Here is a 283,693-nt window from a genome sequence, read left to right as displayed (position 1 = left end):
TGCTTCAGAGCAAGTTACTTAACACTGCTATGAGGAATAATCATTATTTTTTAAATGTGCATCTCCAAAATTTAATTGCACTCCTATCCTGTTCAGGTGGCTCTTAAACAGTCATTACCTGCAGCACCCTCAACTGTTCTTAATGGGTTAATGACCAAAATCCATCTTGGACCTCACCTTCTTCCTTTCAAAGTTTTCATCTCCATTTTGGTGGGAGGATTGAATAGATCATCTTTCAGTCGAGGAGAGAAAATTAAAACACATTTAACTAGACATTCAAATTCAAACTATCCAGGCACGTACCTCCAAGCCCCATGTTCCACACAAGAGCAGCCACATCGTTGGGACGAGAAGATGCCACTATTCAAACCTGCATTGTAATTTATGCAGTCACATTGTGCCCAATTTAAAATGAACAGCAGAAGAGATGGTGACATTGCCAGCATGGAGTCAAACAGTGAAGATATACTTCAGGGACAGAGAAAGGAAAATATCACAAGAAACGATTGTGAAAATGAAAAAAGGGAGCATCGGGTCTAAAGCTCATGGCAGATGCTGACAGAAATTAAACAATTCTGCAAACTTAAGATTCATCATCGATGTTTTCTCATCGGGAGATGCTGCGTCTTCCTTTTCATTTATAGACTGCTTTAAATCTAATAAGATGATCTGAACCCACCCTCAAAATAAGATCCTGCCTGAGTTAATTAAAATTAAGACACATGCTTGTCCTATATATTTATATTCAAGTAAATCAGTACTTAGGAGTTGGCATAAAATATATTCCTGGTCTAGAGACATTTGAGCTGTAAATACATGCAATGGAATTCATTTTCTAATTGTGCATTTTACAAAATCCAATCAAAGTGCCACTAATTTGAATAAATAAAACATACACAAATCCGACAGAAAATGGATGCTTTAAAAGAATGCTGAGGTTATGATACTAGAGCTCCATTAAAATTTTTCTTGTGATTCAAAGTACCTTAACCCAAGTATCTATCTCCTGGAGAAGAGCTGCCACCTATGAGCAAGAATGATCTCATTGGCAAGATGTATATTAATCAGCACGTTTGATAACTTGGTTGCATTAAAACTCCTTTTTCCACAGAAGGTAAAAGGGCCAAACCATTTCAGCTTCACTTAAAGGAACAATTTGCATTGATAAATTAGGAACTTCTCATCACCTCACATTTCACTCCAAAACATGACCAACACAAAACAGAGGTTCAAAAACACCTATTGCCCAACTGTTTGGCCTTTTACTTACTTGCTTTAAATAGTTTTCTTTTCTACTAATTTTATCCCATTTTTATTCCTATAAGTAAATTAAAATTAACTAGTTTGAAGTTTTGGATGTCAGGATATGTAAACCAACTGCCCTCTACATCAAATTCAAATGCTTCCTCTTCCAAGATGTTCCCAACACAAGCACTCATCTGTTCTCGTGTTCTCTTCCTCATTAAATTTTCATCTTTTTGTTGCAGCACAGATCATCTCCCCAGTATTAGATTCTGTCTGCCTTCTCACTGGCCGTATCAACAGCAAGACATGTACAGGAGGAATTATAGCCACATAGCCAACATATCCAGATCAGTGATTCTCAACCTTCCTTCCTCCCCCCCCCCCCCCACCCAACTCACATACCACCTTCAGTAATTCCTTATTAACCACAGAGCCCCTATGGCATAGAATACCAAAGGTGCTCTGGGTGTAGTAAAGGATTACTTAAGGTCATATATGAGTTTTTTTTTGGGGGGGGGGGGCAGGGGGAGATTGAGAACCACTGATCTAGAAAGTACTATTAATGCATTTAAACCAGATTGCACTATTAAGCCTAGCAGAGACATACCAACTTCTTACCAGTTTCCAGGTAAACAATTTTTTTTTTGCCAGAAATCAGGGCAGTCATATTCACAATTTCATCTCATCAAATTCCCTTACTATGCAGAAACATACAATTTCCCCCAATTTAAACAGTCTCAATTTGGAAATCAAACAAGCATCCTGATTAGAGTCAACTGCATGAGCACTGAAGCCATCACACTAAACAGCAAATGCTTCTATCCATTTTGATCACATTTCACTTCCAGTTGGCCTTTTTTATTAAAGCAAGAAGAGACATTGAACCCTGAAATTGCCACATTAAATGATTGTTTGTTAGGCACCTTGAACAAGAAGTGACAAGTGCAAGTGACAAAATATTGTTACCTGAAATACAGTCCAACTGAAGGGTGGCACCTGCCTTCATAATACAAGGCAACTAACATCCTGGCGCAAAAAATCCAATTCTATTCTCACCGCAAAAGGTATGCACCAATGCATTGTCAGTGGAGGTGGGCAGCAGTTTTATTTGCCAAGGAATGCTTGTCTACGTTGAACTGTTGGCTGAAATCTTAAAATTCACTGGATAACGACATAGTGCTAGGCAGAGTTGGGTATTCATAGCATCAGTGTTGTAAAGTTGGCATCTCATTCACTATATTTCTATGTCAGATTATTATTAAAAGTTGCCGAGAGATCAGTTGTTAAAAGTACTGTCACTTGTTTTGTTGTCACTCTTTTGTTAAAACACAGTTTAAAGAAAATTAACTATTGGTTTACAATGCAGTTTAAAAACAACTGCAGTCTATTTAAACAACCAGTTTGTTAAAAATACACCAGTGTGGAAGCACATTTATAAAGCTAGCCTTGGAAAATAAAAATGAATAAAAAATGCAAGTCATACAATTGATTTTCAAGCCCATGAGTCCACCTGCATCGGCAGCTTTTAATCCACATACTAGTTATAACGAATAATTTTAAGAAGTTTTTTTGAAATCTTTTAATTGCATCCCAAAAATTCCTCAGGATAGTTCACCAACATAGAATAACACTGGTAGTGCAATATGCAACTAAACATTAAGTTAAAGCAATATATAATGTTTTGTACATTATATACTGGTCAGCATGTAAATGACTGTCCCCTATATGCTCTAATCCACTGAAGTACATTTATCTCCATATGCTTTCAGATAGATTTTTTTTGATGGGGAGAGAAGAAAGAATTAGTTAAAACACAAATTAATATTGTATTTCAAGTTGGTCTAATTATTCATGTATGCTTTAAGTACTGAGACCACCTCAGTGCTGAAACATTAATGTTCAATTGCAAGGCAGTTTTAAGAGAGTCAGCAAGGAGCTGTTTTTCAAGGCAGCGGAAATTGCCATGAATTACAGGTACCACACAAGTAATAACCATCAAGTAATTCTTTTCGCAGGTGATTAAATCTCTCTCGCCTCTTCCAAATAATTACTGCAGTTACATATATTCATGGCTCCTTATCTTAACTCTGCTACAACTTCAAATGAAACTCTGGATATTGGACATAACAATCAAAACTTTTTTTAAGCTGCACTTTCAATGTTAAAAATGACAAGTAATATTCATTGCACTGGAAATCCTTGGTGAATCTAAGAATCTAATGCAAGATGACACCCTGCCAAGCTGGATCTGAGAGTTTTGCTCCAAGTTTCATGAAACAAACAGGACAAGTGTTTTTAATTTACCCTTTAAGAATTTGTACAAATAGTGACATTTTCAGAAACCATTCAACTAACTTGTGGAAGAAAATAAGTGAAAGTTCTATGTAGTAATTGTTTCCTCTTAATATAATAGAGTCCAGGCAGATCTCAAGAGTACAATTTCACTTGTAGAGATTCCTTGCTGGATCCAAGATGTCCTGGAAATCTCCTTATAGTCTTGCCATACTGCAAAAGGGTCAAAATGTGGAGCAAGATTAGGCTTTCATTCGCTGCTGGCTAGGTTCTGGGTAGGTTGCACATTTCACATTGGTCAGTGCCTGGCTGGTTCATAAAGGTGCAGTGTCTACAGGACCACATAGCTGTGGGAGTAGACCTCTGGGATGCTCTCATTGCATTAAATTCTGAAGCACTGGGTGCTTGAACACCCACTGTACCTGCAAATAGAGAAGTAGCAATTAGAAACTGGACCACAAAGAAAAAAACAACACAAGCACATCGGAGACTCAGGGCGCAGACTGGGAGATCACTTTGCTGAACACCCTTGTTCTGTCTGCATCAGTAACAGAGATCTCCCAGTAGCCTACCACTTCAATTCTGTGCTCCACTCTTGCAATGACATGTCTGTCCATGGCATCATGTACTGACAAACCAAAACCACTCTTAAATTGGAGGAGCAACACCTCTTGTGTTTGTCAGGTGTGTACAAGGAGGATTCCTGAAGCAGTATGTGGATTGGGCAACAAGGAGAGCCCATACTGGATCTGGTTCTGGGGAATGAACCTGGTCAGGTGGTGGACCTCTCGGTGGGCGAGCATTTTGGTGAGTGATCACAATTCCCTTAGCTTTAACTTAGCTACAGAGAAGGATATAAACAGTCAAACTGAGAAAATGCTTAACTGCAGGGTGGGGGTGGGGTGGGGGGGGGGGGGGAAGGACTAATTATGAAAGGATGAAGCAAGAACTAGCAAGAATAAATTGGAAACATGTTTAAGGGTGAAAGGATAGAATTAATGTGGAGGACATTTAGGGACCATGTGCAGGGTTCAAGATAGGTTTGTCGCACTGGGTAAAGGAAAGAATGGAAGGAAAAGGGAGCCATGGCTGTTGAAACAGGTCAGGCAACTAGTCAAGAGGAAGAAGGAAGCATACATTAGATATAGGAAGCAGGAAACAGGAAGAACATGACAGGAAGGAGCTTAATAAAGGACTAAGGAGAGCTCAAAGGGCACATGAGAAGGCCTTGGCATATAGAATTAAGGATAACCCCAAGGTGTTCTTTGCATTAGAACAGAAGGATGACAAGAATGAAGGTGGGGTTGCTAAAAGATAAAGGGGCAACATGTGCCTGGAGGCAGAGAAGGTTGGAGAGGTCCTAAATGAATACTTTGCTTAGTATTCACAAGAGAAGAGAACCTTGATCATGGTGAGGTCCAATTTGAACAGGTTTGTGTGCTGGACAATATGGAGATTAGAGAAGTGGAAATGTTGGATCATCTTAAAAACATCAAAATTGACAAGGCCCCAGGGACAGACACAATATGCCCTAGACTGTTGTGGGAAGTGAGAGAAGAGATGGCTGGAGCCAACAAAAAGCCATGCTGACCATCCTTGAGTTGACTGTACTTCTCCAAATGCTCATAGATACAATCCTTAAGAATTCTCTCCATTAGTTTGCACATTACTTACGCAAGACATATAATTCCCAGGATTCTCCCTATTACCTTTTTTAAATAAGGGGATGGTACAAAAGGCAATGGACAGACATATGAGCATGGACGTGTAACTCGGTATTGAAATGGTTGGCTACTGAGAAGTTGCTGTGGTTGCGAATGGAAAGGAGGTGCTGAGCGAAGCGATCTCCCAATCTGTGCCCTCTGGTGTTTGCTGATACTTCCCTGGGAAATGGGTGTTGGCTGTCCACCCTTTCTATGCTTCTCATAATTCAAATTGGACCTCTTCTCTTGTGAAGACTGAACAAAGTATTCATTTAGGACCCAGCAGATTGGAGGAGCCATACCTTATTTTCTGTCTGTGCACTCCCCAGCCAGATTGCATCAACATGGACTTTACTGCTTTCCAATAACCCTCCTCACTTTTTCCTTCCCCTCCCCCTTTTCCTGTCTTTCCAGTTCTTCCACCCACCCATCCCTCCTCCCACTTTCTCCATCTATCATCTCCTGCCTTTACCACCCCCTCACCCCCTCCCAACACTTTTGTTCCGATGCCGGTCAGCATATTCTCATACTTTGATGAAGGGCTCAAGCCCGAAACATTGGTTATGCATAAAAGGACACTCTTTGACCTGCTAAGTTTCTCCAGCATTTAAAAAAAAACCATTAATACTACACTGTTCATTTTCCTCTGCGAGATCTTGCTCCAGAGATATCAGGAATCTTACTTCAGATGCCAATGTTCATGTTCAGCCCTCACCACAGACCACATAAAAGTGGATTACAGAAAACAAAAGTTCCAACTTCGCTTGATCTGGTGCTACACACCTTTACAAATGCAGGGTCAGCAGTGGTAACTGAACAAGTTTTTGCTTCCTAACACAGGGTCTCCAACTGTGATCAGACTTCTAAGCAGACAATAATCAAGGCGAGAACACAGCTGGTCACATCTACTCTCTCATTAAACTCACTAGTGAAGGATCCTTTAAATACAAAATGTTAAAAAGAGTCATTCAGTTGTTACCACATTGTTTTTACTGCCTAATCATCTACATTTAACTTGTTAGCCATCATCTATACGGTCACAGAAAGTGTGCAAGAAATTCATACTCTCGATGAAGATTTCAGACACAACAGTACAACTCAGTATTTCCATTAATAGACTCGTGCAAAAGAATGACAATCGTTCAGCAAAAATCACACCTTTCTACAATTATTGCTTAAAACAACCATCACCACCCTTCCCCCTCATTTGTCTTACTGCAGAGCTGTTCAATAGTGGCCCATTGTTCTGATCTCTTCCAGGTCTGGGCAAGTTCCTCATTCCGTGTTTTCACTGCTTCCAACAACAAGTTGATACTATCCTGGTAAAGATACAAAGCAGAGAGACAAATATTTGATTCATTCTTTAGTCAATGCTGTTGGACACAAGGTGAAAGAGGACTCAAAAATAAGACAATTTATAATACTTTTAACTGAAGGTAGTTATTTACAAAACTAATTTTATAGAACCATTGGAAAGCAGGTTTTAATTCCAAAATGAAAGGCTGTGCTAAACTGTTTTTTTTTTAAAAATAGACAAAATAGATGAGACTATAAATTTAAATGGCAACTAAATTATTGGTGGGAGAGTATTCAAATTACAGACACAAGGAAAGTAAAACACATATATAGCAGCTCCAAGTCAACATTCTGTCAAAACTTTTTGTTTTGGAAAGTACTCAGGCTCTGGAGCACAACCTCTGTCTTGATGTTTACTTAGTTGTACTTCACATATCCAGTAATGGAACAAAGCATCTAAAGGTTGAACCTCTGTGGTCCAGCACGTTTTGTATCTGCCACCATTAGTACAAACTCCTTACGGACAGTGCGGGATTCAAACCCCAGTCCCAATCGTTGGCACTGACAAGGCATTGCACTAACCAGGAGTTGATTTGTGATGCATTTGATCCTTTTAGCTCAGAAAATGGGTCTGATCGAAGCACCTACCGTACCTTGACAGCTATTTTCTGTGCATTTTCTATTTTCCGGCATTTTCTGTGGCCGTGCCAGGTCCCAACATCACGGGATTAAAAGAGGTTCAACCTGTACTGAATTGAAATGGTTTTCTTCTGACAAAAAGTACATTTGTGAACAAGATTTGTTCAAGACCCATTCAATTAATGGCCAAGTCAGAATTATCATCTGGAGTCCAAAGGGTTAAAGGGTAGTCATGTCTTGCTCCCTGAACAGTGAACCCGTTGGTTCGAAATGAGTCACAGCCAATTCAACACCTGTTAATAGTTGATGGAAACCCTGGTTTTAAGCATGACTTTTGGTCTTCGAACATTCTTCCCCTGCACCCCTGCCAAAAAATAGGATCATACTTTCTTAGGAAAGAGTGGTTGGCAGAAGTGTCAAATCACACCTCATTATGACTGAAGCCCTTGATTATATCATCAGATAACAGAATCTTTTCACATGAACAAGCTTTATTTTTTTTGCTGAAGGAATACAGGTGGATTCAGTTACAAAATATCTGGAACTAATACGAGTGCTTAACACAAATGATGATTACAAAATGCACCAAATCATAGAACATTCTTTCACTCATTGCCATTTCTCAAGCAGAAAATGACCTCGTCTTCTACAAACGATTCAATGTAAACTCAGATTTGAACATACTTTTGCATCTTTTTTTAAATAAAAGGATGCTATTCAGGGATCATTCTTGTTGATCAATTTGAATAACCAAATATAGGAACACATTAAATTTTAGCATAAATATTCACTCAGTCTTGGTACAAATTACTTGACATCCCTTTTCTTTCACCTTTACCAAACCTTGCACCATTTTACTGGCTTGAATGGTGAATGCCCAGTATAACCAAATCTTTTGGAAATATTTCAAACCATCGACATCTTTCGAAAACACTTCAGATTCAGCAAAATTTAGACTCAAAAATGATTTCACGTGGAATTTGCTGATGTTATTATAATTTGTAATTTGGCAGTCAACATACTACACGTCTTAGTACATTTGTAAAGATCAATAAAATATTAAGAGCATAAAATTAACATGAATTGTTAATTCATGTTGTTAATGAATTTTTAATTAAAAGACCATGACCAGTTATTTCAGTCAAATGCACGCCACCACTGCTGCTGAACCATTGCCCATGCTCTGTGTTCTCCCAAGCCTATCCTGACAGTGCTGGCCAAAACATTCAAGAGCCCAACAGTGATCAACAGCAGGATCTCCAGGGAAATTATGGAAACATGCAAGCACACCAAAACAAGCCTGCCAGCAAACAATTCTGGGAGCCCATCTCTAGCGCTGTCTGTCAATATTTCTGAAGATCAGATTCAAACCTATTTAGGATGCGGGATCAGACTCCCTAGTTTGAATGCAAGGGAATCTCAGGTTCATAATCGGTGTCAATCCAGAATTCAGCAATTGAGGACTGCTAGAGAATTACTGGAGCTCAGCCACTAGCCTCAGGAACATCCATTTGCACATGCTGGCCTCATCTACAAAACCAACCAACAACATTCAGCAAAAAAAGTTCAACATTATGATGGTCAGCTCCATTGCCAGCATCTTTCTTTGGCTTGGCTTCACGGACGAAGATTTATGGAGGGGGGTAAAAGTCCACGTCAGCTGCAGGCTCGATTGTGGCTGACAAGTCCGATGCGGGACAGGCAGACACGGTTGCAGGGGAAAATTGGTGGGTTGGGGTTGGGTTTTTCCTCCTTTGTCTTTTGTCAGTGAGGTGGGCTCTGCGGTCTTCTTCAAAGGAGGTTGCTGCCCGCCGAACTGTGAGGCGCCAAGATGCACGGTTTGAGGCGAGATCAGCCCACTGGCAGTGGTCAATGTGGCAGGCACCAAGAGATTTCTTTAGGCAGTCCTTGTACTTTTTCTTTGGTGCACCTCTGTCACGGTGGCCAGTGGAGAGCTCGCCATAGAACACGATCTTGGGAAGGCGATGGTCCTCCATTCTGGAGTCGTGACCCACCCAGCGCAGCTGGATCTTCATCAGCGTGGACTCGATGCTGTCGGCCTCTGCCATCTCGAGTACTTCGATGTTAGGGATGAAGTCGCTCCAATGAATTTTGAGGATGGAGCGGAGATAACGCTGGTGGAAGCGTTCTAAAAATACACACAATTTATTGCTTTGAACCAAAAGTTCTAGCAATGATCTGGAGGACACATTAACTGTGAATATGTCAAGATAAAAGTGTTTCCAATTCAGATTGGTGCTCTGCCAAAAAAATGCATCCATATAATACTTTCGATGTTGTTTCTAATCAAAAGTGAAATTAAAATCATTCCAATAATACTTTCAATATCAAAACACACAAAAAATACTTAAATGAATTATTAGCAGGTCAAGTCTAAAGTGATACTAAAAGTTATTTTCTGAATCAGTAGCTGAATTTAAAAAAAAACAAACCCAAGATGTAAAAGGCATTCTCCTCTGCAAGCTACGCATTGATTTTTCTTCATCTACCAGTGTTGAAATCATTATTTAGATTCTCTTCTGCTGGACATGGATGCCCCCTGACATTTGTGTGCCTTGAATGTTATTTACAACTTACAAGCATAAACGTTATCTAATTCTTAGTGCATGCAGGCAGCTTCATTTTTGGAGAAATTGAAAAGGCAACTGAAGATTGTGGTATCATAGCAAATGTTCCTACTTAAATTACATTACAGTACATACAGTACAGTAACAGGCCCTTCCAGCCCAAATAAACCTACAACCCCTGTACGTTTTAAAGGGTGGGAACTGGAGCAGTCGGAGGAAATCCGCAAAAACAAAGGGAGGATGTACAGACAGCACCGGATTCGATCCCGGGTCGCTGCCACTGTCGTAGCATTTTGCTAACCGCTATGTTAACCATGCTGCTTATGTTAGGATGAAGGAACTTTAATGACAATTCAATGAAGTGCCCAGGTCATTGCCTGAAATCTGGAGTGATATCTTGGGGGGGGCGGGGGGGGGGGGCTTTCAGAACCATCTTCCTTTGTGTAAAGTAGGCCTCCTACTTGCAATGGTTACTGATACCAATTTTCCATTTGCTCACATGTGGCACTCGCAACTCGTCCCATATGCTAATAATAGTTTTAAATTTAAGGCATTTATTTTTGTTGCTTGCTGGCGTTAAAATAAATTATGCTTCTGCAAAATAAAGTGTATTTTATCCCGATATACCCAAAATTGGAATAAGTATCAGTAACTGTCATGCCCTTAAGCGATGCAGAATATTAACAGATTTTGATACGTTATCTCTTTTTGTTTTTCTTATTCAAAGTTAATATCTCGCAAATAATATTTAAGATGAAAATTAAGACTGTAGATGCTGGAAGTCTGAAGTAACAGAAATTGCTGGAAACACTGAATAGTTCTGATGAAGAGCCTTTAACATGAACTACTAGTTTCTCTTTGCATTGATGCAGCCTGACCCAGCGATGCCTACAGTATTTTCCGTTTTTATTTCAAATTTTTTTTTTTTTTTTTTTTAATACAATCCTTTTGGCGTGGTCACTTACTGCAGAGAGCTTAAGTACCTGCCTTCAATGTTAAATGGAACTTTTAAACAGTACAACTTACTACTTCCACATGGATTTATACAGGCACTCTTAAAACAATACTCACCCTGAGTGGCATAACATCATTGGTAACCAGGAACAGAAGCAAATGGAAATCTGAGATGACATCAAGAAAAACCGCAGATTGATTATGTGCCAAGTAGGAAGCCAGGGTGTGAAAATCCTAAATAAAACAAAAGAACATTTAAAGGGTCAGAGAAAAACACTTCTTATGGAAACATTTTTTTAAAAATTTGGTAGGAACTTTTACCTGTGTTTCTCCTACAACATCCCTGTTCACTACAGAGAAAGGTTGTGGAGATGAAGCAAAGGTGTAGACAGGATCCTTGGGAAAAGTGGTGGGAATCTGCCGTCAAAGGAATGTTTACACAAATCAGTTAAAAGATTTAAGAATGTAAATAGCAGAATATTTTGGAAAAGAGAATCAAATTAAGACCTATTGTGAGGATATTTCTTTACTAATGCAGATTGAGTTATATTAGATAGATCAGTTATGAATTCTACCTTAATTTCAGTGCAGCATTCATCTTTTTCCCCCTTTGAGATCATTTATTTCCGGTTTCAATTTGTATGGATCTTTAAGAAGTTTGAAATAAACTAAACTTATGACAAAATATCACGCGAAATTAAAAATATTCTTTAAAAATTCATATTAAAAGCCTTTTTCCACATCAGCTCTATGCAATATCGTAGAATTGTAGAAGCAAAATGAATGTCAGAAAAATTAAGTCTCATCTCTATTTCTTGCAATGTTCCAGGCCAAAATGAAATGCAACCAAGCAAATTCAAGGTTAGAAATGTACCTTAGCTCCAACTTACATCTATGATCAGGTATTCAACTGGCAATGGCCGTGCCAACTGCGTAATTTCATTGCTAAACTTGTCAACATCCTACAAGAGAGAAAAAAAATTCACCATGCCAGCTCACTTATTAGAACATGCAACAAATCACTGCTTCTGCTCACTTTCCTATTCGTTCCTCAAACATTTTTAAAAAAAAAATCAGGGCAATGATGTTATAAGAAAAGTCAATCATGTGTTAATTTGATAAGAATAGCAGCAGTCAACATACAGGAAGGAGAATGAGAACTTGTCTGAATGGTGCACCAACAACAACCTTGCATTCCATGTCACCAAAACTAAGGAGCTGATTGTTGACTTAGGAAAGGAAAGCCAGAGGTGTACAATCCAGTGATCATTGGGAGATCAGAGGTGGAGAGGGTGAGCAAATTTAAGTTCTTGGGAGTCACTATCTCAGAGGATCTTTCCTAGACCCAACACACCAATGGCATCATGAAGAAAGCACATCAGTGCCTCTACTTCAGGAGTTTGTGGAGGTTAGCTATGACATCAGAAACCCTGGCAAATTTCTAGAGGTGTGGTAGAAAGTGTGGTGACCGGCTGCATCGTGGTCTGGTATGGAAATACCAATACCTCTGAGCGTAAAGCCCTGCAAAAGGTAGTGGATACAGCCCAGGACGTCACAGGCAAAACCCTATTCACTATTGAACACATATACAGGGAACACTGCTGTCAAAGAGAAGCAGCAATCATCAAAGACCCTCACCACCCAGCACATGCCCTATTCCTGCTGCAGCCATCAGGTCTAGGTGCCACAAGACTTGCACCACCAGGTTCAGGAACAGCTGCTCCCCCTCCACCATCAGACTCCTCAACGACAAACTCAATCAGGGGCTCATTTAAGAACTCTTACTTGCGCACTTTGATTTTTTTTTTGTTTTCTCTGTATGGCACAGTTCGTTTACTGTTCTTTCTTTGTTTTACACTGTGTACAAGTTATTTTTTTTGCACTATCAATTAGTGGTAATTCTGCTGCGTCCACAGGAAAACGGAATCTCAGGGATCTATGTGATGTATGTACTTGAAAATAAATTGGAAATTTAAATCTCCAGGACAACTAAAAATGGGTAGATATATGGCAGATGAAATTTAATATAAAGCAAGCACTGGGACAGTAAGAAAGACAAGGAGAGTTACATCTTTTAAGATTGTGCTGGACAAAAAAACTACAGCTTCACATTTATAAACAAATAATCCAGGTTGGAAAAGTCAATAAAAGCAAATGCAATATCTTGCTTTATAAATAGAAGCGTAAAGTAAAAGAGATGATTATTCTAAACATCAGATTTCGAATTTGGCCCGCTTGAGTCTTGCGTACCATTCTCTGCACTTGTTGGTAATATAAGACATTACAGGAATTTGAAACTGATGTGCCAGATAATGAAGAGATCAAAGGCAGTGTAGTTAAACACATCTGTGCTTTTATTAGTAGAAACTCAGTAGTACAATAATGAATGATAATAGGTGCGTACACAGTTATAGTCAAGGAAGGGGAGTGCCCTTGGTGGTAGAGATAATTCATGTCCAATGCCAGTATTGCAGACTAAGCATAGTGAGAGATTGACAGCATGACACAGATTTACCACAGAAACCCTGTCACACAAGGAGGTACTAGGACAGATAATCAACAGCAATAACAATAGGTGGTAAAGTTATATTACCAACGTTTCCTCCTATGGACGCTGTGAAACCAGCTGAGTTCCTCCAGCATTTGTGTTTTTACTACAATTGCAGCATCTACAGACTTGTGTTTCACAGAGGTTATGTAGGGACATAGCGTCAGTCACGAGCAGCAAAATTTTGAATGACCTCAAGATAATCCAGGGGAGGCCTGGGAATAGGTAGATTTAAATGTAACTAAGGTTTCATCAGATGAATGATATGATGTTAGTAGAAATAGGCAATAATAGTGATGGGGAAAGTATGCAGTGGATAGCTTAGTCTGGTGTGTAATCTGTTATCAGTTTAACTCAGTCGAGAGGGAGCAAAAAAAATGTGTAGAGGGGAACAGCTTTTAGCTGGAATCAACTCCGAATAACTAAAGGAACTTTCTGTGCATTTGATATTGGAAGGAGAGTTTAAAAAAAATTGAAACAATCAAATGACAGTTATGAAAGAGTTTGGTGTTGTCTGCTTAGATCGAAGAATTGGTTCTGTGTCTACAGGCATTGTTGCAACATGCAGATGGGAAAGTGAAGTGTTCGAAAGTAGGTCATTCTAATCATTGCAGATGATGGTACCAGAGAGGGAAAGTAAAGGTTCCATTATTGCCATTTAAATTGTAATATACATGAAATTCTTTAACTTTGGTCTACCCTTAAGGCAGATGGAGAATCGCCACTTTGTCCAGCGCCCCTCACAGAAACCTACACGACCTGGTATTCCCAGGCGGTCTCCCTACCAAGTACTGCCCAGGTCTGAGCCTGCTTAGCTTCTGAGATCAGACAATCTCATGTGCATTCAGACAATTATTTGGCTATAACTGCTCAGATAAGAATTAAAACAGCAGAAAATGAGGGCCATATCATAGCAGGTTATTGAAGTCTTGTTGAAAGCAAGAGCTTTACACTATCAACCAGACATCAAGAACTTCAGCCAATTTGAGATCAGAGAGAAGCTGGCAATGTTCTCCATGGAGTAGAGATGATGGGAAACAAAATTACAAACATGAATTAATTGGCAAAGAGACTCCAATTATTTTTTAAGTTAAATATTGCCCAACAGGACAGTGGGACCACAAAATAGTTTTCAAAATAGTATGGGATAAGTTCTTGGACATGATGGGCTCAGTAAGACTCCAACAAAACATGAATTTATCTACAAGTAAAACACACAAGTCTGCAAACACCATGATGGAAGTAAAAGCACAATGCTGGAGAAACTCAGCAGGTCAAACAGTGTACTTTATATAGCAAAGATATACATAACCAACATTTCAGGCTTGAGCACTTCAAGGTACAAGCAAGATGTAGGCAGTGGGCTGAACAAAATGGTGGGGTACAGTCTCACAGGAAGATGGATAAGGTAGGGAGGACTTTGTAAATGGAGAGGGAAGGGGGTGGAGAGTTGGAGGAAAGAGGACAGAAGGATGGGGGAGGGAGAATGGAGAGTAGACTAACAGAAACTGGAGAAATTGATGTTAATGCCATCCAGTTGGAAAATTAGGTGTTGCTCCTCCAGTTTACGGATGTTCTTGGTTTGACAGTACACGAGGCCATGCATAGACACATCAGCATGGGAGTGAGGTGCAGAAGTGAAATGGTTGGCCACCGAGAGAGCCCAATCATTGATGCGAACAGTTGAGTCTAACAGATAAAGCTAGAGCTGGAGGAACAAAGTAGGAAGAGGAACACTAAAGAGGTAAATGCAAACTGACTTGAAGGAAGGGACCTTCAATTACTTGAAGTAATTGGTAGTTTGGTCTTGCCAAACAGAAAGGCTCAAAGAAAAAAAAAACAAGAAAGTTGAGTCTAAAGGCCTTCTACTTGGCCAAAAAAACTTTCCTCACACATAAAGTAACAACATTTTATCACATTATCATTGATTTTCACTTTTGAAGCTCTCTTTCCATTGCTTCCAAGAAACCACAGAAATCTTGTAAAAAGGTTAATAAGATAATATGAAGAATTATGCTAACAAACAATGAATAAATCACATTTAAACTGGTTATTATACTTGTTCTTTATAACCCATCACAGCACAGTTTCATAGTTACCTTGTAGAAAACATCAGGAACATACTGTTCACTGGAAGACTCCTTTACATATCCCAGTTCCGGTGCATCTCTACATGGCAGAAAACAGTCATCGCCCACAAGAGCCATGCACTGATTGGAAACCTGGTAACCTTCAAAATGAACCTGATTATCTGGGCCACCTAAGGAAATGAAGAACACAAATTTAAAGTGCCGACAGAACTGGGATAATGAAAGAAATTTGTTTGAAGATTTCTACTGCTCTCTTCAAGTCATACTGGTAATCCAAATGTAAAATTATAAACTTTGCAAAAACTTATGATCCTATGAGGTTGTATTTTTATATTATCTTTCTGATCTGGATATATTGAATCACTGCAAACACAAATCTTTCGGACAACATCTGATCCAGTTCCACTGAACAGCCTGAAAATTGCAGGTAGTTTACTGTAGGGACAGAGAGGAAAAAAAAACACTTGTGTTTAACAGTACAGGTGTTTATCAACTTACGATGGGGTTACTTTCCGGCAGAGCCATCACAAGTCTAAAAAAATTGTAAGTCGAAATAGAATACAGGTATACCTTGTATAATGCCGACAGCACTGTATCCCACTGCCCCCCCCCCCCCCCCTTCTCCCCACAGACCTTTATCATTCCCAACACTGATCTCACTGCCCCATTCTCTCCTGACAACACGGTATCAGTCTCTGCGACTTTTCCAACTGGATTAAAAGTGATTGACCAAGGAGGCTACAAAGAATTCCCCTTAGAGGAATTATCAACATTTATCAGAAAAAAAAAATCAACGATGCTTGCAATGACCTCACTTTAACATATGACATGAAACTAAATAACAACAGTCATCACTTTGAAAAATCGCAAGTCGGACCATTGCAAGTAGGGGACCACTTGCCTGGTTGTGGCAAATAGAATTTACATCAACGGTCCACTAAGTGGTGCAGACTAGGCTTCTTATTTTGTAACAAGATAACAAACTGATTTGATCACAGGAAGAGTCAACACGTACCTGTTGCCAAGACAGTAACAAACTTGGATCCAAAATGACCATCAGGAGATAATCGGCAAGCATTGGGGTGCTTGTTCTGGAAATATCCTGCTGTGATACACTCCTCTGCACTTAGAAAATGTGCATCCTGACAGAAAAAAAAATTAGCATGGAAAATTATTAACCATAGATTTGGGATTTATATCATACATATTATTACTGATTTACCAGCCACTGTCAAATTTGTGGAATGACCCATGTTAATAGTCTAAACTTGTGGAATTTCCACTTAAATCAATTAATTTATTTATGCATGCAAGGCAACTGATCCTTCCATCCTCATTCTCCATATATCCCTCTGTGAAGATGGCCAAAGATGAAATTCACCATCACCTTCCATGCACCAGCATAGCCTTTGGATGGAAAAGTATTTGAATATCAAAACCTCAAACTACACACTCTGAGACATGGATTACCTCTATCAGGGACTATAAAGAACAGAAATTGATTCTGTAAAATCCTCCAAACCACTGAACTAAGAGCAATATCCTCTCCCAGAAACCCCATGAGATCTGAGATCTTATTTCATACAATCAGTGCACATATAAAACAACAATTCTGAAATAGACATATTATTCCATCCAAGATTCTCCATGGCAGGATATATGCATTATAGGGGAGTTTTCCAAGTCTCCTTCCTTCACCCACCAATGAGAATCTCTGGTTAACCATTCAAAAGCAGCAGGGAAGATGGTACCAAGGACAGACTCCCTTGTGCTTTCCATCAGGAATATACCAAAGTTAAAACGGCAACAGCCCAACCTGAATACTATTCATAGTGGTAAAGTTTACCCAACTCTCTTTGGCCTTGGAACCAAACCAAAAGCGAATTAGCATCAATTCTGCTGAGAGTGAACAGACCATAAACACCATAGAATTCATGAAGCCTTGGTGCATATAACAGCAGCTTTAATAAGGAAAATTCAAAACTAATCCAGTATTTTTTCATAGCCATTTTTTTTCCCTATTTCAAAAATTTAGCTGCTATTATTTTGAAAATTCAAGTCTATGCTTCTACTAAGGCTTGTGGAAAGGCATAACATAATGAAGTATACCTCAATATTTATTCTCATCTTCCTTCCTCTCAGTAAGAATTTAAAAATCAATACCAAATCTAAAGGGAATAGTCTTTCTGATTTCATCCCATCAAATTCTGTCATAGATTGCAAGAACCCCTTTGTAACTGAATAACCATCACTGCTCACTGAAATCATGTCAACATCAGAATTCTATCATCCCAAGGTTTCTCATCCTGAAGGACACCTGCTGTGCCCATGAATTTAACGTCCTAGCCACTGCCTTGATACATTTACCATTAACTGGATTTCTCTTGAACTCCTAGCATCAGATAATAATTTTACCATGTTTAGAAATAATACATCTTTTTAATGCTAAAGACCCAACATGAAAAGTGGTCCAGCTGTGGCTATCATGTTAAAGGTAATATTAGATCAACAACCAGAGTCTCAAAATGGACAAGGCAAAGGAGATGATTGTGGATTTCAGGAGGATGGAGATCAGTCATTCTCCATTGCACATCAATGGTTCCATTGATGAAGCCCAGGAAAGACTTGGTTCAATCACAGGGCCTCCTGTGCATACAAAGGAGGGCCCATCCTGGACCCATAACACCTCTTCATTAGATAGGAAGATGCAACATCGCTTACACTTCCTAAGGGGTTGAGGGGGGCAAAGCTACTGGCTCCCATCTTGACAATATTTTACAAGAGCACAATCGAGAGTGTCCTGTCCGGCTGCATCATCATGTGGTATGGTAGCTGTAAAGCACCAATCTAGAAGTCAATATAGAGGATCATCAAAATGGTTAATAACATCACTGGGATCTCCCTTTATTTGACTGATGATGTTTACTAGCAGTTTTGTCTAAACAGAGACAAAGAATTATAGAAGACACTCTCTATTGAGCACACAGTATATCGTTGCTTAATGTTCTCCCCATTTGTTTCCCGTGTCAATAAAAGTTGCTTGAGATTGTAACACGTGTCCAGACTCGTGCCTCAGTGAACCCACCGAACCTGATACTCTTCCCACATGACACATTGTCTGAAGAGGGCGTGCAAAATTAGTGATGACCCCTTCCACCCCGCACACAGCATCTTTTAGATGCTCCCGTCTGGGAAGAGATACAAGAGCATCAGAGCCAGCACCACCAGGTTGAGGAACAGCTTCTTCTCATGGGCAGTGAGAACGCTGAACAACCAAAGCAACTGCTCATACTAACCATCCGAGACTCTATTTATTTATATAAACAATATTTATTTGTATAAATGAAATACATGTCCTGCATATGTATCGTGATTCTGTGCAAGCTTTTTTTTGCAGTCCTAAAACCCTGCTCAATAAGCAAAAAAATTCCTTACTTTATTCCTGATGAACTTGACCGTGCCTTTTCTTGTATCCTCGGATAAAAGGTCTGTGAATATCCAACCAACCTGAAACAAGATGCAGAAAGTCAAATGCATCCAGATCATTGAGAGCAGTGGTTCTCATCCTTTTTCTTTCCACTCACATCCCACTTTAAGTAATCCCTATGCCATTGGTGCTCTGTGATTAATAAGGGATTGCTGAAGGTGGGATGTGAGTGGGAAGGGAAGGTTGAGAATCACTGCTCTAGACCCAATTGTTACTGAAATATTTTACTTGAGAAAAATTGTCATTGGCCCATTTCCTTTGGAGTTATGAAACCGTACACATAACGAGTCAATTGGGTACAATTGAAACTGTGGTTTTCAAATTTTTTTTCCTCCACTCACACATAGCACCTTAAGCAATTCCTTACTAATCACAGAGCACCTATGGCATAGGGAATACTTAAAGTGGTATGTGAGTGGAAAGAAAAAGGTTGAGAACCACAGATTTAGAGCATTAAATGTTTTAATGTTTCCTTGCCATTACTTTCAGCTGAAGCCCAGGAAAGACTTAGTTCAATCACTAAGCTTTCTCTCTGATGCCACGTTGTGCTCAGACAACAGATGTGCTTCTAAATATCAGAAAGAAAAAGTGCCAGGTCAACTCTCAAGATCAGAAATAAAAGCCTCACAAATCAATCTTACAACAAAAATTTCCGATATTTGCATATCCTATGAAAACAACTTTGTGGCCATGACTTCTTAAAGTGTCAGAAACTGCTTTTGCAATTAAACATTTTTTCAATATATATTTTATTTGGATAGGTCATAGGATATGTATCAAAGCCACAGGACTTAATAATGGAAAGCATAATAAAGGTGCAACTGGTGCCCCTCTTGACACATGGTGGAACAATTACGAAATAGAGAGCTTAGCAGATTGTTAAAGAAATACTGTGGTAGCAACAAATTATACTTATTAAATATCAGGAATGCAATAAAACATCAAGGTACTTATCAATTTAGCATCAAGTCATTAGTCCAGAATAGCTAAAGCTTGGCCAAAGCAAACTACAAAGCCAAAAATAGATTTGCCATATGTAATCATTCTTTTGGATTCTTTATATTTTCCACTTAATTTTGTTTATACAAATTGCTCAGCCCCTGCCCATATGCTATTTTGCTAACCAATTATTCTTTCTCACACACCATAGCATCCCAGTAACACTCCTATCTCATTGTACAATCCCATATATTAGTTAACATTTTGGCACACATTACCAAATAGTTATTATTCAGAAAACACTTCTGCTTTAATTCAGGAACGCAGCTGTGCCTGAACTTAAGAGTATTTGTTCTATTCACCCAGGGCTGGAAGTTAAATAAACTTTATTTTCCATTCATCCAGAAGCCTTGCATTGTACTGTCCAACACAACTGGAAACAATTACTTCCATTTATTGCAAGCCAATGCTCCACATCTGCTTATTGTTAATAAATGAAAACCATCGTAGGCATCAAACGTTGGAGAAAAGCCCCCATTTTAAAGTACTTCGTCAACGCTTAGGTTACAGTTAAAGAAAAGTGCAATCCTTTTAACTTGATAAAAACCACAAAGCCACTTTATGGCAGGTTGAAGAGTGCAAGGGACAATCTGTGGTATAATTAAGACAAGTCTAAATAAACTTTGAAAAGCATGCCAAAAAGAGACAAGCCCTAAAAAGTGTTCTTGTCTGTTTGCTTGACATTTTTATGCTCAAGCTTCACTCCCACCGACTTTTGAACAAGAGAATTTCTTAGTGATATACCAGAATAACGCTGATTGCAACCCTCCCTCAATTCTTGCAATTAATTTATCATAGGGGCCAGATCCTACTATCAAGTTTCTCTTCAATAACAAGCGTTGACAGCTTCATCATTATTCCTGCAGAAAAGCCAATCACCTTCCTCAATCCAAGTTTAGCAGCAATTTCATCTACAACTTCAGCTTTGGGATCCTCCAGAAGCTCTAGACTGTTTGCTGTACCAATCTACAGAGAGAAAAAGAATTGGACTTAGAGACAAGCATGCCAATTGTGGAATATTTTCCAAACTGAATTTAGTTCAACGCTAACACAAAGGACTAAATACTCACCAATGTGTTTAAAAGGAAGGGAAAATTTTACATTTAAAGTGATTGAAATAAATTGAGCAGATTATTAAAAGAAATATGATAATTAATTCATTGACATACATGTGCACCAAAAATCTCACTTGCTGCATCTGAACAGGTTCTTGTAAAGAAAATTTGTTTAGTTTAACAAAGCAGTTCGAGAAACAATGAATACACAAGATAAATAATATTCACCGTACTCCTGGTGAAAGTGACTTGCAAAAGTGCTGACAATCTGTTTGTGATGTTGGAGCAGTCTACAATTAGTGTATCAAGGGCAGCTTCAAGAGTTTGATAGCTGTTGGAAAGAAACTGTTCTTAAGAAACTGTTCTTGAACTGAGAGGTACTGGTGTTCAGGCTTCTGCACCTTTTAACTAAAGGTAACGGTGATAAGAGATTGTGACAAGGAAGATGGGGGTCCTTTTTTTGTATTGGCTACCTTTTTTAGAGGTATTGCTTCACCTGCAATGTTGGGCGGCACGGTTAGTGCAACGCTGGTTCAAATCTTGTACTGTCTGTAAGGAATTTGTATTTACGCCTCACGTCTGCATGCGTTTCTTCCGATTGCTCCAGTTTCCTTCCATCTTTCAAAACGTACCAAGGGTGTAGGTCAATTGGATGGCACAGACTCGTGGGCTAAAAGGACCTGTTACCATGCTGTAGGTCTAAATTTGAAGGGGGTTTCAAAGCCTGTGATGGACATGACTTCATTTTGGGTACTTTGAAGTAGAATGAATTCTGTGTGCCTTGAACTTGTAGTGAGATATTATGCTATTTACTGTGGAATACATTTACTGCTTGACAGCAACCAATTAAAAAAAAATCTGACAAGCTTTCATTTGTGTGAAGAAAGATGACATAGGGCCATCTAGTGGATTTACAAACAACTGGAAAGATGAGTATTTTTATTGATATGTGCCATGGGGGAAAATGTACTGCATAAAAACCCAAGTTATGGTTCTCTTGCATGTGTAGTAGTTAAGCATGCGTAACATTTTTGTGTTCGACATAATGGACATTTAGATTAGAAAGCACTTAAAAACATTTGTTCAATTCTTTTCTTCAAGTTTCCTTCCTTAGAAGCTCATGAGAACCAAACCAAAATTAAGAAAGAATTGGGCATAACATCAGAAAAAAAAATGCCAGATTGTTAAACTCACCCTATGTAAACTGGATGATTCTCAATGCCTTACATTTCTCAAATTACATAATTTCTATTTTTTGTGACCTTTGTGAGAAAAGAGGATACTCACAATAATGGATCAATATGATCCATTTGGGAGTCCCCAAATTTAGAGGGATTCTGAAAAGACATTTTTCAAACTTTATCAATGATCCTCAAGATTAATTTGGAACCTTGCCCATTAATTGCTTTGTTTGGTTTTTCTCATGATTAAGATAAACGTATCAGGGTCTCAGGAAAAAGTTTTAGCTTTCACCATCTTTATAGCCAGATAAGCAATTTTATTGAAATGGAAAGATGATTTATCTCCTTCTCATACACAGTGGTTATATGATGTAATGTCCTATTAAAGTTTAGAGAAAATTAGATGTAATATTAAGATAGAAAGTTTCAATTTATGAAACTGTGGGGCCCATTCTTAGAAATTTGTATAATTGGAAGAATGAACAATTATTGTGTGTTTAGTGGTTCATTGTCTGTTCTCTACGTTGATTTAAAAAAAAATTAATTTAAAAGGTAACCTTGATTAGAGGGAGGGGATAATTAGATTTAGTTTTACTCTTTAGTTTTTTTCCTTACAAGTTATTTCATGGTTGCATAGATCATTTCAATTAAATGTTTTTGAGGCATTATAAACAATTATTCATGTAGCTTTAACTACTTTCTCCCCATTGGCCTTTTTTTGTGCGTGCTTACTTGTATACAAATGTATTTATGCATATATGTTAAACATTAAAATATTTCAAAAAGGATACTTTGCCTCACTTGCTTTCTGAATTTTAACCTACTCTGAAAATAATTGCACAAGATATGGAATGCTTTTGACATAAAAAAGTACAAAGACATCCTGCTTGTTAAATCTCAGCACTATTGTTAAATCTATCTTTTCTATTGTTAAACTACAAAGACAGATCTCTGACCTGTGGGGGTTCATAAATCGCAGCGACCTCGGCTCGAATACCTAGTGGAATGTCCGTGTGTTCAGTATAACGGCCATAAAGGAATCCTAGCCGCTGGTTCCCGGTCTGACGCCAAAAGTTGAGGAATCTGTCTGCAATTGTATGGTTCTCAAACATGATGTTATCCACATGCCTGTATTTCTGTTCAAAAAGGTACACATTTTTTTTAGACCATTAAACTTACTTTCTAAAAAAGATTACTAGTAATTGGAACTGTTGCACATTTTGAAAAGTACAAATATTATCTTCAAAGTATTTAAATTATAATTTATCTCCAAAGGAAAAGAGCGCTCAATGTAATTTTTCATCAAAAATATTTGGGATTAACAAATTGTAAATTTATATATTATACAATAAACTCATACTGCATGGTTTTCTTTATATACAGAAGTAATACTAATCTGAATGTGGTGTTATAAGATTCAAAAAGGTAAATAATTTCCCTTGGGTAGAAAACACATAGGACACAGATCTTAAAAGTAGATTTCATATAACATATATAACAATTTAGGCCATTAGGCCCTTCTAGTCTGCACCGAACCAAACACTCCTCTCTAGTCCCACCTACCTGCACAATGACCATAACCCTCCACCTTCTTCTCATCCATATACCTGTCCAACTTTTTCTTAAATAATAAAATTGACTCTGCCGCCACTATTTCTCCTGGAAGCTCATTCCACACCGCTACCACTCTCTGAGTAAAGAAGTTCCCCCTCATGTTACCTCTAAACCTCTGCCCCTTAACTCTTAACTCATGTCCTCTGGTTTCAATCTCTCCTACTCTTAACGGAAATAGTCTATCCACATCCACTCTGTCTATCCCTTTCATAATCTTAAATACCTCTATCAAATCCCCTCTCAACCTTCTATGCTCCAAAGAATAAAGACCTAATCTGCCCAATCTCTCCCTGTACTCTAGATGCTTAAACCCAGGTAACATTCTGGTAAATCTTCTCACTCTCTCCACTCTGTTTATATCCTTCCTATAATTAGGCGACCAGAACTGCACACAGAACTCCAAATTAGGCCGCACCAACGCCTTATACAATCTCAACATCACTTCCCAACTCCTATATTCCATGCAATGATTGATAAAGGCCAGCATACTAAAAGCCTTCTTCACCACCCTATTCACATGAGTTTCTACCTTCAGGGAACGATGTACCGTTACTTCTAAATCTTTCTGCTCTTCTGTATTCCTCAATGCTCTCCCATTTACTAAGTACGTCCTGTTCTGATTCTTCTTACCAAAATGAAGAACCTCACACTTATCAGCATTAAATTCCATCTGCCAAACAGGAATGAAATGAGGAAATACAAAAACTGTGGAAAGCTGGAAATTAACTCAGCCAGAAACATGGAAACAAAGACAGCAAAAATTTGAGGCATAGATTGAGGAGGTTTTTGTTTTGCAAACAAAAGCATCAAAGAACATGGAGCAGATGGTGTTGCAATACAATACCATGATCTAATTGAATGATTGAGCAGACTAGAGAAGTCAAATGGATTATTCCAGTAGCCACGCTTGTTTCGATTACAACAGGTTTTATAACTGACTTCATTCTCCTCACTCTAGATAAAAAGCATTCTTCCATTTGCATGCCTGCAAAATGCCACATCTTGACCCTGTAACCTTACACCTATCTTAGAGTTCCTCCCAAATCTACCATTATACACACTAATTTTAACTGTTGCATTACTGCAATTGTGCATTTTTCTTCCCCAAGGTATGGAATTCCCTTTCTAATCCCACTGTTTCGATCCCACTCCCCTCCTTAGGGCACAGCCTTCCTTAAGTATATAACTTCAATCAAACTTTGTTTGTCTCAAAACCACAGAACCTGGAGTGATTCAAATCCTTTCATATATTAAAATTGTCATGCAATTCCCCAAATACCAAATTATTTTGTAAAACATCATAGGTAGGTGTCAAACAAAATTTAAACATGTTACTACAGAGCTACTACACAAAGTAACCAGGAAGATAGGCTTTAACAAGCAAACTGAAGATGAACGAAAGATAGACGGAAAAATAAATGTGGGGAAGGAATTCCACATCCCAAGTTAGATTCAACTGAAGACATAGCCATCAAAACCAAAGTGGACCAAGATAAAGTAGTGCAATAAGATTTTCCTGATGAACAAACAGAGCAGAGAATTCTAATTATTGGAATAGATTGTACTCTTGTAAATTAATATCATAATAATCTTACTTTGAAAGTGTGACTTATTTAATTTTTTCAGCAAGCATTCTAAGTGAAAAATCTTTAATTTGTTGTGAAATGTTTATACAGTTCCTTTTTTAAAAAAGCCACACGTGTTAAGCAAGATGACAAAGAAATGACCACACTTACATTCAAATCAAAGAATATTCTGAAAACCTGTTAATTGCTTAATGCCATGGCATTTTAATTTGTACCAGGCCATTAGTTAATTGTTATTTAGCATATCACATCAAAATGGTTTCCAAAAATGCTTTCAACCCTCACCAAAGCATCACTCTACGCAAGAGATTTGGGAATTCAAACTTGCCTGTCTGTTAAGTGTTATGGCACTTGGTTGGCACTTTGTACAAATTCCATCAGGCCACGGGGGATGCCCTTCACAACCAGATTTGATTTTGCAGCTTATATTCTCCAAAGCAACAAACTTGCCTCTGAGTAGAATGAAAATCTAAATTAAACCTTTCAACTTTTCTGCCAAAATGAACAAATCCAGAATTGGAAACCCTGGGAGTGCAATGAATAATACTAAATGAAACAGAATAACAAGTCATTAAATCATTAAAAAATTGCTGTGGCGAACACTGCAAGTAATCCCAAAATACTAGATGGGCTAATTTCAAGGGACAAAGCATTAGAGAAGCTTGCAGAGCTAAAGGCAAATAAATTGCTGGGACTTGCACACAAGAGATTTAAAAGGAAGTGGCTGCAGAGAGTTGTCCCATTGGTTGAAAATTTTCAGAACTCACTAGATTCAAGGAGGGTACCAATAGGTTGGAAAACAGCAAATGTGACTACCTTGTTCAAAATGGGAGGAAGACAGAAGAAACTAAGGTTAGTATGTTAAAATTTAATGATGATTAAGATGCCAAAGTCAACAAGGAGAAAATAATTATTCAGGAAGTTTGAATCTAATCAAATCTAGTTAAAATGGTTCTACGAAAGGCAAATCATGTTTGACAAATCTGCTCAAACTCTTAAGGATGCAACAGAGGAAGTAGATACAGATACTGATAGAGTGTAAAGGTTCAGAAAGCATATGGTGTGGTGCCACCCAAGTATTCGGTGCACAAGAGCTTCAAGGAATTGGATTAAATGGGTTAGCATGGATAGGAAACTGGCACAAAACTAAAAGTTGAGACAGATGGGTCATTTTCAGGCAGAGATACAACTAGTGGAGTACCCTACCCTAGGGATCAGTTCTTGGGCCTGAATCATTCACTATTTATATTAAATTACCTGGAGGGAGGAATGAAATGTGTTTCCAAAGTTTGCCAATCATACAAACACACGTGCAACGGATATCACAGAGCGATTGATCAGAAACCTGACAAATACAGTTTAAAAAATGTGGAAGTGAGAGGTCAGGTACTTTGGCAAAAGGATCGAGGGCCCAAGCCCGAAACATTGGTCACCCTTTCCTTCCGATCGATGCTGTGTGACCCGCTTGCACTTCATATCTCTATATATTGCACGTCCAAATACGATGCAAGATTACTTTCGGGGCATAACGTTCAAAGAAAATATGCAGGTTATAACAGACCCGACAATTTTGGGGATGGATCAAAGTACCCTGCACTTGTCAAGGCAGGCCAATAGCATCACCCAAATTGGAACAAAGAAATAAAAGTGCAATACTACAGTAGTTCTGACCAACAGACCAGGGTATGAACCACAGGCTCAGTAGAAATGATTTAGGAAAATAACTAGGTACATTTCCAAAAAACATTTCTCCAAAGAATACTTACTTATCAGCACCACCTGTCAGTTTCCGGATGTATGCATGAAATGACATATGTTTAACAGGTGGGTCCAAGTGATTAAGATAGTCTTCATCAAAAGGCTGAAAAAAAATAAAATGTGAACTATCGCTCACTTCAAAATAGTTTGCATTATTTGTATACAAACAAAATTAATCAGTTCGTGAAGACCAATAAATGTTCATTCATATATGATTAATCTGAGCAGGTTGATTTTGAGTGAACAGATTAGGGACTAATTTTGCTGTTAATACGAGTTGATAGCAGACGTTAGCTTCTTTGCATCAAATACTCATCGGATAACAAACAAACTGCATGCAACTATTTACTGACCATGCTGCAAAATACAACTCTTGTTTTAACAGAATAATCTGATCTTTGATTCTTAGCTTTCCAAATTATCATTGCTTCCCATTTTGCATTCAAAATGAACACATTTTGATAATTTTATTAACAGCTTGCACACAGCATCTTTCAGCTGTTCCCGTGGGGATAAAGATACAGGAGGATCAGAGCCAGCCCCACCAGGCTGAGGAACAGCTTCTTCCCACAAGCAGTGAGAACGACCAAAGGAACAGCTCACACTGCTCATACGAGACTCTCACATTCATGAAACAATATTTATTTATATGTGAATATTTATCCTGTATATAAAAGGTAAAGGTTCTGTTATTGTCACTTAATACTAAATTTAGAATGCAAAAAAATAAATCAGACCCATTTTATTTGCTCTCAACTCTAATTACCTTCTAAATACATCACAAACATTTGGGAAATGACATTTAAACAGAGAGCAGTTCCAAAGATTAGTCATGCAACATGGTCAAATGTATAGAATCAAACCTCACAGACAACAAGACTCCAATATCACAACTCCAAGGTCCATCCTGTGCCACCAGCAGGATGCCCATCAGGGATGGCAGCTCAGTGGTATATCAGTAGGAGGGAGTAGCCATGAGTCATCAATTTTAATGATAGACCCTGTCAAGTCTCATAATCAAGTCAATCAGACAAAGAAGCTTCCTCCTTTTACCATCTATTGTCTGGCCGCAGCTAATTATTTAATGCTCCTCCCTATTTGAGAATTTGGAAGATACACTGAAAGTAGCAAGGGGACAAAATGTACACTTATTAATAAAGATGCTTTTCACCAGGACATCTTAGTCCCATCCTTCAGAGACTAAACACATACAAAGAGTTGAACGTCCAAAGCGAGATCCCCGTAACTTGCCTCAACAACCAAGCAGCAGATGACTGAGAATGGCAATACATCGCTCTGGCCATCAATAGAAAAACATTCCAATACATCACACAAAGAAAGATGGCTGAGATTGTGGAGATAAATGATCGGAGTCTTAATCCATCAGTGAACAAGTTTCTCAGTGCAATTTTCTGGACCCAACCATTTCCACTTGCTTCGTCATTGACCTTCCTTTCATCATAAAGTCAGAAGTGAGAATGTTTGCTGATTGACTGAATGATGGTCAATTCCATTCACAACTCCACAGCAATGGAGAGCATTTATGCAGGCAATAAAGAAGCTTGACCATCCAAGGCAAAGTAGTCCATCTGATTGGTATTCATCCATCATCCTGAACATTCATTCCTTCCACTACCAGTGCATAAGCACATTTGCAAAATGCACTGCAATTACTTGCTAGGCTACGCTGAGCTGTGTTGAGATATTTTCCAAGTTATTTACATACTGCAACTTAGAAAATGCTTACACAAAATAACGAATCTGTCCAAAAATATAACAAGGTAACTGCTCAGATATTCGAGACAGTGGTGAACCATTGATGTCACTATCAGCTGCCTACTAAGAGAACATGAACCTGAAAAAGATCTGTAGCAGCTTCATAATAAAGCCAAATCTGAGGTAGTGCAGAGCCTTTAGTTGTAACAATATTGAGGTAGAGCTTGTTTGTACAAGCCCCATTTACAGAAATCCCTGGAACAGCCAATATGCCTTGAAAATCTAATCTTCTTCCCTCAGGGCCAAGGAAGCCCCAACTGCGAACAATTTCTACCCTGCACAGCTACTGGAATTTTAATGGGGAAATTAGAGACAAATGCTCCAAGCAATTTTTATTTTGAAATGTTTACCCATTTTGCTTCAGATACAATTTTCTCTGCCTCAATTGCTCTGTGCAGAACCACAAATATGACAATATTTGCCTGTATTAGAAGTCATTTGTCTTACAATTTCAAATTGCGATCTTTCATCAACTCTTCCATTAGAAATCTGCCTTTTCCAAGTGAATTCATCAAAATCCTTCATAAATATAAACCCTCTCCATTATAATGACTTTTGACTTTTTTCAGTTCCAATGAAAAACAGTACCTTATTGGCACCGTAGCAAATCTTCATGGTACTCTCCTTACATTCAACATCCCTCCTACAAATTAGCTTCAAACAATATACAAGTCTAACCATTGTCAGTACAAATTTATTTTGTTCATCATCTGCTTTTTTTTTAATTACTTTTCCAAGAAATATAGTTGTACACATAATGATTCATCTCTTTATGCATAATGTTCTGCATTCAGTTCTGGTTGCCTCATATAGGAAGAAAGTGGAAGCTTTAAAGGGGGCAGAGGAGATTTGGCAGGATGTTGCCTGGGTGGAAGAATAAGTCTCAAGGTTGACCAAGGTGTAAAGGATTGCATGGAATATAGGAGTTGGGAGGTGATGTTGAGATAGTCTAAGAAGTTGGTGCGGCCTCATTTGGAGTTCTGGTCGCCTAATTATAGGAAGGATATAAACAGAGTGGAGAGAGTGCAGAGAAGGTTTACCAGAATGTTACCTGGGTTTAAGCATCTAGAGTATAGGGAGAGATTGGACAGATTAGGTCTTTATTCTTTGGAGCGTAGAAGGTTGAGAGGGGATTTGATAGAAGTATTTAAGATTATGAAAGGGATAGACAGAGTGGATGTGGATAGACTATTTCCGTTAAGAGGAGGAAAGATTAAAACAAGAGGACATGAGTTAAGAATTAAGGGGCAGAGGTTTAGAGGTAACATGAGGGGGAACTTCTTGACTCAGAGAGTGGTAGCCGTGTGGAATGAGCTTCCGGGAGAAATAGTGGCGGCGGAGTCAATTGTATTATTTAAGAAAAGGTTGGACAGGTCTATGGATGAGAAGAAGATGGAGGGTTATGGGCATTGTGCAGGGAGGTGGGACTAGAGAGGGGTGTTGGGTTCGGTGCGGACTAGAAGGACCTAATGGCCTGTTTCCGTGCTGTAATTGTTATGTTATGTTATATATGAACCATAGATAGGGTGAACAGCTAGCACCTTTCTTTTCTTCCACCATGCACCCGCCCCCCACCCCATGAGAGGCAATGACCAATACCAGAGGACACAAGTTTCAAGTGATGGGAGAAAAGTTTTAGATAGATGTCAGGTGCAAGTTTAAAAAAATATACACAGAATGGTAAATGTCTGGAATACATTGTTAGGGATGGTAGTGGAGGCTGGTACATTAGGGCCATTTAAAAATCTCCTAGATAGGCAAGGAAGAGGGTTAAGGACTGTGAGGTTGGGAAGGCTTGATGGTGGAATAGGTTTATATAAATCGGCATATCATGTGCTTCAAGTTCTCTGCATACGTAATTCTTAGTTGCACTCAAACAGTCTAAGAATAGCCCCTATTCATGTTCACAACTGCCACATTCTCCAATCCAAGTGTTTTAGAACACAATCTTAATGATTTAATGGAGTACCACGATTTAATTAATTCTCACTCGAAAATCAGTTTTATACATGTGGATTATAATTCTTCCAGATATTTCACAGTATAGCTCATTTTCTTTTCTTAAATAAAACCTTGTGTTTCAGTTCAGTCTTAAGCCAATATGTCAGTCTCCAAAATGTTTACATATGTAATTAAAAATATTTTTTCTATGTTTGCTGTCTGAAATTCTTCAGTGTAACTGTCCATTCAGCAAGCTTGATAACAATGGACACCTGCACACAGCAACAGTTGAAAGCAGGAAGTCGACTTCAGATTGTTAGATAATTGTGGGCAACTTTTGTCAAGGTCAATAGTAATCAATGTCCTTGTGCCTGAACACAAAATACAAGCCACTTAATCATATTTAGCTTGATTAAATTCCAGCATACTTAAAAATTTCAAGAAGACAGTATGGCTCTGTAAGAATTTGATGGCAAGGAAAGTCTGTTAAGATGGAAAAAAACTACTGAAGGAACTTAGCACATTGAAGCAGCATCAGTGGGAGGAAAAGAAATAACATTTCAGTCCAGAACCCTTCAATAAAATGCATGTTCAAAGCTGTCAAGATCTTGGGATTAGGTATAACAGCATATTGGTGGATGACCCTTCTGTGTGTCACCATTTTTTTCTTGCTATAAATGTCAGACACTTAACATTCAATCTGTCCACCATCAACCCAAAATTGGGCTTCTAATTCTAGTTTGCCATTATGAACTTATTAAAATAACCTCCAATTTTTTTTTGTATGAGCAGGCACAGAATAGAAAAAGCAATCATCAATACTTCTTTGTTCCACACTCCTTCTCCTCATCTCTTCATACAGATACTTTTGCTCTCAAAGCATTAAAGTTATCTTTGTCTTTAAACTAAGACAGTTATTGTCCATTTTTGTTATTTCCTTGTTTTTATTTCCCTTTACATTAATCACTTTTGGCAACTTTTCTCCTCTATTCTCCCCTTTCCTGCATCATTTTTTTCATCAATACCAATTCCTTTTTATTTTCCAAATATAGACAGAGTTCACAACAAAGGATTTAGAAACAAATGAAAACTATTTTCTCGAAGAAACTAGGCAACACAGACAAGGATTAATGAACATATTACATAGACTATAAAGAATGTCAAACAATAGATTATAATAAAGAATAGGTCAAATAAATCATCATAATTTGCCTTTACCTGGATTGAAAAATTATACGTTGGAGTTGTTTAAAAAATAAAAGCTACAAATGTGGACTTTTGCAATGATAAAGGAGGAAAAGTGCAAATTGCAAGCTGCATCTTATCACTGTAACTTGGCAGGTATGGCAGCAAAAACTGAATTAACATCTTATTGAATTATACATCAAAATCAATTGTTCACTAGATTCCATTATCATAAACTACAAGACTAATATGATGGCATCAATAATTGATTTTTGTTCTAAACTGACAACATTTGTCTGTTTACTACTCCCCCAGGAACAAAAAAAGACTTGAAAAGGAGTCAGCCAAGTGCATATTATCTGAAAAAAGGCAGAAAATGCAGAGCCCTCATGGGAGTTTTAAAAGTGTTTTGCTAATGCAAAAAAAAAAATCACTAGATTAAAAATATAAAGTTTGAACAAGAATGTAGACCAAAAAATATCCAGTACATCTGAAGGGCCATCATATATTTCAACTAGGTGTTTTAATCCACGTCCAAGCCAAAATGCTATTATACCAATCACTCTTTCAGTCATCAATAAAAATAGCTACAAACTCCTAAAATGCTTCTTAGCAACAAAAAAAAATTGTTCTCCAAGATGCCACACAAAATTCTGTGGCTTCTGATGTTAACTTCCACACTGATTCAAGACATGGGAAGGAAAGTCCCTTAAAAAGGTACATGTTGGAAAATTTCAAACCAGTGGGGCAAAAGTTAAGAAAGAGTTTGAGTCGTATTACATGGATTAATTAATGCCCTTTATGACCAATAGTCAAGCAAATGACTTTAAATATTTTCAGTGGAATGACAGCTTTGGTTTTCAAGATGACATTCCCCTTAATTGTTCATTCAAAGACTTTAGACAAAAACTAGATTTCACACTCACTATAGGCAAACCAGAAGGAGTTAAATGCAGTCTGAGATGTCCTTACAACATTTCAATACCAAAAAAATTCACACGACCTCAACCAAGTTTACATATTCTGAAAAGATACACAGGTTTTCAAACAGAATAACTAATGAGACTTCCTTACCTCTAATGGTACACAATGTACACATTTACCCAGTGCCCCATGACGACACCTACCAGAAACAAATAAAAAGTTCAAAGTTTTGGGGAGTAGAAATTGATTTATGCAAGTATAAAGTGCCAACTCTGTTACTTCCTCCAAAACTTTCAATTTGGCACCAACATCTAATTTTTTTTATATACCTGCACAGATTAACTTTGGGATACAAGTAATGCCCACCTCTCTTTTAATGAGCAATAAAGAAGTTGTGAATGTGACATTTAGTTAAATTGGTTAACATTTACAGAGTGGCCAATGAAGAAAATTCTTCCAAATCTCAACATAAAGCTACTTCTGCAGTTTTTTTTTAATTCCTGAAAATGTAATGATTTCTGTAATTATATTAAACTTGGCTGGCAATGGGAGTGGGGCAGTATGGGGATGTAGTGGCAAAGTGGACATTATTGGTCTTGCATACAAAATGGTATGAGAACATCAAATTCAGGAGGAATTATAGCTGACATTACCAACAACATTTACATTCAACGAACAAATAAGTAAAAGTATCAGAGATATTCAATTAATTCTAAAAATCGCAAAATTTAGAACATGCCACACTTAAATAAGCCCACAAGCAAATAAATTAACACTCCAGCTATAAATTTATTGTCTTAATATTTTCAGTTATGTAAACCAAATAGATATCAAATCAATTTAAAATTTTGATTCTTTTCCTCTCCTCCCCCTGACACCCCCCCCAAAAAAAAAGTACAGTTTAAACAAGTTAATACTTTAGCATTTAGGGGTTCAGAAACTCAACATGATGAGCCTATGTTATGTTCCCAGCTACTGAGTGCTGACAAGTCAGAGGCAAAACAAAAATTACAAAATATCGGATGAATTTTTGCAAAAATGACATTTCAAGAACTGGTTTAAAAAGCATGGCAGAGGCTAGCAAATTCTTCTGACTGTCAATAATGAGTGAGAAGGAAAAAGGGAAGAACAATTTAAAAAGAGTGCATAAATCCTTGGGTATAGAAATTATTCCTTGCAGCTAGTTTAGGAAAGTTAAATTCCTATTAATGTATTATGCTATGATTTGTAAAATAATTAATGCTATTCTGTATACTTTTGTTCAGAATATCTTACTGTTGGTGGTCCCTATTTCTATAAATCTTTCCATCTTGCTTGATTAAATACTGGTCAATTTCATCTTCCACAATATTCACTGCAGATGGAGTTAAAACTCTTGGACCTCCATGAGCCTGGGTTGAAGTCTCCATGACCTGAGTAGAAGTCCCCGCATCACTTGATGGAAAGAGATACAGCAAGTCTCCATGTCTAAGGAAAAACAATGAAATCAAGCACAGATATTCACATTACAATGGTCCAATTTAAAACAATCCTATAAACAAATATTGACATCCTACACACTTGACTAAAACAATTCTTTTTTTGGGGTTAATGGAAAAAGTAAGACCTCTTATTATTTCTCAATATCAGCACTTATAATTTTGCTATCCGATGGCCATCAATGGTGCAGGTACATAATCTTTTATCTGAAATTCTAAAAACTGAACATTTTTTCCATGGATGTCGACTGCACACCAATGCTCTCGTTTGGCACCAAACATGACCAGAGGCGATCCACCCCCCAGACCAGCACCGTATCTCAGCGCTCCTACCAGTCAGACATGCCTCTGCTGCTCTTGGACTTTGAAAATGTCAAAAAGAGCTGCAGAGCCCCCTATGGTCACAGAGAGAAGCAGAAAAGGAAGCGCCTGTCATCACTGATGGTGCAGAAAGTAGAGTTACTGCAGAAACTTGACCGTGACGTATCTAAGCAGCATCTTATTGAAGATTATGGTGTGGGAACTTAGAAGCAGAAAGATAAGTTGAAGTTTTACAGTGATGAGCAGAAACTAATGAAAAATAGGAAAACACTGCATAGGGCAAAAAAACCCACAGATCTTAACTGGGTGCTAGTGGATTGAGCCAATTTATGTTTGTAGTTTTACTGTACTTTTTACTTAATATAAAGTACACTAGTAATTTTATGGTCTTTCTTACTTTATTTACCACCCTCATCCCATCCAGCACTACCACAACTCTCCTCCCTGCCCCACCCCCCCCATCCAGCACCGCCACAAACCACCCCCCACCTTCCAGAGACCCTTCCAGTTGGAGTGTATCTTTGTTTTGCGCGAATCTGAAATCAGCGCAATTACTTAACCTTAATATTGTTATTATTTGAAAAATTCTGAAAAAAGTGTCTGGTCCCAAGGGTTTCAGATAAAAGATTATGTACTTGTATAGGGCTTAAACGTCAAGCCAGGGAACGATGGATTTCCCCAATTGGTAAAGAGCCTTATCTAATACAAGAATAGTTTTGCTAATACATAGATTTAAAAACTGAAAATAGTCATCTCACAATGAATTAAAATATGGCAGTAACTGCAATTATTTCCCCATGCAAATGAAATGCATGTATGGATATTTTGCTTTGCATTTGAAAGTAGCAGTAAAAGTTGTAGTTGCAAAATGTCAATTTCATTTACTCATGAATAAGCAGTCTGCAACTCAAGGCTTCTTCAGACACAATAAAGGACAATTTTTTTTCTGTGCATCAACAGAAGAGCAAAGTCTCTTCACCCATCAATCAGGGCAATTTTAGTCAAGGAAAACATGTGCAAGTGCTTCTTCCCAAAGAGAGTAGTTTAACTAAGTCTCGATTTTTACCAAAATAGTGGAAACAATACATTTCATAATAGTGTACATCCTCTGTAAAATTGCCAACAGATAACAATCTTAGGTAAGATTTGTTTGAATAAAACAATCCCTTTGAAGAGTCACTCTCAAACATGCCTGAATTGTTAATAAATCACAATTATTAGATAATCTGAAGGGAGTAAAATGCCTATTTTACCACTTCTAATTTTCATCAAAACTTTGTTAGACATTTTCAAGGTTAATTTCATCTTGGCTGTTCAAAAATTGCTCAGGTGAAAATGGGAAATACCAATACGCACTTGATTTTAAGCAAAGAGAGTGATTTACTCGTTGTAGGGGCGATCTCTCCTGTTTTATTTCTGTTAAGATATACAGAAAATCCATTGTTGGAACAACCAAACTCCTTTGCAACCTAAAAAGCAAATAATAAAACTAAATTACAATTGGAATGCAAAAAACCTCAAGGTATTTTGCACACAAAATTTTACATATGCAGTTACTGACCCCGATTTCTCCCACTGTGGTTAATAAACAAATTTCTTCTGCAGACTATAAACCAACCTTATCTTTCTCACCCCAAATTACTTAATGCTCAACTCTTGCATTGAGTAAATGCACACCTAGGCTAAAACTGCATTTTTCCACTCAGATGACAAATCCAGCATTAGGAGTTCCCAAATCTACTATTCATCATTTAAAATGACAATTTCCATGGCTTTAAAATGTAAATGCTCTTATATTTTGATCTTCTAATGCTTAACAGCTAAAACTGATTTCCACAATAACCATCAACATGTTTCAACTAGGCAGCTTGTCACCACCTTAATGATAATTAGACTTGGGCAATGAGAAAAATCTATGCCTATGCATTGAAGTCAAATGACGAATTTCATTAATGAAGCCTGTCACTGTTGAGAGATGTCTTCTCAGATGTGTGAAGTAGACCCAATTTCCCAGTTCATTACTGACAATCACAGGAACAGGTTTGTGGAGGATCTTTGCCTTGTGAATGTTGCATGTACTATCTTTTCATATGCTTCAAATGGAAAAAAAAATCAATGAGAGCTTGGAATTTGGCAAGAGTTGTCTGCGAGGAAACTGTACTAATGAACCAACCTGTAGCTGTCTTAGAAATCACATCATTTTAGGAGAAAGATCAGAAGACTCAGACTTGTTCACCCATTCCATCAATCAACAGATGAGTAAAGCAAAACGAGTGTACTCTTAAATTTTCATTTAATGCAAGTAATTAAGCCAAAATGATGAACCTAAATGAAAATATACATGTTCCTATGAAAATAGTTCATTACCTTTTTCAAAAATTGGGCTCCTGTTTCCCGTTTCCCCACATTAATCCGCTTCATTCCATGTGGTGACTGGATACGGACAATCTACAAAAAAAATACATACAATAATGCCTAAGCTTTCACCACAGTGGCATGGGATTAACCATGATGTCCTATATTACACTGCAATTAGAGCCTTTCAATGCAGAATTAGAAATTATTGTATTTAAAAATATATTTTCAATAAGACTCAAGAGTTGATAAAGGCCTCAAGACTAAAGTGCAACTGGCGACACAGATGATATCACCACAGTTAAAGGGTGCGACTTAAGCATGTCAGCAGTAGACACAGATAATTCTGGAGCTTTTAGCCCATTTACTGTATACAGCTTTCTTAAAAATCAGGACCAAGTGTCATTACTCCAGTGTTGGCCCTACATTGTGGCCTAGATATCAACTTGCTGCAGAGTATATATTGCAATGCTGCAAGATAACTGATATAACTACAACCAAAGCTGCATATTTATTATTAAAACCACAAAGACCACAGGCAGGTGGAAGCCAGTTAGCAGATTGCACTATTCCATTTAATCACAAATAAACAGAGCAAAGGGGTAACTTGCTGTTGCACTACTGTCAACTGTATTCTCCAAAATGAAAGTTCAGTACAAATTATATTTACAACTGTTTCACAATATTGAAAATTTTGCTAGCTGCAATTTGTAATCACTAGATTTTGCAACATTACAATTTATAAAAGCAAATTGTGGAGTCACAAATATCATGTTGGTTGATTTTGTTTTGCCTGTTTGGTCATTCACTTGACTAGAGTAGCAGGCTATGGTTTGTTGCATATTTAATAGGGAACAGTTCATTAATGGCCCAAGGATGTTCAGCAATTTTGAGAGATGGTCATATTAGGCTTCTTGATAAATGGAAAGAAAACAATTCACCCATAAAAGACATTACAGTTCATTTTAGACACAACTTGTTATTTTCCACCCTCCACTTGCTGTTCAGTTAATCAACTTCATAAGCTAAACTGCCACATTCAGGTTGGTGTCTTCTTTCACTGCTTATTGGATCACTGAATTTTTCTGGAAATTCCAAAGTTTGCACATGCACTTTCAAGCATAGAAACCCATGATGCAAGGAAAGTTATCACTACTTTATCACCCAGGTCTAGCCTTACTGGGGTACCATAACATTACAGTGGAAGAACAAAATCTCTCAAATACGGCATGTCCTGACCGTGGAAAGGAGTTCAACAGATACTCACTACGCTCTACTAATCTTGCCGCAGAAAAGAGAGGCTAGAAAGTTAGGGTGCGCCCGGCTGAAGTCAGTTGTAGAGGATACATTGCTGAATCCATGACCAAGCTTTGAGGGAAGCAAGCCCTCAGAAAGCCAATTAAATCCCTATCCAACAGCTGAAATGAACAGTCACTGGTTCTGGCTTTAAAATAAAAAGAGGGATCCTATCTGGGCTCTAAATGGCCACTAGGAGAAACGGATATAGGGCACACACCCAAGTCTGATCAGCCTGCTGTTGACCTGCCTTGGCAGATGGTGTCTTGCATTTAAAAGGCCAAAACACCCAGGGAATAAAACTGAAGAGGAGTCTGATACTGATTAATATTCCCTAGTGGTCATCCTTTTTTTTAAAAATTGAGGTAACCGATTGTACTGACTCGATGAGAGAGAATCAATCTAACCAATACTGAAAAGTCAGATTGTAACACCTCGTCCTATTTCGTCAATTCCAATCTACAGATTTGGAGCTACATTATTTAAATTACTTTGATGCTATTTAAAAAAAAGTTAAACAGAAGCATTGGGAGGCTTATCACATTCCATTGGCTTTATACTATAGTAACTTGCAAATTCTAGCCAGTCTTGTAGGCAGTACATTACAGATTCAAACTCATGGGCCATTGAAAAGGTTTCTCTGATAGCAGCCTTTTATATCTGTAGATTTTAGTTTGACCCTCCAAAAGAAAGAGCATCCTACTATTCTGACCAGATTCCCCATCATTTTACACATTTCCATCAAATCCCTCTCTTTTCTAAAGTATGCTCTCCCAGGATCTCTAAACTATCCTTGAAACTGTAGTTCCTCATCCTAGGATCCATTTTCCTTCTAGATCCACTCTAAAGATATTCTTATAATATGGCAATCAGAATTACATTAAATTCCAACTGAGGCAGGACCAATGTTTTACAAAGATTCAGCATAACTTTCTTGTTCTTATACTTTAAGCATCTATTGATAAAGTTCAGAATTATGCAGGCTTTCTCAACCTGCCACATTACTTTCAATCATTTCTGCATAGCTCCTGTAGTCTTGCACCTCTTTTAGAAAACTCTACTCATTTTTCCCCACCAAAGTACATCAAATTGTTTTTCTGCACAAGTAGTTTTGCTTTACTTATCAACTGTATTTTTTTTTAATTGTTTTAAATAGAAAAAAGAATTGTTTTTTAAAAATACTTTGTCAGAGACATTTGAAAGTTTTTGAAATTATTTACAGCTTTCACAGCAGACAAAAGCCCTAACCTAGTTAGGTTCAAAGGAAGGAACTTTACCACATGTGATCTGCAATCTATTATTAACCCCTTGGACTCTGTGCCCCTCTTTCAGAGACTACCAACAAACACATTTACTCCATGTCCCTGTTTTTTCGGACTACTCTTACACCCAACCACCAGTTGGTTCTTGAGTGTTCGTACTTCATGGACCCAGTCAGGAGTATACATTCTGGAAAGTTAAAAATGACCAGAGTCCAAAGGGTGAATTCAGACTCCTGTGCTCCAGGGTAAAGAGGATCAGTGAAACATGTAATTGGAATCTGGTGGAGGTATGCACAAGTCTACAGTCAGTGGCAACTTCAGGCATTAGGCTTAAGGAAGCTCATAAGATGTACAGCAAATCCTTGAACACCATTGTTTTGTTATAACATTGACGTGAAAAAAAAATTAAAAACCGTGGTATTTAATCACGATACAAAAATGGTTTCACTTAAAGTAGCACTTTCCAAGAACATAATAACTTTGTGAGGACCTACTACCATATAGGTTTTTAAATAAACACAGATAAAGTGCATTATAAGCTTATGGGCACGATGAGAATATTTTAGCACGTTGATAGAATGCACGCAATTAATAGCAGGCATGGGAAAGTTGAACTGGGAGTAGGGGTTAATTATAATGGGAGTAGGGGTTAATTATAATGGGAGTAGGGGTTAATTATAATGGGAGTGCAGTGAGCATAGCAGTTATTATAATGCTGTTACAGCACCAAAGACGGGTTCAAATTTAATCGTAAATTATGGGAATTTCCTGATTAAAGCAAACTTTACATAACTAAAGAGTACAATACTGATCATTTTCAAATTACATTTTGCATTGTCTTTTCTCTTTTAAATAGTTTATTCTCAATGCTGATGTATTAGTTAGGCATTGCAACCAAGCAACCAGAAAATTTGCATATCTGACATCTACCAATCCCCATTCGTATACAGTATATAGTTCTGTGGATTAGCAAGTAAAAAGAATTAGAGAACCAAAATATGTAATGCAAACAATACAACACAGAGAAACCACTGGGTAATAATTTATAGGCTCTCTAAAGCTGCTTAGTCTGTTGAACTGGCCAATAACAAAACTGTACCAGAAGTAAAACAATAATAGTGTAGAACTTGCATTTTCTTAGACTGGTAATCTAGATTACAAATTTGTTATATAAACTACAAATTAATTTCATGTCCTGTAATTTTGCAAGATTACCTGAAACTTGTTTGTAATTTATCACAAATAGTTTTCATATAATCTTACACAAAGAGTCATGATAATTTTAATGTTCGAAAGACATCAGCAAATTTGTTTTATCTGTACATGCTTATTTGTTAAGTGAACTGAGCACTGTATATTACATTAAGTACAGCCATGATGTAAAGCAACCCATCACTTTTTCAAATATTATTACAAGTGTGTAATAAACATAGATCCTGCCATAATGCCTATATCTGTCAAACTTCATCCAAATGTAGATTTCAAACTGGTTCAAAATCACGTGCATTGCTTAGCTCACACAATAGTTCAGGAAAATATGGTCATGGGCACCTGAACGGTTGGGACACATTCTGATGCACAACTTCCTTTTAGGCCAGGCTAGAAAATGCATGGGTGCATAGGGGATGATGGGTAGTAGCAGGGCAGTCTATTGGTAGCTGGTGGTCTGGAGAAGGCTGGGTCAAAGTGGTTCTAATAAAGAATGACGAGGCTCTAGTGTGCAAAATCTTGGTGCTGAGAAAGTAAAAATTAAAGAAGGAGTAACGATGCGAACAATAACAAGGCACAGAAATAGCTGGGGAGGTAATTTATTGGCTCTCTAAAACAATCTTGAACGGACCATTAATCAAATAAAAGTAAGCCAACATGATCTTAAGTGCAGAACTTAAATTTTCGCAGACTCAATAAATTGACAAAAGAAAAAAAGAGGGTAAATGCACAAGCAAGGGTCTGGGTTAATAGAGTTTCAATGGCAGTCCAACAAATTTATTCTTCTGTTCCATTTGCTGTGGGTGGGGGGGCGTGTAAAGAAAGAGGGGGAAAAAAAATCACCCCTCAGATTCTGTGCAAAGCAATCATAATACCTGTACAAGGCAAAACACAAATTGAAAAGATAATAAGAAGAAAAAGTTTCTTAAAAACTTCAACATTATTTCTAAAACCCTATAGGCAGAGAAGACCTCTCCTCAGACTTTCCCCACTCACTGTAGAGCAATATATTCAGTCCCATTTTATTTTTATTTTCTTCTTGATCTATCAAATGTGTCTAATTATTGGGAATCCTAGATCCTAAATACTATCCACAAGAAGAAAAATCCTCTCCATCATCCATGGAGGACAGGACATGTAAAACATGAAAACGTTCCATCAACAGCCTCCCACAGCAATTAGATTGTATGAAGTTGTTGTTTAACAAACACATTCAAGGTTTGGACAATTTAAAAACTAGCAATGAACAAAATAAATAAGCAAAAAATGTTGAGTAGACATTCTAAAGGAAGCTGGAAACAAATGTTCACATGCATCCCTGAAGCACAAATGCCAGAAGCAGTGGAAAACTAAAGATCAAATTATCTATTGAAAAACTAGTAAATGTTGGTGTTTAGAGGATCCATGGACACTACCTTTTTGTGTAAAACAAGTACTGTACAAGAAGCAACAGGAAATGTTGAGATTTAGGGGTATGTTAGAATACTGCATACATGATGGCTGGAATACAGTATGTAATTTTGGTCCATGAATTTAAGGACTTCAGTGCAGCAGGTTCCCTAGAATAAATTAATCCAATGGAGATAAATTCAATAGATCTATATATGGCAGTTATAAAATTTAGATAAGAGGCTGCTTCCCTGCACAGCAGTCTAAAACTAGAGATCATAGTCTCAGATTAAGGTCATTTACCATTCTCCATCTAAATATGTGTTAATTCCAAATTCAAGAACTGCCTTTGACTCCAAATGAAAGGCTAAAACTCTATAAGTAAAACCACAAGAATTTCAGTTTTTCTCACTAAAACCTTGAGTGAATTTATACCTATTCACCACAGAGAATCCGGATCCAAACTGGTCAGTCACTTAGAGAGTCAAAAACTTATTCAAGCCGATACGCACAAGTGAGCCAGTTTCTCCAGTTTCCATCTCGCAAGTGGACCTGTAGCCACTGTGGGGATGTTTACCTCTTGTGCATCAGGTTCCGTTCTTGCATTACAGCCAAACACCAATTGCTTGACAAAATGACACATTTTTTCCAATTGTTGTGACAACTGGAATCCTCCCCTTACTCCACTAGGAGTGCCTATTGCGTAATTAATGAAAAATGCTTTATCATTTCGCTAATTGTGTTTGTTGGGGAATGGGAATGCCCTTTTTTTAAAAATTTTTTTTTTAAACCAGCATCTCTTCAGAAGCAACGCTGCTGTCTCGTGGATTCATCTCCCTACTTCAAAAATTTCAGTGTTTGAACTGAAAAGAAAATACAATTTTAAATGGGGAAGGGATTACATTCCAGTGCCAAGTTAATAACTAAAAGATTGAAGTCCTTTCATTCATGGATGCTAACCAATCTACTGAATATTTGCATTACCTCTTTTTGATAGTGACTTCCATCTGTTTTTGCCCATTCCATAATCCCACTTTCATTGCTAATTTTACTTTTAATTGTTCTTTCATTAAAACACTAACATCTTATTTTAGCCTGCTAAGCACATTGAAAAATATACAACCAATTCTTAACTCCAAATATCCAATTTTTCAAGTTCAATACTGCCCTTTCTTGAAGAAAATGAAGAAATAAATTATCCTTTCTCTACAATCTCCCAAATGGTCACATTATAATGTAATAACTCTCATCCACAGATCTGCTCTCATTCACATACAAAATATTAGGACACTCTAGGCCAGTGGTTCTCAACCTTTTTCTTTCCATTCAGGTACCATTTTAAGTCATCCCTATGCCATCAGTGCTCGGTGATTAGTAAGGAATTGTTTAAGGTGGCATGTGGGTGGGAAGGGAAGATTGAGAATCACTGCTCTAGACCTAATTGTTACTGAAATATTTTGCTTGAGAAAAATTGTCATTGGCCCATTTCCTTTGGTTCTGAAACCCTGCACATAACGAGTCAATGAGGTATGATTAAACAGTGGTTTTTCAAACTTTCCCTTCCCACTCACATCCCACCTTAACCAATCCCTTACTATTCACAGATGGTATAGGGAATAAAAAGGTTGAGAACCACTGGTCCAGATAATTACTTTTATACTCAGTAACTTTTTGAACTACAAAAATAAACTGCTGAGATGAGCACAACTTTTGAGTTGGTTGCCCATTCCAAATGTTCGAGCAACTACTAGTTTGTTGCTTCTCACAAAGACCACCTGCAAACTTCCATCCTTTGATTGACCTGCTCAAACTACAAATGGCACATTAACCCCTCTTCCCCACCCTAGGTGCAAACTCATGATGACCTTCAACGTCACAGAAGACACCAGCAACCCTTGACTCAAGCCATCTTTTAGGTTTGCTCTCATTCGAGGCCAACCTGGAGTCAATGAGTTGAAAACAGTTAAGCCGACCAACAAAAGGAGCTGGAAACATGATGGTGAAGAACGAGCTCAATTTGGCCACTGCTGTGTTTGACTTAGAAACAGAATCTCGTAATACTTTAACCAGTTAAATGCAATGTATTTTGGGCAACGAATTCCAAATCCCTCAGTGCACAGGCAAGATCAGGAAATACTAGCATAACATCTGTGGTTTCATTCTCCACAGAGCAGAGCACTGGCAGCAAACGCAAGGCAAGAGCCTTGTGGATTAACGGGCTCTGACCCGTGTATGAAAAGGCCACCCCACCACTCTCCCTCCCCCACCCACCCCTACTGCCCCCACCACCCCCCCCACCCCACTCCCCCCTGCCCCTGCCCCCCCCACTCCCCCCTGCCCCCCCGCCCCCCCCACTCCCCCCCTGCCCCCCTCCTGCCCAGCCCACCCCCCCTGCCCCCCCACCCTGCCCCCCCCCTCCTCTCCTCCCCCCCCACTCCCGCCCTCTCCTACTCCCCCCACCCCCCACGGTCCCCCCCCACCCCCTGCCCCTCCTCCCCCCCTCCCCCTCCCCTCCCCCCCTCCCCTCCCCTCCCCTCCTCCTCCCTCCCCCACTCCCCCCGCTCCCCCCTCCCCTATTCCCCCCCATCCCAGTTCTTCTCAACGCTCCCCACCCCCCCCCAGGGCCGCTTAATTTGCAAACGGTGGAGCCGCCTCTGCCACAGATCGCGGCCCAGTTCTGCTCCAGGCCCGCGGTTCGTTCCCTCAAAGTGCTGCCTCACTGCTCTGCACGTCGGGTCGGACCGGGTCGGGTCGGGTCGGGTCGGGCCAGGCCTCTACCCCCCACGTCCCGTCAGCCGGGCCCCGGGCCGCCGCCTACTCACAATATTCTCCGCCATGCCGCTCCTCCTCCCTCTCCCCTTTACAGAAGGTGTGGTGGGGGGGGGGGGGGGGGGGGGGGGGGGTGTCCTCGCTTTCCCTTCCTCCGTCACGCCGAGTGTCACCCGGAAAAGGCGCCGCCGCCGCGCACGTCGCCGCTCCTATCGTTCCCCCCTCCCCCCCACCCCCCCTCCCCCCACCCCCCCTCCCCCCCACCCCCCCTCCCCCCACCCCCCCTCCCCCCCCTCCCCACCCTCCCTCCACCCCCCCCCCCCGGACCGGAGCGCTGCAGCTCACGGCACCGCGTCACCCTGGAGGCCGGTGGAGCCCCAAATCCCGCAACATTTCACATTTACACCTGCAAAGAGCAGTTGCATTTCATTTGATCCTCGTCCAGTTTGACTGTTTTCTCTCCTGGGGGGGGGGTGGGGGTGGGGTGGGGGGAGTGGGGGGTGGGGTGGGGGAGTGGGGGGTGGGTGGGGGGGTGGGTGGGGTGGGGTGGGGGGGGGTGGGGTGGGGGTGGGGGAGTGGGGGCTGGAGTGGGGGGTGGGGTGGGGGGGATGGGGGGAGTGGGGGGGGTGGGGTGGGGGGGATGGGGGAGTGGGGGGTGGGGTGGGGGGATGGGGGGGTGGGGTGGGGTGGGGTGTGGGGGGGTGGGGGAGTGGGGGGTGGGGTGGGGGGGGATGGGGGGGTGGGGTGGGGGGGATGGGGGGGTGGGGTGGGGTGGGGGGGGGTGGGGAGGGGGGGGGTGGGGGAGTGGGGGGTGGGGGGGGGGGGGTGGGGGGAATGGGGGGGTGGGGGAGTGGGGGGTGGGGGAGTGGGGGGGTGGGGGGAGTGGGGGGTGGAGTGGGGGGGTGGGGGGGTGGGGTGGGGGTGGGGGGGGTGGGGGGAATGGGGGGGTGGGGAGTGGGGGGGTGGGGGAGTGGGGGGTGGGGGGAGTGGGGGGTGGAGTGGGGGGGGTGGGGGGGGTGGGGTGGGGGTGGGGGAGTGGGAGGCTGGAGTGGGGGGTGGGGTGGGGGATGGGGGGAGTGGGGGGGTGGGGATGGGGGAGTGGGGGGTGGGGTGGGGGGGTGGGGTGGGGTGGGGGGAGTGGGGGGGTGGGGGTGGGGGGGTGGGGGAGTGGGGGTGGGGGGTGGGGAGTGGGGGTGGGGGGGTGGGGGTGGGGCAGGGGGAGGGGGTGTGGGGTGGGGGGGTGGGGAGGTGGGTGGGGGGGGTGGGGTGGGGGAGTGGGGGGTGGGGTGGGGGTGGGGGGCGTAGGGTGGAGGGGATGGGGGAGAAGAACCTGAGGATTGGGAAACCAGTTGTGAGAGATGAGTAAAAACTGATACAAAAATATGAAGATGAGGAAACTAGTATAGATCTATGTGTCATGAGTAAAGCCAGTATGAATAGGATAAGGATAATGTAGGATAAAGTTAGTCTGGATAAGATAAGGGTCTTCTAGCCTTAGACAGAATCAGCAAGTTCTGCATGTAAGAAGTTAGTCAGCCCTGAGAGTTGAGTAAGGACAATGACATGATGGGACACCGACAGGTCCTCCAAGTGCACAGAAACAGCACGTAGGCAGGCAGGATTGCCTAATGCCAAAGCCATCCAGGAGGCAGAAGAATGGAAGGGGGAGGGTACTCCTATACTGAAATCAACTGTATGTATAAAAGTTGGGTGAGCCCCAGTGTGTGTGTGTGTATTCCCAGGGTAAGGGGAAGCACCCCACTTTGCATTGTTGTATAATAAATGTTCTTTGTTCTCAATTTTTGTCTCGAGCAATTTCTGTGAAGGTACTTCTGTTTCTAACAGTCATGGGATAACTTAAGGGAAATTCAGTGGAAAGTTGGAGTAGTTTATGGGTGTTCGTGTATGATACATATTTCAGCAGAATGTTGTGCTATGAGATTCAAACGAAAAAAAAAACTACTAGTTATCATAGACTAGAATGAACCACCACCCCAAGTTTTTAACATCACTCAGCAAGGTTAAAAGTTAACAGACAGCCCCCTATCTGAGAAAAGATGTGATGTTGCTGGAGGGGATGATGCGGCGTATGGGGAAGGTCGGGCTGCTCTTGGCTTGTTCTCGTGGAGAGTGGGGGTGGGGGAGCTATCTCACAGACATTTCGGATGTTGAAAAGATATTGAGAGAGCGATTGCGGATGAGAATGTGAATCGAGCGTGATGGTCTCCTCCCTGCCGCCTGTGTCCAAAGCACAGGTGAAGCCGTTGTGGCTGACATTGGGGTATGGCCGCCCTTCATAAGGTCGTTGAAGAGGTGGCCAGTGGGCCCCACGTTGGACGAAACATAGTGGCAGTCTTTAAGTTCTTTGGGACAAAGGGACAGGCTTGCCCATGAGCTCTGGGCTTAACTGGGGTGAGTGAGCTCAGGTGTTCATGTAGTTGAGACAATGTAGCCACCAGGAGCTCCCCCAAGTCCTCAGAAGCCACCACGAATTTGCCCAGGATGACTGGGCATCCAGTCTTAAAATTAGAAGTTATCCAATTAAAGCAGAGAGGAGGAAGATCTTCTTTAGTCCGAGGGTCGTGGATCACTGGGAGTATTTAAACAGGAAATGGATAAGCATCTCATTAGTAAGGGTATTAGGGGATATGGGGAAAAGGCGTAGTTAGTGTAGAGTCACAGAACAGACTCGATGGGCCTAGTGCCCTGCTTCTGTTCCTTTATCTTGTGATCTTGTGATATAGGAATCAAGTGACAGTTTCTTGGAACTGGACAGCACAGCTCTAACATTTCAGAACAACCCTAATTCTTAAGATTGTGATAAAGTCCATAAATGGGCCCCATGCCTTTTGGAAGTTAATAGTTGAATCTTTGATGGCATATCTAATTTTTTCTAAACGTAAGCAAGACATAATATCATTTAACCATTTAGTATGTGTAGATGGAGTGCAATCAAAATTGCACGTCTGCTGTCAATGAAGTAAAGGATAAAATTTGGTTTTGAGTTGGAGTCAGTAAAACATCTTGAAATGATCCAAATAGAACAATTAAAGGGCAAAGTTCTCATTTAAACTTGAGAATCACTGATAACGTTTGAAAGCTATCGTTCCAAAATTTTTCTAAACTTGGGCAAGTCCAGAACATGTGAACCAAAGTAGCTTCACTAATTTTACATTTGTCACATCGAGGATTGAAATCTGATTAAAGACGAGGCAATTTAACTTTAGATATATGAACTCTATGGATCACCTTAAATTGCAATAAACAGTGTTGTGCACAAAAAGAGGTCATATGAATCAGATTACAGAGTCCCGAATCTCATCTGAGAATAAAAGATTAAAATCCTGTTCCCAATTGTTCTTTATTTTAACTAACAAGGCTATCCTCAAATCAAGCAAATTATTATAAATAAGAGATATTAAACCTTATGTCAAAGGTTATTTTGATCTGAAATATTTCACAAATGGTATTCAAGAGTAAAGGAAAATAAAACAGTAGTTTCCAGAAATCTGAAATAAAAATAAAAAAATTCCGCAATATATTCAAGGAAGTTAATGCTTGTCACAATTACAACAGGGAATCCGGGTAATATTCAATAAACCAGCCAGCATCTGTGGAAAGAGAAAACAAATTAATGTTGCAAACTAAAACACTCTTTTCCCTTCCTGTCAACCCTAGCTTTTGTTAACAAGTATTTTTTTCCTTCTCTTTGATGACTCAAATGGGAATTGCATAACCTGAAGAAAACCTTCAATTCACAAACATTCCCTTTGTTCACTCTAGAACCAGAGAACACTGCAGCACAGAAATAGCACTTTGTTGAGGATAGTTGATGCCAAACTATTATTCTGCCTAGTCCCACCCACCTACATCTAGACCATAGCCCTCAACACCCCTCCCCATCCATGGACCCATCCATAAAAATCATAATATATAGGAGCAGATTTGGCCCTTTGTTCTATCATTCCATCATGTGCTGATCCATTCTCCCACTCAGCTCCACTCCCTCCCTTCTCCCCATAACTTTTCATTCGCTGAGTATTGAGATACCTATCAATCCTTGCCTTATATATATCTCCTATCACCTATGTAGCAACTCTCTGGCTAAAGAAATTCCTCTGCATATTTAAATTGGCATCATCAATCCTGAAGTTGTGCCCTCTTGACCTAGATTCCCCATATGATGGAAAACAACTTTGACGCATCTACTCTGTCCAGGCCTTTCAACATTCGAAATGCTTCCATGAGGTTCCACCCACCCTCCCCCCGCCCCTCATTCTTCTGAACTCCAAGGAATACAGTCCAAAAGCCGTCAAACATTCCTCATATGCTAATTTCATCATTCCAGGAATCATTCTTGTGAAACTTCTCTGAACCCTCTCCAAAGGCAACACATCCTTTGGTAATTAAGGAGCCAAAAACTGTAGGCCATACTCCAAGCGAGGCCTCATCAGTGCCTTATAAAGCCTCAACATCGCATCCCTGCTCTTATATCCTATTCCTCTAGATATGAATGCCAGCATGGCATGTGTCTAATGTAGTGGTTAAGGCAGTGCCTTGACAGCGCCAGTGATTGGGACTGGAGTTCGAATCCCGCACTGTCTGTAAAGAGTTTGTATGTTCTCTCTGTGTCTGCATGGGTTTTCCCTGGGGGCTCCGGTTTCCTCCCACTTTTCGAAATGTACTGGGATGTAGGTTAATTTGGTGTAAATTGGACGGCATGGACTCATGGGATGAAATGGCCTGTTACCTTGCTGTATGTCTAAATAAACAACTGACTCAACCTGGAGGTTAACCTTTAGGGTATCCTGCACGAGGTCTCCCAAGTCCCTTTGCATTCTCCAAATTTTGAATTTCTCTCCATCCAAATAATAGTTTGCCCTTTTATTCATTCTGCCAAAGTGCATGACCAGACACTTTCCAACGTTATACTTAATTTGCCACTTCTTTGCCCATTACCCTCATCTATCTAAATCTCACTATAGCCTCTCCATTTCCTCATTACTACCTGTCCCTCCACTTATCTTTGTATCATCGGCACACAGCCACAAAGCCATTTATGCCGCAATCCAAATCATTAATATACAACAAAAAAAGAAGTGGCCCCAACACTGACCCCTGCAGAACAGTAATCGGTAGCCAACCAGAATAGGAGCCTTTTATTCTCACTCTCTAAATCCTGCCAATCAGCCAATAATATCTTTCCTTTAACTTCATGGGCTCTCACGTATGGCACCTTCTCAAAGGCCTTTTGAAAATCCAAATATACAACATCCACTGCATCTCCTTTGTCGGGCCTGCTTTGTCTATCCAAATTTCTCTAAACTGTTGAAATCGAACTTGCATCTACCACTTCTGCTAGCAGCCCATTCCACATTCTCATTTCCCTCTGAGTGAAGGTCATAATGTTTCCCTTAAATATTTCACCTTTCACCCTTAACCCATGTCCTCTAGTTCTTGTCACACCCAATTTCAGTGAAAAAGACTGCTTGCATTTATCCTATCTTTACCCTTCATAATTTTATATACTTTTATCAAATCAACCCCTTTTGCTCTGAGGCTCTATTGTCCTAAACTTTTCAATTTTTCCCTATAACTCAGAAAAAGGATCTGGCCATATTGTTGTAAATTTTCTCTACACTCTCTTCAATCTTGTTGCTATCTGCCCCTATGTTGCCCAGAAACTCGATTCCAACCTACTTTCTCTTGAAGGGTGTTGTTCTGCATCATCAACTCTGCTGATCTCCCTGCAGATGTTGCCTGAACCAACATCTCCTCCTAAAAGGGAATATCATACTGGACTTGTCAATTATTAGTTGCCTCTCATCATTGTAATTGATAATGATTATCTGCATTTCTCCCAGAATTAACATCCAGAGAATGTGGAGCAGGGTCAGAACTCTAGATAATTTAAATAGCTTATAACTGGACCTAGATTGATATTGGGTCATATCCAGCAGATAAAACTAGATGTGATTGAATGTAGTCAAGTACATTCTATTTTCTGATGGAGTTCACTGCCATCATTCTGGTCCCAGTAAACATCCTGCCCGAGGTTGACATCAGGAGGGGCTGAGCAATGTGATCAACAGTGATGAGATAGCACACCATGATGCTTTCCTGATCACTGAAGGGGGCTTCAACAAGGCCAACTTGAAACGAACGTTACCTGCAAAACCAGAGGAGCCAACGCACTTGACCACTGCTGCACCACCATGAAGGATGCCTACTGAACCATCCCACGAAGTCTGATCACTTTGCTGTACAAGCATAGCCTGAGGACTACAACACCAGTGGTGAAGACGGTGTGAATATCATTGAGGAAAGTGGAGGAGCATTTGCCAGATTGCTTTGAATTGATGGACTGGACCATATTCAGGGACTCATCATCAAATGGCTGTCACTGACTTCATCAAGATCTTCGTGGATGAGTGTGTACCCAAATGCACATACCATGAGTAACACAACCAAAAGCCAAGGATAAATCAAAGGACTCACAACCTCCTGAGGGTGAGGCCATTGGTATTTAAGGCCGGTAATCCAGATCTCTGCAGGAAAAACCAGGTATGACCTACGGAAGGCCATCAGAGCAGCAAAGAGCCAACTCTGAGGGAAGTTAGAGACAGAGTCACATACTCTTCAGCTACGGCAAGGATTGCAGGCCATTACATCCAACAAGGCGAAACCAAATACCATAAATGGCTGTGATACTTCACTACCCGATGAGCTGAACACATCTTTATGCTCGATTTAAGAAGGAGAATCCCTGCAGAAGCTGATGACCCTGTGATATCTGTCTCTGAGGCCAATGTCAGAATATCTTTCAAGAGGGTGAATGCTAAAAGGGCATCAGGCTCTGATGGCTGGTATGGTTCTGAAATTCTGTGCCCACCAACTAGCCAGGGTGTTCACAGACATTTTCAATTTCTCATTGCTGCATTCAGAAGTTCCCACCCAATCCCCAAGAACTGCCTCAATGACTATCACCCAGTAACCCTATCTACCATGATGAAATGCTTTGAGAGGTTGGTCATGGCCAGAATTAAATCACACCTAAGTACAGATCTGGGCCCATATTGTTGTAAAATTTCTCTACACTCTCTTCAATCTTGTTGCTATCTACCCCTATATTGCCCATAAAACTCGATTCCAGCCTACTTTCTCATGAAGGGCGTTGTTCTGCATCATCAGTGGGGAACTAACTCATGACATCTGGTTTACAAGACCAGTGCTCGAAACAGTGAAAATCCCCGTTATCTCAAATTCAAGCAACCAGCAGCCTCAAGGAAACTGGCAACAGAATTGCAGAAAATAAATAGGTAAAACATTCAAAAGTTTGAAATTGGCAACCCTATTACTGATTGCTAATCACAGAATACGCCATCTCAAGCCACCAGCAAATTTACTTATCTGCCATTTACCAATCCCCTTAGGTGCTGGATACTGGGGGTTTCACTGTATTTCCATGGTGCAATAGGGTAAAGTATTCCAGGATTTAGACTCAGCAAAAATTAAGCATCAATTGATATATTTTCAGTTTGAGATGGTAGGTCATTTGGAGATATTTCTGCAGGTATTAGTAGTTCCATGGCATGCTGGTTTCATCCTTCTTGATGTCAGAGATCGTTTGCTTTGAGATTTGCTGTGAGAGTAATCTGAATGAATAGTTGCAGTGTACTTTTAAGATGATATGAATAGCATTCACTGTGCACCAGTGGTGGAGGGAATAAGAATTGGCTTTGCACAGTGTGGAACTTCTTGAGAGCTTTTGATGCCGGTCTCATCCAGGCAGAGAGCAGTCCAACACACTTCAGACATGTGAGTTTTAGTGGTGGCAAAAGTCTTGAAGGGGTCACACTCCAAGTCATCTAGTTTCTGACTTGCTCTGGCAATCGTGGAGCGTACGTGACTGGACCAGATGAGTTTCTGTTTAATGGTGACCCCCGCAGATATTAATATACATTGATGGTATTTTCTTTTGCTGAGATTACCTGATGCATAGGTTTTTTCATTTGACAAACTGGATCTTAACATTGTGCAGTCACCAGCAAACATCCCCACTTCTGACCTTATGGTGATTAAAAAAAGAAGTTTTTGAAGCAGTCACGGATTGTAGAGCTTTGGAAATTACCCTAAGAAATTCATGCGGTAATGCCAAGCAGTTGAAATGATTGGCCTCCAAACATCTACAACCATCTTCCTTTTAGCAAGGAATGAGTCCACCTTTGGAAGTGTTTTCTCTTTTGGTATCCGTTGACTAGATTTACTTGGGTATCTTTACGCTACATACAATCAACTGCTATCTTAATATTTCAGTTATCGCTGGAATTCTGGCCAAGGCCATGATGATGGAGAAAAGTGGTCCTGGTAAAACTCAATCTGGACATTGGAGACCATTATGAGTTGAGAAATGCCACTTTTACTGGACTGTATATAAAAGTTTCCATCACATTGCTGAACATTGAGACCAGAGTTATTGTATGTATGAAACCAAAATGTATTTTAATTGCTTTTTGTGAAGAATGCATGTTTGGGCAATTATCCACATTGTCGGGTTACTCCCAATGTTGTAACTGAACTTGAACATCTTTGCAGGAGATGCAGATTGTTCTGGAGCTCAGGTGGTCAGTATGCCTGGTCTTTGTGTAGTCCTGTATCATTTGTGGCATTGAGTGGCCTCGGGTATTTCTAGGCATCACATGGAATAAAATAAATTGTCTACAACCTAATTTCTTTGTTAGCAGGACATTAGGAGGAAGCTGAAAGAGATCATTAATTTGACCATTCTGGCTGAACCTGACTGTGCAAGCTTCACCCTTACCTCTGGCACTCACATGCCGGGGTCTTCCATCATCGGAGAATGGGGATATTCTTAAAGCCATTTCCACTGTTTTGTTGCTTAATTGCCCATTACACAGAGCAATGAAGATTTTGCTCCCTGAACACTTTTGGAAGTACTTTATGGATTTTGGGCTTCTGATCACAAAAAAAATCACCTTAAAAGTTTCATGTCATGTACTGCTTTTTTAGATAGAATCTATTTTTGAGATTTTCTATTATGTTTGAAGTGTTCTTCAAGCATATAAAACCATAAAGTGCAATATATGATTGAAAATTCATTTTCTTGTGGAGGGGAGTCACATGATGGAGGAGTGACTGGTCAGGTGGAAACAGCCCTCTCCAGAGAAAAGAAAAAAAAAGTGTGAAAAAACAGAGCTCAATAAACATAAAATACAGGAAGAGAAAGATAAAGTTACAGAGAAGAGACAGAAGATGGTGCCCAAAAGAGAGAAAGTAAGAATAACAGAGAAAAGGGAAGAAAGAAAATCACTGGAGAAGAAAGAAGGCCTTACCTGCACGTCGGAGAAAAGAGCCACTGTGGAGAGAAGTGGTTGATCTCCGATGTTGGTGAGTCCCCAGAGGAGTGGTGTCCTCCCGACTGGCGGACTTCAAAAATGGCTCTCAGAGCCAAGAAGAGTTGTGCATGCGCGAAGAGTTCACGTGTGCAGGGCACAAGTAAAAGAAAAGGTCAACACTGATGGGAGGGGGTCTCAGCTGAGGAAAGGCCAGCTGTGGAGCGGCCAGCTGAGAGACGCCCAGTATTGGGGCGTTCGGCTGGGGGAAGTAAAGAAGAAAGAAGAAAAGAAGAATGGTGAGAAAGAAACAAAGGGTGGGAAGAGGATGTGGCAACGGGGCGACCGGCAGGGACGCCCAGTAGTGGGTCTGCCTGCAGCAGGGGGCCCAGCAGTAGGTCGACCTGCAGCAGGAGGCCCAACAACAGGTCGACCTGCAGTAGGAGGCCCAACAACAGGAGATACACCAGCTGGAGGCCCAGCAAGGATACAGAAGCAGCTCACCAGAGAAGGACCATAGATACAGACACAGAAGAAGAGGAGGAAGAAGACCAAGAATTTCAAAGGAAAAAAGAAGGTAAAATAGAAGGGCAAAGTTTAGATAAAGCCTTTTTTGAAGAACAAATGAGCTCATTAAAAGAATGGCTATCGTTAGAATTTAGTTCAATCAAAAGAAAAATGAAAAGAGCTGAAGACAGAATGCAAAGCTTAGAGTTAGTCATGACTGAAATAGGGAAAAGAGTAGAAAATGTGGAGGAACGAGAAGCTGCTGTATAAATAGAGATAAATGATTTAAGAGGGAAGTTGGAAGAGAGCGAAAAAAAAATTAAAGAGACAAAAGATTTATTGTCACAAAAAATTGATGTATTGGAAAACTACAGTAAGCGAAACAACATAAAAATAGTGGGCCTGAAAGAAGGCAAAGAAGGGTCAGATATGAAGGAATTTATAAAAGGATGGATCCCAAAGGTGCTGGGAACGACAGATTCACATGAAGAAATAGAAATCGAAAGGGTGCATAGAGCGCTAGTACCGAAACTGCCACCACATCAAAAACCGAGATCCATATTGGTAAAATTTCTAAGATATACGACAAGAGAGAACATACTGGAGCAGACAAGAAAGAAAGTTAGAGAAGACAATAAGCCGTTGGAATATAAAGGACAAAAAATATTTTTTTACCTGGATATAAGTTTTGAACTTTTAAAGAAGAGGAAGGGATTCAACAAGGTGAAAACAATCTCATGGAAGAAAGGGTATAACTTTATATTAATGCATCCAGTGGTACTCAAAGTATTCATTCCTGGGGAACGGAATAGACTGTTCTCGGACCCAAAGAAAGCCCAAGAATTTTGCTGAACATTTGCAGGACAAGGGAAGAGAGAAGGAGGAGTGACAAGAAGGATGACCGGCAAGAAAAAATACAAAAAATTGTAAAAATATAAAGTAAAGATAATGTATATATAAAGATTTAAAGATGGATAAGAGAAGGGGAAGAAGGAAAAAAAAGAGAGAGCTTTGTTATAAGTATAGGAAAATAGTGTTCTCTGGGGGGGGGTCTGGGGGGGAGAATAAGGGTCACTGTGAAATCGGTTGACGTTTGCGAGTAAGTTCGCAAACCGAATGGAAAGGGGAGTTGTGGTTGCCATCAAGGGACAGGAGGCAATCCAAGGAGGGGAGGTTCATTTGGGGTTAAAGGGTTATTGCTTGTGGGGATTATTGGGGTATTTCATGTCTTAAATGTGTTGTCATTTATTGAGATTAAAAAGGAAAACTTAAAAAACAGTAATGGAAAAAAGGGATGGAGGTGGTGAAAAGGCAGAAAAGAAGTGAAAATAAAGATATAAGATGGGCACGTTGGACTAAATGACTATAAACATTAATGGAATATATGTTTAAGTGTATCCCATTGGGGGAAAAAAAAAATCACATATAATTTAAAAGACAAAGTTATAATGAATGGGGAAACCTGGGAACCATATATGGAACATGGCAGAAAGAGGAGGCCTAGGACCTCCACGACCTAAAGTGATAAGATAAACACAAACAGATTTAATGTGAATAAGTAGATGATGCGTCTTTTTTGTTTGTATTCCTTTTGTATAAAGATATTGTTTTATTGTATTTTATATGTCCAATATTTACTGTTTTTGGAGGAGGGTGGAAAGGGGGAAGGGAGGGATGGGGGGGGGGATAAAGAGAAAATGTCACTGTGAATATTTAAAGAGATGCATCTGTAAATATATTGGTTGATATGGTTCATAGTGTGATAAATAAAGAATTATATTTAAAAAAAAGAAAATTAATTTTCTTCATTTGCCTTTGGACCTCTTTTCTGCTGGTGTAGTCAGAGACGAACATGGTGAAAGGTTTCACCAGGACATTGTGACCATGGAAAAGCAGTATCCAGGAAACTGGAATCCATTAATACTGGTTGGACCCTGACACGAGAGGAATCTATTTCTCTCTCTGCAGATGTTGCCTGAGCTTGTTAATTTTGCCAGCATTTTGTATTCTTATTTCAAATTTACAGCAATTGTAGCTTTTAACATTTTATTTGGGTTTATATCAGACAGGCAATCCACTTTTGTAATTTATCATTAAATCAGAAAAACATTTAAGACCTCTTAAACCAGTGACTTCCCCAAACACTGTCATTCATTAAAAAAATCTCCAATGTGTAAACATAAACATTTCTCTTTTTGTTCCTTTTGTGCACCTTCCTTCTAATTTACACAGCATTCATTTCTTGTAATATAGCTAGCATTTTAAGTTTTTTTTTAACAAGGCCTCATAGAAAAGTATTTTTCTATCTCTCAAATTCGAAAGCAAATGACCTTCCAAACCAATTGTGTCTTTGCACTCAGGATTGGAAATGACATGCAGTTCTCTTTCCTTACCGCTCTGTGTCAGTATAATGCTATCTAAATTCTTTACACCAAGTTATTTCTGCCTCAAAACCCTTCATTTTGATGTTCCATCGCCCACACGGAAGAGCAAGGCACTTGAATATATATGCCAGATGCCTCTCATGGAGTCATAGAGATTTAGAGCACAGAATAAGACCCTTTAGCCAAGAGTAAATCACAAAATTCTATAGACACCGTGGTTGAAGTAAAAACACAAAATGCTGGAGAAACTCGGCAGGTCAAACAGTGTCCTTTATGTAGCAAAAGTAAAGATACAGAACCAACATTTCGGACTTGAGCCCTTCGTCAAGGTATGAGAAAATGCAGGAAGACGTCCGAGCAAAAGAGTGGGTGGGGAAGTGGGGTGGCAAAGACAGGAGATAATAGGTGGAGGAAGGAGGGAAGGGACAGCAGCAACAGCGACCTCCTCTCCGTCCTCAACAATAGTGACCTCCCAGCATCCAACCATTTCAATTCCGAGTCACACTCCTGTATTCACATGTCTGGCCTTATATACTTTCCCACCCTGACCACCAGCAAATTGGAGGAACAACACCTTATTTTCCATCTGGGCACTCTCCAGCCAAATGGCATTAACATTGACTTTTCTGCTTTCTACTAAACCTGCTCACTTTTTCTTTCCCCCTCCCCTTTCCTGTCTTTCCAGTTCTCCCCCTTCCTCCTCATCAACCCAGCTATCCCTCCTCCCCCTTATTGTTGCTGTCCCCTCCCTCCTTTCTCCATCTATCATTTCCTGCCTTTGCCACCTCTTTTCCCTCCCCATATTCTTTTGTTTGGATGCCTGGCAGCAGTTTCTCATACCTTGACGAAGGGTTCAAGCCCAAAACGTCTTTCCCTTTGCTACATAATGGTCCCTGTTTGACCTGTTGAGCTTCTCCAGCATTTTGTGTTTTTATCCTCTGGTTGGCCAAGCTTGTCCATGCCAACCAAGTTGTCTGCCTGAACTAGTCTTATTTGCCCATTTTTGGCTCATTTATATATGTCATAGCATATTATTTTGGTGAAAGGCATTTGCATGATGTATGGACTGGCCAGTCTGAACCTCCCTAACCTTCCCTTAGCTCCTCCCTGGGTTTCCCAATAAAGGCTGCCATGCCCAGACTTTCCCCCTCTTGCTCCTGTACCTGGAACCTGGCCAAGTCGTGCATCAGCAAAGCTCAGGTTTTTGGTAATTAAAGCCATTTAATCACTCCATCATATCGACGAGATTATTGTGTGCTCCACAATTATAGCATGTGCAATCACTTATGGGTATATATTATAATGTTTTCCTGCTTGTCCATGTCATCAACTGACTCCCCTTGTTCTGAGTTGGCAATGAAATGCTTTATAACATATACAGTAAACATGGACTATGTCGAATGGCATATTATGGTAATTCAGAAAATTCATTTTTTTAAATGTATCATTCATTGGGTTAAGACATCTAATCTTTATTGTATTATCTAGCCATGATGTAAGAAAATCAGAACTGCATTTCATGTCCATTTCCTTCAAAGAAGCCACAAAGACTAATATCAAAAAGGCACAGAAATTAGGCTTTTTGTTTAGTCAGTTATGAGATGAGGGCATGACATCGGAAACCCTGTGGTGGAAAGTGTGCTGACCAACTGCATCACAGTCTGGCATGGGGACACCTAGATCCATGAGCGGAAAGCCCTGCAAAAGGTAGTGGGCTCAGCCCAGGTCATCACAGGCAAAACCCTCCCCAACATTGAGAATAACTACAGGGAACGCTGCTGTCAGAGATTAGGAGAAATCATCAAGGATCCACATCACCCAGCACATGCTCTATTTTCACTGCTACCGTCAGGAAAGAGGTGTGAGTGTCACAAGACTCGCACCACCAGGTTCAGGGGCAGCTACCATCTCTCCACCATGAGACTTTTCAATGACAAACTCATTTAAGAACTCTTACCTTTGCACTTTATTGATTTTTTTTCTCTCTGCATTGCAGTCAATTTGTTTACATTTCTTTATTTGTTTACATGTTCAGTTTTGTTTGCGCTAACCATAAGTGGTAATTCTCCCTCATCCACAGGAAAAAAGAATCTCAGAGTTGTATGTGATGTCAGATCTGCAATCTGAAAATAACTGAAATCTGCCAAAGAATCTATTTATTGCCTTGAAAAGGTAGCTCAAAGCCACCCTCCTGAGCCATTCTTATCCTTCTGGCAAAGGATATTGAACATAATATTGCAGACTTAGACCCAGAAACAATCTTCAGATGGTGATATTCTCATGATCTTGGTTCCTTAACATTTTTGGTGCAATGTTCTGGGTTTTAGAAAGGGTTGCCATGATAATCTAGGGATGTAACTATAATGTCATAGAGCATACTACAACCAAATATTTACCGTGGTGAAGGAGATGCAAATAAAAAGATTTTTAGAATGATGTTGAAGCTGTTGATTCTTTATGATATACCAACACAATCTTGACTTTGTGGTGGACCATGATACTGCGGGCATGTCCTCACTGGGCTGAGCAGGCTGGCCCGCCTTCTGTACCTGTAGCTCCTCCCCATAAGATCCCCTAATAAAGGCTGAGAGCCCTGGCCTCCTCTCTCATACCTGCCTTGGGCATGAACCAGCAGCATGTAGAAGCTTGTCTGGGTCTTCTGATCAATAAAGCCTTTGAATCTTGCTTCGTGTCTGTGAGTGGTCATTGATCACGCCACAGACTTGTATATTTGATGAAGGGCTCAAGCCTGAAACATTAGTGATGTATTTTTCCCTTTGCTACATAAAGGCACCATTTGACCTGCTGAGCTTCTCCAGCATTTGTGTGTTTTTTCTCTTTTGTATATTGTAAAAGGTGGAAAAGTTCTGGGGGAGTCAATGTGACACTTGCCACAAATACACCATCTCTGATCTGCATTTGAAGCTGGTCTTTATGTGGGAAGTCTAGTTAAGTCTCCGATGGCCCCTAAAGTTAATGCTGGGAAACCTGGTTTTGATAAACCATTGAATGCAAAAGTAGGTATGTAGACTCTATTGTTGATGGTCGTTGTCTGGTAATTATTTCCAGGAAATTATGTCTGTGTCCAACAGTATCAGGTATGCTTTTTGGTGTAAGTTAGAGATCCCTGTCTTCTATAATTAGGGATTTATTTTGCTTAGTGCAGTTCAACTCAGTCTTAACAATGCCAAAAGAGAGAGAGAGAGAGAGAGAAAGAGAGAGAGAGAAAGAGAGAGAGAGAGACTAGTCAAGGAAGTCCTCAAATAGCACAGAAAAAATATGACTCAATTCACGTTGTTTAACATAAAAGAGAGGATCACAGGCAGCTTCATCTGAACTGGAGTAGAACATATTTTTTATTTTTAAATTTAATTTAAATATTTTGTTTAAAATTTAGACATAAATTACAACCCCGGTATGTTTTTATTGGTTGGGGGGTGGGAAACTAGAGCACCTGGAGGAAACCCACACAGACACGGGGAGAACCTGTCTGTCCTTACGGACAGCACTGGATTCTTACTCCGGTTGCTGCCGCTGTAACAGCATTGCACTCCACCCCCAAGCATTCCACCCCCAAGGTTAATAGAAAGCCCCAAACGTCTCTCTGATAAATTGCCATTAAAACAGCTGTCACCTGTGTTTGAAATTAAATCTTTTTAATTTCCATAGTAGAGAAAAAAATTATCATTTTTATGTCGTCTAATTTTGCATTGTAGTCTAATTGGGCAGCATGGTTACAGCGCCAGTGATCGGGACTGGACCAGGATTCAAGACCAATGCTGTCCGTAAGGAGTTTGTACATTTTCCCTGTGTCTGTGTGGGTTTTCTCTGGGGGTCCAATTTACTCCCACCATTCAAAACGTGCTGGTGGTGTAGATTAATGGGGTGTAAATTAGGCGGCAGGAACTCATGGGCCGAAATGGCCTGTTACCGTGCTGTATATCTAAATTTAAAATAAAATTAATTAAAATGGTAGGTTGCAATATCAGCTCAGGAGCTGGCTACAACCAGGCAGCATATTCTCCAACCTTTCTGTTTGTCAAATATCATGGAAACACTGGGATCCTTTTACATCTGATGCTTAATATTTAGTGGAAGCAGGTTACTGGGCCTGAACTGTCTGAACAAAGTAGTTAACTCTGGCCCAGTCGAATATTTTCCATGAAATCCAAGGCCCTCTGAGAAATTCCAAAACCATTTGAATGTTACTAGCCTTACATTGTTACATCTTATTATAGTTGACAAGATCCAAACATTGAGAAAACAGAACTAAGATAAATCAGGCCTCTTGCATTCTTTTTCACTGAGTAGAGACAGTGTCTGCTATGACTCAACTAGTAGCAATCTCACTTCGGAGTCAGGGTTCAATTCACACTCCAGAGACAAGTTAAAAATTCAAACTGACACTTCAATATTGCATGGCTGGAGTGTGGTCTTTTGGGTAAGATGTAAATACAAAAACACAAAAGATCACATCATGCTATCTTGAATAATAGCAGCAGAGAGTTCTTCCTGGCATCCTGATCAGTACCAGGTACTTATCACATAATCAAAATCATAACATTTGATTATCTAGCTTTAATGCATTGTTTATTGTGTGTGCTTGTTGTGCACTGAAGGCCTACTCCATACTGTGCATTACAAAACCAACAGCTCTATAGTTGTATATTACCTTGAGGGTGATCTGAGATGATCAAAGTGGAAATCTTGCTTTGGACTTATTGATGTTATGAGGACTATAGAACAATTCATCAACCTCATTTCAATTGCTAGATGTTAAAATTCTCAAAGATACACTACACTTTAAATCACCAATGCCTGAAGAGGGCGCACAAAATCAGTGAACCGGTGCGGACTCGAAAGGCCAACATGGCCTGTTTCCGCTCCGTAAATGGTTATATGGTTATATGGTTAATGAACTGGATTCAAGTTGCAGTGGAATTTAACATTATCCAAAATGGTTTTTTCCCCAAAACAATGTACTGCAGTGCAATCAATGCAAAGAACATTTTGAATGGGCTCTTTTCATTATTTTTAAATTTCTTCACCTGATGACATTTTATCTTTTATTTTAACAAGACACAGCGATTGACATTGGTAATACTAATAAAGCTTTCATATCGCAAAGCTGCAACAAGCTGTTCATGAAGAGTTTCCTTTTCCACTTACACAATCAGTTCTTTCCTTTTCCACTTTTAAACATATATTTGCTCCTTGAGGTTATAGTTAAATTTGCCACATCTTTGTATCAGAAAAGTTAACCTGTAAAAAGTAGAATAGAAATTTCCTTTCTACACTCTTATTGGAGAGGAATTTGGACGAAGGCCAACTTTCCTGTCCCATTGATTTTCCTTGACTTCATTGCAAACTAATTCAACTAGATTTGATCTCAGTGCAGGAAGGAGCCATTATTTCATCTGTTTTTCTATCGGTGCATTCCATATTAGTTCATGAATTGTGACTGTAAATTTGGCTGAAATTAATTGTATTAACATTAAATCTAGGCTGATTATCCATCAGTCAGCAATGTTTGTGGAGTTCTATTGTGTCGATAAGAAAAAAAAATCATTCAATGGGAACGCTGGAGATTCTAACACCAGGTGCTGTATTCCAATAACAAAGTGGATTTTCCTATTTGGTGCTTTTGGGAATTGTCAAGAAGCAGTAAAATTTCACAATGTTAGTTCTTGCACTGCTTGCCTCCAAAGGAGACATAACAGTTAATTGTCCCCATATCATTTTCCTTCCAGATAGAAGACTTTTTTTATGGAATATTGCAAATAACCTAGGGCAGAAAAATTAGGAAAAAAAATCCATCTTTCTGACAGAGCAGTCCATTTCAAGGAAAGAACGTCACTATGCACCTGGCTGTAATGCAAGTAAAGCTCATTTAAACAATATTTAAAATTGTTAGCAGGTTTCTGTTAGGTAAGCTTCAGTATTACCCCTTTGGGCTCTGGCCATTTTTAACCTTCCATAATATTATACTCAAGACTGTGTCAATGGGTAACATACAATATGAAAACCAGTATTTCTTTTTTTCTTTTATATATATATAAAATATATCATTCATGCTTAGTTTATTGTTATATATGTTACTTATTATCTGTATTTTGACTGAATAAATAAAGTTTTTAAAAAAATATGAAAACCAGTATGAATCATCTGGTGGTTGAGTATAAAACCAGTACTGAAAAACAGGGATGTGGAGTACATGAGCTTGTTGGTAATCCCTGAAAACCATGACACGTAGTATATGCATTTGTTGGTAGTCCTGAAAACAGGGACACAAAGGGTTAATTGTGGTACAAATTTGATTTTAAACATCTACATTTCTATAAGCACCATTGGATCTTCTTTGGTGTCGGTCTATCTATGGCAATGCATTCTGTTAATAATGAAAACTCAACATACATAATTGGCTGTTGATGAAACTACGATTTTCCCCTCAACTGCTTTACTGGTGGAAATGTAAATGTTTGGAAGTAGGATTAGGATTTTCAGACACCAGAGATCACACAGTTCCAGTATGCATCGAGTTTCCACTCCCAGTAAACATCATGAACAGCTCTGACCTATGTTTGGAGAGAAAATTTAGGTCCCCTCTTTGAAGAAAGAGTACAGTTTTAATGGGAAACTGTTACGATTTAAAACACACCATTCAAATAGTGCTTGTTTGATGTGCTAATGAGCTGAGGAAGATTATTATCCCCAGCTTGTCCCTACATCTGATGCAAATAAAACCAGAATATGCCATAGATACTCTAAAAGTTGAATTGTTTAGATCATTTTTTAAATATTAAATTTATGAAGTTGACTGAATTTTACGCTGGAATCCAAAATTCCATATCAGAAGCAGAAGTCCAAATGATTTCTAAGCAAATAAAGATCAAAAACACGATGAATTAAAGTAAAAATCAGACTCTGCGCATCAAAACACACATCCTACCGTGGGGAGCACGGGGCCGCGGTAAGTATCTGAGTTGCTGGAGGCGTGAGTCCACGTTAGAGGCTTTAGCAGCTCTGATGGGTGGGCGGCCATGGTCGAGGCACGAGTCCATGTTGGAGGCATCGGAAGCTGCGATGGGTGGACGGCTGGGGACAAGGTGTGAGTTCACAACTGAGACATTGGGATCTCCAGCCGGGGCCAAGGTGAGAGAATAGGGTTGACATTTACACGAGATATATTGAAATTCCAGATTTCTTGGCCAAAAATAGAGGGTCGCCTTTTACATAGTGTCGACTTTTACACAAGTATATATGCAACATACAGCAAGCCAACCAGCTTATGTTAAGAGAATAAAAACAGAAAAAAAACTAAACATTTAAAATAATACATTCATTTTATGAAAGATTATTAATTTTTCTCTCCACAGGTGTTGCCTGACCTGTTGAGTATTTCAATCATTTTCTTGTACTTTAATGCAGTGAAAATGAATGTAGTTGATGCCTCTTGTCCATCATGAACCAACCCACCAAGAGTATTTCATAGCAGTGAGTGATGCGTTCGTACACTGTAAGCATGCAAGGAATGTAATGTGAAATAAATAATTTGTGTCAACAATAACTTCAAAGCATAGATCCTGGGCACCATACCAAAAGAACATAGATTTTCCAATTTGCTGCCAGGTTTAACATTCTTATTTATGAGTTAATAATAATGTTACTGCCAGTTAAGATTTTGATACCAAATTCTAAGCCACATATTAAAAAAATTATGACTAAAGCCATGAGTTAGCTCATTTCTGCCCACTAACTAACTAGTAGATAACATTTGAAGATCAGGTAAGGCCACTGGGTGTTAAATTTAATTCTTGCTGTTTGCCGCTAATTCTAAAACTAAACATAGTGCAATCCCTTGTATATGTTCAATGCATATATTTTATTTTAGTTTTCATGTTACATGCTGGAGACTTATTTATTGAAATACAGGTGTCTCCTTGTACTGGATTACTACCTAAGAACCCCACTTTTTCAGGCTTTAAATCAATTAAAATTACTTCATTATCTGTTTATATATATCTGTACAAAACTATTCATCCCTGAAACCACACGCTTTCTCAAACTGTAATTGAATGAGCTTCACTAGTAATTGCTTAGCATCCAGTTTCAGTCATGATATATCACTTAGATCTTTTGATCTATTAAAGTCCTTCCTCCGCTTTGTTTTCCTATGTATTTTCATTCAGCTGTCAAATCAACAGATGGCCAGGTTAAGATAGATTCTAGTCTCCATCAATCCTAGCAGCGGGTACTCCTGGTGGTCTCTCATGTCTTCAGTCATTACCTGATCATTGTAAATACTGAGCATATCTTCCAGACAAATATTTGGGAACCCTCAATTACTTTAAATGGATCTCAAAACAAGCATCAAACTGTTGTATAATATACCATCTGCTTTCTTTCCACAATCTTGGCACATTGAAATTAAATTTGCTAAATGCTTATTTCTGGAAATTAAATACCTTTATTTTGAGTTGAACCTCATGCATGAAATCAGTGCCTTTCTGAGCTGAGCTGCACAGTGGAATATCCGAGAACAATGCAAGCTGTTGTCAAGTAGCCATAGCTTTCAGGGAAATAGATTCCTCTATAATCCTTTAGCAATGACTATCATATGATCCAGGAACACGTGGCCAAAAATGGAAGTTTACACAGTCTCTCTTTCTCTTATTGCTGGGAAAACTTACTGAGTATTTCTATGCAGTGAGCGCTTTCTTCTAAACTTGATTTAATTCCCAATTTGAATTAAACTTGGAAGGAACAGACAATGAAGATGTCCCAATATTTCAGCTTTACGAAGAAGCAGAGAGAAGCAGATGAACTCAGTCCTTTGATATTTAAGGTATTAATTTAAGTTAGAATTACCATATTAAAAATGACTTTAATAAATGCCATTGCCATGTGATTCCAGAGTATTGTTTTATGCAAATTATATAACTATTCTCATTTAATAACTGGATGGACATATGGCTTTCAGTGGTAAAAGTAATTAAATGGTTTAAATTATGCCCATTTTATGCTTGAAAAAACATTGGTGGTGTCTAATGCAGAGTCATGGCTATAGGATGGATGCCATTATGAACTTTGTTCAAAATTTATGAGATGGTTTTTTTTAGAGCAACATTGATTAGCCTACTAGGGGGTCAGCTATACTGCATTCAGTGTTGTGTAATGCACCAGAAGTGATTCAAGTAAAGGAACAATTACGGGCAATTATCACAATATCATTGATTCAGTTTGCGGTGTAACAAGGAGAAACTAAACTCAGATGCGTCAGTATTTCAGTGGAGTAAAGGGAATGACAGTGGCAGGAGAGAGGAGCTGGTCAAAGTAGAATGGAATGGAGCACTAGTAAGGAAGACAGCAGAGCAGGGTTGGATGAGAAAGGAGCAGGATAAATACATACCAAAAAAAGGAAGAAATGTTCAAATGGAAAACTGTAGCTGGCAAGAGAAGTCAAAGCCAATGCAAAAGCAAAAGAGAGGGCATGCAAGGAAGCGAAAATTAGTGGAAATATAGAGGTCTGGAAAGTTTTAAAACATTTGCAAAAGGTAACTAAAAAACTCATGAGGAAAAAAAGGTGGAGCATGAAAGTAGGCTAGCAAATAATATCAAAGAGGGTACTAAAAGCGTCTTCAAGTATATATAAAGAGTAAAAGAAAGGTGAGCATAGATATAGGACCATTTGAAAATGATGCTGGAGAAATAATAATGGGATGAAAGAGGAACTAAATGAGTATTTTGCACCAGTCTTCACTGTGGAAGACATTAGCCATGTGCCAGATGTCAAAGTGCATTAGGGAAGGGAAGTGAGTGCAGTTATTATTTCAAAGGAAAAGGTGCTCAGAAAGCTGAATGGTCTGAGCATGGATAAGTCTCCTGGACCAGATAGATTGCACCCTCGGGTTCTGAAAGAAGTAGCAGTAGACATTGTAGAGGCATTGGTTTTGATCTTTCAGGAATCAATAAATTTTGGTATGGTCTTGGAGGACTGGAAAATCACAAATAGAAAAATGGAAAACCAGTATTCAAGAAGGGAGGGAGACAGCAGAAAGGAAATTATCAACCGGTTAGCCTGATGTCAGTGGTTGGGAAGATGTTGGAGTTGATTGTCAAGGATGGGGTTATGGAATACTTGGAGCCACATGACAAGATAGGCCAAAGCCAGCATAGTTTCCTTAAGGGAAAATCTTGCTTGATGAAGGTATTGGAATCCTTTGAAGAAGTGACAAGAGGGTGAGGTAAAGGTAGATGCAGTGGATGTTGTGTATTTGGATTTTCAGAAGGCGTTCGACAAGGTGTCACAGATGAAGGAACTCAAGGTATAACAGGAAACATAGTAGTATAGATAGCACATTGGTGGGAAGGAGGTCACTAGGCATGGGAAAAACTTGAGCAAGGCTGAGAAAGGGCAGGAGCCAAGATGAAGGCTCATCAGGCAGATAACAACATTCACGGGATGACAGATGCAGCTCACTTGCATACTAGAGACACTGCAATTTTTCCACCAACAAAGAAAAATGTGACAAGATATCCACTCTCAAAATGAAATTTGCCACATTTGCAACCGTGAAAACCCACTGAAAAAAGTTCCTCGAGACCAAAATCCAACGTGAGTGACCTCTGGCTACATGTTGAATATGAGAATCATTCGCGGCTGAAAGAACACTTGACATATTGGGGTGTCAGTGTTGGAGGGACCACTGAAATCTCTGCACCAGAATCAACAAGAAATTGAACACCCGAGAGATGGACTTTGAGGAAGAGATGGAAGCTGACGTGCTCATGGGCAGCGTTGCCTTTACTGCCAGGCCTGGTTGTTTCCTGGCTGCCATTTGTAGAAGTCGTAAGGTGGCTGACAGGACCGGGCAGCAATACCAAATCTCTGATGTTTCCAACAAATATGCTATCCATTGCCACTACAATGTCCTCAACCACTATGATTCCAACCATGTCAGCAGAAGGAATTCTGTTTTGTGCCCAAAGCCTGGACCTGCACAGTCAGTGTTGCCATTTGCTGCTCCACCTCAATGATTTTTGATTGATATGGTGCTGGCGCGACCTTCAATTGATAAGGAACTGGTGCTTCACAAGGTGCAGTAACAATTGTTTCAGTTCCATTTGCTTCTGTTGATTGGGGAAGACACCATTCCTTCTATTTTCCACACAGAGGTCATGGACATAACGAGATTGGCATGATCCACCAACTGACATTCAAAAGACACTCACCGAATGCTCTTGGAAATGATGAGGTAAATATTGACAGGGTCTGTTCCAGCTAGCCTGTGCCATCTCCTCAAGATCTGTGATGGTTGCCTATCGCCTAGGCTGTCATCAGCTAGTAACTGGGCAACCCAGTCTCCCTAGATGGCTGAGTATGTCTCAGAACAGCCGCATTAAGCATGTTGTATGGGAGATTACAATCTGGATCCACTAAGACATCCTCCACTTCACAGGCAATCTGCTCTGGAAGGTGCACCACAAGTAAATTGTACTTCATCTTCTAACTCATGACACTGATGGTAGAGAAGCATGCTTTGAGAATCATGAACCGTGTTGGTGCATTATTAATAATAAGGTGGGGGTGGGGGGGAAATCTTCCGTTTGACCTCCCCAACACCTCATGTAAGGGGTTTATCCTCATCTCTATCCATTTTAAATTAGAAAGTACTGTGAACTCCTGGGGGTCACCACCACTGTAAGAGCACTGATTCACCACAGCTTACAAACAAAGAATACACTCACTCGTTTCACTCAGCACACCATGAAGTCGACTTTCTATTTTTTAAAAAATTATTCACTAGACACAAAATTGCATTCTTCAACTCCCCCAACATCACCCAGCTAAACTCCTCTGACCTTCTCATTGGCTCACCGCCACACAGGTGATCCTGACACTCTCACTCTCCTCCTCCTGTGTCTGAGATTCATCACCCATATACCGACACTTAACACACCTGAGCATGTGACTATTACTCCCAGGTGTCATATTGATTACATCATCAATGGCAGCCAGCATTGCTCCCGATGAAGGTAAGTATGCAACTGCTACAATTTGTGGTTACCATAGGATCTAGAAAACTAGGAATGCGGGCCAAGGAATGGCAGATGGAATTTAACTTGGACAAGGGCAAGGTGTTGCATTTTGGTAGGTTAAACAAGGGCAGGGTTAACACAGTGAAAGATATGGCCCTGGAGAGTGTTGTAGACCAGGGACCTAGGGCTCCAGGCACATAATTCTGTGAAAGAGGCTACAGAAGAGCTTGCTTGGTCAGGACATTGAAAACAGGAGCGGTGACACTATGTTACAACTGTACACAATATTGGTGAGACCACACCCTTGAGTATTGTGTCAAGTATAGGCATCCAGCTATTGGTGCAGAAAAAAAAATCATGAGAATGTTACTGGATCATAACAAGAGGCTGCATAAACTGGGATATTCCACTGGTGCATAGTAGGTTGACAGGTTCCTTGCATAAGTTTCTACAAATATGATGGGCATAGATAAGGTAAATAGTCAGTCTTCTTTCCCCAGGGGATGAAAGTCTAAAACTGGAGGACATAGATATAAGAGGGGAAAGATTTAAAAGGCAGTTGATTGTTTTTAAACAGAGGATGGCAGCATGGTTGGCATAGCAGTTAGTGCAAGCCCTTTACTGCACCAGCAATTGGGACCAGACCTGGGTTTCAATCCCACGCTGTCTGTAATGAGTTTTAATATTCTCCCCATGTCTGCATGGGCTTTCTCCAGGGGCTCTGGTTTCCTCCCCACTATTCAAAACGTACCAGAGTGTAGTTTAATGACTGGGCAGCACAGACTCATGGGCCAAAATGGCCTGTTACCATGCTCTATGGCTAAATTTGATTTCAAATATGTGGAAGGAGCTGTTAAAGGAAGTGATAGAGGCAAGTACACTTTAAATTTGGGCATATGCATGGACAGGGATGATTTAGAAGAAATATTCTTCCTTTTCAGCCTTATACCTAATCACATGAATATTGATTGTTGTAATTTTGGGTAATCCAACCCCCCTTTCTCTGTTTCTTTCTCTTTTTTAGAACCTGCTTCTGCACTTAATTTTTTTTTCCAACTCCACCCCATTCCTAACGGTTTTCCATCAACTTTTATTTCTGCCTCACACTCCTTATGTCCAATCACTTCTGGGGCCCATCCCCAGCTTCAATCCCACTTTATAGAGCTAATATTTCCCCAAGTCTTGATGAAAGGTGGAAATATTGACTGACGATTTCTACCCATGGATATTGTCTGCCCTGCGGAGTTCCTCTCGCCATTTTTAGTCTCTTCAAGATTTAGAGGGATATGGATGAAATGCGGGAAAATAGGATTACCTTCAGCAGACAACGTCAGCATGTACAAGTTAGGTGGTGAGGCCTGATTTCTATGCTGTCCTACTGGATGATCCGATGACTCTATGTGGTAGTAGCATTTGGAGAGACATAACAATTTGAATGGTCTTTATAGAATTGTTGTTGATTTCTACTCTGTCATGGGAAACGAAGTAATCTACATTTAATTAATTAGATAATTTAGGTGTAGTAAATTAGTAGGTTTTAAAGGATGGGATTATATTATGTTTTGTATCCATGTGAAATGTGCAAATCTCAATTATATTTGTATCGGACCAGTCTAATCTTAAAGTGACACTTACATGGTGCCCTAATCAGAATGCTTCAATATGATCAAAATTACATTTCGTTAGCCACAGGATTTTTTCATGTTCTGATTGTCTCACTTTTGATTAATGCGGAAAAGTGAGACAAAACACGAGGCGATAAGATAAATCTGACTCTCCAAAATAACACTCAAGCTCTGATCGACCCAAGTTTGACTGAGCATGTTTGAATCTGCTTAATTTAAATTGAGTAGGTATTAATGTGAGAACATGTCCCAGTCTCTCAGGAAGTATCTTCTCTTTCTCTTTGGCTTGGCTTCGCGGACGAATATTTATGGAGGTAATGTCCACGTCAGCTGCAGGCTTGTTGGTGGCTGACAAGTCCGATGCGGGACAGGCAGACACGGTTGCAGCGGTTGCAAGGGAAAATTGGTTGGTTGGGGTTGGGTGTTGGGTTTTTCCTCCTTTGTCTTTTGTCAGTGAGGTGGGCTCTGCGGTCTTCTTCAAAGGAGGTTGCTGCCCGCCGAACTGTGAGGTGCCAAGATGCACGGTTTGAGGCGATATCAGCCCACTGGCGATGGTCAATGTAGCAGGCACCAAGAGCTTTCTTTAGGCAGTCCTTGTACCTCTTCTTTGGTGCACCTCTGTCTCGGTGGCCAGTGGAGAGCTCGCCATAGAACACGATCTTGGGAAGGCGATGGTCCTCCATTCTGGAGACGTGACCTACCCAGCGCAGTTTGATCTTCACTTCCGAAACTGTGGTGTTTTGCTGTTATTTTGTGTGGTGGCCAGTTCGTGTGTGCATGAAACCGGGTGCATGTAACTGTGTGTATGTGTGTAGGCAGGGGTGTATTTTTGCCTATTCATACTGTACATTTCACTGGATTCAATGGACACAACCATGTGCTCCATGCAATGTTGTTTGGAGCGTATGTGCATTCGTCCCCTATCAGAATCAAGATTGTCATCTTTGGACCAGGCGATTTTGTTTTGTTTCTGTCTTACATGAAACCCCATGGCCTACAAATATGATTTTTTATACGTTTTTACACTGTAAAACACTGGAATCCGCGCGGTAGAATGTTCACATTATATGCATAACTTTCTTAATTAGATGGTTCAGCCAAATTAAATCCCACTTTGTTCGCTGCAATCTTTCGTTCGACAAAGCGGAAGAGTAAATGATTACATCCAGATAACCAGATTGGACAAATACCTATTTGGCAACTTAGTGCTCTGAGTAGTTAATGACAATGACGGCTTGGCCTGTCCTGCCTTATGACCGTCTCGGATGACAAGATTAAATCTAAATGTTCCACTTGAGGTGTGGTCAATCATTTCTCTCTATTTCCAATCTAACAGGAGGGAAGACTCGACGATGGCTGGATGGCGCCGGCGACTTTTAGTCGCTGTCCACAGGAGGTCGGTGCTGAAACAGAGGGCGGGTTGGAGCCCGAGCGCCGCCAAGAAGTGGCCGACCTCTACCGTCGGAACCATGCGGCCAATACAGTCAACGCCTGCATCAAGTACACGATGATAATGTTCAACTTCGTGTTCACCGTGCTGGGCTCTCTAATCCTGGGGATCGGGATCTGGGGGCTCATTGACAAGGAATCTCTCGCCTTGGAGAACATCACCAATCTAAGTACTGACCCAATGTTGGCTTTCGTGAGCGTTGGGCTGGTGGTCAGTACCATGTCCTTCGCTGCATGTGTCGGGGCGCTGAGAGAGAACCAATGCTTGCTGAAGTTCTTCACCGCCGGGAATCTGATATTAGTGATGGTGGAGGTAATCGGCGGGATCGCTGTTTATGGCCTGAGTGACAGGATAGAAGAACATCTGAGGAATGGAATGATCTTGGGAGTCAAGAGATATCGGGACGATCTGGACCTTTGTTTTATTATAAACGAAATCCAAAAAGGGTTAAAGTGCTGTGGAGTGGCATCCTATCGTGACTGGGAGCTCAACCTGTAAGTCTTTGCGGAATATTCGGATTCACGGTATAAAACTGCAGCCAGCCTGGGCTTCGGATCTCACATTTGTATTACAATTTCCAAGGAAATCAATCGTTGACTTTGATGAGATGATTCCACCCAACCGCGTGTCAAGTGCACGCATTTGCAAGTCAAGCCGCCACCAAATGACTACAATGAGCATAATAAGATGAAATAAATACTTTTTTAGTTACCATATTCGTGTGTTCTTAACAGTCCATCGCCAGTTTACTTTTCTGCCGTGAATAAGCTTCATAAGGGGCACCCCACCGTACACACACCAGCAACTCCCAAAGAATAGACCTCTGGAAGAAGACCCCTTGTAGATATCACAAGTTATACATTGGGGTTGTGGCACCGAGTACCGCCACCTTCTCCTTTTATTCCTACACCATTAATTGTATTTAAAGTATATTTTGAATGTCGAATCCCCCAGCTGGATCCAGAGCAACAATCCGAACAGTAGAGCCGGGACAGGGGAAGAAAGTTGGTCTTTGAGTAAGTGGGATTGGCAGATGGTTCGGGACCTGTTGGCTTACGGTTCTTTTGTTCCACTGTTGCTTCCATACATAATGATATATAAATACAAGTCTGCACATTAAGAGCTGTCAGGATGCAACGAACAAAATTAGACCTTTGTGCTCATTGTTATTGGGAACGTAACCAGCTATTTAAAATGAAACCAGTTGATTAAAACTTCCAATTCAAGTCATTGAATCAGGATTTATGGTCATGAACAAGTCATGAAATTCGGTGTTTTGGAGCAGGGGCATCAACGTGCAAACATATATTTTTAGCCATATTAATCTCTCTCTCTCTCTCTCTCTCTCTATATATATATATATATATATATATATAAGTCCACGAAAAGTAAGGTGGTGCCTTTGGTTCATCGACGATTCAGAAATCTGATGGCAGCAGTCTACTTGTATATAGAACTATTTTTTAAAACTTCTGGTGTGATGCTAATAATTGTATTTCACTGGCTCTGTATTCTACTGGTACAATAACAATAAAGTTGAATCAAATCTAATCTAAAAAGCTGTCCTTGTGGACTCATCTTTAGGCTCGTACCCTTTTCCCTGATGGTAGCAGAGTGAAGAGGGCATGGCCCGGGGATGGGGGTCTTTGAGGTTAGAGGCTGCTTTTTTAAGACATCACTCATGTCGATGTCCTCGATGGAGTGAAGACTGGTGCCTGTGATGTCGCAGGACTAGTTAACAACCCTCTGGAGTTTATTCTTGTCCTGAGAGTTGGCGCCTCCATATCAGGCAGTGTTGCAACCAGCCAGAATGCTCTCCATGGTACACCTGTAGAGGTTTACGAGAGTCTTTGGTGTCCTCAGACACCTCACAATGTGTAGCTGCTGGCGAGCCTTCTTAATAGCAACATGGTGGCTCCAGGACAGTAGGAGTGCCTCATCTTAAAAGGAGTTTGAAAGGCATAGCAGTTGATCTAGTAACTCAGCAAGAAAGGTACACGCCCCTCACTCATTGTCACATCTTTGGTTCTCATTTACTGGCAGTTGCTCGCATCCACCTTGTAATTGCTTCTGTCATTTTTCATATCTGCAAATCAGTGGTGTGTTCCGTGAGAGCAGACAGTTCCCTTGATGTTGGTACTCTCAAGCTACAAGATGTTTTCTTCTTGATAACCCACTGCACATCAGCATTGATAGCAGGTGTGGAACTATTTGAATGACGCCTCTACTTATTGCTCAATTGAAAGAGACAGATGGGAACAAATTATATTTTGTTGTAGTTGGAAACTAATTGAAGTTTTAAAAAATGGATATTGTAAAGTATTTCTAAGCCAATGAGATGTGTGTTTTCCTTTGCAGCTATTTTAACTGCAGCTCCCCCGGCATCCATGCGTGTGGCGTTCCGTCTTCATGTTGCATCAATCCACAAGAAAACGGCACAGTCATGAACTCTCAATGTGGCTTCGGCACTTTACACATGGAAGAAGTGACAGCCCAGAATTACATCTTTCTCCTTGGGTGCATGCCACGTCTCACTAGCTGGCTTACTAGTAATGCAGCTTTAATTGGTGCTGTTGGTGTCATTATTACAATTGTTCAAGTATTTGGGCTCATTTTTGCAACAAAGATACTAAGTGACATCAAACTAATCAAAGCACTTTGGTAACAGAAATTAGGAAAAGTTATTTACCTACCAACAATAGAAGGAGAAACTTCATGACTGATCTTTTATATTTTTATTAGTATGTACAAGGACTGCCTAAAGAAATCTCTTGGTGCCTGCCACATTGACCACCGCCAGTGGGCTGATATCGCCTCAAACCGTACATCTTGGCGCCTCACAGTTCGGCGGGCAGCAACCTCCTTTGAAGAAGACCGCAGAGCCCACCTCACTGACAAAAGACAAAGGAGGAAAAACCCAACACCCAACCCCAACCCACCAATTTACCGCTGCAACCGTGTCTGCCTGTCCCGCATCGGACTTGTCAGCCACAAACGAGCCTGCAGCTGACGTGGACATTTACCCCCTCCATAAATCTTCGTCCGCGAAGCCAAGCCAAAGAGTATGCATAGCTTGCATCTTAGATGAAGCCTACATGTAAATTTGGGCATCATTGCCCTTGGTTGACCCTGTCTTTGAAATTCATTCCAAGTTTTGTTATTCAACTAATGACAGTTATAAATGCTGACAGGAATTAAGTACATGCAAATTAAGAGAAATTATACATATTAAACATTTTTCCAAATGTCATCTTTGTATATAAAGTATAATTCTACCAACTTTTACAAAATGTTTTGTCACAATGCAGAAGTGAGCAAGTGATATGAGCTGCATTTTATGCTTCAGAATAGTGTTACGTTGTGCATCTCCAAAAATAGTGTCTATTAATTAAAATTTCTATCTGTCTTCACCATGCAGCATGTAATGAAAAGATTGTTTGAATTTTTAAGACTGCAGTCTCAGTAGAAGTGCTTTAACAGCTACTTTTACAAGTGAAACCAAGGGGTGAAATTAATTTCCTAATAATCTTTTTTTTATATTTTAGTTTTGATTTTCCAAAGACTCGTGCAAATCCAATAAACAAAATATTACATTCTCTTTCTGCGTAATATGATTTACAGAGTCCTTATTTCTCCCTCTTTATACCCTCATTCCTCATTTCATACTGATGGATTGTTTATTTTCTCTTATTCGGGGGGGGGGGGGGATGTGGGGAGGTATGACCAACAATGACTGTCTGACTGTAGTGACATGGAGGTTCTAATTCAAAAGGGGAATGTATGTAAATTTATCTCCAGGATGTATTCCATAATCCAAAGTGAAGGCCTGAAACCGGTCAAGGGAAGATTTGGACATAGCAATTGATGAATGATGGTGGGAAGATTTGTGTTTGAATAGCCTGATGGGAATTGTTAATGCCAGGCACATGCTGGTGCAATATAATTTTTTGCATCAGTTATACCTCACATTGATAAAATTACACAAATCAGTCAGAAATTTCAGAAATGTGCTTGAGGTGTGGTGTGGAGGTTAGAACCTTTGTCCACTCCACCTGGCTGGATACAAGGGTGAGATCCTTCTGGGAAAACCTGGGGGACACTCTGGAAAAAAAATGACCAAGGTGGATTTTACACAGGATCCAAAGTTGTACTTTCTAGGGAACATGTGGGAAGTACAGTTTAGACTGTCCAAACACCAAATTCAGTCTGTGAAGATCACCTTGTTAGTAGCCAGGAAGTGTACAGTGGTTACGTGGAAGTCAGACTCCCAGCTAAATATCACACAATGGAATATGGAAATACAGTATTGCATTCCCCTGGAGAAAATCACCTACAATTTACGGAAGAGATATGACACATTCGTTGAAGTGTGGCCACTGTATTTGAGGCACTTAGGTGCACCTATATAATTTACTAATAATCTTAAAATGTCATTTGAGTTCACAGTCAACCTAAAATTCCACAAATCAGATTAAGATTAAAGTAAATCTGGTGAGATATCTCAGTTTCAATTAAGTAATGACCTATGAATTGGAGCTAAATTCAATTCCCGTGAAACAGACAGAAGAACTGTGATACGCAAAGAGCGTATTTAAGATGGCCACCTGTTTCCCTGCTGATAGGCTATTGCAATGATTTGGTGTCTAGTCAAAGAGAACCAAGTTTTTTGATTAGATGGTCAAAAATGTTGGCGGCCGGGTCTAATTGAAAGCATGTTTGAAATAACCACCAGTGTGAGCAAGGTTTGAGATTTGAATATTAAACTTCCAACAGTACTAAGTCATGGAGTCACAGAGCTGCCATCATCCAGCACAACACTCTCTGTCCCATCATGTCTTTATCACCCATCGAGCACCCATTAATTTGAATCCCATTTTACAGCAATTGACCCCCAGCCTTCAATGCCGTTGCATTCCAAGTGCTCATCTAAATAATTCTTAAATGTTTTTTTTTAAACTTTATTTTAATTTTGAGTTCTTAAATGTTGTCAGAGAACCTATCTCTATCTTCCCTTCAAGTAGTGTATTATGAATTTTAATCAAAACCAGATGGTGATTATTCAGCCTCAAATCTCAAAATTCTGTATCTTTTATCTAAATCCAATTTCTTTGGTTATGGACAGATCTGTTAGGGCCAGTTTCTCATGATACATCCCATTCATGTCCTTACATTTATTTATCTCCATTAAAACCCTCTCAGCTTACTCCACTCCAAGCAAAACATTAGTTGTGCATGGGAAGTGATATCACATGAAATTGACTGGAATCATTGATGAAGTAACTAAGAAGGTTGATGAGGGCAGAACAGTAGACATTGTTCACATGGACTTTAGCAAGGTTCAGTACAGTAGGCTCATTTGGATGGTCAGATTGCATGGGATACAGGGGATTTGGCCAATTTGACACAGAATTGGCTTGATTGGGGACTTAGAAAGTGATAGTGGAGGCACGATATTCAGATTGGAGGCCTATGACCAGTGGGTCCACTATTGATTGACCCCTATATTAATGACTTATATGGGCAGTTCCTAACTCCTGGAATTTGTAATGTTAATGGGAGGACATTTCATTTGAATTAGTCTGGCAGGCACCCACAACTCATGATGATCTCATCTCCAGATTCTCTACCCTGTATTAAAAATATAGTTACATTCATTCATTTAGAGAAGAGCTTTCCTGTCTCAGCACACCACCCAACGTATCTTCCTGGAATATGGGAAGTTGGAAAACCATTTAAAAGCATACATCAAGCCTATTGCCACAATACAGAAAGAACCACATCTACACAGCATTTCTACCACATCAAGACTCAATTAATTATTCCAACACTCAGTGTTGGAATGTAGAAAGCAACTTGCACTGTGTAAGATCCCACCAAACAGCAACAGGATCAATAACCAGATGTCTGAGGGCTTAAGGATTATCCTGAGAAGTGTAAAGCAATTCCTTCTGTTTGAATGGTGCTGTGGTACAGCTCGTTGCAAGGTTACCATAAACTTTTGGAGTCAATTCAAATCTGGCTGCACAAAAGCACTGGATTCTTATGCTTCACTGAGAATCTACTAGAGATACAACCATGTGCTGGACAATATTTGAGGCCAGGTAATTGCACTGCATTGATTATTTTAAGCAATATTCTCTTTGGATAATATTCACATTGCAGCTGGATAGCAAAACTCGGTAGAAAATGTTGCCTTTTAAATAAGATTGTTTATGAATGCATAGTAAATGAGAAGTCTTGAAAGACATTCAGAGCTGTTCTGATATTGACCTTCCAGGGAAGTAATGGTGGCATCCAACTGCTGGAATGTACTGCATTCATCTGGGCTTGTCCCAAATAACAAATTAAGATGTCTGATCAAAGCGTTGGTTGTGATTAAATGATTGACTTGGGCAGAAATCATCTTCAGAGTCTTGCCTGGTGTTTGTGTCAGTATTTATCCCTCAAACAGCATTATGGAGAAACGCAGATAATCTTGTCATTAACTCATTGTTGTCTATAGGATCCTGCCATGCAAAAATATAGCGATTGTATCTCTTGGCTACATTTAACCAATATGTCATTCATTGTGGTCACCAAGAGGATTGATAAGAACATCAGAGGAGGAACAGGTGCTTCAGCTCACAATGTTTTATCTGACCATGATACCAATTTAATCTGCTTATCTGACTGCACATGGTCAATATCCTCAAATCCCTGGACATTGGCGGGCCTGTCCAACTGCCTCTTAAACAGCATTATCAAACCTGCTTTCAGCACTTCTCCTTGTTATCACATTAAAACAACTTGCCCTTTTAAATCCCTTTAGAAATTTTCCCTATACATTTTAGTATTTGACATTTTCACATTGGAAAAACAACATTCTCGGTAACTACCCCACCTGGGCCTCTCATTATTTTATAACTTCTATCAAGTTGATCCTCAGTATTTGAAATACCAGAGAATCAAAGTTTGTCGAACCTCTCCTTACATCTAATGCTCTAATTCAGGCAACATCCTGGTGAACCTCTTCTGCACTCTCTCCAAAGCCTCCACATTCTTCCTGTAACGTGGCAACCAGACTGGCACACAATACTTCCAATGTTCTTATATATCTGCAAAGTTTTATAAAAATACAACAAACTCTAACCAAAGAAGGTAAGCATGCCGGACACCTCACAACTTTCAGGGTCCCATGCGCTTGGATTCCCAAGTTCCCTCTGTATATCAATACTGTCATTTACTGTATACATTCCTCTTACATTTGACTTCACAAATCCATCTTCCATGCCCAACCCCAACCCACCAATTTTCCCTTGCAACCGCTGCAACCGTGTCTGCCTGTCCCGCATCGGACTTGTCAGCCACAAACGAGCCTGCAGCTGACGTGGACATTACCCCTCCATAAATCTTCATCCGCGAAGCCAAGCCAAAGAAGAGAAGAAGAAGAAGACAATGCAAAGTGCTTGTTTAGTACCTCACTCACTTCCTCTGGCTCCAGGTTTAAACTTCCTTATCGATCCATCCTCTCCCAGTTACTCTTTCGTTTTTAATGGATGAATAAAATATCTTGGAGCTCTCTCTCTAAACCTACTCCACCAAAGATTCCTTTTAACTTTCCCCACCCCCAATTAAATTCTCTTCTGCTTTATTTGTACCCATCAAAACCCATCAGCTTCCTAAACCTTACACATGCTTTCTTTCTCTTTCTGACTAAGTATGCAACATCTCCCATCATCCAACATTCCCAAACTTGGTCATCCTTCCATTCTTCCTCATTGAAACATGTTGGTTCTTTATTCGACCAGTTAGTCTTTAAATGACTCCCACATATCAGATATGAACAAGCTCCTGTTTAATACTGCTATAATAAACTTTTCTCTATTCTTAATCTTATACATAACTATCTGAAAACTTACAGAATTATCATTGCTATTCTCAAACTGTTCTCCCATTAAAAACATACTTCAAAATGTACCAGGGGTTGTAGGACAATTAGGTGTAATTGGGCGCTATGGGCTCACGGGCTGAAAGATGTATGTCTAAATTTAAATTTAATACTTTGATCACCAGACCAGGCTCATTTCTAGTATGGCCCCTTCCCTAGATGGATTATCTACACACCATGAAGAAACCGTCCTGGATGAAACAAACAAATACTGCCACATCTAAAGCCTCTGATATTAAGGGAATCCCAGTCAATAGTGGACAAATTAAAATTGTCCACTACAAATACCCTCCAACTGACTATATAGATTTCAGATTTATTGTCAGAGTACATACATGACATTACATACAACCCTGAGATTCTTTTCCCTGTGGACAAGACAGAATTACCACTAATCAGTAGTGCAAAAAAAACTCTACGCAGCATATACATATAAACAAATAAAGAACTATAAACAGATAACAAATGTAAACAGATAATGAATGTAAATAAACTGACTGTGCAATACAGAGAGAAGAAAAGCATTCAATAAAGTGCACAAGTAAGAGTCCTTAAATAAGTCCTTGTTTGAGTTTGTGGTTGAGGAGTCTGATGGTGGAGGAGTAGCAGTCGTTCCTGAACCTGGTGGTACGAGTCTTGTGGCATCTACACCTCTTTCCTAATGGCAGCAGTGAGAACAGAGCGTGTGCTGGGTGGTGTGGATCCTTGATGATTGCTACTGCTCTCCAATGGCAGATGTACTCAATAGTGGGGAGAATTTTGCCTGTGACATCCTGGGCTGTGTCCATGACCTTTTTGGAGGGCTTTACACTCAGGGCTAGTGGTGTCCTATTGGAGGCCTATAGTATAACCCCATCATAATTTTGCATCATTCTTATTCCAGAGCTCTGTTCCTATTGCCTCGCTGGGATGCGCTCTCCAGTGACAGAGCTGGAGAAGGTCCAGAAATGTAAGCTTTAAAATATAAGATGCAATACCTATCCTTCCCTATTTCCAAATTGGTGATCTGTTAGATAATTTAAGAGTATGAGGTACTGTCTCCCAAATAAAGTTCCAACTCTAAATTAACATAGAAATGTGGTGAGTCAGCCAAATGAAATAGCACTAAATCATTATCAGCCTTTGCAGCACATGCTTCAGGCAACAGGACACTCTTTCACTGGAAAACCACCCCTCTGAGAGACATATTTAGGTCACATGAAAGATGATCCTGCCTTCAGAGAATCACACTGCCATTATTGCACTCGAATCTTACCAATATCACAAAGCAGATGTGGAGCCTTTAAACTTGAAAAAAAAAACACAAATGTGTGTTAAGTCCTCAGAGCCATATCTTTTTTTTAATTAGCAGAATGTAAATTCGCAGAATGCACTGATATCCCACATACAACCCTGCAGGGTTACTGAGCAGTTACATCATCCTGAACAGGGTTCACCAGAGGACTTTTTGTTGACTGAGACACAAACAGGAAAAGATTGTGAACTGGCTGGGACCTTGCAACTTTCACAAGAGAACTGCAGTCAGACTTGTATCACTGCACCTCAAAAACATCTCAAACAGATTGAATGAAAGTGAAAATCAAGTGAAGCTAGGATCCCTTAGAACTCAGTATACCTGAGGGATAGTTGAAGATCTGAATGACACTAGAGCTAGCATTGCACCAGGGATAAGGGAAAGTCTCCAACTTCCAGAGAGACACAAAAAAAAAACAAGTGATAAAAGCCAACATGGACCTTTTAATTCCATACTCTTGCTTAATTTCCCATCTAAGATAATAACTACCTCCTTCTTGAAATCCAGCAGCTGTGACTGATCTAACGCTGCGGATTTGTTAACCTTAACAGCGAGAAGGGCCAAATGACCTGTTTTCTGTGCTGTAGTGTTCTAATGTTCCTAATGACTCTAAATTCATAGGACATAGAAATCTACACAGTGTTAGCCAACCTAAGAACTCGAACAACCGCCTGGAATTTCCCAACTGCATAACCTTCCATTTTTCTCAGTTCCGTGTATGTTTCCACATCAACAGTGAGGAAGTATTCTGACAGGGTGGTGTTGAGGCATATCAGCTCCTGCCTGAGAGGCAACTTGGATCAATACCAATTTGCTTAACGCAAATGCCATCTCACTGGTTCTACACAAATCCCTGGAATACCTGGATAGCAAAGGCACATGCAGCAAGATACTCTTTATTGACTGCAGTTGGGCATTCAACTCTATCATTGCCTCAAAACTAATCAGCAAACTCCAAGACGTGGGCCTCAATATCCCAATTAATGCAGATTGGCAAGAAAATCTCAGAATCAGAATCAGACTTTATTGTCATGAACATCACAAAATTTATTGTTTTGTGGCAGCTTGACAGTGCAAATATTGCTATAAATTACATTTAAAAATTAAATTAGTCCTTGTGCTTCTGGATATGCATTTACTCTACAGACATAATCCTATCAAACCTCAACAAAATTAACCTGGAACATATGCAGTGTCAAAAATATTGTGGCTCTTGCCATCTACTTTCCCCACCTGATCCTTTCATTTACTGCCAGCCTAGACTGTTTATGGTTTTTTTATGTCATAGTTTGGCAAACTGCTCCCTTCTAAAGGGTTCATTTAGCCACAATGGATGCATTGCCAACTTCACACCAGTTCTGGCGTCAGTTTAATTTCTCCCTCTTGACGGGAAATGGGCCAACCTGTTTCGTGAAGCACTTTGCCCAAATCTTCTTCAATGCACAGAGTAATTTAAAATTCCTTCACCACTTATTGGCTAATGATTGCACTTTGGCTTCATGCTTGAGAAAGGTTTCATTTTCTGTTCACATGTTAGAACTCAAAGCTCCAGAATGGACAGTTATGGGAAAAAATCTCAAGAGCACAGCATTTTACATTCTTGCTAAGCTTTCTAAATTCAGGAGACATTCTGCTGACATCTGGAGACCTATAGCACAGCTTCAGAATGGACTGCAGGCTGCACAGGTACCTCCTGAAGTCCGCTTGATGCTTAAACTATCATAGAGAACCTTTTACATTGCTGAGATGTTCAGCCACTCATTTAGTGACCTTTAGTTGTAACACCACTGCCAGTGATCCATCAGCAGAATCCTTTGGAAAGGTGTGGCCAGGACACTTCTGTACTGGAGCTGGAGGATGGTCTCCTCCAGCCATGATGAAGACTGCATTCCTGTCAAGTCACCTTCCTTTTATTCCTCTCTTTGAGTCTAAGTGAGAAAGATGAAGGATATTGAGTTACCATAGGTGCATGTGGGCATGACAGGTGATGAGGAAAGTTGCAGAGCAGGTAAATCAATGTGCGACGAATCTTGATCTATATTCCATGGTGTGACATTCTCACTCCATGACAACACAAAGTAATATCTGCAAGTTGTCTTGACTTATCAGGCATGATTGTCTGTTTGGTCCTCTCTGTTAATCTGGGCGGCAAGTCATTCTCCTCTGCAGCAACTCTAAAGTGTGTTGCTACTATTTAGCCTCCTTGGGGAATGTGCCTTTAAGGGCTTGTCTTTATGGTGCAAGAATGATCTGAGAGCTTTTCTAAATTGGTTGACGCATGTAAGTGGCATTTTAATCCACAAGTGCAAAACAACCTTGTGGTTTTGCATTCTTGCCTTTGACCAGTTTCACAATTTTCTGAGGTCTCATCTAGCTCCAGAAAGACCAGGATATTTTAGTGCTGCAAAAGAATATGTGAAATCCAATTTCTATGCCAAAGTATTCAAAGTGAAGACAGATACAGAACAATAACATATAAGTTCTGCACACCTTTAGAGAGAATGGGATGCAAGAATGACTTGCATTAAGGTAGGAACTCTGATTCAGACACAATTAAGAACTAGATGTAAAACACAGAAATCTGCAGACACCATAGCTGAAGTAAAAGCTGAAGTAAAAGCAGTTCAAACAGAATATTTTATAAAGCAAAGATACATAACCAACATTTCGGGCTTGAGCCCTTTATCAAGGAATTACTGAAACATTGGTTATGTATCTTTAACTTTGCTATATAAAGTACACTGTTTCACCTGCTTGCTTTAGCTTTGTGTTTTTATTTAAAAATATATTCCATTTGTCCATCTGTATATGACCCAAATATTTTATAAAATCACTCAAAATATTTTCCCCAGAATTATTTAATATTTAACAGAGGAAATTAAATTATTTTAAGTCATGTCTTCTTGCATCTGCATAGATGAAAAAAAAGTTTCATGAAGAGCCTGCCCTAAACAGTACAATTAGTAGAATTTTGCAATTTGAAGGCAGGGCAGATACAAGCTAGTCAAAATATTATAATCAGATTGCATGGTTTGCAGCACAGGTCCTTTTGTGTCTTGAGTTCCATGATCTGTCTTCAGGAACATGACTTGAAAACTAGTACAAACAAGTGGAAACAGTTCCCATCTCCTCTTAACCATGGCATCAAGATTATAGAGGGCTTCTATTCCACAAACTCATTTGATTGCAGACTGTCTCCAGCAGGGCTGGTAATAAAGGAGTCAAGATCAGCCACGGGGAGCAGTTAGACCACCCACCTATTAAATTCCTCCCTTCTTTCTGTTGGGAGTGTTTCATTTGGTCTCAGTCTATCACAGAATCCACTCTGTGGTCACCACATTAAAGCTAATTTTAATTGTTTAAAATTTCCTAAGAGTTAAGGTATCCAGTATATGTATGGAGGAAAGAAGTTGGTCCTATGAATGCTATTATATAAAGTTTGAAGGAATTGGTATTAAGTAAGACCTTTACAAGAGACATATTTCATACACAGAGTAGTTGTGGAATATCTGATCATTTGGTGGAATTAGATTAAATTTCAAAAGGAATTTCACAGATGAATTAATTTATAGCATTTGTGTGTTGAATGGATGAATGAAATCTATGGCATTATTTGACAAGTGGCATTAGTTCCAAGTGGTCTCCTGTTGAGCTGCAATCATTCTAAAGAGCAAAAACAAACATTCAACATTATGTTTTTCAATGAGAAAGTGAGCCACTGAGCATACAATTGGGCTGCATTGGGCGACTTAGCAGTTCAACTTTGCATTTGTTTAAGCCTGCATTTTAAGCATATGGACAAGCCCTGAATGACTATTGAAATCCCTTTTGAAGATTTCTATAATTTTTGATCCATCAAAGACAATGTGTAATATAGTCATCTTGTCTTAGATAGAGTGTCTTTTTGACATGGAAATGTTGGGGTACGTGTGTGGGCACCAACTATAACTGGTGCCAATGAGCACATACAGTGAAGTACAAGACATATATTTTGGGATTATAATTACAGACCTGACAACTACCACATTGATCAGATCCTCTGTTTTTATTCCATCTTCGGTATATTTCAAGCAGATTTTCCCGACAGTGTCTCACTAAAGACTTCCAAGGTACAAGAGTGACACTGCTTGCTTTGCAGATCTTTTCACTTTATGCCTTAACTTCTTCAAGAATTATCTAAATTCATCTGAAACTCTTGCATACAGTTGTATGATGACAATATACCTAATGATGCCAAATGATTCTTTGCAGAAAGGTTCTGTAGTTAAAATCAGTTATCAGAACAAATAATTGTCTTAACTTCTGAAAATAGAAAGTGTTTATTTCCCAGAAAACATTCCCATTAAATAAATTGTTCAAACACAGACAACCATTTTCCTACTCTATTTAAACATTTTGTAGTTGAAGTGCTAACCTTGGCTCACTGGTAACGATCTCACCTTTCAGTGAAAAGGTTGTGGGTTCGTGGATCACTCTGGAAATTGAGTCTCTCGGTTCAGCCCAGCACTCCGGAGGATTGAAAGAAGTGATGGATCAATTTACTGCATATGAGACTTTAAATCACATCTTACTGATACTTTCATGTTCACAATTCATAGATGTTACTGGGCATATGCATACATGTCAAATATTGTGGTGATATGTAATTACACCATTAGGTCACCAGGGGCATCCCGGTGACCTTGTCTATAAAGCAGTCCAGAGCTACAGTCTAGCCTTCCAGGTTCATCTTGCAGAGAGACAGGACCTCTTAGTGTACATATCAGTTTATTAAAGCTGACTGCTGGTGTGGTTATTGTCAGTACACATATGCAATGTTTTACTGGACAATTAATCCTATGACATCTTAAATAGAGGATCAAGATCTGTTCAGCATTAGTTACACACTTCTACTCTATTTCATCCACTACTGGAGAGTCTGAGGCGTCCACCTTCTTATTTTCTATGCTTAAATGTATATATTACTAGCATTTTAAAACTATATAGATGGAAATTATTAGCTTCTGATTCCAAAAAGAGAATTCTATTGTTAATAGCTAAAGTTCCACCTCCCTACCCTACACCCTAAAGTTCTGTCCCCAGCTTCCAGCCCCTTCCAATACCTGATCTTCCTCTCTCCCACCCAACCCCCATGCTATATGCTTGGTCCACCTCCACCATCTTCCTGAACCCGACTGGTTTTCTACCACACAGCTCTGCCTCTGCAATCCTTCTCTACGCTTCCACTATGCCTCTCTGATAAACTCCCAATGATGTATTCCCTGCGCCCCCACTCCCCAATGCCACCTGTAACATCCTCTCCCAAATTCACTTTCTCTACTGGAAGATCACCCAAGGTAGGCTCATGGTTCCCTGTGGCTCATGAACTCTAGGATTCCCCTTTCATCAGCCAAGCCAAGAGTTGGAGAAAACCTTATTTAGCCTAAAGTTTTGGGAACCTACATTAAACAAAGTCTTGTCTTCACTTTCAAGTGGACTTCAAAGACAATATAACATGCTTTGAAGCAGTGTAGGCCTCAGGCCATGAAACACACAAAAAACATCTGATTTATTTCTCTGCTGTTCAAATGGAATTGTTGATAAAATATGAATGTTTGCTGAGAACCACCAAAAGGTAATCACCCTTCAAAATCCTATTTACAACACTATAGATTTACAGAAAGCCTTCACTGTGGAAATAACTATCTCAGTGTTTTACAGTGATGGAATCAAATGGTTGACTCTTAATATTGGAAATGGTGACCATCGGCTTGGTCAATGAGACAAGTTTGAAAGTGTTAGAGTGAAAAAGAGTAATGCTGACATGAAATTGGGAAGGACACAAGGTCTGGATAACTGACCAATACAGACAAAATTAATCCTTTGAAAGAGCTCACCTCTATTTTTGAAACATTGCCCGATCAGTACACTGAGATATTGAAACCAGGGTATTTCAATATGTTGTTGAAAATATGGTATGTAAGTTCTGCCTGAACAAGTAATTCTTGTTTTAATGTTAGAAACATTTGAATTTGTTTGGAATCAGAACCTAATAATTTCCATCTATATACTTTTAAAATGCTAGTAATATATACATTTAAGCTCTCATGCAGATATTACCATGACACAACCTTGCAATGCTACTCCAGTGTAGGACTTAAGAGACTGATGCACCATTGGAGTTAATGCCTTGGAGATGACTTAACAACTTTGGCCCTGTCTACAATCCCCAAAGGATCTAAAAGATAGCAAGGTATTATTTTAAAGAAGAGCAGAAGAGTTAGGCTCATTATACCCAATCTCACTGTATTTTACCTCCTATATTCTCCTAATGATACTAAATACAAGCTGGAGGAACACCAGACCGTTTGGGAATGGAGTAGTACTTAAATTAAATTAAATCAAATTTTGGCCCATGAGTCTGTGCCACCCAATTCACTTACACCCCTGGTACTTTTTGAATGGTGGTAGGAAACTGGAGACACGGGGAGAATGTACAAACTCCTTATAGACAGCGTGGTATTCAAACCCCATCCTGATCTCTGGAGCTGTAGAGGTATGGCACTAACCGCCACCCTTGTGACTCAATATCTAATCATTTCAGAGAGCCCGACTTTCCTGTTTTCTCCTATTTCCTGAATTCTCTTTTTGAGAGTTGCTGTGACCATGAATGTTCTGCATTTCACAGTTCAGATATCAGATTTATTGATCCGAGTACGTACGTGTACACGACATGCAACCCTGAGATTCTTCTTTCCTGTGGGACATTCTTTTATTTTTCTTCCTTTCCAATTGCTCTCTTTCGTTTATTAACTCGATGGGACCAAAAAACAGTTACCTTGAGAGGCTTGATCTTCACCCTATCACAGCATTCCTCCCTTTCTTTGCAAAATCTTCTCACTTTACCAGCACTGATGAGGGATTCTTGACCTGAAATGCTGCCTTTCTTACCTTTCCATAGATGCTACCTGAGTTGGTGAGCGTTTCTGCAGTTTTTGCCTGGATCCTCAGTTTCCCTTGATGTTGATTTATTGTCATATACATAAGTACACTATGTAGATGCAATTTGATTGCTTGCTACTGCTACAAAAATACATAAAACAAATAATAAACATAAATTAAGGTTAACACAATGCAACATGAAAGAAAAGAAGGTAACTATAAAAGGATAAATAGATAAATAATCACAGTTGAAGTAAAACAAAAAAAGTCTGCTGTTTCAATATCGTAGACGGATATTTGGTGGTCCTGGGCATTAACGGATAACCATGAAATTTTTTTAACCCATTAATAGTGAAAACTGAGGGGTCCTTACTATTTAATTGTGCTGACATCTCAATACTGATCACATGACAAAATGGCTTAACTGGCAGTATGTATGACCTTTTGGGTTATCCTGTGAAACTGTTATAAAGGTACTGGTGTTGTTTTATTTTAAATTTAGGCATACAGCACAGTCACAGGCCCTTCAGCCGCACAAACCTGTGCCACCAAAATGCCCCAATTAACCTACAACGCTGGTACATTTTGAAGGGTGGAAGGAAACCAGAGCACCCAGAGGAACCCTGTGCAGACCCGCAGAGAATGTACCAACTTACTGCCAGCTCCAGATTCGAACCTGGGTGGCTGGTGCTAACCATGCCATTTATTTCATGGCTTTTTCAGATGCAGCTGGTGAAATCCCTCATCTCTCCACAAAGAGGTTAGTTAATTTTAAAATGATCTAACTTGGTCTGATGACAGAAAAGTTGGATGATAACCAAGCCAAACTAAACCAATTTCCTGGCTCTGATATGTTCTCGCACTAACAAGGGTGGAAGCACCTTACCTGCAGAATTCTTTGTAAATATTTAGTGGACCCCCTTAAGGATGGGCTTCGAATAGCAGGTGAGTTGAGTCGCTCAATAGTCGCTCTTATACTATTGTTGCAGAAGCAATGCTGCTCATTCATGACTATAAGGCCTTAATATTTTTTGTGCATTGTGGAGCTGTGAAGACATGATTACTCCAATCTGTGAATAATATTTCCTTTATAGATTCATAATGAGATTGACCCACAAATAAATTGGATAATTTTAGTTTCAAATACTTGAATGTAAACATTGTTAAATTTGTAGGAATCCTTCATGAATTATTTACCTTCATTCGGTAGAGCTCTGGGAAAATTGTCCTCAGCTCAGTTTTAGGTTGGGGCTTCACACGGCACACACATTTTATCAGAGTTTCTGGGAGAATATATTTAAAACAGAGCAGCTTAAAATCAACATCCATCCTTGTTAAAGTATTATAATTTGCTAGGGTTTGATTTTTAACATTCCTCTTTTGGCTGAACTTCATTCTTTAAGATGTGAACTTCTTATGAACTTGTTTGCAAAAGAGACCTACAGCTCTTTTCTGAAATTACAAAGCCCTGGTGTTAAAGACTCAATTTATACACATGCAGCTATAATTTCCACATTGTCTACTTTATTTGCACATGATCCTTGATAGCATATGAGGTTTGGTTTATCATTGATACTTGGATTCATATGTGAACACCTCACTGGAACTAATAGTATTTTTTTTGCATTATACAGAGTTGCCAGAGTTCAAAATTCCCAATGGGGCCTCTCATTTAGAGAAGTTGTTACATATGAGGTATTCTATAACAGAATCCTGGAGGCACTGAGTTACAAGGAAAGGTTAAACAGGATAGGGCTTTATTCCCTGGAGTGTAGAAGAATGAGGGGAGATTTGATAAGGTATTTAAAAGTATGAGGGGGATTAAGAGAATAAATGTAGATAGCCCTTTACCACTGAGGGTAGGGGAGATACAAACAAGAGGACATGGATTAAGAGTGAAAAGGGTAAAGTTTAGAGGAACGTGAGGGGAACTTCTTCACACAGGGAGAGGCTGGAACAGGCTTCCAGCTGAAGTGGTGAATGGAGGCTCAATTTTAACATTTGAGAAATTTGGACAGGTACATGGATGGGAGAGGTATGGAGGGCTATAGACTGGCTGCAGGTCAGTGGAACTAGGCAAAAAAATGGTTCGGCCTAGACAAGAAGGGCCAAAGAGGCCTGTTTCTGTGCCGTAATGTTCTATGGTTCTATTGAATTTAGCATGTTATTCACATAACGATGCTGACACATTTTCGTTTGTACTCAGCATCTTGTGTCAGTGTCCAACAATAGTCGACCAGCATCGATGGATTCTAGTTGCCCTGAATCTGCTTTTCCATGGTCGCAATATCCTGGTGAAACCTTTCACCATGTTCCTCACTGACGGCACCAAGATCAGCGGGAAGATGTCCAAGTGCAAATGCAGAAAATAAATTTTCAATGACATGTTGCACTTCATATTTTTGTACTTAAAATATGACAGGAAATCCCAAAAATAGGTTATATCTGATCAACAGAATGTGATAGGAAAATTTGAAGATGACTTTTGTGATCAGCTGCCCAAAATCCACAAAACACATCCAAAAGCATTCAGGAAGCAAAATATTCATTGCCTAGTGTTATATGAATCTGAAGGCATGTTCTTAAATGTGAATAAATAAACTCTGAATATGTGAGGTACAAGTCAATGAAAATTTTAAAAATGGGAAATTTGTAAGAAAATGAAAAATTGCTGGAAAACTCAGGTGACACAACATCTGTGGAAAGGAAAACAATTAATATTTTGGGTCTACAAACTCTCGTCTGGCATGCAGTCAAAAAACTTTCTATTTCCATCGATGATGTTTGGCCAGCTGGGTTTTTCCAGCATTTTCTGTTTATTTTGTGTGAATTGTCAATTACAGATGGAAATTATATTGAAACAAATGAATATGATCAACCGATGGCTAACGTTTAGAGAATTGATATGTAATTCACAAAAATATATACGTTCTTAAGATGAAAAAACTCAACTGGTCCACTATGAGATGGCATTAGATCAAAAGGAAAGATATGATATGACAAATAAACAGGAGGTTTGAGCACCGAGACATTTGCAGTTTCAACCAAGTAAGACTAAGAAAGACACAACAGCAACTACCCTTCCTGAGAAGACTGAAGCGGGCAAGGCTACCAACCACCATTATATCAACCTTCTACAGGAGATCCATCGAGAGCATCACATTGTGGTACAGATGCCGTGGAGAAATGGATCAGAGGTCAATCCATAGGACAATAAGAGTGGCCGAGAGGATCAATGGAGTCTCCTTCTCCACCAGTGATGTGATCTACCAGGATCTTGGTCTAAAGAGGGCATGCAAAATCATTGAGGACCCCTTCTATCCTGCACTCAGCATTTTTTAGCTGCTCCCGTTGGGATATCAGACCCAGCACCACCAGGCTGAGAAACAGCTTCTTTTTTCATAGGCAGGGAGAATGCTAAATGACCAAAGGAACTGCTCACACTAACAATCTGAGACTCTCAAATGCATGAAATAATATCTATTTATTTATTTGCATTAATGAATACTTATCTTGCATATGTATTGTGTGTCCGCATGTTTTGCACGGAGGACCGGAGAACGCTGTTTCATCAGGTTGTACTTGTACAATCAGATGACAATAAACTTGACTTGACCTTAATAAGGAAAAATAGAATACAAGTGTCTTGCAGGGAATATAACAACTGAATGTGAAAGCTTTCATAGATATGTTAAAAGGTAAGGACCAGCTAAAATTGAAGTGCCTCATCCTTGCAGACAGAGACAGGAGAAATTGTTTTGGGAAATGAGGAAATGACAAATAAATTAGACCAATGTTTTGTGCCTATCTTCACAGGAGATACAAAAAAGCCAACAATAATGAAGAATTACAGGTCAAGAGTACACAAGGAACTTAAAGGAATTAGTGTTAATAAAATATTAGCATTGGAGAAATTATTAGTGATGAACTCTGAGGAGCTATTTCCATGGGGTTTGAAGGAATTGACTATGTTTGTCATCTGAAATTCCATAGATCCCAGAATGGTTCCCATAGATTGGAAGGTAGCAAACAAATCCCTGCAATTTAAAAATAGAAGGAGAGACAGGGATGATTTAGCATCAATGTAATTTAGAGTGAAGGAAGGAGTAAAATCTGGTTTTTTTTTAGGATTGCACAGAGACAATGTGGATTTATAAAAGGGAAAAATCACATTTAACTCTTTGTCATAGTTTTTCAAATTTTAATTTCAAGTTCATTTATTATCTTCTCACTGTACATCTACAATCTCTCCTGACTAGGTACAGTACACAGTGATTATATAAATGCTCAAAATAAATATGTACAAATATAAACTTCCCCACAGGGAAGAGATTCGGTGTGACATCGGAAAAATTCTACAATGCCTGTAGTAGTGGAAAGTGTGCTGAGCGGCTGCAGCATGGCCTGGTATGGGGAGTTCCAATATCCTGCAAAAGGTAGTGGAAGCAATCCGGTAAATCACAGGCAAAACCCTCTCCACCTTTGAGAACATGTACAGGAAAATGCAGATATTGGAGCAATAATCAACAATTCACTCCCACCCAGTATAGGCCCTGCTCTCACTGCTACCATCAGGACCAGATTCAGGAACAGTTCCTACTCCTCCACCATCAGACTTCTAAGTAACAGAAACTATTCAACTTTGCTCCCCCTGAAGTCCACAACCATGTCTTTTGTAGTATAGGGAGAAGTGTACCAGCCGATGTGGCATATTTGGGCCTTCGATAATGTGCTTCTCAGATATATAAGCGTGGATTAAAGATTAGTTATTGGAGAAAAGATAGAGAATAGGAATAAATGTATCACATTAGATTGGTAGTAATTGACCAGTGAGGTGCAGCAGAGGTTGGTTCAGGAGCCCCACCTGTTCAATTTCCATCAATTAACTGAATGAGATGATCGGGGGTAATATATTCAAGTTTGCTGATTTTACAAAGGTTGTTTAGCAGTTTGGGCTTTGAGGAGAATGCAAGGACTTTAGAGAATGTTGACAGGTTAAGTGAATAGTCAGGAACAAGGCAGATAGAAAGCATGGTTTAAAAACCTCTTGTATGTGGCACCAATGGGGATTGGCAGATACTGGGTAAGTGAATTTTCTGGTAGCTTCTGATTGCATGTTGCAAGGTTGGCGAAATAACAGCGGGGTGTTCCAATTTTAAATTTCTGTATTTTTTACCCATTTATTTGCCGTGATATTCTGGATAATGGGTATTGTGGAAAAAAAGATTGAGGCCATCTTGTTTGGTAGGATAAAAAATTAGAATATAGGAGGATTTTTTTTAATTGTGAAAAATTGGAAAACATTCCTGTTCAAATAGTATACTACTCCTTCATCTCTTGTTTCTTTTTTCAATCCAATGTCAATTTCTTCACCCATCAAATAAATACACATTCATAAATTTTATATTTCCTCTCATTAAAAATTCATGGATTTGTATTCACTAAAACACAAAATCCAAACATTTGTATTTAATTTTAAGAATTTATATTACAAGATAAAGGGAACATATGCATCAGTATAGCTAAATCTGGACATTTACAACCTGTAGGATGTAAAACTCTAGCCAAGAATTTGGAAAAAAACCAATATTTAACCTGGAGTGGCAAATCTGAATGGAGCAATTGCTGTGGGCTTCCTTCAAAAAAACAAAGCAAGCTTTCTTAGTGGATGTAGCTGTATGTACAGTCAGTGAGGAAAGTATTATGCTACTTTTACAAATCATTTGTCAAATAAAATCTAAGAACTCTCCTGGGCTTGACAGTGTTCTTAGTCATCCTTCAGCCTTGGTGTTAGCTATTCAGATCTCATTCTCATGCTTAGACATATTATTTACTTTGCCTTGGAAAATAATTTTTTTTGGCAATCGGCAACCCCTTTTAATCCTTCAAGTCTCTTGTCACGAGTAGGTGCTAAGTTTCCATGACTTTGAACTGTTTTTCCTGGCCCCGTAGCAGTGTGAGGGACTGTCGGGAATCTAACTACAACAGTTCACCAAGTTTTAGAGATTTGGTTCAACTCACTCACTAAATAATAGAACTTGTTTAAATGTGTTTTTTTTTAAATTTAGACATTCAGTATGGTAACAGACCCTTTTGTCCCATGAGCCCATGCCGCCCAATTACACTCAATTGACTTACAGTCCCTGGTACATTTTGAAAAGTGGGACAAAAATGGAATACCTGGAGGAAACCCACACAGACATGGGGAGAATGTACAACAAACTCCTTAAAAACTCAAGTCTCAGTCACCCGCACTGTAACAGCATTGTACAACTGCTACTTTAACCGTGCCACCCTAATAATAATGCCTTAATAATACAATATTGGTCTCTGTCTCTGGTTTCTGGACTAAGGCAAGTTCTAATCTAGCTAGAGGAATCCTGATAAGCATATTTCATTCAACATTTTTCACAGATGAAACGATAGCAGGGAAGTATAATTGCGTTGAATTAAAAATATGACATGGTACAGTTTCCACATACTTAAAGTATCCCAACAAGTCAATCAATGCATTTTCCATGCTTATGCACAGAAAATTTGAATGTTGCCTTTAATGCAAAAGGCCTACAGCATATATGTAGAATGATTTGGGATTTGAAACTTGATGCCACCATCCTCCTTGCCCCATACACTACCTCGAGCTAAAGAATAAGCTTACAAATCTCACCATGACAGCACAATTTCCTGCTGCCGAGACCAGTTGGATAACAGAGCAATCAGTAAAAACACAGTAAATGCTGGAGGTACTCAGCTGGCCTTGCAGCGTCCACAGGAGCTAAAGATGTAATTGCTGGTGTTTTGGGTCGGAGGCCTTCTTCAAGGAATGAACAAAGAGAACGTGGTAGTAGAGCTTATGAGCAGTAGGGAGTACAGATGGGGAGCCATGGGAGAGACTCTCACAGAGGTTCTTCTGGGTAGGCATCCCTGGAAGAGATTTTGCAGTGGATTAGCTGAACTGATTGAAACTCCTTGAAATTCTGGAGATATGGCAAGGGAAGTGGAAAGTGCTTTTAGGATACGGTGGCCAGCAGGCTTTTGTGTTTCAAACAAACTGTTAGCTTGGATTAATCTGAGAATCATCCTCATGCATCTTATTTTTCTGCACCACTGCTCCAAGGAAGGCAAAGCTGCATTGAATATTGCAGCACATAACTTGGGTCTAAATTCATCACTAAGTGTGAAATTCAAGCTTCTCCAGTGGTAAATCTGATTAATTATTCACTGTCAGACAAAACACTAAAAAAATTCCATTTAAGATGATCAAGGCGATCTATTCCACTTCACCAAGCACATCTGCTGAAGTGCAGTACCATTGATGGGCACTCTCAGTGTCTTCAAAGTATTTAAGAATTGTACTGATTTTGAACTTCTCAGTATTTCTCAATAGTTGCCCAGGAAATGGACTTTAGGCATTTGTGATGTGCTAAATTGGTGCTGCATAAGGTTAAAATGCCCTGTCATAAGTCACAGAAATATACTGACATTGAGTGAAACACTAAAGTCTGCAGATACAGTCATTGAAGTTAAAAACAGGTCAAACAATGTATTTTATATACCGTATATGACAAAAGGCAAAGGAGGAAAAACCCAACACCCAACCCCAACCAACCAATTTTCCCCTGCAACCGCTGCAACCGTGTCTGCCTGTCCCGCATCGGACTTGTCAGCCACAAACAAGCCTGCAGCTGACGTGGACTTTTTACCCCCTCCATAAATCTTCGTCCGCGAAGCCAAGCCAAAGAGATAAGATGGCTGTATATACATTTACCCCCGGAATTTTCACCTAAATTGTAGGTTTTGAGCAATACCCTTTGTTTAAGATGATCTGTTAAAAGCAAACCACAATATTTTAATACCAAATTACCCTGTAAAAGTTTTAGTTTTATTAGCATATTTTAAAATAAACCATTGTTGGCTCCTGTACCAGGCCCTTTAAAGCCTGCACTGAGATGACAGCAGTCAAACTGGGCAGGTGGAGCCTGCGGGAGGGCACTGAGACCCTGCTGTTAGCCAAGAGGACACTTACTTGCAAGATTGCATCTGAGCCAGCGGGAATGAGAATTTGTTGACAAAGTTTGTACTTTATACCTGGTGATCTTGATTTTTGAGGTGACATTTTTAAGTTTGGATTGTCTATACGCCGGCATATACAGTCATAAAGATATATAACCAACATTTTGGTCCTGAGCCCTTCATCAAGATAACAGACTGTTTCTTGCTTGAAGAAATTGTCATTGTGCTTTGTCTCCTTTAGAGCATTAAAGGTCAACCCACCTATTTCAGAAATGGCAACTGAAGGTAAGGTATTGTTAACATGGTTCCAAATAAGCCCAATGTGTAGGAGGACCTTTCTGAATATCCACCTCAAGTTCGCTTTGCTGTCTGTGGCATGATCTGAGTGTGATCAAGGCAGTTGACTGAGAATAAAGTTGCTTTAAGAACTACAAAGGCTGCTGCTAAAGTATTAGAGAAATTAATACCACCACTGACCACCAAGATTTGCCAAACACCTAGACTGACGCCACCAAGATGGGGATCTCTCCGTGCTTGCCATAGCTGCCATAGAAATGAGGGAGAACAGAAGTGGAGAGGTGAAGTGAGCAGATGATGGATTAAAAGGGAAAATGTAAGAGAAGCAGGACACCTGAAGCAGGTGAATGTTCCAGAAAAAAGTGTCTGGGCTATAAGTCATAGCTGCAGATGAACCAAAGTCCCACAAGAGTGGTACTTTTTAGTTCACAGATGACAGTTGCTAATTACTTCAAATAAAAATCAGTGAATTATTTTTTAGTTTTTAAAAATGTCAAGGATGGGCTACTTTAACATATGCAAAGTTCCCTACCACCAGCCGATTGCACTTTATCAAAATTAGAGGCATGACCTCATGGTCCAATTTCTGTTGTTAAGTAATTAAACCATTAGGCACACTCCGACCATGCCACCACATTTAAGATATGATAGGTAATTGACACTTGCATTATGCATGTCCATGAACCAATTTTCTGCTTGCCCAACATAAAATAAACAGGAAGCATATCTAAAAGAGATGGTGTGGCTTAATCAGAGAGTCTTTGCATACATGATGAGACCTTAAACTCCGATTGCAGATTGAGCAAGTATGACATTGTTATTGTAAAAGTAATACACCATGTGACTCTTAACTAAGCGAACTGCAGCATGAATACACACATTCGTACACAGAAAATGGTATGCTTTAGGACGTATACAGTTTCCTCTATTCTCTGAAGAACTAAAAGGGAATGGTGTTACAAATTTACAAATCCAAAAGAAATCAGGACCAAAATAAACCTCAAAGGGAATTTGATGATTTTCTGACTTGTTGGGGTTGTCTTTAATACGCTGAATGAGAGTTTACTGTCAAATAATGCAATGCGTTATGCATAATGCAATGCATCCTCCTCGTTGCCTACAACACATGAAGCATAACTAAGTTGCCTTGAAGAAAAAAATAGATTAAAAAAAGAGAAAATAAAATTAAAAATATATTAGCAATAAATATGTAAATATAAACATGGCATCTTGTCAATTACTTTCAAATACTTTAAAATAGGATGATAAGTTGGAGATCTAGTGAGGATTGATCAAGGGTGTGCAGGGAAATCTAGACGAGCATTTTTTTTACTTCACTGTGTTTGCCCACACTAACCATTTTTTAAATCTCAAAGTGAATCATCTTTGCAGAATTTATCTTCTGTTGTTCATTCACATTGCGTGAATGAATTTTTTTTCATGCTGTGACTTCAACAATAAGGAAATCAGATTATTCATCGGGTCAGAGGCAAACCTCCTTGTGAAAATCAAGATTGCATGTCTAAATGCACCACTTGATATGTTCCGGAACCACGCCACCTCGAAGGTTTTTAATTTCATCCAAAACTTTCAAATCTTAGCCAGCGTTGCAGGGCTTCCCTTAAGGGGCATTTTCTCTGAGTTGATAGGAATGCTTAGTTTATCCAATTCCTCTTGCAACATTATATGCAATTCCTATTTGTAAGATACACACAGTAATAATGTCTAACTATTGATGGTGCTTCCACAAGTCCATTACATTGGCTTGGAATGAAGAAGCATATGATTTGGAATGCTGTGCGGTACATGATAAAAAATGGACAATATTGGCATTTTATGAGACCTCAGTTGTGGCTATAAAGCTTTACTAACACATACTTCCTCTCTGTGGCAATGGCCTGATATATTTTATGTGAATTGTTAGCATTTTGATCTGAAATTATTGTCATGTTCCCCATGTGCTGAATATGTGTAACCAACGTCATCCAGTTTAGCGGCAAAATACTTCACTGGCTTCCTGCCAATCCAGAATGGGACAAATCAAACTTTTGATCTGTTGGCTAAATTTAACAATTAAATGATTTGCAGAAGAGCAAATATTGACAGATATTCACATTGCAGGAGATAGTGATTTACACACACTACATAATGGGTTTACATTTTTCTTCCAAATGTTTCAAGCTAAATCTTGTTCCAAGTCCCACATCTTTATTTCTACTTTGGAGGACTTGAAACCTCAAAAATAATTCTTGCTTTGTACAATAATCTTATTATAAAATTGAGGTACTGCTTCAAAATTCCTTTGCAGGAGTAACTCGATTTTCACCACCTTGTATCTTCAGGTAGCTGTGGGAGTCTTTCCCCGGTCTGCACCCCCACACCCCCCCCCCAAGTTTGCCTGGTATAATACATCTATTTTTCTCAAACAACATTACAAAATAATCTACTGATATTTTTAAATGCTAAAATTCATCTGACTGACATTGACAGCATTAATATTTTGAGCAGTGTGAATTTCTATTTGTTAACCTAAACTAAACCCCTATGCATTGAATTGTATTTCAATATGCAGTTTGAGGTTTAAATAACTCATGGCTCTGGTAATGAATGAATATCTTTCATATGTGCATTTAAATACGAGTGAGAATTATTTTGAACTTTCTGTTAATTTCAGTTATTGCCTCTAATTGGGAAGAACCAGTAAGATGCATGAAGAACAGGAAAAGTGGAGGTGATTAAATAGTTAATAATTTATGCACAAAAAGTTCAGCCTAATAACTGATGCAAATTGTTACCAAAGATATTTAAAAGATGAAGGTGAAATGTCCTCTCACGGAAATGAGAAGATGACTAACCATGTGTAGATGAAAGTTGTACCAGAATATCATCCTTAACGAAATAAGCTGCTCAACTCATTTCGGGGACAATAAGAAGATTGTCCACATTCAGGGTAAGAATTAAATTACTCCACTGACCTGCATCCCAGTTTATCACTCAAGTTTTACATTGTAGGAGGGTTTTTTAAAAAATAATGGCATAATACATGCTTATTTATTCATAGAATGAAAAAAATGGCTCTGTAAATATTTTCCAGACAGTTAAACAAGACTCCAACAAGTGGGAGTTTTTGGGACCTGGACCTCCGTCTGGGTTGTGGCTCTTCATCGATCTGAATCCCTGGCACCGAGAAACGGGAGTAATTTAACCTGGTGCTCCTCTGGGGCTGCAGCGCCGCAGGGATGAGCACCACCAGTGTCGTGCAGGGCATGAGTCACGTGACTGCACTGGAGGTCAGCTGATGAGTCTAGTTCTCATGTATATGTCCTCTCACTTTTGGCTATTTTGATGGCTTCTTTTAAATACATACAGCACATCCTGGGATTGTAACTGCTCTTGGCAAAGAAAGACAGAACACTCGTTTGCCTCCAGTTGTTCCTCTATGAAGGCAGCCCATCCATTTCCCTCCCCCAATCCCTGTCATGTGGTGCACTATGTTCGGGATGGACCCAGTGTATCAACGACAATTCAGCTGCAAAAGTCCTGCTCTGCTCTCTCCATTATAACCACCCTGCCCTCCCCCCACCACAATTCAGTAATTTCTTATTCAAATATTTATCTATTATTGCCTCAGGGGCAGCCTTGGTCAAATATTTTGCACAGCTCATACCAACATTGACAGAATAAGAGTCTCTTGTATTTCTGCTCTGCAGATGAAGCAAACTATTTAAAAGTACATGACTCAAATTTTTTTCTGCTGACAATATGGAAAAAAAAAAGTTGTCCATTGCAATGATGGGTAATTATGGAGGAAGTACAAACACTGTCTATTTTAACATGAGCTTCAGTCTGGAAAGAAACTCTCTCCTTAGCATAGCGAGTTTCTACTTCTGGTTTTTAAACCCGAATCTGAATGGCTCCATTCAGGACTCAACAGCTAAGTAAAAACTTGACTCAGTTCCAGCAATCCACTTCATTTAAAAGCAAAATAAATATTTTGGTAAGGCAAGCTTGAAGTCTTCAATGCTGGTCACACTATTGCCCATTCATGGTCAATGGGTGAAAAATCTAGTCCATCATCATTCTTACTGCTAAGTGAAATCATATTCCTATTTGTGAGTAGGATACAAATTGTTACCAAAGATATTTAAAAGATGAATTGAAATGTCCTCTCACGGAAATGAGAAGATGACTAACCATGAGTAGATAAAAGTTGTACCAGAATATCATCCTGAATATGTGTATTCAAGAATTACCCGACAATTTCTCCTCCAGCCAGCATTGTTTGAATTCTGAGACTTTCTGAGATTTCTTGCTTCTGGCATTTATTGCTTATTCCTTAAAGATAACAAGATGAGAATGTGCAGCAATATTTTTTGCAATATAACCAACGGTGGACAGCTTGGTGGGGAAAACAATTGTCGTATTGAAACAAGTTTTAGATACTAATGGCTGCTTTACATAGTGAGTTGGATAATGTTAAATACATATCAGAAATTAACAACTCCAAGCAAAGATGCATTTTGAAGAGAAATGTAGCGTTATTGTAGTTCAGAGTAAATATTTTTCCATAGCTGGTGGGAAATTAATTATTTATTGGACTGACTTGTACTGTATTGCTAGAGCTCGGAGCCAACTGTTATTCCATTTCCTATGATCACATGGGTTCCTATCAACTCAGAACAGAAATATCAAACATCATGCATCAGCAGAAACTCCCATCAGAAATATGTTAACCAGACTACATGTCCATTTTCATAGACTATTTTTAATGGAATTAAATGACTTCCTGTTGGAGCTTGAGAAAAAATATTTCTGGTGGAAGTATAACCCATTGCTCCTTTTAATGAAGCATTAAAGAAACTGATAAATAGTAAGCCCACAAGTTGATGACATGAATTGCATCCAAATTATAAGTTCTACCAATAAGACAAAGAATGTCACATGGCCCTTCACGTCTTTCCGCTGAAGGAAGAAACAATTGACAACATTTGTCTATGAGATGATGCCACTTTAGCAGACATCCAACATTTGACATTATTCTGAAATAGATATTAACTAATAAACATTATTTAATACAGGGCATAACCCCATTCATTTTAAATTAATAATATTTTACCAGCATGTCAGATGGAGGAATCTCATAAACATATTGCATTTCAACTGTTAAATTTATTAATTATTGTCACATGAACAAAGATACAGTGAAAACACACTGAAATGCTGGAGGAACTCAGCCGGTCTTTTCAGTGTCTATAGGAGACAAAGATATATTGTTGACACTTCAGGTCTGAGCCCTTCGTTAAGGAATAAGTCATGTAAGCCAGAAGTAGGAAATCTCAGAATTCAGACAATGCTGGCTGGGGGAGGAATCCAGACCAACAAAAGTATTAATTGGATATGATAAGGGACATGATATAATTTATCATGTTTGTGCAAAAGGAGACAGATTGGAGAGAGAGAGTAAGGAAAAGCGACAGGGGGACGGTTTAAACGAAAGCCAGAGAAGTCAATATTAATGCCATCCAGTTGGAGGGTGTCCAATTGAAAGTTGAGGTGCTGTTCCTCCAATTTGTAGGTGGTCTTAGTTTGGCAGAACATTAGACATATATGTCAGGAAGGGAATGGGATTAAGAATTGAAATGGGTGGCCACTGGGAGATCCATGCTATTGTGGAGCTGAAGTGCTCAACAAAGTGATCTCCCGGTCTGTGTCCACTCTCTCCAGTGTAGAGGAGACTTCAATAGGAGCACTGGATGCAGTAGGTGACCCCTGCAGATTCACCTTTTTGTTGGTCTGGATTTCTCCTCCAGCCAGCATTGTTTGAATTCTGAGACTTTCTGAGATTTCTTGCTTCTGGCATTTACTGCTTATTCCTTAAAGAAGGGCTCCCGAAACTTCAGCAATATAGTTTTGACTCCTATAGATTCTGAAAAGACCGGTCAAGATTCTCCACCATTTTGGTGTGTTTACTATAATCACAGCACCTGCAGACTTTCATGTTTCACAGTGAAATACATTATTTGCATCCCACTAAAAGGCTGGTAAATCGTCACCATGGTCCAATGTAGTTTTACAATAAAAGATACAAAATTGGAAAGAAAACAAAGCCCCTTCCTCTGATGTGGCCGCCTCCACCACTATAGTCACTACTTACATGTCCCCATTGTTCCTCCATGTTGTCCAGCAATGTGGTAGGGGAAGAAGATTCCAAGCCCAAGCTTGAGCCACCTATCCAGCAGCCTGCTCTCCATCTCTTCTCCAGGACCACCCCCGATCCCAATTCTTCAAAGCCATTTGAAACTGTCACCACCTGCGGCTTGGCAGTGGACCTTCATCTGCTGAGCCAGAGCTGGAGCCTGCTTTATCCAGCCATCTTCCCTCTGCCATATTCAACTGCCTGTTCTCTGTACCATCCATACAGGACTGACAGAAGCCACATTTGCAGCAGCGTTCCTTTAGCTTAGTCCTGGCTAATGTCTGGGGTTTCAATTTTAGGTCCATTTGTCTTATTTGTGATCTTCTACAATATTACTGAAAGTGAAAATGATCCATTTTCAGTTGGCTGTTATTTATTGGCCAATGTTATACTGCACATTTTGCACCATTTAATCTCAATATCATTATACTTGTACTATTGCTTGCCAAACTCCACTGTGGCATTGAAACAAGATCCCAGAGAATGGGAGTAGGGAGAACACAATCAGTGCTTGAAACATTGTCTTTTCATCACAAAAAATCTACATTTGGTTTGAATTTCAAACATTCTTGACCAGGAATATCATTTAGATTTTTATGTCAATTCAAACTTGCTTTCTGTTATTAGAAAATAAATGTTAAAACCTCATTGTCTTTCTTGCATACTATTTTGCCTCCCCCCCCACCCCAGCAAAAGAGAAATATTTCTATCCATCTGTGTCCAGAATTAGGAAGTCGACTTGTTTCATTAACATTAAATCCATTATAGTTCATCGCACCAATGTGTACCTGGTCCCACTGGCGATGCTGCGAAGCGTTCACAATTCGTGGCCAATACATGTTAACAGATGATTGAAGTCAAACTTCCCCGATTGTTGCCCCTGAATCTAAAATTAGAATTATGCACAAATCAATGAGGATGAACAAAGGAGAGGAATGTTTTGTAATAAATGAATCCTTTTTTTCCCCACAAAAATGCCAGTAGATTGACCACGTTGCTCTCATGACCACATACTGCGATATGATTTTTTAGGTGTGAAATGAAGTTCTAATTTCTTATCAATGATACAAAATACTTCTTTTTGCTTGTAATGTGAAGTACTTTTCTTTCTTCTTTGGCTTGGCTTCGCGGACGAAGATTTATGGAGGGGGTAAAAGTCCACGTCAGCTGCAGGCTCGTTTGTGGCTGACAAGTCCGATGCGGGACAGGCAGACACGGTTGCAGCGGCTGCAGGGGAAAATTGGTTGGTTGGGGTTGGGTGTTGGGTTTTTCCTCCTTTGCCTTTTGTCAGTGAGGTGGGCTCTGCGGTCTTCTTCAAAGGAGGTTGCTGCCCGCCAAACTGTGAGGCGCCAAGATGCACGGTTTGAGGCGATATCAGCCCACTGGCGGTGGTCAATGTGGCAGGCACCAAGAGATTTCTTTAGGCAGTCCTTGTACCTTTTCTTTGGTGCACCTCTGTCACGGTGGCCAGTATCAATATTTTACCAAAGCTATTTCATCAAAATATCAGATGTTAAACCTTCATGGTTTTCGAGCCATAGTCGTACGGCAGACGCACAAGGTTCACATTGACCATCAAGTACCTATCTATACTAACCCAAAACATTGACTGCCATTTGCATTCCAAGCCCTTTTTCCACTGGCATCCCAGTTAATTGGCTGTACAGTGTCCCGGGTTAGGAAGCGTTTGTGCTGTTTTCACTGGGCCACCTTTAACCGGGACGCTGACTGCTTTTCCACTGAACACACTCATCCCTGGGAATCGGAGAGTCTACCTTCGAATGGAATGGATGGAAGTTTCCTTTTTCCACTAGTTTAATCAGCATGCTGGCATAAGCCTACTCCATGGAAATGAGTAGGGATGGACGCAATCAATCCGCAGTGTAATTTGATGCCAGTGTGCTGATTGCTTTCCTTTTCCACTGGACCAATTTCCAGTTAATTCCTGGTACAAAGTGCCAGTGGAAAAGGGGCTTGTGGATGCGACATGACCTGCTGAGTTTCTCCAGCACTTTTGTGTACTCCACAAGTCCCCAGCATCAGCCAATTCCTTGTTTACCAATCTGTACTAACCCCTTTTATGAGCACTTGCTTTGTAGCTATCTATATCTTGGTGAATAAGGTGCTTCTTTATATCAGAAACATTGTGAGTTTCTGTTCCACCACCCACTTAGGCGGCATATTCCAGATTCCAGCCACCTTATGGGTATGAAAATTCTCTCTAAATCTCCTACCTTTCTAAAAATAGAACTTCTAAATTCCTCTAGGTTTAGAAAGCTCTGCTGTGGGGAAAAGTTTTCTACTGCAGTAAAACATAAAAATCTGCCGACACCATGTTTGAGGTAAAAACACAATGCCCTGGAGAAACTCAGCAGGTCAAAGTGTTCTTTGTGTAGCAAAGATAAAGATACATAGCCAACTTTTAGGGCTTGAGGCCTTCATCAAGATAAGTTGAAAGGTTTCTACTATCAAACTTTCCTATGTCCTTTATAATTGTATATATCGCCATCAATCTCCACCTCTACAAGGAAATCAAATCCAATATACTCGGTCTCTCCATGTACCTGAAGAATTCTACCCCAGGCAAAATCCTAGTGAAACAAAAAAGAGAACACTGGAAGAACTTAGCTGGTCAAGCAGCATCTGTGGAGGCAAAAATACGTCAAATTTTCAAGTCAAGATCCCGCATCAGGACTGAGAGGAAAGAGGAACGTATATAGTCGTGTGAGTGGGAGAGGAGCATGGGATAGGGGGTGATGAACAGATAGAGGAGAGGTCTGGGACAGACTGGCGAGTGAAATGTGGAACTGGATGGACAGGGGATGATGGAAAGATGGAACCAGGAGAGGGGAGGCAGGATGAGAGAGGTGAACTAAGGGAGTGGATGATACTAAGGGAGATGATTTGTCTGTGTGTGTATGGGGGAGAACACCAATTTGCATTATATGTAATTGGAAAATTCAAGATGCAGGAATTAGCACTGGTCCAATGAATGAGGTATTAGAAGTGGGACACAATTTAACAGAACACCGTTATGTCTTATGCCATCAGTTTATCCCTCAGTTAACATCACAAAATAAAATTAGATTAGCTGATTATTACACATTATCACTGTCTTGTTGAAGGGTTCCGGGGCCCCAAACATTATCAGTTCTTTTTTTCCCCCCACTGATGTTGCCCAACCCTCTGAGTTCCTCCAGCAGTTTGTTTGTTGCTCCAGATTCTGGTATTTACAACCTCACGTGTTTCTCCTATCAATGCAGTGCTGCTGTGTCCCAAGTTGTCTGATGCACTTCCTGTTACATCAATGACCACACCTGCAGAAGTATTTCATTATGGATAGAGTATTTTGTGACTAGCTATGATCATGAATGGCGATGAATATAATGACAAGTCTTCTGAAACTTTGGGCAGAAAATCAAACCGTGCCAGCATTCTGCACTGCATCCCCACTGAGAACTAAAACTGATGCTATTTTTGAATGTGAAGGGAATTAGAGGATAGTGCACAAGCAATCTTTGATCTTGCCTGTCAATCAACGACAATATTCCCAGTGTGTCCACCATTTTATCTTTCTCTTGGCATCCTTTAAACATCCTGAGTATTTTCATGCTTTGAAGTATATTGATTTCACAACATTGCATAAACCTATTGAGACATTTACTACATGCATAAGAGGTCAAACAAAATGAAGACATTTAAAATTATTTACTTTAATAAGCTATTTTAGAATTTTAACACAGAAGCAGGCCTTTTGGCCCAGCTGGTCCGTGCTAACTGCCAATCTGCCCAACGTCTCTGAAGGGACTCTCTTTTGCTTCTCTTTCTCTTCTTGTTTGGTGCACTGGATTAGTGGTGCCTATTTGTATACCTTTATGGGAAAAACAGAAGTCAGATACTTTTGTTCATTATGTACATGGCAATAAAGGAACCTTGAACTTTGAAATTGCCCACATGACCTCATCCCATTTGCCAACGACTGACCCAGATCCCTGCAACCTGTCAACAGAGTAAACCTGGATTGAGGTCAAATGCTTGCAAGAATTTGAATTGCAAAAAAAGATGCAAATTATTGAACAAAGTAAGAACAGTTCTGTTTGAATTCTGTCACCTTGTTGGTGAAAATATCATTATGTTCTTACTTTGTTCAATAATTTGCATCTTTTTTTGCATTGATTAAGGATGAATATACGTCATGTCAAAGTTAGATGGTGGTATTCATATAAAACCAAAGTCACTGTGAGCAGAAGTATAGGTTTTAACTAGTTTGGTTCAGATAATTTTTTTAAAATCCCATTTTAAATTATTGTGTTGAACTTAAAGATTTACTGTGATTTGTTAATGGACCTCATTTCAACATTTGACTGCATATATTTATGTAGAAGCTACACAAATTAGTTCAAAGCAATTTTTTATCGTTGGATAATTAAGATATCTTGATTATCTCAACTTTCACCATAGATTGTCTTTTAGGAACAATTCTGACTTTATGATCATCTTTAACCAAAATGCTAGACTGCAGTAATCTGAGATTCTAGCCAGCACGCAACGCCTAACAATTTAATTACAGATAGGTCAAATTGTGTTTCCTTAGCTACATAAATGGCTTATTGTTGACTTTCCTCCCATCTTTTCTATCCACGTTTTGGAATGCTTCCAACTCAGTTAAATGGCAGGTGGACTAACAATCCAAGATTGCCTCACAAATCATAACACAAATCCTTGTTCCACGTGTGGTCTCATTTATTTAAATTCATGGACAATGGAGATTCAAGTTAAATTGGATCGTGCCAAAAATGTTCAATTCTGCAAAATGATTTGATCCCCGATACATTCTAGATATATCCAGTTACCGCTTCTAAATTTTCAGAAAGCATTTTTAAAAATTGTTTAACAATGTCCACTAAATGTATTGCAAATGTAAATTTGTGAAAGCCTAGAGGAAGGGTTCAGGCCCAAAACATTGGTTCTATATCTTTACCCTCCTATGAACACCCTAAACCTGCAGATTTCCTTCAGCATTTTTGAATTTTTCCTATTCTTTTCATGCGTGTCTCATGATCAGGGTCGAGACTGCAGCCACATTATAGTCTGTTAATCATGAAGTTAACACTTTGCAAACTTTGGTATTTGTTTCCGTTGGTTACTCTTTTCCAACAAAAGTCCGTATTAATAAATTACCCAGAAAGTTTGACAAAAAAGTTAGGACAGGGTTTGAGTCAAAATGGGTTTAATGGAGCATTGTTAAAGAGAAGAGAGAACTAAAGGGATGGATTATCCAGAAAGTTTGACAAAAAAGTTAGGACAGGGTTTGAGTCAAAATGGGTTTAATGGAGCATTGTTAAAGAGAAGAGAGAACTAAAGGGATGGATTATCCAGAAAGTTTGACAAAAAAGTTAGGACAGGGTTTGAGTCAAAATGGGTTTAATGGAGCATTGTTAAAGAGAAGAGAGAACTAAAGGGATGGATTACCCAGAAAGTTTGACAAAAAAGTTAGGACAGGGTTTGAGTCAAAATGGGTTTAATGGAGCATTGTTAAAGAGAAGAGAGAACTAAAGGGATGGATTACCCAGAAAGTTTGACAAAAAAGTTAGGACAGGGTTTGAGTCAAAATGGGTTTAATGGAGCATTGTTAAAGAGAAGAGAGAACTAAAGGGATGGATTATCCAGAAAGTTTGACAAAAAAGTTAGGACAGGGTTTGAGTCAAAATGGGTTTAATGGAGCATTGTTAAAGAGAAGAGAGAACTAAAGGGATGGATTATCCAGAAAGTTTGACAAAAAAGTTAGGACAGGGTTTGAGTCAAAATGGGTTTAATGGAGCATTGTTAAAGAGAAGAGAGAACTAAAGGGATGGATTACCCAGAAAGTTTGACAAAAAAGTTAGGACAGGGTTTGAGTCAAAATGGGTTTAATGGAGCATTGTTAAAGAGAAGAGAGAACTAAAGGGATGGATTATCCAGAAAGTTTGACAAAAAAGTTAGGACAGGGTTTGAGTCAAAATGGGTTTAATGGAGCATTGTTAAAGAGAAGAGAGAACTAAAGGGATGGAAAGGTTTAAGGAGACAATGTCTCAGGCTTAGGCTTAGCTGCAGAAAGCCTGGGTGCCAACGATAGATAAAAATCAGAGCTGCATAAAAGCATGGCTGTTAACACAACGCTTTTACAGCTCCAGCGATCGGGACCGGGGTTCGAAACCCACGCTGTCTGTAAGGAGTTTGTTCATTCTCCCCATGTCTGCGTGTGTTTATCCTGGGTGTTCCAGTTTCCTTCCATCCTTCAAAACGTACCAGGGGTGTAGATCAATCGAGTGTAATTGGGCAGAACATGCTTGTGGGCCAAAAGGGCTATTACCTTGCTGTATGTTTAAATTTAAAATTTTTAAATTTAAACTTAAAATTTAAAAAGACCAAATTTAGAAGACGTGGGTAACTGGAAAGATTGTGGAGATGAAGGAAATTATAGCTGTAAAGGGGGAGGGGTGGGGGGGAGTTTTGAAAATGGATAGATTTGAAAACAAAGGAAATAGTTTTAAAAGCAGTGTTGTTATAGTACATTTTCAATGCATTATATTTGCTGAGCATTACTCTTTTTTTTTAAATTTTTTATTTTTCACACCATAAATCACATTAGCCATGATATACACTATTTCTTTTTCACACATTTACAGTGACTTTTTCTCCCCCCCCTCCCTCCTCCCAAGCCACCCCCCCACCCCCCCCCCTCTCATCCATTTTAGGTATACAATCTAGGTTGCATTAAGCCAGTCAGACAATGTTGTCATTCAACAAAAATACACCAGAAATTCTACTGAGTCCATTCTTTTCTTTCCTTCTCCTTCCATCAACTTAGGTAATGTTTGTCCCCGGTAGGTTTTCGCTATTGTATTTAACGTAAGGCTCCCATACTTGTTCGAATATTTCAATATTATTTCTTAAACTATATGTTATTTTTTCTAATGGAATACATTTATTCATTTCTATATACCATTGTTGCATTTTCAAATTATCTTCCAATTTCCAGGTTGACATAATACATTTTTTTGCTACGGCTAGAGCTATCTTAACAAATCTTTTTGTGCATCCTCCAAATCAATTCCAAATTCTTTGTTTTTTATGTTACTTAGGAGGAAGATCTCTGGATTCTTTGGTATATTGTTTTCTGTTATTTTATTTAATATCTGATTTAGATCTTCCCAAAATTTTTCTACTTTCTCACATGTCCAGATTGCATGAATTGTTGTTCCCATTTCTTTTTTACATCGAAAGCATCTATCAGATACTGTTGGGTCCCATTTATTTAACTTTTGCGGTGTAATGTATAGTCTGTGTAACCAATAGAAAAGCATAATTTAACTCGCACTCCTTAAAAATACTGTGGAATAAATGTCAGAGTTTTTAACAATTATGAAGTTGGGTTAACCTAACGTCGACATTAACATCAAAAACTACAACTTGTGTGTATGATACTTCACCGGAATGTTAACAGGGTAAATTTGAATCTAACCACGTCAGGAGTTAAGACTAATGACCAAAACTTTGGTTGAGGAATGTCATAAGAAGGAATGAGGCAGAAAGATTTAGGGAGGGAACTCCATACCTTGGACCCTGAGAGCCCAAAGGTTGGTCAACAATGGTAACTACATGCCAAGTACAGAAGAAGTCAACTTAGACCGGTGGTTCTCAACCTTTTTTCCCCACACATACCACCTCAAGTAATCCCTTACTAACCACAGGGCATTCTATGCCAGAGGTGCTCTGTGGTTAAAAGGGATTACATAAATGGTATGTGAATGGAAATAAAAGATTCAGAATCACTGGCTTAGACAACAGGATAGCTACTTCAGTGCTTACATTAATGGTTATCATCAAGGTTTAGTTTCACTTTAATGTAAAACTCTCTGAGGCTCGTATATCTCGGGCTTTGAATTAGAAATTTAATAAGAAGGCACCCAAAAAAATTACATTCGGCCTTATTGATAAATGCTTGAATACATGCATAGATATTATAAATTTAAAATGTTAATTATTTTAATCTCTATTCCTTTCAAGAAAGGAACTTAGCCACTTTGAACTCCATTTCACATGGGAATAGCAAAGCCACTGCTATTGTTCTATAGCAGACTCAATCTTACTTGCTCTCCACTCAGCCCTGGATCACCTGGACCACAGCACTCACAGGCTGCTTTTCATCGACTACAGCTTGGCTTTCAACACCATCACCCTCAGTACTGGTCAGTAAGCTTTAAAACCTGGGCCCCTGCAACTGGCTTACTCATCGGAGGACCACAGTCCATACTTACCGGTAACATCTTCTCCTCACAGGGATGCATGCTTAGCTCACTGCTCTACTGTCTACTCCCATGACTGTACGGCTAGGAACAATTCAAATTGCATCTACAGTTTTGCTCATGACTCCACAGTTGTCGGCAGAATCACAGACACCAATGAGGAAGCATTGAAGAGTGAGATAGATCACCTAGTTGAGTGGTGTCACAACAACACTCTTGTACTCAACATTAGTGAAACTAAGGAATTGATTGTGGTCTTCAGGAAGGAAATCAGGAGAACACAAACCTGGAGAAGGTAAAGAACTTCAAATTCCTAGGTGTCAAAATCTCTGAAGATCTTTCCTGGGGTCAACATGAAGAATTATCAGCTGTTATATCTCATTGAGTTTGAGGAGATTTGGTACATCACCAAAGACTTGCAAATTTCTGCAGGTACACCATGGATAATATTCTAACTGTTTACATCACTGTCTGGTATGGAGACGCCATGAATTGTAAACTCATCCAACGCACTCATAGACACAAGTTTTCACTCCATTAAGAGGCTACGTTTCAGTCACCGCCCAGGTCATGCCCTTTTCTCATCAGGACGGAGGTACAGGAACCTGAGGATGCCCGCCCGTCATTACTAAAACAGCTTCGTCCCCCTCTGCCATCAGATTTCTAAACAGGCGAAAAACCAATAGACCCTACCTCACTCTCTTTTTTTGCACTAATTATCTATTTTTTAAAAATATTGTATAAGAAGCTTAATTTACTGAGATAACAAGTAAAAAGGTGAACTGTCAGTTCCTCTTTTGGGACAATAATGTTTTTGTGTGTACTCTCATTCATTCATTCCTAGTGTTCAAGGCCAAATGCTTATTTATGTATTCACACCCTGACCTGCTTTGAACAGGGCAAATGCTCTTTTGTTCATGATGTATCTGACCATGATACTAACTCAAACTAATCCCATCTGCCTCCACATGATCTATATCCCTTCCTTCCTGCATGCGCCTGTCTAACCGCCTCGTATCTGCTTCCACTAACCCCCAGTAGTTCATTCCGGACAATCACCACTCCAAGTGTTTTTTTTAAAAAAAACCTGCCTCACACAACTCATTCAAACTTCTCTCTTGCACCTTACAGATAGGTCCTACACATTTGACATTTCCACCCTGAGAAAAGACTATTTACCCTCTCTATGCTTCTCATCATTTTATAAACTTCCACCAGGTCTGCCTGAGCCTCCAACTCAACAAAATAATCCAAGTTTGCCCAACTTCCCTTTATAGCTACTACTCTCTCGTCCAGGCAACATCCTCTCCAATGCCTCCACATTCTTCTTGTAATGTGGTGACTGAAAATGCACACAATGGTCAAATGTGGCTTAACCAGCTGCATGAGACTTTCAAACGCAACACCACAATGAAGGTAAGCATGACATAAGCCTTCGTTACATTTACTTGCATTTAGTTGCACCTCAAGAGCTCTCTGTATATCAGTAATCCTAAAGGACCCTCCGCCGTTACCTGCCCTTTCATTTGACTTCCCAAAATGCAACACTTCACACTAGTCTGGATTAAACCCCATCTGTCATTTCTCCATCCAAATCTCCAATTGATCAATATTCTGTTGTTACCTTCGATAACTCATTCACTGTTTACAACTCCACCAATTCCTGTTGTCTGCAATATTACTCATCAGCCCATCTACATTTTCATTCAAATCATTCTTATACATCACAAACAACATAAGATCCAGCACTGACCTTTTTGGAATGACATTGATCACAGACCTCCACTCAAAGAAACATCCTTTGCTACTACCCTCTACCTTCTAAGGCCAAGACAATTTTGAATTGAATATCCTGTGTCCTAATCTTCTGCATCAGCCTACCATGAGGAACCTTACCTCTTCTTCTTTGGCTTGGCTTCGCGGACGAAGATTTATGGAGGGGTATGTCCACGTCTGCTGCAGGCTCGTTGGTGACTGACAAGTCCAATGCGGGACAGGCAGGCACGGCTGCAGCGGTTGCAAGGGAAAATTGTTGGTTGGGGTTGGGTGTTGGGTAAAGCCTTACTAACAATAATCGTTATTTCTTGTGCTGAAATTTAAATGCAGTTTTGGTTGAACATCTCAGAGTGGCCCCATGAATTGGCCTTCATTGTCCGATGAGGACGTTTATTTCAGCATACCTGCATTGACCTCTGGCTCAATGACTCACATTTTAAACCTCTGGGTTATTTTGATCACTTTAGAACAAAAGGGGAAAATTTCTGATTATTTTCAAAGGAGGTTAGTTGATTATTAATATGAAGGAAACCAAGAGGTGAATGAATATTGATCATTTATGCCCTGTGTAAATAATGATAAAGGTTGCAGTGTGCCTTTTCATTGAAGACAAACACTTTTCACAAAGTAACATTTAAAATCGTAACATTCCCCTCAGGGGAAAAAAAACAGAAATGAGTTTTTTTGGATCACCGATTGTTCCCCAATGAAATTAGTCAGAGATTGACAGAAACTTGCAACATCAGCCTAATGATAAGCAGTGGTTTTCAAACTTTTTCTTTTCATTCACATACTTTGTTAAGCCATCCCTGTGCCATAGGTGCTCTGTGATTGCTTAAGGTGCTATGTGTGAGTGGGGGGGGGGAAAAAAGTTTGAAAACCAGTTTTAATTGTACCTCATTGACTCATTATGTGCACGGTTTCATAGCTCCAAAGGAAATGGGCCAATGACAGTTTTTCTCAAGCAAAATATTTCAGTAACAATTGGATCTAGAGCAGTGGTTCTCAACCTTCCCTTCCCACTCACATCCCACCTTCAGCAATCCCTTACTCATCACAGAGCACCGATGGCGTAGGGATTACTTAAAGTGGGAAGAAAAAATGACTGAGAACCTCTGTGTGTGGACACTCCTTGATTTCAGTCATCAGATCTGACCCATTCTGCAAATATAATCACCAATGTTCTGGCTCATCGGCCCCCAAATCTGCACCACCTCCTCAAGATTGCAGAGTATTTTTTTTGCTACGGCTAGGGCTATGCTAACAAATCTTTTTTGTGCACCATCCAAATCGAGTCCAAATTCTTTGTTTTTTTATGTTACTTAGGAGGTATATTCTGTGATGTTATTTAATATCTGGTTTAGATCTTCCCAAAGTTTTTTCACTTTCTCACACGTCCAGATTGCATGAATTGTTGTTCCCGTTTCCTTTTTACAGCGAAAACATCTGTCAGATACTGTTGGGTCCCATTTATTTAACTTTTGAGGTGTAATGTATAGCCTGTGTATCCAGTTATATTGTATCATTCGTAACCTCGTGTTTATTGCATTTCTCATCGTTCCAGAGCATAACTTCTCCCATGTTTCCTTCTTTATCCTCATGTTTAGATCTTGTTCCCATTTTTGTTTAGTTTTACCATTTGTTTCCTCCGTCTCCTTTTCTTGCAGTTTATTTGTTATAAATCTTTTTGATTGTCATTGTATCTGTAATCACATATTCCAAGTTACTTCCCTCTGGTAACCTCAACCTGCTTCCCAATTTGTCCGAAAAATTAAAAAAAAAGATCGCAGAGTATTAAAATCCTCCAAGTGGGCAAGTCCAGGAGAAGAGGGGACCGTCTTGGACTTAAAGGGCACCCACTTAAAACAGAGCCAACTTTGGGAGCCACGGGCGGCCGTGGAGGCTCATCTATTAAGGAGGAGATGGATAATGGATTTGGAATGAGATGTGAGCTCCTGATGGAGCAGACTCGATGGGCTGAGCGGCCTGAGGTCGGATCTCATTTCACGGGGAGGGGAGGGCAAAGTTACGGGCAGGCACCTCTACTCTGCCAGCCTGTGCCTCTTCCCCCCAAGGTGTCCCTTTAAGAAGGGTGTGCGGCTCAGCCGGTCGTGTTGTGACAGCTGGTCCGGCGGCAGCCGAACCCCTCGCCCGGCTGAGCCAAGCCATGTGGAGCGGAAGAAACCGGCTCCTTCTGCTCCTGCTCCTCTCGACGGCCTTCACGCTCGACCTGCTCTTCCACCTCTTCCCCAAGTGGCAGCGGCTGCCCCGAGGCCAGTGTCCGTGCGGCGAGGTGCGGGAGCCCAGCGGCGCTCGGCGGCTCAGCCCAACTCTCTCCGAACTCCGCCAACTCTTCTCGCACCCCTTGTACCGAGCGCGGTCCCCGAGCCGGGGGCCGGGCCACCTCCTCTTGGAGAGAGACGCCACCGTCCAATACTACCAGCACAGAGCGAAGCGGGCCAACAGGTAAGGGTGAAGTGGGCGAACAGCAGCCGTGGCGGGGCGCTCACCAAGAGGCATCGGGTGCGAGTGCGGAGGCACCGCGACGTGTGGGAGATGGCCATGCGGGGGACGTAATTACAACCCGCCAGGTTTGCTGCAGGACTTGACGCCCTCGCCGGGCTTTATCATCTGGGTCTCTCTCTGTGTGCATGGGTCACTTGGATCTCAAGTGGCCCAGTTGCCAGCGAGCCGACGGGACCGTGTGTGTGTGTGGGCTCGATGGCAGACCCGGAGAGGAGGAGCTGATCTCGGGGTGAGAATAATTGGACCCAGTGGGGGGGGGGGGGGTAGGCTCATTGTCTTTTGGCGTAAACCCGATGGGCTGAATGGCCCTTGGCTGAGATTGGGGTCTGGGGTGAGAATAATTGGGCCCAGTGGGGGGGTTAGGCTCATTGTCTTTTGGTGTAAACCCGATGGGCTGAATGGCCCTTGGCTGAGATTGGGGTCTGGGGTGAGAATAATTGGGCCCAGTGGGGGGTTAAGCTCATTGTCTTTTGGCGTAAACCCGATGGGCTGAATGGCCCTTGGCTGAGATTGGGGTCTGGGGTGAGAATAATTGGGCCCAGTGGGGGGGGTTAGGCTCATTGTCTTTTGGCGTAAACCCGATGGGCTGAATGGCCCTTGGCTGAGATTGGGGTCTGGGGTGAGAATAATTGGGCCCAGTGGGGGGGTTAGGCTCATTGTCTTTTGGTGTAAACCCGATGGGCTGAATGGCCCTTGGCTGAGATTGGGGTCTGGGGTGAGAATAATTGGGCCCAGTGGGGGGTTAGGCTCATTGTCTTTTGGCGTAAACCCGATGGGCTGAATGGCCCTTGGCTGAGATTGGGGTCTGGGGTGAGAATAATTGGGCCCAGTGGGGGGTTAGGCTCATTGTCTTTTGGCGTAAACCCGATGGGCTGAATGGCCCTTGGCTGAGATTGGGGTCTGGGGTGAGAATAATTGGGCCCAGTGGGGGGTTAGGCTCATTGTCTTTTGGCGTAAACCCGATGGGCTGAATGGCCCTTGGCTGAGATTGGGGTCTGGGGTGAGAATAATTGGGCCCAGTGGGGGGTTAGGCTCATTGTCTTTTGGCGTAAACCCGATGGGCTGAATGGCCCTTGGCTGAGATTGGGGTCTGGGGTGAGAATAATTGGGCCCAGTGGGGGGTTAGGCTCATTGTCTTTTGGCATAAACCCAATGGGCTGAATGGCCCTTGGCTGAGATTGGGGTCTGGGGTGAGAATAATTGGGTCCAGTGGGGGGGTTAGGCTCATTGTCTTTTGGCGTAAACCTGATGGGCTGAATGGCCCTTGGCTGAGATTGGGGTCTGGGGTGAGAATAATTTGGTCCAGTGGGGTGGGGGGGGTTAGGCTCATTGTCTTTTGGCATAAACCCAATGGGCTGAATGGCCCTTGGCTGAGACCTGAAGTGAGATTGGGGTCTGGGGTGAGAATAATTGGGCCCAGTGGGGGGGTTAGGCTTATTGTCTTTTGGCGTAAACCCGATGGGCTGAATGGCCCTCGGCTGAGACCTGAAGTGAGACTGGGGTGAGATTAATTGGACCCAGTGGGAGGGGGGGTTTAGGCTCATTGCCTTTTGGCATGATGGGCTGAGTGGCCCTTGGCTGAGACCTGAAGTGAGTCTGGGGTAAGAATAATTGGATTCAGTAAGGGGGGGGAGTTAGGCTCATTGTCTTTTGGTGTAAACCCAATGGGCTGAATGGCCCTTGGCTGAGACCTGAAGTGATACTGGGGTGAGAATAATTGGGCCCAGTGTGGGGGGGGGGGGTTAGGCTCATTGTCTTTTGGCGTAAACCCAATGGGCTGAATGGCCCTTGGCTGAGACCTGAAGTGAGATTGGGGTCTGGGGTGAGAATAATTGGGCCCAGTGGGGGGGGTTAGGCTCATTGTCTTTTGGTGTAAACCCTATGGGCTGAATGGCCCTCGGCTGAGACCTGAAGTGAGACTGGGGTGAGATTAATTGGACCCAGTGGGGTTTAGGCTCATTGCCTTTTGGCATGATGGGCTGAGTGGCCCTCGGCTGAGACCTGAAGTGAGTCTGGGGTAAGAATAATTGGACAGTAAGGGGGGGGGGGAGTTAGGCTCATTGTCTTTTGGTGTAAACCCAATGGGCTGAATGGCCCTTGGCTGAGATTGGGGTCTGGGGTGAGAATAATTTGTTCCGGTGTGGGGGGGGGGGTTAGGCTCATTGTCTTTTGGCATAAACCCAATGGGCTGAACGGCCCTTGGCTGAGACCTGAAGTGAGATTGGGGTCTGGGGTGAGAATAATTGGGCCCAGTGGGGGGGGGGGTTAGGCTCATATGGGCTGAATGGCTGAGACCTGAAAGCCGAATACACTTTGAAAACTTGCACTGGTGAGAACAGAGCCAAGAAAGTCACCGTCCTCCCTCCACCAAGCAGGTGCTTCCTGTCCACCGGGGATGATTCAATGCATTGGCCAATAGTCCAGGCCAGTGACAACTGGAAACTGGTCAACGGGGAACCATTCAGGGGAGATGAATTATTAATCACTTTACAACATATTTGGCTGAACTCAAAAAGCACATGATGCCTCCAAAGCTTGTGAGTGTGGAAATGATTAATGCCACTTAGTTGGGTTTTTTTTTTAAACCAAATTTTGATCCAGTGTCCACAAATAATTGCAGTACTGCAGCCAATAGTCCACAATCTCAGGCACAGAAGAGAAAAGATTGGATGAGTACGGAGCAAATCCAGCCAGTTAGTCACGTCCTGTAGTGCAAATACTCCCTGCAAAGTGTACTGGCTAGGAAGCACAATTAGACCACGTTGCAATCATTTCACTGGAAAAAGGTTGAATGTAACAGAATTAACCTAATTCTCTGAAGATCATTTGCAAATTTATGAAAACATATGATACAAAAAGTTTCTGTTCATAGTGCAGTATAGAATATATTCTTTATGTACTGTATTTGGCACTGGAGAGTATCTCCTGCCCTTAAGTAAAACGTTATATAATGTTAGCAGCATTATATGAACCACATTTCAACACTAGTGGTCCAGGGGTGTTTTGGTCTGGCTTCTATTTGGTTGGTGTGCAATGGTGGGAGAGGCTTAACCTATGGCCTTTCCCCATTTGAGCCTATTGTGACAAAAACTTAGTGCGTCCTGAGGCACGTTGGAGTGAGCCAGGCCTCGATGTATGTTCACGGAAAGCTTCTAACACTGAGTCCTGCACATTTTGAGCCGATCTAGGGGCACCTTTCACTGAGTTGATGGCCTTCCTGAAGCAACTCGTATCATTGTCCATCTTTCAACATGAAGTCCTGTCCACCCACACACCTGGCCCACCATTTGCCTGTCTGTGTTCCTAAAATGGCTACATCAGTGACTGTCCAAGAACAAATAGTACAGGAAGAAGTACAAATCGTTGCAACATGGCCAGGCCCTTCCTTCCCTGCACCAGGGAAAGATAAGCCCTCAGCACATTGGCACACCTACTCTCCTTCATCCTGACCACCAACATAAAGAGGAAGACGGAGGAGGGGGGGAAGATGGAGGAAAGGGGACAGTGGGAAGGGGGGAGATGGAGGAAAGGGGGACAGTGGGAAGGGGGGAGATGGAGGAAAGGGGGACAGTGGGAAGGGGGGAGATGGAGGAAAGGGGGACAGTGGGAAGGGGGGAGATGGAGGAAAGGGGGACAGTGGGAAGGGGGGAGATGGAGGAAAGGGGGACAGTGGGAAGGGGGGAGACTGAGGAAAGGGGGACAGAGGGAAGGGGGACCCAGAGTTAATGAGGGACAAAGGGAAGGCGGGCGAGGTGCAGGAAATGGGGGACAGAAGGAGGGGGTGACAGAGGAAAGGGGGGGACAGAGGGGGTGAGACGGAGGAAATGGGGACAGACTGATAGCAGTGAAAACTTCTGGTTAGTTCTATCTGGCTCTTCAACTGCTAAACTCCCTTTCTCTGTACACCAAATGACCACCCTACAATCTCAGCCCAAAATTCCCATATATCTATCTCTCTTTTGCCCTCTTAAATATCATTACATGCAGAGAACTTTTTCCCCCTTCTTTCCTCTCACACATTCTGTCTAATACATAATCACATCTGGTCCTCTCCCCCAGGTTCTTTCCCCCTTTATGTACATTAGACCACCCTCTTCCCTTTAGTCTTGACAAAGGTTCCAAACCCGAAACGTTAACTCACCATTTCTACCCATAGATGCTGTCTGACCTGCTGAGTTCCTCCAGCAATTCATGGTTTATGTGTGAATGCTTTGATTTGCCATTGTGTGTTGGGACTACTTCAGGCTTTTAAAAACATCTACCTGCAAAAATGACAAGATTTGCTCTACTGCAAGTACAACTGGCTTCTCTTGGTGTTAAGTTGTTAAAGCTTGTTCTGTAGATTTGTGACAACTGCTATGTGCCATGGGATCTCACGGTTCTGAGATGACTGATACCTCTATTTCCCATGGCTATCAAGCTCTTGAACCTCCCCTAACTACACTAATCATAAACTGCTCTGACACTACAAAAAAAATCTGTCTGCACTACTGCAATATCACTTTTTTCCACTATATGCTAATTGTGAACGTTTATTATAAGCTGGGACAATCTATCTTTTATATTTATTATTTCTTTTAATTTAATTGTCGGTTGTGCACAACTGTGACACTTTCTGGGCTTAACTCAGTCCTGTATATCATTGCTTATTAATGCATGGAATCTTACTGGAAAACTACTAGTTGCACCCAGAATTGTTTTATCCAAAAAAGAGAATTGTCGAGAAAATACACAAAGGCCACTTGTGCAGAAGGAAATGCAAGCTAAGAGCAGGACTGAGATTTAATGCAGCTGAGAGAGAGGATGGTATTGGCATGTTGTATCTCATAGCTGTAGACAATGACTTCAATTTTGCATTCGTCAGAAAGGTGAAAGCCATTAGAACTACAACAATAAAGGGCATCTTGAGAATCTAGTTCCTCCAAATTGCACTGGTTATCCTCAACTTTGGAACGTTATACAATCCTGAGTTGATCTCAGGACGATGCATCTGCCTCAGAATTATGCTTCCATACCATCTTCTTGCATCGTCAAAGCTTCACTTGACTCCTCGTCGCCATCAGCTCTGCTGCTATTGAAACACACTTTCATTCTTTTTTGTTACTTTTGGCTTCTAGATGACCAGTACACTCCTGGATCGACTCTCTCATTCTGTCCTCTGTATCCAAAGTTATCCAAAATTCCACTTCTTGTATTTTAACCTGCACCAGATCCACTTGGCCCATCACCCCATGTTTGACTCTGATTTGAACAGTGCCTTGATTTGAAAAGTAACATTCTTACTTCCATGACTCTTGATAGCACCATTCCTCCATATCTGCCGTCTCCTCCAATTTCAGAGGTATCTGCACTCCCTCATCTCTGATCTGGTCATCCTGGTGCCTGCTCCCTCAGTAGCCTAGGCCCAAGCTCTGGAATTTCCTTCCTAAAGCTCTCCACTGTTTTACACCTCTTTTTGCCTTTAAAGCAGTTTGTCTTTCAAATCTAGCCTTTCAACCAAGCATTGTCACTGCCACTTGTTTTAGAATCTCTTTGTGATTTGACGTCAAATTTTTTTGACATTCCAGTGAAGTACAAAGAAACATTTCGCGACATCAACATAGAAAATGTAGTTGTATTTATCTTTCTTAGCATTGCTGTTCTATTTGTAATAATGCAATGGCATAAAATACTTGCATCAACAGAAGTAGTCCATTGTTAACAGATAATTTGATGCTCACTCGCTCAGTTTTTCCATTTATACTTGTTGGGTTTTGCATTTCCAATGGTTCACCATGGGAAATCTTCCAGCTATTATGAAGGCACACTGCTCCCAGCTGTCATTTCACTAAAGAGAAATGGAGAAGCTGGCTTTAGGCACCAAATTAATGTCATCTGGACTGAGTATTTATGCTATTAATGAGAAATTGGCTGCCAAATCTTTTATAACTCATTTTTTATAGATTGACTTTGCAAGATTTCTTTTTCAAGAAACTAAAATGAAAATCTTTTGTTGCGATTGTATTGAGCAATGAACGATTTTTTTAATATTAACTCAATTCGATTTCTCAAAAGAGTTGAAAGTATGAATAGAATCTCAAGATAGATTTTGAAAAATGCAACAATAGAAATTTCACCATGCGTTTTTTTTCTGTCGTGTGCATGAGATTGTGGGCTATTGGCCGCAGTAATGCAATTATTTGTTGACACTACATCAAAATTCTGGAGGAAACCTCTACATCTGTAGTGAAGAAGCAAGAGAATATCAGTGTTAGAATCACTAGATCCATTATACCTAACCTGTCAGGTGTGGAGATATTGAACCCATTCGATTTGAACAGGTAACCAGACCTTTCCCTTTACTTAATTCTAGGGGGAGCAATATTCAGGAACTGTGACGAATGAAAGAAGCCCATGAGAAAAGCAGCAAAAGACTCTCCAAAATCAATTAGCAAAAATCAAGGCCCTCAATAAATCTTAATTATCTCATCTTCCTGAATTCCTTAATTCCCAAATATCTATATATTAGTGTAATATATGCAGGCATTCCCTCTATTAAGAGAACTACTTTAGTGTAATTAAACATTCCAAGGTACTTCACAGAGTATTATGAAAGCGATATTTGAAACTGAAACCACATTAGGAAGGTGGCCAAAAGAATTCACAAGCATGAAAGGTAGAGTGATGAAATTAGCAAGTGGTCACAGGAGTTTACAGAAGAGAGAAGGATGAACCCATGAGAAGATTCTTTTTATTTTTACTAAATTTGATGAGTGTGTTTTGTACCACTTGAGTGAATTGCTTGCTCACCTGCTGTCCATTTAAGCCAGTGGTTTTCAAACTGCCCCCTAAACTCACATTCCACCTTAAGTAATTCCTATGCCACAGGGGCTCTGTGATTAGTAAGGGATTGCTTAAGGTAGGTATGTGAGTGGGAAGAAAAAGTTTGAAAACCACTGTTTTAATCGTACTTCCTTGACTCGTGATGTGCAGGGTTTCATAACTCCAAAGGAAATGGACCAATGACAGTTTTTCTCAAGCAAAATATTTCAAGTAACAATTGGGTCTAGAGCAGTGGTTCTCAAACTTCCCTTCCCACTCACATCCCATTTTAAGCAATCCCTTGCTAATCACAGAGCACTTGTGCATAGGGATTACTTAAAGTGGAATGTGAATTTAGGGGGCAGTTTGAAAACCACTGATTTAAACTATTTCATGGTCTTTTTCATTACTGATGTAAATCCATGAATTGGTTATGAAAGGTGAGCTCTTTTCAAATATACTTGTTAAATGTCTGTATATAAAATCTGTCATGTCATGGTAATGAATCCATTTGGATGAGTGAGAACCAACATCCTCCTTGTGTCTCAGAGAAACACATTTGTGTAAATTGAGCCCTTCTCCAAATGGTCACAGAACAAAATGATCCACACTTTTCAAACTACCCTTTTGAGGCAGATGTACCGTAAAATGGAAAATGGATCACAGGAAGCGAGGAGACCATTCAACCATTTACTTGGATCACAGGTTTATTTTTGACTTCAGTTTCATTTATAGTAAATCCCCTGGTATCTGGCGCCTCTGGGATTGATAGATGCCGGATAAGTGAGTTTATCACATGTTCGAGACTCACTCTTGAATTTCAGATAATAGGGCTTTTACTGTACTTTAGGAGTACATAGAACATGGAACAGTACAGCTGAGGAACAGTTCCTTCAGTGCCAAACATGATGCCAAATTAAACTAAATCTCTGCTGTTTGCACATGATACATATCCCTCTATTTGCTGCATTTTCTTATTTAAACCTAGAAGCCTCTTTAGGCCTTTTCACATTGACTGCCAATTTACCAGTTAGCCAACGAACCAGTTCAAAATAGCATTTTTTTGCGATTCACACTAGACCAATGTTAACCGGTTCTCTGAGCCCTTTTATACTTACCACCCAGCATCCCAGAGTGAAGGGCCGCCTATCCTGCAGCAGTGATATTCTGAATACCCCCTCCCTTTCACACTGGACTAACTGGTTCGCCTATTCAAAACAAATCACCTGCCTAGGTGGTTCATCCCCAGCGCAATCTGACGCCTGCGTGCCGGTTTGCGAGCGTTCACACTGGCACGTTAACCAGTAGATTGGTGGTTAATTACTGCGTTTAAAGGGCTGCGCTGGATGGGTCACGTCTCCAGAATGGAGGACCATCGCCTTCCCAAGATCGTGTTATATGGCGAGCTCTCCACTGGCCACCGTGACAGAGGTGCACCAAAGAAAAGGTACAAGGACTGCCTAAAGAAATCTCTTGGTGCCTGCCACATTGACCACCGCCAGTGGGCTGATAACGCCTCAAACCGTGCATCTTGGCGCCTCACAGTTTGGCGGGCAGCAACCTCCTTTGAAGAAGACCGCAGAGCCCACCTCACTGACAAAAGGCAAAGGAGGAAAAACCCAACACCCAACCCCAACCAACCAATTTTCCCCTGCAACCGCTGCAACCGTGTCTGCCTGTCCCGCATCGGACTTGTCAGCCACAAACGAGCCTGCAGCTGACGTGGACTTTTTACCCCCTCCATAAATCTTCGTCCGCGAAGCCAAGCCAAAGAAGAAAGAAAGAAAGGGCCAGTGTGAATTGGGCTTGTATTGCTACTATTGTATCTGCTTCCAACACCATTCCTGGCACCTATCTCTCTGTGCATTGTTTTAAAAAAAGACATTGCCCTGCTGTCTCTTTTAAACTTTCTCCCCTCACCTTACTTGCAGTGCATGTCGTCTAGTATGTGATATTTGACTCTCAGAAAATGATTCTGAATGTTTACTCTAACAATGCTTCTCATCAGTTTATAAAATTCTATCAATTAACCCCTCAGCCTTCAATGTCCCAGAGAAATCAGCCCACATTTGGTCAACCTCTCCTTCATGCTTATACATCCCCTGCTGTTCCCTATCCAAAGTTTCCACATCCTTCCCACATTGGTATGACCAGAATTGCTCGGAACATTTTTTTCTTCAATCCTTAGTTTTGATTTCCCTTCCCAACAAAACTCATGGATTGAATCAGCTTAATATTGTCATCTGAGATTGAAGCTTCAGAAGTTGCAATGCGGTTGCATTTTCATTTGAGTCAACTGTTCAACTCTGTACCAAACTCTTCTCCCACTACTTGAGTTTGTGCTTGAGGGGCCTGATTTGTGAATGAGATATTAAGACAACAGTCTTTTCATGTGGGCATAAAAGTCCCATGTCATTAGTTGAAGAGAGGCCCAATTCCCCCTGGTATTCTGTAAATCAAGCAAAGCAGACACTAAAATAAATTATTTCATTGATTTTTTTGGGGGGGGGGGGGGAGAATATTGAGATGTTGATTACATTTCCCTTTTTAAACAATTACCATTCTTCAGAAAGTATTGGCTACAGCATGCTGTAAAATACCTGGAGATTGCAAAAGGAGATAAATAACTTCAAATTCTGTAGGATTTCCTTGATCCATTTAGATGTGTAACAAGATTCCAGCCAGTCTTTCATTCAACAAACCCAAGCCATTGTTGCTAAGTATTGTTTAGATGAAAGAAGAAAACAAATGTTACTCTAAGCAGACATTGGATTATTGATAACCCTCTAATTAGGAACGAATTGAAATTCTTAAACCCACAATGAATCCTTCCTTCCTGAATCTAACCATGACACATCATTGAATGACCAAAGGAACTGCTCACACTATGCATTCATTCATGAAACAATATTTATTTATTTCTAGAGCTGAAATACTTGTCCTGCATATGTATTGTTTGTGTGTAATGTATGGCTGTGTATCTGCATGTTTTGCCCTGATGACTGGAGAACACTGTTTCACAGGGTTATACAATCAGTTGACAGTAAACTTAAACTCAATTCTGCAGACACATGTCATATCAACACATTGTTTGGGTTCTGCTGGGTGTGGTAATGTTATTGAATATTTACTCTCATATCCCACTGGCAATATCTCAAGTTCTCAGCAATAATGAAAAACAAACAATGATGAAAATCAGAAATATAAACAAAAAATGCTGAAAATACTCAGGAGGGAAAACAACATCTGTAGACAGAGAAACAGGGTTGATGTTTCAAGGTGAAGGCTTTCATCAAAACTGTTATCTTTCCACTTTTCAGAGATTCTGCCTGATTTACTGAGCCTGTGTTAATCCAATGTATTATATTTGAAGTGGGCGCAATAACTTCATTTTTCATCTCAATAAACACTTTAAAACAAACCATAACAGCCAAACCAACTTCCACATTGATAATTTATGGAAATCGGGACCCAAAGAATATAAATGGATGTAATAGCACGATTCAGAACCACTTAGAAACTAAAAGAACTGAACAGAAGATGGCATGGGAAAGTAAAGACCGAGATTACAAATTTTGACTCTACGTTGTTGTAAAATATGGTCAGCAGCTTATTTGAAATGATTGCAGACATTATCCATTACATTATAGGACCTCAGCAAGGCAAAATTACCCAGATGTTTTTGATACAAAATTAGAGCTGTTTATTTCCATTCCAGAAAATTATTTCAAAGGGATAAATGGACATAAATTGAAGGCCCTAGGTTTCCTATAATTATTAGATAATTACTATGTTAAACAATCACAGAAATTAGTGTTGGGGAATGAATGTTACCTTGTTGGTTGTTCACACAATAATTATACATTTCCTCTGAGTCTGGAAATCTTTGATGCCCTATGCAAGCTGCATGGAGCTCATTTTTTGTGAGCACAAAACTCTTCTATTGGCTAAATGCCTGGGAATTTTCTGCTTTTATGCCACGATTGCACCTGGAGGATGTTATATCCTCATGAACCTTGAAAGGGCTCCAAACTTTGACTGATGATTGCAGTTTACACAAGTGTTTTGGGGGAAAAAAATTGAACATTTAAAAAAAAAATCCCCTCATTTCCCCCCCCCCCCCCCCCACCCCACGCATACTCTCAACGACATGTCCCATAGGAAGATGACATGTCCCAGAAGAAACTGGAATGACAGTACAGTTAATTGAGTAGAATCAGTATGGCAAAAGAAGATGCCAATGAGTTCCAGAACAACTTTGATCAGATGACTAAACAGCACTCCTAATCGGTTTTCTGCCTGGATTATCCAGCAATCTTTCATTGCTTCCAGCAAGATTAACAATTCCTTCTGTGAAAAATTTGTAAGGTGCTGTCTGCCTGTGATTGAATGTAAAGTTCAGGGGCATATGGATACTGTGAAAAATACTCTAAAAATACACAATTTATTTATTTTTAATATCAAACAAATCTTCAGTAACTCATTGTAACTTGAGGCCAGCCTAAAGAAGTTGGAATTGGACAGGGCTTGCTGGGAATGAAGAGGTTAAGTTATCGTTAATGAATAAATCGCCTCTTGAACTTGCGAAGGATACTTTCCTTACAAATCAACCTATTCACAGTTAGGTTTCACATGATTAAAATCTTTCCCATTAAATAAAACACAGAACAGTACAGCACATAAATGAGCCAAACATCAGAATCAGAATTTATTTTACATTTTAAATTTAGTCATACAGCACAGTAACAGGCCCTTTCGGCCCATGAACCCATGCCACCCAAATACACCCAATCGACCTACGACCCGAATAGGTTTTTGAACGGTGTATAAAAAAAAATTAATAAGTGTAGAGGAGAGAAAAAGTGAAGTAGCATCTGTGTTTCATTGTCCATTCAGAAATCTGATGGCAGAGGGCCATTGGATGTTCATCTTCAGGCTCCTGTACCTCCTTGATGGTAGCAGTGAGAAGAGGGTCTGGTTTGAGTGATGAGGATGATAGGGGCTACTTTATTGTGCTCTTCTAGATGTCCTTAATGGAGTGAAGACTGATACCCATGATGGGGATGATCACCTCCATACCAGACAGTGATGCAACCAGTCAGAATGCTCTCCATGGTACACCTGTAGAAATTTGCAAGAGCCTTTGGTATCCCTAATCATCTCAAACACCTCATGAATTATAGATGCTGGTGAGCCTTCTTCATGAAGGCCCCAAAATAGATCTTCAGAGATGTTGACAACAAGGTATTTGAAGTTCTTTACCCTTTCCACTGTTGATCCCTCGATGAGGTCTGGTTTGTGTTCTACTGATTTCTTCTTCCTGAAGCCCACAATCCATCTCACTCCTGTCCGCTTCCTCATTGTCGTCTGTGAATCTGCTGATGGCCATGGTGTCATCGGCAATTTACTAGATGGCAATTGAATTGGGCCTAGCCACACAGTCGTGGGTGTAAAGAGAGCAGAGCAGTGGGCTAAGCATGAATCTTTGAGGTGCGCCTGTGTTGACTCCCACACTGTTACTGATCCACACTGACTGTGATCTTCCATTGAGGAAGTTCAGGATCCAGATGCAGTACTGAGGGCGTGAAAAGCTGAGCTGTAATCGATGCCATTACAGCTGTAATTGGTACCATTGAATTCTCATTTTCAAAGCAACCACAAAAAAGTGTACAGTTCACTGGGTAGTAAAGCATCAAAGTGACTTATAATGTTAGGATGCAATGGTCTGCAATCCCCGCCATACCTGGCGAGTATCTCATTGTTTCTAGCCTCCTTTAGAATTGCCTCTTTGCTGCTAAGATAGAACTTGGACATTCTAATCGAGATCTGGATCACCAGACAAACGCCATCGACTTCGCCCACAACAGGTGGCAAATCCTTTTGGCTGGGGTACTCACGGTATGTGCTGCGTGGGCTCACACTCTTCCAGACGGGTCCTATGAAGTTGGTGAGAGCCATTGCATATTCATTCAAGTTTGAAGGTGAGTTCCTGAATATATTCCTGCCCACCGATTCGAAGCAGTCCTGCAGGTGCTCCTCCACCTCCCTCGACCATACTTTCGCCGTCTTCACCACTGGTGCTGCGGTTCTCAGTCTCTGCTTGTATGTCGGGAGTGGAAGTACAGCCAGGTGATCTTGTTGTTAAATAATGTGACCATATGTCCTGGGTAAACTTGTACCTCTCACTTTGTTCGTTTTAGATTGGTCACAGTGTTTGAGCTACCAAAAGAAAATAGACACACATGCCGAGAGCAGTTCAGTTTACACAAATGTTTATTACAAATTCAAAAGCTGATTTCAAACTACAATATGCAAGCCCTTCCCAACTATACTTATCAATGCCTGGACTGGTCCCAACTGCCGAAGGAGGCAATGACTGCACACTTGTAGTAGGTTGTCAGGGCACCGGTAGCAGCTTCTCCACCTCCCCTGACCAGGACGTTGGCTGGACTCTAGAAGTTCTTCTTCTTACTGAGAGATGTTGCCACCTCTCGGAGAGTCTCCCACTTCAGCAGTGGGACCATGGCTTATATTACCCAAAAACTGCTTACCCAAGCATCTAATCCCAGCACAGCAAGAAAGAAAAGCGAGCAAGCTAGTATGCTAGGCTTCTATCGAATAACATAATTTTCGGCTTATCACTTTGAATACAATTTTGCATCAAGGCTAGGCCTCTGACAGTCTGTGACCCAAAACAAGCAGGAAGATTAAATGTTCTTGGTACACAGATATCCTTTCGTCGGATAACTGCATCTCTGGGCCCTCGGTAGAATTTAGCTTATGTCTGCTGATTCTAAAACACAAGCAGGTTCTCAGCCTTGCAAAACCAAGAGCAGCAAATTAAAAAACATGGTTAGAATCTTCCATTACACCATATTAAACTAAAATTTTGCTGCCTGCACATGATACGTGGCTTTCTACTCTCTAAATATCGATTTGCTGAAACAGAAGCTGGAATTAACCACACATTGTATTGAGAAATCTGATGAAGAAAATATTTTGGTCTGAGCAAACATGATAGATGCTTTGTAATGGTTCAAATGCCTTGTAATATTTTATCTTCAGTCTATTTGTATTGTATTACATTTGCACAATTAGTCTCCAAAAATCACTATTAGTGGTAAGACACCATCTTTTATTAACAAGGTAGCACCAAAATCAAGCATTTAAAATTCAAAGCTGTTCTTCATGTCTATCCATGACCATAACAATTGGACACATTAACAACAATGAGAAACACTAAAGAAACCAATGCACAATGATGTCGCTAGTGGAGCTGATGTCTCACAACTCTGGTGACCTGGGTTCAGTCCTGACATCTGCTGCTGTCAGATTCGGATTTATTGTTAGAATACGTACAGGATATCACATACAAACCTGAGATTCTTTTTCCTGCAGGCAAGGCAAAATTACCATTTATTGGCAGTGCAACAAAAAAAACTGATTCAACATATGCATGTAAACAAATAAATAAATGAAAACAAAATGCAATACAGATAGGGAGAAAAAAAATCAATGAAGTGCAAAAATAAGAGTCCTTAAATGAGTTCCTGATTGAGTGTGTTGTTGAGGAGTCTGATGGTGGAGGGGTAGCAGCTGTTTCTGAATCTGGTGGCACCGTATGCTTCTGTCCACGTGGAATTAGAATGTTCTCCTGTGTCTATGTGGAAATTCTTCTGGTACTCTCCATTCCAAAACTGTGTAGTTGATAGGTTAACAAGCCTACAGATGATAGGAAATGTAGGGAAAAATAAAATGGATTATGATAGGATTAGTGTAAAGATGGGTGTTGGATGGTGGATGCGAACTCAGTGAACCACCATCTTGAAATGCCATAGCCTTGGAAGGATACACACAACTGCTCGTTGTGAATCCATATCGTTGCAGTCAGATACTTCAGGCTGCCAGGCAACCCTTCTTTGGACAGCAGAATAGGATCCTCTGAAATCTGAACCCCAGCCAGAAAAGAGCAGCAACATTATTCTCTTTGTCCCGTTAAACATGAGCTGCCAACAGATTTGATGTGGATCAGGACCATCCATTGTTTAAGCAATAAACCAATCTTTTTTTAATAATTTATTCATAAGATGTGGATTGCATTGGTCATAGCATATTAATTGCACATCCCTAATTGTCTCTGAATTAAAGAGGAAGTTTAAGAGTTAACCACATTGGAGTCACATTTGGGTCAATTATAAGAATGGCAGGTTTCCTTCCCTAAACGACATTAACCATATAACCATTTACGGAGCGGAAACAGGTCATGTTGGCCTTTCAAGTCCGCACCGGTTCACTAGAACAACTCCACTAGCTCAAACCTCCCGCTCACCGCCACGTGATGTTCAGGTTGAAATTTTTTGATGCATTCTTGGACCAAATTGATTTTTATAATAAGTCAGAAGTATCCCATTGTCTACGACTGAAATTATGTTTTCATTTATCTAATAATTTCAATTTAACTTCCCCAGATGTTAATAATCCCTCTAAATTAATCATTTTATGTCCATGCCCCTGCCAGTGAGATACCTTGTGAGTAAGGCCCCAGTGCAATGGTTACAAGCTTCAACCTAGTTCATGCAACAGTACCTCAGAGTGGATTAAAATTTTAAAATTTAATTGACATTCAAATTAATTAAAATTCAAAATATAATTGACAGTCATGGGTATGAGTTCATTTTGTCTCAGAGGTGTTTTGATGACAGTCCCATTTTCAGTCCAAAACTTCCATGAGTCTCACACCATATTTAATCAAATCCTTTAAACAACAAGATTCTGGTATCTTCCAGAATATCTAAAATATACATCTGAAATCTGCTTCAGATGTGGTTTAGAGGACGACTCCTTCTCGCACTCTACCTGGCTTCGTACAAAGGTGAGGCCCTTTTGCTTCGAGCTCTGTGATACCTTGACTAAGTTCACAGGAGTCTCCTTCCCATTAGATCCTGAGCTTTGCTTCCTGGGGAATTTCACGAGTGTCAGTAGATTTTTTTTAACTCCTTTCCAAATTCAATTTGTAGAAATCACTTTATGTGTGGCCAGGAAATACATAACCTTGACATGGCAAATCTGATTCCCCTCTCCTCGTAGATGGATGGTCTTTTGCAATGAACAGTCGTATTTTTCCTCTTGAAAAGATCACACATAATCTTAGAAAAGGATTCAACACCTTTCTGAAAATTTGGCAGCCTTACCTAGAATATATAGGCACTTCACTGACGTCTCCATATGATCATTTCTGGTCAGCCAGAATGGATATAACATGTTATTACCACGTCTCTCTGTGTTTCACTGGACGCATTGACTGTTTTGTTTCCTTCTTTTTCTTTGTTTAATAGGGTAGGGAAGAGGGGTTTCTTTGGTGTTTTGTGTTTTGTATAATTGTTAAATATATTTAAAAGTGAAAATAAAATATAATATATTTAAAAAAAACAGGAGTTTTTTCCTCTGGGTTTAACCTGAACCAAAGAACAACATTTCTCAATAAGTGGATTTTGCATAAATGTCTATCAGGATTTTATTCTTGGTCATTACTGAGCAATTGCTTTAAGTATTTATGGGTGTTTCATTTTGGCTCAATGTAATCATTTTAACTAATAATAAGATTTTAAAATATCATTGCAGTCGGAGAAGCAATGGATAGGAGATTGCAGCGATTTCAGCTGGAAACGCTTTTAATGTATGTAGAAAATGGAAAAGTACAGCACAGGAACATACCCTTTGGGGTCCCCCATACCAGTGCCAACCATGATGCCAATCTAAACTCATCCCATTTCCTTTAACTTTCCCTCTCTCGCCTTAACCCTATACCCTCTACTGTTTGACATTTCTCCCTGGGGAAAAAGACCGATCATCTACTTTATCTCCGCCTCTTGTCATTTTAGGTATGTCTACCATTTTCCCCTCAGCTTCCCAAGCTCCAAAAAGATAATCGAGGTTTATTCAACCTCTCCTTATGGTAATGCTCTCTAAATTAGACAACATGCTAGCGAACCTCTTCTACAGTCTCTCCAAGGCCTCCATATCCTTTCTATAATATGTGACCAGAACTGCATACAAACCTCCAATCTGGCCTAAAATGACTTCTCAACTTTTGTACTTAATGCCATGAAATGATGAAGGCAAATATACTGTACACCTACCATGTGTTGGCACTTTTGAGGAGTTATGGACTTGCATCTGCAGTGGTCCTGGAAGTTACTCAGGGAATCATGGATTTTCACCTGTAGTAGTCCTAGGAAAGAAAAAAATTCAGCCCTGCTTTTTACTACTGTCTTCCCATTGAAAAAAATCCTTGATGCTTGTTAATCCTACTTTCACCTATAAGAAAATATCTTGCTAACAATATTAATAATTTTCTTTCATCTGGAAATCTGCATATAGCTCTGGGCTGTCCTCCATTTATCATGAGATTTTAATCTTCTAAATCCTAATTGCTGATCCCTGTTGTTTGGTCGATTTTACAGCAATATACAACCAGTGCTTTAATAAAATTCCATCAGCTCTCAAACGGAGGCCGGTTTGTGGTTTTATGAAGCTTTTGGCACTGTCGGACGATGTACTGTCATCATTAACTTTAATGTGTTTTCTTTTACATGCTATACATGAAGAAAACTGACACGAACTGGGAATGTAACAGGTCGATTGTACAACTCTAAGGATTACCTGACTTCCAATTGGCTAAAGTTTCACTTAGCGATCGATCGCTATGCACTGTACCCCCGATCTGAAACCTTTCTGGATCTTTTGCTTGAAGATTTGGCCATTCTTGACATCAGAGAAGTAGGTAAGAATTCACAATACTACTACAGATGTAGACAGATATTTTCTGACTATGCTTGCTTTGAATTGCACCTCAGAACACCATTTTGAGAATGAATGACACAGCAGCAAATTACATGATCCACCCAGTTTACACTCTTCCTAACCTAACCTCTGGTTGGTTCCAATGTTATGCTGCCACACTATCCAATGGCAAAAACTTTCATTCAATCAGGAAACATCTTTTGCCTGCTTGAGTTTATCCTGTTAGGGCTAAAGCTACATTTGCAGGACTCTTCTGGATCAGTCCTTGAAGACATGATACTGAACCATCCTCCCACACCTTTCCTTTCCCCACCCAAACACATTGCTTTGGAGAGACTGAGCACTATTCTGACTTCCCATTGGGCCAATAGATTGCCCCACCGTTCACCCAATCAAAAGGCAGGGTGCTCATCGGGGGCTCGGAATGCGCATCTTAAATAGGCAGAGCCATGGAGGTGAACCACCTGGCCCAGGGAAAACATGAGGCACTTTGACACATCCACTGAACAGCAGAAAATTTCTGCTCCGATGGCAGTGTAAACATGTCGGGACGGAGTTCTTATTGCCGATTCCATCCCGTAATTTTTACACTCGTACCCCTACACTTTTTTTTTTTACTGAGTAGTCACTCTGTAAAAAGTTTCTGGGTGTCTATATAAAGACATTTGATCTTGCTCAGTCAGCAAGGAGAAACATAACATTTCATTGGAAAACTCTGACTTTAAATCTCTCTCCACCCTGAGCATCCCTGGATTAAATTGGTAATTGACTGTGTGTGTGTCCTGCTGCAAGTGGAAAATTTCAATGTTTCTGTGAGTCACAATTTCAGAGACAGTTGGAAGCTTTAATAAAAACTGAGAGAGGATGAGTGAATATATGATGAGATTAGCTCATTATAAAAACTTACTGTGATGTTTATACAAGTTTTAAAGCAAACCTTTGGTGACCAAATCTACAGTGAAAAGTAATTAATTTTGTCATAACTAGAACATGATCACACTCTTGATGGCGATTGTTCCCACAAATAAAGAAAACCATCATTAGGGGTTTAAGTTGGTTGGGGTATTTGGGTGGCACAGGCTGGAACGCCTGTTACTGTGCTTTTTGTCTAAATTTAAAATTTAATTTCAATTTAAACATTTAATAGGGAAGATTTAATCACAATAGATGTCACTGGCAAAGCTACTCTGAATTATTAACAGCTCGTTCGGAAACTTTCAGACCTCCATAATAATCCATAAAACTATGAGGGCCTTTGGAAATCGATCAAGATTCAAAATGTGAACTTAGGGACAAGAGTAATGATTTGTTGATTGAATAAAGTTACTGATTACCTGGTGAATGCAGACCTCAACAAATTGGTTTGATCTAAATTCAACCAAAGCAAACTGATTACTAATAAGCCCATGATTTTGTGTGTTGTTTAATATTTGAAAAAAAATGTATCTGACTAGCTTTGCCTGTCAATATCTTAATGCATACTCAATGGCTTCATCAGTGATCATTTGACATTCCAAGCCAAAACCCGCAGATTCTTGGAATCTGAAATGAAACACAGAAAAAGCTACAAGAAGTTAGGCGGTATAAATAAAGAGAGCGAGACCGTTAACGTATCTCATTAATGAGCTTTCATCAGAAGTAAAGATCCTCATTTTTAAAAAATTGCTGACTTTAAACGTTAACTCAGTTCCTCGCTTAGATCCTGTCTCATCTCCTGAGCTTCCAACAAATTCTATTCATTCATGTTGGCAAATGGATGGTGAAGTAGATTATTAAAGTAACAAATATGTTCTGAAATGTGACAATCACAGGCCTGTAATTATTTGTCTAATCATTGCTGTCATTTTGAAATAAAAGTATCACATTTGTTGTCCTCCAATCATCTTGCACTTCACTTTTGGCTAGTGAAAATCTTGCCGTCTCTATCAGGGCCCCAGCAACCCGAGATGTATTGCATCAACCCTCTGTAGGTTTATCTACATTTAAGTTGCAAGAGATAAGCAACTGTTTAATGATTGCATGTTCTGGAATTTCACCAACCCTCTTCCTGAATTCTCCACCTACAATATCCTTCCCCTTGGTGAATATTGAGGAGACGCATCCATTTAAGCCTCTCTCCATTCTCTGGTTTCCCATAAGAGTTGTTCATGGGATTTCTGCTTTCATTTATAAACTTTTTTTTAACATATTTTGTAGATTATACATATGATGAAAAGGCTCTGAAGGGGAGATGCAACTGTAAAGAAGGTAGGAAAGCATTTAACATCCTGAACGTATTTCTTTAATTTCCAGAAGTAACATTGACCTGGCAGCAACCTCACATTCTTGTTTGATTTTTGGTTTAACAGAAGATATAAAATAATAACATTCTAATTTTCATTAATAAACATATTCCTTTACAAGTGACTGGATTTTGTTTTAAACCTCAGGACTAGATGATGTAATTGGGAAAGTCGTTTGTGATGCTTTGAATTTGGACACCCGCCTCACCCTTTTCCTTGGGCTGGTTTAAAGTAAACTGTGCAGCTGGCTCAAACTGAGGGAAGGGGAAGTGTGAGTCAAGAGAACTGAGAAGGAGCAACTCGACTTTGTGTTACTTGTGGTTGGAGTTCTCTGGTACGATCAGAACTGCTATAGCTTTTTCACATTCAGCTACGTTAAGTCAGTCTGTTGACAACTTGTTCAACCAGCTCCTTGTGAATGAGCTTTTGTTTAAAACATTTGGCTCCGTGACTTGATCACTGCAAGTCATCACAGATTGCATTAAACTCGGTTTAATAGTAGTCTGTAGCGTGTTTGTTTACTGTAAATATATAGCATTTTGTTTCCACCCACACAGGTGAGGTTTTCTTGACAGAAGGAAATAAACACTTCTATTGCTGATAAAGTGGTGTTTGTCTCAAAGGGAAGTGGACTTTGTGCCCAAACTCCCCCAGATCAGATTTTTGATTCGATCTATAAAAACTGGAGCCAAAACTGCCTGTGTGGGTCCATGTATTTCCCAACATTGGGTGAATTAAATGGACTAAGTACCTCGTATAACCCTTCTATTATGGTTAAATCTTACCGAACAATAGGGCAAGAGTAGAGACAACGACTCGTCTGGGTGATTTGAGGTGTGACATTGGTTTCTTTCGTAGAAAATGGTTTCAGTTCAAACTAAATTCAGTCCATGGTTGGATGAAGTTTGGAAAAATTGTTGAACAACCAGTTAGATAATATAGCCAATCCTAATAACCTTGCATGTTTCAATAAAGCCATGTCTCATTGGTTCAATCTGCTTAATCTTTAATCAAAATAATCTTCGTATTTGGAATCAAACTAATGAACCTCCTCCCTGATGGCTCCAAAGCAACCATTTCCTTCCTTCAATAAGAACCACACGACGTTCTTATTTTCTATTAATAATGATGGACATCTCATTATTCATAATAATTAATTGCAGTCTCTGCATGACGGCTTTCTGTCATTCTTCTACCAGGGCATCCAGATATTTCTGAACAGCAACATTTAAACATCTTGCATCATTTTAAGTAATATTCTGTTTTTCTATTCTTCCTACCAAAGTTGGTATTCCAAGAGTATGTTTCACCTATGGTTGAAGATTAACCGTTTTGCCCACGCAGTTAATCTATTAATGTCCTTTGTAAAATTTTGGGTGCCTTCCTCACTACTTACTTTCCCATCTACTTTGATATCTTCAATAAATGTTTATACAATACACCAGTGCCTTTCTCTAAGACCTTGTATTGTTAATGCCTGAGGCCCATCGCTATTCATGTGATACCTGAACATGGATCATATATCACTACTCCCTGCTTTTCATTAGTTAACTAATTCTCCATCCATGCCAATATTACTCTCCATACCATGAACCCAGATCTTTCTATGCACCTTGGAAATCCAAACACATAGCATCTACTGGTTCCCCACCCTGTGATTTACATCCTCAATGAACAACCATATTTTCCCAACATGATTTCCCCTTCATAAAATAGAACGGATGATACAATTAGTTTTCACATCTGGTAAAGAGTGAGCAGAGCTTCTAACTCAGTAGGCTGTTGAATTTGACTCTCAGTGTATCTTTGAACATGATATTAGCATGTCTTGTCATATTATCTCCCCATCTGTATATTTTTCCTTAGTTCTGTCATTACACAAGTGAAATTAAATGCTATTGAGGAGCACAAAGGATAAAGATTATGTATCAAGATCAAATTGAAGCTATGTATACTTTAAGTATATCCATGGTTGATAAAGCTTTCATTTTGAAACCAAAAATATATTATAACCATCGTGCTATTGTGGCTTTGTAGGATACCGGATAGGTTTTTTCCCGTTCTAAAAATGGGCGGCACAGTTGGCATAGCGGTTAGTGCAACGCCTTCACGATCGGGACCGGACCAGGGTCTGTAAGGAGTTTGCACGTTCTCCCGGTGTCTGTGTGGGTTTTCTTCCGGGGGCTCCAGTTTCCTCCCACCGTTCAAAATGTACCGAGGATGCAGCCTAATGGGGTGTAAATTGGGCGGCACGGACTTGTGGCCGAAATGGCCTGTTACGTGCTGTATATCTAAATTTTAAAAAAAGCACAGAAAACAGTTTCTGCAAAACATTTATACTTGGCTTAACTGTTTCGGATTCATTCTGCAGAAACTGTAATTTCCCTCAATACAAGAATTATAGTTATAATTAAAGAATGAGAGACAGAAAATGTAGATTTCTCACAAAAATAGAGTGTTTCCTTTCATTATAAAACCCAAAGTGGTACCTCTGTTAGGAAGCCACAGAACTTGCCAAATTTCCTTTCAGAATTATGCTTTGATTTGGATGATGTGTTCCATCTGACTGAGCTATCCTTCTGAGATTTGGGTATGTTAAAGGGATACAATTTCAACTGTAAAGCTTTACTTCATTTTTCTCCATAAGTTGTGAAGCCAAGTGGAGTCCACCTGAAAGTTCTGTTAAAATTTCAAGATTTTGGAAAAGCAATCTTCAAACCTATGAGGTAGGTTACTTTACCAACCTGCTTGTGGTTTTTTTTTTCTCTTTTTTCTCTCTTTGACGGTAAGAGGCAATTCTTGCCAGTGGCGAATCTGTCTGCCTTGCAGCAGGAAAAAAGAAATAGGACACCGTTTTATTACTCAAATAATAAATTGGATCTTGAATCAGTAAAAAAACTTATTCACAGTAAAAATCGTAGATTAGGTGACCGGTTTGCTGAACACCTACACTCTGTCTAAACTTCCTGTTGTCAACCATTTTAACTCCCCAACTCATTCCTCCAATTATATGTCTTTCCTTGGCTGCATCCACTGTCAGGGTGAGACCAATCGTAAACTTAAGGAACAACGCATCATATTCCACCTGGACAGCCTTAAACCTAACGGGATGAACAATTATTTTTTTTTCTAATTATAAGTAACCCCATTGGATTCCATTTTTGCCATCCCTTCTTTACTTAACCTTGCACTTAATTTTCTCCCCCTCTTTCTAATGATTTCTCCGTCTGCCTGTCTCTCCACTTCTCATACCTTTTGACCTATCACCTCTAGGTCCTCCCAAAGCTTCTTTTCCCCCCTTCATATACATCATTTCACCCCTTCTCTCTCATCTTAATAGAATTCAGATACAAATTGTACCTGACCCACTGAGTTCCTCCAACAATCTTTGTGCACTCAACATTCCAGCATCTGTATAGTTTGTAATTTTTTTCTCTAACACATTCCTTTCAATGCCTCAACTGAGAATCAGCATCTCCATCTGTTGAGGGCTCCTGCTGTGCTACATTAACTATGGGTTTTTTCTGCTCCATTCACTGTCATAAGACTTTTTGCCTAAGAAATGGTAATGCTACATAAAGCTGATACAAGTACCCCCTTGGAAGGTATAAGTGGCATACACAACTGCACTTCTAGACAAAGAGTAAACATTGTGAAAGGCATCATTTAAATCATCCATCTCGGATTTTTGCTTGCATTTATTTGGAAATCAGTAGAACTTTTTGTGGAAATTCTACTTTAGGGGCCTCTTCACATACATGATACTGTAAACTGAGATCTTCTGTTGTACTGAGATCTTCTGTCAGCCTCTCATGAGTCTCCATATTGATGTGCAACTATTCTCAAGTTTAAGGAAAAGATTCCACAACCTCTTTACCATGCAGAACTGGACAACTGTTACACACTGTTACGCACAGGCGTAGGATAAAGAAAATGTACAAAAACTGCAAGATTATTCACAAATCACTCGCTTATCCTAAATGATAGGGCCTGGCAACAAGGGGGAGCCATTGTGGACATTGCCCTCCCCCCAAATGAGGTATGGTGACCCCTCCCCACCTACTCATGGTAATTGCTCCCCCCCCATGAGGTGTTGTGACTCCCCCTCCCCATCACTAGTCTCCACGCAATATAAGCAGCACGTTTGTCTGTAATGTCAGAGGGAGGGAGAAGTGCACGGAGGAGGTTCATGGTAGGTAGGTAAGCACTACCACTACCCCTGCCCCCTGAACGAGTTTTCAAGTGTTGGATTGTGACCCCTGTGGTTACCCTAATGCCCCCCCCCATTAGACTTGTTCTGATGCCGACCCCAATTATAGACATGAGGTTGATGTAGATATATGCAAGGATTCGGAACATCATGTCACATTGTATCAACAGCCATCTAAATTCATACCCTCAAAATAATGAATGATGTAGCTTTTGGGCTCCTGAAGCAGCCCAAGTATTAGGCAAGCAGGTAGTAAATTTTGAGAAAGTGATCACCTCTGCAGCCAGCCACGCAGGAGGCTGTATGAGGAGTGGCCAAGGAACGAGATGGGAAGGAGCAACTGAAGAACTAAGGAAAGTGAGTTGTCACCATTTGTAATCTCCAAGGCATATCATCCTGTTGAAAGACACATGCCACTAAGTGTTCTGTTTGTTTCCCCCCCAGACAGAAGCGAGACGAGGAGACTCCAGGAGATGTGTTTTACTTCGTTGATATTCAAAGGCATAATGCAGAAATAGCTGCATTTCATCTGGACAGGTAAGGCCTCAGCTTATCCTGTGTGAGAAATATAAAGTCCGAGAGGCAGAAAGATAATTGTAAATTTGCAAAAGGATAAATTTTTGCTAAATTTCTGTGATTCGGTGTGATTAAAAACTAAGTGATCTAAATATATTTACACATGTAACCAAATGAATGGAGAAGTGATTTTAGTTTCATTTCCAAAAAGATAACTGAGGAATGAGAAGTCTATGAAGATGCTGCATTTATTGGTTCCACATTATCCATTCACAGGAGTAGCTCGTGACCATCGTTTACTCTCCATTCTGTTCCCAGGGCAGTGGAATTGAAATGGCATTCGCCCTTGATACAAAATGTGCTCAGAGGACTACAGCTGGCCTTTTACTTCCTCTCTCCTTTGTTAGTTTACAATATTGTAATCCTCCAACTCCAACACAGGCCTTGTATTTAGCCCAGAGATCAAGCAGAAAACATGTCAGTCATGTCATGGACACTCGGCCAATGAACCCAATGAGCATGTTCCCCACTCCGCCTCCTGATCAATTCAATACCCAACATCAACAATGTTCTCAAGTCTGGCACTAATTTAGCAGACACATTATATAAAATGGTGTAAATATTGGAGAGCGCTGCCACTACTGTAAGCTCGGTGTTAAGATAATGAACAGAATAACAGTGGGGAGAAATAGAGGATATTTCCAGACGTTATCATTGCCATTGGTTAATCATACAGCTCCAATTATATTTTTGCCAATGACATGAAAATAGGTGGAAGGGCACGTTGCAATGAGGATTTGATGCTGTAATGGGATTATAGATAGATAAAGTGAGTGGACAGTTTATGGTATCAGTAGCACTCGTTTGAGTGCTACAGGTACCATGTAACCCAGAACTACCTGTCGCATGGTCAGCGACTAAACCGGTTCCCCACCAGGCTGATGCAGAGGGTGGCTCGACACCCTGCAGAATGAAAAACAAGACCCATCAAAGGGCAGACGAACCCTCTCTTTAGAGTCAACGGCCGTCTAGCAAACACATGCCGTGAAGCGCAGAAAGGGTATCCCTTGCATCAAAACTTGGTCTGGCCATTCCCTGCAACAGAACTTCCCACTGTCGTCTTTTTTTAAATATTTCATTTTTCAAATTTTATAAATATACACAGTTAAATCTTCAGTATCACCATAGATGAAACTTTCCCCCCCCCCCCCCCCAGAGCTGTCTTGGATCTCACCATGCCACTGGATCTGGGCGGGGATGTCGAAAGGGTGGGTCTGGACGTGTGCAATCTCCTACTCACCTAAAATCCATTCACGCACACGCTGTTTCTTGCTGAGGAGTGGGGTATCATCAAACCCCACAAAATGACTGAAAGGAATCATCGCCATCCTCATCTTATGGGAGGGATTAGCTAGAAGAAGAGGAGTGGACAAAAATGACAAATTGAGTTTAATGTGGATAAATGTGCGATTGTGTCCTTTGGTGAAGGAATTAGAATATCAAGTGTGAAAATCTAAATGCTCAAAGGGATCTTCGTGTTAGAGTAAATGAAGCACAGGAAGTTATGTGGTGGTGTACTGCAGGGGGAAACCTCTATACCTGCAGAAGAGCATGGTGTCAATCAGCCGTCCTGAATGGACCAAGCCCCACCCGGTCGGGTGTCAATCACCCTCCCGGATACAAGCCTGAGCCGGCCCTTTCGAAGTCACTCAGAGTTTACAGCAGTACAATCTCACAGCTGGATCTGTGGAGTTTTACATCGAATAAAGCCTGTTGTACAGTCTTTGGTTTTGTGCGTTTGCTTCTGACCGACAGCGCACCGCAAGTTAGCACTTGGGTGCAAAAAGTAGCTTGATTGACAAACGGCATTTTTGCATTCATTGTGAAGTTTAAAAATAGGGAGATTTTGTAACAGGCTGTTGGTGAAGCTACACCTGGAGTGCTGTAGTGGCACAGTTTTCATCCCCAGACTTTAAAGATGGAGGCAGCCCCAAAAATATTCACTGTTAATTTAACCCTCTCTCTTCTGCATCATTCAGACATACCATTTAATGTATTTGTTGATGATTATGTATCTTCTTTTCAAGAATTCTTGATTTTCGCCGGGTTCCCCCAGTGGCTGGTAGAAGAGTTCACTTAACTAAAGAAATTCAAGACCTGACACGAAATGAACAATTGAAAGGAAGTTTTTTCACCTCGCCAGGTAATGAAGTAAGACACCCCAATCTCTGCCCTCTCTAATTCAAAGCAGATAATTATGGACAAGGCACAAGCTCAGTAGCATTTCTGTTCTCTTTTAGCAGATAGGTTAAAAATAATTTAGTCACCTTGCCACATTTTGGCCATAACTTCTAACCTGAATCTGAACACACAATGAAAGGGAGCAAGGCCCATAACTATTTTACACATCAGTGGCAACATTTAAACAGTCACGTATTTACACTACAGATATGTGTGACATCACTCCAATGAAGTGCATTCAAACACACTTCTAACGAGACAACAATGTTATCCTGATATCCCTATCACAAGTAGAGTGCATTGCCAAGATATGAAAAGTTAAATTTAATAACCCAACTACATCAATGATCTAAACCAGCCATTGGGCGCCAGCCTACATTTTGCTCATTCCTTGATAAATGGCTCAAACCTGAAACTTTGGTATGTATCTTTAACTTTGCTCCATAAAGTACACTGACCTGCTGAGTTCCTCCAGCATTGAGAAAATGAATAATATTATTATATTTATCTCCTTTTACAGAGAACAATGTTTGTTTCTATTCAAGATGCCTGTACTCCTGTAAGACAGAATATGCAGTGTGTGGGAAACCACACCAACTTGAAGGATCTGTGGCTGCCTTCCTGCCTGACCTCTACATTGCTCAGCGAGAACTTGTCAAGAATCCATGGAGTAGATCTTACAAATTCACAGATAAAGCTGAGTAAGGGCTTAGTTTTACTTCTTCTCTTTGGCTTGGCTTCGCGGACGAAGATTTATGGAGGGGTAATGTCCACGTCAGCTGCAGGGTTGTTGGTGGCTGACAAGTCCGATGTGGGACAGGCAGACACGGTGGCAGCGGTTGCAAGGGAAAATTGGTTGGTTGGGGTTGGGTGTTGGGTTTTTCCTCCTTTGTCTTTTGTCAGTGAGGTGGGCTCTGCAGTCTTCTTCAAAGGAGGTTGCTGCCCGCCGAACTGTGAGGCGCCAAGATGCACAGTTTGAGGCGGTATCAGCCCACTGACGGTGTTCAATGTGGCAGGCACCAAGAGATTTCTGTAGGCAGTCCTTGTACCTCTTCTTTGGCGCATCTCTGTCTCGGTGGCCAGTGGAGAGCTCGCCATAGAACACGATATTGGGAAGGCGATGGTCCTCCATTCTGGAGACGTGACCTACCCAGCGCAGTTGGATCTTCAGCAGCGTGGATTCGATGCTGTCGGCCTCTGCCATCTCGAGTACTTCGATGTTGGTGATGAAGTTGCTCCAATGAATGTTGAGGATGGAGCGGAGACAACGCTGGTGGAAGTGTTCTAGGAGCCGTAGGTGATGCCGGTAAAGGACCCATGATTCGGAGCCGAACAGGAGTGTGGGTATGACAACGGCTCTGTATACGCTAATCTTTGTGAGGGTTTTTCAGTTGGTTATTTTACCAGACTTTTTTGTGTAGTCTTCCAAAGGCGCTATTTGCCTTGGCGAGTCTGTTATCTATCTCGTTGTCAATCCTTGCATCCGATGAAATGGTGCAGCGAGATAGGTAAATTGGTTGACCATTTTGAGTTTTGTGTGCCCGATGGAGATGTAGGGGGGGGGGGTGCTGGTAGTCATGGTGGGGAGCTGGCTGATGGAGGACCTCAGTTTTCTTCAGGCTGACTTCCAGGCCAAACATTTTGGCAGTTTGCAAAGAGTAGTTCACGGACGAGTTGCTCTTGTGTCTTGGTGTGAGCTTGCAGGTGCCTCAGATTGAAGAGACTGGCATCCGTGCGGTACCGGATGTAAACACCGTCTTCATTATAGTTTTACTATAACTATGCTTTTGATACATTTGTAGCTGAAACTGGTGGAGTTGGAACCAGAGGCAGAAGGGTCATGAGAAAAGCAAGGATTGGCACTCAGCTCTTTTCCCTCACCTTGGCGCATCGATTGCAGCTTGAATTCTTTCTGTTCAACTATTTTTTAAATTATCCCCAAAATGATGCACATTGCATTGGGAAATAAACAACCATCCTCGTCAATGATGGCAAGCATATCTTAAGGATGATATACATGCCCCTCACCCCTGCCAAAGTACAACACAGAGAGGAATCCATCCAAATTTTTAAATCATCTCCATTTAAGCTGGTCAGTGTTTATCTGGACCATCCCGATTGGCTATGGGGTAGAATGAGGGGGAGTAGTCCGAAGTCGGCCCACTTAGGGCAAGAACTACTTATGGGTCTTCAACTCTGTCTGTTCGCACTCCATCTAACAGAGCACAATCTTCCAAAAGCCAAATTGAAGGTGCCTTGGAACTAGGATTCAATCGGGCCTGTACTGTGCTGTAATGTTCTATGTTCAAAATCCTCGTTATCCAGAATTCAAGCAACCAGCAAGCCTCAAGCAACTGACAAAAAATTTGCAGAAAATAAGTAGATTAAAAAATACATTTTAAAATTGGTGCCCCCTAGTGGTTAGTTCGCTCATCATGAAGCACACAACCTCAGGCAACCGGAAATTGATCTGTTATTTACCAATCTCATAGGTGCCGGTTATTGGAGATTTTACTATATTTATTTTAAACTCATTGTCTGTTTATATTCATTTGGTTTTACAGTAGGATTCTCTTATAACACAGCCAGTGATGAAAAGCATCTTTATTTTGGGGGCTTAACTGAGAATGCTGATACATCTGCCAGCATTGTGGCATGAGCTACTGTGCCTGATTGCAAACGCTTGATAAATCAATGTTTGTCATGCAACAGTGCTTCAGGGTTTGCCTTCCTGTTGTGGATTACACTGAATAGCAGCTGCCGACTTAATAGGGGAAGTTTTATACTCTTGCTATCTGTGTCTTGTTGATCTGCTGGTTATTGCACACGAGCCCCACTGGCAGGTTATTTCCATGCTTAAATTTCATCTTGACTTATTCTGCAGCCATTCCAGTTGCTCGAGGCAGAAACGTGTGAAACGTGTGAAAGTATCCCACCTACTGTCAGCTGCCATCAAGGAAGGGAATTAAATAGCATTCTCCTGTGAGAGAGGACAGAGGGCTTGAAAGCAAGTAAGGATTACACCAGCAGAGAGGAACAGAGACATGGAGAAAGTGGAGTGCATTGTCTATTTAATAACTTCCAATCTCTAGGTATTTGATATGAACAGAGCACCTGTAAAGGAAATGGTGAAAAGTGCAGAGGAAGCATTTATATTACGTTATATTTAGGCAAGTCGAGCACTCAGCGGCACAAGGGCGGCTTCTTCCCCATTGCCATCAGATTCCTGAATAATTAGTGAATCATAGACATTGCTTTACTTTTTGTGCACAATTGTTAATATTTTATTTTATAATAATGTCATAAGTTGGTTATAATATGAATGTTTGCACTATGGATACTGCTGCAAAAATGACGAATTGCATGTCTTGTTCATGACAATAAATCTTGATTCCAATCCAGGTTTTGTAGTATGCCATTACAATAAGTCAGTAATGGAGCCTTTCATTGATATGAACAGAGCAGAGCCCTGAAAAGGAATTCTGTTGTGTTTATCTGGCCTCTTCGGCTGACTTCTCTCCGTTCTGAGGTCTAGACTGAACCCCTTCCACCAGAATGTGCCAATGCGAGCTGGACTGTGTAGAATCCAGCACATAATGCTCAATCATTTTGATTACACTGGATAACGAAGATTTTCTTCCTGAACGTTTTTGGGTGTACTTCATGGATTCTGGGCTGCTGATCACGAAGATCACCTTAAAATGTTCATATCGTGTACCGATTCTTAGATACCGCCTATTTTTGTGATTTCCTGACATTTTAAGCTTGGTATATTGCCCACAAAGCAAGCTGTTTTGTTCGATCCAAGCATGTCTGGGCATGCACTCAGTGTGGTTCGAAGATCTGCTAGTGAAACCAGGGAGATTAGCATGGAAGGCATTCAAAGATGTTGAGAATTTTCTTGGCAACTACAGAGCACCAAAATACATCCAGCTGATTGACAATATGCTTCAAGCATTTGAAACCTTGAAGCACAACATGCCATTAAAAATGCATTTTGGACGACTTCCCTGGTGATCTTGGAGCAGTCAGTGATGAACATGGTGAAACCTTTCTCCATGTTTTGCGACCACGGCAAAGCAGTATCAGGGCAACTGGAAGCCATCAATGCAAGCCGGCTATTGTTGGACAGTGAGATGAGAGGCACCAGATGCTGAGTACAAAGTAAAATCAGCCTCAAAAAATTTTTAGGTCATTTGAACTAACACGATGTATCTACATCACTATGCAATTAAACATGATAAAAAAGTTAATGTAATGTTTCTTCAACTTCCTACATGATACAGCAAATCTGAAATTAATTTGTGCTTAGCTTGAAGTTTTCTATCATAATCCCTTAAAAAAAATATTCAGGAAGCAAGCCTTTTGAAAAAAATTGTGGTCCAGTATTATATTGGAGGGTGCCAGTATTTGCCTGGATTTCATTACAGAGGGAACCATACCTGAGAAAGGAACCTGGAAAAGAGAAGGTCATCCTTGTTCCCCAGGATTCAGCTCTCTGCACACTGACACGCTTCACTTTAATTGGCCTGTGGCAAGCCAAACAGATCCAGTCATTACTTCCAAAATGGAATATGGTTCCATAGAATCATCGAAGAATGGAACCATAGGAGAATGCACAACACAGAAGCAGGCCCTCTGGCCTTTCTAGTCCGTGCCGAACTATCATTCTCCCTAGTCCCACTGACTTGCACCCTGACCACAGTCCTCCATACATCTCCAATCTACGTAACTGTCCAAATTCTTCTTAAAAATTAGAATTGAGCTTGCATTCACCACTACAGCTGGCAGCTCATTCCACACTCCCACCATTCTGTGTGAAGCTCCCCCTACACCTTTCCCGTTTCACCTTCAATCCATCCCCTTTGGTTTGTACCTCGCCTCCTCTTGGGGATCAATATGTCATGGGTGCCATTACAAGCATGGTATTTATCTTGAAGACCATTTTACCATCGTAATCCAGCATAATCTGTACATTCAGTGAGAGGCTGCCTTTTCTGTTAGAGGAATGGCTTGATGTTATTGAGAGGACCTCTTGCAAATACAAAGAAAGCAATTCAATGGGTTAGGTGGGGTTATGCCAAGCTACCAATCCTTGTACATTTCTCTGCCAAAATATATTTCTCACTTACCATATACTGTATTCTAATGTAAAAGTCAAATGTTGTAAACCATTTTTTAAATTGATGGGGTTGAGTGTACTGCTTTCGAGGGGCTGAAATTCACACTGGAATCTATATCCGTAGCAGAAGTCCAAATGATCTCAAAGCAAAAACAGAATGAATGAAAGTAATAATAGAGCCTGATCATCAAAGCACATGTCCTACCATGGAAGGAGGGGAGGGGAGGGATTTGGTGGATGTCGGAACCACGGCAAGTATCTGCATTGGCAGAGGTGTTAGGAGTTCCAGTGGGCAGGAGGCCCGACTCTGCATTTAAGGCACTGGAAGCTCTGGCCTGAGGCAGCCGGGTGAGAGACTAGGGTCTACTTTTACACAAGATGTATTGGGAAAAAAACAGATTCTTTTGGTCAAAAATATTGGGGGGTCAACTTTTACACAAGATCAACTTTTACATGAGAACATACATTAAACCAAAGTAGTTTAGGTCATTCCTCTGTGAATGAATTACCAGTGAGAAGCACATGGAGAGACAAGGCAGCAATCTCCTGTGACTTATTCAAATGATTCTGCGCAAGGAAGGTGGCCTTAACTTCAATAGAAACATCAATCTTGGCATGAGAGTGTAAAATAAAGTCTTCCCTGAAAACTTGATCCTGTGACGATAGCGTTCTATATCAGAAACAGTGTTTCTTAAAACTCTGAGAAATTTGGCCTCTCCGGTTGTTGGACATCTGTGTGCATCATGGAGTGAGGGCTCATCCCACCATTAGCCTGTCATCTTATCAATTCCTTCAGTAAAGGTTAGCTCCTGTTCCCTATCGCCTGAGCTGTTCAATTCAAGAACAAGCCCAAGTGTTGATTTCGGCAATCTGTGCATATTGGATGGTATTGAAGATGATTTGTAAAGATGGCTGATCTTAAAATCTCGATGCATTTAGATCACAAAAAAAAGATTCAAAGTAATCTCATCCAGTAAGTGAATCTCAAAAGTGGGACACTGTTCCCAAAAAGTCCAATTAATAGTGTCGATGCCGGAAGAGGGAATCATCATTAGTAATTGGAGCTGGGTTTCAATAGGAGAGTAAATACCTGTTCCTGTATGTTCATAGAGACACAATTGTTTCCAATCTCTGGACTTTATTTTTGTATGAAGTAACTCCTGACTCTATTAACCTCATTTACCTGTGGTTCATGTTACCTTTGTCCATGAATCCAAATACTATTCTAATTACTTGCTATTTTTCTTTAGGTGGGAAACCAATCCAAACTACTGTAAAAAGATTAAAAGAATTCCTCCGTACAATGCAGGCAACAGATTGTTGAACGTCATCGAGATGGCTATTTTTGACTTTTTAACAGGTACCATTTTAAGGAATTTTTCACCAGTGATGGGGTTGAGTTCCATGAATTGGGGACGTGCTTGGCGTGCTAGCTCAGGGATATAGTTGATGGCAGAAACAGTCTGTGTTTAGAGTTGCATTTGTAACACATTCAGTCTGTCCCAACCCCAGAAATTACAATAGCAACTGAGTCAGGAATACCTTTTGTGTATTTTACTGCCAGTGATGAGCTTGCTCCAAATGTAGTTACAATTCACCACAGCACCCTTTCTTGGTGGCCACTCACTTTAATGACCCTGTCCAGTACAACGACGTTAAGCTGTGGCAAGCCAAACCGATCCTGTCATGACCTCTAAAATGGAATATGGTTCCATAGAACCATAGAAGAATGGAACCAGGGTAGAAGAATAAATAGCACAGGAAACAGGCCTTTCTAGTCCATGCCAAACTATTATTCTCCCTCGTCCCACTGGCCTGCAACCCCGACCATCGCCTTACATGCCTCTCCAATCTATGTTACTGTTCCAAATTCTTCTTAAAAATTAAAATTTAGCCTGCATTCACCACTGCAGCTGGCAGATCATTCCATGTTCCCACCACTCTCTGTATGAAGAAGTTCTCCCTACACCTTTCCCCTTTCACCTTCAACCCATGTCCTCTGGTTTGTATCTCTCCTACGCTCAGTGGAAAAAGCCTATTTACGTTTACTCTGTCCGTCCCCCTCATAATTTTAAATGCTTCAATCAAATCCCCCTCATTTTTCTATGGTCCAGAAAATATAGTCCTAACCTGTTTAACCTTTCCCTGTAACTTAATTCCTGAAGTCTGGATAACCTCCAAATAAATCTTCTTGGCACTCTTTCAATCTTACTGATCTCTTTCCTGTAATTAAGTTACTAAATCTGCACATAATACTCCAAATTTGGCCTCAATTTTACCATAACATCCCAGCTGTACTCTCAATACTTTGATTTATGAAGGCCAAAATGCCAAAAACTCTCTTTCTAACCCTATCTAGTGTGATGCCACTTTCAGGGAATTATTTATCTGTGTTCCCAGATCCCTCTGTTCTCCTGCACTCCTCAGTACCCTACCATTTACTGTGCATGTCCATTCTTGGTCTGTCCATCCAAAATCCAACACCTCACACATTAAATTCCATCTGCTATTTTTCCACCCATTGTTCCAGCTGGTCCAGATCCCTCTGCAAGCTTTAAAAAAAACCTTCTTTGCAGACTACAACGCCTCCAATTTTAGTGTCACCTGCAAACTTGCTGATCTAATTGACTATATTATCATCCAGATCACTGATGACAAACAACAATAATCCTTGAGGCACACCACTAGTCACAAGCCTCCGATCAGAGAAGTCTTTGGTTTCTCCCGTGTAGCCAATGTCCTTTCCAGTTAACTAATTCCCTGTGATACCTAGGGTCTAAACTTTTCTGACTAACCTCCCATGTGGGACCTTATCAAAGGCCTTATTAAAGTTCATGTAGACAACATCCACAGCCTTTCCTTCATCAACTTTCCTTGTAACCTCCCAGAAAAACTAAAATTGGTTAAACACAATCTACCAAGCAAATAGCCATGTTGACTATTCCTTAATCAGTCCCTGGCTATCCAAATACTTTCATATTCAATCCCTAAGAACACCTTCCAATAACTCAGGGTTGGCTAACCTTTTAATTTTTAATTTAGAACATACAGCACAGTGACAGGCCATTTCAGTCTGTGCTGTGCAATTAGCCTACACCGCCAGTACATACTCATGAGCCGAAATGGCCTGTTATAATGCTGTATGTTCTAAATTAAAAGATTAAAAAGTTGGTCCCCCTGCAATAACTTAACTACTACTGACATCGGACTCACCAGTCTATATTTGACAGGGTTACTTTTGGAGCCTTTTTAAAACAACAATATCATGAACTCCCCTCCAATCCTCTGGCACCACACCATGGCTAAGGACATTTTAAATATTTCTGCCAGAGCCCCTGCAATTTCTACAATAGTCTCCTTCAAGGTCCAAGGGAATATTGTGTCAGGCCTTGGGGATTTATCCACCCTTATTTGCTTTAAGACACCAAATACTGTCTCTTCTTTCCTCTGTATCGGTTCCATGTCCTCAATGCTTGTTTCCCTTACTTCCCATGACTCTGTGTCAGTATTCTGAGTAAACACCATTGCAAAAACCCATTTAAGATCTCCCCCATCTCTTCTGGCTCCACTGTGATCTACACCGGGATCAATTTAGACTTTATCTCTCATTTTGCTTTTAATATACCTTCACATCATCTGCCAAACTAACCTCATGTCTTCTTTTAGCCTTCCTGATTGCTTTCTTTTCTCTTGCATTTTTTTAATACTCCTCAAGTACTTCATTTGCTCCAAGTTGCCAATACCTGTTATACACCCCTCTCTTCTTCTGAACCAGATTCCCAACATCCCTCAAAAAGCAAGGGTCCCTATGGCTGTTTTCTCTTTGGCTTTAATCCTAATAGGAACACACAAACTCTGTAATACAAAAAAATCTCACTTTGAAGGTCTTCCACTTACCAAGCACATTCTTTCCAGCAAACAACTGATCCCAATCCACACATTCTAGATCTTTTCTCATTTCCTCAAAATGGGCCTTTCTCCAATTTAGAATCTCAACCCAAGGCCCAGACCTATCCTTCTCCATAATTAACTTGAAACTAATCACTGGAACCAAAATGATCCCCTACATTTACTTCCGTCACCTGTTCTGCCTCGTTCCCTAAAAGGAGATCCATTATTTCACTCTCTCAACTTGAATCCTCAATATTATTGATTTAGAAAACTTTCCTGAACACATTTGACAAACTCCAAGCCATCCACCTTTTACAATATTGGAGTCCCAGTCAATAATGTGGAAAGTTAAAATCTCCGACTATCACAGCTTTGTTTCCTGCAGCTGTCTGCATCTCTCTACAGATTTACTCCTCCAATTCTCTCTGACTATTGGGTGATCTATAATACAACTTTATGAGTGTGGTCATTGTTTTCCCATTACTCAGCTCCACCCATATAGCCTCAGTAGATGAGCCCTCTGGTCTGTCCTGCCTGAGCACAACTGTGATATTTTTCTTGATGAGAAATTCCCTTTTAAGATTTAAATACAGGTACTCCCTGACTTTCGACCTACTCGACTTGCATCCATCCGAACATACAACTGAATTTTTAAAAAATAAGAAAAAACATAAAATTTACGTGGTTTATTTTGTATTTGACACACTATAACAGGGATTCAGGGCACATAAGAGCCAAAATGTGTGTACTTACCTTGTTAGTCGGTGTCCCGGGGGCCGTAGGCTGGCTGCGGCCATCTTGATTTCTGTGCACATGCGTGAGTTTTTGGTTGGCGTGTGCATGGTAGGTTCGCTTATTGGAGTTCAGTTGGTGCATGTGCGAGAATTAAGGGTGTAAATTCAATATCATCAGGGCACAGAACTCTCATGTACGTGCCAACCGAACGCCAGTAAGCGAACCTACCACGCATGCACCTACTGAAAACTCGTGCATGTGCACAGGAGTCTAGATGGCCACATCCAGCCTATGGAACCCGGAATGCGCATTTTGGCTCTTGCATGTGCTGTATTCTTGTTATAGTTTGTCAAATACAACAAAAATCTAAGATGAAAAAAAGGTTTGATTAAAAAGTTTGCTTTAAGACTTCAGTACTCCACAGGCATGGGCAAAATGGTCATGTTCATTCCAAGATATGACTGATCCTTCGGTCCCAATTATGGTCGTATGTTGGGGACTACGTGCAATTTCTTTTGGGTCACCTTCACCTTTATTGCAGTGGTGGGAAGTCGATGGAAAATTGCCTTGACCTTCACTCATCTTCGCATTTTCTCAAGTCAAAAAGCAACTTGCAAAGATTTGGGACATTCTAGAAAGATCAGAAAAGGCTGCTGAGTGTTTCCATCTCTGATGGATCCAATTCAGCAGCTTGCATCAGCCAAGATAAATGTCACTTGATGCCAAATTTAATTCTGCTCTTTGAAGTGACTTCCAGCCCAAATTGTGCACCATTACAGAAATATCCTTGGCACTGAAGGATTTTCTAAAAGGGGAATGAATATAAATTTTTTAAAAATTCAACAAAATCAAGAGGTGTTTTTTCAATTTCTAATAAAATCTAAACTGATGAAGGAACGCAATGTACAGAGGACAGGTCCAATATTTAGTTTCATGATGTCTCTCTAGTGAAATGGTATCAGCAAATGCTATTACAGTACCAGCAACCTGGGTTCAAATTGCTGTCTGTTTGTGTATGTGTGAGATTCATCCAGGAGCATCAGTTTCCTCTCACCTGCCAAAAATGAACAGGGTTTGTAGGTTAATTGGTGTATTTTGGTGGCACGGACTCATGGGTTGGTAGTGTCTGCTACTGTGCTGTATCTCTAAACTTTACATTTAAAAAATAAAATTAAAAGAAGCACAGTGCCATTGTTCTTTAAGTCTGCATCCTTTCTCCCAAGATCAATTCTTTACCCAGGTAACTCCACGTCATTACATTCTCATCTATGTTTTACTTTGATCTTGAGCTTGTTGCTGCAAGTGTGGAGGCAAACAACATCCACAGTTTCAGGTGCCACTCACCAGTGTTACACTTTTCCTTCACTCATGGGAGAGTCAAAGGGGGGGGGGGGGTGAACTGAGATCCAGGACACAGGGCAGGGAGGAAAAGAGAACCTGGCAGTCAAAGGGGGGAGTATTTGGCATTGTTTAAGGAGTTGTCCACGCAGGTCAGAGATGAGAAGAAACTTCTTCACCTCCATGATGGTGAGTCATGGAATTCAAGAGGGCTGCAGGAGCTTATTTTATATAGAGGTTTGAAGATTTATGAAGACTTGTAGGATATGGGGTGACATGAGGTAAAAGGTCAGTTTTGTTGCTTGGTAGAAGAGACCCAAGGGTTCAATTGGCCTTTTCCTGCTTCCATTTCTTTATAAAATGAGTTCGTTGTGCTAGTAAAAGTCCCTGTTATCCAGAATTCAAGCAGCCAGCAAAAATATTGCAGAAAATAAATAGGTAAAAAATTACAGGTTTAAAATTGGCACCCCTCATGGGCCATTCGCCAATTCATGCAACATCTAAAGCAACCAGAAAATTCACTTATCCAAATCATCTACCAAATCACATAGGTGCTGGATACTGGGAGGTTTACCGTACAACCAATGCTGTAAAGAGCTCAGACAAATATCCAGAATAATGACATTAAAATGGTTGTTACTGCTTTGAGCAAGTCCTTCTTCGAAATCATAGCACTGGATAAACAGTACTTTGCCATTGAGTTTCTTAATGGAAGCTAAGGCAAACTGCCAAAGGATTTAAAGGCAATTGAAGGGTCCAAGAAAAACCAGCTTGGAGCAATTCTGATGTTTCAGTTTGGATTTAATGATGAATATTTAGAATTAATGAATTCCTGTTTTTGTCAGAAATTGTGTTGTTTATTAAACTACTCAGCAGGGCTCAAAATGAATATATCAAGGAATATAAAGATAACTCTGGTGAATTCCTTTCCTACCGCCAATGTTCCTAAATTTGCTTCCAGGAAATATGGATCGGCATCACTTTGAGGTCTTCACCAAGTTCGGAAAGGACGGCTACATCATTCACTTCGACAATGCAAGAGGGTAACAGCTTTAACAGTTTATGTTTCAGATTTAAAATGCTATATGTATAATCTGACCGTAGAAATAAAAACAGAGCAAGTAAAAATATCATAACCCTTTTCAGTGAAGGACTCCATTTTAGAATTAAATTTCTCATCTGATGTTAATATGTTGAGGAAGAATAACAGGGTAAGATTACAACAAAAGGTCACAATATCACCAATCCTTATCCAGGTTTTCTTACTTTGATTTGTTCTTTTTGATCTCAAGAATCTTCCTCTTTATTTTCAGTCAAACTAAATAACCGATGGAACTATCTGCATAAGTAATCGTCGAACTCAGTAGACTTCCCATCAGTGCTAGTTTCACAGGTTAAATCATTTGTATTGTGCATAGAGACAAACAGAGAGGACTGTAAATAAATATGATTTTTTAAGTATAAATACCCAGGCATTTCTTATCAATGAAATAATTTCTTTCAACATGAAGGGATCAGATTTTTCTATCAGAAATTCTATACTATTCGGAATGGTTGGCATAGAGGATAGTCCAGTTGGCGTGGCAGTTAACACAACACCTTTAAAGTGCCAGAGATCGGGTCCAGACTGGGGCTTGAATCCCACACTGTCTGTAAGGAGTTTGTACATTCTCCCCGTGTCTATGTGTGTTTTATCTGGGGCTCTGGTTCCCCCCACCGTTCAAAATGTAGGTTAATGGGGTGTAAATTGGGCGGCACGGACTCATGGGCTAAAATGGCCTGTTACCATGCTATATGTCTAAATTTTTAAAAACATTTTAAAAAAGGAACAACTGACATTCAATCCTATGCTCATATTTGGCCCAAATAGAAGAAAAACTTCATGTATGCAGATAAATATGTTTGCTTACAAACATGTGAATGAACAATATTTGGCTTTGAAATTCTGCAAGGAACTTCCAAATTTTTGTAAGTCCATAGAACGTCAGGAAAGGTTCAGAATAATTTAATAAAATAAATGAATAATTATATTTCAGCAGAGATATTAAAGGAGAATGTCATGAGATTATTCCCGTTCTTTTATATATTTACAGTTAACTCTCAGCTTTGCATCCGATGCAAATACAAAGGGTATAGGAAAAGAACAGGAATATGTCTTAAATTAGAGGATGTTCTGTGATTTATTTTTAAATCAAAAATCAGAATAGCCAAAAGGCTCACTTCTGTTCTTGTTTTTTTATTGTTTCTATATTATATATTTTAATTTTAAATTTTGAATAAACTCCATGTTTTAGACCAAGAAACTGAGCACAGAACTAGAAACCTACTCATTAAGCTGCAATTCCAATTATATCAAAGGAAATACTAAAGGAAGGGTATTGGCTCGTGCACTGTTAGAATCGTGCATTAATCAGGCCACTGATTCTATTCTGGAAAACGAGATCGACAGTACTATTACCGATTGGAATAGAAACCTGACAAAAGGCAAATGCATTTGTGCAGTTCATCAACCCCTGATTTCTACCTTTGCCACAGATAATAAGAAATGGCCTAAATCTCTTGATATGCTTCAAAGTGCACTGAAGATTATTTCCAAATTATTTAACTAATTTTGTCTAATGTTAGGATCATTAGAATTTGTTATGGATGGCAAGCACTGTTAATATTGGCTAGTTACAGATGTCTGTGTCTCAGCTGCTCATTGAGGTATGTATACCTCAATCAGTATCAAATGCCATGATCACATTCGGCAAGTTTACTGGGTGTGCATTGACTAGCGGGCTTCCCACCTTACAACTAGACACTTCAAAATTCAAAAGTACAACATTGACTGTTGGCAACATCTTGAAAGGGGTGGAAATTGTGATATGTTATTTACTCTGAACATTTGAGAGAGCTTTCATGTAAAGGAGTTGATGAGATATCGACATCATTGCCAATTGTGATTGGAAAACCGAATCAGAAAATGAATATAGAGATGTCGCAGAATCTCAGTGCAGGTTTTAACTACAAGTTTATACAGTCAATGTATATTTTGTACAATCGGGAGTGTTCTCTGCGAGCACTTGAACAGGTTGGGTCTAACATCCATGTTGTATGCAGAAGAGCACAATTTGCAGTGTGACAATTAATGCAAAGAAAGAGCCGTATGATAACACTATTGTGAGGTTCATTCAAGAGCCTGATGGCTGTGGGAAAGAAACCTTTGGTGCACACTCTTGAACCTTTTCCTGAATCAAAGGATGGAGAAGAGAGTGTGCCTGGGTGGGTCCCTTAGCATGTTGACTGCTTTTCCGAGGCAGTGAGAAATGTAGATGGGGGTGGGGGGGGAGGGGAGTTTGCATGATGTTCTCCGCTTCATTTGCTACCTTTTGCAGCTGCTTCCAATTTTTGAGCAATACAGCGTCCATACTATGCTGTGGTGCATCCAGCAATCATATTTTGGAGGACAAGGGGCAATTACCGAAAGTCTTCATAAAAAGTAGAGGCATTCGTGTGCTTTTTTGACCCTTGCTTTAACGTGCTTGGCCCAGATCAAATCACTGAAGAACTTGAACCTATCTATTCTTTCCACTTCAGCACCATTGACGTGGACAAGGTTGTGGTAACTGTGTCCCCTTTTCTGAAACCAATGATCATCTACTTCATGTTACTGACATTGAGAAAGGGTTTGTTATTTTGGCACCATGCCACTAGGCTTTTAATCTCCTTCCTGTATTCATTTTCTTCATTATTTGATACTCTGCCTATTGCTGTGGCATTGTCGGTAAATTTGGTTGCGGCTGTCCAGTCTGCGCTGGAACCAGTCCTGCAGTCTTAATAGATGAAAATATAGCTACAGGTAAATCAGGTGATGGGAAGTAATTCTGGATTGTCACCACTGGCAAGAGGTTACAAAGGAATAGCAATATATTTCATGAGAAGAAAGAAAGTGAGAATTGAGAAGGGAATTACTGGGTTTCTGAAAATAATCTTGCCTGGTATTGATTGCTAATGGTGGGATTTAATATCTCTTAATATTTTATGTTTGCTCAAACGAGCACAGGGATGAAACCTATTTCAAGCACTTATGGAAACCCTTGCCATCCAGATCAATAAGGGAGCCTGTACGTGGCAGGTTCTTTTCATCTCATCTGTCAATACTATTGAGAAGATGATACAGTAGTTACTTTGTCAATCTCCTAGTGAGGGCGCCCTCACAATGATGTGGGTGAGGAGTTATGAAATCAAGTGATTCCAAAGAAATAACAATATACAGTATTTCACAGGCTGGATGATGAGAAAATTGATGGGGGAACATGCGGGTGGTGGCAATGCAAGGAGCCAGTGATCCTTGGTGGTGTAGGGCTCCAATTTGAGTTCTTAAATTTTTACATTTAAAATTTTAAATTTAGACATTCAGCATGGTAGCAGGCCCTTTCAGCCCATGAGGCCGAGCCACCCAATTGACCAACAGCTACCGGTACCTTTTAAACAGTGGGAGGAAACACTCAGACAACTTACAGATGGGGCAGGATTCGAACCCCAGCCCCAATCACTCGCGCTGTTGGTGCAATACACTAACCATGGCGCCCTGTTGAAATAGTCATGACAAATAACTACAGTGCCTTTTGTAGGTAGAGGATGTTGAGGGAGTGTCAATGAAGCCTTCAGAGATTTGATTGAGCTCTGCTCACCAGGTAACTGAATATTCCTCACAAACCCTTCAAGTGGTGGAACGATTTTGGGAAGTCAGGAGGAGAGAAAAGCTTTTTACCTGTTATTATAGCCAGAGTGTTCATGTGCCTGGTCAAGGTAATGCCATGAAATGTGAAAAAGTAGTAGCTAAACTGTCCTATAGGTGATGGCCATTTAAGTGATGCTAAAATTAGGAGTGAAAAATCAAACCATTTAGATACAGGCTGGTACTGAATTGGGAGTTTTGAAAATGGAGGTGGTGATTGGCTGACACATACACTGGACAACATTATTCTATTTATTTATTTATTTTAAAAGGTTTGCTTCCTGAAATAAAAAGGGTATTATAATAGACAAATTCAAGATGAGCACAAAGGTGATTTGCTGTATCACGTAGGAAGATGGAGAAACATTAAATTAACTTTTTGAATTTAGCCTGTTTAATCACATAATGATGCTGACACATTGTTAGTTCAACTGATGTAAAAATGTTTTGTTCATTTGTACTCACCATCTGATGCCTCTCACGTCAGTGTCCAACAATAGCCGGCCAGCATTGATGGATTCCAGTTGCCCTGATACTGCTTTTCCATGGTCCCAATGTCCTGGTGAAACCTTTCACCATGTTCGTCACTGACCAAGATCAGCAGAAGGAGTCCCAAGTGTGAATGCAGAAAATGAATTTTCAATGACACGTTGCATTTCCTGGTTTTGTATGTTTGAAGTAGACTTAAAATATGATAGGAAATCGCAAAAATACTGTATATACTTCTGTAATCGTCGAATCCTGTGTAATAGTCGACCCCTAAGGACCCGAAACCCAAATTCAAATCCTCACCTGCCCATACGAGCTCCCAACTGTGGATCCTTGCGTCGGCTGCCAGCCCATCCAAATTCCTAACTCCCCTTCCGCTGCCCATCTGAGCTCGCGATAGCCTTTCCATCTCCCTTTCCAAGCTCCCAACTATGGATCCTCGCCTGGTCCCACTCACCAATCCATACCCTGGCCGCCCGCCCATTTGATCTTCTGACGCCCTGATGGCAGACTTACCACCCGGTCCCGGCCATCCACATGACTGGTGCCTTGAACAACACAGGTACTTACCGCGGTCAAAAATTTGACCCACGTAAAAGTCAACTCCCCTTTGTTTTGGCCTGAAAAAAGTGGTTAAAAAATTTGACGATTACACAAATCTACATGGTATAGTATGTAGTTGCCAAGAAAAGTCGCAACAACATTCTTTAAATGCCTTCTGTGCTATTTTCTATGGCCTCACTAGCAGATCTTTGAACTACACTGAGTGCATGCCCAAGCATTCTTGGACTGAACAAAACCGCTTGCTCTGTGGGCAATATCCCCGTAGGCTTAAAATATGATGGGAAATCACAAAAATAGGTTCCCTTTTTAATAAAAAAGAACATGATATGAAAATTTTAAGTTGATTTTAATGATCAGCAGCCCAAAATCCATAAAATATATCCAAAGCATTCAGGAAGCAAAATCTTTGTTGTCTCGTGTCATCGGACTGAATATTGCCCATGTCGTGTTGCACTGCAGGCATGGAATGTTTCTTGGTTTGAGAAATGGCAAAAGAAACTGAACAGCATGCAGTCATTTGCAAATATTCCCAGTTCTGCCCTTGCAATAGAAAGCAATCCATCAATAAAGCAGGCAAACTATTTGGGACTATGACTGTACTCTTGCAATATGTTGGGACAACTGTAGCCATCTTCTTTTGGACCCTAACCAGTGGAGAGAGCGCCATGATTTCATTGGTATTCCTTGATACCCACTTCAGGAGCAGATATTATAATCTCAGCCAGGCCATTCAGCTCTTTGCCCCCCCCCCCCCCACTTTTGTCCCAAATCTAAGGCTACAGCCATTTAATTTTGGTAGAAGGCAAATATGGCTTCAGCAGTGGTAAGCATCAGTTAATAACACTGTCAAAGATGCTTTCTAGTACTTTGCCGAATATGGTAGTTGCTTGTTGGGCAGATGTTTCTGATCATAGAGCAGCCAATTTAAAAACTGTATTTTTATTTAAAGTGATCTATTTAAAATGTATCAGGTTGTTTCTAATTTAAAAGCGATCTAAAAGCTTTGCATATATTCTGCAGAGTGCTGAAATACAGCAATGTCCAAACACTTATTATCCTAATTATCTTCTTTCTTTGGCTTGGCTTCGCGGACGAAGATTTATGGAGGGGGTAAAAAAGTCCACGTCAGCTGCAGGCTCGTTTGTGGCTGACCAGTCCGATGCGGGACAGGCAGACACGATTGCAGCGGTTGCAAGGGAAAATTGGTTGGTTGGGGTTGGGTGTTGGGTTTTTCCTCCTTTGCCTTTTGTCAGTGAGGTGGGTATTATACCCTCATTATATCAGTCCAGGTCACTCAAATCACGAATGCAAACTATCTCAATCATTTATAGTGAAGCTTACAAGTATTTCTTGCATTAAGTATAGTTGCATCAATCCTGTCACAAAGTATTCTTTCATAAAACACTATTTATAGAGTAGCTTCACTGTGATGAAGTGTCTTCAGGCACTTTCTAGGTGCATCTTTGAAGATGAGACATTTTAGAAAATATTTGGATAGGTGACATTAAGCTTTTAATTGGAGGTGTTTTTAAAGAGTGTCTTTTGCAGAGAGGTTTCGGGGGAATTCCAGATGTCAGGGATTGGCAACTGAAAGGCACGGCTGCACGGCCCAATTAAAATTGGTGGTGCCTCAGGGGCCAGAATTGGAAGGTCATGGGATAACGCAGGGCTCATTAAAGGTTGTAGATGAAGGGAGTGGAGTGATCATGGAAGAAATTGAAAATCATATTTGTTTTAAAACTAAGGCCATGCTGGACCAGGAGCCAATCAAAGCCACCAACAATGGGAACGATGGGTGAACTGGATGCTGGAAGTTAAGATATGGGCAGGAGAATATTAAAAGATTTAAAATTTGGCTCGGGCACAGTGTGTGAGCCAGCAAGTTCAGTCTGGAGAGACAAAGTTATGGAAGAGGCTTGCCCAAGCAGATGAGCTGAGACAAGGCAAAATCATAATTCATTGGTTTGATAGTGTATTCATTATGATGTGAGCTTATTTTAGCAAAGCATTGAAGCCTGTACAAGAGGCCACTATTAACACCCGTTTCTGACGGTGCTTCTTGTTAATCGGCACATCTGAATGATGGTGCTCTTCTGACAACTTTGACAGACCGAGCCATAATTCATTTCTTTCTTTCTCTTAGGTTTGGGAAGCATTCACATGATGAACTCTCCATCCTTGCCCCCCTGACCCAGTGCTGCAGGTAAAATCACAATGTCAGCATTATATACAGATGAGGTCAATATGGTGTGTCTATGCTTCAGGCATAATTTCGGTCAGGTTTATCAGAGGACAAGCCTGCATTATGTACACCATTCCTAAATTTTCTCCACAAGAACTATGATGAGGCAGGTACGTATTTTCAATGTTTGGCATGTTGCGTTGGAGAAATGAATGGTCATTCTTCACCATCTGACGAAGGTGAATAGGTTGGTGCAGCAAATTTGGACCCTTCATGTATTTGATGGTGAAATCTCTCACCATCATTGATGTCCATACAGTAACATTCTGACTGTATTTAACCACATAACGATGATGGCAAATATTACTCTACCATTTACTTGACAACAGTTTTGTTTGCATAGCGCCTCACAATTGTTATTGACACCTTACCTTCCAACTGGTGAATTTAATCATTGCATTGCGTGCTTTATAGAATAAAGAAGTCAACTGTCTTGCGCTTGGAGCTTCTGACACAACCAGGATATCGACTAAGTGACGTCATGCGCGAGTCCTTACTTCGTGACACTCTCAGTCCAGTGTTAACGGAGCCTCACCTGCTTGCACTCGACAGACGTCTCCAGGTTATCCTGAAAGCAGTTCGGGAATGCATACACCAACATGGTGTTGCTGATGTTATCGTGGACGATGTGGGAGATGCGTTTGATCTCATGGACTTCAACACCAGTATCCTGGCTGGGTAAGAGGCCTCCACTATCAAGGAAAGAGGGTTATGTAAAGGCAAGGACTGCAGCTCAAGAATGCTCCATGTCTTTAAGAAGGAAGCTCTCTGTTGATGTGTTGGTTTTTGTATGAAATTGTCGTGCCACTTTCAGCTCATTCAGAGGATTTGCAGACTCACCTCAACAATTTACCTCCTCCAGAGTACACTCTAGCGTGTACATTAGTTAGAGTCATCTGGCACCTCCTGGCTTTTGCTGCTTTAGTTTATTTCTCACCTAAACCATTAGGTGGAGCACCTGATCACAGGTTGAATGTTGCACTCAGTAGAATGAACGAGTCACACTGTGACTCAAAGCTGCAACCCAGCCCCGTTTAACCACTGGAATAATTCCATTCATGGTGCCGCGACACCTCACCAGTTATAAATCTGGAGGTGGCCAAGATGGGTTCCCAGAGTGACGCATGTACTTGGCTTTGCGCTCATGAAGACCTGCATTGGTTGGAAGGGTTAGCCTCGGCATAAGGATTGGCCTGGGCAGTGCAAATAAAAATGGAGAATGTTTGGGAAAACCCAGCAGGTCAGGTGACATCCCTGGAGAGAGAAAAGCAGGCTCAATGTTTCTTATGGATGACCTTTTATTGGAAGTGATAAGCTCTTAAACTCTGGCTATGTCTGTTCCTCACACCACAGATGTCACCTGACTTGCTGAATGTTTCCACCATTTTCACTCTTGATTTGGAAAAAGTAATACCTGTTTTCAAACTCAAAATTGCCTGCTTTCCAGAAGCTCAGAATGTTATAAAAATTTACAACACAGATTAGGCCATTTGGCCTACCTTTTCTGTGCTCGTCAAAAGAAATCTACCCTCCCTATTCTCATCTCCCAGTCAGACATATCACAGTTCTTGCAGCTTATATACTTCTTCAATGAGATGAGAGTTTCTGTTTCCTTACCCCTTCAGCCTTCGAATTCCAGTCACCTTCTACTCTAGATGAAATATCTTTTGTGTCCTTCTATCAATTATTGAGAAAATATTTAGAATTGTGAAATATCTCAAGCTAGAAATATTCTTTGCTTGCCATCCACCATAACAGGGTCAGATGTGGATCAGTTCTATGGAAATTATTAAACGAAAATGTTATTAAATGAGAGAATGGAAGGCTTTTCTTTATGGTTCAGAGCAGATACAACTTATTTAAATTTATTAATTAAAAATTTTTTATTTACAGCACAGTAGAAGCCAACTCCGACCATTTAAATCCGTGCTCCCTAATTACAATCAAATTAACCTACAAACTGTACATTCTGGAGGGTGGGAGGAAACTGGAGCACTCGGGGGCAGAAAACTACGCAGACATAGGGAAAATGTACAAATTCCTTACAGGCAATGCTGGTTCAAACCTGAGTCACTGGAACTATAATGGCGTTGTGCTAACCATGCCGTGAAAGTATACTGATGTGGTGTGCCAGTAAGAAAGTGCCCAATTCAATCAATGCAAATGTGTTAAATTGAAAATGTTAGCAATAAAACTACTGGTGAGAAATTATTACTTTCACCTCTGGATTATGATTGTTTTAATAACTCTCCTATTCTCAATGACACAGAAATTCTCGCATTGAGCCAATCAAGAGAAACCGTTCGGCAAATGGCTATTAAATACAAAATGTATCTGATCTCACAAAGGGAATCCAAAAAGGTAGCCTTTAATTTCTGTGCGGTCACCAAGCTTAATTGTAATTCCTCACAATCATATCCCTGTGCTTATTTTCCATTGGTAATGGAGATGGAATTTTGGTAGCAAAATGTTAAAGGAAGTTTGTTGTTTTGACATCACACTTTAAACATATCCTTGACATATTCTTTTCTTTATCAATCATTCTAAAACATTGATAGTTCCTTATGTGAAGCAAATTTTTACTAGATAGGTTTCTAATCCTTTCAGTTTCACAAGCACAGCCTTTCCTCCCCCCCCCCCAACTCAATCCTTACCTTGATCTCATCAGATAACAATTTACAGCAGTGCAAATCTCCCAGAAACTCAACTCTTCTACTCCAAGCATGTTCACCTTTTCCCACATGTGGCCTTATGATTCACAGGATTCATCCAGTCTTTCACCCAACTGGACGAGTTGAGGAGACTTCTCCTCCATTATCCAAAGTTCAGATTCAATTTCTCATGAGATTCCTTGTGGCCATCAAGCCATGAACCTCTTTTTAAACGTGGCCACCTTCCATTGGATCCAAGGGATTTTCGTATCCTGTTTGAAGACAATTTTGGCAACTTGTTCAGATAAATATTACACCAGATTATGTAGCATTTGATTACACTCTCTGATCAAGTGACATCTGAATATGGGTTATCTGATCACACATCTGCCAACATCTGTTTCGTTTACCTTAGGGCATGTAGATCTTGGGCATTTTGTTGGGTGTCTTTCAAAAACTAGTCATTCTTGTACCTATAAAAGGAGGACATGGGTTGAAAGGTGGGGACAATAGGTTAACTTTCTGATGAGGAATTGAGAAGCACAACTGATGCCGGTGTTTTGAACAAAAATGAGGTGTTGCAGGAACTCAGCAGGTCAGGTAGCATCCACGAGCAGGAATGGTCAGTTATCATTTTGGGTCAGGCTCTTTCATGAGACTGACTACATGTCCTACCTGTAACCAATAATAATCTGAGCCTTTGAGATTCACCTTGCCACCATGCAGAGAATCCCCACTACATTAAGGGTGAGCCAGGCTGTTCAGATGATGTCACTTTGAACACAACTTATCTCTTCCATGTCTACTGCAGATAGATATAAGCATTGAAATCAGATGTTGGCCATTTGCCCCCTCATCCCTCCTTTCCGTTCAGAAAGATTGTCGCCCCGGTGCCACTATACTGCACTAAACCCATTTCCTTGATTCGCTTAACAATTAAAATCCTATTGTTCTATGAATTGAATGTATTCAGGGAGTAAGTCTCCAAAGCTGCCTTGGACAGAAAATTCCAAAGATTCACTACATCACCCATTCTCAACCCTTTTTCAGCCATGACCTCCCCCCCCCCCCCCCCCCCCACTCCTACCCAGGTCTCTGCTCCAAGTTTATGAGCCCCTTTCCCTGTGAAGCAGTCAAGGTTTGGTTTCTTCCATACCTCTCTCCTACTGACTACATAAAAAAACATTTTAAAATATGAATGTTGCATGGGGTGAAAAGGAAACGAGGCTTTTACTTGAGAATGGGTGCACTACACTACCCTGCACATTTCTCCTCCATGTCCTGAATGGCTAACTCTTAGTTTGAGACTTGGCGACATGTCTGTTCTGAGTGAGAGACAACACTGAAATTAGAGCTTTAATCCCAACCAATCTGAATTTGGACTTGAAAGGTCAAAAACAAGCCAGCATGATCCCACCTCCATTGTTCTTTTTTCTCTCTCTCTTTCTTTCTCACCCCCTAGGCTAAAACTTTCCCTGATACACTATTCTTCGGGCTCTTTCCTGAGGGAGTCCTCAGCAGAATGTGACCTTGCGCTGTGCTCCACCCATCCACAGCCCCTCTACCAGATGATGTATACATGCCTAACACCGACGCATCGGGAGCACAGACCTACAGCACAAATATCTGGATGCAGCAAGTGACAGTGGGCTATGGGTGGGTAAGGCAATAACTCTGAGTGAATGAGTGATCTGTCAAGGCACCAGTGCACAACTGCAAATTGGCAAAGCACAAATGTTTCTGCTGAATAGCAAGCACCTGGAGAGATGAAGTACAAGTTCCACGGACTGTAGTTGAAACTTGAAGCATTTGGACACCATTTGCATGGGTGACTCTGACAAAAAAAATGTACTGCTGTGCAACTCAATGTTGCAACAACTACCTTCAGGTTCAGAGCTCATGGCTGTTGAACACTGCCATTTTAACCAAAGAGTGAAAGAGATAACCCTTTTGACTTTTGCCTTTATATTGATATTCTTGGAATCACCCTGTAACAGGGAATCTTATAATTAACGATTAAGTTTTCAGCATTGAAGATGTACTATTTATTTTTTATGTTCTTATGTTCAGAGTAAAATGACAAGCTACCATGAGAGAATTAAAAAGCATCTTTCCTTCACTGAATCTTATTACCTATGGGAATCATTCTGTAGATTTGAATTTCGTTCAAATCTAATTGGTAATTTTTGAAAGCAAATAAATAAAGATGTGTCAATTTTTATCCAACTGAAGTCAATTTTGTAAAGAGAAGAGTAAAACACGAAAGTCTGCAGATACTGTGATTGAAGTAGAGAGGCAGAGGGGTTTAGGGAGGAAATCTCAAAGTTTAGGACTTTGAAAATACAGATATAAAGCTGAAGATACACCTGCTGATGGCACAGCAATTAAAATGGGGAAGCGTCAGAACTGCAGAAACATATATACATTGGAACTTCCTGCTTCAAAATTAATATCTTGTCAGAATACTTCATCGCCAGACAACAGGGGAGCAACATACCCTCATCCTGAACTGTGGCCACACCAGGCTGTGCGTGGAACCAAAGAAGAAAGGGAGAGAGAGGGGAGTTACCTGAAATGAGGACAATCGTCGTTCTAATTTCACGTCAAGTGAGTTTTTTTTCAACTTTTGAGATCAGTTTGACTCCAAAAAAAAATACGGATAAATGAAGATTTCTGATTTGTTTTGGAATTTAAAAAGTTGGATAAATGAGGATTTTGGAGAATCCAATTTTGGATAATTGGTTGTAGTATATGTGGAGAAGGATGCAAGCGTCCTTGTCATGGTTTATCTCCTGCAGCAGTGTGATAGAGGAGTCTCTGAATTACAGGCTGCTCCCGGGAATGCATACAAGGTCAGACATCCAGAACTGCTGGCATATCATCAACTTGGTGAAAGACGCTCTTTGGCCTGCCCAAAACCTGTTGGTCTTTCAGAACACTAAAATGTTGGTGAGGGAAGTGCTGCTGACTTGGCATATCCGGGTCACAGGACGCACTGAGGCTTGATGCAGCCAACGCAACGGCATTGTGGGAAAGTCTAGAGCCCTTCCATCACTAGGCAATGAGAGGCTGTGACTGAGGGAAGCCCCTCAAACAACAGGGCAGAGTAACGACGAGGTGATGGAAGTGTATGGATATGACGCTAAGGACATGAAAAGAATGTTTTTCAGAGCCAGCTCTTCAGCGCTTGACGTCCTGTTTTGCGGAAACTGCCAAAATGTTTGGCCTGGAAGTCAGCCTGAAGAAAACTGAGGTCCTCCATCAGCCAGCTCCCCACCATGACTATCAGCACCACCCCCCCCCCCCCCACCACATCTCCATCGGGCACACAAAACTCAAAACAGTCAACCAGTTTACCTATCTCGGCTGCACCATTTCATCGGATGCAAGGATCGACAACGAGATAGACAACAGACTCGCCAAGGCAAATGGCACCTTTGGAAGACGACACAAAAGAGTCTGGAAAAACAACCAACTGAAAAACCTCACAAAGATTAGCGTATACAGAGCCGTTGTCATACCCACACTCCTGTTCGGCTCCGAATCATGGGTCCTCTACCGGCATCACCTACGGCTCCTTGAACGCTTCCACCAGCGTTGTCTCCGCTCCATCCTCAACATTCATTGGAGCGACTTCATCACCAACATCGAAGTACTCGAGATGGCAGAGGCTGACAGCATCGAATCCACGCTGCTGAAGATCCAACTGCGCTGGGTAGGTCACGTCTCCAGAATGGAGGACCATCGCCTTCCCAAGATCGTGTTCTATGGCGAGCTCTCCACTGGCCACCGAGACAGAGGTGCACCAAAGAAGAGGTACAAGGGCTGCCTACAGAAATCTCTTGGTGCCTGCCACATTGACAGGCACCAATGTGCCTGATATCGCCTCAAACCGTGCATCTTGGCGCCTCACAGTTCGGCGGGCAGCAACCTCCTTTGAAGAAGACCGCAGAGCCCACCTCTCTGACAAAAGACAAAGGAGGAAAAACCCAACACCCAACCCCAACCAACCAATTTTCCCTTGCAACCGCTGCAACCATGTCTGCCTGTCCCGCATCGGACTTGTCAGCCACCAACGAGCCTGCAGCTGACGTGGACATTACCCCTCCATAAATCTTCGTCCGCGAAGCAAAGCCAAAGAAAAAAAGAAAGAAGAAAAATAATTTATCGAGAATACAGTCTCTTTTTTGGAAAATATACTGTCCATTGATATCATGATACTTCCATCAGCATGTGCTTTGTATAGTAAATAAACAAGTGCAGTTATAGAAACAAAGACTAGGCGACAACTTAGTTTTTTTTGCTTTATTATATATCTGCTTAAAGGTTTTTGATACAAATCTTCAGTGTGAACCATAAGCCCCTTACCAGCAAAATAAAAGTTTAGAAATGAAAAATATCTCTCTTATCCAGAGCCCGCAGTTTGAGGAGCACTCCTCACTCTGCTGTGGAACTGTTGCAAGACACTGGGTTGACAGTGGAGAAGTGTAGAAGAGACAAGGAAGATCCTCTCCATTATTGCACATCACAAGTGGACCCCGGCAGAGTCCCCAGTGATCAGGAATCCATAGTGCCAAACATTCTATTAGACTCAGCCCCAAGTGGTCTGCACTGGGCTGTCTTAAGGGAAGGATGACTGCATACATCAAATAGAGTGAGAGAGAATACTGATCTTTAATGCATGCAATATATTCGTTGTCTTTCATTTACGTGCTTTGTAGCCTTGCTACCAGCTGTGAGGCTGCCTATCAGTTGTCAGTTGATTGTTTGTAATACTTTGAAGGAAACCTGGAAAAGAAACAAGATAAGATTTTGAATTAATTATGTGATTGAGTCGGATGACTTATTCAGAGATCTGAGCAGCTCAATAGTATCAAGCGTTGGCACTTCATTCATGACTGCAGCTCAGATTGATACAAACTAAGACTGATGAAACTGTTCACTAAACATTAGAGTTTTTTGGCTATTTTTAAACATTCCTGGGATTTGCACATTGTAAGGTAAAACATCATGAGATGGGAATGTGTAGGGAGTTACCCTGTACAGGGCAGTAACAAGAAGGGGAGGTGTCCTTGTACTCCTGTTAGGTAAAACATCATGAGATGGGAATGTACAGGGCTGTAACAAGATGTGAATGCATCCTTGTACTTACAAGATAAGAGAGACATTGATGGATTGAGAGGCAGGAAGCTAGCAGGGAAAGGATAGCAACAGTTTTAGTCATTGGACAAGTAATGATATGATGATGTTCTAAGCACATATCCAAGGGTATAAAAAATCACCATTTTGCTGATAACGGCAGAATGCATTCTCCGACTAACATGGTTGGTCGCAAGTGTTACAATCCGGTAATAAAGAACAAAGAACCCTGATTTCGACTCAGCCTGGTGTTTGTCTCACTCATTCATGAACAAAGCAGACCTAACAACATTTAAAACAAAAAAAATAAAGCATTAATGTCCCCATTTCCAAGCTTCAACTGGGGTGAAATCTGACAAAATTCATTTTGAAAGAATAGCTATGCCTTGCACAGGTTGAGGCTGTGATTCCTTGACATTCAATGGTAGGAAAGCATCGCTGTGCATCTAAACCTGAGCAGAGAGTGATCATTGCTGACAGCAGAAAACCTAGGAGATTTCGTCTAGATGGGCTGGGGAGGTTTAAAGATAGTAAAAGACCCATTATTTGGAATTCAAGCAACCAGTAAAATATTGTGGAAAAATAAAAAGGTTAAAAAAAAAATACAGAATTGGTGTGCCTCGCCATTAGTTTGTCAATCAGGCAACCTCAAGCAACCAGAAAATATACTTATCCCTCATCTGCTATTTCCTGCTAAATTTTTTGCAACTCTTGTACTCCTTTTTAATTAAAATTGAAACAGTAATTGGATTTCAAAATCTAACCAGGGAGAATATGCGAATGTGGAAAACCTATTGTTACGATTATCCTCTAAGTGAAATGGAAACAAACATTGGAGATGTTCAGTTAGTCAGGCAGTATCTGTAAAAATAGGGAGTTAACTTGGAAGTTGATGATCCTTCATTAGAACTTGGCAAGACCAGATAGAAAAAGAGTTTATGCAGAGAATGGCAGAGGAGAGGAGGAAAATTGACTTGATCGTAGGAGAGGTTTGGTGACAAAAGAAGGTCATTATGCAACAAAATCAGATGTTAATTTCCCACCCCCTTCTCCCCACCAAATCAAAAGAACTTCTGAATGCATCTATGGGAAGAGCAGAATTATTCAACATTTGAACTCAGTGTTGAGTCCAAAAGAGTGTAATTTGCCTTCGCTGGAAAATGATCTCACAATGAGATTCATTGGAAAATGTAGGAGTTCGGAGGACAGCTGGGACAATGAAGTGGACACGGACAGCAGGAATTTGGGGCCACATTTGCACTCTGGACTAGCATGCACAGCAAAGCTGCGACCTTTCGATAAGGGGTAGCCATCTTTCTAATTTAGACATACAGCACGGTAAAAGCCATTTCGGCCCATGAGTACGTTTTGGGGAGGGGGGGGGGGTGTAGGTTAATTGGGCGGCACGGACATGTAGGCTGAAATGGCCTGTAACTATGCTGTATGTTGAAATTAAAAATTAAAAGGTTGGCCACCGGTGGTACCACATTGTTAATTGGATTCAATGGGGAAAGAAGCTATTCCAATTATTGGCATTAGGTGGAGCACTAACTACTATTTTCCAGGATTGGACTGTTGAGGATTATTCTTGTAAATATTAATGGTGACCAAGTTAAATTTCAGATGCTCTTATTGGGATTTATTACACTGACTGTGGATAGGTTACGTGAATGGGAAAAGATCTGACAGGTGAGAAAATGTGAAAATTTCTATGAAGTGGGAAAATTATAAAATAAGTATATTATCTCTTTCTTTTGAGTTCTGAGATGCCAGTGATATGGGTGTCCTTGTGCACGATTTGCAAAAGTTGAGTACATCACGATCAACAAAACCACTGGAATGTTATCATTTATTTACAGGGGAAATTAATAAAATAAGCATTATACATTAGTAACACTAGTCTTTGGTGAGAACATCTGGAGCACTGTGGCAAGTACTGGTCTCCTTGTTTAACAAAGAATGTTAGTGCTTGGAAATAGTTCAGAGCAGGACTACTAGACTCATGCCTGGAATGGTGTGTTATCTTAAGAAGAAAGATGAGACATGCTCAAAATTAGAATTTAAAAGTGATTGAAGCATCTAAGGAGTTTTGACTGGGTTATAGTGGTGGGATGTTTAATCTTGTGGGGGCCACTGTTTAAAAACTGGAGTAACCTATTTAAGACAGAGACCTAAATATTTTTCGAAGGGTCTTGAATCTTTGAAAATCTGTACTCAACCGACAGCGGAGGTAGAGTCGTTTAATATTTTTTTAAGAGAAACTGGAATAGCAAGGGTTAAGAAGATCCGATAGGCGGATTGGGAATGCAGTCGGGTCAACTATGATCTCATTAAATGGCAGTAAAAACACAGAAATGCTGGAGGAACTCAGCAGGTCTCGTAGTGTCCAGAGCAGGTAAAAATATATTTCCGACATTTCCTTCTTCCCCCTGTCACCTTTCCCCAGCTCTCTCACTTACCTTTTCCCCCTGTCTCTTTTCAGAAACAAAATTAACTCTTAACTTTCCCCTTATCATATGAAATCAACGCCTATTGACTTGATCTGGATTCCTCCCCCTGCCTTTCTTCAGGCCTTTATCCAGATGCCTTCCAGTTTCTTGCTTTTGCAGTAGCTCGAACAAAGGCTCAGGCCTGAAACATCGGTAATATATCCGATGAATACCGTGAAACTGGCTGAGTTCCTCCAGCATTTCTGTGTGTGTTTTACCTTTGTGTTTTACTTCCATTAAATGGTAGAGCAGCCTCAAGGGCCCAAGTGACCTCATTCATCTGCTCACATCATTTGGGAATAGCCTTGTGCTGAAAGTTTGGAATCATAAATGTAGAGCTTGACTTTGCCTCAGGATGCTTTCAAGAGGGACACAAACTGTGGCTGGATTGTGGGTCACTTTCATCAGTCTTTTAAATAAACCCTGGTCCACAGCCCAGAGAGTTCATTATCAAGTCAGGTGGATGAAAGAGTGTTACCCCCAAAGAATGTTTGAAAGCCATTGATTTAGAAGATAGTTAAGCCTTGCTTTAGTGACAGTGAAGGGAGCACACGCAATGAAAAATAATTTACTGTTTCAACACTGTTTTACATCCTCATTAAAGAAGAGGAGTCGTGTGTATTTACAACACATAGCAGCACCTGTCACAATTGGTTCAACTAACTAGTTGCTTAAAATTCAATCCTAGCATCATTCTAAAGAGAGGATATTTGACACAGATTGGAAAAACAAATATTCTAACATTTGAAACTCTGTTCTGTGCTGTTTCCAAAACTGCGCGACACACAGCAAACTTTGCATAACATTAGCCCCTTTCGTGCTGCCAACCCCGCTAGGAAGTGGGAAAACTTTCCGGGCCTGCCTGCTGCACTCAGGAGCCTTTCCCACTGCCCCATGATTTACCTGGTTAATCAGCAACCTGGCATTTTAAGGGGGTAGGGGGGGGGGGGGGGTCCCACCTCCAGCAGTGACAATGCGAGAGCAGGTTGTGTTTTCACACAGCCAGAAGGCGATTAGTGAATTAACTCAGCTGGGGTCTGACACTCGCCCCCACCTAATGTCCGATGGAATGTTTCACACTGTGCGATTACCGGGTACGGGCCTGCTAAATTAGCCAGTTAATCCACACGGAATCGGCAGTGTGAAAGATCCAAATAGTCTCTCACCTTGGATGATGTAACTTTGCTAGTTCTGTACATTGACAGCTTAGATGCTCTCTGATGCTGACGGTATGAACGGTGAGCTCTTTGTGACCATATCGATAAGTTAACTTCGCTATCTGAGCAAACGAAGAACAGTGTAAACTTAGTCCAATGGGCTCTCATTAAATATTTCTTCTTAAAACATTTTTATTGATTTTGTACACAAAAAACCAAACCAGCATATAGTTCATATGGAATGCAAAGGGTAGGTAAGAAATTACACCAATCAATGTATTACATTTCACCCACAATAACATAAGTAAATATAATATAAGTAAATATAATATACAAAGACAAAAAAATTCAAAAGTTAATCAAAACCCCATTCCCCATTGCATGGCAGAAAGAAACAACAATAAACTTCACTCCTAAAAGTGAAATGAAAAAAGCCAACAAAACTCAGATTATAAATTATATCTAAAGATTGTGATAATAATTCAGAAATGGTCCCCACGATGCTTGGAATCTTACACGAGCATTAAAAATTCTTGAAGCATATACAGAAAGAAATACGAGAGGTGACATGAGAAGTGAAATCAATTTTCCAGTAATAAATCCTTTGAAGAATATACCTGATTCCCATCCAATATATGATTCTTGGATTTTATACACCCTCAGACAGTGCATGGAAGATCTCACAACTCATTGTATTAAAAAAAAAACAATCCTTTTGATAATTACCTTAACATTGGTGCACATTGCATGAAGCTAGTTTTAACAGAAACAACTCTGGTGTTCTGTATCCCACAGGCACATGGGGAGAAATACACCTCAAAGCAAAGATTGAAGATGGGGACTCAGTGGTCATGGATGCCTGGGTACATTAGGGAGCCAGTGTAAGCTGGTTAATTCTTACACAAGTTATATCTTACTTGCACGTTAACACACACAAAAATTAACCGTAACTAAATATTTAAGTAGATTATCAGAATGATTAATTATATTCAGGGGAATAAAATTAATAAAGTAAAGGATGCCAACATTAAAGGAATCTGAATTATATTACTCCAAATGAAAATCCTATTAATATTAAATAGGAATCAGGGGAATATCAAACAAATCTCTGCATATAATTCATATACTAAAGTATATATTGTAAAAGTCCAAAAGTCCAGATGCCAGAAATCAGGACCACCTGAGAATCTGGACTTTTTGAAAACTCTCAAACTTTTTAAAATTTAGCAGGTTTTTGTGTGCATTCATAAATGCCACAGATGCACAGAAGTCGCAGAAATGAATGAATATTTATTTATATTTTTGTACTTTGTATTTTAAATGAAAAATGTTTTGTTCATAAACTACAAAATTTACCTGTTTATCTCTTCATAATTCTCCTAAAATGTGAATTTTAAAAGTTCTGTCTGAGAATCCAGAAAATCCAAAGATGTGGACTGACCCAATCCCCGAGCGGTCCGGATTTTAGGACTTTATGTACTCGTTTCAAATGAGTTATAAAATATATATCATCAATATGAAACAAGTGAAATGATGAGATATGTTCCTTGGCACCTGGGAATTTCAAGCCTCTTAATCTTTAGCAAGCTTCAATTCAATTTCAGTTTCTGAACTTGTGTAGCGGCTGGAGATCCACAGGGAATGGTGTCTAGCACTCCTTGGGTCAGGAAGTGTGATATCACTGAACAGGTATAGAAGACTGGGCAAAAGTGCACAGAAGGGGAAAAAAGCACACTGATAAGAGCAAGGTTATAGAGTTCAAGGCATGGGATCATGTTGAAGTCCAGTAGCAGGATGCTTCAGGAGAACAAAACTGAAAAGATAGTGTAATTAAATTCTGGTAAACAAAACGTTGATAGGTCATGACAGGTTGACTATGGATGGGGAAATAGTGCAGATGGTAACACTTCAGATTTTGGGTAACTGGGGTTGGTACAAGATGGGTGTATTGAGCTTTAAAATAGCTAAATTTAGAATAAAATCTAAATTGAGACATTCCGACATCTTGTGGTTATTTTGGGCAACATTTGAAGAAAGCTTTCCAAAACCCCAGTCTGCCCAGACTTTAAATAGCATTGCTGGTCATTATTTATTAGTTCGATGATCCAGAAAAATGTAATTCTAGCAAAAGGGTGTATTTTTTGATGCCATCTAAATTAGGAAGTTAAATTTACCTTTATAAGTACATTCAATATACAAGGACATGTTTCATTATATGCCAGATGCCTTAGGCTTGGTCAATACTAAGTAGGTGTTAGGCACAAATGTGGTCAGGACCAGTTCCTTTCTTGCTTTCTTTCGCAGATCACGTAGAGCTGACAAATTGAACTATCCAAACACAAAAGCAAAACAGTGGAGACAAGTGGTTCTCAACTTTTTTTCTTCCACTCACGTACCACCTAAAGTAATCCCTTACTAACCACAGAGCAAAAGGGATTACTGAAGGTGGCATGTGAGTGGGAGAAAAAAAAGTTTGAGAACCACTGGTGTAGAAGCTGAATATCTGAAATAAAAACAGAGAATGCTGGACATATCCAGCAGATCAGACAGAAACTGTGGAGAGAAAACAAAATTAATATTTACAGTTCAGGCCATTTCATTTGAACTGGCAAAGACCATCAACTTTAAATATTATTTCTCTCTCCACACGTGTTGCAGATTACTTGCACAAATATACTTTCTGGTGGAAACAAGTTGGAATCAAATTATAGATTCTGATTTAAGTCCCCAAATCTCTTTATTCTGTTAGTCTCCCAACCAGTTCGGAATGGACAAGTTAGGCCAAAGGGCCTGTTTCTGTGTTGTAGGCATTAGTGATAACCCAGCCACTGCCAAGTTGAATTGAACACTGTATCAGTTCATCACACACCCTGCCCTCCCAAGGCCAACTTTGTGTCTTCAATGGGTTCGACTGCCAATTCTTTGTATCTTTACAAATCGCTAAGCAGGTGATGATGTTAGTCAGGTCAGCTGAGGTAACTCTCACTTTACAACCTCAAAACCAGGACATAATTCCCCATTACTTGGTCCCTATGTTTCAAGCAAAGTATTCAAGGAGTTATAAAATATCTAATGAAAATGCATGAATGAAGAGAGATGTTCTCCAAGCTAACACCAGCAACACATATTAAAATTTAATGTTGGTGGAGTCTTTATGTTTACTAAATGGCTGAAATGTTTGCCCATGCTTCACCAGTGACTCCTTTTCAAATATTTATTGTAAAATATGAAGTCATGAATATAAGAAATAGGAGCAAACTCGCTCCACCATTCATGGCTGATCTGATGTTGGCTCATCTCCACCTACCTGTCTTTTCCCCATATCCCTTAATTCCCCTACTATGTTAAAATCTATCCAACCTTGTCTTAAATATATTTACTGAAGTAGCCTCCATTGCTTCAACGGGCAGCAAATTCCACAGATTCACCACCCTCTGGGAAAAGCTGTTCCTCTTCATCTCCGTCCTAAATCTACTACCCTGAATTGTGAGGATATGTCCCCCTAGTACTAATCTCCTCCACCAATGGAAACAACTTATATACCTCTATCTTATCTATGCTTTTCATAATTTTATACATTTCTAGAAGATCCCCTCTCATCTAAATTCCAGTGAGTTCAGTCCCAGATAACTCAAACTCTCATCGTAGGCTAACCCTTTTATTTCTAGAATCAACCTGGTGAACCTCCTCTGCACCGCCTCCAAAGCCAATACATCATTCCTCAAATAAGGAGACCAGAATTGTACACAGTAGTCCAGATGCGGCCTCACCAGTACCTTGTACAGTTGCAGCATAACCATCCTGCTCCTAAGCTCAATCCCTCTAGCAATGAAGGTCAACATTCCATTGCCTCTTGATAGCCTTCATGCAAAACAACCTTGTGACCTTCTGGACACCAGCATGTGGCAATTGTTTGCCTTTTAAGTAATATTTTGATCTTCCCTTTTCCTCCCAAAGTGAATAACCTCACATTTGCCAACATTGTACTCCATCTGCCAGACCCTTACCCACTCACTTAACCTACCTCTATCTGCAGACTCCCCTTATCCTCTGCACATTTTGTTTTTCATTCAATTTAGTGTCATGAGCAAACTTAGATACGCGACCCTCTGTCCCCTCTTCCAGATCGTTTATGTGCATCATGTCCAGCACTGACCCCTGCAGCACCTCGCTTGCCAACCAGAAAACCACACATGTACCCCAACCCTTCACTTTCTCTTGATTAACCAATCCTCTATCCCACATCATCCCCAACTCTATGCATCCTTATATTTATGTCTTTTATGCCCCACCTTATTGAATGCCTTCTGGAAATCCAAGTAAACAATGTCCATCTGCTCCCCTTTATCTTCCACGCTCGAACAATGTAAGTTCTCTCTCTCCAAGCTTGAAGCAGGCTAATACATGATAAGTAAAGAGCTGACCTACTTAATACCCAAATATTGGGTATTTGACTTTGATGTGCCTATCACATTGTTTTGATTCTATCTCATTGCCCTTCATTTAAAAGCACGCTTTGATTGAACAAAGCTGCTACCAAAGTGGACTGGAAACAGAATGGGAATTTAAAATGTAAGAAGATTTTTCCTTGGAAAGAAAAAAAACAGGGTTAACATTTCAGGTTGACTGTGTCTGCACACTTGAAGTGCAACAGCAATATCATTCTTGAGACTCAAAGGCAGTGCTACCTCAGGAAGAAACTTGCAGGTTACTGAGCAGCTTTTCGAAGCCTTATAAAATGCTCCAGTTACAGGATCTAAAAACATTTTGCAACCTACCTGAAAGGGCCTGTAAATTGCATGAGATGGAATGCATTTATAGGTTTTGGTGTTGCAACAACCAGAGCAGCGCTGTACTTCAACACACGACGGCCACAGGAAGAAGCCCACTGAAGTGGGGTCCACTTTGTACCGTGGGACATCAACCGTAATTGCTCTTGTTTTGCATCCAGCTGCTTTTGGCCTGGCGTGTACTTTGATAGCGAGGAAAAAAAAATGGAAAAATTACTACTTTGACTGCACAATCTCACTGATTTCTACCAATGCTGGCACCAGAAATCAAATGTGGCAATGATTGCAACAACAGATGTTCCTTCTATTTCCTCCAGAGAATGGGCATTCAATTTGTATACGTCAACCCTCACCACACCTGATTGCTCCCAGAGAGAAAAAATACAAATCATTTCTGCCTTATCCAGAGGAGGTGCTAATTTCTCTCTCCACTTGTTATCACAAACATCTCCTTTGTCCTTATGAAACCATATCCTTTATTGACTTACAGTAAAAGCCAGGAGATCTACTGTAAAAGAAGTCTTGCTCTTCTCTGTTGAATAAAATCACTGGAATTTACTCCCCTTCAATGGATTCCAATTTTATCTGAAACTTCGGAAAGCAATTTACTAACTGATTATACTCCTCAACGTTTTCTAGCGACGAAAACATGCACCACAAACCTGGCCATAGAATCGGCAGCAACCATTTCCTCTAACCCTAAATGAATAATATTTTTCCCCATCTACTCTTCCCAGATTCTAACACTCAGCAACTTAAAGTGGCCCAATAACCTTCCAACCTGCACGTCTCTGAGATGTGGGAGGAAACCGGAGCGCCGCAGGAAATCCACACGGTCACATTGAGAGCAAGCAAACTGTGTACAGGACTGGAGGTCACAACAGAAGCATGGTCTCTGGTGCTATGAGACAGTAGCTCAACTATTAGCCAGGAAGCATCATTAAAGTGCACTGTTTTTCTATTTCCATGAAGGTAAAGACCTAAAATTTGAGTTGACATCTTTCAGGAAGGAGAAAGTAGATCTCGATGGAGATGACAGTCATGTATGCTTGCTAACATAGTATCAATTCAGCGTGAAATCAAACCCAGGAGCACGTCAATCCATTGCATTCTTTCAGATGCTATTTCCCAGCTGCTATGCGATTTTTTTTCTCCCTCAAGTACTGATTGAAAGTTCATCCACCACTGTTTCAGGTCATAAATTCCAAATCATGACGACTTGATCCGTGGAAAATGCTTTTTCTTGTGTCTGCTTTAGTTCTTCTACCCTTTGCCTTAAATCTATGTGATCCCGCCCCCCACCACCCAATGCTTGACCCTTCATCTCATTCACTCGGTTTCAGTCCTTGACAATTCTGAAAACTTCTTTCACGCCATCCCTCAGCTTCCTTGTTCTGACGAGGACAATCTCAAGTTCTCCAATCTGACACTGTACTCTGCGACGATGCTACTAAGTCTTTTCTGGAGCCTCTCTTAACATTCTTCATGTAGTACAGTGATCAAGACTGGATATAATATTTCAATTTTTTTTTTAAATCAGTGGTTCAACATCGCCTTAATGTGTTTCATATTCACACTTCCAATTAAAATTTATTTCAAGACCACAAACCAAATACGTGCCCATGTACATCCAGGTCATTGTTCTCCCCATTGCATTTGAACCATTTAGATTTTTATCTTTCATCATTCTTCCTTCTATGGCTACAGCAAGAATTTCAGTGGATGTTACATCGTACTTATGTATATGACAATAAACTTTCATATCAATATAGATGACTGCTGCCTTAAATTTCAAAAATCAACTTACTGAAGTTCCTCTAAATTGCTTCCCTTGATGTAGCCAATACACACCCCACCCCAGGAACCACAGCACATTTAAGGGGGGGGGGGGGAAATGACTGAAATCATAATTTTTTTAATGTAGCTGGTAGGAGAGAAGTACAGAAGGATCAACTAAATATTATTGCTTCACAGGGAAGGGGAACCATAAACTTTGAGCTGAGTCCTAATGGGGCCACTGCATTAAAAAACATTGCGAATGCAGTTTTAAAGTATAACCCTCTTTAAATAGAGAAAACAAAACTCCACATAGAACTTGAGGTATTGACTCACCAATATCCTGTACAGATGAAGAGAAATGTCCCTGTCTTTATACTTAACCCCTTCTTGTTAAATTACTTTCAAATCCCTCAACACCTTCTAATTACTTCCTGCATTTTGAAAGGTAACTTTATATGTAAGGACATCCAGATCTCTCCGTTCAGTATCATTCACCAGCATTGTTGCCCTTGAATATTCTGCTTTTTCATTCTTTCCACTAAATTAGATAAGCTCACATTTTCCACGCTATATTCCACCTGGCAAACATTTTCCCACTTGTGCAACCTTTCCTTTTTTTTTCAATCTTTTTTTTATTTGTTTTTATAATAAATACAGTACAAAGAAAAGGGAATGAAACTGAAGATACAGTATCATATACCTAGATATATCAAGATAAAACTTCAAACAATATTGTGTAATCTATTTATATCTCTTTGCAATCTCTTTGGGTCTTCCTTGAAATTTGCTTGTCCACCTATGCCGTAACCTCAGCACATATGTGCACAATACATTGCAGTCCCTTCATTTAAATTGTTACTTGCCACAGTTCAAATATGGATAATAAATAACTGAGGCCTGAGAAATGGTCCCTATGTCCCTTTCAGTTACATCTTACCAACCTGAAATTAAACCATATGTGTTGAGTCTAGGTTTGCTGTTAATAGACAATCAATACTCAAGTGGTGATCCTAGAATTGACTCTTAGGAAACTCAACTGCATATAACCTCCAGAACAAAGAACAACTGTTCATATCTCAATGTTGCCAAGCACTGAGCTACTGCCCCTTTTTATATCATGGTCTTTAATAGGTTATCATGGTAAGTGTAATGATTAGCAAAACACCATTATAGCATCAGTGACTCGGGTTCAAATCTAGTGTGCGTGTAAGGAGCTCGTATGTTCTCCCTGTGACTGTGTGGATTTTCTCCCACTTTCCAAAGATGTACATATGGGTTAGTAAGTTCATTGGTTACATGGGTGCATTTGGACAGTGCAGGCTGATGAGCTGGAAAGCTAATTTTACTAACCTAAATAAGTAATGCATTATCAATCAAAATGCATACATTACTTTCATCAATCCTTTATCCCATCCTCAAAGAAAGCAATCTGGGTAGCTTTGCCACAATTTGGCTTTAACAAACTGATGATGGCTTTCCTTAATTAATTAATGGTTTCCAAATTAATTGAAGAATGAGTAATGACCACTAATAAAATATTCATTTTGCCACATAATTAGTAATTGTTTCTGAATCTGTTTCCAATAATTGGGAACATTTAAAAGTACAGTGTTCCTCAGTGTGACGTTATGCGGTTGTCACGAGCACATTGAATGTTAAATTCTGTTGCTTCAAATTAGTCTTACCTTATTTTCACTCTTGGTTGAGGTCACTGCCATAAATGTACCTAGCAATGACGTGCTCTAGATAATTTTCCCCAAACCTGAAATGACTTAATCAGAACCTTCAGGAATAAAGCTGATGCAACTATATACTGATCTCCGCTATTCCCCAATCTTAATTTAAGTGACCCTGGTCTTTTTATGAAAGTCACAGCAGTTCTGTTTTTTTAACTTCAGCCAGCACCTCGTCAGTGAAACGGCCACGACGTAGAATGTCAATGAACTACATTGTTTTGGTTTGAAAATTACATTCAACAAACCAGGTGTTGAAGAGGAAGCATCTGACATTGCTATTTTTTTTTAAAAACTGGGCTGCTCTGCATTCATGTGGCTTACACACCAACTGAATTACTGCCAGAAGTGAAAACACAATGCTGGAGAAACTCAGCAGGTCCAACGGTGTACTTTATGTGGCAAAGATGAAGATGCAGAAATAATGTTTCGGACTTGAGCCCTTCATCAAGGTATGAACAAAATGTAGGCAGGTGTCCAAACAAAACGGTGGGGGAGGGAGGAGAACAGGGCTGCAGGCAAGAGGTAATAGGTGGATAAGGGAGGGAAGGCATAGCAGCAAGAGAGGGGATGGAAAGGGGCTATGGCTGAAGCATCTCAGAACTGAGACATTAACTTTATACAGCAAAGATAAAGATACATAACTGACATTTAACATGATGTTTAAGGCTGAGAACACAGATTCTGACCGGATGGCATTAACAGCGACTTCTCTAGTTTCTGCTAGACTACTCTCCGTTCTCCATCTCTTCCCCATCTTCTTTCCTCCAGCTCTCCACCCCCTTTCCCTCCCTCTTTATTTGCAGAGCCTTCCCCTTGTTTGCTGGTATGCCCTACTTCCCTATTAGCTCTTGCCTGTGGGACTGCGGTCATCCACCTGTGATCCCACCACCCCCTCCCCATCATGTTGTTCAGGTGACTGCCTACATATTGCTCATACCTTGATGGAAGACTCAAGGCTGAAACATTGGTTATGAATCTTTGTCTTCACTACATAAAGTACATTGTTTGATCTGCTGAGTTTCCCCAACTTTGTGTTTCTACTTCAATCAGAGTCTGCAAACTTGTATGTTTTACAACCAAATTACACTCCTCCAGATATATTTTCCCTTCTCATTATCCTATCTATAATTAGTACACTATTCCTAACTCAGTTGTTCATCTTGGCAATGTAACACCCTCATTTGTACCATATTGCACCTTCTTATTTTCAATCACCAAGTCGTGTTCAACACTATGTCTTTGTCAGTGAACCTAACATAATTTGCAATTGCTGAGAGCCTGCACAGGTTCCACGCACAGAACCCATGCAGGCTGATGACTGCGTTCGAGGGATTCACACCGGGTTGCGGACTGCTGGAGACTGGCTGAATGGACGCCAGGTATCAGAAATTGGATGCGAGAGGGCATCAAGGGCGCTGAAGGCTTCCTAATCATGTCGCGGTTCGAATCTGGAACTCGGGCTGCTGATGGTTTGGGATGGACGAGGTGTGGCCGCAGGGGCTGTGGGGACACTGGAGACAAATCCACGGACATTCAATAACTCTGAGGGGCTCTCTCTTGCTTCTGTTACTCCAATTGCAAGAGGCCCTTCAGGCAATTTGTGCCGATGGTGAATCTATCTGCCTTATGGCAGAAAAAACCGAATTTTTAAGTAACATTGCACTGTCTTTTTGCGCAACAAATAATGAACTCTTGAATCTTGAGTTGGACCAATTTGGCTTTGTGAAGACAGTCCAGTGATAGGCAGATGTGTGGAATTAGGTTACAGCCTATTTTCAAGTCTGGAGCCAGTGCAACGCAGCCAAAGACCACCAGACATCAGACTGCCAGTGCTTAATACAATCAAACTGGTAGCATCAGTCAGGTCTCCCAATGCAACTTGGCCATTTTGTTTTCCACGAATGTCAGCCCAAGCTAACATGGTTCCCAGGGCAGGGAAAGGTGGTGTGGTGTGGATTGGAGAAGATCAGGTGACCTCTCCATTTGGAACCTGCTGGGAATGTGGATCGTGAAGGGCATGTGGCCGCTTCGTTTGGAACCTTGTTGAAAGTCACCTTACCTGCCAATCTAAGGCAAGCCCTGCCCATAGGTCAAGCCTTGTCTCACCTGGTCATCAGCCTCCTTAATTCCTTCATTGATACTTGGGCCTGAATTGCCAGCTGATGACACTATAAAGCCCACCATGTGCCTCTTCTTCAAGAACAAACCGTTGCTCCATTCCAGGTTGATAAGGTGTGCACAGACAAAGGGTTGGGACCTGTGTGAGTCTAGAGATTATTGTCCCTAGTTTAATTTGACTAAGACCCGTGCCTGCTAGAGTTATCAATGGGTGGTGGGTATTGTATGTTGTAACTTGATTGTAAAGCTTTCTATCCGCGAATGATGGTGAGTGTGTCGTTTAATCCAGCAAGTGTATGTGTATTTACCCTTTGTCAACTCCCCTCTGCGTGTAAATAAAAAAATCTACTGTTCAACCAGCCCTGTTCAGATTCGTTGCCCTTGGGACCAATTGAACCGATTTCATACACACACAGCAGGTGGTGGGAACAAAGTTAGTGTGAACATCAGAAGTATGGGGAGGAACAGAGCCTGTCTGCTTCTACTAACTGAAAATAAACAGCTTTCCATCAGTTAAGTATTGCTTAAATGGTAGCAGATGCTGAAAAACTGTGAGGGTCACATACTCAAGGGAAAAACATTCCTGCATGGCTGCCCCCAACAGGTTAACAACCATTATTTGAGTTTGATAGGGGATATTAAATGTGCACATGGCAGTCTGAAAAATAACTCATTGCAAAAATGGATGCAAAAGTCCAAGGTTCGTCCCTCGGATCAGTCATCTGCAAATTAGCGTTGATTTTCTAATCAAGCAGGTTCAGTTCTTTTCAGCTTTATGCGTAACTTCTGCTGCTTCAACAATAAATCATTGTGCATCTAAGTTTCTGTGGAAACTGTGTTATCCTATGCATTATTAAAGATGTACCTCTAATAACACACATGTATTTCACATAGAAAGAGAAGCAACCTTTTAAAGTATCCTTGTTGCTAAATCACAATGGGAATGAAGTGGAGTCCTTAAGAGTTGGGTTTTCTCTCATATTTCAGTTACAAAATATGGTGCTTCTTGTATAAGGAGCTGTGGCCAAGAACCGTGCAAGCCCATTAGGGTTAGGGTTTTGGTCACCTAACTGCAGGAAAGATATCAGTAAGATGGAAAGAGTGCAGAGAAGATTTACTAGGATGATGCCCGGACTTCAGGAACTGAGTTACAGAAAAAGGTTAAATAGGTTAGGGCTTTATTCCCTGGAGCAAAGATTAATGAGGTAAGATTTGATAGAGGTATTTAAAATAATGATAGAAGATAAGCTTTTTCCACTGAGGGTGGATGAGATACAAACCAGAGAATACGGGTTAAGAGTGAAAGGGGAAAAGTTTAGAGGATCATGAGGGGGAACTTCTTCACACAGAGAGTGATGGAAGTGTGGAACGAGCTGCCAGCTGAGGTGATGAATGCGGGCTCAATTATGAAAAATTTTGACAGGAACATGAATGGAAGAGGTCTGGAGGGCAATGGACTGGGATCTGATCTGGTGCAAACTGGATTAGAACAGGCAATGTTTTAATTCTTTGGTGTAAGTTCCAAAATTGACTTGCTATTTTACCATTTTCTCACATCTACCCTGCATCCATTTTACCAACGTCCCGACTTCATAATCATCCTCTTTTCAGAGGAAGTTGAAATGTGACATCTGAAAGATTGCTGAGGATACAAAGGCAAGTTCTTGCAATGAAGTAATACTGGCCCAAGCATTGCCCATCAAGGAAGTACTTCTGCTTTTAATAAGAATAAAGCTGGCTTTCAAATTGTAGCCAGGTATACTGAATACTTGTTTCAAAAGAAAATGAATTTTTTAAATTCTTCCAAATTATACATATTAAAGGCAAAGTTAGCACTCTGTAGCCAGTGGTTTGTTAAATATGGATAGAGAGGTCTATTTATCTAAGCTGTCCAAAGTCTGCTCTTTGTTCATCTCCAGAAATATGGTCTCGAGATTTACACTCTTGAATAGGGTCTGAAAAGAGGAAAGTCCCTGGAAATCGGTTGCAAACAGATGAGAGTAATATTAAATTGTAGGGTTGGAATCAGAAACATAAGAAGTTCTTCCAGGAATCAAATGACCATAATATCTTGATAAATGGAATAAAATGGTAAATTGTCCATTAACTTCATGGCCTAAGCCAACATGCTTTCAATTATAAACACATGTAAAAAGTTAAGAGAGACAGAGAGAGACCCCAGCAAGTTGAAGTCTTGCCTTGCTTACTCTCCTCTAAAAGAACTGAGATGAAAGGTGCTCCTGTTCATATTGTTAAACAGGAAATGGAAGCGGAGCATGAACTGGTAGTAATACTAGCAGACCTGCTTTAAATGATGGTTCATGGTTCTGTGGTGAAGGTTCTTGTGGTACTACTGGGTGATGCCACAGGGGCGAATGTTCATCATTGCGGACCTTTTGTTGAAGGTATTCGTGAGTACTTTTGTATGAATCCAGCCAATTTGTCACACCTTTAAAAAAAAGACAAAGCACAAAAAACCCACTCAGTTCAACTAGCATGTAATCCCAAGTCCAAATCTGCCGCAAGACACATCACGTGGCTGTGAAAATTGCTCAAGCTGGTTAAACAATAGCCCTGGGCCTATAAACTCAGTCAGTGATGAAGTAAGATAATTCCAAAGATTGTTGAATTCAATATGGGTTTGATTTATTATGAGCATCAGAAATATGCAAAAGCATCTTAGGAATTTTGGCATCGACAAAAAGGCCTTCTCTGTTTTGTATACAAAATACATGACACAGTGTCAGGGTCTATGAAAGGACCTTGGTTTTTAAATGTTGAATCATTCCCCACAAACTCAGTGATTTGTTGATTTGAGAAGAAAGAGCTTATGATGCAAATCATTGTTAGGCCCGACCTAAATTTTGGGTGAACTTCAAATACTGCAGTTGAATTGTAGATAAGAAAAACAAAATGATGGAAAAATAATAATTACTTCTTTTAATTCTGCCTCACTCGCAGGAAAAAGAATCTCAGGGTTGTATGTAATGTCTGACAATAAATCTGATCTCTGAATCTGAAATCTATTTATTGCAGTAATTTGAACATAGAGTGGGGATGTTCCTTTCTTGGGAAAACAGGTCAGGTAATTTTTTTAAAAACACTTAAATTATATGATTGTTAAGTGTCTTATCCTAGTAATTTATATTCTTATCAAATCACATTACCAATCATTGCTCCAATCCAGGGGCATGATTGATTGGTTTGTGGACATTATTGTGTCTGGGGTCTGGAATTGGTGGGCAGGTGATGAGCATTGGGAGTGGGCGAGAAGGGAATTATTAGAGTTCTAATATCCTGGAATCAGCAAGATCACAATGTAAGTCGGGCATTATCCAGGAAATTTAGCTGGAAGGATGATTGTTGTTTGCAGACTAAAAGTGAAAGGCCTCACGGCTTCAGGGTCCAAGGTTTCATGCCGATATTGGGTCCCATCTCCAATGATATCACATGTTCTCTCCTTGGTCTTCCTTTGGGTTCTGTGGCTTCCTCCCATAAGCTGTGGATGTGCAAGTTGGTAGGTTAATTGATAATATAAATTACCTGACTGAATAGATGTGGCAAGAGAATTAGGAAGGAATTGATGAGCACGTGATTCAAAATGGGTGCCAAAATGGAACCAATGGGAATGCTCTGAAAGGCAGCATAAAGTTATTGGAGTGAAAAGTCTCCTTTAATGTTGTATGAAACATGATGATAAATATGTATCAGATCACACATCTTTTAATCCTTATTTGATCAATCAACAAAATATGGCAATTGCATCAAAATGATAATAATTACGATATTTCCAAAACTTTTAAAACATTAAAGTGGAAAGTAGTTGCATTACAATGCGACATGAAATACATCGCAAAGTTAGAACAGGGCCGTGATATTGTGCTGTATGAAGGTACAAGTACCGAGCACATGGTGCCCTTATAATGAATTATTTTATGTTATCATATGATAAATGTTTTTTGTTAATTTAATATCTCTTCAAAAATAAAGGGGATTCAGATTCTGTTAAGAGTTGCATAAAGAAATATCATTGCTCAAATATAAATCAAATTGAAAGCTGGTGAAAAATCTTTATGAAAAATGTTCACAACATATAGGGAACATTGATACAAATTTTTAGAACTTCAAATTCTAAATCTTTGGGACATTATTCAAATAGTTCAATCAACTAATATACAGTAAAATTATTTCTTTTGAATTACCTTTAAAAGGATATGATTATACCTGATCAAATATAAAGGATTAAACCATAATTATGAAAATTTTAGTGTGGTAAAACATCATGATCAGTGATGATAACATAATTAGGTTCTGTACGTGAAAAGATGTTGATCAAGAAAAATAAATTAAACAGAGCAGATTTCAAAAATTGCCTTAAGTCAGGAGATTCAAACTAGGAAGTATTTTAAGATTACAATACATAATGATTGTTCACCTCTCTAGTGCATGCTCATTTTAGTCCCAAAAAGTGAACTTTGTTGGTGCATATTTGGCTTTAAGTTGACATAATCCTCAGAGCCAGCTCCATTATCTGCTCCCTTACTGAGGTGAGCAAGACCTTGACAGGCAGAATACACCTGAGATTGTCTGATCTCGGAAGCAGGACCAGTCAGGACCTGGAGGGGAGACAGCCCTAGCAAACACCAGGTGCTGCAGATTTCCGTGAGGGGCGCTGGACAAAGTGACAACTCTCTGCCTTACGGTAGACAACAGTTAAAGAATTTCATGTATATAACATTTAAATGTAATATTATGTGACAATAATGGACCTTTACCTTTAGGGGTAGAGATGTTTTTAATGAGGGGAGATACAAGATATGGGGGCGCTCGTTTAAAACACAGCTGTGTAAAAAATTATTTTCAGAGGCTTTATGCTCTGAATTTTGTGCCCGGGAGAAGCAAAATTCCAAATATTTAAATGCGGCAGTAGATAAATTTTTGAAAGATTTGGGGAATTAAGGGCTAATAATGGGGAACTGGCAAAGAATAGCTGAGGCCAGCATAGCTCATATTGAATGGTGGGGCAGGATGAAGGACCAAAGCCTAGCCCTGCTCCTCTTTTCTTAGAGTCTTGTGATACCCAATCAAAGACCATTCACTGAACCATGTTACACTATTGATGATTGGTCTGTCATGTTGAAGCACAAAAAAAATCTAGATACCTCCATTTAATGCTGCAAGGCCATACTTAAAGTTTCTGGACAGAGCTTATTAACTCAGTATAGCACCGAGTTAACTTTCAGCTAAGTTCCAGCAGTACTTGAAACATTCTTCAGGGTCTCGGAGCTGTGGTTTCCTGCCAGCTGGGTCCCATTGGAGAGAGACTGCACATTCCACGTAAGGCTAACAGGACCTCTGCTTATGAGCATGTCTTTAGAGATTACGCTCATGTTTTTTTCGCTTCGTGATGAATTGTTGAATATTTAAAACACCCAGCTGGCCACAAAATAAAATCAGGAGTATCTAAATATAGGAAGAGATGGTATGGCTACAGCTGGGATAACTAAACAATGGGAGAGCAGAATTACTGTAATGAATGCCGTACCAGAACTTCCTTAACATTTGACTAGATGCAGTATATAATGATGGAAGACTATTCCAAATGGAGGGAGGTCAAGAGCTACTTGTTTCCTTGGCACTGAGAGTTGAAAATATTTGTGTCTGTAAAATAGATGCGTTAAGTAAATTCAATGTTTAATTTGTTTAAACTCCTAGCATTTGGTTTCCATCCCAGATTTACTTTTCTCAAGCAGACGTTTAAATAAAACTTGCTTCAGCATAGAGCTAATGAGAAAACATAATATATGTACATATTTTTGTCTGCTCTTTTTTTTCTTTTACTCAGTCCTTTTCCTTTCGTCTTGCTTGCGCCATTCCCAAAGCCAAAACCACCTTCTGACAGAACATTCTCCACTCTTATCACTTGGCTTTTCATTAATTTCCTCCTGTTTCGTCTGTGATGTTGCTGGTAGAAAGATTGAACAAGATCCGGTCAAGGCAGCAGCCTTCTCCAGGCAAAGGGCTAAGCAAGTTTAGACAGGAAGCATAGACCCAGCACGAGAAAGAACTCAACAAGACCAGACAGAAACGAAAACAAACAACCAGCTAAACAAAGAGAAAGTACCAAAAAGCTTTCTATTTACATGGGTTGTGTTGAGGCAGGAGTTGGTGAATAACACAAACCAGACAAGTTTGACCCTGGCCTGTGTATTTTTCCAGCTATAAAATAGCTGGAGCAAGAGCAGCTCTCAGAAGCGATACAGCATATTTGAATGAATGTGTCTGATAATGAGAGCAGACTGCATACATCTTCTTATTAACTAAATTCTTTGACGCAGCAGTTTGTTAAAAGCTTAAATGAGATTAGAAACATCAAGATCAAAGTGATCAATTACAACAAAGTGAACCAACCAGAAGATAAAGATCCATTGAAATGTTTGCAGGGAAAGCACCAAATAAAATCACAAAGAGAAATAAAAGAACACATCAGTGTAGTTCTCAGCAACAACAATAACTAGACTCAAACACCATCACAGGACTTCTCATCCAAAGCCTTTCATCCTGGAAGGGTTACTTTTCCTGCTGTTTATGGAAGACTTGGTGAAAAATTTCAAATCTGTTCAGGTGCTCTGAGACCAAATCAGGGAGCTGCTGAGGAAGAAGGGGGTAGCATTGAGGAAGAACAGGCGGCAATGAGTGGAAACTAATGCAAGACCTACCTTGTCCGTCTGGACATATCACCCAACCAAAGAAATCCATAGAGATTTAAATGCAGATCAGCTCAAGCTCTCCTGAACACTTTCATTTTTATATTGTTCCCAGATTTGTTCTGGATTGTGCAGTTGTGGTGGGAGTGAATATTGTCAATTATATAGCTTGACAGTACTCCCTCAAAGGTATTCCATAGGTGATCGTATTATGCTTCTTCCCTGCATCCAAATAATTCCTGGCATTTAACATTTATAATGATTAGGAAATTACCACAAGTAACAAATTTCTTAGGATTTAAAATTAAAATATAGCCGTAACCAATGAAATCCCAATCAAAACCTGGATATGGCTGGACTTATCATTTATTTCGCATCCAATACAATCTTGTAGGGAAGTGCAGAAGGATGATTACTAAACTCCACAAATATTGCTGTTAACCAGGAACAGTAAAAGATGCTGCAATACTAAGCAAACAATCCTGATCTGGGTAAAATGTTAAGATGGGTTAATATTAGCACAGACCAGACCCCTCTGTCCATCAGCCTCAGATTGGGTACCCAGCTGAAACCATAGCAAGTACAGTAAAAGTCCAAAAATCCCAACGCCAGAAATCCAGACTACCCAAGAATCCGGACTTCTCGAAAACTCTCGCCTGAATTTCAGACCAGCTGGGAATCTGGATCTCAGAAACTTGTGGCTTTTGCGTGCATGCACTGTGTAATCACCACAGATACACGGCCCAAGAATCCAGAAAATCCGGACCAAACCAATCCCCGAACAATCCAGATTTTAGGACTTTTATTGTAATAATAAAAGATGATTGATTACTGTGAGCATGTGAAAGTAACAGGCAGAAAACAACGAACCCAACAACAGCAGCTGAAGCATACTATTCAACCAATTTCTGCTCCCACTCACCTCAGAAATCACCTGAATGCATTTAAAACAAAACAAAATTTAAATGTGCCCAATAAGGGGAAAATGTAGAAATTGAGGTACATTTTAGCAGAAAGATAAAGATGCTTATGGTGGTTAGATAATCAAGCTGGGAACTGACACGTGCTTTAAAATAGCTCATTGTGACAATCTATACCACCATAGAATATCCAAAACCAGTAAAACTCCTGGATTGTAGATGCCGGATAAGTGAATTTTCCAGTTGCTTGAGATAACATGTTGTGTGATTGGCGATCTAACAGTGAAGCGTGCCAAACTTCCATATATTTTGCTTGTTTATTTTCCACAATTTTTTTTTTGCCTGGTGCTTGAGGCCGCCAGTTGCTAGAATTCCGGATATCAGGGGTTATACTGTACCTTTGGATGACAGTAAAACCATACAGAAGATGGTTTCAATCTCAATAACTTGCTCACCGAGCACTTGCACTCGTCGGGGATATTTCCCTTTCCCCATTGCCTGAAAACCGGTTTCTCATTTCATTCAGTAGCTGATTCCACTGCATTTCCTTTGCAACATTTATGGAAGAAATTGCAATAATTTATTCTCAATAAACATTTCTCAAAAGCTGCAGACCAGGAAAACAATAAGAAGCCACCCCCCACCCCCACTCCCACCACCAATCACCCCTTCCTACTTCCCTATCATCTTGGCTTCTTCCCTCTTTCTTCCAAGTCCTGAAGGGTTTTCAACCTGAAACTGTCTATCTATTGCCTTCCGTGGATGCTGCCTGACCCACTGAGTTCCTCCAGCATTTTATGCGCTGCTCAAGGAACCATATTATTTGGATCAACATGATTTACCATATATGCTGGTATAATGGTCGATCCCATGGATTCTTTGACACCCCCCTCCCCGACTTTTGGCCCAAATATCATACATTTTGTGTTCGACCCTAGCAAAAGTCGACCCACCCACCCCTATTTTTTCCTCTGACCACCTGCTATCTGAGCTCCCAATGCACCGACCATGGATCCTCACCTTGGCCACCCATCTATCCGAACTCCCGATGCTCTGACCGTGGATCCTCCATCAAATAAATAAACAGCAGTTGAAGATTGTCAGTCTGCATGAGTACAGTAAAATCCCCATTATTTAAGCAACCGGCAGCCTCAAACAACCAGGAAAATAATCATGGAAAATAAATAGGTAAAAAAAAATTTTTTTAAAGTTTAAAATTGGCGCCCCTTTGCGGTTAGTTTGTCACTCCTCGCAACACGCAATTTCAAGCAACCAGAAAATTAAATGATCCAACTTCTACCAATCTCCATAGGTGCTGGGTATCGGGAGTTTTACTGTATAACATGCCATCTAATAAATGCTACATGAGCCCTTTGACAATTCAGTTAAGCTAACTCAATAAGTTAGAGGTTTTGCTCAATTGTCAAAGGATCACCAAGTTGATTTTCTTTTCATTGGATGGATCAGTTCACAGAAGTAAGTTGACTAACTTCAGCCAGCCCAATTTTACTTTTCTTACAACAGATTCTTCAGGTTTTTTTTGTTATCTTTCATTAATTTAGCCCCTTAGTTATTGACATATCCCAACACCATTCATTCCACAGAATACTTTGACAGTTTCTCCTTTCCTCAAAATTATGTCTTCCCTGGACCCTCGAAATTTATCAATTACTTTGTTTCTGTACAAACATGAGATCACTCTTCTCCCTCTCTACCAATCTTACACCATCCCCTCCTTCACAAAACTGGTGTGTAATTAGCTTTCTAAATTTGTTGTGTTGGTACTCCATCCTCTACAATTCATTCTATTTGCACCAGAATGCTCAGTTTAGCGGCTCCGCCATTGATTTGTCAAATCCAAAGGTACAATTTCAAATCAATTTGTGATACTACAACTGTAGGAAATGCTCAAAAAAAACACTCAGAAATGTAATTCACACCTTCATCACCACAATTCAACACTTTTATTTGGCTTTGCCTGCATATGACCCCAGAAGCCATGTTTGAATATGAACAGTGCATTGTTCACCTTGCTGTTAATTCCATTTAAAAACACAAGAGTCCCATTTATTAGGCCTACCTGTTCTGGATCTGGGACTGAAGCCAGCAGGATCTGTTGAAAGAACATTAAAAATGTAATATAAACAACTGGGATTTGTTTGTGAAACATTCTTTAAGCATACAGCTGAATAGAAATGTTAATTCGTGGAGCTATATCTTCTCTACATAATTTTAAATTGAGGCGTACAGCACGGTAATAAGCTCCTTTGGCCCATGAGCCCGCGCCGCCCAAATGCACCAATCGATTTACAACCTCTGCATATTTTGAATAGTGGGACGAAACCAGAGGAAACCCATGCAGATGTGGGAGAATGTACAAACTCCTTACAGACAGCACTGGATTCAAACCCAGGTCGCCGACACTGTAATAGCGTTGCACTAACATTAATAATGACACCACTTTGATCATCAGCCATTAATGTAAGATTTTATCCACCACCTAATTTGAGCATGCAATAATGGAGCTAAGCTTCCATTCTTATAAAAATATGAACAAAATTATTCCTAATAAAAGAGTAATTGTCAGCAGTTTTGAAACCATGAATAATACATATTATTTAATAGTTAACACACACCTTAAAGGATGAAACATTGGGAAAATGAAATGAAAGGACACAAAGGAATTCTAAATTGGCATCGTGTGCATCTAAAAATCAGGTTTAAAAGGACTGAAATCCCGTGATCTCAATCATATGCCTTTTCACATGTGAAGGGGTGATGCAACAGGGAAATTATGTTGGAGCAAATTGCACATTTTATGTCTCAACAATGTCATGGTTCAATTGCTCTGTGTTATTCAGATTTATTGCCTAATCCATTACTCCCTCACTGAGGCAGAGATTTCACAATAAACTTCAATTATTAATTATTGATACGGCAACAATACCACTACCAACTACATTTAATTCAAGTTTGATCATTCAAAATTTGATAATATCAGAAATCCCCTTGCACTTTGAAAAGGAACCGCAAAGATTTGCAAGGCTGTCAGTATTGTCTTAAATAAGATCATGATTGTGATTTCACTCCAAACTAATTCTCCTCACAGATGGTGAAACCACGCCAAAATGTTTAGGCCTGTCGGATTATTTCACTGTTCAGTTACAAATGGAACTCAACCAAGTGGTTTTTTTTTTCACTTGTCTAAAAGGGACAGCAGAGATTTTGTTTTTGGATTTACCATTGAAATATCTTGATTAAAAAAATTTAACATGAAAAACACTATAGATTGATTTTCAACTTTAACTTCATATACAGCAATGTTCCGCTTATTCAAAATACAATAAAAACCCCTTGGAATCCTGGATTTAAGCAACTGGTAAAAAAAAAGGAAAAAAATTAAAAGTTAAAATAAAATAAGTTAAAAAAAATGTTTAAAACTGTGTATGTTCTATAAAGTAAAACATAAACCTTTGGTGAAGATGGGAGCAGAGAGCTTTGTTGTGCTTTGCTCGTAGCAGCTGTTCAAATAAAATTTGAATAAAGAGCAGTAGCCATCATCAAGGATCCACGTCGCCCAGCACACACTCTGTTCTCCGTGCTATCATCAGGAAAGAGGTATATTTGCCACAAGATTCGCACCACCAGGTTCAGGAACAGCTGCTCCCCCTCCACCATCAGACTCCTCAATTACAAACTCAATCCGGGACTCATTTAAGGACTCTTACTTGGCACTTTATTGATTTTTAAAAATTCTCTCTCTATTGCACAGTTTGTAACATTTGTTGTCTGTTTACAGTTTTTTTTTGTTCACATGCATACGTAGTGAACAGGTTTTTTTTGCACTGCCAATAAGTGGTAATTCTGCTTCGCCAACAGAAAAAAGAATCTCAGGGTTGTATGTGGTCATGTATGTACTCTGACAATAAATCTAAAATCTGGCACAAGTCTTCACTCCATCGAGGACATCTACAAGAGGCGGTGTCTTAAAAAAGCAGCCTCTATCCTCATGGGCCCTGCCACCCAGGCCGTGCCCCCTTCACTCTGCCATCTGGAAAAGGGTACAGGAGCCTGATGATGGGCACTCAGCGGCACAAGGACAGCGTCTTCCCCTCTGCCATCAGATTCCTGAATGAACAATGAATCATAGACACTGCCTCACTTCATCTTTCTCTTGCACTATTTTTATTTATTTTGTAATGTTTGCTCTGTGACGCTGCCACAAAACAATGAATTTCGTGAAGTGTTTGTGACAATAAATTCAGATTCTGAAGCATCATTTAGGAGGGAAGATGAGCACTGATACCTTTATGGAACCATGAGAAGTACGAATTGGTCATGCGCACAGAAATGGAAGCTACAGAGAATGGATGATACTGGAAAAGGAGGGAAAGAGAGAAGCAGCTTTAGGTCATCTCACTCACTCCCTCCCAATCCGCTTCCCTCCTCAATGGTGATTAAGATCTTAGTGCAGAGCAACTGAATGTTGGAGGCCGTAATGGCGATGGGATGAACAGTGTAGGGCTGGGATATTGATAAGCCCCAGCCACTCATTATTCAGTGAATTATATAGTGTATGCTGACAAATGGTTTTGCCTGGCAGTCCCCAGACAGGAGCCATGTAACCTGCCTGCATACATTTATTTTGCTCTCTTCCCTGCCCCTCTCCCCCACCATTTTTGTTCGGGCACCTGCCTACATTCAACTCCTCCCCCTGCCATTTTATCTATGTGCCAGCCTACATTTAGTGGCACTATTGCACCCCCACCTCCTCCCTCACCCACCATTCAGGGCCCCAAAAGTCCTTTCAAGTGAAGCAGCACTTCACGTGTATCCCTGGGAGTTCTCTACTGCATCCGGTGCTCCCTTTGTTGCCTTCTCTACACCAGAGAGATTGGGTGCAGACTGGGAGATCGCTTCACTGGGCACACTCGCTCTGTCCACATCAGTGACAGGGATCTCCCAGTGGCTAACCGCTTAAATTCCACGCCCCACCCCCATGCTCACCTCTGCCCATGGTCTCATATACTATCCCACCAAGACCACTGTTAAACTGGAGGAACAACATTTGATTTCCCTTTTAGGCTCTCTCCAGCTGGATGGTATTAACATCGATTTTTCCAGTTTCTGCTAGCCAATGCACCATTCCCCCTCCATTCCCTTCCCCTTTGTCTTCTTTCCTCCAGCTCTCCACCCCATTCCCAGAGCCATCCCCCTTCCCCTCCCTTATCCTCCTGCCTGTGGAACTGTGCTCCTCCACCTAACCATTTTGTTCAGGTACTTGCCAACATTTTTTCATACCTGATGAAGGCTCAGGTCCAAACTGTTGCGTATGTATCTTCATAATTGTTATATTTGACCAACTGAGTTTCTCCAGCATTGTGTCTTTACTTCCCACCATGTGCACATTCTCAGACAAGCCATAGGGGGAAGTTGACAGGGTAAGTCCCTTTGTCATCCTCTCCATTCTTACTTATTTCTGCAGGCTTGGGGTCAGAAATTCCAAGGAAAATAAAGTTCAGCAAAAAAGGCAAATCAGGAAACCAAATAAAACAGTAATGCACATCATACGCCAACATATTCCAAACTCCAAACCTGAAACTTGCTTTAATGAGCCTCAACTTATCAGAGGTCATGCGGAGATATTTTACGGATGAGAATGCATTTTCCAAATGGGAATGAGGCTTGTGAATGCTAACACAACAGCTGCAAGTTCCAAACACCAGACATAAAATCTGTAGTTATAAATTACTTGGGAACCTCAAGCAAGACCTCCTGAAATTTGCCACAGTGTGTTTTTTTCTGTCTAGCAATTACAACAATCTCGACGAGCTTTCTTCCATGAATGGCCAAATCAAATTTGGAGTCTATGTTGTCCTATATCTTATATGTGAAGAGATCATCTCATCAGGACACTTTGTTCATTCACTGAACACCCAGCTGTTTGTCTTTATAACTAGCAAGATCAATTATCATATTTATTTACGGACACCACCAATGACTTGTGACTTGAGAATGACTGAAAGATTAAATCTGTTGTCCCGTTGTGGATGAATCTCACAGATCTCTGTGAGGCAGAGTTCCTCATCAAGTCAGACTTTTAACCTGGGAGCCATGATGGTCCAACATTGGTCATTACAAAGTTACTTATGTCAATCTTCAGACTGGCAAATACAGGATTATCTCTTGCTAGTATGTAATTTAGGAGTATGTTGTACCAGAGAGAAACATGGATTAAAAGTTCTGTGAATGTTATAAAATAACCTGCCATCAAATCTTCTGTGAATTCTATGATTCAAGGAACCTGAATGATTTAGATAAAGTAAAAACACACCATGCTGGAGAGACTCAGCAGGTCAAACAGTGTCCTTCACGTAGCAAAGGCAGAGATACAGAACTGACGTTTCGGGCTTGATCATCAGGTTAAGTGCTTTTGTCCTGGCACTTGCCACTGTAAACACTCACCAGAAAAAAACAATTCAAATAGAATCTGATACCAACCCTCCAAGACATAAAAGATTCAGAAGGTGCATACTTAAGCTTATTTCTGAACTGCATGTCCCTACCTATTATTCTAAAGGGCATCTGTATTCATTTAAATTGACACGATCCTTAAAGAGTAAAATACTTTAAATAGAATTCATTATCATTATAAATGTGTGAGTTACTGGGTAAAAACAGTAAATAGTTCTGACAAGAAATTGAGGTGAACAGGCTCAGCAGTGGGTCATGCTGCTCCGATTTTAGAAGGGCATTCTGGTGCGGTGAAAAGTAGTCTGCTTCCAAAATAATTTCACCATAGCATTTTCTTTGTATGTGTAATGGAAGATTTAAACCATGTTTTTTTTTACTTTTGCAGCCTTTGCTCCTGCAAGGCTGAGAACCTGCTTGTTTTTGGGAGTCAGCGGATGTGGGCTGGGTTCCGCCATGGGGCCCGGAGGTGCAGTTATCTGACAAAAGGACATCTGTGTACCAAGAACATTTAATCTTCTTGCTTGTTTTGGTCACAGACTGTCAGAGGCCTAGCCTTGATGCAAAATAAACCATTGTATTCAAGTGATAAGCTGAAAATTATATTATTCGTTAATAGCCTAGCCTGCTAGCTTGCTTGCTTATCTTTCTTGCTGTGCTGGGAATAGGTGCTTGAGTAAACAACTTTTGGGTAATATAAGCCATGGTCCCGCTGCTGAAGTTTGAGACTCTCCGAGAGGTGGCAACATCTCTCAGCAAGAAGAAGAACTTCTAGAGTCCAGCTAACATCCTGGTTGAGGGAGGTGGAGAAGGTGCTACCGGCGCCCCAACAAGCGTGCAGTCGTTGCCTCGCTTCGGCAGTTGGGACCAGTCCAGGCGTTGATAAGTATAATTGGGAAGGGCTTGCATATTGTAGTTTGATATCAGCTTTAGGATTTGTAATAAAGATTTGTGTAAACTGAAGTGCTCTTGGCGTGTGTGTCTATTTTCTTTCGGTAGCTCAAACACTGTGACCAATCTAAAACGAACAAAGTGAGAGGTACAAGTTTACCCAGGACTGTATGTTATTGTCCAAAGAGGCCAGAAAGATCAGGATAGTGAGTGTAAAATAATGTTGGTGCAGACAATCTTGTGTGTGTGTGTGTGTGTGTGTGTGTGTGTGTGTGTGTGTGTGTGTGTGTGTGTGTGTGTGTGTGTGTGTGTGTGTGTGTGTGTGTGTGTGTGTGTGTGATTCTGTCTGTGTAGGTTTATGGCAGCTGCAGCCCTCTGAAGGGATGTGACCTGAGGAACGATTAAATAGCCTTTACTTGATTGCAAATGTACAGCCTACAGAATTAAAAATTTTAGTCCAATGAAGATCATTGAACAGTGAATAAAAGCAACGAGCTGAGATTTTATTAAACTAAAAACACTGCATCGGGAACTACGGTCACCAGTCTTGGTATGCGTCACTAACAACAAGGCGAGAGTTTTATCAAGAGTCCAACAAGGTTTAACATACACAAGTGAAGAAATCTTTGCAAACCCATGAAGTCTGCAGCGAACATCATTGAGTTGATGGTGAAATGATTTTTATCTGTGCAGTCTTTGGTTTGATTGCTAGCGGATGCCTTGAAGTTTATTATAAACCATTTTATTATAGGATTGCTCTGATTAACATGAAACGCGGATATAGAATGGTGGTGTAATTCAGTGAGAGAGCAGCGTAGTGCGTGTGTCTAGAGCTACTAATAGATTGCTCAAGGGATCTAGGTTCAAATCTGATCTCTGCTAATTGCTTTGTGTGTGACTGCGCGGGTTTCTTCCAACATCCCAAATGTGTTGGGAGGTTAATTGATTTCTATACTGTAAATTACCTTTTGTGCAGGGTGATGCCAGGAGAAATTGTGGGTGGGGGGGGGGTGTGATTTGATGGATATGTGACAGAGAACAGACTATGAGTAGTGGAATGGACTAATGACGATCACGGGCCCAATGAGAGGAATGGACTCTACCCACACTGCCATAAATGTGAGAAGCACACACCATTACTGTTTACTCGGAGGAACTAGACGCAAATTCTAAAAGGTTTTTAAGATTGTGTCTTGTATGTGAAATTATGTTCAGTGCTTTGTAGATAATTAACAAATTATTCAATAAGCTAAAAGCAAGTGCTTATCTAAACTTCTCAGAATCAAAACAATGCAGAATGTTAATTCTCTCCATAACATCTCCATCATACATAGAACATGGTGGGGGAGGGTGGGGGTTCTCTGACAGGAGCACATTAGAAGGTTCATGAAGTAAATCAGCCTTGTGGGTCTATTGATACATGTAAGCTGGGTTTACGAAAAGTGTTTTTGCTGTAATAACTAACTACTGGGATATTTGTATAAAAAATAATAAATTCCTGCTGAAACACTGCACAAAAATTTTATAGACAGTCATTTTGGTGTCACCCCCTTTGATGGTATCACCTGCCGCAGTCCGCACCCCCCCCTAGTGACACCAGTGCCACTGATGTCCACCTCTTGCTTGTTAACCTGTACTCCTCCCTCTGCCCTTTCCTCCTTCCTCTCCTCCCCTTTGATTCTGGCTCCTACCTGCTTTCCTGACAAAGGGTTCAGGCCCAAGATGTCGGTGATACTTTGCTCCCTATAGATGCTGCAAGACCTGTTGAATTTCTCCAGCACATTAGTGTATTGCTCTGGATTTATGGTCAGAGTGTGCTTTTAAGAATAATGTGAGGGTGTGTTTAGATTTTTACAGAGAATAGGCACGCCAGTGTGTTGATGTTAAAATCTCACCACCGTGCGTGCTTTCTCATGTAGAGTTTTCCTGTTGCGTTTATTTTTTCCACAACCATTAACAAATGGGTACAGCTTCTCCACTTGTGTAGAACACCTTCAGTAATAAATATATAGTCACTGAGGCTGAAGATTATAACCTATTTTTTTCTTACCATCTGTTCCTCAGCAACATTTAATTATAAAAACAGAATTAAAGAAGAGGCATAAAAGAATTTGCACCATTCAGGGCAAGAAGCTACATTTTCAGACCACAATCAAACATGACTAGTTTAAATAGTAGTGATTACCTCAAATTGAATAAACTCAGAACCAATAAAAAACAACTTCTATTTGGGGGATGTTAGACTCGTTCATGCAGTAACGAACATAAAATCAATTAAATGTGTACTTTTATCCAGGTGGAATGGAATAATTTTCAAATAAAATCAGAGAAAGCTGAAGTTACTGAGCAGATAAAGAGAGAAACAGTTATTGTCTCAGATCGTATGTCCAGAACTGCAGAAAAATTCCAGCATTATCTATTTACATTTCAGATTTCCAGTGTCTGCATTTTGCTCACTTTTGTCATACATTTCATGTTCACTGTCCATTAGGCAGTCTAATCACTCAGCTGAACACTCAATTCTCATCTTCCAGACTGTTGTTTTTATGCATTAGATGTTACTTGTTAAATCCTGTGGGTGATTCCTGTACAGGAGGTGGATGATTAAAAGGCCGACACTGCTATTTTTCCCCCTTCGAGTTCTACTCTCTGACTTGAGGCGAGAAATTGAATTGTGTGTGTGTGATGCCAGCACCAACCTCAACCTCTCCTTGAAAGAAATTCATCAAACGAAATGTAACTTCACTTTCTTTTTTTGGCTCCTATCAAGTCAAATACACTAATTGTAATTCTCCAATAGATGAATCAGTATATTGTGAATTGCAACAAAAATAGCAGAAATTCATTTGTTTTCAGTGTCCTGAACAGTTCCCACTCGGAACGATTAATTCTGTGACTTTGCTCTATTCCAAGACAATGGCCTATGAATATAATTACATGCACAATTCATGAAGGGCCTGTCCTCTCTTGATTTTTTTCAGTGTTGTTCCCAGATGCATCATATGCTGCTCAGGAAATTGACAACAGTTCCCACCAAAGTGTTGATAATATAAGTTGGTCATCATACCGCACCACACCACTCAACACTTTCTGCATAAGGGTTTTGAAAAGCTTTTCTTGGAAGTAAGATTTTTTACAGCTGATTACGCTCCTCACAGATATGAAAACCATCAATTTTCACTGCTTTTAAAACAGGAAAACCACAACATCTGCTTCTGAGTGGCTGGGAAACCTATAAATCCAGTAGAACACCAGATTTCCCAACCACCAACAGACACAAACAGCCCCCAACACTTGACACCCCTGAGTTACCCACATGATGTTAATCAGACTATCCCTCTGGTTTCCATGTCCTGCAACATTTCTTTCCACACCAATAGAATGTTGTCTGCACCACCGCCGTGTGTTGTGGGCCAAGGATATTGAGATCCTTTTATCTCATTTTAACAGCAGATCCTCCACTGATCGCTATGGCTACGCTCTCTCAAATAAAAGATAGTGTTCTCTTCACTTAGACCATCAACAAAATAATTCAAGCCACTAATTATAGATTACATTACATTGCTTCAAATGTTATAATGCAATAATCTGGTCCACCAGCTTAATGGTGTCCATTATTCCCCATGAAACTCCTTCCATTGACTTCTCTACAACATCAATATATCATTTTATCCCATTTTCCCTCTCACATGCTCATCTAACTAGCTTTTAAATGCAATCATGTGCTTCCCCTCAACTACATTATATGATAGCTGGATCCTCAGTCTCATTCCTCCCTCAGTAAAGAAATTACCCTGAATTGCTTCTAGAATTTATTACCGACTAATATGGACCCTCGAGTTGACCCCACCAAAATGCTGGAAACATTTTCCTTTTCTATCCTTTGGATGATTTGCCTAATTTGCAGTAAAAGTCCTAAAATTCAGACTGCTCAGGGATTGGGTCTGTTTGGATTTTCGGGATTCTCAGGCAGTACATCTGTGGCGCTTTTGCAACGCACGTACTCATGCAATGTACACACACAATGCATACAAAAGCCAAGAGTTTTCTGGAGCCCGGATTCACAGGTTGTCCGGATTTCAGGTGATATTTTCCGAGAAGTTCAGATCTGGATTTTCAGACTTTTGCTGTTTCATATCTTCTACCAAGTCTCAGCCCTCTCCTCCCACAGAAAAGCATCATAGCTGGTTCAGTATCTTGAGAGCTTCATCTTCTAAGTTCTCAATTATCATTGATAGCATTTCTGAAGGCCACTGACCTTTAGCCTCAACACCCAAGAGGTTTTCTAGATCACCAATATTTTGAATGTCTGCTTGTGCAATCATCTTCAGGACATCATCTGGGAGACCATCCTCTTTGTTTGGGCTTTTTGGGACATCCTGTTAGAGAAAAGACAAAGTGATAAATAAATGTTAAGCCCATAGTATGATTTTCGTTAAGTATACATTGGATGTCAGTGATTCAATCTTTAGAACTTAAAAGCAAAAGAGATGGGAGAACAAGGACATTCCAGATACCAAATAATACATAATAAAATGAACCAATGAGTAGGAACTTTGAGTATCTCTCTGTTAAAGCTTTGTGCTGCAAACCATGCGATAAATAAAAGACAAAGTCCTCTGAACTTTCCCACGTGATGTATGAATTGCATCCTTCGCCAATGATCAACAGCATTGGAATATCCTGAATCTAAAATTCTTAGAAAGAAATAACATCAATTTCCTCAAAAACCCATAGAGATCACAGCCAATTTCTGCGTTACATCTGCCGTAGGAAATTATATCAGCCACAACCAGGAACTTGAGCATCTCCTTCCTGAATGTTTGCAGGAAATCTGAATTTGCTACATAATTAGCAACTTTAGCATGGGTCTTGGGTCTGCAGCAAAAAGCCTTCTGCATCCAGCCTCTATCTATCTTTTTTTTATTTTTTTTTTATTTTTCACACTATAAACCACACTGACCAAGATACATACAGACATTTTTTTCTCTTGAACATATACAGTGTCATTTTCTCCCCCCTCCCTTCCCTCCCTCCCCCACCCCCTTCCCATTTATTTGAAGTTCAATCTATGAGATACATTAAACCCGTTCAACAATGTTGTCACTTAATAAAAATAAACAAGAAATTTTACTGAGTCAGTTCTTTTCGTTGTCTTCTCCTTCTGTCATTTTAGGTGGTGGAAGTCCATGGTAGGATTTCTCTATTGTATTTCATGTATGGCTCCCATATTTGTTCGAATATTGTGATGTTATTTCTTAAATTATATGTTATTTTTTCTAATGGAATACATTTATTTATTTCTATGTACCATTGTTGTATTCTCAAGTTGTCTTCTAATTTCCAGGTTGACATAATACATTTTTTTGCTACAGCTAGGGCTATCATAACAAATCTTTTTTGTGCTCCATCCAAATCGAGTCAAAATTCTTTATTTCTTATATTACTTAGGAGGAAGATCTCTGGGTTTTTTGGTATATTGCTTTTGGTGATTTTATTTAATATCTGGTTTAGATCTTCCCAAAAATTTTTCACTTTCTCACATGTCCAAATTGCATGAATTGTTGTTCCCGTTTCCTTTTTACAGCAAAAACATCTGTCTGATACTGTTGGGTCCCATTTATTTAACTTTTGAGGTGTGATGTATAGCCTGTGTATCCAGTTATTTTGTATCTTGCGTAACCTCGTGTTTATTGTATTTCTCATAGTTCCGGAGCATAGCTTTTCCCATGTTTCATTCTTTATCTTTATGTTTAGATCTTGTTCCCATTTTTGTTTAGGTTTACCGTTTGTTTCCTCGTTCTCCTTTTCTTGCAGTTTGATATACATGTTTGTTATAAATTTTTAAATTATCATTGTGTCTGTAATCACATATTCAAAATTGCTTCCTTCTGGTAACCTCAGTCTGTTTCCCATTTTGTCCTTCAAGTAGGTTTTCAGATGGTGGTATGCAAACATTGTATCGTGAGTCATATTATATTTATCCTTCATTTGTTCAAAGGATAATAATTTATTCCCTGAAAAACAATTTTCTATTCTTTTGATCCCTTTTCTCTCCCATTCTCTGAAGGAAAGGTGATTAGTTGATTTTGCGTCAATATTAGTTTTGGTAGTTGGTAATTTGTTTTATTCCTTTCTACGTGAATCTTCTTCCAAATGTTGAGCAGATGATGCAATACCGGTGAATTCCTAAGTTGAACCAATTTTTCATCCGATTTATATAGTATACGTTCAGGTATCTTCTCCCCTATTTTATCTAGTTCTAATCTGGTCCAATCTGGTTTTTCCCTTGTTTGATAAAAATCTGATAGGTATCTTAATTGTGCACCTCTATAATAATTCTTAAAGTTTGGTAGTTGTAAGCCTCCTTGTTTGTACTATTCTGTTAATTTATCTAGTGCTATCCTCGGTTTCCCCCTTTTCCATAAGAATTTCCTTATTATTTTCTTTAGCTCCTTGAAGAATTTCTCTGTTAGGTGAATTGGTAATGACTGAAATAGGTATTGTATCCTTGGGAAGATGTTCATTTTAATACAGTTTATCCTTCCTATCAGTGTTAGTGGTAAGTCTTTCCAATGCTCTAAGTCGTCTTGTAATTTTTTCATTAATGGATGATAATTTAGTTTATATAGATGGCCGAGATTTTTATTTAGTTGCATACCTAGGTATCGCATTGCTGGTGTTTGCCATCTAAATGGTGATTCTTTCTTAAACTTTGTGAAATCCGCATTATTCATTGGCATTGCTTCATTTTTATTTGCGTTGATCTTGTACCCCGATACTTCTCCATATTCCTTCAATTTCCTATGTAATTCTTTTATTAATATTTCTGGTTCTGTTAAGTATATTATAACGTCATCTGCAAATAGACTGATTTTATATTCCTTCTCTTTTATTTTTATCCCTCATTTTATTTTCTGTTCTTATCAGTTCTGCTAGTGGTTCAATGGCTAACGCGAACAGTGAGGGAGATAGTGGACATCCCTGCCTTGTTGATCTGCTTAAGTTAAATTGTTTTGATATATATCCATTTACTGTCACTTTCGCCAATGGCCCCTTATATAATGCTTTAATCCAATTAATATATTTCTCTGGTAGGCTGAATTTTTGTAGTATTTTGAATAAATAATTCCATTCTACTCTGTCAAAGGCCTTCTCTGCGTCTAAAGCAACCGCTACTGTTGGAGTTTTATTTCCTTCTACTGCATGAATTAAGTTAACAAATTTACAGATATTGTCCGTTATTTGTCTTTTTTTAATAAATCCAGTTTGGTCTAGATTTACTATTTTTGGTACATAGTCGGTCAATCTGTTTGCTAATAGTTTAGCTATTATCTTATAATCTGTGTTAAGTAGAGATATTGGTCTATATGATGCTGGTGTTAGTGGATCTTTCCCCGTCTTTGGTATTACTGTAATTATTGCTGTTTTGCATGAATCTGGTATGTTTTGTGTTTTATCAGTCTGGTTGATTACTTCCAGGAGGGGAGGAATTAATAAGTCTTTAAATGTTTTATAGAATTCTATTGGGAGTCCATCCTCTCCTGGTGTTTTATTGTTTTGTAGTTTTTTTAATATCTCCTGTAATTCTTCTATTTCAAATGGTTTTATTAATTTATTTTGCTCCTCTGTTTGTAATTTCGGTAGTTCAATTTTAGTTAGAAATTCATCTATTTTGTCTTCTTTCCCTTTGTTTTCAGTTTGATATAGTTGTTCATAGAATTCCCTGAAGTTTTCATTGATCTCCATTGGATTACATGTAATTTGTTTGTCCTTTTTCCTTAATGCCAATACCATTCTTTTAGTTTGTTCTATCTTAAGCTGCCACGCTAGGATTTTGTGCGTTTTTTCTCCTAGCTCATAGTATTTCTGTTTTGTCTTCATTAAGTTCTTCTCCACCTTATATGTTTGTAGTGTTTCATATTTTAATTTTTTATCTGCCAATTCTCTTCTTTTAGTTGTATCTTCCTTTATTGCTAATTATTTTTCTGTATTTGTTATTTCTCTTTCCAACTGTTCTGTTTCCCGATTGTAGTCCTTCTTCATCTTAGTTACATAACTTATTATTTGCCCTCTGATGAACGCTTTCATTACGTCCCATAGTATAAACTTATCTTTCACTGATTCCGTACTTATTTCAAAGTACATTTTAATTTGTCGTTCAATTAATTCTCTAAAATCCAGTCTTTTAAGAAGCATGGTGTTTAATCTCCATCTATACATTCTTGGTGGGATGTCCTCTAGCTCTATTGCCAATTACAGGGGTGAGTGATCCGATAATAGTCTAGCTTTATATTCCATTTTCCTAACTCTCCCTTGAATGTGGGCTGATAACAGGAATAGGTCTATCCTTGAGTATGTTTTGTGTCTACCCAAATAATATGAATATTCCTTTTCCTTTGGGTGTTGTTTCCTCCATATATCCAAAAGTTGCATTTCTTGCATCGATTTAATTTTAAATTTGGTTACTTTGTTCTTTCTGTTAGTTTTTTTTTCCAGTTTTATCCATGTTTGAGTCCAAATTAAGGTTAAAATCCCCTCCTATTAGTATGTTTCCTTGCGTATCTGCTATCTTCAAAAAGATATCTTGCATAAATTTTTGATCTTCTTCATTAGGTGAGTATACATTGAGTAAATTCCAAAATTCTGAATATATCTGACATTTTATCATTACATATCTCCCTGCTGGATCTATTATTTCCTCTTCTATTTTGATTGGTTCATATTTGTTGATTAATATAGCTACTCCTCTGGCTTTTGAATTATATGACGCTGCTGTTACATGTCCTACCCAATCTCTCTTTAATTTCTTGTGTTCCACTTCAGTTAGATGTGTTTCTTGTACGAATGCTATATCAATTTTTTCTTTTTTCAGTAAATTTAACAGTTTCTTCCTTTTGATTTGGTTATGTATTCCATTAATATTTAAAGTCATATAGTTCAACATAGTCATTTCATACTTTGTTTATCTTTCCTTTCTGTTTCCTCATCACCACCTTCCCTTTTTATCCATTTCTGCTTTCTTTTTTTGAACACATTATAAGACAACATTTCTAGAACATAAAATATTTCCACTATTCTCATATTTAAAATTCATTTAACCCCAATAGTCCCTCCCCTTTCTGAGTTGCCCTTTGTCCCTTGTCGGGCAACAACATCTTCCCTCTCCATTTGGATTTGCGAATCCGCTAGCAAGCGTCAACTGATTTCGCAGTGACTGTTATTCTTCCCCACCCAGCCCCCCCCAGAAAAGAGTTTAATCTTCATATATAACAAAGGTCACTCTCTTAATTCCCTCCTTACTTTCTTTCTTCCCTTTCTTTCCCTTCTTAGTTCTTACTTATACTCTATTTTATAAATATATATATATATATATATTTTTGTTGTCATTTTTGTTCTTGTTACATCTCTTCATCTCTCTGTCTGTTTTGTAGTTGTTCTGCAAATTTTTGTGCTTCTTCCGGATCCGAGAATAGTTTGCTTTGCTGCCCCGGGATAACTATTTTAAGTACCGCTGGGTATTTTAACATAAATTTATAACCTTTTTTCCATAGGGTAATTTTTGCTGCATTAAACTCCTTCCTCTTCTTCAGGAGTTCAAAACTTATATCTGGATAGAAAAAAATTTTTTGACCCTTGTATTCCAGTGGTTTTTTTGTCTTCTCTTATTTTTTTCATTGCCTTCTCCAATATATTTTCTCTTGTTGTATATCTTAGGAATTTTACTAGAATGGATCTTGGTTTTTGTTGTGGTTGTGGTTTAGGGGCTAATGTTCTGTGTGCCCTTTCTTCCTGTAATTCTGGCCTTCCTAGGACCCTGGGGATCCATATTTTTATAAATTCTTTCATATTTTTGCCTTCTTCATCTTCCTTAAGGCCCACTATCTTTATATTGTTTCTTCTATTATAATTTTCCATTATATCTATCTTCTGAGCTAAGAGCTCCTGTGTTTCTTTAACTTTTTTATCAGATTCTTCTGATTTCTTTCTTAAGTCCTCTACTTCCATTTCTATGGCTGTTTCTCGTTCTTCCACCTTGTCTACTCTTTTTCCTATATCTGTCATGATCATCTCTAATCTATTCATTTTTTCTTCTGTACTTTTTATTCTTCTTTTTATTTCACTGAATTCTTGCATCTGCCATTCTTTTACTGTTTCCATATATTCTTTAAAAAAATATATATCTATGTACTTGCCCTTCCCTTCACCTTCCTTTTCTCTGTGTTCTTCCTCCTCTTCTTCTGAGTCCACTCCAGGATCTGTGTCCTTTACCTCTGTCTCTTCTGGTTTTCTTGTTGGGTTGTTTATTTTATTTTGTTGGGTATTTTTGTCCTTCTTATTTTTATTAGAAGTGTCTTGGTGTTGGTCTTCTTCCTCTGGGTTGGTCATCTGTTGTTTCTTTGATTTCCTATTTTTATTCTCTTCCTTCTTGCTCTCGTTATTTTCTATGTTTTCCTCTTGCTGGTGTGTTATACTTGTCTGTTTCAGCTGTGGAGATTTACTCCCCAGCTGGTCCCCCCTCCCGTTGGTGTTGTTTTTGTCTTGTGCATCGCGCATGCGCGAGGATTCGCGCATGCGCAGTTGCGCACTTTTGTTTGGCTCCGTGAGCCATCTTTGTAGTCCTGAGTTTGGGGTTTCCACTGACCTCAGGGAGCGGGCTTCTCTCTCCACGGCGGGCTTCCTCGTACCAGTAAGGCCTTCACCTTCCTCTTCCGACGTCCTTCCTTCTTCTTTTCTTCCCGTTGTTTTTGGTTTTTCTTTCTTTGCTGCCATTTTCTCCACACTTTCACTTTGTTATGGTTTCTGTGTTAGTGACTTTGTTTTTTCTCTACCTTTTTTTACTTTTCTGGGGAGGGCTGGTATTTTCTTACCGGTCACTACTCCATCATGTGACTTCCCGGCCTCTATCTATCTTAATGCATCTTGTATACATTTATCCAACCTGAGCAATTCCTCCACAGAGTAACAACTACTTCGTTTAAAAGCTTAAACCAATTCCCTGCAAAATGAAAAGATAAGACTCTCCAAGCTAATTTTGCTTTTGAGGGTATATCATCTCAATGTTATGTGAGCTGTTTTCTATCAATGCTTTCCAGTCTTCGTGTGACCCATCTTGGGAGGATACCAAAACTGGACATGTGTTCTAGGTGAGGAGCATTTCATTGATTTTCATGTTACTGTCATTGCAATACATTTTCCTACTAATTGCTGGTATTCCTTTTTTTTTTAAACTTTATTTAAAATTTTATAACATGAATAAAATAAAAATTACATTTGAAGAAATAATAAAAAATAAGATAATAAAAATTAGAATACTACATCATTAAACTACACAAATTAACCCCCCCAATAATTATAACACAACATTAATCATTTAATTTAAAATTAATCCAACCCTCCCTCCCCAAAATAAAGAGTGAAGAATTAATTAACAATGTTGTAAATAAAATAGAAAAAACCCCACTTACAAAAAAAAGGATAAAACTTAACAACAAAAAAAAATCAATACTAAAATAATGCCCTTAAACATATATTTAAATCAAACATAATTCATGTATTTAACAAATGAAATCCACTTTAAAACTAAATTCAAATATTAAAATCATATATCAACCACATATCTGTTATACAAAAAATCATAATTAATAATACATAAATACAGAATTTCCATTAATACCAAGTTTCCTTTATAATTCATCGAGAGAACAAAAACATCCCTTAGAAAAACAATCAGATAAACTTTTTATTCCCTTCCCCTCCCCTTATATAAAAAAAAGAAAAAATAAGAAAAAAAAGTTCAAATTCTTATAAAATTCTCCATATTCTTCAACTTGCTGATATTCCAAGATATTTCTTACAAATCTTGTGAGATTCACACTGACACCAAGGCTCTTGTGAAACTAGCTTTAAAATTTGAATTCCATACATGCTTGCTTCATCACAAATAGATATATGTCATTATATTTTTTATCATCCAAGATTTTATAATTGGCACAAATTATTTTATCATCCATAAACTGGCAGCCTCTTTCTCAAACAACCTTACCCAGATAACACAGACTTTGAAGCTCAATGGTCCTAATATCAATCTGTACAAGTCTCCTCGAATAGCAGTTTCCTTATAACATTGAAAGTGGTGAAAAATAAACACCAGGTCTGACAAGATCAGAGCTAACATTTCAGCTCAAAGGCCCTTCATCAGAATGGAGAAACACGAACTCTGTTTCTCTTTCCACCCTAACCTGCTGTCCTCACCTACCACCATACGCCTCTGTGCCCAACATATCCTCGTCCACTATATCTGCCACATACTATGTAATCCCACACTTAGATACATATTCCCTCTCCACTTTCCACAGGACCACTCCCACTGTAACTCCCTTGTCAACTCCTCCTTCCTTGGCACCTCCTCCAATGACCGCAGAAGATGCTCCACTTCCGCAGCAACATTTGACGTGTGAATCTGCAGGGGTCGTCTAACATCAGGTGCTTCCACTGTGGTCTCTTCTACATTGGAGAGTCTGGCACAGACTGGGAGATCACTTTGTTGAACACCTTGGCTCTGTTAACTGCAATAGCTTGGATCTCCCAGTGACCCCCCCCCCCCCCCCCCATTTCAATTCTCCATCCTATTCCCTTTGCTGACATGTTTGTCCATGGTCTTGTGCACTGCCAGACTGAGTCCACCTGTAAATTGGAGGAACAACACCTTATCTTCCATCTGGGCACCCACCAAATGGATGGCATTATCATCAACATCCCCAGTTTCCAATAAACCAACCCCCTGTTGCCTTTCCCCCATCTTTCTCTCTCTGCCTCCTTTTCCCCTCTCTTTTTACAGAGCCAAAATCAACTCTCATCTCTCCTCTTATCATATCCAATTAATATCTCCCTGGCCAGTCTTCAGTCTTTATTCTGATCCCTTCCTGTTCTTTGCTTGTTCCTTGAAGAAGAGCTCAAGCCCGAAATGTCGGTAATATATCGTTACCTCCAATGGACACCACGAGACCGGCTGAGTTCCTCCAGCATTTCTCTGGGTCGTTACCTACACTACAATCACAGCATCTGAAGACTTTCATGTTTCACTCCCCTAGTATAATCATTATTTAAAGCAATTTTCATTAGCTCTGTTGACGACTGATTAATTGGAGAAAAATGCTTGTATTTACTATTGTCAGATGTGGTAAAAATTTCTGAAGTTTTCAGGGAATGGTGTGGTTAACGTTTTAATTTCTCAAATATTTTTTAGCCACATCCTTTTCATTCCAGACAATTTTCCTGCACACCCATTAAGATTTGGCTCTAGAAACTCTCATCAAAACTCTCAACAGAGAAATCCATGAGGAACGTCCTCATGTCCTGGGCTACCTGCCCCCTGCCCCTCCCTGTTTGCAAGATGCTATTGTAACAACTCATTACATGTAGACACTAACTATTGTTAGGTCTGCTTTGTTCATGAATGAGTGAGTCAGACACCAGACTGAGTCGAAATCAAGGTTCTTTGTTCTTTATTGCCGGATTGTAACACTTGCAACTAACAGTGTTAGTTGGAGAAGGCACATTCTGCCGTTATCAGCAAGTGGTGTTTTTTTTATACCTCAGGATACGTACTTAGTAAATGATCATACCATGACATTGTCCAATGAATAAACTGTTGCTATCCTTCTCTGTTAGTCTGCTCACATCATTCTTGTTAGTGCAAAGCTTATCTTGAGTGTACAAGGTCACATCTGCATTCTGTTACTCCTTAGTACTGGGTGACTCCTTCTCCGGTCCCATCTCATGATGTTTTTACCTTACACTATGAACTATCTTCTACAAACCAAATCACATATTGTGATGAAGTAATGAGAGGCGCATTAAACTGACTGCTTGCTATTGGCTTTGGCTGTAGAGATACCCCACCCGACTTGTGTAACAGATTGAGATGCTTTCCCACTGGCCAGTTCAGAGGCAGTTCTAGTCTGTTAATAAAATTCATATACCTTAGACATGGACCAGTCAAGTATTATACCAATACTGGGCTGGTTCATGTCTATGGCAATATCATATATCTGAGTTGGTGCTGCATGTATCAGATTTATCTCCATCCCATTGCTCAACTACCAGTACTTGAGGCTCCCTGAATGACGAAAGGCACGCAGGAGGGTTGTGCTGTGGGAAGGAGTCTACACTCACGTCTTCTAAGTGCCGAGAGACAGTAATGTGGATAGGTGAGTAGTGAGGAGAATAGGAAGAGAGGAGCATCATCTTCAGTGAGCTTTACCCCAGTGCTGTTCACGAGTCCTGTGGGAGTTAATCCAGAATCTTCCATTACTTCAGACTCTGCTTTCTGCCACTTGTCTATAAGCACAAAAGTTTCCTCGCGTCCCTGTGGCAGGAGGTGTTCTTTCCTTCTCTATTTCAAGGGCCAAGGCCTCCAGAGCTGGAAAAAAATATTTTTTTTCCCCAAATATAGATTTTATATAAATTATTTACAAAAGGAAACCCATACAGAGACTGTTCACAGCTCTATTTTAAGATCCATACATTCCCAACATTGTGCCTTGTTAGATTTGATTCAGTTTATGCTATCACCACCCCTGTGGTACCTTGTCATTTCTCCCACCCTCTATTGCTTGAGGGGCTTCCCCTCGGTCTCAGCCCCTCCACACCCGGTAATGGGAGGACCTGAGAATGTGGCCCTTCCTGACAGTGCCCTCACTTTGGCTGTGCACAGCCTCAGCGCGTCCCTCAGCCTGGAATGTGCCAGTTGGCAGCATTCCCGCATGGACATCTCCGTGTGCTGATAGACCAACAGGTTTCAGGCAGACCAAAGGGCGTCTTTCATTGAGTTGATGGTCTTCCAGCAGTCTGCATGTCTGACTCCATGTGCATCCCAGAGAAGAGCCCATAGATAAGAGAGTCCTGCTGGGGATGTACCGTGACATCCTTCTCCATACACTCTTAGCGAATCCGCATTCAGCAAAGAGGCAGGCAACAGTCTCCATTCCACCGTAGTCATCTCGAGGACAATATGAGTGGTGGGTGATGTTCTGGTTGTACAAGAAGGATTGCAATGGGAGGGCTCCTCTCACTGCCAGCCAAGTCAAGTCCTGGTGCCTATTTGTAAACCCTGCAGTCTGCTCAGGGAACCACCCCATCGGGTCCATCGAGTCCTTGTCTCTCAGTTTCTGCAGGGCATTCTGCGCTGAGCCTCGTGGCCTTAAAAGTGCTTATTGTCTGCCATAGCCTCTGGAAAACTGTGGAATGATGTCCAGCAGCAAACTGAACAACAAAGATATTCCCTTTAAAATGTGCAAGCATGGTTCTAATTTGTGTCAGCTGGCTTTAGTCAGACCTAACCACTTTTGAAATTGGACTCCATGGTCTCTACACAGGAAATATACAAGGCATTAATGCTGCCTGGACACTGAAGTCAAACAGATGCAGGTTTTCCCACATCATTGCATCAGCACATGTTCCACCGAGCCCCCATAATAATTGCCACTGACATAGTTCAGTCTCCCTCTTCCTCGAACATGCTTTGTTTCCTTCTGTGTCCTGATATGCAGCTCCCATTCTTTACTAATAGCCACATTTAAGGATTTTCTCCTTTGTACTGTATGAAAAATAAACATCTGCTCATGCAACAGAAAACACAACTGCTGTCAGATATTTTAAATTGATCATAACCTGAGGACACTTCACTGGGAAACTAATGTTAACGGCTTAGACATTGTCCATGATCTTGAATCCCAGAAAATCATTGTTACCATGAGGAGGGGGAGGTTGGGGTGGGGGGAGGAGAAAGAAAGTCATTGTTAACTGAGGAATTCAATCTTCCAGGAAATTTGTTCCAACTTCATGCGAATAAAATTTTGAAACATCAGCATTTGGTCTTTTACCATGAATTACCACATGGGACAAGGATGTTCCAGAATTCCATCAGTAGAGCTTATATATGTGTGATAGTACAGACCTATCACCAATGTATATAGTTACAGTATCTAGACTGTGCTTACAGCGATTGGCTGAGAGCTTAGCCACGCCTACTGTCTGGGCCTTAAAGAGTTGTGTCCCTAGCCAGGTCGGATCATTCTGGACTGGTCGGCCACCTGTGAAGAGCTCCTGTCTTTTGCTAATAAAAGCCTTGGTTTGGATCAACAAGTCTTTGGTTCTTTCGACGAGCTCTACAATTTTATTAGCAAAAAGAATTTTTTTTTAAAAAAAAAGGATGGAGCGTCTGACTCAGCCAGAAAAACTTGACATTGACCTACGTTCGGCCTACCACCAGCTCCCAATCCGCTGTGAGGACCGACCATTCACGGCCTTCGAAGCGAATGGGCGGCTGTATCAATTTCTCAGGGTACCATTCGGGGTCACGAATGGTGTCGCGGTCTTCCAGCGGGAAATGGACCAGATGGTGGACCAGAACGGGATAACCGCTATCTTCCCGTATCTGGAAAATGTCACCATCTGCGGCCACGACGCGCAGGACCACGACGCCAACCTAGACAAATTTCTTCAAACTGCTGGTCGGCTGAACCTGACCTACAATTTTGACAAGTCTTCCGGACCACACAACTCGCGATTCTAGGTTGCGTGGTGGAGAACGGGGTAGTGATGCCAGATCCTGACCGCATGCGTCCCCAAATGGACTTACCCCCCCCACATACCCAAAAAACGCTCAAACGCTGCCTGGGCTTTTTCTCATATTACGCCCAATGGGTTCCACACTACGCGTCCTCTTATCAAGACCACCTCTTTCCTCTCTCAACCGAAGCCAGAGTGGCTGTCGATCAAATCAAATCCAACATCGCCGCTGCAATGCTGCACGCGATCGATGAGTCTGTCCCGTTTCAAGTTGAGAGCGATGCATCCGACTTCGCCCTGGCAGCCACCTTGAACCAGGCCGGTCGGCCTGTAGCCTTCTTCTCCAGATCCCTCCAGGGTCCAGAGAGTAGACACTCCTCGGTCGAGAAGGAGGCCCAGGCCATAGTTGAAGCGGTGCGTCGTTGGAGACATTACCTCGCTTTACACTGTTGACTGATCAATGTGCGGTCTCCTTCATGTTCAGCAACACCCAGCGAGGTAAGATAAAAAAACGACAAAATCGCCAGATGGAGAATCGAACCCTCCACCTTTAACTATGACATCCTGTACCGGCCTGGTAAGCTCAATGACCTGCCTGACGCGCACTCCAGGGGGACGTGCGCAAGCGTACAGATGGACAAACTACAGAAACTCCATGAGGCGCTCTGTCATCCAGGGGTCACTAGGTTTGCTCACTTTGTGAAGGCGCGCAACCTACCCTACACAGTCGAGGAGATTCGCTCCATGACCCGAGCCTGTTCGGTGTGCGCTGAATGCAAGCCCCACTTCTTCCGTCCGGGGAACTCCCACGTTATCAAAGCCACCCGCCCCTTCGAGCATCTTAGTGTAGACTTTAAGGGGCACCTACCATCGACCAACCATAATAACTACATCCTTATGGCCATCGACGAGTACTCCCGCTTCCCGTTCACTGTGCCCTGCCCAGACACCACCGCCACCTCAGTGATACAGGCCCTTCACAGTATCTTTGTCATTTTCGGGTACCCCAATTCCATCCACAGTGACAGGGGGTCCTCATTCATGAGCACAGAGCTGCAACAGTACCTTCTGGAGTGTGGTATTGTTTCAAGCAGGACCTCCAGCTATAACCCACACGGTAACGGCCAGGTCGAGAGGGAGAATGCCACCATCTGGAGAGCAGTTACACTGGCTCTCCGGTCTAAAGGTCTCCCCACCTCTCACTGGCAGGAGGTTCTCACTAGTGCCTTACACTCCATCCGCTCCCTCTATGTACTGCAACAAATGCCACCCCCCACGAAAGGATGTTCCTTTTCCTGAGGAAATCCGAATCAGGAACCACTGTACCAGCATGGCTCACAGTCTCTGGCCCCGTCCTTTTGCGACGTCACGTCCGGCACTCAAAGAACGACCCCTTGGTCGACCAAGTGACTCTACTCCACGCGAACCCGCATTACGCCTACGTTGAGTTCCCAGACGGGCGGGAGGACACTGTTTCGGTGCGGGACCTAGCTCAGGACACAGTAGGCCCAACAACCCCCCCAACTCAACCTTCCCCAACTCTTTATTCCCCACGACCCATGCCAGAACAGAATGACCAACAGCACCCCAACGACTCGGGCCACCCTGCAGACAACACAGCTGGGGAATTGAGCGAAGGAGCGGTCGCACCCAACGAGCCCGCTGGCGACACCACTCCAGCGACCCCAATCCCGGCACCACAGCGGTCACGCCGGATGGTCAGACCTCCTGATCGCTACAGTCTTTAACCTACCCCTTCCTTCCCTTCTCCCTCTTCAGCCCTTCCACCCCAGGGTCAGTTCTCCAAGAAGGGGTGAATGTAATAGTACAGACCTTTCACCAATGTATATAGTTACAGTATCTAGAGTATGTAATGACTGTGCTTACAGCGATTGGCTGAGAGCTTAGCCACGCCTACTGTCTGGGCCTTAAAGGGTTGTGTCCCGAGCCAGGTCGGATCATTCCGGACTGGTCGGCCACCTGTGAAGAGCTCCTGTCTTTTGCTAATAAAAGCCTTGGTTTGGATCAACAAGTCTTTGGTTCTTTCGACGAGCTCTGCAATACGTCACCACAGAGATTAAATCCCAGCAGGCAACATCAGTTTACAGCTGCAGGAATCTTTTATTTACTGTTCCTCCTGTAATCAAGTTACAAGTTTATTTATCATCTGATTGTACAAGTACAACCTGATGAAACAGCATTCTCTCGTCCTTAGTGCAAACACTAAAAACGTGCACACAGACATAAAACACTTACAAACAATACATATCAAATACTATTTATTGTCATGTAATAAAAGAGAAATGTATCATTACACACAATTGCCTTTAGTCTCCTCTGCTTCTCTTTCTCAATAGTGGTGTTCTCCCCATTACTGGTGTCCTGCGCTCGTCCGTTGTCTCCCTGGACTTTGCAACCCATCGTGGCTGCTACCAAACATAGGCACCACCATCTTCAGCCCAAATCCTACAGTTGCAGGATTTTAAATAAAACACTGTCAGCTAATTTAATAGGCCATTTACAGCTACGTACAGAGCCATCAGCAGGAAGACTGGTGGCAAGACGCAGCAGGGTAGCATTGTGTCTTTGCTACCGCTCTCCCAGTGCCACAATTTTTCATACACATATTTACTGTACAAGTATTAAAATATATAAATATTATCGGTAAATAAATAGTGGAGTCTTGGAGAGTTTGTATAAGTGGTTCATCAGTTGGGAAAAACTATTTCACAGCCTGGAGGTTCTGACTTTGATTCTCTTGTATCTTTTTCCTGACAGGAGCAGCTAGAAGATGCTACATATGGGTTGGAAGAGGTCCTTAATAATTTTATGCGCCTTCTTTAGAAAATTATCCCAGTAAATCATGTCAATGGAGGGGAGGGATGCCCCAGTGAACCTCCCTGCTGCTCTTATAGTCCTGCAGATTGACCTCTGATCTGATGGTCTACAGCGACCGTACAACGCTAGAGCTCCTGTGGAAAACTGACAGAATGGTGGCTGGTAGTCTTGCCCATCTCAGGAAGTGTAGTTACTGTTGCATCTTCCTGACAAGTGAGGAGATGTGTATTCAGGATTAGTTCACTTCATAAGTGGACTCCAAGAAACTGGGTGCTAGCTACTCTTTCCACTACTAAGCTATTAAAGTGTGAAGCATGGTCAACCCTAGTCCTCCTGAAGTCCACAATCATCTCCTTTGCCTTGTCCATATAGAGACACAGGTTGTAATTCTCACACTATTCCATGATATTTTCCACCTCTTCCCTGTAGTGCGATTCATCATTGTTGCTGATGAGGACAAACTTGATGACTTTGTTGGAACTGGATCTAACATTGCAATCATGGATCAGAAGCATGAATAAGAGAGGGCTGAGCTCACAGCCTTGAGATGGTCAGCTTTACAGTAGTGGCTCATTGTTCTGGTACCAACTGGACAGATGTGGTTCTTCTGTTACAAAGTTCAGAATCTAGTTACAGAGAGTGGTGTTAAGTTCCAACAAGAAAAGTTTCTCCACAAGTCACTGGGGTACAATTAAACACAGAGCTGAAGTCAATGAACAGCAGCCTGGCGTATGAGGAGTCCTCCAAGTAGGACAGGACAGAATGGAGGGACGAGGCTATAGCATCATCTGTGAAACAGTTCCATCTGTAGGCAAATTGAAATGTCTCTGGTAGGTGCACTTTGATCTGTTACGTGACCAGACACTCGAAATATTTCCTAATTGTTGAGGTCAGTACCACTGGGCAGTAGTCATTAGGATCTGTTGTTGTCATTCTCTATGATACTGGGATAATGTCTTGAAATTGGCAGGGACGATAGACTGCTGCAATGACATGTTGAAGATGTCCATAAGGACCTTTGTCAGTTGGTCTGCAGTCTTTCAGTACCGGAGCGGGAATGTTGTCAGGTCCTGATGCCTTGTGTAGGTTCACCTTGGATAGAGTTCTTGTTACCTCGGCCGTTCATCATGGGGAGGTGAGGCATTCTTTTATCATCGAGTAAGCTAGGTTCTCATTGTCTCTTCGTCTGATTCCGCCCATCTTCTTTAAACTATCAACTTCTTACCACCACAGCAACCCTGACCACCTTATCAGAGATATCCATCCCACCCCACTTTATCAGTTTTCTCATTTTCTTTTTTCTGATGATGGATCTTTAACCCAAGACGTTAACTCAGTTTCTCCTTACACACAATGCTTCCTGACCTGCTGAGTATATACAGCACTTTCTGGTTGCACCTCTACTATAATAATTGCTATGCCTCATTTTCCCAGTAATATTCTATTAGTTTCCTACTTGCCTATAATTCTTTGCTCCTTTCATTACTAAGTAAATATTCATTATATTTTGAGATTTACAAAATACTTCAATGTTTCACGGGGCCATTGTTACTTAAACTGAACTAATTAATGCAAGTCATCTTCAGAAAAATTGCTTCAACTTCGTGGGAATAACATTCTAAACCACAATGACCTGGTTGTGGTCATTTACCATGAGTACATTTACCACTGCATAGGACAGAAACGGTCTGGAATTCTATTAAGAGAAAAATTGCCCTAAAAACTCACATCTGTTTTTGCATTGACTTTGGCAAATCTAGTGGCTGGCAACTCTGTCAATAGATACTTTGATTCCTGAACTTGAACCATTCTACTTTGTGAGGGGAAAGTTTCTGCTAGCCTGATAAATCAGGAACTCTTGTAATACTGACCCAGGAGAATAACCAATGGCTGGATTGGCGAGCAGAACAAATTTATTTAAAATGTTTTTAAAGCTACTTTTAAGAGGCCACACGAAAGTGAGCGTGTTTCTCTCTTTCCCAGCATAAGTGAAGGGACTGAGCCAGCATTTCCTCTCTTCATTTTAGACTTCCAGCAATTGAGTGTCATTATTTGATTGTCATTTATTGAGAACATGATCTGCAGCTGTTGGGAAGAGAGGCATAATACAGGAACCACCACCACCTCCCCCACCCCTGTATCTGGTGCCTATGGGAATGGGAAATGATGAACATGTGAGACCCACACTTACAATACCTAACTAACACACTTGCATTGAGAATAAACAGTTTAAAAGTCAAAAATACTATACGAACACTGAACAAACTTCACCTGCATGAATATATAATCCTTCAAGAATTTTATTTTATTTTCAGTCACATTTAACCGTCAGATGTTCCTCCTACTTCATGGACTCACTTGAAAGATGAATAATCATAATTAACCCCCCCCCCCTTCAAATTTACAGATATATCCTTACTAGTGTACTTAATAATATTCTAATAAAGACTTTTACTAAGATTTGTTCTAATTAGGCAGCCAACGGCATGTGGCATTAACCAGCTCTTCATCCTGGGTGATGCCATTTTATTCAGTCACAACCATTTTTAAACAAAGCATGACCAAGGCACGCCACTGGCTGAACATTTGCTCCTAACAAAGTTTTAGGAGTTATTTCAGAGAAATTTTACAATTTTAAACTTTTATTTAAATTTTTATTAACTTTTAATTCTTTACTTTCCTTGATGTTTCTGCTAGTTGCTTGAGGTTGCTGGTTGCTTGAATTCCAGATAATGGGGGACTTAACGGTGATTCGTTCATATAATTAGCATCTCATCAGACCCTCCTCACCATCCATTCTCTTCTGCAAGAACCACTAAGACCTTGTTCTTGTTCTGGTACCTTTCCTAGGTATCTCAACACACCAGCAAACGTTTAATCTTATTGGTACCTTTTATCTTGCATTAGTGCACTTCCACCCCAAGAGGGTAGCTGGTAAAATCCTCGCACAACCTATGGGACTCTGCCTTTAATAGCCTTTTTGGGCTCTTGTTCTGAAAAATTGTAATGCCCGCATGCAAAAAAAAAAACCAGTTATGATCATTTACCTTGTATACATGAATCAATCTACGTACCTGACATTAATTAATAAAACATTATTGTAATTGCACAGGCATTTTACTTCAAGATATCATTTTACTGGTCATTAAATCCAGCAGTCTATATGAATGGGTCCTACTGTGCAATTTTTTTTGCCAGCCAATGTAATGAGAGAAATTGTGGTCACCTTACATATTCTCCGATAATCAATTTACTGTAGTGTATGAATGTTAGACCCAGTCAGTACTAACCCCAAATGCCCAGAAAATAAAGACTGTGCTTTCAATCTGTTTATAGAAACGGTTGTTTAACAATTTACACAAGCAGAGGTGTTCAGAAAAAGTCTGTTCGTCTTTCAAATAAATCCTTTTGCTCAGGGAATCCCATGCTACCCCGCCTCCATCTTATGAATAAATTTATCAAGAGTCTATGAATAATAACAAATAAAATATATAGCTGCATTTTCAATTCACAACTATAGTTTCCTTAGACTAGGTCTATGGTGCCTTGCTCTAAAAATAATAAACAGAAAGGGTTGTGGTTAACTCTTTAACAAGTACAAATCTATAACTTAGGTTTGGTGCTAATGTTTAATGAATGGTTTAAAACTTGATTTGGGCTAGACAGATGCCTTTTCTCAATTAAAGTGCAAAAGGAACAGTGTCTGTATTGATGAAAAGAACCTTCAAAATTTGAACCAAGCTATGTACGAACATTTTCAGTGAAAGGAAATCCTGTTTTGGAGTAAAGATGCAAGCAATCGGGTTCATTGAAAGGACCCAACATAGATGCACACAAAACTTCCGCAGTACCAAAAAGAAGGCCTCACCTCTGAGAGACCTCCAAAGATTGCTTCTAGTGATATTAAGCAGAGTCCTTGACTAACAAAGGTGGAAGTCACACCCCAGGTCCACGAGTGCAGCAATGAATTAAAATCTATTTATACAACTAATTAAACAATGCGTGCTTCACTAAACATCAGCAGAAATGTACTAGGTGGTATGGCATTGCTGAGGAGAAACATGATCAAGTTTCAAACTGACAAGCATGGATGGTGCATATTTTGATTCACCAAATTGCCATTCAGGATATTTCTAATGGATGGGTTTCATCCAATGTGGTGCGCTGTTAGCCAGAATCAGACACACACAAGGTAAAGACTGCACAACAGTCCACGAAGACTTCCACAGAGCCAGGCTGGCTGTGGCTGCAGTTACGCTGAGTGAGCTTCAGGAGGCCTGCGCAGGCTTATATCCCGGAGGGTGATAGACACCCATCCGTGTGGGGCTTGATAACTTCAGGCCGACTGATTGACAGCCGGCCAGGTGTTGTCCTGTCCCCGTACACTCCTGCAGGTACAGAGGTTGCCCCCTGCAGTAGGCCGGTGGTGGACCACTACATTCACTTCACTCCCTTCTTTAAAATTGTCCCGAGGAGCGGGGGTGCGGTGGAGGAGAGGAGCACAGTAACAAGGAATCGTACCCACTATACACATACAATATTTACAGGTTGAGACGGTCCAGCGGACGTCGGGATCTCTGTGACCATTGTAGGACTGGCTCTGGTCACTGGTCGGAGGGGAAGTGGGGGGGCTGGCAGCAGGGGTCTGTGTGACTGGTGTGGTGCCGCGCAGAGGGGGAGCTGGGGTCGATGTATGAGGGTCGTATTGGATGGGTGGGGGGCAGGTTCGTTTCCAAGGGCTGAAGTGAGCCCCTGGTGGTCAAGGAGGTCCTGTGTGCCCCATAGCTGCCTGGGGATGGGTATGTATGCCCGGTCAGCTTCATCCTGGGCTGGAGGATGGCATGGAGTGGTAGGTGCTCCTGTTGGTGCCAGGTCCCTGGTTGAGATGGTGTCCTCGCTGCCACCACCGAACCTAATGCAGGCATAGTTGTGGTTTGCATGTAGGAGGAAGACTTGCTCGACCAAGGCTTCAGCCTTGTGTGTCCGTACGTGCTTACACAGTAGATCTTGGCAAGCAGTGCTGGTGAGGGCGGGGACTGGTCCATGTGCTCGGGGCACATGCTCCGACAGTCGCTGGCAGGGCCGGATGTTGCATCATTGAAGTCGGGGAAGGCTGAAGTCATAGCCACCCAGCACGTGCACATGGAGGGGTCCACGGGGGAGGACATAGAGGGCCGCTGAGCTGCCGGCTGGTTTTGAGAGGCACATTTTAGCGAAGTGGCCTTTCTTGCCACATCAGGAATAATACTGGTTCCTAGCTGGGCAGTTTTGGCGCGATCATCGGTCTGACCCACACCAGAACCTACAGTACTTACAGGGGTGCCGGGCGCCTGCCGCATCAACTGTTTCCTCCCCAGCTCGGTCTGTGTGAGAGGGCCATGAGGGAGCCTGGGGGAACCTGGAATCGAAGGCTTCGATGTCCAGGGCTGCTGCTTCCAGGGTTTGGACCCTTTCCACTGTCTTGGTTAGGGTGTAGATATGGTCTTCCAACTGCTTCTGCCGGATGGCCCTTGAGCATAGCCCTTGGACGAATGCATCCCGGATCAGCCTCTCGACTTCCTCTGTACCTACCCTGGGTTCAGCTAGACACGGTCGCGCGAACTCTCGCAGGTGTCCCAGGTAAGATTCAGCCGTCTCCCTGGGTTGCTGGGCTCAGGTGTTGAGGAGGTACCTTGAACAGACCACATTCATGGGGGGCTTGTACAAGTTCTTGAGAGTGTCCATTGCGCTCTTGTACGTGGAGCAGCCTTTTGTTGCCTGGAAGGTGTGTGGACCCAGCTTTGACTGGAGTAGGACCAACCTCTTCCGATCAGAGTCCAGGATGCCGCCTTTGTGCGCCTCGATGATTGCCTCGACTGCATGCTGCCAGATCTCGAAGCATGTCTGGGCTTCCTGGTGGCATGAGTTGACTTCAAGGCTCCCTGCACTCAGGAGTTTTTCCATGGCAGCCGTAGGAAAATTTTGTGGATTAAATTATGGTGCGTTGTTAGCCAGAATCAGACACACACAAGGTAAAGACTGTACAACAGGCTTTAATCCACAAAGACTTCCACAGAGCCAGGCTGGCTGTAGCTGCAGTAACTCTGAGTGAGGCCTCGGGAGGCCGGCGCAGGCTTATATCCTGGAGGGTGACTGATACCCGACCGGGTGGATCTTGATCCCTTCAGGCCGTCTGATTGACAGCTGGCCAGGTGTTGTCCTGTCCCCTTACACTCCTGCAGGTACAGAGGTTGCCCCCTCCAAACATCTGATCACAAATTAACCAAGATTAAAGGACTCAGATGGGGTTTGCAAGCAGACATTATTAGTGAAAACAAATAACAAGCAGAAAAAAAACCGTCAGAAATAAGGAACACCATGCTCACAACTTTTGGTCTCAACTCGAAACATCAATGATTCCTCCCCTTTCCTCCATTTCCCACCCCACTCCCATACTTGTTGTTTATCCTTGCTGAATTCCTCCAACAAACATTGTCTTGTTTCCTCCTGTATTCATGCCTGGGCTTGGAAGATTAAACTCCAACTGGCACAGCTTTTTCCTTTGTGCAAGGTAATAACACTAACCAATGAAGTATTTTCTCCAATAATGGCCATTAACTGGGCTTTACCCCACTTGATTAAATGTTGCCTCAATGTCAAAGGAAGTCATTTTCACCTCATCTATAGGATTCACCCCGTAGTCTATGAGCAAACTCATCCTGGTGCACGTGAGCAGATGACACTGGACAACAAAGATTTTGCTTCCTGAACACCTTTGGGTGTACAATATTTGATGGATTTTCGGCTGCCAATCACAAAAAAAATCACAAAATTTTCCTATCACTTACTGTTTTGATAAGATATAACCTATTTTTCTGATTTCCTATCATATTTTAAGTCTACTTCAAACATACAAAATCATGAAATGCAACATGTCGTTGAAAATTCATTTTCTGCATTCGCTTCCCTGCTGATCTTGGTGCAGTCGGTGACAAACGTGGTGAAAGGTTTCACCAGGACAGTGCGACCATGGAAAAACAGTATCAGGCCATCAATGCTGGCTGACTATTGTTGGACACTGACATGAGAGGCATCAGATGCTGAGTACAAATGAAAATCAGCAGTAAAATATTTTTAGGTCAGTTGAACTAACGCAAAACGTTAGCATTTTTATGCAATTAAACAGGCTAAATGCAATAAAAATTAAAGAAACACAATGTTTCTCCAACTTCCTACATGATACAACAAATCTGAAATTATCTTTGTGTTCAGATTAAAGTTGACTATCGTAGTGGCCAACATTTTTTCAGGAAACAAACTTTTTTTAAAATTGTTGTCCAGTCTTATTGGCACAAATAACTTGGTAGCACTACTGATAACACCATCTATAATTATGCTGTTGATTATGGAGACTGATAGGGCTGTGGTTTGCAAGATTGGATTTCTCCTGCTTTTTGTAAATGCAACATACCTGAGCAATTTTCCACATTGCCGGGGAAATGCTGGTGTGGTAACTGTGCTGGATCAGCTTGGCTGGAGGTTCGGCTGGACTGGAGCATGGGTCTTCAATACATAATTTTAACTTGGTGGGTTTGTGGTTTGGCACAGTTGCTTGGATCGAAAAGAGCTGTGCAAATACAGGCTGCAGCTTTCCCACTTTGCAAACTTTAAAAAACTTTTGTGACATATTAGACTTGTTACACTGTGGATAGTGAGACTGTTCTTTTGCACCCAGTCCTCACTTTTTGTTATCTTGCTGCTTTCCGGCCTGAACCCAGAAATGCCCACAGCCCCATTCAGTCAGAAGTGCCAAATGTACAATCCATCTCAGCTTCATCAGAATGACCGGTTTCCAACCTGTATGTCTCGGTGACACTTTGATTCGTTTTTAAACATAGAATGTGACTCAACGACGTGCCCATGGGCGCAGGATCACAATATTTCCTAACATTCCAAGAAGATTTTGATGTTTCACCTCTCACAGGATGAACATATCCCCAACGATTCTTGAGATGATCAGCACAACCCAAGGCAGTGTAGCCCATTCAGACCCAATAGAATGGTCTATCAGTTGTTCTCAGGAAGAGTATTGAAATGAGGTCTCTTTCCCATGATATCCGCCTTTGGATTCTTCCATGCTCATATAAGCATCTGACAGTGGACAGGCCCTTCTTCAACCTTATCTTATCCTTTGATTGCATCCTCATGGTGCTCCTGTTTGTTCAGTTATGTGTTAAATGGTTAGTATGATGCATTCAAGTCCCTTTCTCATTGGAAAGGAGAAGCAATCAATGTGGCAGTGCTACCGCCATTCACGACTCAATAGTTGACAGTTTCTCTTTCCACAGGGTGGCGTGCTCAGCATAGCAGCCTAACGCAGTGCTGTTGTGCCAGCGAACAGAGCAAAGGATCAAATCCCACGCACGGCCTGGAAGGAGTTTGTACGTTCTCCCCATCTGCATGGGTTTTTCCTGGCAGCTCCAATTTCCTCCCAAAATGTATTGGGGGGTTGAAGGTCAATCGGGCAGCATGGGCTCATGGGTGGTAAGTGCTTGTTACTGTGCTGTATGTTTAAATTTAAAATTTAAAGATCAGTCGCAGCTGCCTGGAACGCTTTTGAGGCTGGGAAATTAAGAGTAACAATGGCTTTGACAACAGATCTGTAAGGAGTGGTGAGAGTTCTTGGCAAGTTATAGTGAATCATAGTTTCCATAGACATCGCTCCTGAAGAGTTATTCAAAAAGAACATAGTTCACGGTGACACCTGAATAATGTCTTCAGTTGTATATCCTTCCCCAGGAATTCTCTGATGTTTCCACTCCAACTCTTGCAAAGTCTTCTTGTAAAATCAGGGCAAGGGAGAGGGGAAGAGATGAGCACCTTTCAAGCATCCATTGCAAGTAGAAGGTGACTGGAAGAAAATCAGTGGTAGTGGAAGAAAATAAAAGCCTCAGGTGTGAATGGGGTTGTGGTGATGTGACCACCAGCCGACTGCAGGGGGGTGATCTCTGTACCTGCAGGACATTTTGAAGGGTGGGAGGAAACAGGAGCACCTGGAGAACACCCACGCAGACACGGGAACAACATACAAACGCCTAACAGACAACGCCGGGCTCGAATTCAGGCCGCTAGCTGTAATTGCTACACTAATTGCTACGCTAACAGTGTTGCCCTCGGGTCACTTTCCAGAATGTAAGAGGTCAGAATGAAAATAGAATTGAGAATTAAAATGACAGGCAACTGAAAACCCAATGTTGCCCATTTGGTCAAATTAACTATTCTGCAAGGTATACATCTGGTTTCAACATGTAGGAAAACCAAACTTGTAAGTACTAAGTGCAACACATGGACTGGAAGAAGTGCCTCAACTGGAAAGGCTGCTTGGGTCCTTCCATAATAGGAAGGGAAGAAATAAAAAGGGTAGGTGTTGCATCTTTTACAATTGCACGCGATAGAGCAAGAACAGGACTGGCTGGTGCCGATTAAGCACCAAACCAGGGTGTCTTAAAAGGAATCGTCCCTTCAAAATGCTGAAAGGGGAAAAGGAGAGAAAAATGTATCTACGGGTAGAAATTAGAGCCTGGTGGAATGGAAGAGGAAAGTAAAGTAAGCCCCTATGCTTGTCCTGGCTTGGGGGGGGGGGGGGGGGGGGGCGGGGCAGGGGGGTGGAGAGCAGAAGTGAGGGAAATAAGAGAAATAATCAAGTGCCCTGCCAACTATGGCAGAGAGAAGCCACAAAAAAACCATGATAGCACCAGTGGGAAAAATCTCACATCAGATATAACGGAGATGAAGCAGCCGGGAAAATGGAATGGGATCCTTGCCAGAAGCAGGGTGTGTAGTCAAGACAACTGCGGGAGTCGATCACAAGCTTCTCTCCTTTAATGGAGACATGGATCAGGAAAGAAAATGGAGAGGCAGATATGGGGTATTATTTATCCCACCTTGGCATTTGCAACTGAGAACAGAGTGGAAATTGACAGAAAAAGAGCATACTAATGTTAATAAATGCTCCAATAACTTCATCAATATAGAAGGGAAAAAAGTTGAGGGAGGGTGCAAATGAAACAAGGATGTATAAAGAGACAGACATAGCCTGGGCCTGTTCCCATAGTTGTGATTTGAAGGAAAGGAGTGAAGGTAAAAGGGCGTAGCTCAATGCACGAACGACTTCAGCTTGACGTCTGTGTTTTAACATCTGACAGCAGTGGAATTCAATGCCTTTCCCTCTACGGCTTTCCAGTACCTTCTGGTTTTATTTAAACTCAGTATTTGTTTAAATCCTACTGATTTAAATTGCTTTTAATGGTGGTTTTCAATGTTTTGTTTATTATCATTTTAAGCTTTTAAAATTATTATTTTTGATCGTACCAGAGTGTTTTTGAAGGTTAGCTTTAGTGGCTAGTGGACTCCTGGAGAGGGTTTCACCAGCTATCAAAGCAATCCAGGAGGCAGAGCCTGCCACACACACTCAGACATCGCGTACCAGTCGAGTCCAAGCCCAAATAACTGGGAATCAGAGTCCCAGTGGAAACTTGTGCCAGCTCCAAGGGAAGGCCACCGGCAAATCTGGACAGTTTGCTAATTGATAGTAGATCTCCCCCCACTCCCCGTCATTATTTGTATGTTAGAACCTCTAGAGCGTTCAAGACTTATTCAAATATCTTCTTATTTTTTGCGCAATTATATAGTTCTCCCAAGACTATGTGGCGAAGGAAAGGGCCAAAAAAAAACTACACACTAAATATCAACATTGTTGAGATGTTTTTCAAAGGCTGATTTAATCCCTGTGAATTTCCAGGCTGTTCCATGCAAAGTGTGCAATTAATGATGGTTTTGCACAAAAATAACAATTATCTAATCATTTCAGCTGAACATATATAATACAGTTAACTGGGGAACTCATGTTAAAATGCTGAATTATTAGACCCCTGGAATGAAGAGGCTAATTGGGAGTATACCGAATCTTGAAGAGTCTGGCATCTTACAGACCAGCTTCCATTTGTTTCCCATGACTCTTAAAGAATAAATTGACTATTTCAACAGCTCCTTTTGGGATTTAATTGCACAATAAATTTACTGTGCCAGATTTTGCAGTACAAACAATGGTAAAATTACCCAGAACTTATGTCATCGATACACGAACAAGTAAACATGGAAATTGCTCAGTCTGTTGTCAAAGACGCTCTGCTCCTTCATAAGCTGGATGACAACAGTATCTTGAGCCACACACAAGTCTGCGATTGAAGTGAAAACACGATGCTGGAGAAACTCAGCAGGTCAAACAGTCTACTTCCTGCAGCAAAGATACAGAACCAAGTCGACTGTTTAACCTGCTGAGTTTCTCCAGCATCGTGTTTTCACTGCTAAGAATCCTGAAGAATATCGAATAGTTGGAATATGCATTTATCTAATATGCCCTCAATAGGCTCATCAAAAACATTTATTAATCCGAGTCTAAGGAGTGTCGTTGATGAAATTATATCATAAATATGGCAAAACTCCCTGGCACTGAAAATTAACCTTAAAAATGGTGGGATCCTTTAAAGTAGCACTGGGGGCATTTTTAAGTGAAAATTCATTCATTCCTTTCTTTATCTCACTTTAGGTGTGATATTGAATTTTCTTTCTCTACTAAATGCTTCCTAGTTCAGACTCAATTTTGATCCAATTCAATTCTATTGTTTAAGAAATTCCCCACTTTAAACAAGGGATGTCCAAAGTTTCCAAGCACAATAAATTGCGCACTCCTATATTTTCTTCTGCTTTGCTCTCTTCACAGAGATTTCAGAGCTTTTCTCTCTGTCAGAATATTAATAATGTGAAATGCCTTGGGGACATCCTGAGATCGGTGTATGCAACTTTCTTTTTCTTATCATGGTGTATGTGTTCACACCTCTGGGTCATAGATCTGAAGCATTAAACTGTTTCTCTACCAGTTCAGGATATTTCCAGCAGTTTTTTTTAATTCATTGACAGTACTATAACATAAGAATGCAAGAAATAGGGACATATAATCCATCAATCCCTCATCTCTGCCATTCAATAAGATTATGACTGATCTATCTCAATCCCATATCCCTTGATTTTTCTAACATCCAAAAATCTATTGTTCTGTTTTGAATGCAATGACCGAGCTTTCCAAAGATACATCACTCTCTGAATGAAGAAATCTCTTAACATTTCAATGGCCTGCCCTTACATTAAATTCTAATTCTAAAACATCTTATTATGGTAAATATCCATCCTGTCTAGAATGGGGCCACAGCCAAAAAAGGTTGAGAACAGTTGATCGAGAGACCCAGATTGCTCAATTGTTCTTGATGTGAACAGTTGGGGATGCGCAATTTCTCAGCAAACGGAGGTGTCAGGCGCTCCTTCCATCTGATAGCCTACAAGTCAAGGTGTAGTACCTGTTTAGCCTCGCAGTCAGGGTCATGTGAAGCCATGGATTGCAGATGGTGGATGGTTTTACAAGAAGATTCTACAAATTAGAGTCTATGGTTGTAAACTAAAAAAGCTGGACAGATAAATCTGCAGATGAATGGCCAGGGTTACCCATCCAGTATGGACACTCTAACTGAAGGTGGCAACAGGAAACCACTTCAGTATTTTTCCCTTGTCTAATCATGAACTCAACAAAGAAGGAGCCTTCACCAAAGGAGAACAGGGAGGCAACAACTACAATGCAGAGGGTCAGAGATCATGACAGATGGAGAGACATGACCACCCATCTGAACTGCAAGACACCTGAATGAATGAATGAATACCAGGAACCTACCTGTGAACCTTTGTTGCACTACCTCAAGACCAAATATATCCTTTGGATAGAAAGACAAAATTTGTACACAATATTCCAGAAATTTTATATTTTCATATTATCCCCATGAATTTGGGATTTTATACAGTTTCATGATTTGTCTATACAGTATACTGACCATAAACCAACTCACGAACACATAAAAGCCTGCAGATCATGCTGCTCATCGATTATTTAATAGAAACAATTTGTATATTGAACAGTATGCAGCATAAACACCGTCAAAATATACTGCCTGTGCAATGTGTCCAGACGTACTGGAACATTAAATAAAGCAACACTTATGTTCAACTCAACTGATTTCAATTTGCATAACTTGGGAAATTGCAAGCAATTTTCTTATCACAACTGAAGAGACAACATAGAACTGAACTTGAAAATTGTGCAACAATTAGCACTACAGATCAGAATTCCAAAGAGTTGGTGCTCAGACATGCAAGCAAAGATTCCAAGATATTACATGCTGTTAGGTCTAAAAGCAATATTTATTACCTCAGAGATGGCTGTCCAGAAACAGAAGAGAGATAGGAAAACAAGGAGCTGGGATTTCATGTTGCTTTCTGTTGTTTTCTGCAAAAGATTCATGAACTGCAACCTTGTGATGAAGAACTGAATTATAGACTAGATAATTACAGGTATTTAGTCCCCTTTTTTCTGAGCTGCCCGGCAATGTTTGTAAATGAAATCTTCACATACTTCTTCCGCAATAAATCTACGCCCACAAAAAGCCAATGGAATTCATTAATGAATACTCCCCATTTTAACTCTTAGGCTGCTAAAGGGTTCCACTTAACATACAAATTTGTCTTCCCACAGTAGTAGGAAAACACTGAAGTCTTCAGACACTGTGGTTGAAGTAAAAACACAATGCTGGAGAAACTGAGCAAGTCAGTGTACTTAGCAAAGATACTGTACATAATCAATGCCGGCTTGCGCCCCTCAGGCATGGACAAAATGGTGGTGGGGGTAATGAGACAGTCTCACAGGCAGGAGGTACTAGGCAGAAAAGGAAGGGAGGTCACACCAGCAAACAAGGGGAGGGAGGATGGCTCTGTGGATGGAGAGGAAAGGGGGTGGAGAATTGGAGGAATGAAGATAGAGGGGATGGAGAAGAGAAAGGCTGGGTTTATGCATCTTATGTAGGAGGTAGAACCAGGGAGTGCATGGATGGGGAACAGTAAAGTAGGAAGTCATGGGAGGGAGGTGACCAGAGGTGATGAAGTTAGAGATGGTACTGGAGATGGTAGCTTGATGTTCTGTGGTGGGGTCCTGAAGAGGTGCCCGAGAGCTGTCATCTGCCCTCAGCAAGGAGGAGGTCAGTATGGCAAACCATTTCAATTTTGTGCCCCACTCCCACACTGACATGTCTGTCCAAGACCTCATGCACTGTCAAAGGAAGACAACCTGTATATTGGAGGAGCAACACCTAATTTTACAACTCTGCCTTCTCACGCTGGATGGCATTAATGTTGAAATCAAATTTCTGCCCGTTCTTCTCCATCTGTCTTTCGTCCTCCTCCCCCCCCCCCCCCACCCTTCCTCACTTATCCACCAATATTACCTCCTGCTTGCAGGACTGTGCTCCTCCCCCTGCCCCTCCCTACCAATTTCTTCAGGCACCTACCAACATTTTCCCATACCCTGATGAAGGGCTCAAGACCGAAACTTCGGTTACGTATCTTTAGTTTTGCTCTATAAAGTGCACTGTTTGACCCGAATAGTTTCTCCAGCATTGTGTTTTTACTTCCCCGGGTAATGTTCCTTTCAAGGAAGCATTTTACTTGGTTCTTAAAGAAGATAGAATTTATTGAAAATTCAGAAACTGCTAAATTTAATTATGCTGCATCCATCATTTGTTTGGCAATTTTGTCCAATTTTACATGGGATATAACTCTCAGAATCATATGGGGAACTGCAGAAACACACAATGTTATCATGTGCTTCAAATATCGGAGCAGATAGATCATGGCAAGTCCTAATGTTACACCAGAATGGCCAGTCTGCTAAAATGTTGCTAATGTCACTGCCCACAGATTATCACTTAGAAGCAGTAGAAAAAAAATCACTCTCTCACCCTATCATCAGTCACTGAAGGAATCATTTTAAAGGGAAGAAAAGGTCCATTGCTGATTGATTTCTGCAGGGTGCTTCATCAAAGTCCACATGGCCATCCCCTTCACAATAGATAACCTTTCCTTTAGAGAATGGGAGAGAAAAGGGATCAAAAGAATAAATTGTTTTTTGGGGAATAAATTATTATCTTTTGAACAAATGAAGTGTAAATATGGTGTAACTCACGGTACAATGTTTGTCTACCACCAACTGAAAGCTTATTTAAAGGACAAATTGGGAAAGAGGCTGAGGTTACCAGAAGGAAGCAATTTTGAATATGTGATTACAGACACAATGATAATTAAAAGATTTATAACAAACGTGTACATCAAACTGCAAGAGAAAGAGAATGAGGAAACAAGCTGTAAACCCAAACAAAAATGGGAACAAGATCTAAACATAAAGATAAAGAATGAAACATGGGAAAAGCTATGCTCCGGAACTATGAGAAATACAATAAACACATGATACAATATAATTGGTTACACAGGCTATACACCACGCCCCAAAAGTTAAATAAATGGGACCCAACAGTATCAGACAGATGTTTTCGCTGTAAGAAGGAAACGGGAACAACAGTACGTGCAATTTGGGCATGTGAGAATGTGGAATCGTTTTGGGAAGATCTAAATCAGGTATTAAATAAAATCACAAAAAGCAACATACCAAAAAATCCAGAGATCTTTCTTCTAAGTAATATAAGAAGTAAAGAACTTGGACTCGATTTGGATGGAGCACAAAAAAGATTTATTATGATAGCCTTAGCTGTAGCAAAAAAATGTATTATGTCAACCTGGAAATCAGAAGATAGCCTGAGAGTACAGCCATGGTACATAGAAATGAATAAATGTATTCCATTGGAAAAAATAACATATAATTTAAGAAATAACATCACAATATTTGAACAAATTTGGGAACCGTACATGGAAGGAACACAACAGAGAAGTCCTACCGCGGACCTCCACTGCCTAAAATGATAGAAGGAGAAGACGACGAAATGAACTGACCCAGTCTGTAAAAGTAGATGACACAAATTTCTTGTTTATTTTCATTGTGTGATGACATTGTTTAATGGGTTCATATAGGTTGAACGTTGAATGGATGGGGGGGGGGGGGGTGAAGGAGGGAGGGAAGGGAGGGGGAAAAAGGGGAGAAAATGACACTGTGTATATTCAAGAGGAAAATGTTTGTGTGTATTTTGGTCAGTATGGTTCATAGTGTGAAAAATAAAACAAATTTTTAAAAATCAAAGTCTACATGGCCTGGTGTATCAGGTGCTCAATAATTTTGTGTTGACTTCAAGGCTTCTGTTTGACACCAAATTTGGATCTATCACTGGCTTTTCCAAACAAATAGGATGTGACAAGTTCCCCAAACCCTATTGTATTATTGGGATAGTGAACAAGGGACTTGCAACAGCTTCAAATCCATGAAAGAATACAGGCAGTAATTTACTTGCGTCATGAGCTACTGTCACAGCTCAAAAACGTTTACAAAGAGCACACAACATAGAGCAGAGAAACAGGTTCTTCGGCCCATTAAGTCCACAACAACCATCAAATATCTATCTGTACTAATCCCATTTACAGGCGCCTGATCTGTACCTTGAGGAATCAAATGCTCGACCAAATAATTGTGGTGAAAAAACCTGATTCTACTACCCATTCAGGCGAGTTTCAGATTTCAACCATCCTTTGGATGAAAAAAATCCCAAGATTAACTATAAACTCCTTACCCCTTACTTTAACCTCTTCTCTCAGATTTCAGACTTCTCTGCTGTGCAGAAACATTTGTCTGAATGTATCCTGTCCATACCACCACTCACCTCATCCCTTCATAGTAGCTTTTTACAGTAGAAGTCCTAAATCCCAGACTGTTCAGTGATTTGGTCGGTCCAGATTTTCTGCATTCTCGGACAGTACTTTTAAAATTCAAAATTAAGGAGGAATAAAGAAGATGAAGATGGGGATGTGGCAAGATGGCGTAGAGCCTAGACGTGCAATCTCGACCTCTCTGACCAGACTTTTAAATACCTGTTTTTTTAACCCTTTTTTTTCCAAGTTTAAACTTTTTAAATTTTAGTTTAAAATATTAAGGAATTATTATGGCCACTAATGGTAAAAAGACTAAACCTCAAGTTCATAAGAAGTTACATTTTTGAAGTGCTGAAGATTTGGGGCCTAGACGACTTGATACAGCCCCAGGCTCAATCTCTTCATTGTCTAAACCCCAAAGGTCGCCAGTGGGGGCTGAAAAATTTTTTTTATTGCTCACCAAATGAAGGATGGCGCTGGAATTACCCATTCTCCGGAAGAAGGTGCGTGTTCCCAAGAAGTGGACCCTGATTTGGAAAGCCTTTCAACTTTAATGGAGGGAGCACGCAGGAAAACGACTCCATTGTTGGAAATGCATCAGGTAGGATTTCAATCTGAAGAAATCGTTTTTCTTCATGAATTGATGAAAAAACAATGAGATGCGAGGGGGGAGACCAGCGGCGACCCCGAGGAAGTCGGGGTGCCGTCGCTGGGAGTCCAGACCCACAGTAAAACTTTTAAAATGCCTTCTGTTGAGTTGCAGCAGGAGCTGCAGTTACCTTGTTCTGCCACCATGTCAGAGAGAGCAGAGCTGAGATTTACTGACTTACAGTGTATGCAATTAAATGTAGTTATTCAAGCTGTTATAAAAACTTTGTTGACATCTCAAATGAATGAAATGGTTCAAATGAATGCTGGTATAAGTTCAGAATTAAATATGGTTAAGACATGTGTGGATGCATCTTATGAAGAATTTTTAAAAATTTCAGACTGCTTTTTTGGACTGTAAACAACAAGTGACTTCTAACACAGAAAAAGTACTGAAGGTGGAACATGAGAAGGAGCTAGAAATAAAAATAGATTATTTGGAAAATCAAAGAAGAAGGAATAATGTGAAAATTGTTGGTTTGCCAGAAGGTATGGAAGGACAAGATCCTCTTCGTTTCTTTAAAGACTGGATTCCGCAAATATTATGGCAAGAATTTTTCTCTGGGGGATTGGCACTGGAAAGAGCCCATAGAGCTTTAAGAAGAACACCCTCAGCTGGTCAATCACTGAGACCGATAATAATTCGATGTTTGAGTTATTTGGATAGAGAAGCAATACTTCGACTTGCAGTACAAAATGTGAGACAACAAACTCCATTATTGATTCAGAATAGTAGAGTCTTTTTTTTATCCTGATCTGAGTCAAGAGGTCATTCAACGTCGACATCGATTCAATCCAGTTAAAGACGTTTTGTGGCGTAAAGGTTATAAGTCTACTTTTCGTTACCCTGCAGTGTTGAAGGTGTTTTATGGAGACTATCAATTTCGGTTTTTTGATCGTGAAGCAATGATTTTTGCTGATTCATTGCCAGATATAAGAGGACAAATACGTAGACCATCATTATCTCCTAAAGAAAAATCTGGTAGCTCTGGAAACGGAAGAAATGGCAGAAATGGGAAAAACGGGAATGGAAAGAGTCCACCTCCTTCTGAAATTGGATCTTCAAGATTGGAATCTTCTGGATGAAACGAAGAATTTTCTTATTCTATTTTTTCTCTTGTTATTATGATACTTGGATGTTACTAATTATTTGGCTGGAGAGGGAGAGATTTGCACCAAGTTCTCTACTAGTCATCAGCCACTGGTGGGTGACCCACACCCAATTTTTGTTTAAGGGATTACTACCTTTTGGTAGTTTTTTTTTGGCGGGGGGGGGGATTTTCTTTATTTTTTTTTAATTTGTGATTTTTTTATTGGAGGGCCTATATATGTTGATTTGAGTTTTTATATAAAGATATTATTGGTATTTAGTAATAATAGTAGATATGTCAAAGTTGAGGTTTGCTACTTTTAATGTTCGAGGATTAAATAGTGCGATGAAACGTAAGCGAGTCCTGGCGTATATTAAGAAAATGAAAATTGATATTGCCTTTTTACAAGAAACACATTTGAATGTGAAGGAAAGCGTGAAATTAAAAAGGGACTGGGTTGGGCATGTATATTCTTCTTCATTTAATTCTAGAGCTAAAGGTGTAGCAATTTTGATACACAAAAATGTATCTTTTGAATTACAATCAATGGAGGAAAAGGCAGGATGTATTCTTAAATTGAATTGTAAGATTGTTAGTGAATTTTGGACTTTACTTAATACTTATGCTCCAAATGCAGATGAAGTATTTATTTCGGATGCATTTTTATGTTTGGGTCAGGCTAATGATAATATTTTAGTTGGTGGTGATTTTAATTGTGTTTTGAAACCTTTATTAGATAAATCTCCAAAGAAAGTTAAAAAATCCAAGATGGCAATTCAGGTCCAAGCGTTGATGAAAGATCTTAATTTAGTAGATATTTGGAGACGTCTTAATCCGATAGAGAAAGATTTTTCCTTTTATTCATCTAGACATGAATCATTTTCAAGGATTGACTTCTTTTTAGTATCGGCACATTTACAAGGGAAAATACAACAAGCGGAATATAAAAGTAGGGTGATTTCAGATCACTCTCTGTTATATTTTACATATGAAACTTCTGAGAAAATTCAAATAGCTTATCATTGGAGATTTAATACAATGTTGTTTAAAAATATGGAATTTATTTATTTTTAAAAAAAACAAATTAATTTTTTTTAAAGACAATTCTAATTCTGTTCAAAGTAAGTTTGTATTATGGGATTCTATGAAAGCCTATTTGAGAGGACAAATAATTAATTATACTTCTAAAATTAAAAAAAAATCGATTAAATCAGTCTTGAATTAGAGAAACAGATCGATGAGTTAGAAAAGGAATTTCAGAAAGATGCTACAGAAGATCAGAAAATAGAATTATCTAGGCTGAAATTGAAATATAATACTTTGCAATCTTATCAATTTGAATGTGTGATTAATAGGACTAAACAACGGTATTACGAATGGGGAGAGAAAGCACATAAGAATAGATATCGAGGACTATTAATGCTGTTAGACGGAATTCTCTTATTACTTATAAATCTCGTGAGATTAATGATGAATTTTATTCATTTTATAAAGTTATATACATCTGAAGGAAAACAGGAAAATGGATCGATTGATCTTTTTTTAGTCACGGTTGAATTTACCAATATTAGAGAATGGAGATATACAGGAGTTAGAAGAACCATTTACTGATGTGAAAATTAAAATGGCTATGCTGGAAATGCTGAATTGTAAATTGCCTGGCAATTATGGATTTTCAGTTGAATTTTATAAATATTTTGATGATGATTTATCTACAGTGTTTGGGGATGTATTACATCAAGTTGGAGAACATTATGAATTACCCGAGTCTTGTTCTAGTGGTTTAATTACAGTAATTCCTAAAAAAGATAGAGATCCTTTGAAAATATCTTTATATAGACCAATTTCGTTGTTAAATGTAGATTATAAAATAATAGCTAAAATATTAGCGAATAGATTGATCAATATGAATCAATTTTGGTAAAAATTTAGCCAAACAGGTTTTATAAAAAATAGATATGCTTCAGATACTTTGTGTGTGATTAGTTTGATTAATAGATTTCAACAATCTTTAGATCATCCGATGGTGATATCCTTAGATGCAGAAAAAGCATTTGATAGAGTTGAATGGAATTTTTTGTTTAAATTTTTGGAGAAATTTAAGTTTGGTCCTTCTTTTATTGGTTGGATTAGGGCTTTATATAGTAAACCGGTAGCTAGAGTATTGACGAATGGTTTGATTTCAGAATCTTTTAAGTTAACTCGATCAACTCATCAAGGTTGTCCTTTATCACCAGCTTTGTTTGCGTTAGTGATTGAACCTTTAGCACAGTTGACAAGACAAAATACACAGATACAAGGTATGAAAGTTTTAGATGAGGAGTATAAAATTAATTTATTTGCTGATGACGCATTGGTGTATTTAACAAATCCAGCTCAGTCACTTTTGCATTTGAAGGAATGTTTAATACAATATGGATGTCTTTCTGGATATAAAGTTAATTGGGGAAAGAAGTGAAATATTACTGGTAAGTGAAGGAGATTATTTAGTTTATAAGAATATTATTACTTTGAAGTGGACTGATCGAATTAAATATCTGGGTATAATTTTGAATGTTAATTATCAATCTTCATCTAAATTAAATTATGTTCTGTTCATGAAAAAAATCAAAACTGATTTGATTAAATGGAAAGATTTACCTATTAATTTAATGAGAAGGATAAATACAATCAAGATGAATATCTTTTCACGTATACAATATTTGTTTCAATCTATTCCATATTTACTTGATAATTTTTTTTTCAAGATTTAAATAAAATGGTTCGAGAGTTTTTATGGAGGGGTAAATTTTTGAGAGTAGCTTTGAATAAATTAACTTGGAAATATGAGTTAGGGGGATTACGTTTACCACATTTTCAAAATTATTATGAGGCAGCCCAACTTAAATTTATTAGTTCATTGATGGATTTGGTATGGCCTTCTAGCTGGGCTAAAATTGAGATGGCAAGTATTTCTGAATTTGAAATACATCAATTTTTGTTTAGATGGAATATGAATGTTGCAACAATATAATGTGCCTATACTAAAACATTTAATAAAGTTATGGATAAAGAAAAATAAAAATGATAGGTTCTAGGGGCAAATTATTGGCTGTGACTCCGTTGTATAATAATCAACTTATTTCTTTTTCAATACATAATCAAAGTTTATTGCATTGGAGATTTAAAGGTGTGAAAAATTTGGGACATTGTTTTAAAGAGGGTAAGTTTTTATCTTTTAATCAGATGAGGGAAGATTTTGGTATTGATAAGAATTCTTTATTTCTTTATTATCAAATTCAATCTTTGATAAAATGTGTTTGGTAGAGATATGATTTTACCTGAAATGACTAAATTTGAGACTTTTCTTATGAAGGTAGCAGAGAAAGGTTATATTTCATTTATGTATCAAATATTACAGGATGTTATGGATAAAAAGGGTTGGGATAGATCTAAAATTAAATGGGAAGCGGATATTGGTTTTATCTTTTCTGAAGAGGATTGGTTAGATATCTGTTATGATAGTGTAACTAGATTGATAAATGCACGATAAATGCACGATTAATTACAATTTTTTACATCAATTATATTTGACACCTGAAAAAAAATTTTTAAATATGGTTTTAATGAATCAGACTTGTGTTTTAGATGTGGTGATACGGTTGGAACATTTTTCATGCTGTTTGGAAGAAAATTCAATAATTTTTAGAATATTTGTATAAGATTAAAATAGTTTTAGATCCAACCGTATTTTTATTGGGTAGTTTGCAACCTCTGAAAGGCTTGGGATTAGATAAGTTCCAGTTTTATATATTTAGCTTTATCTGTAGTGAAAAAATGTATTGCTAGTCATATACATATAAATGTATGTGGAAAGATACAAATATGATTGATATTAATAGATGGCATAATGAGATTAAATATTGTTTAATAATGGAAAAAATTACATGTTTCACATGATAATTATATATTTTTTATTAATAAGTGGCTGTTATACTCAGAATATTTACATTTCAATTTATATTGATTAGATTTTAATATGTATATTTAACCTTTTTTAATATTCTTTCTTTTTTATGGCTCTCCTTAGGAGAGTTGGCTGGGGGGGAGGAGGTTCTTTTCCTTTCTTTTTTTTTCTATATATATAAAAAAAAGCTCATGTTTAATTGCTGTATATGTCATATATTATTTGTTTTTTGAACGAATAAATAAATTTTTTTTAAAAAGATGAAGAGGTACATTTTGATAGCTTGTTCATTAGGAACAATCAATCTGCTGAATGAGCAAAGCAAGCAGTACTAAAAAAAATAAAGTCAACATTTGATGAAAGTGTAAAGAGAATTTTTGCTCTAAAAAAGCATGTAATGATTGAAATTATGTTTAAAAATGAACACTGTAAAAGAAAAATACAGTATACAAATCAATGCCTTTGGGATAACATTACCTGTATTAAATGTGTTCGCTTGTGGCCGCTGTGCATCTGTGGCACTTGTGCACACACAAAAGCCCACAAAATTTGAAAAGATTGAGTTTTCGAAAAATTCAGATTCTCGGGTGGTCTGGATTTCTAGCATCCAGATTTTTGGACTTCTACTGTATACCTCTACAAGATCCTCGTCTGCCTCTTCCACTCCATCTAAGAAAAACAACTCAGTCTCTTCACTTTACTGAAACATTCCATCCTGAACATTCATTGTATTCTCTGCAATTAATCATTTTCTCCAGGGCAGCAATCAAGGCACACCGTTGCCACTACTTTCTAAGGCAGCTGAGGACATTTGCCTTGTTGTTAAATGCTCTGTGGAACTTCAACAGGTGAACTGTGGAATATAAACTGACTGGTTGCATCACAGCCTTGTTTGGAAACTTGAGTTCACAGGACTGCTGAAAGTGACATAGCCAAGACCATCGCATGCACCAACCATTGAAGACATCTATGTGAGGCCTTGCCTCAAGAAGGTGGCCAACATCACAAAGGATCAGCATCATCTGGTCAGTCTCTTCTCACTGCTACTTTCAGGTAGAAGAATTTCAAGAACTTTTTTTTCCCCAACAGCTATTAAGCTCTTAAACTTCTGAGAATTACCCTGCCCATAATCTACTCTATGATAATCAAAAGATCTATTTGCACTATATTACAATATCAATTTTGCACTAACTGCAACTGTAAAGATTTTAGACATACAGCACGAACAGTCCATTTTGGCCCATGAGTCTGAGCTACCCAATTTACACCCCATTAATCTACACCTCACCTCCTGTATGTTTTTGAATGGGGGGGTGGGAGAACCCACACAGACATGGGGAGAATATGCAAACTCCTTACATACAGCACAGGATTTGAACCCAGTCCAGTCCTGATCGTTGGCGTTGTAATCTGTGCTGCCCTTACACCATACACATTCATGTTATCATCCACACGATGTAATAATCAATCCCTACCCTTTTTTGGCCCCAAAATTACATTTTGTATGACCCATGTAATAGCTGGCCCCAATCACCCACCTAGTCAACCTCCCAACTGTAGATTCTCACCCCAGCCACCCGGATATCCAAAACTCCTGATACCTCAGATGCCAACCCATCTGAGCTCCCGATGCCCCGACCCCAGACTCATTACCTGCTCTCAGCTATTGTTGTTGGTGATCTTGCATACTATGTGTAGCTTCAGCAAACAAGAATTTTGGCACATCTGTACATCTTACTTTTGTATATGACAATAAACTCTTTTTGAATAAACATTTTACAACTTACCTTGTATTCTTTTCTTTATTTGGTCCCGGATATTGATTGCTGTCAAACAATATAGCCTTGGCTAGTTCTACCCTACACAAACTGTTTGTCTATTTTTACTTTTCAATAGTGGGCAGGTCAAGTTCGACCATACTGAACTTCATTTGCAATGTAATCACATCTCATATCCAATTCATGACTAACCTTGCTATTCCTCCCATCATAATGTATGATCTTGCATCTATCTGTGTTAAGCTTGATTTATTTGCCTTTTTGCAGTCTGACTCACCATATACTACTCCCCCCATTCTGGTGTCATCCATAAATTTATTTGTTCTTTATAAATTATATTTTTAATTCCAAGTCCAAATCAGTTCATGTAAATGGTGAATAGCGGTGGTCTCATTACTAATCCTTGTAGAATACAATCCTCCAGTTTACTCCTGATCTTAGCTTTCTGCCTGGAAGTCAGCTATCTACTCCATAAACTTCACATAATCATGGTATCCAATCAAATGTCTTTGACAATCCAGATACATTACATCAACTACATTCCGATTGTGTGCAATTTCCATGCCCTCTTCAAAAGTGTATTCACCGGCATCTCTAACATCTCACTCCAGCAGGGTGTGGTACCCAATTGTTTCAAATAGGCGCCAATCATACTGGTGCCCAACGAGTGTAGTAACCTGCCTAAATGACTATCAGGCAATGGAACTCGCATCAACAGAGATGAAGTGTTTTGAAAGGCTGATGTTGAAGCACATCATCTCCTGTGATCTATACCAATTTGCCTGCCACAGCAACTGGTCTATGGCAGATACCATCTCACTGTCTACATAAAGCCCTGGAACAGCCAGACAGCAAATATGCACACATCCTGCTCTTCATTGACTACAGTTCAATATCATCCCCTCAAAATTGATCAGCAAATGCCAAGATCTGTGTAATTGGATCTTGGATTTCCTCACCTCCAGACCACAATCAGTGAGGATTGGCAAGAACAGGTCCTCCAAGGGCAGAGCAGTAACGTGGAAGTCTGACTCCCATGTACTCATAGATAGGTGGTCTTCGAAGATGAATAGCTGCATCCCACTTGTAAAGGTCACATACGATCTCAGGAAGGGATAGAACACATTCCTAAAAGTCTGGCAGCCTTATTTAGAGCATAAAGGTACGTCACTGGCACCAACATCGGGTTACGATCGCTCTGGCCAGCCAGTAGACTTGTATAAAGATTTTAAACAATGTATTATCGTGTCTAATGAGTATATTTTTAAATAACTAGGCAGTCCCGTTTATACAATTATTGACTCCATCTATTTACTCCATATATTAACTGAACTAAAGTTTTATTTACTTCATTCTTCAAGCATTGTTGAGGATTCATGTCTGAATTATTAACTAATAATTTACAAGATCAATACAACCTTTTTGACCTTTGAACAGTGCAGAAACATCGTGATGATTAAAACAAAGCATTTTGGAACTTACCATACATTCTTTTATTTGGTCCCTGCTGTTGATTGCTGTCAAACAATATAGTATCTTTCAGTATCACCCTTGGCTTGTTCTACCCTACACATAAACCAAGTCTATGTTTACTTTTCAATAGTGCGCTGCTCAGGTTTGACCATACTAAACCTCATTTGCAATGTTATAAGTTCAGCCTAAAAATAAACCTAATTGAACAGATCTGTTTATCAGCCAGAGTTCCCAGCTGTTTTGAGTGGTGCCCATCTTACATAGGGGACATAGATTTAGAAATTATTTTTTTAAATATAATTCTTCACCCAGCACTTACTTGAGGCCTTTAAATAAACTATCAATTTGCCCAAGTAATAAATGAACATTTCAATCGCTTTTGTTAGAAATAAACATTGCGGATTTGTGGCTCTGTCTCGACTTCTCCGTCATCAATTCAGTTGCACCACACACCTGTCAGTGATCAAAATGCATTAGAATGTACAAGCTCACGTGACAGTCTAAAACTAGAATTAGAAGACTTCACGTATTTGGTTTCTATTCTGGCTTTTGGAATTCCATTGTTTCCAACAGCAGCTTCAGTTCCATGCCTAACACCGTCTCTCCTCCTCAATAGACTCAAACCCCACCTTTGACCTGTTTTCACATTCTATTAACTTGTGGCTCAGTGATATATTTTGTTTGACAATTTTCATGGAAAAGGCGCATCATGGAAGGCTTATTTAATAAGGTAAAGCCATCCATGATATGCCCTTTCCATGAAAATATCTCCAATTCAATTTGCTGTTATTCCTAGTACGTTATAAGGCTGGATCTTGAAATCATTATTACAAAATTCCTAGGTCACAGCAAGGTTCTAGTGTTTCTCTCATTGTCATAGGACAGGGATATACTTGCCCAGAATTGTACAAGGATGAGAGAGAATATTACATCTGATTGATAACACTGGACAACGAAGATTTTTCTTCAACTATTTTGGGTATATTTTATGGATTTTGGCTTGCTGATTAGGTTTTACTAACAAATATCATTTTTTTTAATATTAGCCTATTTTTGTGATTTCCTGTCATGTTTTAAGTTACTTCAAACATACAAAACCATGAGTGCAACACATCACTGAAAATTCATTTTCTGCATTTGCGCTTCTGATCTTGGTGCAGTCAGTGATGAACATGGTGAAAGGTTTCATCAGGAACATTGCAAGCATAGAAAAGTGGCATCATGGCAACTGGAATCCATCAATGCTAGTTGACTATTGTTGGAGACCAACACCGAGAGGCATCAGATGCACAAACAAAAAACCAGAGGCAAAACATTTTTAGGTCAGTAGAACTAATGCAAAGCGTCACCGTCATTACATGATTAAATATGCTAAATTCACTAAAAGTTATTTAATGTTTCTCCAGTTTCCTACGTGATACAGCAAATCTGAAATAATCTTCATGTTCAGATTGAAGTTGTCTATCATAATCCCCAATTTTTTTCCAGAAAGCAAACATTTTTTTTAAATTGTCTAGTGTAATGGCTGCAGTTTGTATTGGCATCTTCTGTCTGAAATTTTAATCTACTATGGCTGCAGTTAAAACAATGTCATTCTCTAATAAAATTAATCACACATACTGGTCCTCAACTAAATTGGACTTTTTTAAAAAAAACCATGCTTTGAAAAACAATTTTTTTAAAACTTTGGTAGGGTTTTTGTTATAGTCGCCTTAGTTTGTTAACTTAAGATTAGACACATTTATCATTGCTCTTTGTGAAATTCATTTTATGTCTATACTGACGAGGACAATAGAATGACAATACAATTACTAGGCTAAATACAGGTACATCCAATAAACTGATCTATGGTCACAAAGATAGATTTTCTAAATGGCCCAGATCCTCACTTATTTTCTATGAACCATTATACAGAATGAAGCATTTATTAGTGTAGGACACCCTGTGAATAATAAATGATTTATTAAGCTGATTAATTATAACTAACATGACAGGGCTTGTACTTCCCTGGTCTCTGATGCATGAATTAACTGACAGGCCAAGTACATTTTTAAGAAGAAAGTATCAAACTAGGAAGGTGAGACAGTGGATCAGCAATCTCATTTTAAAAGCTGCAGATTACAAGTTTCACTATTTCACCGTCAGGCAAGGTTGTGAAATTTCTCCCCTACACAATTGCAAAAGCATATTACTTACTAAGATTTATTACAGCAGCTAAGATGGGCAATAAATACAAACTTCAAATATTTCTCATGCCCAGAAACAAACTACAGTAATACCCCCCAGTATATGGTACCTATGGGTAGATGCTAGATAAGTGAATTTTCTGGTTGCTTGAGATTGCATGTTGCATGATTCCCAAATAGCAGCAAAGTGTGCCAATTTCCTATTTAATTTCCACAATTTTTTCCCCAGTTGCTTAAAGTGGCTGTTTACTTGAATTCCAGAAAACAGGGGTGTTGCTGTAGTTTATTTTTTTAATTTCCAAACTTAAGTGATTCTTATTTGAAATTGGAAAAAGTCCAACATGACACCAGGAAGTTTATTAATCAGGTTACTAACACCAACTTGAAGATAGTTATTGAAAGACTTGATATGAGAGTCAAGTAGATTTCCAAATCTACAGCTCTATCGTCCAACACAAGGTTCAAATATACCAAGTTGCCCCATTTAGTTGGACAACTGAGGTAAAGTTCTTGTCACAAGATTTCAAGGACTTTTTGTCATCAATAAATTGTGTCATGTCCTGGTGATAGAGGATTACTCGAAATGTTCTGATTTTCTGCTGAGCACATTGAAAAAGTGGGCATGTAGGATAAAGGAAATGGATCCTGCACCCATTAACAGATTTACTTAAAAGATAAACAGGAAAGTCTGACGACACTGGAAATGTAGTGAAATCCATGGTCAGTTTTAGACAAATTAAAATGCACACCAAGACTTTATTCAAGTATAGATGCCTCACAACTTTGAATTTCCGTATTCCATCTTTCCATACCCAAGTGTGCATCTGATTTCCAAGTCACTGCAATGCATTTCCTTGCTAGTCCTAATACTATTTTAATAAATTTAATTTGATAACATTGTCATTTTAATTTAGGTCTTGTTCCTTCTATGTTCCCCAATAAAAATAAATCTGGATTTTGTGGAAATACAATACCAGTAATCGGTTCTAAAAACTTTCCTAAATTCATCTAGAATGTTCTAACTTTAGAACATGACCAAGTGTAAAAAAAAGTTCTTATTTCTTCACATCAAAAACATTTATCTGATAAATCGATTTCTTTTTATGCAATTTTTGCAGAGCTAAATATAATTGATGTAAATAAATATATGGGACTAAGCTATACCTAATGTTTATGTCTTACCGTCTTGTCAAAGATCTGCCCATTTTTCCTCATCAATTGCAATGTTTAAATCTGCCTCCCATTTCTGTCTAGATTTATGAACTCCCATTTTAATAGTATCTGCTTGTTATGAAAGATACATTACAGAAATAAATTTCTTGATATAATCTCTCCCTAACAAGAACTTCCAACTCACTACAAGCCAGTAAAGCATATTGTTGGACCAAAATTTTCCCACAAGCATCCTCTCAATTGCAGATAGCAGAAAAGTGTATTCCAGGTTATTCCATATATCTCTTAAATGTTGAAATGATATCAAATAACCTTGTTCATAAAATCTTCTACATTTTTATACCATTATACCAAATATTTAAAAATTGATCATCTTTAGTAAAAAGTATGAGGTAATTTTGAATCAAAGGTGTCTTGGGCGATATACTTCTTTGTATTCCAATTTCATTATTTAACTCATTCCAAAAAGTAATCAAAATGTTTAAGCAAAAGTGCTTCTTTCATGCCAGTTAACTTCCTCTCAAATTCTTCTGCTAATTTCACTCCTATGTTATCCATATCTATATTTTCCTAATCCCTCAAATAAAGTAGTAAGAAACATCAATTGAGCCACTTGATAATAATTCTTAAAAGTTAGGGAAATGTAAACCTCCTAATCCATATTTCCATGGTAATCTTTCTATACTCAACATTTTACCTTTCCAAAGAAATTTTCTCATGTGTATTTAATTCTTCAAAAAACTTTAGTGGAAGCAATAATGGTGAAGTTTGAAAATGATATTGTATCCACAGAAAAATATTCATCTTAATAGTTTACTCTACCTACTAACGTTATTGGCTAGGTCACACATGTCAAACTCAGGCCCGCGGACCAAATTTGGCCCGTGATATAATTATATTTTGCCCGCAAGATCATATCAAATATGTATTAGAGCTGGCCCGCTGACCGCCGCGCCAGTATAGCGCATGCACAGCTAATACTACAAATCCCAAACTGCTTTGCAAATGCGTTGGCGCCGGCCCGTCAGCTCGCTAATCGCCCCCACCTCCTCTCTTTACTTTCATTAGCACCTGCGACCTGTCGCCCAACTCACATGTAATAAACCCCTTATGAAAAATGGCCAAACGAAAGACAGAAAACAGGACCTTTCAAGACAGGTGGGAGGCAGACTATATGTTCATCATTTTAAAAGACAAACCTGTTTGTCATTGAAGCAAGTTATTTTTTTGACTTGTTGGCTTGTGAAAAAAAATATTTAAAAGGAGCTTAAAGGCTATAGAGAAATATTATTTATTGAATATTTTATTTCTCATTTGTTAATGCTTCTTCTGGAAAGAGTTTAACCAAAACTATTATTAAACATTTATTTTAATAACATTACATATGTTGAAAGAAGAGAAAACATGCAGATGCTGTTCAAAATTTTCAATAAATATTTAGTTTGGCCCACGACTTAGTCCAAGTTTTTAATTTTGGCCCTCTGTGAATTTGAGTTTGACACCCCTGGGCTAGGTGATCCATTTATTTAAAAATCCTTGACTTTTTAAGCAATAGTAAATAATTCAATTTGTATAAATTATTTAAATTATTACCTATGCATATCTCTAAATATTTAATCATTTTTTGCCATTTAAATTGAGTATTTCTTCAGCAAAGAGTATAATCTCTTTGTGTAGGGGGCATAACTTCACTTTATCCTACTTGATAACCTGAAATTTTTACTACATTCTTCCAAATTTAAATGCAATTTGCATAAGGAAGTCTCTGGTTCTGTCAGGTCTATCAAAACATCATCTGCAAATAAACTGATTTTGCACTCCTCCTGACTGACCTTAAACCCCCTTAATTTCTAAATCACTCCTAATTACATCAGCCAGTGGCTCAATAGATAATATAAACAAAAATGGTGATTAGGGACAATCTTGTCTACTAGATCTAGCCAGATAAAATGGATTAGACATTTGTCCATTAGTTACTACTTTCACTTTAGGTTTATTTTATCATGCCCTGATCCAATTTATAAATGTTTGTCCAAATCCAAATTTGTCTAATACTTTAAAAAAAACTCCATTCCAATCTATCAAATGCTTTTCCCGCATCTTGTGCCACTGCTATACTTGCTTCTATCTTTTTTGTGCTGCATGTATATTAACTAATCCGGCCACATTGTCCACTGACTGTCTCTTTTTAACAAATCCTGTCTGATCCATGTTATTAATTTAGGCAATAATTTAGTAACTATTTGCCAATATTTTATAATCTGCATTCAATAATGAAATTGGTCTTTTAGAAGAGGGTTTGAAATGATTTTTTTGGTATCACAATAATTATTGCTGTTCAAAATGAATCTGGAGCAGTACAATTTAATGATGCTTGATCTATAAAAATAGGGATCAATACATCTTTAAATCCTTTATCGAATTCAGGTGGAAAACCATCTTCCCCCAGAGAGTTATACTTTGTAATGAACTTATTGCATTATGAAATTCAGAAATAAATATTTGACTATCTCACAAATTTGGACACCATATATCCAAAGTTTAGGGACGAATACTTAAAATGTATTTCTGACCTCTTAGTACCTGTAACCATCTTCTTCCCTAAAGTCACTATATAAATACTGTAAGATCCCAATGTGTGAGCCAATCCTTTGTGCAATCCAAAATAATATTTTTCTTTGTTATACTTTTAAAAAAAAACTATATTACATCTATTTCTATTATGTTTTTTTTTTAAATGGAAGGGTAAAATCACCATGTACTCACTGTAATTTCCAATTTAATCAAATTTTGCTTAAATATTTAATTAGATGGATGGAAATTTTTTAATAAAATATTTTTTTAAAAAGTGGCTACAAACCAACTGTTAACATTTTTGTCCTCTCAAATTTGTTTTCAACTGTCAAGCTAACAGGAAAACCAACCTGGACTACCCATTTGGGCATGTATGATAGTCTGACTATCCTCTTTCATTGAGTTTTCAAATCTCAAAATCAATCTTAGGAGGGCTCCTTTTCAAAATACAATTTATAGCTTCCATACTGTATACTACAATTTGTACCCAGGAATACATGTTCTGTATATTCTCAGTTCAAAACAGAGGGAAACAGTTTTCTTTTTAAGAATTAATTTTTATTGCTCGACCCGTCATTAGGACACTATAACAAAAGGATTATCTTTAGCACATACAGTAAATTTGGGAACAATACAAAAATGGTCCTTAGATAATCTACATATTACACTATTTTCACTGCAATTTTCTTTTTGTAGGTGAGCTAGCTGAGAATGTGTCCAATTCTCATACAAGATAGCTAAGGCAAACTACATCAAACTGTGGTCATTTGTACATACAATACTGATTGCACACAAAAGGTTAACCTTCAACGGCATCAGATAATGTAATAAAATCATGTAGGTAATTTTTTTTTAAATTAAGGATGTGCAACAAGCCAAAGCCAATCTATTGTTTGCCAGGGTCATTCAATTTTTCCAAAATACAAGAATGGTCTCAATAATGTATCAATATTTATTACTGGAATACGACACTAACATTCAAGGAATCTGGGGTACTGGTAAACTGTTTCCGGAAATTATATTTAGGAATCTGTCAAATTACCAAGCATTGAATTTCATTTATCCAACTCTGGAGAAAAAAAAATTTCCAACAACAAACCAGGGTAATTTTGTTCCCCCACGCCCCCCCCAAAATAAAACTCAACCTTACTCTCAACTTAATTTCTAATGGAGTTTACACTGATAAAACAGAAATTAGCACTAAGTAGAAAAGTAAACAGACATTAAATGCGAGAAGCACAAGACTGCAAACTAGACGCAATCCATTGCCATAGCCTGAACTGGGCATGGTGTTCCAGGATTCCCATACCAAGGTTACTCAAGCATTAGATGCCAAAATGTTTAAATTAACATCTCAACCCTTTGCAGCTTTTCACTTCTTTAAGTGAAAAATCATGAAACATCATGGATTTTTAAGCTCACACTTTCTCCTCCAACTGACACAGGGATGTACATTAGCACACACAAAAAAATCAAGCACCATCAAGTTGTATTCTATGTCACATAAAGGGCACTTGAAATGTACCCCCACCCCCACCCCCCAAGTTTCAACAGGTATAGTAATATTTAGTACATGATAAATCAGCTTTATTTCTCTACAGAAATAAATCCTATGCCCAACCAATTTAGTTTTGGCTTGATGCACAAATAATAATTCTAGCCCATGTCATTCTATGTTGAATAGATATAATTTCATCTAATTACAGCTATGTGGAATTAGTAAAGTGTGTGTGTATATAATGGATGCATTTCAAACAAAGCTGTGAAATACTGAAATGTCATTAAGACTCAGCAAAGTTTCCTTTCTTGAAAGCCTCAAAATAAAATGCCCCTTGTGCCTTACTTTAAAAAGCTGATGTCATACATTTCAGAATGCCAACATATTGATTGGTTGGGATCGATCATCCAGTTTTTGGTTTCTGCCTTTTACTAATGTGTCTGGGTTTATATTTGCATAATACTGGCTGAGCTCTGGTGGATGCCAATAATAGAACAGCAGCGCCAGCTACTGAGAGCTACAGGAAAGTGCAACTATAATGAAATGCAAAATAATGTGGGCTCGACAGCACTGCACCAAATTATCAGCTATTGATCTTTATTTAAATAGCCATCGTATTGCATCATTCTAATCTAAAGCAGGATTGCTAGTTAACACCTGTCCAGAGCGGGAGAAAACCAATAAACAATGTATTTTATAAACTAGGTCAGAACTGCAGTAGATTTAGATACTAGCCCCCCCCCCCCCCCCCCCCCATCATGTGCTGGTCAAGTACTAATGCACAGAGTATCTGCACAAGTACCAATGATGGCGCTGGTTTGTTACTAAAAGGAATGTTTACTTTATTGCCCTTGGAATGAAATTACATATGGTTCTTAGACATGGGTTCATTTTGCAACCCTTCTCCAGCTGTCTCAGCAACAGATTGAAAGCTTATAACAATGTGGCTAGGGGATAAATTATCCAGTCATATTAACTAGAACTAATTTTCTTCATTGAAATTACTTTGTAATTTGTATAGAAAAAAAGGCATTTGGTAAAAGTCATTATGTTAATACATTATGCACATCTACAAAAGAATGCTCATTACTAACCGAAATTAATATTTCCAATTAACCAGCAAATAGTAAGACATTCACAGAACTGTTTTTAAAAAACAGAAAAGAGACAACTCAAAATTTGTATTTGCACTTCATGTCTTCAGATTTAAAATTGACTAAATATAAATCTTTGGAACTAAGTTATCCTATTTCTCAGCTGGTGTAGAAAGAATATATGGCATTTTCTATCCCTCCCTATAGCTTTCAAGATTGTAGTTCTATACTCAATTTAGGTTGTAGAATTTTCACCACACTGGCAACCAGAAAAAACAGCTCATGGGAAGAAAGACCATTTTAATCTTTGTGGCTCGAGATAGAATGACCATCTCCAGTAGTCCCACAGAATGGACAACTCTTCCAAAATCAAACCCAATCACTGCATTATTCAGTTTTGTTTTGGCTAAGGTCCAAATTTCTCACCCAAATTTACATTCGGAGGAAACTAATTCACTAATTCCCAGTTCTCGGGAAAATATTTTCATATGGGCTCAGAACTTATTTTATCAACAAGTGTGTCTTGAATCTGTGATTGCAAATGAACAGATCCTGTAATACAAAATTTGATCTTAACATCAACATACCAACCATTGAGCCAAACCCCACAAATTAGAGTACGACTAAATTGTATTGATTGTAACATGTGTACTGTAACTTGATATGAATAAATCATAACCAATGTGTATATTAACTAATCCTTCTCATACAATTATCTGCTCATCTCATCCACTGCACAAAAGTTTTGATTATTTGATGGACAACTAAATGAGAACAAAATTAAAATAGACTATTTTCTTTTTTTTAAAATGGTTTAAATGTAACCACTTGTGTGTATGGAGTAATACATTAATGACTAATAGAATCAGGAGTAAGCAAAGCCTAAAATCATTTATAAAATAATTGGAAGTTATTTAAAAAGGTAACATTTGTCTGAAAACTCAAATGTTTGTTACCTATAAAAATGTCCAAAAGATCAGAATTGACTTTTACCTCCCTCAAATTTGTGCCAAGTGCAAAAAGAAAATGCTGATTTCAGAACATACTTAACTTTTATCAGGCATGTTTTGTGGTAATTTTCACACCAAGGGTTTAAAAAGTCTTTAATTTTAAAGCTGCTTACTCAAGGCTAAACCCAAGATGTTCAACTTGCATACTTTCACATGATTCAAACAAGAATGTACTATATCTTGAAACAAGAGCACACTAAAAAGTTTCAAAATTCTCTGCTCATAACCAAAAGCTTATACCTGGGTATTAATTACACATTAGTTAAAACAGCAGGGTTTTAATTTTAATCAACCAAGCAAAATAAAAGTACAATGAAGCTGGATGGACTGTTGAAAGCAGGTGCAGTGTGAAAAAGACAAAGCAAATATAGCTTTCAATGCTACAATGGGAATGCTTTTTCTGATGGACAGGAAGCTGTGGGACTGGAAGTGGTCTGCCACAGAAAGCAGCACTTCAGAAAGATATGAGGCAGATTGCTCTGGTGGATGCTGCAGAAGATAAAAAGAGGATTTCAGACAGACAGTGATACAAAGCTGTTGTACTGCTGGATGTTTCTTTTAAGAATGTCTGAACAAGGACCCAGGACACGTTCAAATCGAGGTCTGTCCAGTTTCACACACTTCAATGGACCACGTGCTACCACTGTGGCAGCACGAGGACGGTTCATCAGAAGAGCAATTTCACCTGAGAGAAGAAAAAATGTAAAAAAAAAATCAAATCCAACAATACTTTTGAAAAGTTTTCAAAAAGAACCAAGCCTTCAAGCTCTCAATGACTTAGCATATTAATATATTTCACAAAATAGAAACTTTTCAGATTGGGTTTCCACTGTTTGCCATTGGCCAATTTAAACGATAGGATGCGATTGTTTTGAGGAAGTTATATTGTGGTAGTCAATACTCTCATACCCTTGATGGAATTTTGACTGCAAAAGTGAAATCCAATTACGTCAACAGGGATTTTATGCTATAAAACTATATAACACTTCTAAGCAATGACAAGCTCACCAAAATAATCTGATGGCCCCAATCTTCCAACCTCAACAAATTCTTCATTTTCTGACCTGCGCTGTAACACAGCTGCTGTACCCTAAAAAATATACAAAATACACATGAAAAATAATGTTATCAATGATGCAGTACATCCATATTTTCTCAACTTTGATACTGTAAACTAAACTAGAAACATTGCTCTAAACCTGTCCAGCAAAACATTATGTGACTGGGGAGTTACCAATAACAAATGGCCCATGGACATCTTTCAGGTTATTAACTATAACAATGGCAAGAAAGGCATTATATAGTGAAATTTGTATTGGAGAAAAATACTGAAAGCTACATCATTAAAATTTTTGATATTTTAGTTTAATGTTTCAGATGATGGTTTTAACAGTTGGAACCAAAACATTTTACATCAACATTAAAATCTTCAAACTCATATACCAGTAATGTGCTTGTTTGTAAAAACTAGACAAATGTACAACTAAATGAAAACATTTAAGACTTTGATTTTACAACTAGCAAGTTCAAAAAAACTTAAAATATAGCTCGCTTCCTGAACCCGATCACAGGTCATGTATCAGTAAATTGCTCCAAAATAAACCAATTAATCTGTGTTCAATACTTCAAATCAAGCCAGCTTCCTCTACATTGTTGAGGAATTTTAAAAAGTTGATCTCCAACTGACTGCCAGGAAAAAAATGCTATGGACAGATGATAGAACTTGTTCTTCTCTAAAATTAATATCAATGGAAATCCTCAAAAGGATTTCTATGTGTTGTGGCTTGAAAGTAGATGCCAGAGACACACAAGAGAGAATCAAACCTTTAGAGAGTTTACCGATTCCAGGAGAATGATTTTTTTTTTTTTTAAAGTTTCCAAGGGCATCTGATTAATCACACAACTAAATTCTATTTAGAGGTAGACAGAGCAAGCACAGTGTACTGAACAAGGCAGCCTCCAGATCAATATCTTGGAAAAAATATTAGGAGTAGGCAATGCAGTCAGTTAGGACATTGGATTGCTCCATTTGCAGGATGTGTGAAATCTGGGACAGCACAATTGTCCCTGAAGACTACACCCGCAAAAGTTGCATCCAGCTGCAGCTCCTGGCAAACTGAGTAAGCCAATATGAACTCCGGATCATTCAAGAGGCAGAGAGGGAGAGAGAGGAGTTTCATGGAGACAGTACCCCCGTAGATCAGGAGGCAGGTAGCTGGGTGACTGTCAGGAGAGAGCAGAGCACCCCTATGGCGCTCTGTTCTGGATAATGTGGGTGGGGACGACCTACCAGGGACAAGTTGTAGTGGTCACATCTCTGGCACCGAAACTATACCTTCAGCTCAGAAAGGATGAATGGAAGAGGAGAGCAGTAGTGATTGGGGATTTGATAGGGGGACAGAGAAGAGATTCTGTGGGAAATATCAAGAAACCTGGATGGTCTGTTGCCTCCCATTTGCCAGGGTCCATGATATCTCATTTTCAGTATTCTCAGGAGGGAGGGTTAACAGCCAGATGCTGTGGTCCATGTAGGGACCAATGATGTGGGTAGGAGGGATGAGGAGGTCCTGCTAAGAGTCTTTAGGGAGTTAGGTGCAAAGCTGAAGGACAGGGCCTCCAGAGTTGCGATCTCAGGATTGCTGCCCGTGCAAGTGAGGCTTGAAATAAGAAGTTAAAACAGCTAAATGCATGGCTAAAGAGATGGTGTAAGTGGGGGGGGGCTTCATGTTTCTGGACAACTGGGCTCAGTTCCAGGGAAGGTGGGGCCTGTTCCAATGGGACAGTTTGCACCTGAACTGGTGGGGGAACCACCATTCTTAAGGGTAGGTTTGCTATTTCTGCTCCAGGGGGTTTAAATTAGATTGGCAGGGGGAAGGAAACCCAAGCATTACAGCTGATAGTTAGGTGGTGGAGGATAAAGGTCATGTGAGGACTGCATGAATAGACAGAATTCAAAAGGTTTGTACATGATAGGGCTGTATTATAGACCACCCAATAGTCAGAGAGAATTAGAAAAGGAAATCTATAGAGAGATAGCAAACCGATGTAAGAAACAAAGTTGTGATAGTAGGAGATTTTAATTTTCCACATATTGACTGGGACTTCACTTCCATACTGTAAATGGGCTGGAAGGCTTGGAGTTTGTCAAAAGTGTTCAGGAAAGTTTTCTAAATCAATATATAGAGGTACCAACAAGAGATGATGCAATACTTGATTTCCTAATAGGGAACCAGGCAGGTCAGATGACAGTAGAATGTGTAGGGAAACATTTTGGGCCACGGGTTGAGATTCTAAATTGGAGAAATGCCAATTTTGTGGAGGTGAGAAAGGATCTAGGAAGAGTGGATTGGGAAAAGTTGTTTTCAGTAAGTGGAAGGCCTTCAAAATGCAAAATTTTGAGAGTGCAGAGTTTGCATGTTCCTGTCAGGATTAAAGACAAAGTTAACAGGAATAGGGAGCCTTGGTTTCCAATGGATATTAGCAATCCAGTGAAGAGGAAGACAGCGGTGCATAGCAGGTATAGGCAACAAGGAGCAAATGAGGTACTAAAAGAGTACAGAAAATGTAAGAAAATACTTAAGAAGGAAATCAGGAAGGTAAAAAGTACGAGGTTGCTTTGGCAGATTAATGTGAAGGTAAACCCAAAGGATTTCTACAGCATGTTAAGAGTAAAAGGATAGAAAGGGACAACATTAGACCCCTAGAAGATCAGAGTGGTCATCTGTTTGTGGAGCCTAATGAGATGAGGAAGACCTTAAACAGTTTTTTTTTTGCACATTGGTATTTACTCAGTGCACAAGGGAGAGAAACGAGCAATTGTGGCATGCCATGCCACAAAGGAGGAGGAGTTGCTTGCTGCCTTACAAGTGAATAAAAGTAGATAAATCCCCTGGGCCTGACATGATATCACCTCGGACCTTGAGGGAGACTAGGGTAGAAATTACAGGGGCCCTGGCAGAAATATTTAAAATGTCCTCCAAAGTAAACCAGGAAATTAACACCCAGTAAGCCTGATGTCAGTAATAGGTGTTCTGGAAGATTGGATATACAGTATTTAGATAGCCAAGAGCTGAGTAAGGACAGTCAGCATGGCTTTGTGCAAGGTAGATGGTGTTTAACAAATCTTACAGCTTTTTGAGGAAGTTATAGAAGGTAGATGAAGGAAAGGTTGTGGATGTTGTCCACATGGACTTTAATAAGGCCTTTGACAAGGTCCCACATGGGAGGCTGGTTCAGAAGGTTCAGACACTAGGTATCCATGGAGAAGTTGTAAACTGGATTTGAAATTGGCTGAATGGGAGAAGACCAAGTGGTAGTGGATGGTTGTTTCTCAGATTTGGAGGCCTGTGATTAGTGGTGTGCCTCAGGGATCGGTGCTGGGACCATTGTTGTCTGTATCAATGATCTGGAAGATAATGTGGGAAATCGAATCAGAAAGTTTGCTGATGACACTGTGTTATGAACAGAAGGAAGGGCTTTCAAAGCTTGCAGATGGATCTGGACTAACTGGAAAAATGGGCCAGAAAATGGCAGACTGAATTTAATGCAGATAAGAGTGAGGCATTGCATTGTGGAAGGTGAAATCAAGTAGGACATACATAATAAGTGGTAAGGCACTGAAGAGTGCAAAAGAACAAAGTGATCTGTGAATACAGATATGTAATTCCCTGAAAGTGGTGTCACAGGTAGACAGGAATGTAAAGAAAGCTTTTGGCATTCATAAATCCAAGTACTAAGTACAAGTTGGGATGTAATGTATAAGACATTAGTGAAGCCAAATTTGGAGTATTGTGTGCAGTACTGGTTGACAAAATACAGTAAGATTGAAAGAGGGCAGAGAAGATTTACTAGAATGTTCCCAGATCTTCAGGAGTTAAGTTACAGGGAAATGATTAAACAGGTTAGGACTATTCCTTTGAGTGTAGAAAAATGAGGGGAGATTTGATAGAGCTTTACAAAATTATGAGGGGAATAGAAAAAGTAAATGTGAGAAGGTCCTTTCCACTTATATTAGGAGAGATAAATACAAGATAACATGGCTTTAGAGTAAAAGATTTCAGGAGAACATTAGGGGGAACTTCTTCACACAGAGTGGTAGTAGTTTGGAGTGAACTGCCATCTGATGTAGTAAATGCAGGCTTACTTAATTTTTAAGAATAAATTGGATAGATACACGAATGGGAGCGGTCTGGAGAGTAATGGAATGGGTGCTGGTCAGTGGGTCTAGTGTAATGATGTTTCGGCACAGACTAGATGTGCCAAATGGCCTGATTTCTGTGCTGCTGTTTCCTACGGGGCTCCAATAATAGTTAATAAATGCAAAATTTCCACAAAATTTGTGCCTGAACTTTAGTTTTGAGCAATTATCTTATATACATACACAAAATAGTCAAGCTCCTGGAAAGAGGACACAGTTATGTTATCAGCCGCACAAAAAAAATTGGATTCCTCATCCATCGTAACTTCACATTCAAAACATTTACAAAGTTCCTTCTGTGGCTTTTTGATGGAGATTAATTGAAAGATTAATCATACATGCTGCGATCTGATTGAATCACTGATGTTTTAATTGTTTCAATACTACATTTACTGATAAATTAAACAGTCAGTGGCAAAAGACATGTTCTGATTCGTTATAAAAATGTAAAGATGGTGTTGTGCAGTAGATCAAATTTAAAAATAAGAAATAAATCTAACCAATCTAATGCTGGTAAAAATATGTTAAGGTTTTTTAAAAAAAATTAAATTAGTCTTACGAGACCATGGGATGCAGGGCCTGTTCTGTGCTGTAATATTCTATGTTCCATGTTAATTCTCAAGAGAGAGACTGTGTCCAGTCAACCAATTCTTTTACTCACTAATGTAAACAATACAAGTGAAAGAGCCCCCTGAAGGGTTATAACCAATTGCATTCATTTGTCAATAAACAAATATACTTAGATGAGTTACAATGTCTTAACCCTGACCCTATGTATTATTCCTACCTCCAAAATAATGAAAAATTCATCACCGGGTTCTCCTTGTACCACAATCTTCTGTCCATCTTCAAACTGCACTGGTTCCAAAGCATCAGCCACAGTCAACCGCTCCCATTTATCTAGTGATTCTGTTTGTGTGTACGTGTGGGGGAGAAAGGAAAAAATTAACTTTAAATTATGAAAAGTAACACAAATGAAGATTTGCAAAGTAACAAAAATATTAACAATCACACCTTTAATACATCTTTTTTTTTTTAAATCACAATTTTGATTTAATTACAGTCAAACCCCTGGTATCTGGCACCTATGGAAATTGGTCGATGCTGGATAAGTATTTTCTGGTTGCTTGAAACTTACAATAATTAATACATCTACATTAAAAATAAACAGTTTAAAAGACAAAAAAAATATTATAAGTGAACAAACTTCACTTGGATGAATATATAAACCTTAAAGCATTTTACTTTTATATTCCATTCACATTCTTTGAAAACATTTAACCGTCGCTGCATCTACAGGTTCTTCCCCCTCCATGGAACCACCAGAAAGACAAACAATAACATTATAGATAATTAATACCCCTTCCCAAGTTTACCGATGAAGTCCTTGACTGGGGCAACTCTTACTAGGCAGGGATAAGATGTGACTCTAAGAGAGTCACCCCAACAGCAAGTGGCATCAACCAGCTCTTCAACCTGGGAGATGCTATTTGCTGTTTCACACAACTTTATTCAAGCAGCTGCTGTGAACAAAGCCTAACTAAGGCTCTCCATTGGCTGAAATATTTACTCCCATCTTCACCAAAGGTTTATGATTACTTCAGAGAACATTTACTTTTACAATTTTAAACTTACATATTTTTACCTATCACTTAATTATTATTTATGTTAATTTTACTTACTTTCCATTTTTTGCCAGTTGCTTGAATTTGGATACCAGGGGTTTTATTGTGCAGCACTTTCCAAAATTAAAATGCAACTAAGCACCTTTGAAAATATTATTTATTTGCTGCTGGGTGCTAGGCAATATGCAGAATTCACAATTTCAGATGTAAATGAAAATCAAAATAACTGCAGACATTGGATAACTGAAATAAAGTTCTGAAAACATCAAACAACTTCAGCAAAAGAAATGGGGTTTAATGTTTCAGGTTCAACATTTTGTTATTATTCTATAGTTTCAAGGAGTGGATAGCCCTCGTCATTTCAAAATTACATAAGCAGGGAAAGTGCTACAAAATAAGATCGTGCCGACTTGTTAGTTCAAGTATTCTATGGTATTTATTGCAAAACACAAAATCCATTACATGCAGGTCATTAAGTTTTTTTTAAACAAAGACAATCACACATCAGAAGTGCAGCCAGTCATTTGGCCTTAAGATAAACAGACTCTAAAAATGTATTATTCAGTATGAAACGTGTGGTTATGAACCTTTAATTTATGCAGTCCTGTTTGAAATTGTCAATCACCTGGACAAATTTTTGGACAGACCATAGAAGGGAAGTAGCATTTCCTTCCTACCTAAAATGGAGACCTTACTAAGGAATTCTTCATACATCTTTCTCTTTCTCAGAGTACTGCCCTACAAAATAAAATACAGACTATTAAATTACAAGAACACTTCAGACCCAACACTTTCACCTTTCAAAGTCATTTGCCTAGAACTTGAATTAAATGTTTTATTAACAGAATGAATAACACATTTAAAGTTTAAATAATTGAAGAAAAAATTCCACATATCCACTTGAACATACAAAGCAACCCCCAATTGTCTTGTCAAGAATGAGGTTTTCAGGCGATAAAGATAATAATTTATCCTTACATTTTTATACAGGTGTTAAAATGTTCAGCAATTTGGAAATATAGATAACTACTACTAAATGCCAGTGAGCACACAAATGAATCATTTCCTATAAATTAATATAGTTTTTTTTTACAAAAGGGTTTCATTACCAATTTGAGATAGGACATCCAGAAAATTTAATAGCAATATCCTATACATTACATCAATTAAGGGCCAATTCAACATTGGGTTAGTATCCACCAAGTAAAGCAGACTTGTTTAGTGCAAACTGAAAGAAGCAGTACAGGCAGACTCTGGGTTAAAAACCCTCAATTTACAAACAACTCATACTTATGTACCAAGAAGCTGACTGCAAGTAGAATGCCAGTTTGAGCATAGGGATCTTGTTCTGGTTGGTTGCCAGTTGTTAGTGATGTTCCACAGGGATCGGTGTTGGGGCCGCTTCTTTTTACAATGTATATTGATGATGGTCAGGGCCAAAAATTTGGGGTGGGGGGGGGTGGAGGTGGGCAGAGATGTGGGAGTACTATTACACAAGTATATACAGTAATCAATCAATATTTCAAATGTGAACATTTTATCGACTAAGAAAGAATAGGTGAAGTTACATAACGGGGAAAAAGAGGTCCAGAGGTCCTGCACTCTGAGATAGGATGTGAGAGGCAAACCATTAATAATGGGGATGGGGACAAAAAACAGAGACAGATGTACAGGAATAGATAAATGGGAACAGTGGAATCAAATGGGGGTAGGGTTACCTAAAATGCATTACAAGTCTGTGATTCATTTACAGATGTGTATCTTTTACCATCACACAGCAATTGTCAAAAGTATACTACAATAAACAAGACAAAAATAAGGCACAACAGCAATTTACAAGTCAGACATTTTTAAATTACCCTTACCATCAAAATTCTCCTGTAACTGTCTCGATCAATACCCCACAACTTCACATTGGTCTTTGCTCTGACGGTTGCGGCTCTTGGGGTTCCATAAATCAATGCAAGTTCTCCAAAACTGCCACCTTCTCCAATGCTGGTCACCCATTCATTGTTGACGTAAACCTAAAAACAAAACAACCAAAATCAAAAGAGACGCTGGAAACAAAAAGTGCTGAAAGCAATTAGAATGTGAGGCAGCATTTGTGGGAAGGGAAACAGATTCAACATTTCAAGTTAAGGACTGTTAACACAATGAGAAAATTGTCCATTTCAATTGCTTGAAAACTATGAGAAAAAAGGGGAAAAAATTGAAACAGTGGTACAGCCACAACTACAAAGAGAGGAAAAAATAGAAAGTTATCTGAAATTTTTAAATGGGACATTAAATCCCATAGATGCAGCATGCAGAGAAGGATGGTGAGATATTACTCCTCGAGACTGCAAGTGCAAGATTGGATTGTTGCTTTGCAGGACACTTGTTCAGTCTGTCAGGGCAGTCTTGAGCTTCTACTCATCTGTCACTTCAACTCTGTCCCATTTTGACTGGTCTTTGGCCTCAATATTGCTCAAATAATATCCAAAACAAACTGGAACAATATCACTGCTTTGTCTGGGAATGGTACAGACGGTGGAACTTAATACTTCAGTATGGATTATGGAGAGTCATGTGACCACCTGCCAACATTTTTCCATACCTTGATGAAAGCCTCTAGCCCAAAATGTCACTTATGTATTTTTACCTTTGCTATATGAAGGGCACTGCTTGACCAAAGTTTCTCCAGCTTTGGTTTTACCTCAATCACTGTCTCTACAGATTTGTGTGTTTTACTTATTTTTACATGTGACCCCCTCTGTCTGGAATCTGGTGGGAATGTGGATTGCGGAAGGGCAAGTAACCTCTCCCTCTGGAATCTTATCAGAAGTCTCCTCATCTGTCAATCAAGGTCAAGCCTTGCTCATAGGTCTCCTCTCACCTGGTCATTGGCACCTTTAATTGCTTCAGTGATACCCCAGCTAGACTCTCCAGTTGATGACACTATAAAACCCACCAGATCTGAGCCATCTTCCTCTTTCTTCCTCTTTCTCTTTCTCTTCTGGGATGAACCCAAGCTCCACTCCAGGTTGGGAACCACGGGCAATGCTGGAGGATCCTTGGTAAGATGTGCACAGACAAAGGGTTGGAAGCTGTGGTATTGTATGCCTAATGTCCTTAGTTTAGTTAGATAAGAGCTGTGCCTACCAGGGATATCAAAAGGTGGCGGATATCATGCGTTGTAACTTGATTGTAAAGCCTTCCACCCATAAGTGTATCATTTAATCCAGCAAGTGCATGTGTGCATGTTTTTTTTTTACCCCGGCTGCGACTCCCCAACACATGTTCAATCAGCTGCGTCAGGCTCATTCCCCAAGGGACACATCGAACCAGTTTTACACATACAACGAATACTGAATTTGACAATTTCAGGCAACCACTTTTGTACTCCTCAGAGAGGAATGTATATTTAATTTGTTTTTTCTTCTTCTTCCTTTAACTACCAGCTTTTAAATCAACTTTTGCCTTGGCAATTTTGCTCTTACATCCTATTGCAGACACATCCTCAGTCCTCTCTCCCTCCATATCTTGAAAACATTTTTTCACTTCTCTTGCTTTAACGGACCTTGATGTGAAACAATTATTTATCCTCAGTAAATTTTGCCTAACAAGCTGAGTGCTCCCAGCGATTTTCTGCTTTTGTTCACAAGTATTCTGCCTTACACCATTGGTCAATTAGGTGGATATTAAATAAATCAGTCGCTTTTTTAATTAGACATGGAGAAAACGTATTAACAGTACGATGGCCAGAAAATAGTCGGTACATTAATAGGAAAACATCTGGGGAAAAAAGATGCACACAACTGCTTCTCAGAAAAGTCACACTAGATCCACATTCCTGTGAATTTGGGATAACTAAAATCGTCATTAAAAAAAAAAATCCTATTGTCAATCTTGATGCAACACTAAATAATTTCTGGAAAATTTGCAGCATTGGCTTCTTCAACTATGGGAATGCCAGCGTGCATATTTCGTTCATCTCTAGTATTTCAATCAGAAAAAGGATCAATTTCCCCAAGAGAAGTTTTGGGGTAAGAAAGATATTTTGTCAACATTGTTATTAATTGACTATTTGAATAGTGATTTGGCGAAATGTTATACACCACAAGGTCATTAATTGAGTGGTATTTCGTTATTAGAAATTACATTTAAATCTGTATCAAATTAGAGTGTAAAATTTGGTAAAATTTATTATCATTAATTTGCATTTTACATCGATGAAGTAACCATCTCCAAAATAAACATGTTATCATGCTATAAGCATCATGCTTATAGAAAAACAAGATACAATTCAATACATTTTAAAACAGTTCTGTAAAAATAAGTCGCTATAATTCTATTCAACAGGCAGCAAACTTACATCCATCTCTCCTTGATCAATAACATAGAAATTATCTCCTTCATCACCTAGAAGAAAAATATAGAACTTCAAATCCATTGCCAAGTAGAATAAAGCAAATAAAATTTGACTTTTCTTTTTAAATTCACCCACCTATTTCTTTTTTTTAAATCAACATTTTGCTACTAATCAACCTTGCACCACACCATTTCCTTGCCAACTCTCAAGCAGATTTATGGCTCTCCTTTTAATCAATTGCAGAATAAACAGTCTCAACCCACCAATTCTCACCAGACCATAACCTAATGGAGTTGAATCATCTATCCTTGACATTTTGCAGCGCTTCCGCTTCCAAGTTCCTGACCAACATCCTGAGATTATTACTGACCGAAAACAAAAGTTGTGGCTAAAAATGAACACCAGGAGCTGGCTATCCAATGACAAGCGACTCACCTCCAGACGAGTCAAATATTTTCCACCACCCAGAAGTCACATACCAGGGGTGTGACAGAATACTCACCATGAATGCAGTTCCCACAAATGAGGATCAACACCATTCAAGACAAAGTGCCACTATAACTGTGAGTGATTCCCACATTTCCCCCCCCCCCCTCAAAAACATATCCATGTATTCTACACCTCCCCAGGCTTGTGATCCAATGCAGGCATCAATTGCCAAGCCAATTTCCAAAACGTGGTTACTTCTCATAAGTCATTTACACCAACCCATCATCTTATAATACCATTACCCCTTTTCTCCACTCATCTACACAAGCTGTTTTACATCTCACCATTATAAATGGCTGGCTGCTCCATTTCCACATAGTCATAAATGCCCAGATGTTCCTTACCCAGCCACCTTCCCTTCCACTGTCTTTTCCAAACTCGTCTGGATTGGTTTCTAATATCACCACCTTTTACTCCAAATCTGCTTATTGTCAAATTCAGATGGTTTAACCTATGTATCCATATCACCAAGGGAAATGTGGATCAATAATGCACTATATTCAAGATCAATTTCTGAAGCATTAATGCTTTTATAATTGGGGGAAAAAAATTGATTATAGGATCAAAGAGTGGAGAGAAAAAAAGTGATTGTTTCCACTGGTCTTAGATTTTCTTAAGACATAATGGATGATAAATGGTTCCAAAAGTTCATGCTGGCTCTTCACGCATTCACATGCAGCCAATTCTCAAACCCTGTTCCCTTATTCACCTAGAAGCAGTTTACAACTCCCAACTACTAGCATGTACTTGGAATGTGGAAGGCAAGCAGAGCACAATAGGAAAATCCACATAGCCGCCAACAGCAGCCTAGGTCAGAATTGGACCTGGATAACTGGACTGCCTCTTTCAATTCTCTTATGGTTATCAAGTTCATTAAAATAGATCATATTTTTCCTCTGACTTTACAACACTGTTATGCTTCTTGTTATATTTCAATGTTAACTTTAATATCCTATGCCAAGGCAAATGATGATGTTGGCTACAATGGCACAAAGTTATTCACAGAACTAAGTCAGAATTGAGCTTGGTTGAACCCCAAACAATATAACTTGTACTTAGGGAAAAGTTTGGAAAACTAATCAATATTAATCCCCTTTCCACTAATTGACAGCAAGTTACAAATCAAATATTTTTGCTTTGACTCCATCTGTCCTTCAGGGCAGAAATGTAAGTAAATGGAGAAGTGTAAAGGAAGAATCACACTGTTAACAACCAGCATTAAATACAAAAATTATTTCCTACCAATGGTCAGAATTTTTTACCTTGTTGTATGACTGTTTCACCAGCGATGTACATAACTGGGAACATTGCATCAAAAATATCACTAAAAAAGAAATCAATATCAAAACTTGCACTTTGCACAACCAGCGGTAGACGGTATTTCAAAGATTTCAGAATTGCATATTAAGTTCCAACAAAAAGTTATACATTATGCATTCACTTCACATTTATTCCCATCAGGAAAGTCATATTTTAAGTCGACTTCAAACAAAAATCATGTCATTGAAAATTCATATTCTGCATTTGCACTTAGACTTCTTCCCTACTGGTCTTGGTGCAGTCAATAACAAACATGGTGAAAGTGTTCACCAGGACATTGCAACCATGGAATAGCAGCATCATGGGAGTAATTGGAATCCATCAATGCTGGCCGACTATTGTTGGACACGGACATGAGACGCATCAGGTTCTGAGTACAAACAAAAATCAGTAGCAAAACATTTTTAAGTCAGTTGAACTAATACAACGTGTCAGCATCATTATGCGATTAAACAGGCTAAATTCAATAAAAGTTAATTCAATCCTTTGGACTTCATGTCCCAGATTTCAGGGACTACCAATAAGTGCATGTACTCAGTATTGGTTTTATATCCAACCCAGCTGGTTCGTACAGGTGTTTGCAGTGTAAAGGTTTACCCATGGACCTAGTACAGAGTATAGTTATACAGTGGAACCCCGTTATAACACGATGGTTCAGGTCCAAAAAAAATAAAGTCACGAAAAAAGTTGAGTCGTGCTAAATTGGGGTCACGAAAACAGCATTTTGAAAAAGATAAAGAACATATGTACAATATCTTTTTGTTCGTTGCCTTTCTGAATACAGCACGTTACCGGTGGCAAGCAAATCCAAAATGCTTATGAGCTGGAGGGATTTTTATGTGGTCCACATTCTGGGTCTCCAGCCAACAGGTACTCAATGGCTTTAGACAGTTTCAGTGGTGGGGATGGAGGATCCTCTTGTCGTCCTCCTGTGGTTCTGGAACCAGTGCTATAGTAACATTACAGACGACTTGGGAGTCTGTCAGATGCTCATCTATCAGGCATTTGTCATCGGCAGAGTACCACTGGTGAAAATCCTCTTTGCTAATTTGAAACAGCCTCTGTGCCTCACCCACCTCTTCATCTGTGAACCCATAGAATTCTTGCTCATCGCCATCATCTTCATTGCTGGATTTTCGTGAAGAGGCTGGGCCCAGACCTTTCTCCCAGCATTTTCCCCCACACACAAGGAGCTGACTGCTGCCCAGCCCTTCCCACCTAAGTGGCAAATTTCTTTAACATTCATCCTTTTCAGATAGTTTTCCAGCATTGTTGATTTGTCAACAATTCTACAAATTAATTCACGCTTGTAATTCTGCTTGAATACAGAGATGATTCCCTGATCGAGATGTAATGTTTTTTGAAAGGCAAGAAACTTGGATCTTTCTGTCACGGCTTAATAGGTTGGCAGCTGACAGGTAGGCGGGACAGTTGTCAAGCAAAAGAGCTTTGGGTTCTACCTTTTGCTTACGCAAATGAGCGCGGACAGCAAGGACAAAAGTTATGTAAAACAAATCAACAAAGATGACACTGGTCATCCAAGCATTCCTGCTATGTGTGTATTCAAATGGTAATGACTTCATATTGACATGGCGGAAAGAGGGGCGAGTGAAATTTGACAATCGTGAATGATTTTAACGTGTTCCAGTCTTGTTAACACAAAACAATAATGTCACACGATCTTTGCATTGTTTGAACCCCTCACATCGATGGCCATCATCTTTGCTAAACAGTGTGCATTCTGGCATCATCTTGTAGCAGAGGCCTGTTTCGTCACAGTTGTACACTTGTTCTTTGACATAACCACCTTCTTCTAAGAAAGTTTTTAAGTTCTGTCAGATATTCGCTGGCAGCGACACTGTCGGCTGAGCGATTCTCCAGACATCAACACTTGAGAAATCCCTTGATGGCGTTTAAACCAGTCTAGCCATCCTTTGCTAGCTTTGAACTATGAGGTTTCTCCTTTGATCAACTGATCAAACCTCAGCTGGAGCTTTGAGAATAGGCCCAAAAATTGGAAAGCCTTCTCAATGCGCTTGAACGAGCCACTCGTACATGGAGTCATCGAGGCTGACATCTTTGGCTGTCTTCATAAGTTTGACCTTTAGTCCCGCGTTTTCCTCATCTTTCCAAAGCAACACACGCAACTTGTCTTCCTGAGATTTCCAGCCACAGTGTTGATTCAGGTATGCTGAAGTCGCATGCAACTTGGGTTTGGCTTTTATTCTTGATCACAACAAGTGTGTAAAGCTTATCTTTCACTGAAAAAGATTTTAGTCTTCTAAAGGTGCATTGCATTTTGATCTGAAAACAATTTCAATTCCAGAAAGGGGCCCACTGGCTGATCATGTAATATCCAGGTTCACGTTAAATCAGGGTTCCACTGTATTATGAAAGGTTTTTAAAAATGGCCAGAGTCCAAAGGGTTAATGATTCTCCAACTTCCTACCCAATATGGCAAATCCAAAAATATCAGTGTTAGCTTGATTTTGTTTACCATAATCCCCAATTTTTTTTCAGGAAGCAAATCTTTTTAAAAAATGTGCTGTCCAGTGTAATTAGAGACCAAGTTAACCCAAAGGTCATGTGTCAACTCTAGGCACCAAGAAATGAATAAACATTTTTCTCTAGTCAAACCAAAAATCAATTCCCCATGATTATTCATGAGAGCTTAAATTTGTTGAGAAACCCAGGATAACTCAACCCAATTTACAATCAAAGAATTAATGAAGCATCATGTAGGCAATCTATGTGCACTTAATTCCATGAAAAATATCACAGAAGAACAGCCATTACTCGGTTATGAAATGCTGATTGGAAAATTCTTCAAAATATCAGAATTTCCCTTTATTTAAAAAAACTTCACTGGAAAATTTTGACCATCTGAAACAGAATAAGCTAGTTTTAATCTTTTCCAAATAAGTCAAACTAAAGCCCACAAAATTGATTAAAAAATAAATGCTATCAAATTTTTGAAGCGGAGACAAACTAATTGCATTGCCCAATAGAATCTTTATATTCATGCCAAGATCTTTTGCTTCTCACCTTCTTTCATTGTCATCCAAATGAGAGAATAGCACATTCTTTTCAATGGCTTTAGCCAGGGCAGCCATAGTCTTGTAATCTTTAGTAATTACCTGAGTAGTTACAAAACAAATATGTACTACTTTTAATAGGTGACAGATACAGTAAAATATAAAACTCTGTATGATACCGTTCCTGTTTTAGTTGCTATGGGAAATGGTTTGTTGGGTTTTTGCTTCCAATAACGATAATTTGCATAACCACAAAAACAAAATCTTCAATAATCCACCAATGAAATTACAGAACTTTGTAGCAAATAATTAACTCAGTAGATTAGGCAGCATCCAAAGTAGAAATGGTCATTCAACATTCTATGTCAAGACCCTTAATTGATACCAAAGTAAAAAAGAAAAATAAAGGAAAGAAGAAGTTGGAAAGAGGCCGAGGTAATAGGGCATTGGACAGAAGGCAAAAGGTCAAGAGCAAAAAATGTGGAAACAGTGGAACCATATAGAGGTGGGGGGTCACCCAAAATTAAGAAATTTTTCATATCATCTTTAAGGTTGTCCAGGAGAAACAAGTGTGGTTTAGATCCACAAAAAAAGTGCCCAGGTATTCAATACAGTGCTTGGTCTAAGTGGCATAGAGAAAGGAGGCTACATCAAGCACAACGTGTAGTTAATTAAATGTGCACGCAAAGCTTTGCCTCATCTTGAAAGTTTGTTTATGGCCCTAAATGGAGCCAAGGGGAAGAGGTAGAGCAGGTTTTGTACTGTGATTACAGCAGGCAAGGGATTTAAATGGTGGATGGGGAGGGAAGAGCAGACTGGGGAGTCTCAGAGAGAATGATCCCTATGAAAAGTGGATGAGGGTGGAATTTTGCTGAAGTTAGAAGTTTTGGAAGTGTAAGCTGGTGGGATGGAAAAAGTGAGGACAAAAGTGACTCTCCTGGTTTGTGCTGAGGGAGAGGTGGGATGAGGGGAAAATAAGAGAAATGGAAAACATGTCTACAAACTTTATCAATGATAATAAAGGAGAATCCACGTTTATCAAAGAAAACATTTCAGATGTCCTGGAATGGTAAGCCTAATCCTGGAATAAATACAACAAAGGCAGAGAAATTAGGAGAAAGAAACAATGTCCTTACAAGAAACAGGGTGGGAATAGGTATTATCCAGGTAGCTGTAAAACTCAGTGGATTTTTAGAGGTCCATGGCTACTTATCCTCTGAGATGGAGGCAGATGGAAACTGAAAAAAAAGTATCAGAAACAGTCCTGCAAACCTAAGGGCCAGATGGAAGTTGGCAGTGAAGTTAATTAAACTGTCAAGGAGCAGGACCGTAACAACCATTGTTCCATGTATCCAAGAAAAAGATATAGCTGGGGCCCATATGCACAACCAAGGCTAATCTCTGAATATTGAGAAAATGGGAGTAGTCAAAGAAGGGTGAGAACAAGTTCCATCAATCAGAGGAAAATGTTAGTCAATGAAAACTGAAGGGCCCTGAAGCTTTCCTACTGAGAATTGGATACATAAAGGAATTACATATCTGTGAAGACTGTGAGGGCTAGAAAACTGGAACTCTTCAAATGAAGTAGAGAGCATGAGCGGTGTCCCAGATGTTAGTGAAAAGGAACTGGATGGGGGAGACGAAACATTGTCAAGGAGATAGGTTCAGCAGGGCAGGAAAAAAAGACAAAAACAATGGGTCTGCCAGGGCAATTCTGTTTGCAAATTCTGGGTAGGAGATAGAAGCAGACAGTGCAGGGATGGAGGGTCATCCAGTGGGAGGCAGTAGCCAACAAATCAACAATCACCTGAAGTGACAAGTTTTGGAAAATGATGTCCTGATGGTTGCTGTGGTCTTGGCCCAGGAATGGTGAGCTGACATTTGGCCTCCACAATGTATGCCATACTTTCCTTGTCTACAGGTTTGATTGTGAAGTTGATGTGGTGCGGAGAGCTACAAGTTTGAGGAATGGGAGCCAAGGTTAATATGGGTGAGTTAAGTGGAGAACTCTAGGCAGATAACATCCTGTCAGCAAAAGGAAAAGTCAGGACCACGAAACTTACTGGAGCGATAGGAGGATAACCGTTGAAAACAGGTGAAAGGATTAGTAGAGGGTTGGAAATCCTTGTCAAAGAAATAGACATGGAGAAGGTGACAACAGAAGCATTCAGTACCATGTCAAGTGCAGAGTTCATTGAGGTGCAAACATAAAGATACAAAGGTGAACCTTTGGCAAGGACAGACATTCAGCATCGGAGAGAGGACTTCTAAAGGGATGGTGAATGCACAGGACATAGAGCCAGGATCAAGTGCGAGGTCAAAAGACGGAGGGGTGCAGTCTCAGGAGGAGGGTTTAGAAGAATGAAGAAAAGGGGAAAGGGTGGTGTGGTGCTGGGTATAGAAATGTAACATGGTGGGGGTTGTGAAACATCAAGTCTAGAGAGTTTACTGTGGAGGTGCAGGATTCCCTCAGTCATTAAGCCTCCTAGGGATACCAGGTGTAGGGAGGAGGTGGATCTGCAGGAGGCCTGTGAAGAAGCAGGTATGCCAGGGTTGGGGAGGTGGGCTGAACTCCATGTGTGGGTCCAAGGCTCATTCAGTGCACTCGGTCCTAATAACTGGGTGGGAGTAGAGTTCACACTATTTTCATGGTCCCCAGCCACAGGGCAGCCATCAGTGCCAAGGTCAAGGACCATGAAATAACCACTTCAGACTATTTCTACCCATGGATACTTCCTGATCCTCTGAGTTCTTCCAGCAGCTCATTATTTTGCAAGATTACAGCATTTGCGGTTTATTTCTTGAGCAGTAATTTGTACTGTTTCCTTTAAAATACATTTTTAAACAAGATTTAAACATTTCATCGAGCTTCCACCTACAAGAAGCCATAACGAAAAGTGACCATCATTTAAAAATTGTAATGAACAATTTAAGGTATTTTATGTACAGGCCTTGTGTATGTCCTTGTGCCCTGGTGTAACTGCATCAGCTCAATACACACTGAATGCACTAGCTGAAAATCTACCTGACCGGTTGCAACCAGATAAAGCTGTTGTGGTGATTAACTAGTTTTCAATCTGGTGTAAATATGCATTAAGGAAGTCAACAGTAGCCCTAGCCGTAGCAAAAAAATGTATTATGTCAACCTGGAAATTGGAAGATAATTTGAAAATACAACAATGGTATATAGAAATGAATAAATGTATTCCATTAGAAAAAATAACATAGTTTTAGAAATAATATTGAAATATTCGAACAAGTATGGGAGCCTTACATTAAATACAATAGCGAAAACCTACCGGGAACAAACATTACCTAAGTTGATGGAAGGAGAAGAGAAGAAAAGAATGGACTCAGTAGAATTTCTGGTGTATTTTTGTTGAATGACAACATTGTCTGACTGGCTTCATGCAACCTAGATTGTATACCTAAAATGGATGAGAGGGGGGGGTGGCTTGGGAGGAGGGAGGGGGGGGGGGGGGAGAAAAAGTCACTGTATATGTGTGAAAAAGAAAAAGTGTGTATCATGGCTAACGTGATTTATGGTGTGAAAAATAAAAAATTTTTAAAAAAAAGGAAGTCAACATAAAAGGAAATAACAGCAAACATCTCGTCAGCCTGCCACTATGTTTGACCTACCTTTCTTACGTAAGATGCAGCATCCTCCTCTGTGTAAACTTCAGCACTAATTGCCCCACGGCGTCCTCGTTCCTTCATTACTGGATTCATGGGTGGAGGGGGAGAGATTTCATCCTCACGCGAGTCCGATCGAGAACCTGATTTCTGCTGATTGTTCATCTGCTTGGCCTCCTCCTTTCGTAATAAGAGGGAAAATGTAATTTATAAAATATCCCAAATGTCTTTAATACACAAAAGCAACCAAGTGCCATTGTTTGCACAATTCTGCCATCTTCACAACACAGCAAGATTGTAAGCAATGCAAAAAAAATCAATTTGAAATAATACGAAACTAGATGTGAAAAAATAAGCAATAATTCTGTTATTTGAAGGATCAGTTTAACAGCCATTTCGCACAAGAAAATGCTGCAGATTTGAGTGGACATACAATTCAAGATTCCTTTCAACGCTATAAAAGTGAGAAACCTACCAATATCCGGCAAACCATTTAAACTGCAAGTCATCTCTCCTTGGGGCCTGCTCAATGATGGGACTGAGGTAGCTGGGTCCCAAGTGACAAAAGCCCAACACGTGTAGAATCACTGAGTGCAATCAGTTGAATTATGCAGATATACTTGAGTTTTAAAAACGAACCATTAAAATAAAAAATGTATTGAAGTGAGAACTTGAATGAAGTACACTTAATCAACAATTAAAATAAAAGGAAATTAATGTGCAGGTTATTCTTTTGACTTTAAAAAAAAAATAGATGGTCTTACTAGACTTGCTTCTGCACAGCAGCTGGGAAATCTGTGCCCAGCCTCAAGGGAGACTAAACCTTCAGCCAATAAAATAGAATACAATTCTGGTATCTGGCACCAATGTGGTCAGTAGATGCCGGATAAGTTGCTTGAAATTTACTCTTACAATGTCTATCTAATGCACCTGCATTAAAACTAAACAGTTGAAATGACAAATATACTATACTGTATTTGCATGAAAATATAAACTTTAAAGCATTTTACTTTATTTTTGACAGTCTGTGAAAACATTTGTCACTGCATTTGCAAGTTCCTCCCCCTCCAGAGAGCCCCCCCAAAGACAAACTAACATTATAGATAACTAACCCACACCCCACCCCCTCCAAAGTTTACAGATAAAGCCACTGACCAGCATGACTCTTACTAAGCAGGCATAAGGAGACGCTCAGAGAATCATCCCAACAACAAGTAGCATCAATCAGCTCTTCATCCTATAAGCAAAGAATGACTAAGGCACTCCACTGGCTGAATATTTGCTCCCAACTTCAAAGGTTTATGTTACTTTTACAATTTTAAACTTGTGTATTTTTATCTATTATTTTATTCTTATTTATTAAAGAGCCCCATTTTCATCCCAAGCTCCTTTTATCCAATCCTCCTTTTCTGCCAGAGCCCTCTCATGTCACCACCCCACCCCCCCATCCCAATATGCCCTCCAAGTTTCCCTCGTAAGCAAATGTCCACATCCTACAGTGGTTCTCAACCTTTTGAAGTCTAAGGCCCACGTGGCTTCTGGCCTAACATGGCCGACTAATGGCAATGGCTGAGCAATATTTTCAAGTCAAAGACAGCTCTGTTAGAAATACATCTTTAAAAATGTTAAATAAAATACTTTATATTAGATAAAGACCCACATAGAAACACATTGTGGCCCACCAATGGCCCACTTATTGAGAATTTCTGCTCTAACTTCAATCCTCAAAGGTTTACTCGATCTTGTCACGTCTTTTTCTTAACCATGACCCCAATATTTCTGGTCATCCAAAGTGCCCTAATTTTGCCACCTTTTACTCGAATAAGAACATGCTGTCCCTGAACTCTGTCTCTCTCTCTCTCTCTCTCTTAAAAGACCTTCCTACATTCGCTTATCTTTTAGCAATCCTCTCCAAAGCAATCTTCACAAGTTCCTATCTAATACCACCAAATTATCCTTTCCCCAATTTAGGGCTTTAATCTGCCGTAATCTCCTTTATGCACCTATAGTTCAGCCTCACCCTTCAGTCAATTAGAGCTCTCAGGTATAGGTCTCATATCCAGTAAAAGATTAAGAGCAGAAAAGACTTCCTATCCCAACATCCTTCACATAAAATTTAATACAAGTTGCGTTAAACATGGACCAAAGCACAGGAAACTAAAATGCATAATGTAATTTTGTTCAGGTGGAAACAGTGCACTTAATGGAGGGAAAATTGTCACAAATAATAGAATGGTAATGATTAATACAAGATTATTTTAACTAACAGTCAGCAATTAAAGTTTCATGTAAGTAAGAAATTGCTATACAATTGGAAAATAACCAATCCACAAACAATGAATCTAGCTGGAAAATGACAGCAGGCTCCCTGGCAAATGCTGTCAAGCTTGGGACTTCAGAACATACACAGATATGCAAACGTCTCAAACTTCCTAAAAAAAAACTCCAGTCAGAAAGAATTGTACTCCAGAGTCTATACAGGTTTGATTTAGCACAGGATTCTCAAGTTCATTGATATTTTATGACCGAGATGCAGTGCTTTAAAAAGTAAATGTTTATTATTCTAAACGAACAAATACCAAGTATGCAGGAGACACATCACTAAATTAACAAACAAGCAGGCACATTTAGAGACACAGGTTTGAATTCTACCACAATTGTCAAAATTAAATTTAGTTCATAACTGCAAAACCCCAGCTGCTTCAGGAAAGGAAAATCAGCCTCTCTTCCTCTACCTGATTCCTGATTTTCATTGATGTCATTCAGACTTCACCGCCCTATGAAATGGTCTAGCAAGCCATTCAATTGTATCAAAAACATTTCATCAAAATACAAAGGACATAGCCAAATGGTCTTAAGACTCCATCACTAATTGTCTATCCTGGCAGATCAGACCCACCGAACGTAGCAGTACCCAGAATACAAAGTGCAGCAGCCTAGGAGTCATTGGTCAACGATTCCTTGAAATCTCATTCCAAGACATTGAACAAGGGTAGTTTAATATTTGTCAAGGGTAATACAGTATACAAATTCATCACCTTTCCTCAGCTGGTTAATCCATATACATTTGGAAGAAACGGTGGAAGATGAATGGACAGAATATAGTGGGGAACTTCAAGAACTAGTCAGTGATGGCAATACCAAGCCACTCTTGGGTAGAGACACAAGGAGAATTTAGCCACCAGACAGGGTCAGTGGGAGATAGTCAACAAAAACAAGGGCAAAAAATTACATTACTGGTAATCATTTGTCAGCAGTCCATACCACTCTATTGGACTGACATTTGTTAAAATAAATGATCAGTAAAAGCATTTAATCTATGAGAATTTCTTAAAAATGCCCTCAACATTTATCGATGTTAAATGGTTTAACAGTTGGAATCCAAAGATGTCCAAGTTAAATATTAAAGCAACATTCTGGAATAAAATAAAATCCACTCCAATTGTACAATAAGAACTTGCTGTAATTCTGTAAAGTAAAATCAATAACCTGCTAACTACTATCCATCCATCAATTGTTTTCAGATGCAATGAGGACATTGAAGAGTTCAAACACTGAAGATGCTACAAACTTGTATTTATGATATACAAGTTACATTAATCAGCTTTATCAAAGTAATCATGAATGATTCAAAAAATATAACAGTCAACGAAATACTGAACATTTCATGACACTTTGAAAGCTGATCAGAAAAATTTGTGTGCTGCATTTTATTTCTATTTCCCCCAAATAGAATGTCACTTCTGAGAAGTTTCACTTTAATTATGTTATTCTCTTTGGTTTAAATCTTTAAATTCTTTAAATTCTGTTGACAAAAGTAGTTCTCACTTTTAACAAGCAAGAATACCTCCACTGTTCTAAGCTTCAGCCAAATGCAGACTCTAGTGAACTTCATTACTGACAAATGTTTTGTCACATCTTAAAATGTACATGTCTTCTTCGATATAATTTTCTCACTACTAAAACTGCTTTGTTTTAGTTCAATTAACTGCCAGTGAAGTTTTATGGGTTTTTTTTTCCCTTAAACCTTGAGAAAATTGGAAACATTATTAATTTTTTTTACTGAATTGCTAGCAGTACTACATGCCAGTGAGGGCAGGAATAGGAAGTTATAGCAAATGAACGTGTGACTGAAGATTCGCAAGAATGATTCCTGAAATTAAGGGATTGGCATACGAGGAACATCTGACATCTCTTGTACTGAACGACTTGGAGTTCAGAAGATGGGGGGTCCGGGGAGGTGGGGGGACTTCGGAAGCATTACGAATGTTGAAAGGCTTGACAGAGTAGATGTGGCAAAGTTGTTGTTTCCCATGGTAGGGGAATCTAGGACAAAAGGGCACAGTTCCAGGTTGAAGGGTCCCCATTTAAAACACAGATGCAGAGGAATCTCTTTTGTGACAGATTATAGATGTTTTTGGGAGATAAATTAGGGTAGGTTATTTTTTTTTTAAGCATAATTCACATACAAGCACTTTAACTGGAGCCCTGCTCACGCTAGACAGGGTGGCTCCAAGAGCCTTTGCAAAAACTTTGGAGAGTACCCAAGTGATTTCACTAATGGATTGTTGTTTACAAAGTCAGAGCCGCAGGCTGTCTGGAGTGGAATCTACTGTTCAAAGTGGGTCATGTGGTTTTGCAAAAAGAGAAAGAAAAACAGGGTGGGTGAGTGAGAGAGAAAATTCAGTTCTGTAGTTTTACGGTCAGGAGCAGCAGCTGGGGACTGGAACAGGACAAGCTGGCAAGCTTGTGGAAAAACCCCATTTGGAAGACGGGTTGTGAGTGCTTAGTTCAGCCTGGTCAAAGCCCTTGTGGTTCATGCAAGAGGAGAGGACTGGCTGCCTAATATTTCACTTGAAATAAGAGAAACATAAATGAAACTCTATGGTGGCCTGAAAGAAAGAGGTCATCATCTGGAAACCCCGATGGGGCAAGTTTTTTCTGCAAGACACTGACATGGCTGATTAGAAGGGATCACTTTGTGTCCTGGAACAACAAATTTCTCTCTGAAAAATGACAAAAACCTTCCTGTGTGGTAACCATTTACCTTTCAAGCATCAAAGCCTAGTGAACTTCATAAATGTTAAATTCTGTGCACAGTATAAGAATTGCTGGCAACCAATAAACTTGGAGGAATGAGAAGTGAGATTGGACTGTAAATCAAAGAACTTTTCTGAACATTATATACACGTGCGCTTAGAATGAGAAGGGGGTTAAGTTAGATTAGTTAATAGTGATGTCAAAGTGTGATTCTGTTTTCATGTTTAAAGATAATTAAAAGTAACTTTCGTTTAAGTAACCATTTGTCTTGGAGATAATCTGTTGCTGCTGGGCTTTGGGGTCCTCTCGGCTCGTAACACTTTAGACAGTGGTGAACCCCTGGAATTTGCTACGACAGGCGCTGCGGAGCAGGTCATTACATGTATTTAAGACAGTGATTGATAGGTATCTGAATAATCGAAGTATCAAAGTTTAAGTAAAGAAGATGGAGCTGGTGGGGAGGGGTGGAGGAAAGAGTACGGGGCAGTGGGATCAGTGTGGGGACTGATGAAGGGCTATAGGGAGAGCACGGGGCAGTGGGATCAGTCTGGGTATACAGTATACAATTTCCTATTGCTAGCAATCGCCTTTTCTAAATTCCTGCAGACCTCCTCGCAGTAACTGAATAAGTATGGGACCGTGGACGTATATGCAGTCAGACATTGCCTGAATGAACATAAATCGATGCATGCCTGTACTAACAGCAGCAGATTCAAACATGGGAGTTGCCGAACCACAGAGCTCTGGATCAGAGAGGTACAATCTGTATTAAACTTTACTAGTTATTTGTTTTGCAGCATTAAATATTTGAAAGATAATATAGTTAAACAATGTATTAAGATAACAGATCAAAGGTTTGTTAAAAATGAAAGCTGGGAAGGAATTTATGGGTTTTGTATTGTGAATACTTGTAAATGCTTTGAACCTAACAAATGATAGTAGAACACAAGAAGAAGACACAAGAGGCCAGAATCTGAGGAATTCAAATGTGAAAGTGTAGCAAGGACAGTAAAAGCCATGAAAGAATTTGAGAGAAAATTATTACGACACTGGGGAACCAAAAGTTGGTGTACAGACTGATGGTGAACAGGTCTTATTGTGACAGTACAAGAGGCAGTTTCAGATGAGCAAATGAGAGTGAAATTATGGAAAACCAGTCAGAATAACAGCAGCTTAAATCTGAAGGTAATCAGAGCACAGTGAAACAACTAGTAAAACTATTGTGCATTTGAGGAAATACATTATGTCACCAAAGACTCTCAAACTTCCACAGATGTTCAGTGAACAGCATTCTGGCTGGAAGGTGCCAACGCTCAAGATAAGCAAAAATTCCAGAGGGTTATTAACTCAGCCTGCGACATCATGGGGACCAGGCTTCACTCCATTGAGGACATTACAAGAGGTCGTATCTTAAGAAAGCAGCATCTATCCTCAAGGACCCCACCGCCCAGGCCCTGCACTCTTCACTTTGCTACCATCGGGATAAAGGTACAGAACCCTAAAGACGAGCACTCAGTACACAAAGTCATATTAAGTCTGTGGTTTGTTGATCATTCAGATATCTGATGGCAGTGGGGAAGAAACTGCCCTTATGTGGCATTTTTATTTATTTTTGTAAGGTGGTTTATTTGAATGTTTGCATTGTGATGCTGCCACATGACAATGAATTCTGAAGTGCAAGTTTCCTCCTTTCCTCCAAAAATGTTGGTAGGTTAATTGACTACTATAAATCATCCCCTTGAGTGTAAACGAATGTTGTAATCTGCAGAGAATGCGTGTGGGTACAATTGACACAAAAATTTATGCTTAAAAGGGGGCAGCGAGGAGAAGGAATGGTCAAAGAGCTGATTTCTATTTTCTCTCTCCGTGACTCCAAGACTTTCAGCCACAAATGACTAAAGCAGCAGTGGCGCTGTGCAATACAGTAGCTTAAATTGAATGGCATACAAACCAGCTTAAACCATGGCAGAGGCAAGAGAGTATAGTTGCAAAAATACAGATGCTAAATAACACAAGAGAAAGGAGGAGTTGGCCATTCAATGAGATCATGGCTGATCTGATGTAGATTTCCCCCCCTTCCCAATATTTAACAGGAGGAAATTTTGACTTAAAAGACTGGATAACAATGGATCCGGGGGGGGGGGGGGGGGGGGGAAGAAAGGCTGAATAATAAACAGAGTATCTAAAAATATAGAGGGGAATAATAGAAACCTCAGGAGTGTTTGGCAAATTAGGACACACTACCAAAACCTGATCTCTGGACAAGGTCATCAAGGGGTAACATGGAAGTGAAATAGAAGGGAGTCAGCAAGAAGTGACTGCTCAGGTTTGCAGGTTGTGACAGAGTATATGAAGGGGATAAATTAGGAAAGATTTGTCAGTCATTGGGAAGAATACATACTATCACCATTAATATATGGACAGTGCATTACATGGAGGGGAGAGGATTGGAGGGGTATGGACCAGGTGCTGGTCAGCGGGACTAGGAGGGTGGGGATTTGTTCGGGCATGGACTAATAGGGCCAAACTGGCCTGCTCTGTGCTGTATATGGTTATATGGTAACTCAGCTAGATTCCAGGTCCAGTTTTCCCTTGATCTTTGAAAGGTCCAACTAGGATGCACCGCGCCACATATCAGGCAGCTATTTTTGTTACTGAGAAATTCTTTTAGTTTTCACTGTGTTCGGACATGTCTCCCAGCACATTGGGTCCCTCAGACCGACTCGGAGCCGACTTTACACCCTTCATTGTAAGTGTGCCAAAAAGAAGTCCTTTCCCACCACCCAGCTTTTAAAACTCTGCAAGATTAAAAACTGCATAACCAGTACACATTAGGTCTCCCCACCAGGCAGCAGGACTCCCACCAGGCAGCAGGACTCCCACCAGGCAGCAGGACTCCCACCAGGCAGCAGGACTCCCACCAGGCAGCAGGTCTCCCACCAGGCAGCAGGTCTCCCACCAGGCAGCAGGTCTCCCACCAGGCAGCAGGTCTCCCACCAGGCAGCAGGTCTCCCACCAGGCAGCAGGTCTCCCACCAGGCAGCAGGTCTCCCACCAGGCAGCAGGTCTCCCACCAGGCAGCAGGTCTCCCACCAGGCAGCAGGTCTCCCACCAGGCAGCAGGTCTCCCACCAGGCAGCAGGTCTCCCACCAGGCAGCAGGTCTCCCACCAGGCAGCAGGTCTCCCACCAGGCAGCAGGTCTCCCACCAGGCAGCAGGTCTCCCACCAGGCAGCAGGTCTCCCACCAGGCAGCAGGTCTCCCACCAGGCAGCAGGTCTCCCACCAGGCAGCAGGTCTCCCACCAGGCAGCAGGTCTCCCACCAGGCAGCAGGTCTCCCACCAGGCAGCAGGTCTCCCACCAGGCAGCAGGTCTCCCACCAGGCAGCAGGTCTCCCACCAGGCAGCAGGTCTCCCACCAGGCAGCAGGTCTCCCACCAGGCAGCAGGTCTCCCACCAGGCAGCAGGTCTCCCACCAGGCAGCAGGTCTCCCACCAGGCAGCAGGTCTCCCACCAGGCAGCAGGTCTCCCACCAGGCAGCAGGTCTCCCACCAGGCAGCAGGTCTCCCACCAGGCAGCAGGTCTCCCACCAGGCAGCAGGTCTCCCACCAGGCAGCAGGTCTCCCACCAGGCAGCAGGTCTCCCACCAGGCAGCAGGTCTCCCACCAGGCAGCAGGTCTCCCACCAGGCAGCAGGTCTCCCACCAGGCAGCAGGTCTCCCACCAGGCAGCAGGTCTCCCACCAGGCAGCAGGTCTCCCACCAGGCAGCAGGTCTCCCACCAGGCAGCAGGTCTCCCACCAGGCAGCAGGTCTCCCACCAGGCAGCAGGTCTCCCACCAGGCAGCAGGTCTCCCACCAGGCAGCAGGTCTCCCACCAGGCAGCAGGTCTCCCACCAGGCAGCAGGTCTCCCACCAGGCAGCAGGTCTCCCACCAGGCAGCAGGTCTCCCACCAGGCAGCAGGTCTCCCACCAGGCAGCAGGTCTCCCACCAGGCAGCAGGTCTCCCACCAGGCAGCAGGTCTCCCACCAGGCAGCAGGTCTCCCACCAGGCAGCAGGTCTCCCACCAGGCAGCAGGTCTCCCACCAGGCAGCAGGTCTCCCACCAGGCAGCAGGTCTCCCACCAGGCAGCAGGTCTCCCACCAGGCAGCAGGTCTCCCACCAGGCAGCAGGTCTCCCACCAGGCAGCAGGTCTCCCACCAGGCAGCAGGTCTCCCACCAGGCAGCAGGTCTCCCACCAGGCAGCAGGTCTCCCACCAGGCAGCAGGTCTCCCACCAGGCAGCAGGTCTCCCACCAGGCAGCAGGTCTCCCACCAGGCAGCAGGTCTCCCACCAGGCAGCAGGTCTCCCACCAGGCAGCAGGTCTCCCACCAGGCAGCAGGTCTCCCACCAGGCAGCAGGTCTCCCACCAGGCAGCAGGTCTCCCACCAGGCAGCAGGTCTCCCACCAGGCAGCAGGTCTCCCACCAGGCAGCAGGTCTCCCACCAGGCAGCAGGTCTCCCACCAGGCAGCAGGTCTCCCACCAGGCAGCAGGTCTCCCACCAGGCAGCAGGTCTCCCACCAGGCAGCAGGTCTCCCACCAGGCAGCAGGTCTCCCACCAGGCAGCAGGTCTCCCACCAGGCAGCAGGTCTCCCACCAGGCAGCAGGTCTCCCACCAGGCAGCAGGTCTCCCACCAGGCAGCAGGTCTCCCACCAGGCAGCAGGTCTCCCACCAGGCAGCAGGATTATTTTGGCCCCTTGTGTGAAAAAGGACCCTCCTCCTCTCCCCCCCTCCTCCCCTCCCCTCTCCCCCTTCCTCTCTCCCCCTTCCTCTCTCCCCCTCCCTCCCCCTCCCCTCCCTCCCCCTCCCCTCCCTCCCCCTCCCCTCCCTCCCCCTCCCCTCCCTCCCCCTCCCTCCCCTTTCCCCCCCTCCCCCCTGCACACCAGACTCACTTTCTCGAGCTTCTCGAAGTACTCTCGGAGGTAGGTGATGGGCTTCTCGGGCCTGGCGATGCACAGCTGCACGATGCAGTCCTTGAGGACCTGTTGTATGCCGTGTTTGTGGACATACTGCTCGCACTCTCGCAGGCTGCGCTCTTCCTCCCCGCTCCCCGCGGCCGCCATCTTATCGCACCCAGGCGACGGCTCCCCTCGCAGCCGGTGAGCCAGGCCCTCCTCCTTCCTCCCCCCCCCCCCCACCCCACCCCACCCCACCCCCACCCCGCGCAACCGGCCGCCTTCACCACGCTCAGCCTTCCTCCGTCCCCAGCGGCGACCGCGGACGCTGCCGGCTGAAGGGAGCCGTCGGCGCAGAGGCTCCTCGGACACCGTCTCCACTCCCCCTCCCCCCCCCCAACAACAACCCTCAGCGGAAACCAGCCGCGTCGGCTGACGTCAGCCCGCCTCGCTCTCGGCAGCGCCACGCGAGCGCGCGCAGGCGCGCGGGGAAGAGGAAGGTCGCCGGGGTGCGGGCGGCCGCGCAATGGCCCCGCCCACGCGGAGAACTGTGCTTCCTCTCCGCCAAGAATGCGCCGGTGGAATTGTCGTTCAGGTGGCAGCGCTGGACCCCGGAGCCCACCCCGGATCCTCTCGCATCCGGCCTGTCCAGCATGGGCTCGTCCCCACACTGATCCTGCTGCCCCGCTCGCTCTCTCTCTCCCCCCCCCCCCCATCAGCCCAATATCAGTCCCCCGCGACCACCGCAATTTGGGAGAGAGAGAGAGCGGGGCAGCAGGATCAGTGTGGGGACGAGCCCGTGCTGGACAGCCCACGCTGGCTGCCCCTGCCCTGACGTCCCGTGCGGGGTGGGGGGCTGGCAGGCGCTCGCCAGCTGACTGTCATCCCCTTTGGGGGGGGGGGGGGGCTGCATTCATGTGCCTGGGTCGGTGGGTGGGGGGGGGGCTGCATTCATGTGCCTGGGTGGGTGGGTGGGGGGGGCTGCATTCATGTGCCTGGGTGGGTGGGGGGGGCTGCATTCATGTGCCTGGGTGGGTGGGGGGGGGCTGCATTCATGTGCCTGTGTGGGTGGGTGGGGGGGGGCTGCATTCATGTGCCTGTGTGGGTGGGTGGGGAGGCTGCA

At 40.2% G+C, this 283,693-nt stretch overlaps 5 protein-coding genes and 2 long non-coding RNA genes across 14 annotated transcripts; 2 read left to right on the top strand and 5 right to left on the bottom strand.

The window, feature by feature from the left end:
* Window positions 1-2,734: 2,734 nt before the first annotated feature.
* On the bottom strand, window positions 2,735-45,090 carry nploc4 (NPL4 homolog, ubiquitin recognition factor). 3 transcript variants are annotated; one of them, XR_011354903.1, is made up of 18 exons: window positions 44,994-45,090; window positions 37,028-37,108; window positions 36,017-36,129; window positions 34,137-34,328; window positions 33,012-33,060; window positions 27,044-27,138; window positions 25,606-25,729; window positions 23,034-23,213; window positions 20,721-20,807; window positions 18,791-18,862; window positions 16,371-16,497; window positions 15,365-15,525; window positions 11,608-11,679; window positions 11,039-11,134; window positions 10,835-10,951; window positions 6,457-6,559; window positions 6,024-6,178; window positions 3,874-3,959 (listed from the first exon to the last, which is right to left on the bottom strand). XR_011354903.1 is itself a non-coding variant. In XM_069930118.1 (17 exons), exons 1-17 carry the CDS (start codon window positions 45,006-45,008, stop codon window positions 3,802-3,804), a joined length of 1,842 nt encoding a protein of 613 aa, XP_069786219.1. In that variant the 5' UTR covers window positions 45,009-45,089; the 3' UTR covers window positions 2,735-3,801. The 3 variants fall into 3 exon arrangements, 2 of the variants coding, with proteins under 2 accessions (XP_069786219.1, XP_069786218.1); XM_069930118.1 differs by lacking the exon at window positions 6,024-6,178 and having other exon boundaries at window positions 2,735-3,959; window positions 44,994-45,089; XM_069930117.1 differs by lacking the exons at window positions 6,024-6,178; window positions 44,994-45,090 and adding an exon at window positions 40,400-40,532 and having other exon boundaries at window positions 2,735-3,959.
* A 27,103-nt stretch (window positions 45,091-72,193) lies between these two features.
* Window positions 72,194-74,963, top strand: tspan10 (tetraspanin 10). Its single transcript, XM_069923298.1, has 2 exons — window positions 72,194-72,792; window positions 74,657-74,963. The coding sequence occupies exons 1-2, from the start codon at window positions 72,209-72,211 to the stop codon at window positions 74,961-74,963; spliced, it is 891 nt and encodes a 296-aa protein (XP_069779399.1). The 5' UTR covers window positions 72,194-72,208.
* A 7,560-nt stretch (window positions 74,964-82,523) lies between these two features.
* LOC138759534 (uncharacterized) lies at window positions 82,524-92,051 on the bottom strand. The gene is made up of 4 exons (XR_011354902.1): window positions 89,638-92,051; window positions 89,327-89,486; window positions 85,959-88,581; window positions 82,524-83,447 (listed from the first exon to the last, which is right to left on the bottom strand). It is a non-coding gene; the product is annotated as an uncharacterized lncRNA (long non-coding RNA).
* Window positions 92,052-115,063: 23,012 nt separating this feature from the next.
* On the top strand, window positions 115,064-163,704 carry LOC138759531 (pseudokinase FAM20A-like). Of its 3 annotated transcripts, none has more exons than XM_069930111.1 (11): window positions 115,064-115,476; window positions 132,945-133,120; window positions 135,337-135,387; window positions 138,070-138,148; window positions 140,077-140,169; window positions 142,236-142,351; window positions 142,910-143,090; window positions 148,762-148,871; window positions 154,437-154,518; window positions 161,395-161,454; window positions 161,908-163,704. In XM_069930111.1, exons 1-11 carry the CDS (start codon window positions 115,178-115,180, stop codon window positions 162,173-162,175), a joined length of 1,515 nt encoding a protein of 504 aa, XP_069786212.1. In that variant the 5' UTR covers window positions 115,064-115,177; the 3' UTR covers window positions 162,176-163,704. The 3 variants fall into 3 exon arrangements, with proteins under 3 accessions (XP_069786212.1, XP_069786210.1, XP_069786211.1); XM_069930109.1 differs by lacking the exon at window positions 115,064-115,476 and adding an exon at window positions 115,539-115,765; XM_069930110.1 differs by lacking the exon at window positions 115,064-115,476 and adding an exon at window positions 131,955-132,013.
* On the bottom strand, window positions 128,593-136,333 carry LOC138759533 (uncharacterized). Its single transcript, XR_011354901.1, has 3 exons — window positions 136,208-136,333; window positions 132,477-132,568; window positions 128,593-130,059 (listed from the first exon to the last, which is right to left on the bottom strand). It is a non-coding gene; the product is annotated as an uncharacterized lncRNA (long non-coding RNA).
* Window positions 163,705-168,434: 4,730 nt separating the features above from the next.
* LOC138759532 (platelet-derived growth factor subunit A-like) lies at window positions 168,435-243,493 on the bottom strand. Of its 4 annotated transcripts, XM_069930114.1 has the most exons (8): window positions 243,425-243,493; window positions 232,628-232,748; window positions 202,600-202,720; window positions 193,060-193,092; window positions 185,655-185,801; window positions 177,708-177,901; window positions 172,939-173,051; window positions 168,435-168,932 (listed from the first exon to the last, which is right to left on the bottom strand). In XM_069930114.1, exons 2-8 carry the CDS (start codon window positions 232,652-232,654, stop codon window positions 168,893-168,895), a joined length of 675 nt encoding a protein of 224 aa, XP_069786215.1. In that variant the 5' UTR covers window positions 232,655-232,748; window positions 243,425-243,493; the 3' UTR covers window positions 168,435-168,892. The 4 variants fall into 4 exon arrangements, with proteins under 4 accessions (XP_069786215.1, XP_069786213.1, XP_069786216.1 ...); XM_069930112.1 differs by lacking the exons at window positions 232,628-232,748; window positions 243,425-243,493 and adding an exon at window positions 231,046-231,378; XM_069930115.1 differs by lacking the exons at window positions 172,939-173,051; window positions 232,628-232,748; window positions 243,425-243,493 and adding an exon at window positions 231,046-231,415.
* Window positions 243,494-249,884: 6,391 nt separating this feature from the next.
* LOC138759530 (cAMP-dependent protein kinase type I-alpha regulatory subunit) lies at window positions 249,885-282,801 on the bottom strand. The gene is made up of 10 exons (XM_069930108.1): window positions 282,568-282,801; window positions 272,607-272,780; window positions 268,978-269,069; window positions 265,875-265,936; window positions 264,127-264,173; window positions 261,638-261,796; window positions 260,450-260,510; window positions 258,935-259,056; window positions 253,959-254,040; window positions 249,885-253,635 (listed from the first exon to the last, which is right to left on the bottom strand). The coding sequence occupies exons 1-10, from the start codon at window positions 282,736-282,738 to the stop codon at window positions 253,463-253,465; spliced, it is 1,143 nt and encodes a 380-aa protein (XP_069786209.1). The 5' UTR covers window positions 282,739-282,801; the 3' UTR covers window positions 249,885-253,462.
* Window positions 282,802-283,693: the final 892 nt, after the last annotated feature.

Source organism: Narcine bancroftii, chromosome 3 (genome assembly GCF_036971445.1).
Source record: "Narcine bancroftii isolate sNarBan1 chromosome 3, sNarBan1.hap1, whole genome shotgun sequence".
Classification (NCBI taxonomy): domain Eukaryota; kingdom Metazoa; phylum Chordata; class Chondrichthyes; order Torpediniformes; family Narcinidae; genus Narcine; species Narcine bancroftii.
Note: the sequence above shows the minus strand (reverse complement) of the source record. Positions and strands in the feature narration are given on the sequence as shown.

Excerpts from the sequence above, each read along its gene's own strand:
- LOC138759530 (XM_069930108.1), bottom strand. The coding sequence starts at position 282,738 with ATGGCGGCCGCGGGGAGCGGGGAGGAAGAGCGCAGCCTGCGAGAGTGC. Across the intron at positions 260,511-261,637 it reads GTTACAGGAGAATTTTGATG|GGCAGTACTCTGAGAAAGAG; the intron begins GTAAGGGTAATT and ends TTTATTTTGTAG. Across the intron at positions 254,041-258,934 it reads AATTTTTCATTATTTTGGAG|GGTACAGCAGCTGTGTTACA; the intron begins GTAGGAATAATA and ends TATATTTTTTAG.
- tspan10 (XM_069923298.1), top strand. The coding sequence starts at position 72,209 with ATGGCGCCGGCGACTTTTAGTCGCTGTCCACAGGAGGTCGGTGCTGAA. Across the intron at positions 72,793-74,656 it reads CGTGACTGGGAGCTCAACCT|CTATTTTAACTGCAGCTCCC; the intron begins GTAAGTCTTTGC and ends TTTCCTTTGCAG.
- LOC138759531 (XM_069930111.1), top strand. The coding sequence starts at position 115,178 with ATGTGGAGCGGAAGAAACCGGCTCCTTCTGCTCCTGCTCCTCTCGACG. Across the intron at positions 115,477-132,944 it reads AGAGCGAAGCGGGCCAACAG|AAAACTGACACGAACTGGGA; the intron begins GTAAGGGTGAAG and ends CTATACATGAAG. Across the intron at positions 148,872-154,436 it reads TATTTTTGACTTTTTAACAG|GAAATATGGATCGGCATCAC; the intron begins GTACCATTTTAA and ends ATTTGCTTCCAG.
- nploc4 (XM_069930118.1), bottom strand. Across the intron at positions 23,214-25,605 it reads CCATAACACTTAACAGACAG|AAATACAGGCATGTGGATAA; the intron begins GCAAGTTTGAAT and ends CTTTTTGAACAG. Across the intron at positions 15,526-16,370 it reads TGTTACTGTCTTGGCAACAG|GTGGCCCAGATAATCAGGTT; the intron begins GTACGTGTTGAC and ends TCATTTCCTTAG.
- LOC138759532 (XM_069930112.1), bottom strand. The coding sequence starts at position 231,138 with ATGAATCTTTTGCAGAAAACAACAGAAAGCAACATGAAATCCCAGCTC. Across the intron at positions 177,902-185,654 it reads TGAACCATCATTTAAAGCAG|TACACGCCAGGCCAAAAGCA; the intron begins GTCTGCTAGTAT and ends TCGCTATCAAAG. Across the intron at positions 173,052-177,707 it reads CAATTTACAGGCCCTTTCAG|ATAGCGAAGTTAACTTATCG; the intron begins GTAGGTTGCAAA and ends TCGTTTGCTCAG.